The 288358-nt window shown below is 38.3% G+C and overlaps 1 protein-coding gene across 1 annotated transcript; it reads right to left on the minus strand.

The window, feature by feature from the left end:
• Nucleotides 1-34806: 34806 nt before the first annotated feature.
• HCN1 (hyperpolarization activated cyclic nucleotide gated potassium channel 1) lies at nucleotides 34807-233475 on the minus strand. Its single transcript, XM_074166104.1, has 8 exons — nucleotides 233090-233475; nucleotides 206167-206590; nucleotides 126207-126368; nucleotides 99002-99220; nucleotides 77780-77926; nucleotides 55764-56004; nucleotides 37711-37875; nucleotides 34807-35795 (listed from the first exon to the last, which is right to left on the minus strand). The coding sequence occupies exons 1-8, from the start codon at nucleotides 233473-233475 to the stop codon at nucleotides 34972-34974; spliced, it is 2568 nt and encodes an 855-aa protein (XP_074022205.1). The 3' UTR covers nucleotides 34807-34971.
• Nucleotides 233476-288358: the final 54883 nt, after the last annotated feature.

Consider the following 288358-nt stretch of genomic DNA (forward strand, 5'->3'; position numbering starts at 1 on the left):
CAGTCTGCCTTATTTTGAGAACTACTTAAATAAATGTAATTGAAAGAAACACTTTGACCCAGCAACATTCAGCAAAATAACAACTAAAGAGAGATAAGCTAGTTTTCTGTATATGAATTTGAAATATATACATCTTAAAGAAGATGTTGGCTTTTATAGTTTCAGGGGTATAAAATGTAAATAATGTGATAACACCCAGCAATCTGCTTTTAAGACTGGATATTTAGAGCTATTAAACCTTGGAAATGTCTCCATGTAAAGCCTGTTCATGTTAAAAAAAAAAAAGGTTGTGATGTAAAAATCCAGTAAATTAGAAATGATCAGGAAATTACTAGGGACTAGTAGAAAATAGAAAAACAAAACAAAACAAACAAACAAAAAAAAAACCCAAGAAAACCCCCAAAAACCAAAAGAGTGAGGATATAGATTTTCCAGCATAGAAATCTGTAAATTGCCCTGAATCAAAATCCACCAGAAATTATTGTCTCAGCTGTGTGATAATAAAAAACAAAGTGCAGGTTCTATTAAAGCATATTATGTTACATAGACAAGGAGGACAACATCTTTGTCTGACAAAGTAATAATTTACCTTTAATGTACTTAATTGAAGCCTTCAAATCAGAAAAAATGCCTGTTTTTGACAACTGTCACTTTGGATAAGTATTTGCAGTGTTGGCACATTAAAATACATTTTTGCCACTGAAAACGGGACACGCAAAATGGGAAAATAAAAAAGCAGCAGTATTGCAGAGCTGGCATCCACTAAGAGATATTGCTGTGCGTATAGATGGACAATGGTTGATCAGAGACCATACACAAAGAAACACAGGGATAAAATGTAATGAACTGAAAATGATTTATGCAGAAGAAAAAGAATGTCTTAAAATTCATTCTGACTTCTGAGCTGTGACTGAAGAAGATGCAGTTGGATCCCCTAGGGGATTATAGGTGCCCAGGTCCTACAGACAGAAGTTGACAGTATTCCCAGCAGCCCTGCTATTAAAGCATGAGCCCATCAGCTGCTAAAGAGGTGCCTACTGTTTCTAGACTCTTTTCCTTCACCTATATACTTCCTCCATGATTGAATGAATTCCTGGTGATGGGAAAGCCCGTACCTAATATGAACTGTGACTGGGCTGTGCATCTAATTTACACTAAAACTCAGGTCACACACCTGGAATGCAGGAAGGCTCTGCACTTGTTTTGAACAAAAATTTTAATCCAGATTGTGCACCTCCTTAGAACATACCTTGTCCAGAAGGCTGTGAGATAAACACACTGTACCAGTTTCACCTAGAAGTGTTAGGAAAATCTCCCTATGTAATACCCTGGTGACGGAGGCACTCAGGACATCTCTGTCACATCACAGTTAGAGAGTGGGTATTTGATCTACAGTCCTTTATATCCCAGATGATTTTTTATTCATTTGTCTGGCAAAATTCCCTAGCTTTCAGCCAGAAATAAAGGCCTCGCTTTGTTTAAGCACCAGATGAGGGTTCTCAGCTCTGAATCCTGGATGGAAGAAAATGCTTCTCTTTGGCCTAGAAAGAAGTATGTGGCTCAGCATCGCTTCCTCCAAGGATGGCTTTGGCTCTCTTCTCTCTGTTTTCTCCTTGAAATTTTGTTTCTGGGTCAGGCCTCCCCCTGCTCAGTCACGAGCCTATTTGTAGGCACCTAACTCATGACATATATTGTTCCAGGGAGTGCTGTCAAGGGGAATACTGTGAAGGACAGCCTAAAAATTTGGTAGCCTACAGTGAGTCTAGAGTGCTTGCTTCTTTCTCAGCTAATCAGCGGCATTTTTCAAGAGACAGTGCCAAAATATGTCATCTAAAGTGATTTACATTCCTAATGAAATGAATGCCAATGAATATCACACTTTCTCAGCCTATCCAAGGCATGGGTTCCAACTGTATTTAAGGATAATGGATATTAAAAAAAGGCACATGAAATATGCAATAGGGACACAGAATCTGAATTTGACAAATTCACCTCCTGTAAATAGTCTTTCATTACTTAGACTTTTATTTATTTGGGTTTTCAAATATGCCTTCTAGACTGCTGGGGTAAGGTAATTCCAAAACCACCAAAATCTCTTAAGTAGGCAACTATTTGGAGATCAAAGCGGACTAGAAAGTTGTAGCTGTGTAAGAATCATGCATGATAGAAACCAAACATTTGTTTCAAAACCTGTAAAAAACTGGCACACAGAATATTAATGGCTGAGTCAGAAACAAAGGCAATGAAAGTTTCAACAATTCTTCACACAAAATTGATAGGCAACCTTTAATGGACACTAGAAATTAATAAAAAAAATTTTTACTTGTACCTGTAGTCTTGCATTTGTACATGTCAAAGCTGCCCAATCTGTTTTCCATGTTCAAGCTGAGTGAAATGGGGAAAAAAAAGGCAGCAAATAAAACGCCTGAATGCTGGGAATCAGCTTTATTATTCTCACTCTGACACTCAGATCTCTAAGCTGTTATTACTGCCCTAAAAAGAAACACTGAAAAATCGTTTCAAATTTCTTGCAAACTATTTTTTTCCCACTCTGTTCTTTGTCTGGTTGAAACCATGTTAGTTTTAAAGGGGCAAGACTCACTCAATCTGCATATGTGCCTGCATAGAAATTACTATATATTACTGCACAGGCACAAAGTCTTCAAAATTTATTTACAGTTGGGTGGCACTGAAATTAGATGTCAGTTGCCCAAACATTCATGTCATCAGAATGACAGCTGGAGTAAAGGAACTGCTGGTGTTGTTTAATTTTTTACCGCAAGAGACATTTAATAAAAAGAAATTAAGATCCTGTGCTCTTGGCAGTGTACAGAGGTAGTACAAGATTCTCCAAGATTTACATTTACCAATATTTGTTAACTGTTCTACTTCTGACTTAACTGGTTGCATCTAATTTCGCGGTTGAGTTCCTAATATAATTTCTGAGCTTTATTAATAGTGATCTGGTTATTAAGAGCCATATGGTGAATTAAAAAAAACAATAGCTTGTTAAGAGGGGACTGGATGCAGAGTCTATTGAAGTCAGTGGAAATTTCCCTTTGACTGTGGACCAAGCCCAAGGGAAGCAGCACCTCAGCCACCAGAAAAGCTGGTAACACACTCCCTTCCCACTGCCTCCTTCCAGTACTGTCCTGAAAGGAATCTGCCACCTGTTGCCTGCTACGGTTTTGCAATCTTTCTATTAAAGAACGCCGTTTATTTCACGTTTATTTATGGTTTCACTGACTTTAAAACAGCCACATATTCTTTTAAAATATTTGTTAGCAATCTATTTCTGCCCAGAAAACTCGCCACTGGATCCCACAGGTTTACCTACTGCCAACACTTCAAATCATTTTCTGTCCTTTAATCAACTTTCCTCCATTAAATCAATACTGCTCCCAAAAGCATATATTTCTTTTCTCATAAAGCACTTTGATGTTGAAAATCAGAGGTATCAAACAGACATTGGTACTGAAGTGAAAAATGAACCTCTATTGTAAAAAATGGAGACCTGAGTAATATATTATACAAACTAATATGTGTCAAAGGCACCAGAGCATCACTTAGGATTCCAGTGTAGACATATATTCTTTATTGTTCTAACTTAAATACATAAATTTACCAAACTAGAATAAGACCACGCAGCCCTCTTTATAGTAAGTCAGATTTTCAGAGTGTTCCTGGCTAGATTTTCAAAGAAATTTACTTCAATACCCAAGGAAGACCTTTTTTTCTTTCCTTTTTTTTTTTTCCTTTATTTTTAAAAAGCAGCCACCTCTTTTTTTTTGATGTACTTGAACACTTTTTTTTTTTTTTCAGTAATTCAGAGCTCAGCATGTTGAGGTTTTTAGAAAATGCTGCTAAGTGTGCAACAGGTAACAGTTCCATAACTATTCATTAAGATGACAGTCATCAACAATGATTAAATTTGATTTAATTATTCTATAGCAACACCATATATGCATTTAGACATGAATTACAGAAACAGAGACACTGATATGCCTGCCCCCAATTAATTTTTATACAATTTCCTGGGACTCCATATGTTACTGAAGCATGTTGGTGGCAAAAACCTGGGTTAAGCTAGCACAGAGTATTTTCATGTGCAGCTGTATGTAACTAATATATCAGAAAGTGCTTCTTTGGTTTAACTGGTACAGCACACCCACTTGCACACATACAAATGGACCAGATGATGGAAATAAGCAGGACACTCTGGGCTGTGTTCCCCTGCAGTGCAAGCAGCACTGTGGGAAACAAGCATGCAAACATGTCATGTGTGGAGACTCGATGTGAATGAGAACTGTCTCAGTGATGTGTTTTGCTCCTACTCTATGGTGAGAGATGATAATCGCCTATTTTTCACAGAGGAGGACATTCCTTTGCCTTCACCAAAGGGTGGGATTCAGTTAGCACAGAGCTGCTGGCACTGCAAATTTGCACCCTGACCCCACTGCAATGTCTTGTAGCTGTGGCCATGCTCATGTTGCATCAATTGTATTGAGATGGTCCTCCACCACAGGCTTGCACTGCCCTGTGTATGTGACAGAGCCCAAGTAAAGCCTTGGTCCATTGAACAGTGACTAGGTTGCATCTGCAAAAGCAACACACAGCTTGGTGATGCCTTTACTGCAGATTTCCATCAGATGCACCTCTGGGAATGGTGTTCAGCGTTTCAAATGTGGCCTCAAGAATGGCTTCCACCTGTGACTTGAATATCACTACCAAAATGAGGAGTATGGCACTGCCTGAGGCACAGGTAACAGACTTAAGAGAAACAGTCTGGTCTTAGGACAGGACATTTCCTGAAATGTGGGTATTTCTGGGGGAAAAAAAAATGTGTTAACCATATTTAATATGGAAATTTCTGAAACTAATGTAAATTAATTTTAGGAGCCCTCTGCCAAGCCACAGCCACTTGGTGTCTGCAGATGTTAGGGGGGAAGCATATAACAGCCTCTAGAAGCAACGTTTGGGTTTGGCTCCCCGAGATGCTGGTCTGTCTTTCAAGGAATGTGGGCTCTCAGCTTGTCAACATAGTCCTATAACTTATTTCCTACATGGTGCCTTTCAAATCCATCAAGAAAAGTCTGTTACACTTTACAGAAAGGACTCGTAAGGGTCTGAACTCTGCAGCAGCCTGAATTGTATTAAGGCACTTACCTCCACTACAACCGGTTGATTTTCCAATGGCTGCAGCCTATTCTGTCTCTGCAGGAACAGCATCTCTCAGGTCTCCCTCCACCCTTGGTAGCTGCCCAAGCCGAGACAGCTCTCCCAGTGCTCCCCTTTATCTCCTCAGAGATGGATGAGCAGGAAAGCATTCGTAAGTCTCAACAGATCACAGGGAGAATGTAAACACACAGAGGTAACCCAGAGGTAAAAAGGTTTCAGAGCTTGTAATGAAAAAATGATGCTCTGAGTCAGAAAATGGCTGTTACTGGAACATTTTGGAATTCGAAGTTGATGAACAATTTCAATTTATTGTAAGTGAGGTACAAACAGAGATATGTTTTGTTCCATGATTGCAGTACCAGAGCGGTATCTGAAAATGAAGATAGATTTGATATGTCTGCTCACGATGAAATGGTCATTAAAGTATTGGCCCTTTTGAGCATCAAAGGATGCCATCTCAACTCCAGAGTGAGGAGAGGAAGCCTGAAGTACCATCTGAAAGGTTCCTTCCAACCTAGGCAATTCTATGATTCTAAGATCACAGAATAACTGAGGTTGGATGGCACCTCTGAAGATAACCTAGACCAACTCCCTAGCTCAAAGCAGGGTCACCTACAGCATGTTGCTCAGAGCTGTGTTCAGTCAGGTTTTGAATATCTCCAAGGATGGGAAGTCCACCCGCCTCTCTGGGCAACCTGATCCAGTGTTTGATCACCATCATAGAAAAAAAAATTCCTATATATGTTTAAGCGTAATTTTAGTTTCAGCTTATTGCTTCTTGTCCTGTCACTGGGCACCAGGAAGAAGGGTGTGCCTTAATCTTTTTTATTTCCTCCCATCCCATCAATTTAAATATTGATAAGATTTCCCCTGAACTTTCCCTTCTCCAGGATAAATAATCTCAGCTCTCAGTCTCTCCTGGTACCCTTGATGGTCCCAGCCCTTAGTCATCTTAGTTTTTTACTGGACTCTAATATACCCACATATATATTGTTCTGGGAACCTAGCACTGTGCCCAGCGCTCCAGATGTGTCCCACCGGTGCTGAGTAGAGGGGATGGACCACCTCATTTGACCTGCTGGCAACAGGATCGAGTTGGCTCCTAATGCAGCCCAGGGTGCTATTGGCCTTCTTTGCCACAATGGCTTATTGTTGGCTCACAGTCATCTTATTTATCAGAATCCCCAGATCCTTCTCTACAAAGCTGTTTTCTAGACCCCAGCATTTACTGATGCCAGGGGTTATTCATCCATAGGTGCAGGATTTTGCATTTCCTCTTGTTGAACTCCATGAGTTTCCTTTTGGCCCTTATCTCCAGCCTGCTAAGATCCCCTTGAATTGTGGCCCAACCAACTGGTGTATAATCCAGTCCTTCCAACTTTATATCATTTGGGTCATTAATGAAGATGTCAAACAGCATTGGTCCCAGTGTTGGAGGGAGGCTCTATCTCATGTTCAAGAAAGGGCAAAGTATTAAATGAATAAAACAAAGTGGTGAAAATCTAGCCTCTGATCAGGCCCTCTACTATATATATCTTTTTTTATACACATCCATCAATGCAGCTGGTTGGTGGGCACAAACGGACTTTCAGCACAAGTTTTGATTTCTGTCATCAGGTTTCTGTGACTTCGACTTACTCCTACAAAACTTTGTACTTCTAGGTAGTATCCTAAACATGTATTAGACAGTCTAGAACTACTTAAATTCCAAGACCAAAGAACAGAAGTATTTATTCCAGTATGACCAAATGCAATATGCACAAGGATAAAAAACTGACAAGGCAAAAGAGGCCACCCAACCTTTTTTCCCTAACAACAATATACTATGATAGGCGCAGATCAGTAGATTGAAACAGCTAGTGCTGAAGCCCAGAATTCAGTTTGAAAAGGCAACTGAACCCTTCTGCTATCAGAACCAACACAGGAGATGATCACGGGATTTACTTGAAAACCACAACTGCTCTGAACCAAAACACTAACATTGGCACAGCCCAAACCAGAGAGAGCAGAGGCAGAAATGGTTGTGCCCTTCCAGATGATGCAGTAAAAAAATTAGTCTGAAACCTGTGAGGGAACAAACCTCTTTGTCCTTAACATCTTTACCTCATTTACCTCTAGGAATAAGGAAGTAGTTGCTGAGAGGGACCAAAGGGATGATGGTCTAGAAAAATAGGTAAAAGTCACTACATGTGTATATATATGTGTATATGTGCAAATGTATAATTTTGTTCTTTTCCCAAAGCTCATGAAATGCAGACCATGCAAATCCTTTTTTCTTCTGTATTGTTGTTGTGGTTTGGGCTGGGCATCTCTCTTCAGAGAAGAGGAGAGAAAATGAGAGAGAGATATTTGTGAGTTGAAAAGAAACTAAACCACTTTAATGAAATATCAATAATAATAAAAAAAAGATAATAATACCAAAAAACAAAATAATGAAATACATACAATATATACAAAACCATATTGAGCTCCCAGGATGACAGTCACATCACCAGCACGCAATGGAAAAGTCCCAGACTGGACTCAGCAACAGATGGGAACTGGATTCCAAATCTGGATTCAGGAATGCACGGATTGGGTTCAAAGGCAGAGGAACAGACAGAGTCCTCCTCAGACGCCGGCCATTGAATATAGAGGCTGACCCTTTGATCCCTCAGCTTTTATACTAAGCATGGTGCAGATGGGATGGAATACCCTGTTGGTCAGTTTTGGGTCACCTGTCCTGTCTGCTCCTCCCCACAGGTGCGACCCCTCCATGTTTTTTCGCTTCCAACCCTCCAATGAGGTATGCAACCAATTTAGCTGGCCTTGGTTGTTATAAGTATATTCAAGGGCCTCTCTACATACCATTCCTTGGTTTTAACTGCAAACCTCAGAACTTACCACTCTGGGAGCAGACACTGTCTGAAAAATATACCTTAATTACAGAGAGTGTAGTCAGTTAGAGGAGACTTAACTGAAAAATGAAATTATTGAGAAGAAAATTGGTTCTGTTTTACCTCAAAACCTCAAACCAGGACAGTAGTATTACTAAAGAAACACATCTCACTTTTTTTAGGGTCTGTTTAGCATTCACTGAATTAATGGAGAGTTAGCCTTGTCAGTTCAGTCAACGCTTGATGAGACCCATATATTAGACTACAGCGCAGCATTTGGAGGCCTGGCCTACCCTGCATGAATAACTTAGAAAACAACTATTAATAAATATTTAATATTACTTTGTAAGTTATTGATTTTTTAAATAAAAGTTCAAGGAAATAATGTCAAAATAATAAAGTCATGGTTTACAAACTTTCATTGTTTCATAATGTGTACAATGTGTATATAACAACTCTGTAAACTAGGTTTCTATTAAAATAACTATTATTTATGCAGTGGTAATAAGGATCAAATTTACCTAATGTCGTGGTTTAGCCTCAGACGGCAACAAAGGACCACGTGGCAGCCGCTCGCTCAGATGGGGCCCTCCCCCCCAGCGCGGCCGGGAGGGGAGAATCGGAAGAAAAAGGCAAAAAACTCGTGGGTTGAGACAAAGGCAATTTAACAGAACAGCAAGGAGAGCAAGAAACAACAACAATAATAACACCGACAGAGGAAATACACAACCACGAGTACGATACCACCGCTTGCCGATCGCACCCGGGACCCCCCGACCGCTCCGCTCCCCTGGGGGATGACTTCCTGCCCCTCCCCTTCCCCGGCTAGCTCCTGTTACCCCCTGAGCATGGCTCACATGGGATGGAATACCTGTGTCCCTGCTAGGTCCTGGGGAGAATTAACCCTATCCCCGCCAGACCCAGGACATCATCCACCCCTTATTCCATACCATTTTATGCCATGCCCAGATCTTACAGTTTCCAATTAAATACTATCAGTTTCCCCTGACATACATATATATATATATACATATGTATATCTCCATACAGGCGTAATGTCCTTAGTCTGTGCGCCATCACTCTAAAATGTCCGTTGAGTTCATATAGTCCATGACTTCGAGCTCCATCTGTTGGAACAGTCCCTCAGGGCATGCAAGATAGCGTGTGTGGAGCTGGACTGTCGCATGCTGTATTCTTGGGGCTTGTGGCTGATGTATCCGGTGCGGCTCATGTCCATGGTCCATGGGTTGAAGATGTCGATCTCAGTGAAGTTGCTGGACGCCAGCTGCTGAGGTCAGTTCTGGTCCCTTCACTGCTGCACTTTACTTGGTTTTTCATCAGAGTCCATTTGTCATTAGTTTGGGTGATTCTTATTATAGTACAACCAATAGCAGTTACAGAAATGAGATGTACAGTGGCAGGGTTATTTAGCAATTAACATCATACAGTTTCATTCACTGGCTATTCTCGCCCAAAATCAGGTCCCCGTGTGGTACACATCGAACTTCCCCATCCTTCCGCATCACCCACCAAGTGCACCCGGGTCCTTGAGCAAAGGCAATCCCACGGACAGGTTTGCCTTTGCCTGAGGCAGGACTAACCCAGACTGTCTTCCCTAACATATTCTTCATGTGCACTACGGGGACTTTATCTCCCTCCACAGTACGTGGAGGTTTTGATTGGGCAGGGCCAGCTCGGTTGGTAGACCCCCTGGTGTTAACTAGCCAGGTAGCCTTTGCTAAGTGTGTATCCCAATTTTTTAAAGTTCCACCACCCATTGCTCTCAGTGCAGTTTTTAACAGTCCATTGTACCGTTCTATCTTCCCAGAGGCTGGTGCATGATAAGGGATGTGATAGACCCATTCAATACCATGCTCTTTGGCCCAGGTGTCAATGAGGCTGTTTCGGAAATGAGTCCCGTTGTCCGACTCAATTCTCTCTGGGGTGCCATGTCGCCACAGGATTTGTTTTTCAAGGCCCAGGATGGTGTTCCGGGCGGTGGCATGGGGCACAGGATATGTTTCCGACCATCCAGTGGTTGCTTCCACCATTGTGAGCACATGGCGCTTGCCTTGACGGGTTTGTGGGAGTGTAATATAATCGATCTGCCAGGCCTCCCCATATTTGTATTTCAGCCATCGTCCTCCATACCAAAGAGGCTTTAATCGCTTGGCTTGCTTGATTGCAGCACATGTCTCACATTCGTGGATGACCTGTGCAATAGTGTCCATGGTCAAATCCACCCCTCGGTCACGAGCCCATCTATATGTAGCGTCTCTTCCTTGATGGCCTGAGGAGTCATGGGCCCATCGAGCTATGAATAATTCACCCTTATGTTGCCAGTCCAGATCCACCTCGGCCACTTCAATCTTAGCAGCCTGATCCACTTGCTGGTTGTTCTGATGTTCCTCAGTGGCCCGGCTCTTGGGTACATGGGCATCTACATGACGTACTTTCACAACCAGATTCTCTACCCGAGCAGCAATATCCTGCCACAATTCAGCAGCCCAGATGGGTTTGCCTCTGCGCTGCCAATTGCTCTGCTTCCACTGCCGTAACCACCCCCACAAGGCATTTGCCACCATCCATGAATCGGTGTAGAGATAAAGTACTGGCCATTTTTCCCGCTCAGCAATGTCCAGAGCCAGCTGAATTGCTTTCACCTCTGCAAACTGGCTTGATTCACCTTGCCCTTCAGTGGCTTCTGCAACTCGTCTTGTAGGACTCCACACGGCAGCCTTCCACTTTCTATGCTTTCCCACAATCCGGCAGGACCCATCAGTGAACAGGGCATATCTCTTCTCATTTTCTGGTAGTTCATTATACGGTGGAGCCTCTTCTGCACGCATCACCTCCTCCTCCGGTGACATTCCAAAATCCTTGCCTTCTGGCCAGTCCATAATCACCTCTAGAATTCCTGGGCGACTGGGGTTTCCCATTCGAGTTCGCTGCGTGATCAATGCAATCCACTTACTCCATGTAGCATCCGTTGCATGATGTGTAGCAGGGACCCTTTCTTTGAACATCCAACCCAGCACCGGCAGCCGAGGTGCCAAGAGGAGCTGTGCTTCCGTACCAACCACTTCTGAAGCAGCTCGAACCCCTTCGTATGCTGCCAGTATCTCCTTTTCTGTTGGAGTATAGCGGGCTTCAGATCCTCTGTATGCCCGACTCCAAAACCCTAGGGGTCGACCGCGTGTCTCCCCTGGTGCTTTCTGCCAGAGGCTCCAGGTAGGGCCGTTCTCCCCAGCTGCGGTGTAGAGCACGTTTTTAACATCTTGTCCTGCCCGGACTGGCCCCAGAGCCACTGCGTGGACTATTTCCTGTTTAATTTGTTCAAAAGCTTGTCGCTGCTCAGGACCCCATTTAAAATCGTTCTTCTTCCGGGTTACTTGATACAGAGGGCTCACAATCAGACTGTAATCTGGGATATGCATCCTCCAAAAACCCACAATGCCCAGGAAAGCTTGTGCTTCCTTTTTACTAGTTGGTGGAGACATAGCTGCGATTTTATTGATCACATCCATTGGGATCTGACGGCGTCCATCTTGCCATTTTACTCCTAAAAACTGGATCTCCTGTGCAGGTCCCTTGACCTTACTTCGTCTTATGGCAAAACCGGCTTTCAGAAGGATTTGAATTATTTTATTCCCCTTCTCAAAAACTTCTTCTGCTGTGTTGCCCCATACAATGATGTCATCAATGTACTGCAGATGTTCCGGAGCTTCACCCTGTTCCAGTGCAGTCTGGATCAGTCCATGGCAAATGGTGGGGCTATGTTTCCACCCCTGGGGCAGTCGGTTCCAGGTGTACTGGACACCTCTCCAAGTGAAAGCGAACTGTGATCTGCACTCTGCTGCCAGAGGGATTGAGAAAAATGCATTAGCGATATCAATTGTAGCATACCATTTGGCCGCCTTGGACTCCAGTTCGTATTGGAGTTCTAACATGTCCGGCACGGCAGCACTCAGCGGTGGAGTAACTTCATTAAGGCCACGATAGTCCACAGTTAGCCTCCACTCTCCATTAGATTTCTGCACTGGCCATATGGGACTGTTAAAGGGCGAGCGAGTCTTGCTGATCACTCCTTGAATCTCTAGTTGACGAATCAGCTTGTGGATGGGGATCAGAGAATCTCGGTTAGTTCGATACTGCCGCCGATGAACTGTTGTGGTAGCAATTGGCACCTGTTGTTCTTCGACCCTCAACAACCCCACAACAGAAGGGTCCTCTGAGAGACCAGGCAAGGTAGACAACTGTTTAACTTCTTCCGCCTCCAAGGCAGCTATGCCAAAAGCCCACCGGTACCCTTTTGGGTCCTTAAAATACCCTCTCCTGAGATAATCTATACCAAGGATGCATGGAGCATCTGGACCAGTCACAATGGGATGCTTTTGCCACTCATTCCCTGTTAGGCTCACTTCAGCCTCCAGTACAGTCAATTCTTGGGATCCCCCTGTCACTCCAGAAATACAAATGGGTTCTGTCCCTCTATAGCTTGATGGTATTAGGGTACACTGTGCACCTGTGTCTACTAAAGCTCTATACTCCTGTGGCTCTGATGTGCCAGGCCATCGAATCCACACTGTCCAATAAACTCGGTTGTCCCTTTCCCCCACCTGGCTGGAGGCAGGGCCCCCCTAATACTGGTCATAGTATCCGTCACTCACCTCGTGCAGAAATGCTCTGGAGGTTCCTTCAAGGGGATCAGAAGTAGGCTCAGGCCTTCTATTCTGTTTGGGGAACTGCACATTGGAAACCGGGGCAGCACTTTTCCTGGGGAGATCTGCTTTTGTGGTTGTTCTTCCTTGCAATTCCTGTACCCGTGCCCGTAGGATTGAAGTAGGTTGTCCATCCCACTTCCTCATGTCCTCTCCGTGGTCACGCAAGCAGAACCACAGGGTGCTTCGTGGGGTGTACTCCCTGTATTCTCTATCTTGAGTGGAAAAACGTCTGTTCCTAACAGCTGAGATACTGGCTCGTACAGGCGGGGAGGACATATTCTCTTCAAGTTGCTGGACCTTCCGGGACAGTTTCTCCACAGCTGAGACGAGGGGAGAAGACAGATTTTCTTCATATTGCCGAAGTCGGGCAGCCACCTCATCCACTGTTGGTCCCTCTTCGCCTTTCCATTCCATCACTGCTAATGAGTTGGCATATGATGATGGTGCGCTCCGTACAAACTTCCGCCACATGGACCTTGTGCATTGGATCTCATCAGGATCTGTGGGAAACTGGGCATTGTCCAGGTCATAATAAATCATCTCCCGCACGGCTAATTCTCTCAGGTACTGAATACCTCTTTCCATGGTGGTCCACTTGCTCGGATGACATACAACATCTTCACTGAAGGGATACCTTTCCCTCACGCCTGACAGGAGTCGCCTCCAGAGGCTGAGAGCTTGTGTCCTTTTCCCAATTGCCTTGTCAATGCCCCCCTCTCTAGACAGAGATCCCAGCTGCCTGGCTTCCCTACTCTCCAATTCCAAGCTACCAGCTCCGTTGTCCCAGCACCGGAGCAGCCAGGTGACAATGTGCTCACCTGGAAGTCGGCTGAAATCTTTTCGCATGTCCCGCAGCTCACTCAGGGACAGGGATCGAGTGATTATCTCTGGTTCTGCCTCTTCCTCTTGTTCTCGTGACAACCCTGGATCATCGTCATCCTTCGCTGAGCGAACTGATTTCTTGGTGTATTTCTTCTTCTGGATAGGGGCAACTGATACGGGCACAGGTTGGTTTTCTGGTTCAGTTGCAGTGCCTGCCACTGGGGCCGGAGCAGCCACCGCGCCTGCTGCAGGGGCCGGAGCAGACACCGTGCCTGCCGCAGGGGCCGGAGCAACCACCGCGCCTGCCACAGGGGCCGGAGCAACCACCGCGCCTGCCACAGGGGCCGGAGCAACCACCGCGCCTGCCGCAGGGGCCGGAGCAACCACCGCGCCTGCCGCAGGGGCCGGAGCAACCACCGTGCCTGCCGCAGGGGCCGGAGCAGCCACCGTGCCTGCCGCAGGGGCCGGAGCAGCCACCGTGCCTGCCGCAGGGGCCGGAGCAGCCACCGTGCCTGCCACAGGGGCTGGGGCAGCCACCGCGCCTGCCGCAGGGGCCGGAGCAGCCACACTGCCTGTCAGCCTGGTTTCCATCTCTTCCTCCTGAGGATGCTGCGCACCATTGAGCAATGCTTGGTAGATACTGGCCAGGGCCCAGCACAATGCAGTGAGTTGTGCCTCTCTGGAATAGCCACAGCATTTTCCTTTCAAATATTCTATCACTTTATCGGGGTTCTGTAATTGTTCGGTGGTGAAATCCCAGACCATTGGAGGTGAAAAACTCTCTAGATACCTGCCCATGTTCTCCCACATGCCATGCCATCCATGACTCTCCAGCCTTGGGGCAGATCTCGGGGTGGTAGTCTTAAATAGTTGCTTAACCCTAAACAAAAACTGAAAAACATTCAGGAGACCGAGCAATAGGACCAAGCTGGTCTGCATGTCCCAAGAGTATTCAAAATTCTCAAAAACTGGCATATCCAGCACGAAAGAGAAAAGGGAGGTGAAAGAGCTGGGAAAAGCATCCCCCCCTGCTTCCCCTATAGACTCAGTGTGTTTATTAATAAATTCCCCGAGATATGGGCAGGAAAGCAGTGCCAAATAAACAACCCAACATAACCATCTGAACAGTGATGCTATCATATCATAAGTTGATATCGCACAGGACAGCAAAATTATAATCCTGATCCCTCTCCCAGAAGTGATAAACATCATCACGGGGAGTACATAGAGCATGTAAGAGTTTACATAACACAGCCATGAAAACAAACGAAGCAACATTGTCCCCAGTAAATAATACAATAAATACCGATAACAAATTCCTTTTAGCACACTCTGGTCAGATCTGTTTTTATCTCAACCCTCCGAGTTGCCCCACGTTGGGCGCCAAAAAGGACTGTCGTGGTTTAGCCTCAGACGGCAACAAAGGACCACGTGGCAGCCGCTCGCTCAGATGGGGCCCTCCCCCCGCCAGCGCGGCCGGGAGGGGAGAATCGGAAGAAAAAGGCAAAAAACTCGTGGGTTGAGACAAAGGCAATTTAACAGAACAGCAAGGAGAGCAAGAAACAACAACAATAATAACACCGACAGAGGAAATACACAACCACGAGTACGATACCACCGCTTGCCGATCGCACCCGGGACCCCCCGACCGCTCCGCTCCCCTGGGGGATGACTTCCTGCCCCTCCCCTTCCCCGGCTAGCTCCTGTTACCCCCTGAGCATGGCTCACATGGGATGGAATACCTGTGTCCCTGCTAGGTCCTGGGGAGAATTAACCCTATCCCCGCCAGACCCAGGACACCTAATTGAAAAGTAATTACAAATCAGATTAATGTATTGAATATCTTTAAAAACCATTTTTACTTTTCACATATATGGCTTGCTCAGGCTATTAAAATGATTTGAATTTAAAATGTGATAGATATTTACATTGTTATCAGCTGCGGGTTTGCTACAGTAAGCAATTAAGGAGTTTCACTGTCATCCATCAATAACATTGAATTTCCTCTCACTGTAGCAGTTCACATTTAATCAAATTAGTGCAAAAGTAGTAACTGGTTAAATAGTGAGCCCAAAATAGTAGAAAAATAGAACCAACCTTTTACCTGACCGTAGCTGGTGTATAATGAACCAGGCAGTACTAGCACTCTCGAGTGCTGCAAAACAGCCCGCTGGCAATAATGCCGGGGATGCGCTGTGCTGGGGACAGGCTGCCGCCCCAGGTGAAGCAGTCAGGTGGCAAGATGGAAGCTGAAATGGCTTTTGGCTCTCCATCTGTGCTTGTGCGGGTGGCAGTGCAGCCGGGGAAGCGCTGGGGTCTCTGTCAGGCTTTGCCTTTGTTGCATTCGAAGAAGAGTGACGCTGCCAAACTTAGGCTTTTAAAAATCGTGCATTAGAGCTACATATAAGTGAGACTCTGCCTGTAAAACATCCAGGGCTCCCTTTTTTCCCCATTTACCTCACATCCTGAACGTATTTTCAGCTTGATTGTAGAGCAGTAAATTTAGTTTGTTTTTCTTTTAGTGAAGCTGACATACTAGTATGTTCATTACTCTAATTTTGGGACTAAAAAAAAAAATATGAGACATCAGAAGACTCACAGTGAACTAGTGAGGACTGGTAACATTGTATCATAATAAAGCAACTACAACAAGCAGCACTGGGCTTTGTTGTTTTATATAAAAAATTTATAAGAACTTCCATTAACTATGTGCTTCACATCCTTTTAGATTGCTTGAATTAAAAAGGGATCCATTTAGGTATAAAAACAAGGCCTATTCAGTTGGCACTAATAGGAAAAGATTTTGACTGAGCATTGAAGTTTGGTGGTGGTGGTTTTTTTTTTAGGTAGTTACTTAATTTTCTCAGCAGCTACTTATTCTCTTATTGAAATAATACTTTTTACCTTACTCTTCACAAAAAAGTCTTGCAGAGCGTGACGTTAAATGGGAACTGTAAAACCAAGATGCAGAAGGGAAGCAATGGATGCTAATAGTTTTGACACACCAGCCCAAGCCCATGAGCAATTCTTTTTTCTGCACGCTCGGTAGGTAGCCTGACACCATGGCAGAGGCACACAACCGACAAGTGACACAGCAGAGCACTGGTGTGAGGTGACACAAGCAGCTGAAAGGCAAGGAGATGTTTTCCCTATGCTTTGTTCAAGTGTTTTCCTTTCATGTTGCTAGATCTCAAACACGGTTCATATATTCTCTGGTTAACAAGGAATCCCTGCAAAAGGGACCTTGGTCTTCAAGCAGCCAAGTTAATTTCATAGAAAATAAAATAGTTCTCTTTTTCTCTATGCCATTTTACTGATTTTGACTGGAGTTCAGTATCTAAATTCTGAGAGGCACCTGGACCCGAGGGGTTTGTTCTACTGTTTCAAGCAGGCCCATGTGTTCTGGGAGAAACATTAGAAGACGGTTCTTCCACTTAGCATTACTCCATGAAATACAAGGGACAAGTTCTACACCAGTGACATCAGAGACTGACTTTTCTTACATATACTGTCTAATTACATGAACATCAGTTTGATTAGGGATGTACAACCACGTCAGTGAAGAGAATTCTGGTTGCATTTAAGCAGGTGTGCTCTAACAGGCACTGGAAATGTATTTCTTTATTGTTGTTCATAATGTACACACATGCAGTGAGTTATTCCTTGTAGTGAGTTATTTTGGAGCCTGGTGACTTCAAATTCAAGTGGCTCACAAAGCTGTTTCTTTGCTTCCCAAATGAATTAATTCTTTGTGAGAGACTCAAAGTTTATTCGTTTTGCATCTCTGGGGCTTCATAGATCACCGTCACAACAGGCAGAACAATATTCGGGATTTACACCACTTGGACTTTGTTTCGGACAACAGCCAAGTTCAGGGGAGGTGTATGATAAGGCTTAGAAAGACTTACAGTAGAAGCCACATGCACTATCTGAGGCAGACTGAACTTGGGTCTCTCTTAAAAACAAAGATATGTTTTCACTCCTGACTCTGGCAATAATTTCTAGCCCTGTTACTCTGTTCCCCATCTGTAAATTAATGATAATGACATTTCAGACATTTCTGACATTTCAGACATTTCTGTCTCCCAGATTATTTCGAGTACTAGCTAGAAATTGTTAATATCTTTGTTACATTGACTAGCTAGGAAAATGTTAAGTGCTACCTGTAAGACAAAGAGGACATTTACAAAATACAAACTGTGTAGAACGAACTGTGGGATGAATGTTAGATGGAGTGGGGGTTTAATTATCAGATATGTGATGCTGTACAATTTTCTTTCAATAGGACAAGTTAAGGATAAAATCCCCTAAATATTTAAGAGATCCAACAGAAAATAGATCTGATGGGAAAGGAAGATCCCTTTCAACTCCCCTTAGTATGTGAAAAAATGCAAGTATCTCATCAGCACGCTTCCCCTCAATTTCTAGGGCTGTGAAATGCATACCTTATAATTTTCAGTGCATTATTTTAAAAACTGTATTTCAAGACAGCTGACTGTACACTCCTGAAAAGAACCCTGATTAATTTTAAGCTAATTGGCTAATAAAATATTTTCTCAATGTTAAGAAATGTCTTATAGAAACCACACCGTACTGTGCAGGCTTTTGGCACTGTCCTAAGTACCCTAAAGTAGCAGTTACATGTGTTTTGAAAAAACAGTGACTCTAATATGAATAAAAGAAAATTTGTACCACTTCCTGCAGTTTTCTTGGGTGAGGTAAACTGGAAATTATGTTAGAAGTTGTGTGGTTTAGTCATACAGAGTTCTTAATCAACTTTGTTCTTTTGTTACTATTTTACAGAGAAAAAAATTTACTAAGAACTGAAAAAAAATCCAAGTATCTCATTTCAATTCAGCTCTTTTCAGTTTTAGAAAGCTCAAATCTAATTGCTGGCCATCGTTTCACTAAAGCCATTGCCCATATTTGCTCCTAGAACAAGACTTTAATGATGCTACAAAAAAGCTTTAAAGATATGATCCATCTGCAATTCACAGAGAGGGCAATTAAGAGAAAGGACAGCGATCTTTTCTGAGATAATCACACCCAACTTCTCAGTTTCCATTACACTAACAGGTCTTTGCTGACGCTGCCTTTTCAACACTGAACTATTCTGTCACCGATATGAACTGTGCCTGATATGTAATTAATTCATTGCTTGACTTCTATTTCACCTAGAATGAACACAACCACTACCACAAACACTGCAAGTTTATTTTATATCATTATTTCCCTTTCTTTACACAGCTCTATATGATTCTTACAATGAATATTTCCAGGCCAGAGAAAAAAAAAGCTTGACTCTTATTTGGAAACAGACTGTGCTCATCTTCAGATCACAGATGAGCTCAGGAAATATTTTCTGCTGGAAAGTTTGTTCAAATGGGAATTCAAATGCAGTCACTAAAGTTGCATATAACATTTGTTTCTTGAGCTTGCACTACAGGATTCTGCTGGCACAGCTGCAACAAGGATACATGGAGTTCCTACGCTACAGGATCCCTCCTAAACAAAAAATTGATCAGCAAAACTCTACTGTTAGAGGAGTTGCTCATTTCATAGGATGAACTCTGCAAACTGTACAGACTGAAACTGTATCTTTCCCACTTACAGTACTTATCTGGGAAACCACATTTACAATTCAGTGCAGACATAAACAGCATCCACTCATATTTGTGTTGGAAAAAAGTGGCATTAGTGATACATTTCCTATTGCTTCTTTCAGTTTTAGGAACTGATGGTGATCTCATATCCTTACTATAGGAAAAAAACAAAGGTTTTGATTCCTACATCAGTATAATCCATTGGACTTTCTTTCATCACACTTCCTATGATAAAAACTAGAGAAGCAAATGTTGCAAGGCATCTCCCACATCACAGGAAAAATTGTTCCCTGCACGTCATCAGTTAATGCAATTGGCTTTTGTTCTTGAACTTATGTATAGGCACATGGGCCAGCAGAGCTCTTAAGATGTCTCGGTTTCAGCACCAGTGCTCTGGCAATGTATTTAAGGCTAAGTAGAATCAGTAAACCTGATGGCAATGAGCAAGATTGCCAGACTGACTTTACACTTTAATTAATTACAAGGGCTTGCAAGTTATCTTTACAGATGTAAGGCTAGACTTAAATAAGGAAATCATTAACTGTTAAGAGAAAAAGAACTTAATAACCAAAAGCACAGGTTTACAACAAAATAAAGCAATTAAAAGCAATAAAAGGGGACATTATTACTAACTTAGACAATGGAGAAGAAATTAATGCAAGGATTACAGGCCAAGACAGCATGGAAAAAGAAATCTTAAATAAGAGAGTGGCAGTGTCAGTCACATATGTTAGTATTTTATTTTTCAAATTTTCAAGATTTTTGTTGCTCAAAATAAAGGAAGCTGACCACTGTGGATTCAATGAAATGAAGAATTCCTACCTGGGGCCAGAGGATGTAACACTGCACTTTGCAATTTTTTATGTCCTATGATAAATGCAGGTTCCACGCAGTCCAAGATGTAATTAACTGGGAAAAATTATCATTCTCAGAAAAGTAGTTCCACTCTAAAAATGTGACTGCAAAACCTGAGCTGTGTAAGGCTCTGCATCTTATATGTCTGAATGTCTGTAAATCTCATTTGTTCAAAGCACAAGTTGTTTTTTCCTTTTCCAAAAACATGGCCAGAAGGCTTCCCTTGGGATAAGAAAATTCTGCTGTGTTCCTTTTGGTTTATGCATCATCCTCAGAAAGATGATTCATTTGAATCCACATTTCTGAATATGATATGAGAGCCAAAAGGAGAGAAGCAGAAGTTTCTTGTAAAACTGACTACTTGCAGAAATCTTTAGATATGGTGCAATGACTCAGAGCTGACTCTGAATAGTAGTGGAGCACCTCACCTGGCTAAGTAGATTCGCTGAGGGCTAGTGTTCAAATGCCCATATAGCTACCATGGTTATCTGCTCAGTAACTAACTGAGCATACAGCCTTGAATTTTGCGGCATGTACCTAAAAAGGACTAAAGCCTCCTTTGACAAAGAGAGTCTACCACCAAACTTGAGGAACATAATAAATTTGGAGCAGCATGCAGTATACCACAGCTTCATGTTAATATCTAATCTCCCGGTTAAATACAATAGTACCAAGAGCAATCTGCAACTGCATCAGGCAGTTCCTCTCTGGGGTTCTTAGCCAGCTCAGACGTTGTTAACTACCCCATGCTTCTGGCTGCAAGGTCTGTGAACTGAAAGGAAATATTTCAAAATGCCATGAGTCTGTCCTCTGAAATGAGAAAACAATCTCAGTAGCTACGACTCCTTTGGCCTGTAGAAACCTCTAGGATGCCACTCAGCCAGAGAAGCCGAGAGGACTGTCTACTGCCCAGATTTCAGCCAGTAAGCACCTCTTATCCTCAAAAATGAAACACAGTTGACAACCAGCTTTTTGAAGCCTAATTGAAGTCGCTGCCTAAATGAAGAGCAATGGCTATAACACAGTCCAGGCATATCTGGAAGAAACAAGACAACCAGCTGAAGACTTGTCTTCTCACACAACAGCGTTTACAGGCATTAGTCTCCTCCCTGCCTTTAATTTTTCAGTATTATTGGGCCACAAACAATCATTGCACATACACAAAATCAGTTTGATTTGTAGATGAACAAAATAGTTAATTCCTTTCAATACAGAGTGAACATGTAGGGCCATGTTCAACCTGTGAGCCTGCAGTGACAGTGCATGAAAAATAAGTATACTCTGGTTTCTGTATTATAGATGATGTTGCTGGGCTGTAATCCACACAGAAGCATAAGAAAGATGCTTATATCAGCTTTAATTTTGCCTGTTGCACAGCTGCCACAAACGAAGACTGAATTTTGGCTGTAAATCACAAGTTTGCTGACAGTTTTTGTTCTGGTTTATAGCAGGAAACAGAAGGGAGTGCAGCCCAGCCTGCTGGCACCGTAGTGTTAAGTGTGAGAGATAGTAAAGATACTGTCAGCTGAGTGAACAGAAGAGGTTTGAGTGCATGCAGAAATAACACTGCCTGAGGAAAGAATTGGCAGTTTTACTTAAGCATTTTCAAGCAGGAAGGATAATGTATTACCTGAGGCATTTTATTGCCTTTTCCTTTTCTCTACTCCTTTGCTTCCTTCTCCTTATCCTTTTCTTTCGACTAGAGGAGCGATTTCATGAAACTCCACTTCTTCTAACACTCCTTGTACAAGGGCTGCTCTACAAACTCCGTGCCAGGAAAAGGCTCCAAAATAACCACAAAGCAACGGTGACATAGGCCACTGGATCCAAGCACGTCCAAACTGAGTGGCTGGTGGTGAGGGGGCAGGAGCAGTGGGCACAGATGGTGACATTGCAATCATACAATCATAGAATAATTTAGGTTGGAAGTGATCTTTGGGATCTATCCAGTACTATTTATTCCCTGCTTAAAACAGGTCTAGTTAGATCAGGTTGCTCAGGGCCAGTCCCAGCTTAGTTTTGAACACCTCCAGGGACAGAGATCCTAAAGACTCACTTGGCTGCTGTTCCAGTGTTTTTCTACCCTATTAGTAAAAAACATTTTTCCCTTATATGTAATTGGAACTTTCTATGTTCCAACTTATGCTCATCACCTCTCAACTTATTGCTATGCACCAGCAAGAAAAGTCTGCCTCCACCTCACCAGGTAGTCATAGACAGCAATAAGACATCCCCAAGCATCCTCAACTTCATCTTAAGGCTAATCAAGCCCAGCTCACTCAGCTTCTCCTTGTACCTTGCTTGCATTGGGGAGCCCAAAACTGGACACAGAACTCCTGATTCAGTCCCACAAGTGCTGAATTGAGGGGAAGGATCTCTTTGCTCAGCCCATTGAATGCAGCTGGCAATGCCAATTGCTGCCTTTGCTGCCACAGCACAACCTTGGCTCATACTCACCTTGTAGTCCACAGGTTCCCCAGGTCCCCCAGCTCTTCTGAAGAGCTGTTTTCTACACAGCCATGCCCCAGCCTATAATGTTGAATAGGTTATTTCATGCCAGATGCAAGACTTTGCACTTGCTTTTGTTGGCCTTTATGAGATCAATGTCAGACCACTTCTCCAGCCTGTTGAGGGTCCATTGAACATCCTTGTCCTCAGGCATATTGATTCTCCTACCCTATGCACCCTCCCCTGTCGACTGGGGGTGTTGGCAAACTTGCTGAGAGTGCATATTGTCCCACCGTCAGTGTTAATGAGGATATTAAATAGTATTGGCCTGAATAGTGATCCCAGAGGGATGTTGCTAGTTACTGTCAGCTGGACTCTGCACTGGTCCCACAACCAATGCAATGGGTGTATGCACTATTCAAGCAGCCTTAAAAGGCAAGTAATCACTGTAAATGCCCAGCATTTGTCCTGGAGAAGAGAGTGAAAATTCAAGCTGGACTTGGGAAGGCTAGAAAAAGTCGAGTGGGTGAACTACTAAATGAATAACCCTGTGCAGAACAGATGCACCAAAGCTGAAGGGCTGGTACTGCAGTGAAACTGTGGGAGCAGAGCTGAAGAATTTTTGTTCATAGTGCTTGGTAGAGCATGAGATTTCTTCACTCTGGCCCTTAAAGAAATTCTTCTGCTCAGTTCTATTGGGTTAGGGGCATTTTGTTGCATTCAAACTCTAGGAAATGTAAGAACTAAAGGTAATAATCAAAATTTATGCCTACCGATGGAACTTTATTCTTGGGATACGGTATAATCTTCATATATGATATAAACGAGGTTTCTAGATACTACTTGTTGACAAAATCTAAAATAAAATATTAAAGTATTATATTTAATTATTTCATAACTAGTTATCAGTTTAAGATTGGGAAATACTTTTGGCTAAAATATTTCCCTGCACCAAAAGTTTGAAAGGAATAGTTTTCATTCCCAACATTATTCTGCTGGTTGAAAAACTGTCCTATCAGCCACTGAGAATGGTATTGCATCCACTTAGCAGTGGATGGAGCTCGCAGATGGCTGTAACCAAATTCACATCCAGTATGTATTCCTTGGATTCAAGGTGTAGAAGGTTGGGCTGCACTGCTGTCTGCATAAAAGCCTGTGCAGGAGATTTAGGATACGTAGATAACTAAATATGTTTTAGTTTTGTTATATTCTTTATAATTTAGTTTAGTTTCTTTCTTTGAACATTACTGAATAGTTTTCCATCATTTATATGAAATTCATTAAGATAAGATGTTCCATCACAAAATGCAATTTGTATGAGTGTTCTTAGGTGTTAATGGTTAAATGAGGAACAGCTCTTTTCCTCCCAGTACTCATTTGTTGTAGGGCGGTAAGCATAGTCTTAGGTAGTATATTTATTTATTCTAGACTTGCTGTTACTATCAATAATGAGCTCGCCTTCCCCCAACTGTAGTGTTAAAACATAACTTATCATAGAATCATAGAATCATAGAATGGCTAGAGTTGGAAAGGACCTTAAAGATCATCTAGTTCCAACTCCCCTGCCATGGGCAGGGACACCTCTCACTAGAGCAGGTTGCTTAAAGCCCCATCCAGCCTGGCCTTGAACACTTCCAGGGATGGGGCATCCACAACTTCCCTGGGCAACCTGTTCCAGTGCCTCACCACCCTCACTGTAAAGAATTTCTTCCTTATATCTAATCTAAATCTCTTCTCTTCCAATTTAAAACCATTGCCCCTTGTCCTGTCACCACTCTTCCTGACAAAGAGTCCCTCTTCAGCTCTTCTGTAGGCTCCCTTCAGGTATTGATAGGCTGTTATAAGGTCTCCCCGGAGCCTTCTCTTCTCCAGGCTGAACAACCCCAGCTCTCTCAGTCTGTCTTCATAGGAGAGGTGCTCCATCCCTCTGATCATCCTCGTGGCCCTCCGCTGGACCCGTTCCAACAGGTCCAACTTAATGTACAAATACATAAAATTCAATTATATTCTGAGTATTTTCTTCTAGATGGATTTAAAAATAATGCATGCCTCTGTTTACCCCTAATGTTTGCAGGACATACTATGAAGCAGACAAGTAACCTTTTCTGATTATAGCCTCTGGCTGCCAAAGAAAGGTTTATCATAGTTTTGTGGGGTACTGTCATGATTTGTTGCCTTTCACCACCAGTACAGTGATGTTCTGGCTTCATTCCCAGAAGCCAACAAATGACTTACAGGATGTGCAAAAAAAGAAATGGAAGATAAGCCACAGCAAATAAGGAAGACAGCGGAATGTGTGGGACGGTAAGATTTGGTCTAAGTTAGAACAAACCTTTGGAAAAAACACCTCTGACAATCTTATATGCTGGTTATACTGTGTCACAGTCTCCACCAAGTCCTGATTTTTTTTGGTTTCCATCTAAGTTATTTGCACTGACTCATAGTAAGCTTGCTTCGGCCTATTATGAAGTTTAATTAGCAACGTTGAGAAATCTTTTGCATGTTTTCCAATGTTTATAAAAGTAATCGTTTGACATGAAGTGAAATGCTATTAAAAAAAGACAAAAAAGTTCCTACAGCACTTTTCAATACACAACAAGTGCTAAAAGGGTGCCTGACATCAGTGACAAAAGGTGCCCAGTACCCACCAGATTTTTGATTTTCCAGATGCTTTTTCTTACAGTCTTCTAGAAGACCAAGCTCTGGTATCAAAAGAAGCAACCAGCAAAGTGGGAGTATCTGCTTTCAGTTCTCAAAATCAATGAAACAAACTATGTAAAAGAAGTCCTGTATTTGTGATGGAAACGAGACAGTGATTTCTCCTGCTCCTCCTGCTTTACCACTACCCTCATGACAGAGATGCTCGGCACCCTAAATAGGACATGACATGTTGTCATCTTTCTTTCCGTATCCCTTTCATGTCCTTTAGAGAATCTCAACACAAATGTCTTATTTCAAGGAAATAAAATTTTTCTGCCTCTGGCACTTCTCTTTGCCTTTCTTCTACTCATTGTTATTGTCACTTTTGCTCTTTTCACTGCTCTTTGGCAATGACATCAGTATGTCCCATTACTATTGAGAAGTTCCCCCAAACATCTGAGAAAAAAAAAAAAACGAGAACAATCATTCCACTAGACACAATGTATTTTATCACCTATCACAGCTGAAATTAAGAATAAGCTGTTCTAGAAGACAGAAAAATTTTGTATGTTGCAGATATTCAGTATCTCTGTCTTGCACAGGACAGGATAAGAGAGTAAAAATTGACCCAGAAGAGTGCAGCAATAAACAATACATGACCTCACTGACAATCCTGGATTTGAAATAGCCAGCATAACTGGAACCATGACATATGGTGCTCTGTGTTCAGTGCTAGCTTCTGTAATAACACTGCCTACACTGTGGAAGTTCAGCCCAGATATGTCAGTTTTTGCCAGCTATTAACAATGCCGACTCTCTTTCTCTTAGGAAGCTGTGAAATAAATGGAAAAAGGCCAGTTAAGAACATGTGTCCTCTTTCACAGAACACTTGACCATCATAGAGTCGAGCAAGAAAATACAGGCTATAAAGTATTCATCTTCTCAGACTCCAAATCTGAGAGTTCTCTTATGTGAGACATTTTCATTCAGATTAATTCAGCTCTTACGGAATCCAGAAACACAACTGTGATGCTTACTTACTTACTCATAGAGAATTAAAACTTAAGGGAATTGTAAAGTCACTTTTTTTTTTTTTTTTTTTTGGCATTTGGATTTGTTATTCTGGGAGATTTAACTGTATAAAAATAAAACAGATTAAAAGACTGAACACACAGTTTCTCACTTTCTGGCTCAGAGGTTATCTTTTATCTAACCCACACAGTAGATTACACCGTGTTTAGGGACACATACCACCTTCAGTCATGTATAGAGTGGTGAACAAATAAATTTTTTCCCACTGTCTAAAAGCTTCCTTTCTGATGTTTTATGCCAGTTAATGTAAGATTATCATATGCTCTATAAAGGAAGTTTATTTCTCTCTGTTCATTAGTTCAGTCAAGATTTTGACTAGGAGTCAAAATTGTGTCCACATCTTCTTAGCTTGCAAAGCAGACATGAACAAAAGCAAAAGTCTTGAGCTGCCCCGTCTAGAATCCAATTTTTCTGGTGGATCTGATGAACAATTTCTTGCTACTGGAGAAAATAAAGAAGATGTCCAAACCTTTCTCTTGGATTTTCCCATGGCATTCACCATTTCTGCCCAGGGCACCATTATTTGTGATATAATACCAAAGGTCCAGGTGAATCATTAACATTACTTGAGCCCTTCTGGAGGAAGTCATTAGCATAATACCAGTTGGTAAAATCACACAATGTACTTCCTTTATCAGGTGTTTTTAAAAAAATACTTCTTAATCTTTTCTGAATATCAACATGCAGGTTTCAGCTAAACCGAAATACATTGAGATACAACACTGCCTCCAAATATTGGTACACATTTCTGTTGCCAAGATGACTTAGCACAGGATGAAGAACTGACAATATAATCTTCTTTTGCATAGAGGATTCAGATGTCAATTGGTCAGGTCAAGTCGTACTCAGGAATACTTATAGTTCTTTGCATTGTTGTCCATCTTTCCTTACCTAGAAGATTGCCTGTTGCAGTGGACAATGACCTGGCATCAGTTATTGCTCACACTGCCTCTTGGCTGGACTAGAGGAACAGATACAATTGGACGTAAATTGTCCAGCACCTAGAAAAAACTAATTAATATAAAATGCTGTAGGCATCTCCCCAACAATGCAGACTACACCTCTGGTTAACAAGCACAGCAAATCTATTTTTAATGTTGACTTTGCAGAGAAATAAAAAATCCAATTCAAAAGAAGCCTGGTGTAGAACCCCAAAATGCCTAACTATCTACAATGAAGTCTGAGATCTGCAGTTATTGCCCTCTGATACACAGGAAATCTTCTCACTTCAAAAGCATACGTCTCAATTTAAAACTCCTACATTGCAGGGAGAAAACAGGACACAGACTGCACACATATTGCTCCCTGAGGAAAAGGTGTAAGTAAATCTGTGAACAATGGTCATACTCAGTGTACCACCCAGATACCATCTGCGTGACCTGGTTGGTGATGACGGAAAGGCTGTGGATGTTGTTTCCTGGACTTTAGTAAGGCCTTCGATACAGTCTCCCACAGTATCCTCCTGGAGAAACTGGCTGCCCATGGCTTGGATGGGAGGACTCTCCGCTGGGTTAAAAACTGTCTGGAGGGCCAGGCCTAGAGAGTGGTGGTGAATGGAGTTAAATCCAGCTGGTGGCCGGTCACGAGTGGTGTCCCCCAGGGCTCAGTACTGGGGCCAGTTCTCCTTAACGCCTTTATCAACGATCTGAATGAGGGGATCGAGTGCACCCTCAGTAAGTTTGCAGACGACACCAAGCTGGGTGGGAGTGTTGATCCGCTTGAGGGTAGAAAGGCTTTGCAGAGGGATCTGGGCAGGCTGGATCAATGGGCTGCGGTCAATGGGATGAGGTTCAACGAGGCCAAGTGCTGGGTCTTGCACTTGGGTCACAACAGCCCCATGCAGTGCTACAGGCTTGGGGAAGAGTGGCTGGAAAGCTGCCAGCAGAAAAGGACCTGGGGGTGTTTGTCAACTGTCGGCTGAACATGACCCAGCAGTGTGACCAGGTGGCCAAGAAGACCAACAGCATCCTGGCCTGTAGCCGGAACAGCGTGGTGAGTAGGACTCGAGAGGTGATCGTCCCCCTGTACTTGGCACTGGGGAGGCCCCACCTCGAGTACTGTGTCCAGTTTTGGGCCCCTTACTGCAAAAAAGACATTGAGATGCTGGAGCGGGTCTGTAGAAGGGCAACGAAGCTGGTGAGGAAAATAAGTGGAGAATAAGTCTTATGAGGAAAGGCTGAGAGAGCTGTGGTTGTTCAGCCTAGAGAAAAGGAGGCTGAGGGGAGACCTTATCGCATTTTACAACTACCTGAAAGGTGGTAGAGGGGCGGGGGTCGGTTTCTTCTCCCAAGTCACAGGCGACAGGACAAGAGGAAATGGCCTCAAGCTGCTCCAGGGGAGGTTCAGATTGGATATTAGGAAAAATTTTTACACTGAAAGGGTTATTAATCATTGGAATGGGCTCCCCAGCGGAAGTGGTTAAGGCACCATCCCTGGAGGTATTTAAAAGACGGGTAGACATAGTGCTTAGTGACATGGTTTAGTCCGTCACACCATAGTGATGCTTTTTTAGCAGAGTTAGGTTGACTAACTTATCAGAGTTCGGTTGGACTAGATGATCTTAAAGGTCCTAGACAATCCTAGACAATTCTATGATTCTATGATCTCAGATTTTTTGATGTCAAGTGCAATATGGAACCTTTATACAGTGGAATAGTCATTAAATAGAAAACAGACAAGATGCCTGTCTAATGCTATAGGAACTATCACATGTGTCTATGCACTTTTCACTAATGGTGGAGTCCAGAAGCAGCTAACATTGGAGATGCATTTTCAGATGGGACCCTGGGTTTGTTGAGACCCATGACTCAGTATCAGTGCCCCTGCAGGTGTCTGCTGACTTTCCAGAGAAAAGGTTCAAGTACCTGCTTCGCTTTCATGTACAGGCTAGTTTGGACTGGCTGTAGACTTGGTATTTGGCTTCTTCTCTTCTCTTTTGGTCTGCGGTTCTACTTGATCCAAATTTGCCAATGACCTTTCAGCAAGAACTAACTCAGCACTGCACGCTGCTTCAAAGCACAGCGTAAGGGGAACCATACTGCAAATCTGACACGGAAAACTGGAGAATGGTAAAAAATATAGTATTTTCTGCAAGGAGTGGAAATAACATCACATAACTGGAGCAGTTTCAAAGATGGGGCAAAGTTTAGTTTCAGTTCAAATGTGTACTTGTGTCTGTCAGTTCAAAGGCCAAGGATCACCTGAGACATGGTCTAAATCTTAAATCATCTAATGCAGTTGGTAAATGTGGTTTTCATTCTCACAACATTCTCTCTCTCTTTTTAAACTGGGTGCATATAAATGTAGCAGTATTTAAAAATATATGTGGAAGATGCACAGGTAGATTTAAAAACAATTCATTTAGCTGGATACTCTGCTTGTCTACTATTACTGTGCTTCTCTCTCTAATATTCTCATATCTTGACCTGAAAAATTCAGTGCTAGCATAAATTCTTAACAAATTGGATGTTAAGATATCACATGTCTTCATAGAGGTGAGGAAAACGTAACCATGGATCAGAAATTATGCCATCTGCCTATATGACCCACTACACCAATCAAGAAGGTGACTCAAATTGTTAGATATGCAAAGAAGCACTGGGTACTGGTTGTTGGTAAAAAATTATAGATTCAAGATTCACAACATGTATTTCTCAGAGGACATGGTCTAGGGCAATTTTAATGCTTGTACTCTTCCCTGCTTAAAAAAAAAAGGGGGGGGGGGAGGGGGAGGGGCAGGGGAAAGCCCAAATCCACTAAACAAATAAATCTGGACACACAATTCTTATAGCATGTTCTAGACTAGTCAGTCTCACCTCTGTGCCCAGCAAGATCATGGAGCAGATCCTCCTGGAAGCTATGCTAAGGTACATGGAAAATAAGGAGGTGATCAGTGAGAGCCAACATGGCTTCTCCAAGGACAAATCATGCCTGACAAATATGGTGGCCTTTTACGATACTGCCACAGACTTGGTGGACAAGGGCAGAGCAACAGGTGTCATCTACCTGGACTTATGCAAAGCGTTTGACACTGTCCCACATGACATCCTGGTCTCAAAATTGGAAAGTCATGGATTTGATGGATGGACCACTCGGTGGATAAAGAACTGGCTGGAGGGCTGCACTTAAAGGGCTGCAGTCAATGACACAATGTCCAAGTAGAAGCCAGTGACGAGTGGTGTTCCTCAGGGGCCGGTACTGGGACCAGGGCTGTTTAACATCTTTGTCAGAGACATAGACAGTGGGATAGAGTGCACCCTCAGCAAGTTTGCCAATGACACCAAGTTGTGTGGCACAGTCGACACACGGGAGGGAAGGGATGCCATCCAGAGGGACCTGGACAGGCTTGAGAGGTGGGCCCATGAAAACTTCATGAAGTTCAACCAAGCCAAGCACAAGGTCCTGCACCTGGGACGTGGCAATCCCAGGCACAAATACAGGTTGGGCGGAGAATGGCTGGAGAGCAGCCCTGAGGAGAAGGACTTGGGGGTGTTGATGGATGAGGAGCTTGACATGAGCCAGCAATGCGTGCTGGCAGCCCAGAAAGCCAACTGCATCCTGGGCTCTATCAAAAGAAGTGTGGCCAGCAAGCCCAGGGAGGTGATTCTTCTCTTCGCTGCTCTCAAGATCCCATCTGGAATACTGTGTCCAGCTTTGGAGTCCTCAGCACAGGAACGACATGAACCTGTTGGAACAGGTCCAGTGGAGGGTCACGAAAATGATCAGAGGGCTGGAGCACCTCTCCTATGAAAACAGGTTGAGAGAGTTGGGGTTGTTCAGCCTGGAGAAGAGAAGGCTCCAGGGAGACCTTAGAGCAGCCTTCCAGCACCTGAAGGGAGCCTACAGGAGAGAAGGGGAGGGACTCTTTATCAGGGGGTGTAGCAATAGGACGAGGGTTAATGGTTATAAACTAGAAGAGGGGAGATTTAGATTAGGTATCAAGAAAAAATTCTTTACTGTGAGGGTGGTGAGGCACTGGAACAGGTTGCCCAGAGAAGTTATGGATGCCCCACCACTGGAAGTGTTCAAGGCCAGGCTGGATGGGACTTTGAGCAACCTGCTCTAGTGGGAGGTGTTCCTGCCCATGGCAGGGGGGTTGGAACTCAATGATCTTTAAAGTCCCTTCCAACCTGAAACATTCTCTGATTCTATGACTCTGTGATCTAGTTCCAACCCCTCTGCCATGGGCACTGACACCTCCCACTAGACCAGCTTACTCAACCCCAAAGTAACGAAAGTAAATTTTATTTTAAATAGCAAACTCTCATGTCTTGATGTATGCCATTAAGACTTAAGTTTAATATGTTTATTTTCAAAATTTACTCAGGAGTTCTCGTTCTGAATTCAGTATTTCTAGCCACCTGAGTTCTTTTCTACTTTATAGGTGACATTGTCCAGTGAAGAAAAATGTTTTGTTTTAGAAATAAGATGTTCGATTTTTAAGCAAACCTGCAATTCAACTGCCCTGGGAACATGCAGTGACATTAGTAATTTCTGCTGTTCCAAAGTCCTCTGTTCACACAAAAAAAATGTTGCAAGATAGTAACAGAAAGTGTGTGTTTAGAAATCATGGGTCTGAGCTACAAGCAATATCTTATCCCCAGGGATATATAAAATTTTAAATATCAGTAAACTTCAGTTTCAAGTATTTGATTCAAGAAATATTACATGTTGGTGGTAATGGCTTAAATGAGAGCTTTGTGAGGAAAATGTTTTTAGTACAGTGAATTCCTCAAATCTACAGAGGAAATATAGCTTGGGAATTGCTTGAGTAAATCCGGTAGCATCCTGGAATTTCTAAGTCCTGTTTTTCCTACAGTGCACGTAATTACTCAGGCAGTTTTTCCCCCACCTCCCCATACTTAGTACATATGAATTCTGGGCTCAGAACAAAGGAAAGAGAAAAGCAAACAGCTCTTCTTTCACGGTAAAGCAAAACTGGCTCAGTTATAAAGATATTGGAATAAAAAAAAATATACATGGTTTTATTTTTTATATATTTTCTTCAATTTATTAATAATCTTTTATATATATTTTTATGGCTTTGAGCAAAGACAAAAGAAAAAAATCTAACTCATCCCTGAACATACAATTATTGTAAGAATCAGATCTATAGTCTTCCCAGCAGCAGTAAGATCCAACCTTTTTCATTAATACATTTCATCTTGTACAGACATGAGATTTCATACTTACGGGCGCTTACTTATGTACAGAGAAAATAGGTCAGTTCTGAAACTAGCAATGGACCTTTATATTACAGGAATGTGAGTCATTTGTTTCTTAATCTAAGTATATATACATTCATACATACATATATATATATACGTATATAATTTTATACCCTGTACCATTATTTTTTTTTAATTAACATACAAATCCTAGATATTGTCCACTCTATTACAAAGTCATTAAAAATTATTTATGGTTTCACTGAAAGACCATGTGAATTAATATTTCTTTATATTGCTTAAAATAAAATAAAAATATATATAAAAATATTTAGCTACTAACCCCATAACTCCTTTAAATGTAAACGTTAAACAGTTTGAAAGATCAGTATATGATCTTAATTAACTGACGGAATTTGTTAGCATTAAAATAATATAAGGGGTGTTGTACTGATAAATAAATGGTCTTGCAGCGCATCCATATTGTTCCAAACACTTTTAAACAATCGCTTCCCCATATACTACTCTGGGCCACTTAATTAATGGCAGCAGCATGTTAATGGGTTAATTACATCGCTTTTAACCGGTGAGTGGGAGTCAGCAAGAACTGGAAGATTTTTTTAAAATTTTTATTTGATGTACCACTTTAGTAGAAGGCATAACAGGCGGCATGGGTTCAAGCTCTGTTAGCTTTAGAATATTTACTTGGCTCTCAAGTACATCTGGATTCACTGCATTACGTAGTTTGTGATGTTATTTAATTTTTCCATGCATCATTAAACTCAGCATTAATGGAAAAAGAAGAATTCCTTTGCATTCACTTCCTTAGCATGAGTCAGCTGGGTTTTAAGGAACAGAATATATGCTTGTACCATATCCATAATGCTGATTTTTCAATGAGTTAAATTATGACACATTTAGTTTCAATCTCTATTTAATGTGACATATCAGGCACAAATGATTACGAAAGAACTTTTTTTTGTGGATAAGATAACGTGAAGGTTTGAGCAAACAAAACAAAACATTCACAAAACAGTATGCTTTAACCCTGCTTTCTGTCACCATTTCCTTTCTGTTTTGAAGACATAAAAAATAATAAACCTCATATCTATGGGCTATGTTTGACACTACATGCCTTAGGATATACTAACCATTTAGTTACAATATACACAGAGCAAATCGTGCATTTCCAGACAGACTTGATGCTATATTATATTTATTTTTGTAAATTAACACCACAGTCAACTACAAAACTACAGTGAAGACACAGAAAGCACCTGAAAGCCTAAATCAAGCCGTGGTTTACAAATAATCCTTTAAATGAAAAACCTCTCTTCTAGACTTAAACCAGAGATTCAAAGTCAGCATTATAGGAATTTTAAGGTAGACACAATTAATGAATGGTTATTATTTTCTAAGATACCATAAAGCCTTTTTTTCCTACAATGGCTGACCGAACCTATTTTTATTGGGTTGGGGGGTTTGGGGAGGTTTTTTTGGTGTTTTTTGTTGGTTTTTTTGTTGCTTTTTTTGTTGCTTTTTTTTTTTTTTTTTTTTCCAAAGCATGCATGGAATATTCTCAGATGCTACTGAGGGCAAGGAGAAGAAAAGTGATGGTATTGGTGAAGTACAAGCGGTTTGCAGGATCAAGCGTACAATTTTGCATAAAACATTGCATGTAAAAGTAACATTGTAGGTTTTAAGCCATTGCATTACAATTTAACAGTTGTGTTGCACTTAGCTTTAACAAATTTTAAAACTGTAAATTTTGAAGTGAAGAGCGGAACCTAAATTCCTAAACAAAGACCTTGCAATGGTACACCACACAGCAGCTATTTTTGTTTGGGTCTAAAAAGATATTTACAATGGCAATATTTATAGTCTTTGTAAAAGTCTTTAGCAATGTGAAGATTGAAGTCCACCCAGTTTTCTGAAACAACAGAAGGGTTGACATGTCGTGAGGTTACCACCTATCCAGAGGAGTGCTAGTGCCAGCCTTTTGACTGCAGGTGTTTGCAATTTATTTCTTTTCCAATCTAATTCCTAACGGAAAGTGCTAACATGAAATGCAATGGGAAATAACAACTGAATTCTCCACAATAAATTAACAACGTGTATGCAATATATGAAATAACGAAGGTTTTGGAATATCAGTCAGTGCTATGTGTTAGTTAGATTGATATTTCTTTTTTTCTTTTTTCATATACTTGTTTGAAGTTTGTTATTGTGTTGATAATTTTTCCATTAAAGTAGCAAATCTCATAAAGAGAAAAATCTGTTAGATTGGTTTTAAAGTTGACGCATTAACAATAAGTAATATTACAGCTGAATTTAGACTCTTTAATGGTTTCAAGAAAGGAAGACATGAATTCAAACAAGTTTTTTAATTCCTTTTTTTTTTGAGAGAGATATATTATATTATAGATAATTTTACATTCGTTACGTAGGGCAAAGCTGTCTAAAGTATTTTTTTCTCATAGTAGACTGCTGGGGCACATTAGGAAACAGGCTAAAACAGTTCTGGGGACGGTGCTCGGTTTGTCACAAGTCTCACAGTTACCAGGGATCACAAGTTGGACGCGAACCGCGGTTTGTCTCCCTCGGGCTCTGTGCTTAAGACTGCGGAAGAATCCCTTTGCAGGGGGGCTGGGGGGGGTGCCGCCCCCCGGTTGGGGGGGATGGCTCCCGAGGACATCTGTCGGAAGAGAGAGACCCGCTGGGGGACAGTGGCCCGGCTGGCCGGTGGCATGCCGGGGCCTGGGGCGGGCTGGGGGAGGGAGGCCAGGGACTCCCCCACGGTGGGGTGAGGCCTGGCGATCAGCGTGGAGATCTCATGGGGCAGGGAAGGCTGCGAGGCGGAGAGGGGACGCACCTCCCGGGTCAGGTTGGTGTTGTGGAGGGCCTGGGTGCTCTTGTGGACCTCGTTCTTCTGCCCGGCCCCGGGGGGCTGCTGGGGCGCCTGTGGCGACTGCTGCTGCTGCTGCTGCTGCATGAGGGAGAGCTGGGAGGCGGTGGGTGAGGCGTACTGGAAAGTTCGGCCGGCCAGAGGGCTCTGTACCGGCGGGCTGCAGACGGCGGTGGTGTAGGAGCAGGGCGAGAGGATGACGGCCTGCTGGGGGGTCTGGGTGCTGGGCGAGGGGGAGTGCAGGTTTCCGTGGGACAGGCTGCCGGCAGTGTAGACGGGAGGAGACTGTGTCCTGACGCGCGAGGACGAGCTGGAGGTGCTGGAGTTCAGGGCGGGCATTTGCTGCAGGCTCACCGGGGCGATGGTCTGCACCATCTCCCTGTCATGCTTCACGATCTGCTTCAAGATCTCGTTCTCCTGGTTGTTGAAAACCCCAGTGTTGAGGTCCTTCTGGAACTTCTGCAGGAGGATCGAGTTCTTCTTCCCTTCACACAGAGGCAGAAGAGTTAGCGAGCCTGAGACGCAGGGGCAGACTGTTGCTCTGACTTTGCATTTCAGCCCCCATCGCTGAGGGCTATATATTGGAAAAGCCTCAGCAAACACCAGGGCTGTGCTACCTGGGGCACCTGGGGCTGGCAGGCAGCTCCTGAGGGATGGCTGGCCTGCAGGTGTACCCTGGGTGTCCCCCTCTCTCCACCCCAGCACGGCAGGCTTTCATAACACTGCTGCCCTCAAACACACCTGGACTTTCTGTGCCTCTTCACTCACCGTGTATTGCTGTTACTACAATTATTCTGAAAATGTAACCATGGTAATTTACTGCGCAACAGGGTGGAAAAAGCCATCGGGCTCCGCATGTATAACGTCTGTCTTTCTCGTTGCAAAACTGCCCTAATTTCCACTAAACGGTTACATAAGTTATAATTACACCTGCCATTTAGCACATTCTCTGGAACTAATTATTAGACATTAGTAACCAGCGACCACTAGCTTGGAAGAGATCATCTTTTTAAATGTATGTGAACTAACATGAACTCACGGATAATGTGACACCTGCTTGCACAATAAGGACAGCTGTACACTGTGTCCTGATGTCTGCTTGATGGCTCTCGGTGTCTGAAAGATGTAGACACTAGTCTGTGTCATCAGGATGTGCAGGAACACAATTGCACTCAATTGTTCCTTTTTTTTTTTTTTTGATAAAACGGTTCACATTTTATCTTTTGTCCTGTATAAATTTCATATTGTAAACACAGCACTTCAGATGAGATTGCTACTCCAAGAGCAGCCTGGACTTTACTACTGGTAATATTTTAGCACATATTAGAGTTGGACTACATTTCCAGAGAGTCTTGACAGACGAACTCTTAGGAGGTTGAAAAGTCTTGATAAGATAAATAAATGCACTGAGTGCTCACAATCTGCAAAATACTAAAACAGGTCTATTAAATATTAGAAGCCTGTATACCTGTATTTCATTCTTTTCACTCTTACTATATTAAAGAAAACATGCTTTTCTCCAAGTTACATCTTCAGCTTAGAATAGACAGCTCAACAACCCTACTCTGCAATTCCTTCTGTATTCACTTTAAAGAAACTGCAGACACAACCGTAAAAGAAAAAAAGAGCGATGTGGGGAAATCCTTACACAATTTTTTATGCATAGCTGCATTTTAAAACCAGTGTCAATAATGATGATCAGAGTGCAATTCTCCCAGCCAAAGACTATTTTATCTGGTACGGCATATTAGAGAGGTCCAGAATGTCTGGATGCACAACAGCAGACTTTGCACACCCTGTCTTGATGATCTGCCATATAATTCTGCCTTTCACTTGGGTACCGTTGGCCTGCTTTTCTGATTGCAAGCAGATCTGAGTAATGCCAGTGTGCAGCCATCAATGCTAGCGGTGCTCCTGTTGTGAGGAAAATGAGAGCCCTGCTGCAAAGGATTAATTCACTTCAACAAACATGGGTTTTGTGAGTGCTGAGAGGCTTCAGCTCTTCCCAGCATTATAGATGTCATCTGTAAACAATTTAAGTAGGAAAATGTCATCTACTGCTTGTGAAACAGCATAAACCCTACCAAGTGCTGAGCACAGCAGAAGAAATATACAGGATTAATAAATAATACTAATGATAATTGAAGTATACAAAATAATCCTCAGAGGAGTATGAAAGCTTTCTAAAACTCAAAGTTTTTTATAATTTAAAACTGAGATTGCAGAATTTCTTGTCTGGACATGTCTTATTCATAGATCAACAGAACATTTACTGCCATGTAACAGGAAAAAAACCTTTTAAAAGGGTTTAATCTGAGCATTTTATCCTGCAACTCAAGGAAAGGAAAAGGTAGAAAGATTTTAAGAATTCCTAATATGGGAAAAAAAAAACCAAAATACCTATCCTGTCAAGTCTATCAATTGCCACCGTTTCAAAGGCCCGTCTCATCATGGGGTACTCTTCCAGAACCTCGTTGAAGTTGTCCACTGAGAGGGAATACAGGCGACAATATGTGTCTGCTCGTACACTGGCAGTTCGACGGCCCTTGGTCAAAAGGCAAATCTCTGGGGAGAGAAAAATTCAACACACAGAGAAAACAAAGAAGGTAGTGAACCATGTGAAACTTAAAAGTTAGGAAGTGACTCAGTGTTAACAAGTAATAATTCAGTACCCAGCAGCAATTTTTCTATTGCTGTTTATGCAAGATTGCAGGGGCAATTCTGAAGCTTTTGTTTCTATTTTTGCTACTCTGAAAAAATAACTAATGTCTTTAAGAGCCCTACTTATAGGTTTTCTTGGTGTGGACACTGATTTTATCAAGACTTTTTAAAAAAAATCCTTCAAGTTGTAAGAAATGATGCATCAGCTGTCAAACACAGCTTGCTGACTCAATTAACCCAAGTGATTCTATTGATTTGTTTCAAATATCCAGCTGACATAGAGGACCAATTCCTTTAATCATTCACCAGATTTACTAAACTAATTTAATACATGATATAATGATATTTGAATACAAGAGCTGTTCTAAGGAAAAATGCTTCAAGCATGAAAATGACTTCTATTTCCTTGGTTTTTATGTCCTAGGTTTTTTGGGAGAGGAAACTTATGATCTTAGACTTTTTTTTCTTATTGGGCTAAAAACCAGAGCCATTTTAACCTTTCCTTACTCCATTTTATTAGTCTAGTAGCCTTTCTATGCAAGGGCCTCCAACAGGAATTCATCATTCTGGAACAGAGGAGACCAAACGCATATGCAGAGTCCCCAAAACAGCCCCAAACTTGCGACTGCTGATTTCCGAACCCAGAGGAAGACTGTTACTGGTTAATGGCCAAAGCCAATATCTGAGGCTTGTAATAGCAAAACATATGGGGTACAACATTTATTTATTTATTTATTTGTATTAAAATACAAAAAAACCAAAAAGTCAATTGCAAAAAGAAGCGTTTTAGTTGATCCCATTTTCAAGCTGGAGAATAAGAATACACTTAGAAATATCAAGAATTCTTGGAACTGGGCAGGGTGAGAGATAGTTTCCCTATCCAGGTCTAGCAGCCAAGAGGAGTGAGTTCATATTTGTTCATATTTAAATACTAGCTAGGAAACTGTCTCCTACCCTGCTTGAATCAGAAATGATCATTCTCAATCTCAATCAAACTATCACTCTTAAGTGTGGAAAACCAAATATTCCTCATAAAAATATAGAATTCTGCGGGCTTTAATTCAAATCTACAAAGTGCTAGCACAGTTATTTCTTTTCTTTTTTTATGCATTTCTTATTAATCTAAACTGTAAAGAACCTTGATGGTCTTTCGTCCATAGTTCTTGTTGAAGAATTTCCACATGCCACCTAACCCTGAAGGTTTAGGAGCTAAGATGCTTAAATAACTGTGAATAAATCAAAGTAAACTAGTGTGGGATCACTACTAGCACAGAATGTTTTTAAACCCCAACAGCTATGGGGAGAATTTATAGACGCTAATGGGTATTGTAAGAGTCTTGACCTGATGTTCCTCACAAAACGTGATGTCCATGAAATAATGACAGTTTACTGTAAAGAGCCAGCTGGGTCAAAGGAAAGTTAGTTCTTTCCTCTTCTCTCTCCCAGCTCAACCTGACCCCTTCTCCTTTGATTGAACCCACTGCATTTTAGTTACAAGAGTGAGAAGGACATTTTGCCCAAAGGGAACAGCTAAATGCAGTGAATGCCTGCTTCTTTTCCTAAGATATTCTTAAGAACTCACACAGAATGAAGTTTTACAATACATGGTTGAATTTAGAGATAACTAGCTGGAAAATCTGTGTGACTAATAATTAATAATCTTTTGATTTTCAGCTTTCTGCACTTAAAATTTCTGCAAACAATACTAGAGACATAAGGAGGTGTCTTCTGCTACACTCAACAAACAGAACTACTTAAGTTTAAAAAAAATCACATGCCCCAAACAAAACAAATGTTGACTATGGACCCCAACCATTTTGAAGAGTGTAAAGGAAATGGAGAAAGCACTGTTTCCGTCATTATTAATCTAGAACACTGTATTTTAGACTACTTGAACAAGAAGGATAGAAATAAACCATAAGAGATGATGTTGAGTCTCATCACAGGACAATGGGACCATCAAATTCATGCATATTACCGCAATAAATATAATTATTTCCCTCCTGTTCATCTTCTATTATTCTTATCAAGTAAGGGGAATCGAAAGAATCACTGAAAACTATACAATGTATTCTGCAAGCCCTGTCAGCCCACAATTTCTGGTTGAAGAACATCTTTTTTGAAGGCTCCTAGAACCATAATAGAGTCTTCAAGTTAGATAAGATAATAAAGGATGGATCAGAAAAGATATGACAAATGTCCCAGTGCCTAGAAACTGATCAGGGAGTGCCACTGTGGAGCCTGCCTGCTCAGGAAGCAGGGGAAGCTTCATGTTCTCAGCTGCAGTTGAATGGTCTCATTCAAAAGATGAACTACAGCTTTCTTGACAGCAGAAGTACCATGTGATGAATACCCACGTAATGCATTTCCAGCAGTTTCTTGACTGATTAGAGTTGTATTATACATCATCTATAGTGCTTTGGTATACTTATCAATAGCATCATTTGTACTCTGGCCACAAGACTAATGTGCTTGTTAATTGTATGTGTTCTCCATTTAAGTTCATTTCACCTATTAGCTATTTGTTTGGAACGAACTCTCAAGCATAAGAAGACATAATATATGAAATCTCATTTACTTGGACCGGATAGGAAGAAAACAGAATGTCAAAATGTGTTCTCATCAAACACTTGTGTTCTTTTAAATAAATCAAAGTAATTTTTTACTTTTTAAACAAATAAATAAACAATAGATTTCATGAAGAGAACAAAGTAATGGAAATATCCATGATATATTTAAAGTGAGTCCAAGTGGCATCAAGTACACCAGGTGCCCGCAACAATTATGCTCTCCTTGATGTTCATTTGATTTAAACAGACTATGAAATACAAACAATAGCACAGTAGTGTGCAGTGAAACACAAAGGCCACAGACTATTTTCAAACAGCTTGGACAAACGAGGTTCCCTATTAGCATAAAAAGAAAGCGTCGGCAGCATATTACTCACTAATATTCACATCTGCGGTTGGCATGGTGCATTGTGTTCATGCTGACACTTTCAAAGTGTCAAATACTTCTATCTTTCCTTTCCAAACAAAAGAATGTCTTTAATTCCAATTAATAATTATGTATTAGGCTACAATGAACCTGTAATTCAACTCTTAATGCAAGTTTTGCTTTCATTATTTAGTCTCTTTGGACAACTGTTCCCTAGAACATTCTGAAACAAATGTCAATCACTGCAGTAATGAAAAATGACTATTTGGAAAGACTAAACGATGCTAAAAACATTCATTTTTTTCTTACAGTCCACAGTTAATAGAAATGTAATTAATTTGTCTGTGAAAATCACAAGTTGTGTTCTGCTAACATCAGATCTTTCCCACAGAACAATGCAGCTCTCAAAAGAACATGTAAAAGCGCTCAAATACAATGTATTTGCTGCTGTCAAGACATTGACTAAAAAGCATAATGATAAAAGTTTAAAGCTAAGCCTGTTCTGAAGGTTATAATAATAATAATCAAAACTGATCAGCAATATATCAGTTGCACACATACATGGGGCATGGTTGAGTGGTGGGCTTGGCAGTGCTAGGCTAACAGTGGGACTTGGTGATCTTAAAGGTCTTTTTCTATCTAAATGATTCTATGATTCTATGGCAGTATATCAGCAAGAGTGTCAGGCTGTCTTAGTCTTTGCCTGGATGGGTACAGGGGCTGTACCCATAGCTGGCAGGCTATATAGCCATAGGCTGGCTATCCTAGTAATGATTTCCTATTTCCACTTTTTATAGACCTAGGAAAAGCCCTTTTTTACTCTGGGAAGCAGTACAGTTTATCTGAGAGTGTGGCACGTATCTGTTAACCATCAGTTAGTTTTCCAATAATTTTCCAATAACAATATAAAGTTGCCTTGCAGACAAAATGTGTCCACCAATAACAGATAAGCTGTGTTGATAAAGGAAGTAGTTATGAGTCCACCGGTTAGCTGGTTCATTAAAGGACACCAAACCAGTCCTGGCTCCATGGAACATATTTCTTAGCTTAGGATGGTATATGTAGAAAATTTATACAATGAACTATTATCATACGCACAGCTTTGTTTTGCGATAACATGAAGACCAGAATTAAAGGAAAAGTTCACTTTACTAGGTGCAGGAATTAATTTTTTGTAGTGATGAAAAAATGAGTTAACTAGTATTTTAGCCATATAGTGCACTCCATATTAAAATCAAGTAAAAATAATTAGCAGTTTCTATGCATTTCTGAACTACAGGAGTTTATGAAGTGCTCTGTCCCCCTCCAAAGCTGTCACAGGTTTCTGATTATCTGTCACATTTAACGTTACAGGATATAATGAAGTGTCCTTCCAGCTGAGGACAGCTGACTGTTGCTTCAGTTCCTCAGCAGGAAACTTGTTTCATCTTGTAGTAGGCATATACATCGCTGTGCAAATGGGCAAGCGGTGATTCAGACCATCTGGTTACTTTCAGCAGCAGAAGAAAGAAGGAAAATCAAAGTAATTCAAAGGCTTGGGTCAGTCAGTCTACTGTATTTGGGAACGTTGCATGAGAACAGGACAGTGGATTAGAATCTTTTTTGTTTTATAGAGAGCAGTGAGTTACTAAACTATTATAGGCAAAACTTAGAAGTACAAAAGCTCTTTCCACCCACCCATCTTGTAAATCTCCAAAGCAAGTTTCCCAGAATTACCAGGTTTGGGATATTCTTCTTTTCTACCATAAATCTTCATAATGGCAACTCTTTGACATGGTGCAAAGATCAATAGCTGTTGTCTACTGACCAGAAACTAGTTAATGGGCACTTTGTGCCTTACACAGGAAGGGATCTTCAGCTTGGGGCACTCTGCTCCCAGCTTTACAACAAGTAATGTGAGCCATGTTTGTTTTTTTTTTTTTCAGGGAAGAACTATATAAACTTCAAGCAATTAAAAAAAAACCACAAAACAAAATGTTAAGCTTCAGGACACTCCATTCTTTCCAAAATGGAGCGATTTCCCATATCCATGTTGACTTAATCATATCTAATACAGAAAACAGGGAGAAACTGTTTCATATGATAAAAAAAGTGATTGCCTTAACACATACTTCTGTATTTCTACCTCCTTTTTCTTTATTAAACTCTGGAAAACAAATATATCTATTTATAATTTTTTTTCCTAATTTGGAATGTATTCTTTTTATCTTTCAATATATTATCACTAGTGCACAAAATGGATATGCTGTTTTTTGTTATAGATACTAAAATGGCTGGTGCCAGGTCTTATGATTAGTCAGTATGTAGCTTACACCAATTACATGTTTCAGTAATCTATTTTCTAAAAAAAAATTTAAAATTAAATGCTATGCCACATAGATATGCAAATTTTATTTTGCAGTTGTTTTGCAAAACAGTATTTACATTCATATTAGTCATGACTGTGGAGGGGAGAAAAGAGGAACTGATAACCCCCAAATCCAGATCTATGGAGTGGATGGAAATGAAAAGGCTCAGGAAGCATTTAGCTCTGAATCCAGTCCTATATTTAAGAAACCTTGAAATATAGCCACTGCTCAGCAGGAACATTCCTGCAGCAAAGAGAGAATTTAAGAAGGAAGGAAAATGGAGACAATTACTGCCTTTTAGAGCCAGGTTTGTACTCCGGACTGTCCAAAAGAAAGCTACACAAAACCCACACCTTTTCCCACCTTATCTACACTAAATATGGAATTGCAGACAAGTTTGAGTTTGTCAGAGTCAGCAATAGTAGACACTTCCTGCATGATCTCTTCATTTAAAAAATGCCAACAACTGTCTGTAAAGTTTCTTTCTGGTATCTGGGTTCATCAGCTGGAGAGAGGGTTAATGAAGGAAGCCTGGATACAGTGCTGAGTAGTCACTATTTTGAAGAGGGACTGAAAATGGCCACTTACAATTAGGGGTCCAAAACAAGTTCCTGAATGCCTCAATTTCAATCTCCTGTCATTTTTTGAACCTAGACCTAATTTAAATTTATCTTTCTGTGATAGCTGTTGCAGTTATATAGTCATCCTATTAAAAGAAAAAACAAACCAACCAACAACCCCCTTAAGGTTAGTTTATTTCACATTTTTATTGTCTGTTTGTAGTAATTGGAAATTTCTGGCTCTGAAAACCATGACACATGAACTCTCAGCATGTTCATTGTTTATTTTATTTTATTTTATTTTATTTTATTTTATTTTATTTTATTTTATTTTATTTTATTTTATTTTAATTTTTTAACAGAGCAGATAAAAGAAACAGAAAATGTGCCCTAAACAGCAAGGCTGAAGTTATGAATTTTTTAAACAGTAAAAGGTTAGAAAAAGGTGAATTACACGTGTATTAATATAGCAATTAAAAATGCATTTCATTCAGTAAGCTAGACACTCATGCTTACCGAATTGTGGAATTGGCCCCTTATTGCAAGTTAGGAACACGATTCTTGTTTGCAAATATCTGTCCCTTACTGGCTGAGACAAGTTCTCCATCACGAAGATGTCCCACATGTAACAGATCATATATATGACATAAGAGAGGAAGAGAATGCAATGGGGACTGAAAAGAATATTTGTTTCTATGTTTGAGGATGATGTAGTGCTACAGTCTCATAGACAATAGTAATAACAGGGGTTTTAGTTTTCTTGAGGCAGGAAATTGTCAGTAGGAAAAAGTAGTAGATGATAAGGGGTATCAGTGCCCCCGACAAACAGAATTTTACCAGTCCCTTTCACACAGAATGTTGTCCTTGGGACACAATCTCCACATTTGGAAAAAGGAGGGTTTGTCTCCAAAGCCACTGTGAAACAAGAAGGAAACTTCAAAACAGATGAATTAGAAGAAGCTGGAGGCAGGTATCCATGATGGGCATTTTATAACCATTTTTCTAATCTAAAATACAGGTGAAATGGGATTAGTTCTTTTGCTATATTTCTTGCCATTGCTGTCTTCCCTAAAGTTCTTCCTCCCAAGCCTTCGTTTGTTTAACTTTTGTATATATATGTAAAATGTTTTGTACAGTAAGTGGTCTAATTAGAGAGGTTCTATTTTTTTTTTTTTCCTAACAGAATTTCTAATTGGCAGAGAGGTACATTTATCTCATTGGAGATAGCACAGATTTCCTGGAGGAAAAATTATTCTTCTGAAAAGAATTGCCTAAGTTTCATTGCCGCAAACTTTGATAGGATCTATAGAGGAACACTTATTTTAAAAAACTTTTCATATTTATTTAGGGTTTGTCAGCAAGCCTGAAAGTATACTTCTCTTTGCTCCGAATTTGTCTTTTATGCCACTTACCTATGAGAAGCTGTTTCTCAAGACAAATCCCGTTCTTATCAGTCCGTTTCCTTGAATAAGACTTAATACGCTACGTTATAGCAGCTCTGAGAAAAGCGTTGGGATAACAGGCTACTAATTTGGATGTTTAAGACTTACTCAGAGAAGGCCTCTTATTATTTCCATATGAAATTCATTAAAACAACTTGTCAGAGCCTTTAAAGTATTATCTACTGTGATATAAGTAAATGTTGATATGGAAAAAAGACATTTTGGGCACATACTAATTTTCAAGGCACATTTGGATGCAATAAGCCAATCCATTTTAGCCATTCTCTAATGACTTTTGTAATTTTTGACAAGACTGATATATAACTGGCTGGTTTTAAGTCCTCGTATTTCCTGTAAAGTTAATGCTGATACACTATAAAGTATAATTCAATGTAATATATCTTAATATATCAATCATAGTATCATAGAATACTTTGGGATGAAAGGGACTTTTAAAGGTCGTCTAGTCCAACCTGCATGCAATAAGCAGGGACATCTTGTCAAAACTTTCTTCCTTATATCTAGTCTGAATCTTCCCTCTTTTAGCTTAAAACCATTACCCCTTGTCCTGATGCAACAGCCCCTGCTAAAAAGTCGGTCCCCATCTTTCTTATCAGACCCCTTTTAAGTACTGAAAGGCTGCAAATAGGTCTCCCTGGAGCCTTCTCTTTTCCAGGCTGAACAACCCCAACTGTCTCAGCCTGTCCTCATAGGAGAGGTGCGCCAGCCCTCTGATCACTTTTGTGGCCCTCCGCTGGACCCATTCCAACAGGTCCATGTCTTTCCTGCGCTGAGGGCTTTGGAGCTGGATGTAGTACTCCAGGTGGGGTTTCATCACACCAGAGTAAAGGGTTAGAATCACCTTCCTTGACCTGATGGCCATGATTCTTTTGATGCAGCCCAGCGTACAGTTGGCTTTGTGGGCTGTGAGTGTACATTGCTATCTCATGTCCAGCTTTTCACCCACCAGTATCTCCAAGTCCTTCTCAGCAGGGCTGCTCCCAATTCCTTTGTCCCCCAGCCTGTATTGATACTGGGGGTTGCCCCAACCCAGGTGCAGGACCCTGCACTTGGCCTTGTTGAACCTCATGAGGTTCACAGGGGCCCACTTCTTGAGGTTGTCCAGGTCCCTCTGGATGGGATCCCATCCCTCTGGATTGTCAACTGCAACACTCAGCTTGGAATCATCTGCAAAGTTGCTGAAGGTACCTTTGATCCCACTGTCTATGTCATTGATGAATATATTAAACAATATATTGACAGTATAATTTAATTATTTTAAGAAAGGTTGTTAGTCTAATTACTTTTATATCAGGAAAGACAGCCAAACACACGTGGTTAGAATACAATTGCCTTTATAAAAAGTGGCATGTTATCTGACCAGAGACATTTTATGTTCCATCCTGACCTGACTTTCCTTTTTTCTATCTGAAGGTTCTGAAAAAAACTTGCTCTGGCCAAGTTTTCATGACCAGACCTAACAGAGACCAGTAATATTTCTTACATCCACCTATTTTCTATTGTTAACTCGAATTCTTCTGAGAAAGATCTGTTTGATAGAACAGAGGCTTAGGGTCATTATATAAAATAGAAATGCAAGTCCTTTATTTTGTCTTCAATGCTATTTATAAGAGAGCATCCATACGTTTTTATTTTACTTTAATGAAGTGTTCTTTTTACCAAGGGCAACTAAGATAGTCTATTTATTATCTTGTACAAGCTCGTCATTTGACTGATATTTATTTTATTTTAATCTATTTTAAAAAAAGTAATAATTAATCTCAGATTCTAAGATAATGCACCTAAGTGCAGAGTTAGCTTTCATACTGGCTGGTCAAACGCCAAAAGTGATTTTGTGTGATTCATTTATGCCTACTTTTGTTCAGATGGATGCCTATTCCCTGCTGAAAAAAGCCACTTAGTTCCTTATGTATTCAGTGTTATGCTCTTGTCATCGTGAGTTTGGCAAACAATAACAGTTACAAATTAAAGTATTCAACTTGAATTTAAGTGGACTGTAAAAATATTGCACTTCATTTTTTTTCCATTAAATTATTAAACAAATGATCAGAGACTGTCAGTTCTGAATTAAATATTTAGATTAAATATTTAATCTAAAGTCAAATATTTAGTTTAAATTCTACTGTGTAAAATTGAAGTTACTTGCAAAATCATCTTCTGGTTTATCTCTGTTGGCCACCTCAGATTTCCAAGCTATGCTGGTGTGATATTTTGCTTGTGTCTAGTTCTTTTATGTGTAAAATCTAAATCAAAAATTTATACTGTTCATGAATTTGCAGAATTAGAATTATAATTTGGTTTGAAGATTATGTTATTTAGATAGTGAGAATTATTAATAGCATTGTTATTATTAATATTGTTAAATTTATGTTTACATTTGCTAATTAATTAAATTCTCCAATCCAAACCTAATTCTACTTTTTAGCATCACAGAGTAAGTTATTTTCATTCTATCTTCTTAAAAAGTCTCTTAGAGTTTAAAAAATAATACTCTGTCTGCGTAGCAAGAAGTCCTTCTGACTACATTGTGTCAAAAGAACAACACAATGCAGAAGAAGAAATTATGCTATATGTGTCCTCAAAATGGCAAACTAGTCGGTGCCAAAATGACATTTCATTTTTAGGACCTCTTGCAGACAACACTTTTAAAAAAATGTTCTATATTGTTCACCCAAAAAGTATTTTATGAATGAGTTGGTATGAAAATCTGGAGGTTGTGGAGTCCCCTTCTTTGGAGATTTTCAAGACCCGCCTGGATGCAGTCCTGAGTAACATGCTCTGACATGCTCTGGGCAATCCTGCTTCAGCAGGGGAGTTGGACTAGATGATCTTTATGGTCCCTTCCAACTCTAAAAATTCAGTGAAATTCAGTGAAAACCTGCTCCCTTAAAGCATTTAATTTTGTACTTGCCATTGAGAATGTGAATAATCACACCTCCTGAAGGCTACAAATAATTAATGTTTTGCATTGGAGCATGAGTACTGAGAGACTTAATTCACCACTACCTTGAATAAGGAGGAGCCATATGCACTATTTTTGCAAAATGTAAAGCTGTGTATGATATTATATTGTCCAGGCCTAAAGCAGTGAGCATTTAGACACCTTAACAGCATTTTGCCTATTTATAATCAGTATTATGCTGCAAATCTTTAAAAGTAGTCTATCAAAAGGAAGTACCTAGAGTTTATCCAGAAAAAAATAAGTGGCAAAATATAATCTAAAGTGACTCAACATTTCCCATGGTATTATTTTCCACTGCATTGGTCTAAAATATACTGACAGTTGCTGTTCCAAAATGGGGAAAAGCTCCATAAATAATAGGTAGGTCAAAGAAGTTCTGGCTAATTGGCCTTCTACAAGCTGAAGCAAATGCAAGATACAATTTGTTAGAATTCCAAGTGTGGAACTGTTAAAACAGTATTAATTTATTTAAGCAAAATAAAATATTTAAAAATCTAAAGTATTCCTTGAACTACATGTATAAAAAATAAACCAAAAAAATAAAAAATGCCATAATATGTCTCTGGGACATATTCTGGGAAGATGGGGATGAGAATTTGATTTATGTATAATTTTACTAGATGAATGATGATAATCAGCACAGTTAGTGATATCTGTCTTTGAATAAGTAAAATAAAACATGTTTTTATCTCTTTGTACAACGCAAGAGGAAGACCATTACATTTCCATATTCATATTCACACACAGCAACTCCTATATATATATAAAAGAGTTTTAAAAAATTACATGCATTTCTTCATGTTCAACATTCCTGGATGCTCATAGAAAAAAATATTTTAAGCAATATGAGTTTTGGTTAGTCTACAAATTGATTTATTGAATGACTCCAAGTGACATGATACCACTGGGATTTCCAATGGGAGAAAAAAGCAGAAAAAAACAATGGGGAGGGGGAGCTGCAATGGACACATCACAAATTGGGTACTGTGAATTATTGCACACTTACCTACTGGAACTAGGAAACTCCCTCCAACTGCAAACGCAGTGAAACCTCTGTGGGGCCCCCAGGCCTAATTCGTAAAAATACACCTACACTTCCTACTCACTTAGCTTGGATTTCCCTAGCAATATCGGCATTCCTTCAGCTCTAACACAGTATCTGTTAGAAACGTCAAAAGGGGTTATAATTTCCTGGAACTTACATCTGGGTTGCTGAATGAAGGAAAGCCTGTGTAAACACAGGTGGGAAAACAGATGGAGAAAGGACTGCAGGGAGACAACACTTGTGTCCTTGGAGGCAGAGAAGAATTTTGCCAGTGACTACAGCAAGAGCAGGATGAGACCACCGTGAACCATCGGTCCTCTGCCCACCAGCAAGAAAGCAAATGAAGTAACAGCAGAGTCCTGAACGTGTTTCCACGTAAAGTGAGAAATCTTTAGCAAGTTGTACTGAGCCTTACTGGCTGGGTAGTGCTGGGTCTATTCCTTTCTTTTTCTCTTTGGGGGCACGTCAGCCCCACTCTAACACACCGGTTAAGCACGAAGGCAGTTCAGCACATGCTTAGCTGGACCAGGACTGCAGGCCCAGAGTGCTTCCTCTGACTCCACAGGGCTGGCAGCTGGAGGGGAACCGGACATCACGAAACCACTCCTGCTCATCAACGTGCTCTGCAGTGGCTCTGGGACAGCTTTAACCTTTATGTTTGCAGGGGTAACAATGTGAGGCGAGTTATAAAATGGCAAAAAGCTGCTTTTCTCCTTTGTTCCCCGAGCAGTAGCTTGCAGTCCATAGTGGAGCACACGCAAACACCAGCAGACTGGGGTTGGGGTTAGGGGTATGCAGAGAAGTGGAGGGTCATAAGGCATCAGGGAGCAAAAGGCCTTTCCAGAAGGGAAGAAGAAATCGCAGAACCAGATCTTATTGAAATGACTAAAGAAGCCCTAAGAGCCACGTGTGGACCCAAATGAGTAAGGTGAAGCAAATTGTTGGAAAGGAGTTCTTAAACTAAAGGAAACTTCTCTTTGGTTTATTACACACATTGCATGTTTGTTGTTGTAATTAATCACAAGACATTTTGAATCACCAACACATAGAATATTATTATGGACTGATTCTGATATCATTTTACTGCAGCAAAAATCAGAATTGCCTCATAGCAGTGGTAGTACACCAGTTTATATCTATATATATTGGTATAATGTAAATTAGATTAGTATTAGACTCAGTAGATACATTATTATTTCTGTTCTGTAAAGTCTCAGTAAATGACGAACTGTGCTTCTCTATAAGCAAAAGACTCATATTCTTATGCTTCATCTATAGCTACTTCAAAATCTTTGCGTTTTAACAATTTTATGTGTAGTGAAGAATTAATATGCAATCTGTTCAGTAATTCCTCCTATCACAAGAAGCCTTTGAGTAATTTCTAATACAATCACCTGGTACTCAGAGGAAAAGGTTCAGTAGGATTGAAACCTGGCAATGTCCTCCCTACCATTTACTACTGGGATTGTAGCATAAAAGAGTTTGAACTACCAAGTTATTAAAGAAGAGAAACAGAAATATGCACTGAGACAGACAAAAAAAATTGGGAATCTCTCATTCTCCACTGCTGTGTCCTTAACAAAGACTTTACTTTTCAGTATTGTAAACTGCAGATACTCAAGACCATGGACAAGGTTACAAAAATTAAATAATTTAGCCATCACAACATCCTCAAAATACAATTGCTTACATTTTTCACCTGTCTTGTGAATTCTTATTCTCCATCCCAGGAAGGATGAATGCAAGTGTGTTCATCTCAAGCTTGCAATTCAACTTAGCTGCAAACATATGTGCAGTCAGGTTTTCCTACTTGCTGTTCAAAAGGGAATTAAACAAAAGGGATAGGTCTAAGGTCTAACCTTCCCACTCCTTTTCAGATTCTGAAAGTTGCTTTAGTGTTGTTCAGACATGCTCGTCCCTTGCATTTTCTTCCCTTTCCCCTCAAACTCATGTCCACGACTTTCCCCTGCACTCACAGTTTCTCTGTCTCCTATTTCTTTGCACCACTCACAACCTGACTCCTACCCACCCAGCCCTCTCTCTGTTGACCTGCATCTCACTTCCCACACTCTTCTGGCCTCCCCTATGGTTTTGTCCCATGCCCTGACCATCCACTCTCTGCTGACCTTCTTCATTCATGTTTCACTCTCCCTAGAGAAGCAGCTAGAAGAAGGACATAATTTCCATTGAGGGCAACCTTGTTTCACCTCATATGAAAACTGTGTCAGTCTCAGTGGGAGAAGTTTCTCTTTTATTTGTAAAGATAAAAGACTCATTTACCGATTTGCTGAAAATAGCAGCAATCGCATTCCTAATAACAGGAAACTAGGAGACATTTTAGAAAACAGACGTAAAAAGTGAAGGAAACATAAAAAAATCCAGACTTTTAGGAAAAAAATTACTATTGCTGTATTTCCTCAAAAATAACAAAATATGGTCCTGAAGAATCCCACTAAACCAGCTATAGAGTATTTAAATCCTGGAATTTTCCACTGGTAACTGTGGGTTACACCAGTTCACTGATGTAGAAGTGACTATTTCACTGACTAGAAGTGACTCACAATAATTGTGCAATATCGTGAAAATCAGCTTCATGTATTCTTCATTGCCTAATTCCTGTCCCTTTTATAAAAACTCACACAAGCACACCATGTGAGGACAGGGATTCTGAGGTAAGGCAATAAAAAGTTACTGTTTTCTTTAAATGACAGTAAAAGGCAAGGAAAATGGATTGTCCTGAATCTTCATGAAACAATCCTTCCAGTGATCCATGTCTGTTCAGGACATAATTTATGGTACTCTCTTTAAAACATTTCCTCTGTGGTCATTACTGAAAGGTTTGAAAGAACATAGTCAACCTCAAATCACACTTTTTTTCTGAACATAATTATCATCTAATAATTGGGGGATATTGCTTTTTGGTATGTTGGTATGTTGACTGCAGATCTGAGGGAGTATTTCTCATGCATTCCCTTACAGATTTTGTGTATTCCATCAAAGGGGGAGTAGGGGTGAGGGTAGAAGGTACGTGGCCTAGGGAAAAGGATAGTACCAGAAATTGCTTTTGAATTCCTACTAGCACTTGGAGTAGATACATAGGATGATAATATCCTTCAATCAGCAGTCTGGAAAAAACTTATTGGGATGGAAATTAGCATCCAAGATGCTAAGTAGTGCTCCTGCACACAAAGTTCAAGATTAGATTTATGAGCACACATGATGTTAAGGGACAGGATGCTCTTCCTACAGGAATACCAACGAACAAACCACAAGATCTATGTGGTTACAGACTTGTACTTACTCCTTCCCTCTGGAAAGGAGAAACCAGTGAGCACAGATGAGGAAAGAGGCGGATGGTAACCAAGGTTAGATCTATGGAGAGCTCTCCAGCTTCACCATTCTGCACGTCCCTCAAGAATCAACAGAAAACATAAAGCAGAGGCAAAGCATAGTCTGATTAATCTATTCCATTGACAGTTATCCAGGCACTTCCTTTTTGAGAAGAATTTCCAAGCAATCGTAAGGTTTATCTAGTTTCATGTGAAACTTTTAACACTCAGATCCATAGGGAAGCCTGTTTTTTAATTAAGAACAAAGATCAAGCAAGAGAATTTAAGTATTCAAGTGTATTTCAGCCTTCAAACCTCCAGATATTTCCTTTCTTTATTACTGCTACTTTTGGTTTTCCAGGCTTTCCATCTCCTGACAGTCTCCATTCAAGCCTCTGCCAAATATTGGTGACACTGCTTTGATTCTTCTTAAATCTTGGCTTTCACACTAACCTCCAGTTCTCCAAAAACTCCTGGGTGTCATAAGTTTTCTACAAATACAACGTTGTCAATACCCAAGCATTTTACATATTTTAAGTTTGATAAACATGTTTCAAATCCAAGGCAGGATGTTGGTAAAAGCCTTCATGAGTTCTGGAAATAAGTCTTCCTCTCCAGGGACTCCTCCCTTATCTCTCCAGAGCCAGGGCCCCTGGGAGACTCAGGTCCAGGATGTACCTGACATCCAACCATTAGCATCTCTGAGCTGGGACTGTGAACCTCCAATTCATAAGACATTTAAAATTGAAAAAGGATCTGTTTAGGTACGGCACACCTCTCCCACCTGTGTGTCCTTGCCTTGCTTGTGAGAGCACAAGTGTTGATATTGATGTATTGTGTCAGACCTGAGAGCTACACATTGAATTTGAAGTCATAAGTTGCAGCTTCTTAAACAGTATCTCAGCCTCAAATTTTTCATGTCTCCATTACGGTCTTAGGATTTAAACACAGACTTACTCTTCCAGCTTGTCATTTTATCAATGACAAGCACACTTGTGTCTGCTTTGCTCAGGAAGCTGTACTCAGATTCTGGTACACGTTTCAGGGAAAGAGTGTCTTCTCCATAGAGATGAGAATATTAGATATTTTTTTTCTGCTTTGACAAACCAAACCTTTTCAATTCACAGAATCACAGAATCACAGAATCACAGAATCACAGAATCACAGAATATTTTTGTTTGGATGGGACCTTTGATATCATCGAGTCCAACCAACAAAAACAAACAAAACAAAACAAAACAAACAAACAAAAAAAACAAACCACACCCAAAAAATCCCAGAACTTATGGCACTTCCTTTCTCAGGTTCTCTCTCCCTATGCGCTTGCTCTCTCCTCTCCTCTCCTCTCCTCTCCTCTCCTCTCCTCTCCTCTCCTCTCCTCTCCTCTCCTCTCCTCTCCTCTCCTCTCCTCTCCTCTCCTCTCCTCTCCTCTCCTCTCCTCTCCTCTCCTCTCCTCTCCTCTCCTCTCCTCTCCTCTCCTCTCCTCTCCTCTCTTCTTCTTTCTCCTTGCCTCGCCTCTCCAGGCTACATCCAGCAGCAGCTATTATCTCCCGTTTGCCCCAGCAGCTGCCAGGTTTTGGATGTATTTGCCCCCATGTTTGCACCCCTTGTCTCATCCCAGCTGCAGTCCAGATGAGGAAAACTGCTTTGGTATGCAGTGTAATATGTTCTTGTGGTGTCTGGATATTGCAAGTAGCTTATTTTTTGTCTGCATTCCTGCTAAGAAGGGTAGTGGTTGAACAGGACGAGCTAAGTAGTCGTTTGCACTGCAACAACAGGCTGACAGTTATGTAAAATACTTTCATGCGCAATCCCTTCTGATCCTCTGCTGGTTCAGAGGAGTATTATGGTCAGATTCAGCACGCAGGCTCTTGCAAACTCATTTTCATAAACTGGGGCACTGCTAAGCATAGAGAAGACCAAGACCAAGGTTGCTCCGTTTCTTCCTCCTCAGCATTTACCTTTTCTTTCACCTTAATCTCCTGTCTTCAGCATCTACAGTCTAAGCCTGTGGGATAAGCACAAGACCTCTTTACTGAAGTGCTTCTACAAATACTGGTACAAATCACCTTGCAGAGGCTACTGCAGGGTGACAAGGCCTGCTGGCCAGATAAGTAGGAGTTGCTTTAGCATATTATTCTAAAATGGGATTAGTTAAGTAACTCTATAGCCCAATTCAAACACTGAGCCCAATTCACTTTTCTAAGCTTCCCACTTCTGTATATCAGCTAAATGCCACTGATTAGGCTTTCAATTGAACATTTTCTGAAAGGCTTTTGCCTGAGTTTTGGGATGATTCATGGGATTCAACAGAAAAGTAATACAACGACAAACTAACTGTAACCATCATGGGCAGCAGTGGTACACACAAATGTTCAATCAGCGGCTGGAAACCATCCTTGCTGCTACTCACAGAAGCAGACACCTTTTCCATCGCACAAGGACAATTTACATTCACAAGGAACAATGTTTTCATAAGGGTCAATTATTATATGTAAAAAAAGAGATTGCTTTCATCCAAATATAAATGTTCAGATTCAAATTTGGATTAAAATTCATCTCTGTTTTTTATTAATATGCATCTGTTAGAAAGTTATCAAGTCAGAAAGGGAGTCCAGTTTCTCATAGTGTATACTGGAAGGATAAACATTGTTGTGTCCTAAAATTCAGTGGAAAAGCACTGATAACAGCTTGAAATATTCATGAATACCAAAATATCCTGTAGAGATAGTGGTCTGTGATCCACTGCCTAATTTTGTAATTCTTACATAATTTTAACCTTTTAGAAGTACTTTACATTTATGACTCAAAAATTGTATCTCTTTTCAAAGTTTATTTTACTTTTTAATAGATGTAAAATTACTATGAAAAGTATTATATTTTTATTTAAATACTGTCTGTTAAATAACAGTGCTCTTAATTCAAAGTAACTTCAGAATTTAGCAAGGTCATTCTGCATCTTTAATAGCTATCCTTACAACAGTAAGCAGCCTCTCAGTGTCTTATTCAGAAATATTCTGTTCACTCATCACTGCGGCTTTAATTGCCTTGGCAAAAGACACTCTGTTGCCTTTATGTGTCTGATACCTGAACATGTTTTGTTCTAGTGCATTCACTCCAATGTTACAATTCATTTTTTCTTACTCACCTCCGAAGTAAGAGCCATCTGTCAGCTTCAGCTCCTTATTGGATTTGGTGATGACACCAGCAACACCATGCTGAATGAAATACATCTTTTTACCCACAGCCCCTTCTCGGATAATATAATCTCCAGGTTGGAACACCTCAAATCTCAGTTTGCTTAGCATGGCAGTTACAAAATTTGGGTCTGCGTTAGCAAAAAGAGGCATTGTAGCAACCAGCTTCCGACAGTTGAAGTTGACAATCTCCTAAATGGGAAGGAAACAAAATTATAATAACGGTCAGCAAATGTGTACAATATGATGAGCATTGAAAAAAAGACTTTCTGCTTCCTTCATACAGAAGTTCTTTATGTTCATATTGGACTTTTCTGTATTTCTTTCTGTGCCTAATTATACTTTAATCTGTTTCTAGTGAAGTGATTGAAACAACAGTGAAGTTTGATTTGTACGTCTGAGGTGAAAGGATTTTTCATGTTATTTATTATTCCCTTTGGATTTTAAGGGGGAAAATATGACAGAAAGATAAAAATTAAATAGAAATTACACTGCCTGACAACAATATTAGCTGTTGCAATAACTGCATTAAGTGATAAAATTACGCAAGCCCTGTGTTTTCAAATATTACAGCAGTAATATCTTTCTGATCAGAACAACTCCAGTGGTAATATGAATGTACATTACAGTTAGCTGCAGGGCTAGATGAAATCAACAGGAAAATTTCCTTCCCAGAATTAATTCATTTTATAAACAGAGAGGCATACATTCCTGTCTTTTAAAGAAATACATATGCAGAAAGTACTGCTATTTTCCTAAGACTTCTACAAGTCTTAAGGATGTCTCCCACCAAGAATATTTATATTTACAGAGCCAACTATGAGCACATCTACGTGTAAGTATTAGAAAGCTATGAATATCCTACTTGCTTGAAATAAAATGAAAAAAAAAAAAAAAAAGAACAATTTCCGAAGGAGTTTCAGGTTCATTCTTGCAGACCTTACTTTGTATTAGGAAAATTGCCATGGTCAGTTGTTATATAGATTTAACAGCGTACTGAAGAGCTGAGACTAATCGGTATTACACGTGAAGAGGGGCTCAGGCAGGCAACATCTACTGAGTTAGCAACCCAAACATGACAGGAAGAGCATATATGGTCATCTGCATATAAATGCACACAGAGCAAATAAAAGAAAAATACAACTAGCAGTCACCTAACTGCTTTGTAAAACTAAATAGAATTTAATTGTTAGTGGAGCATCACTAACATTTCCTACACTAAGCCAAGGCTTTGTAATTGATGTAAAGGAGACATTCCACCTTTGAGTACTCTATACTTAGATAAACACCATATAATCCTTTTTTCCCCCTCCTCTTTTTCGCTCCGTAGTGAGCCAAGGGGATAAAAAAAATAAATACTTTTACCTAGTCATAATTTAATACAGATTTAATTCCAGAATTATTGGGTTAAAGATAGAGTGAATGAAGAGTAAGATGCTACATCTTTGAAGTCAATCACTAAGGTCCAACTGAATCTAGTGGGGATATGATTCCACCAAGAACATTTTATCTGAGAATTATTTATAAGTGACGGAAATAGAACAACACTCCTCTCACATCACTTTTCACTGTACTGCCTCACTCTCCCTTACCCTCTCTGATTGGCATAATTTTGCGATCTTATGAATGTTTTGGAATGCCTGAAACACTGCATCATGTATGGACTCCATGGTTAAGCATAAATGGGCTGGATTAAGACAGAAGGAGACAGATCTGAGACCAAGAGCAGACTTCTTCATGGTTGCATGATACTAGAAATGTAAAGGAATACATGGCAGGAATGGAAACCAGAAAAGATGTGTAGAAAAGAACACTGAGAGACTCCTATTTATAGAAGGGAAGAGCAGGCTGGCTGTGACTCCCACCAGCAGGCAAAAACATAGATGCTACCGGTGTGACACTGTAGGACAATACTATCTACACACATGCCATCAGAATCAGATCTTAAAAAACCCCAAAAAACTAGTCTTGCTTGCAAAAACAGATGGAAAAATTGATGCAAGATATGTACTGTACTGTTTGCCTGAATGCAAAAGTTATCTCAAGGAATAGCACTGCAAGGTGTGAACTACCAGATAGGTGTCATGGGCATTCAAGATCAGTGAATCCTGCTGAGTCAATAAGTAAAGAGGAGTAATCCCAAACTAGCCTTTCAAGTATATTCTGTATGAGGGAATAAATATTATAGAGAGGTTCTAGCTAACTGCCTTTCTAAAAGATGAGGATACACTGGTTTTCCTTCTCATCTAAATACTCCATTTCTCAGTTAAGATTCAGCCACCACCTCCGTCCCAAGGAAAAGTTATTCTCTGCTCCTACTGCTCGCAGTATGGTGGCATCATGCGAGGAGTCCCAGACTACTTCCTCAGCTCTGTATGAGACTGCCTTACTGCAGTCTCGGCTGATGCTGGAAAGCTGGCAATAACTATTACTTGTCTTGCCTTGCCCAGGGACTTTTCAGTAGACTTGCTGCTTGTTTTCTGTTTCTGAAAGTGAATAGCTTGTCTTGCATGCCCAGGAGGCAGAGAAAGGAAATTACTAAAGAAAGCAGAAATTGACAGGAAATTATATAGAAGCTGGTGGGGAAGCACAGAAAAGGCTGGCAGAGTGGAAAGTTCAACTCCAGTCATGATCAAGAAAAAAGAGTAAAATAGACCTAGATGGAGTAGTATTAAGAAAGAAAGAATGGGAGGAAAATAAAAAGAAGGAACAGAAAGACCTAGAAGAAAGGGGAAAAAAGAAGGCAGGAAAGTTGACTTTAAAAAGAGATTGAGAAATTGAAATTCCTGAAAAAGTGAGAGCACAGAAGAACAATACCTGGAGAAAAGGTATCTGGAGTGAAAGCTGAGAAGTAGTGCAGATGAAGTAAACAAAAGGGAAATTGGAAAAAAAAGACAAGTGATCAGTAATGTGTCTTTACAGCAGCATAGGAGAGCATGACAGAGACAGAGGGGGGAATTCAGATATGCGTGACTCCTGTGCACAGAACCAGTCCAGCATGACCAGAAAGTTCATCTTGTCTTAGGAATCCCAACAAAACACACCCTTGTTGCAGGATATTCACTCTTGGAGGCTCATATCCTCTTATGGCCCCATCTTCTGCCCACCTTTCTCTCTTAATATGTAAACTATATCTGGATATTCCCATGTATACACATACATTACCTACTCAGCCTGAATTGCCTAATGAAGGTACCAACATAGCTACAAAACTACCCTGCTGTGGTAATTTCAGCCATTATGTCCTAGTAATGCATTCATTTTGTTGATTAGTTTTCTGAGAAAGTTTTTGCTAAAGTACAAACTTTCCCTATTTAAGACGTTAGAAGGTGGAAAATTACTGAGGGAGAAAGAAATGTGTCATTTTTAAGTGCTTTGTTTTTCTTTAAAGTGTTCTTTTATTTAAATATGAGATCATTCAGAGCAAGTAAAATACATTTCCCTGAGTCTTAATCACAGGCAGAGCTGCAATTTCAGATTCTTGTGTACTACTTTAAATATCATCTTGGGGAGAAAGAAACAGTAAAGATTATGAAAACATTTTATGTAACTCAGAAAGTAATAGGAGAAATAGTTCTGTATTTCAAAAGAAAGGTAAGAAAAGAACAAACTGCCAATTAAAAGTTGACTTTTTGTGCACAGAAAAATCTTTCACTCATATTTTCTTTAAGTTTCTTTGGAGCCAGACTGGAACCAGATTATGCTGCTCAGTATGATATCTTAATTAAATTACATAATGATGTTTTTGTCTCACCTCTACATGAAGAAAACACCAAGTGAAGTGTGAAGAAAAGATTACAAGTGTGTTATACAGCTGAAGCGGTTAAAGGGCAAGAGTGATTCAGACCTACATGGACCAAGTGTTGATCTAGTTCAAGTATTGGTCTCTGTTACACAAGAACTAAGTTGGAGGTGCAATGGTCTGCTTTATACAAGAGATTTGTTAGGCAATTACATTGGCTCCTGCTCCTTTATACTGTACTGGCTTTATTACTCATTTTGGCCTTCCTGGTTATTTTTTCAAACTGATGTTAAAGCATCAGATATTATAATTTTGCATGGGTAGAGTATTTCAGGAAGCTCCTATGCATCTCAAGATGCCACATTTACAGAGGCAGCCACAAGACTGTCCTAGCTGTGATCGGGGCATGGCAGTGGCCAACGTCTCTGATGGCATGTGTAAGAGTTTTTTTGGGACCTTTGCTCCAGGGGAAGATTTTTAGATAGAGGTAGTGCTTTTAGTTAGACTCACTGGAAAAAGCTTTTGTTGGAAGAAAAAAAGCAGACAAAGTTCTTGAAAGATCTGTACGCCTGAAAGGTTCTTTGCTTTCTCCCACTAATCCAATTGATCTAATGAAAGCTACTACTTCCATCTACAAACCACATCCTTCTTATGTGTAGGCCACCAAAGTCTGTTAGTGACTATGTTGAAAAATAGCTTAGTTTCATTAGGTCACTCTTATTATTATTATAAAAATCTAGTGCATAACTCTAACAACGCATACTTTTTTTCTGAGTGTCATCTCCTTTACACTCTGCTTTCAAAGGATGAGAAACTAAATCAGTCTATTACCTGCCATTGAAAGGAATAAATCACTTTATTGAGAAAGCTGGTTTTTTGCTTAGAAATAACTCACAGAAGAAAAAAACCTAAAATACTGAGCAAGTGATTAACAGAGAACTAAAGGGAAAAGCAAGATATTTAAGGATTTGGACCTCTATGAGCAGGTTAAATATATAAATAACCTAGCTTTAAGGAGTCATATTATATACGTGTTCATGATTTCCTGTAATTTTTTAACCCATTGGTCAATTACAGCCAACTTTGGCAGAAAGAAGGCATCTTACTGATAGTAAGTTCTTACAGGTTTTATGACAGCAGGTAACCAGGAGCACTAGGATTAGTACCCCACTGAGGGAATGACTACATCATTAGCTCACAACTTGTTTAGTGCCAGAAAATCTACATGTGGCAATGGGATGCAATATTCTTCATTTCTGGTGCACCTAAAATTGTTCAAATACAGTTCTATACAGAGTGTATGACTTAAAAATAGATTTTGCTCAGAAGCTTTCATATAAGTAATCATGACTATGTGCATTTTTCTCTTTGAATGTGATTTCCACGATTTTCCATTTTTCAATTACATTGATCAATTTTAACACATAGAGTTGGCCTAGAGTTTTACTTACAAATAGGGTAACTTGGATACCATCATTTATGTCTAGAGCTGCATTCAGAAACACCATTCTTTTTTCTTCAGGACTTTGATATTTTGCCATTCTGTTAACACAGTTGGATATTTCATGTGTGTGTGTTTTAGAAAACCTCACTGTCTAGCCCCTTTGGCTATAGGTTTTAAAGTTCAAGAATGCTCTGATCTGAGGTAACCTACATGTTTTACCTACAGACGAAGTACAAAACCTGAAAAAGTTCTGATCTCTAAGGCAAAGACAGTCCATGTGATCTCAGCTGCCTTGAAAACCAGTGGCCAGCCTGTGTATTTACATTTTCAAAGCCCTCAGGTCCCCAAGACCTCCAGCATACCTGCATGCATGTTGCCCAGATGCAGAAATTTTTCCAGCCATCTGTGACATAAGCTTAGGCAAGGAAAAGGAAAAGAGGAATCAATATCCTTTCCAGCCAAATGATGAACAAAATCCCCTGCTTGGATTCTACCAGGACTGAGTTAAAGCAGGTCTTTTTTTCTGTCTAGCTCTGTTCAACTCAGTTTAAGACAAGTCAGCCTTAAAGAGAGCATATGGTAGCTAGTATTGCTGTCTCCCAAGAGAAAGCAATCTTTTTTATGCATTTGCAAGCAGAAGGGATATAGATTTGACCAATTATATTTTCTTGGCTTCGTTGATTAAATGTTGGCCTTTTGCATACTTTTCTATCATTCCCTACTTCATTAGAATTTTCTATTCAACTCCTTATATGCATTTTTTATGCTTCAGAATTATTATTGCATTAAATTCAAATGCAGACAGGATAATCCTTTTGAGGATATATGGTTCAACCAAACCTCCAATAAAGTCAGTCTGATGAAGGATATCCATCTTTTTCCAAGCTTGTTAATTGATTTAATGAAGCTTAAGGGAGAGCAGTTCTATGCATCTCATGGTTCTCTTCTCTGGATCTTCCATTATATTGAGAAGATTAAAAAAAAAAAAAGCCAAAGAAAGAAGGAAAGAAATTAAAAAGGCACTATCTATTCACCCTTTCATTCACCCAACTGTCCCTCCATTCCTTGACTGGTCTGTTTTTAAAGGGAACTTAGCTTTCGTCTTCTTCAATGTTCTGAAATGTTCTATGCTTCTTAAGTTTGATTTCCAGCTGGGGAAAGGATGAGAAGTATCAAAATGAGAGCACTGATATAGGCAATGTTTTAAGGCAGTCTGTAATTGTGAGATAGCCAGTTTAATTTCAAAAGCCTGAGAAGTCCTGATAATCCAGATAAGCGCTTAAAGTTTGGGCCAGTTGAGCAGTCTCCACTTCTTTCAGGTTTTTCCTTCTGAACTGTACTGCTGAAAAATTTTCCTGAATGCTCTTAGTAGAAAACAACCCATAGTTCATTACAGAAGGTAATATGAAATTAGTGCTGTATGATACAGCAGGTGCTGTAGAGACTGTTCCCTTTTATTAACTGAATAAGTTATCTAAAATTTGCAAATATATTTAACATCACCGTTTCAGTTTTCTGCTCCTCAGTAATCAAATATCTTCATTCCCATTTGTGTGTGTGTATATTTGTGTGTTATACTCAATATAACCATAGTATTTACTAAATAATATCTTGGGCAGGGGGCACTTAAGACTGAAATCTTGGTTTAGTGAGGCATTTTAAATATTAAAGTTGTCCCATTAAGCCAATGAAACTACAGATTTAAACACATGTATTGTCAAATTGTGGTAGAAATGTGATTCCTAAAAGATGTGAAGTGTACAAAATCCTATTGGTATCCATATCAGAAGCTTGTGTTAATACATGAAAGACTGGCATGAATTAGTCATCATATTTGCTGTAGAAATGAATGAATCACACCTCATGTTTTTCTAAAACAATGACTAAGAAAAAGGATAAAGTTGGTTTTGCTAATAATTACAAAACTTTGTCTAGTCTGCTTGTTCACAGCTTAGTATCTACTGTAGCATTGCTTTTCCACTGTCTTTGGAGCTAATTGTCACCTCCTTTATCTGGTAATCTGATGATTCTAGAAACCATATTTATTCTTGTGCATTTGTATTGAAACTCCAGTGATACCACTTGCTAACACCAATCAATCTGTAGTTGACCTTGTATGTGGTCTGTGGCAGCTACTATTTTTTTCTACTATATCCTTCCAAGCACAACAGCTCAAATGCTAGTTATATCTTTTTTGAATGAAGAGTACTTCTGTTCACCAAAGTCAGTGAGATATCACCTGGTTGCCAGGGAAAAAAAAAAGGCTTTGTTTTAGAATAGTGATGGAAATTCTCAGAACAGCACTTGATTCACCTTTTTCCGAGGAAGAGTAATTGTGCATGAGAGAAAGTAAGTGAGGAAGAGACAGTCGAGCTTCACAAAGGCAGTCTGAGTTACACTTACGTTTTTGTGATTTATTAGATAAAATATATTGGTTTGGGTACTTCGCTGTGTAAAATATGTGAGTCAGAATGTGATGACAGAACAGCATGTGATGCTTGAACAATACAGTTTGTCTTGCTGAAGAACGGGAAGGCCATGAAGGAAATAACTTGTGGATGAAAACAGGGAGGGAAAAATCTGTGTTTGAAGCTAGCAGGGAGCTGACTGGGGACTAAAAAAAAGTACTGAAGCAAAGAACTAGGTGGCAGGAAAAAATCGACACGCCTTAGGAGAAATAGAAAGCTATGGATAGGGTATAAATTTTTGTGTTGACTTATTTCTGATTTGCACTTGTTTGATTGAGAGCAGAAATTGAAACTAGGAATGCTTCCATGGAGAGTTTATTGTGAGCCCTGCAACAAGAAAGAAATTCCTTCTGCCATCCCATCCTTCCCTCTTTGTCCTTCTCCAGTGTGTACTGCAACCCAAATGGCCAAAACAACCAAGTCAGCAAAGAGGTAGTTCTCAAGAGAATGTGCTTTATCTACACCCTATGTGTATGGTTTAGCTGTCACAGTAACAACAACAACCAGGAAAACAGTTATTTAAAAATCAGTGGTGATTTGTTCACTGAGTTATTTTAAAGCTCTCCAAGAGCTCTGGATCAGAAATACTGTTATCTTGTTAATTGCTAGGTTAACACTTACTTCTTATTATGAATTAAAAGCCCATTGGTTCAAAGCCTCTCTCTATAAAAATATTAAGTGGCTTAAATTAAATCTTACTGATTATACTGGAAAAATCCCAGTTAGCTGAGCTTGAAATATCCACACTGAAATTATGTTTAGAATTTTTAAGTACATTTCTGTTTGCATCTAATTTGATTTGTAACTATTCAATGAAGGTCTTTTCTATATTATGATTTGGGAGAAACAGCAAACCCCTAACTTTATCTAACACACAAAATCTAAACATTGATATTTATATATAATCCGCATCTTAAGTGGCAAAAAAGTGCATTTGTAAATAATGAGAAGATTTATTTAGATTTCTTAGACAAAAGACAAGTCTGAGTGCTTGTGTGTATATATGCTAGAATATTTACAATGTCAGCTATAGAAGTACATATCTATATATAACAGAAGGATATAAAAAGAAAGATAAGGAGGATGCACAATCCCTTTCTAATTCTGAACAAGTCTTCGTCACTGCTTTGCTCTGTGAACTGGGACAAGCTAATTATGAGACCATTTGAATTTGCCTTCTGAAGGAAACTACTGAAAAGGGTGCTGGAGTGGGATCAGGCACAAGGGCTCAGTGATGTTATGTTGTGAGTAGCAACTTGCAACACGAGTGCGAGGAGCTCATGACTCACATCCAGGCCACTGCACCAGAGCGCAAGCATGCAGAAGTAGAAAAATACAGAAAGCATGGATTCTAGAGCCCAGTGTTACAGTGAAACATGAGGATGATGCTCAGCTGTAAGGAAGGGTGAGATGTAGAGAGCTGGCTCCAGAAGAGATATCATTAGATGGTAAAATGCAGATGAAGACTCTGGGAATAACTTAGTAGAGTGACAGCCAGACAGCCCTGAAGACAGAATTTGCTTGAGACTGCCGCTTTGGCTAATATTGGTAGCTGCAGGGGGAAGAGATGCATAAATGACACGGGAGGTGTAAAGAGTGGAAGAAATTCTGAGGAGTTCAAATAGGCATGGTGACAGCAAGAATTGACTCAATTGCAGATCATGTGGAGGAAAGAGAAGGCAAACTGGCAGGAGCAGTCTAGTCGACGTGGATTAGTAATAACAGCTAGAGTAAAAGTAATGCATCACAATCTTTAAACACTCGTTAGGCAGACACACTTAATAATGGCATGGAATCAGGGTAACAAAGAAAGAGACACATTACAACTAGGAACCAAATTATGGTCAAGACTTGGCAGATCAAGAATGCACAGGACATCCTTAGCATTTGTAAATCCTGAAAATTTTTATTCTAGGTATCATAGAGAGGAAGCAGCTCTGTAAATAATAAATAAGGAACCAGGGGAGATACCTGTAGCCTTCTGTCATCCACGTTTACTAACTATGTTGTGCTTGCTCTCTGCATGCAATCACTAAGGCCTTAAATATTTCTGTTTGTGCTTTCTCTCCAGGACTAGACATGCACTAAAAGCAAGGGGGCCTGATGACAGCAGGGCACTTGGCAACTGCCATTAATTAGCACCTGTGCATGAAACCCAACAGCCACAGGATGCAGATGCATAGGCAGTGCCATCTTCTTTACATCAGTTAAATATTCTTTTTCAAAATAATTTCAGTTCATCTGCTTGCCCAAAGTTTTAAATTTATTTAACTATTAATAGCATTTAAGTATAATTACATTACTCACTTCATGAATTAAATATAGGCTGAGGATTATTTCCATAAGAAATATGTTCCTATAATTTATTCAGAAAGATTCTCAAATGATCTTAAGACTATATCTTAATCTCTAATTTTATCAATAAATTTATCTATATGGATTTTATATCATAGGAGAGCTTACAACCCTTGTCATTACAGTTCATTTTAAGGCAATACTTTGCAAACATAGACTGGCTGCAGATGAAATATGTGTTGATATATACTGTAACATTGAGAAACATAAGGACCATAATGGAGTACATAATGCAATGTATGTACTCAGTACTATGCGAAGGTATCAGCAGAGTAATATATAGAATTCTTCTCGTACATACATCTTGGACACATGCGTTTGCATGTATGTGCTTGAAAGTCTGTGTATGTGTGTATATATATGCATATATGTGGTCTCACACATATATGTGTACATGGAAATATCTATATGTGTACAAATGTACATATTTGTACATTTAATGGAAAAAAAATCAAAGTTTAACCAATTGATATATCCCATTAGAACTGTGTTTCAAATTAATTGTAGTTAAATATTCAGAGGTTAATACAACTCATATAAGAGTGTGTGCTTGTATAACAAAAGTTATAATCTACAAGGAAAAAGGTGAGAGGAAAGAAGATTCTGCGCCCAGTCCCAATTATGTTCTTTGGAAATGAAATGTCCTGATGTTCTATATTCTGCAAGGACACATGATCTGTATCTATTTTCAGCGAACATCTTCTCACATGGTGGCCTAAAAATAGGCCAGCCATGAACTTTAAATAATGGCTCAGGAAGGGTATTAACCTCTTTCTCAGATTCTAAGTTTGTCCCGTTGCTGTAAGTATCAATATTATGAAGAACGTATCTGGTGTTAGAGAATGACAAAGCAAGCTACATACACTTCCATTTCTGCATCTCCACAGATGTCATTGCCTCTTAATTCCTTTCAAGGTCTGTTATATATTAAGCTATCCACACATAATATTGACAGCATTTCTCTTCCTCTCAGTAGTGAATCTATTTTGTGCCAGATGCTAAAAAGCATGAACTATTTCAGTTCCAATCCCTACTGATGGGAGAATTTCTACTTTTGGTGAAATGTGGATGATTATGAAAACTCATCTTTTCATAAATACACAAGTGTTTAAACAATGTGTGGCAATGAGTGCTACAATAAGTAGCCTGATTTTTGTATCAGGGACTGTGGATATCTGTTCTAGCCAAATAATCGGTTACAACTCCTATAGCATAATGCTCTCATCAGATATGTTTTTCAAATTATTCTCAGTAGTTCTACTTTTTTGTTATTTTTAATAGACACAGACCCATCTTTGCTTCCTGATTTTCAATTCAGTACAAGAAAAACTCCTCACTATGAAATAAAATTATTTTTAATACATGTAAGTAAGTGACATGCTTGAGATCAAAGAAATAAATAATAGTTTTCAGTCCAAGTTAACTAATGACTGCAATCCAGGTGAAAATGAAAACTGTTCCTTACAAAGAATGTGGCTTTTCATTAAATTGTATATAAACACAAAGGTATTTATTTATCTACAGAATGGTTTATCCTTCTAGCAAGGCACCATCCATTGCTTCAAATGTACTATAGTGATAAGAGAGCACAAACATGCAATGATCAGCTCATAAAACTTGGAACTGTATGTGCTTTAGAGCACCCTATTAGTATCCTCTCAACCAACCATGGAGTTTTCACTTTTCACAAATGAGGGAGAATAAAAATGGATTTACTCAGAAGAAAATTAATGAACACAGATTCCACAGAACAAGCTGGGAGATTAAAATCCTCTTGGGGGAACTCCTTGCCAGTCAGTGCTCGACTTCTGCCGAGGCTGGCTTAGGATCCAGCGCTACCACTGAGCAGGACTGTGGGAAGGTATCATGAAAGAGATGGAGACAACAGATAAAAACCATTGCATTGAACTCAGCCCAGGAGCTACCGGGAAGACTGTACCTGTACGCACAGTGTCAGACTCCAAATTTTGCACCAGATTTTAACTCCACTCATCTCTAACAATCTTGTATCACAGTAGTTTAGTCCCAAGGGGAGAAAGACTCTTGTTAATCACTAAAAATATCAGATACCAAGTTCCTTCAGTTTTAGACACTGATCTCTAAATTAAACAAGTGCAATTCAGTATCTTGTGCATTCATATCTATGCTAAATTTCATTATCTGTCCATTTATAAGTAATTTCAAAATTTTTTTTGCAATTCCCATTTCCATTTAATCTCTTATATAAAGACTCTTCATCAAAAGAGGTGACATTTTCACAATTTTGCAACTGAGGAGACCCCTGATTTTTCAGTTACTACGACTTTAGAAAAAGAATCAGTATTTCACCTTCAGCTTGCCTGCAATAAAATTTTTGACGATTGTAAGTATTTTCTTATTGTATTTGCTAGTTAACAGCAACAGTCCAAAAGTACAGATTAGATAGTTTTGTGCAGGTTTCAAAATAATGTACAATGTTTTTGTTCAAGTGACACTAGGTAAAAAAGCAAAACAACGATCCAGCATTGCCATGATGTGCACAGTTTAACTTCGATATCTCCCACAGTTTAACTTTGATATCTGCCACAGCTTTAAGAAGATTTACCTTCTTAAATAATCATTGTACCAACTTGAAATTAAGTTCATAAATAAGCATTCAGAACATATTTTGTGCTCTGCTGGTTTTTTGTTCTCCTTGTCTTTGCCTTTGAGATCACATACTTTTAAAAGGCAACTCCAAATTTATGCATGGGAAATGCTGTGTACCCTTCTGTACGCTGTTACTACCATAATCATAATGTGCAACCAAGTGCATAAAAATAGGCACATGTATTCTCTTCTGCATCAGACAGTTCACAGCATATTTATCTCCTCTTGCTGGTGGTGAGTCACAGCTCTAAGCTTTATTTGTGGTGACTTTCATGGACACTGGCATGTTTAAAGAGTGCCTACTCCACACAGAAACTTTTATATTATATGACCCCTGCAGCATTTTTACCGATTCCAAACAAATATTCTTCAAAAGACTTTAGCCTGCTCCAGAATTTAACTTCCACAGTGAAAACTGAAGGAAAAGATGTTCCCTTTCCACCTCCAAGGGTAAGTTTTACAGGAAAGGAATGTCAGCACGTCCATACCATGTATCCCTGTCCTGTCTGTCTGCATCACATTTTCTGCTGGGTCCAGGGCTGCATCCTGCCCTCTGCTTTCCCCCTTCCCCTTCCCACGCTCCCCTAATGCAAGTGCCATGACTTTTTACTGCAGACACCCACAAGGGGAAAATGGAGAACGCTGGAAAGTACTAGATTGCTTTCCTATAGCCAGATTCTGTATCTCCTAAACTTGAATCAAAACAGACTGTCTAGTTTCCAACCCTGCATCAATAATTTTTATTTATTTATTTTTCATTTATCTTCAAATATTCTCTAAAGGGTTCAAAGGATCATGTGTTAACCTCTGCTGTTTTAATATAATGGACTCATAGTCACAATTTGGGGTTTAGGGCAAAAGTTCAATTGGTTTTAGCTAAGTAAACCAAAACTTTCCAAATCCTAATTGAGAGGACACTAGTGAAGCCAAAGCAAGCACAATGTTAACAGAATGTGTTTACATAAGGAGAATTAGCTCAGAAGTCATCTGAAGTACTTTGTTATTATTTTTAACCTCCTAAAAATCAGCAATGCCATCGATAATTGCAATAGCATATTCAGACCTAATAAGAATGAACATGCTGTGGTAAGCATTGTCTAATAAGTAGCAACCTTTCCGGGCTTTCAGCGGAAAATGCATGAAGGAAAAAAAAAAAGTGCTTGACTTTTCCTATCCACTGCCCCTAGCAGTAGCTGGGTATCAGCTCACTGAACAGTTCTTCAGTGCATTAAAAATTGGGACATGACAGATACTTTGAAGCATGATCTCAGACTGAGTAAGGCAGTGGTGCAAAATTCTCCTCGGTGGGACAGTGCTCCTGTTGCATTAGCTGCTGTGCTCTTAATGCGCTGGACCTGGTTCCCACAAAAACTCTTCTGATTCTGCTCTTCAGATGCCTGAATAGCAGTTCAGACACAAGCAGGCACAGACTGGATTTACTCTTCTGTAACAGGATTTGACTAGTCTCACAGCATTTAGTTTACATCTCAATAGTTCTCAAACAACTTACCTTTCTATGAAAGACAACTACTGCACTAAGATTTGGGAATTTGATTTGGATTAGTATATTTAACTAATATAGTAGTATATTTAACTAATTTAGTATATTTATATATATTATATATATTTTGTATATTATATTTTATATATTATAATAATTATGATATATATTTTTATATAGTATAGTATATTTACTATACTATAAATATAATATATAAATATACTATATAAATATATATAGTATATTTAACTAATTAGTTATTAACTAATATTAATAACATCCAGGCTGGATGGGCCTTTGAGCAACCTGCTCTAGTAGCAGGTGTCCCTGCCCATGGCAGGGGAGTTGGAACTGGATGATCTTTAAGGTTCCTTCCAACTCTAACCATTTTATGATTAAAGAGCTCATGAAAGAACTGTCATGTCTGAAATATGTATTAAACAATTACAACATGGAATCTCGTAGGTGCAGTAACAAGACTGTTCAAAATCGTAACTACTGAGAACTGCTGGTATATTATTAGCTGTACTATTGGAAGCAGTTAGATCTTGGACTTGCCAAAGCATCTCTCAGCTCAGGATGGATTTGCTAACAAAGAATGTCAAACACAGAAGGGACCGTGATCAAAGTTTCTTGAATATGTGCAACAGCAACGAAAGCGGCTAACAGTTCAAAAGTTTTATTTCAGCTGCAGCATGTACACTCACGTATGTGCATACATGGATGAGCAAGCACAGTCCCCATAGTTCAGGAAATCAAAATTCATTGTCTTAGTTCCCCCAGAAACAGATTTGAGTGTGCAGAGTTTGTTACCATATCACACCCACCGGGGCAAAGCATCTTAAAACACAATAAAACCAACTGCATCCTGGGCTGCATCAAAAGAAGCGTGGCCAGCAGGTCCAGGGAGCTGATTCTGCCCCTCTACTCTGCTCTGGTGAGACCCTACCTGGGATACTACGTTCAGCTTTAGAGTCCTCAGCACAAGAAGGACATGGAGCTGTTGAAATGGGTCCAGCAGAGGGCCACGAAGATGATCAGAGGGATGGAGTACCTCTCCTGTGAAGACTGGCTGAGATGGCTGGGGTTGTTCAGCCTGGAGAAGAGAAGGCTCTGGGGAGACTTTACAGCAGCCCTCCAGTACCTGAAGAGGGCCTACAGGAGGGAGGGGGAGGGACTCTTTATCAGGGAGTGTAGTTATAGGATGAGGAGTAATGGTTTTAAACTGAAAGAGGGGAGACCTAGATTAGATATCAGGAAGAAATTCTTTACTGTGAGGGTGGTGAGGCACTGGAACAGGTTGCCCAGGGAAGTTGTGGATGCCCCATCCCTGGAAGTGTTCAAGGCCAGGCTGGATGGGGCATTAAGCAACATGGTCTAGTGGGAGGTGTCCCTGCCCATGGCATTGTGGTGGGAACTCGATGATCTTTAAGGTCCCTTCCAACTCTAACCATTCTATGATTCTATGAATAATCCAATCACCTGGTGAATGTCTGCTCATTTCAAACATTAAGACATCCCATTTGTTACTATTCTTAATTTTGAAAACTTAATTATTGTCCTTTATAAGAACTTTTCGGGGCTTTGCTTAACCCTTGTATAACTAGATTATTATTTAGTTCAGATCTTTGAAAAATACCAATACTACTTTTTTTTTTTTCAGCATTTGTTAAATAAAAAATGCTGTGGTATATCAGTGTTTATTCTGTGAGAATGACATGCTGAATAAGTCTTTCATGAGTTCAGTACTCCGGAGTACGAATTAAAGTTATATTTTAACTGTGTCTTTGTGAAAAAAAAACTTTAATGCACCAGATAAAGAGGTATTCATTCTCTCCATATAGCTATATAAAGAGATACTGAAATGAGTTCCAGTACAATTGTATCTATAATTCTGATGCATTTTCCCTAGTTCCCCTCTTTAAGCTTCATACCAAGGTTCACTGCATATAAAAATGCATAAAAGTACAGTGGATTATAATGAAATAATTACCTCTGCCTTTTATGAGCTAAATTTATGGACATAAGTTGTTATGGAAGCAAAATATTTGGAATCTCTAATAATTTAATATTGACTCTGATACTTTATTTTTTTTTAATAAACTAATTTGATTTTCTACCATTATTTTAATGTTTGATGGCCTATATCCAAAAATCATAATGACTACACTAGTGAAATTGATGGAACCATGCTATGGTCGAATCACAGCACCTTTTGGCTTCATACTATTACCTCTGGAGATGTTTCGTCCTTTGTGCGTAGGATTATAGTATAGTCTAAATGAGTATATAATGTTTTGTGATTTTTAAAGATAAATATTAAATGGAAGGAAAGATATTAAAAAAGAAAGTTTTAATGGAGAAAATGAGAAGGTTAAAAACTGGGGAAAAAAACAGTGAAGCTACCAAACTGATAATTTTAAAATTTATTTTGAAAGGACCAAATACTTTCTCTAAAAATATACACAATTTGTCTACATGTACCAAACTGATCTGTTTTCAGTCCTGTATTCAGTTGGATACAATTACTATTATGAATTATAAATCCAATAATGTACGGTTGTCGTTATTTTGTTGTGACAGTACCTCCCTTACAAGAGCTGTCACAAAATGCCACCCTTGGTGCAACACTAAGCACCAGGCAGGATATTTTTCAGAATCTTAGATCTGACTCATTAGGCTGTAATAGGTACCGTAATGTACTTACATTCACTATCCCTATGGGAATAACAAAGGCCAAGAACTTCACACAGTTCTGCTCAATTTCAGAAACAGCACCGTGTAAAGATGAAGCAGATTGTTAAAAAGAAACTAAAAGCAGCTTCTTACGGGTTGGTTGGAAATTGCGGACGGAGACCAGTGTTAAGTGATATGCCTAGACAAATACATAAAATAATGTATCCCTTACCTCTTAGGAGTTAGCTCTTACAGTTGTAATTTAAAAAAAAAGTAAACTCTATGATTGGCAGTGATTAAAAAAGCAAATCAATGTTAGGAATTATTAGCAAATGAATTATTCTTATTATTGTAACATCGGTATGCTGGCTGCAGATCTGGTGCTCTCACTTCTAAAAGGCTATATTAAAGCCAGGAAAAAATTTTGAGAACGGCAAGAAGGATGACTGTGGAAGTGAGCTGGCTTCAATGCAAGAAAGAATTAAGTAGAATAGGTTTCTTTACCTTCAAAAAAATACCTTTTAAGAATGTTACCATAGAAATCTATAAAATCATAACCTTAAGGGGGTGGGTGGGTAGTAATTGACTGTACTATCACTTTTGTTGCAAGCATTAATGGCCATCAAAACCAGAAAACAGAAGGACCCAGGTTCAATTCCAAAATGAGGAGGTGGTTTCTCATGCAGCAGAGTACAGGTATGTGCTCCTAGCCAAAGGATGGTGTGTCTTCAGAGAGAGCATGTGGATTAAACAGCAGTATAAATAAGTAATTGGAAGAGAAAAGTTTACCCAGTAGACGAATCACATCAGTTTCAGAGAATCCCTGGAACTGAAAATACTGGGACCCTAAGAGAGTCATTAAGGCAAATACACTTGCCCTGTTCTCACTCTTCTATGGGCATCCACCTACAGCCATGGCTGGTGAGGCTGGCTGCTTCTTTTTGTCTGTACCATCTCCATTTCATGTCATGACAGTTATAAAGACCACTTTTGGGACTAGGGCCTGTTGATGCTAAATGATGTTCAAGCATGTAGGTGGCAAGAACTCCAAGTTAAAAAATGCAGACTTTAGAGAACTTCACAAGTATCTTTGTCTGCTGAAGAACTAGAGATGATATTTATATGAGAAACATGTTAATTGCTACCAATTGCTAATTACTACCTCAAGAAATGAGGGAGGGAGATAGTTAATTGCAAATGCTACTAAAGGCAGAATTTATTTCACATGTTGTTCGAAGATCTAGCCTTTTTTGTAAGCTAGTCAGATAGGTTTCCTCTACAGTGAGAGTATGTATGTAGGGGGGTGGGGGGGGTGATATGTGCAGAGAGAGCCTAATGATTAGCTCAGACTTGTTGCAGAACTTGTATGGAGCTACAGATAGATTTGATTAATCCAACCCTGCATGGCCTGGAAGAACCAGTTTAAAATCTTGCATCTCTACTGCCAGGAGTCTCCTGACTATCTGATTCTCAAGAAGGCTGGACAGTTATTATCAGGTAAGTCTAACTGTGAAAAGGAGGATATGCTTTTCAGTAAGCGTGAAATTTCTGAGTGTAATGAAAAGAAATCTTTAATTCTTTCCTTTCATCAGAGATCACCAGGTAGTAGTACACCACGTATGGCAATACAAAATTAATTCAGTTTGAGTGTGCAGAGCTGAGGCTATCCAATTAACTACATTACCATGGGACTAATATACGCAAATTGTGTAAGTAACTTAACTGGGGAGAAGATAAAGTTTTTAAGTCCCATTTTCTAATGTGTCTACCTTAGTTCCCAGCCATTGAAGGGAATCTATTAATACAAGCTTATCCTTGAATGATACAGGTCAGCTACCAGTTGCTTTACACATCTATGAAGCACCTAATGAGAGTTTTGGAAAATTTTTAAAATGTTCAGGGTTCTTTTTTCCCTTTTTTTTTTCTTATGAAGCCCTAGTTAATTCCCCACAATAAACATGACTCTGCTTCTGTTACCCAAAAGTTAGACGCTCACACATACGCATCAAACCTTTTCTTAGCTTTTCATTATTTTAATCATCCAAACTACTATGAATATTCCTTCTGTAATTTTCAGCTCAGTAAAATGAACATCCATTATCATTTACCAAAAAAGTCTTACCTCTACTGTAAGCATATACATCTTTCTTAGTAGTATTTACCACATAAGAATTAATTTTACAGCAGATTTTTACCGTTAATTCTATGTCCTTTAGATATTTTTAGTGGTTGAATGATCATATTTATATCATACATAATTACTTGTCTGCTAAAAAAGAGTGAGCCAAAATTTTACAACATGGAACAAAAAAAGTTCATCACTCCTAAAGAGAGCCTAGCAGTGGAAAATTTCAGCCCATATCATAAACTTGAATGGCTGAGAACAAGGAGAACTGAAAACACTGCAACTTTTTTTATAACATTTGATAATATTCATGCTATAATTATGCAGTAGTTTGTATGGTTTCTTTTGTTCTGCTTACTGTAAGCAGGAAATAATAGTTTCAGTTAAATGTCTTCATCAGAAGCTACTTTCATCAAGCCAAGTATGCCTTGTGGAGACTCTGAATGTTTAGTTCTTACCCTATGCTAAATTCAAAGTATAATAAAATGCAGACTTCAATAAAAACTTAAGAAATGCAGTAAATATTTATTCTTGAATGATGCAGCTTGAGTACCTGTGCTATCACCTGGACGTTATAGCCTTGTACAGACAATTGTATTCTGTCTCTAAAAGGCTCCAATGTGTTACTCATTAGTAACATCAAAAAGCCACTGCCTTCACTTCCAAATTGCTACTGCTGTGGTAGTTAAAATAGAATTTGAAACTGCTGAACTAAGCAAACACCTAAGTGGTGGTTTTAGGGCACCATGCTTGAGATACTGCCAGAATTTGGACAGATTCGTTGGGAAACCTCTTCTGGCATTGCCATTGTCCAGTTCTTACTTCTTCTTTTACTTTTGGATCTTTTTCTGGAGCAACTACTATGTGGTCCGGGCAATGTGCAATGTGATTGTAGCTGAGTAAATATCTTTTTCTTATATAATACAGAGAACAAAGATGACATGCTAAGTACATCATGATCACAGCAAAACCAGAAGCCACTCCTTCCATGAAATTCTATTCTTACTCCATGTTTTCAGTGGCTCATTAATTTTTGAAATTTTCCATGCTTGATCTCTCCCCAGAAGTTCTTTTTGGTTTTATGCTTGACCAAATTTTCTTGCTGCTCTTAAGCAATAAGGAAAAAGGAAGGGAAGAAAACAGGACTAGGGGAGGGATGAAGGAGACAATTAGGGAGGGAGGACAGGAGGAAAAAGACAGGTAATTAGAGTGCCATAACTGCAAATTGTTGCAATGGAAGGGTATTTGACTTCATTTATGGAGAAATGCTTTCCTTAAAAGCGGAAATAGATGAAACTGTTTCTGGGGCCAGTGAGTGATGGATCCGTGCACGCTTCTGTTCTTTTAATAAAACAAAAGCTCTTTACTGGCTAAGATTCATGTTTTGACTGTCACTGTACTCTAGGGATAATTCCTGTCCTACATGCTAGATTTTTATAGTACATTCTCCTCGTGACATTTCAAAAGCTACTGAGGGGAGCCACAGGGTAAGCTGGCAGAGGCAGTGCAGACGCCAGAGCCCTCCACCTGCCCTCCAAAACACTTACAGGTTCACAATACAATGAAAGCACTCAGACTACATCTGTGTTAGGGAATTAAATGGGCCCAGGCAGTGGAATTCAGTCATCTGTATTGTTAAATTGTTAGAACAATCAACGGTTTGGCCTGCTTTGGACTTGAACCATCTAGCAATGACCCAGCGATTTTGGGCACCATTCACCATTCTCAGTTTGTAAGGATGGAGGCCACTATCCGACTTTCACAACACAGACATGGCAAAACTGTTCCAGCTGCCCTCAGAGCCCATGAATGGGCAAGGCATTTTTCCATGTAACTATTTTAAATATAGATCTTGATTGGGTTTTGATTGGATGACATGTTTTCCCTTCACAACAAAGAGCAGGACTCAATGGTACAGACAATTCATCACAGACCTGTGCTCTTCTTATGCCACAAAACTTGTTAAAAAACCTCCGACCTTCACAGGTCTTTCCAAAAGTAAAGATACCATCCTGTGCTCTTTGTGTGTTTTATATATATATACACACACAGACATATATTCAGCACTACTCCTCCCATGACAGAGATACTAAAATGTATTACTTGGTACCACTGAAAATTACACAAGTTTCATCACGTATCAAACTGTTCCTCCTTTATTCTCCCCTTTTCTTTTTTCTTTTCTCTTTTTCCTGTTTATGCTTTCTTCGCTCTGCATTTTTCAACTTCATTCTTCTCCTCTGCTTTTTCTTCCTCCATTCAGTAGAGGATATCAGCGAACCAATAACACAAACATCCTTGAGTAGGTCAGGCATGAGCACCACCCAACAGAAGACAATCAGATTTACAATCAGATTTATATTACCATTAAGCAGCTATCTCTGTGATAGCAAGACAAACGCTGCCTTCCTCCCGCACAAGCACCTTGCCAAAGAAAATTCCAGCTGCTTTCACACACAAAATAACATGGCATAGCATAGCATACCATAGCATAATAAAACCCCCAAAACTGGAATACAGACTAGAGTTTTAACAAAAAATACTTTTATGGCTTGCATATCATATTCCAGCTTCTTCATCTCAAGTAAAGACCACCTTAACTGTGGGTGCTCACAGAATGAAACAAAGCAGCTCTCACTTCTCTGGTGGCTTTCAGTGGTTTCATCTGCAGAGATGCGTGGTTAGCAAGTAGGGAGAGCAGAAAAAACCTTTCACCCAGGACCATTCTAGTCCAGACCCTCTCTATTTCAAAGAATGGCAGAAAACCATGAGTTCCTCTCAATGAATAAAGATGGGATTTTACTCTTTGATACCCTTGTGTGACAGACTGGTTCAGAACAGAGTGTAAATCTGCTTGTTTTTCTGTGTCAATCTAATACAAAATTAATTCTCCTGGTCATTCATTCACTAGGTCAAATGAGATTAAATGTTAACAGAATAGAATCAGAAAGAGCATTTCAACACAGAAATAGCAAAGACATGAAAGTTTTCTGTACTATGAAGAACTACTCAAGTACTTTAATCTTACCTCCCTGAGGGGATCATTGAGCTCATTCAAAATGTTTTCTTCATCAAAGATCTTGCCTTGGTAGCGGTGCTCGTAGTAATCATGGATCTTCTGGCGCATTTCGGCAGGTAACTTGTGGAATGACATGTACTGTTCCACTTGTTTGTACTGTCAGGACAAGAAAAGGAAGAATCAGAAAAAAGTCCCCACTTTTTTACTATCTGAAGGCACCTACAAAATGAAAATTCATTCATGTATCCACTTAAGCTTCACGTATTTTATGAAGTTAACATTTTATTCATATGTCAGAGAACCCCCACTCAAATATTAGTTCATTTAGTATTACTCATGTGACAGCACAATTGTAAACAACAGAAAGTGCCTCTAGTGGTGATGCTAATATCCACATTAATAGGTAATTTTTAGAAACAAAACCCTCACATTCTTCATGTGTTCCATAAGTTCCCAACTATACAGAAGTTGTGAAAGTACTCCAACACCATTTTTAGCTCATTCCATGCAGCAGCAGAGAAACTGTACACAGTGTGTATTTGTGTCTCTAGTGCTGCGTTCGGAGAAAGTTTAAGGTGTGAAATTTCAGAAACTGGCTATGCTGGATTAATATGCAACATATTAATTTTGTGTATCCTTATAAAATGACTGAAGAACAAAGTTAAAATCTGTGGAGATAATGAAGTAGAAAGTGTTCCTCAGGAGGAATGAAGAGAAGGGAGATGTGAGCTGGAAAAATAGGCATGACATCAGAAAATAGAAAGTGGGGGAAAAGAAAGATGACAGGACCTAGGAGACTCAGAGGACCTCACTTCTTCTACCTTGTGTATTTGGTTTCCTTGTTTCTACTAGTCCTCTGTCCTGTCTTCTGCTTTGCTTGCTTCCCTTCCTCAGAAGCCTCTTTGGATAGCATAATTTTCAGAAAAGAAAGTCCCAAACTAACATACTCAGAGTTCTACTGTACCAACCTGCATGATACATCTGACATGGACAAAATGCGGAAGTTGCCTAAACCACAAATGGGTAAGTACCACCTGAGCAAGACATTTCTCCCCCAGATCCCCCATCCTTGTGCCAGCTGAAGAGGATAATGCACGGAAACGCAGAAGTATAAAACCCATCCCAGGCTTATAGGTGAGTTAAAACTTGGCAGAAACTTAGTTTACTTATGTAAGAGTCTTAATTTAATTTTTTTCTTCATTTTTTCATGATTAATTAGGGAATTTTAACTCTTTTCAATGAAAAAGCCAGTCAAGTCTTAATTAGGATAGGCACCTCTGTAGAGCAATTAAATGAATTTATAATGTACATGCACTTCTTATAAAGTGCAGCATATATCTTTTAACCTGTATAATGGAAGGCTGCTCTGGAACCAAAATTAGTTTTTGCTTTGCAAAGTGGCAAAAGATTAGATGAGGCCACATGTACAACATACATTCCCCAAATAAGAGGAAAGTAATTTTGCATGGGACTATTTAACAATGACTGATGAATATGTAAGACTGATTTAACCTCTCTACAGCTATTTTGCACCTCTGCAGCAAAAATTCTCCACCCCCATCCTTTAGAAGTCAGATTTAAATTTCCATGCTCATCATTGGTTTCTCTTTTCATATGGAGAAATTTATCCATACGTTGGGGGTTTGAATCAGAGCTCTGGGTCACCAGAAGACGAACATGCTCTAGCACAAACAAAGTACTGCTTCTAAAATTACCCTACTAATCAATTACAGCTAATCTAGGCACGGATTTACTTACATGAGATCGCCCAGTGCTCTATATATGTCACCAAGATGGCCACACAGCGCTCCAGCTTTTCTGCAGCAAAGCCATGGAGAAGATGCTGCACTGCACTATGTCCCCTTCATGTCTGTGTCCAGCCCTCCATTGCTGTGGCATCATGTAAGGATATGTGACATGTGTCACATGTCGTAGCACACATGGACAGGGAAAGGACTTCACTATGCTCCCTAGCACAGAGGCTGCACCCCTCTACCCAACCTCATTTACATACAAATGTGCTTGAGCAACGCTAATACTTTGCTAATAAATATAAATTTATTGAGATGTATAATGCAAGAGAGCTGCAAAGGACTTTTATAGCAGAGTGACCTTGAAGAAGAGAACATTCATGCTAAAAGTAATTTGCTTTGCCAGCAATTTACACTGCTCCCTTTCATTAGTGCTGTTGTTTGAATAGGTGCTTTCTCCCACACAAGTGAGTTCTTTTCTCTACCAGGGTTTATGCTTACACATGAGAATTTTAGGGAAACAGAAAAAATAAACCTGGTAGGAATGTATCACTGATGTGTCTCAAAATATTTCCAAATTAGTAATACATAGAATAGTAGGGACAGATGCATTTTAGCAACATTTTATTTAAAAAAACATACAACAAGGAAGCTAAAGTCTCCCACAATTCCCAGAAACATCTAACCATCTAAAATACTATCAGGGTCTCTTTCCATATCAAAATATTTGGCCCTGTGAGTGTAAAGTATACTATCGCTCTATAACAAATCTTTTCCTAATCTTTCTCAGTGTGATTTTGACTCATATTCTGTATCATTCATGCTACTATTACTCCATTCTTGACATTCTGTCATAGCATTCATGTGAAGTGTTCCCTCAAAACTTTTAACTTACTCTGTTCTTCAGCAACTGATATCTTTCACTAACTCAGTTCAAGTAATGACTGCTTTTTTATTTCTGAGAAAAGCAAGTTCACTTTTTCAGCCTGCCCTATGTTACTGGCAATGTTAGGGGCTTCCCAGATTACCTAATAATTAGCTGATAATGATCATGAAGCAAAGAACCGTCACAATTCTGCATGGTTTCTAAACTGCATTAGGAAAAATAGGTACCATGAGTTACTGAATTTATTCCCCTGCTATTGCAAAACCTCACACCACAGAACTCCTTACAAACAAATGAAGCCATCTCAAAACCCATTAGACTTTTTCTTCATCAGTCCTTTAAGAATATTGTCTCAAGAAGCTCACTGGTCTTATATATGTAGTTCTGAATCTTCTTTTAAATTTCAGTCTAAAGGTATGCATATGCAGTTTAAATCAACTAATGTTTAGTACAAAATTATACAGCAGCTCCAAAAGCTCCCATCCCATGGTATTTCTCTCTGGAGTGTTTATAGATGGGAATCATATCTCTTCCCAGCCTCATTTAAATAGTGTATTCTATTTCTTTTTTTTTCGAAAGACGGCATACTGACCCTCTTCTTTTTCATCAATTCCAGTTTGAGATCATCTTTCTCAAACTGCAATCACTAAGTACATTTTAGAGGAAGTCTCACCAATTCATAGTTCAAACTATTTTTTCTTTCCTATCTAATGGAAAACCAAGATGTATTGAAATGGTTGTTTGCAGTCATTCTATGAGCCACTTTATCACTCAGATTCCTCATTTTCTCCTTGCCACTTGCCATTGCTGTGCTCATCATCTTCCAGTTTATAGCAGCAGCTTGTACTAGTACCTGAGTCCACGGATTTTGAATTTCTGAGTTTCATCCTATTCCTATTACTTCGCCTCTCAAAACTCAACTCATTCTTTCCATAAAGTATCTCGATCTTGCTATAATATTAGCAACTGAAGCTTTATACCGTCCTAAGCTTCAGACCATCATTGAACTCATCAGCTTACTCCTGAAGATATTACGTAAGCCTAGCGACAACATCATGCCTTTAGGTATTTTTCTACTAGGCTTTCTCCAGCTTGATGTCTGGAAAACTTGCAATGGGCCCACAACCAAAGTTGGGGGGAAGGACTGGCAGAAGTGCATGAGGAAGCAAAGAAAATTGCTGTCTTAGACCAACTTCACTTGTGAGAGCAGGATGAGATCTACATACCCTAATCACTTTTGTGTAGATGACAAGTTATGGTCTACATAGCAGGTGTCACATAGAAGAGATCCCAGAAATTTCTTATACACCATAATACTTAAATTATTTTAATCTTTGCAAAATTGCATCTACTGCTATGTTCAAAAAATCAAGCAAATCAAAAGGCAGCAAACTTGACTATCACCAAAATTGGACTTTGAACAGAAACTTTTAGAATTATAAAATTGACTACTCTCTTTCTGTGTAAACAGTCCTGAAAAATGTGAAGTGACAACAAAGATTGGAAAGCTATTAGTGCGATACCTTAGTTCAGCTTTCTAAAATCCAAGTGTCTAATTTAAACCAGTTATCCTGACTCTCTCTCTCTTATAACCAGAGAGAGATAACAAGGGGCAATTCAGCTCATTCTAAAATTCATGTCTTGCATAGATGGAATAAATTCACCTTTGTCATCCTTATCTCTCTCCCCATTGACCCTAGGGGAGGTCCAAATGACTAGCACTGATCAGTTAGCTAAATATCAACTGTAACCACATATTTTAAAATAATAATTTATTTAAAGATTCTAAAATACGAACCTTTCTACTGTGATACACATACATATAGCATCTGATCCAATAGCAAAATACTAAAGGATTACTTCCAAGTTCAATCATTCGCCCTTATGACTGTGCTTCTAAAATCTTAACAAATTAAATCAATTAAATTGTTTCAATTAAATTAAATCTAAAAGGGAAGTTCAACAGGGATCCCAAGATACAGACCAGGAGGGATGGCATTTGCAATGGTTGTTTAAGCAAATACAGTTTAATATTGAAGCTATCCAAAATGAGAAGTAAAATGAAATTAATGTTTTAAGCTAAAACTAAATTATGCATTTTTTTCCTTTTTTTTCTTTTTTTTTTTTTTTTAAATGGAAAATGGATATAATTTTCTTGGAGTGTGGAAAGGTTAATGGTTTTGGTGGAAACTTTTACCCTGTGGAAAGTGTGTCTGGTATTAAAAATATCCACCTCCCCCTCAAGCAGTGCTAATTCATAGCTCTGGAGATAACAAAAGCTGTACAGACACAGACAGAACTGAATGATGATCACACATTTGCAAAGAACTGCAACTGGGAGAGGTTTTGCCATATTAACTACATTGAGAGGTTTTATTGCCTCTTTCACAAAATTGGTCAAATGCATAAGTGGACTTGGAAAGCAAATCATGGAATTACACAAACTATTAAATATGCAGGAAACTTCAATTCCCAGTTAAAAATGAAAGATATAAAAATAACATCCTGGTTTACAATTCATGGAAATATCTACTGTGCTTAAATTTGGTATTCAACTGAATGTTGGGTTATCACTCAAATTACATGGATGAAGGAATTTTAAAAATCAAAACTGAAGTTTCATCTGACCAAAAATTCACAGGCAATTAATTTTTAAGCAATATATCTATAGTTCATTTGTTGGGATTTCATTCTGCAGCAGCAGGATAACTGCAAGTGCAATGAATGAGTACTGAAAGAATACAAAGGGGGAATAGTTTTTATCCTTACAAAAAAGGTATAATATCACCTTTTAAAAACAATCTTTCGGCAAAATCTTTTTGCAAAATTCTGTGCAAAGACCACACAATGAAAATACAACTATTTTGAAGGAAAACATTGTGCATTTTAAAGCAGAGACTTTGCTAAAACACTTTATAAGCTGTTTCAATTAAGTTCCATATATTCTATTATGCAATGCTATTAAAATGGTATGTACAAATTACGTCACTCTGCCCACCCCCAGAAAAAAGAATATGTAATTTCATATGGCGTATTTCCCCCTTTTTATGATATCTATCTCCCTCTCATAGGAAATAATAAATTAATTTGCTTCTTTCACTCATTTGAGTAATTTGATAAATTAGATAATAGATTGTTTACAAGCTTTTAAAATGATCTCTTAACCCCGTATGCAATAGCTCCAGCTTACTAGCTGAGCTGTGTGGTTGTATGTCTAAATATCAAATGATATTACTTCTGTTTGTTGAATGAATAATCTAATCTGTATAAATAAAAATAATGTATGAAAAATCCCTGAGGCTTGATCATCCCAGGAAGAATTTGAATAACATGAGACAATCATAGACAGCTGACTACACTTTTTTTCCTTTTGCAAGAATTCCAGCCTAACTTCCTAAGTGGGTTCTATGTTAAAATAAAAATAAAAGACATCAAGTTACAGATTAACGGGAAAGGAATGAGAAGAATTGTATAGCTTATATTTATTAATGGGTATTTAACAGATTTTCAATTCAATTTTCTCTTGTCACATTTATTCTAAGAACCTGGTATTTTTCTCTTAACTCCTTAATGTGTCACCAGCTGCAAGCATTAACCTTGACACACAGTGGTGTAAATGAGGTAAAACCAGTATTCCTGCTCACAAAAGATGGGGAAACCTTATTTTCAGCCCAGCCATTGTTTGAGTGTGGGAGTCTGGGGAGGGATGCAGATACTGCAGGATACCGTTACATGCATCTTTTCCATCTCAGACTGCAAGGGCTGCTGTTTAATGAACCTGTCAGCTGGGTGATGAGAGGCCTCCAAAGTTATTATCTCTTCTCTGCAGTCATTGTCAGTCATACAATCCATTCACAAACTGTTTGTGTGCCTCGATTCACAGTTACAGAACCGAACAACGCCATAGTGGGAGTGCTGCTTTCTATTAGCTGTGCTAATGGCTCTAGCCTGGAGCTTCAGCTACCGGCAGCTGGAATAGAGTGGAGAACATGATCACTGATCAGCTCTTTTATACAGTAAGGGAATCCTACCTCCCTAATGAGTATTCCTCATTACTGCAAGGCCCTCGCATTATGCAAACACAGCATAGGTCTAAGCTTTTACCTACTGCCCTTGGTTGAGGACCTGAATGGTTGCTTTTTAGATTCTGGTTGTGGAGGACAGAAAGGAGAGAATGCTCAAAAATACCTTCCCAAGCCATAAAGAATTCTCAATAAATATTCCTAATGTGTTTAAGTTCAACTTCTATTCAGTCTCACGCAACATTTAGAAGCATTATCTTCAGTAGCTGCTACTGTGTATTTGCTATTTGCAATGCTCGTTCTCTTCCATATGACAACAGTTTTTTCATCTGTATAGGAGTAGACTCATTGATTCTGTCTTAATATTAAAAATAACCTCTTTAGGCTCCTGCTTCATGCTTAGTGGAGGGCTGCTGCCAATTTCCATGCACTTGGCCAAAGAGGACTCTCATCCTCCAATGGAAATTCAACCAGGAATCAAGAAACATTGCTGTGCCCCTTGCAAGGGTTATGGTACGCCTGGTGTTTGTACAGTTCATCTTTTCCAATTCCTTTTAATCCTAAATTTGTCCGTGAGTATTAAGAAAATAAAGAAAGGTTTTGCATGTTGAAATATTTCCATGCTTGAAATGGGGACAAGACTCAAATCCTCATATCCTGTCCCTCTCTTCTATATGTTCCCCCAACCACACTGGAAAAAGGATCAACTTCCATTTCACAAACACCTCTCATTTATGCGTACTCCTCTGGCTTACAATGGCAGGTTATTTCATGAACCATCTGAACTTTTGATCTGACTGTTGAGGCACCAAAGGACAATCTCTAACTGAATATTTGGTCAGACTTGAAATTAGTTAGCACTAACCTTAACATTTACTCATAGCATGATTATCTGTCTCATGATAACTGTATATACCAAAAATGAGTAAGGACAGATGGTTCTCAAAAGACCAGAAATTTGATTGTGTTCAGAAAAGATACCAAACAATGAACCTGTCAATCAATTTAGTATTGTTGATACTGCGATTTTGGTAGCAGCAAAGTAATAAGCTCACCTGTCCATCTCACAGCCACTGAATGGCTGAATTCACTACGAATCCAGAGATATTTCTACAATCTGATTTCTTCACTGCTACTCTGCTTACCATACAGATATTTTGAAAGAAAGAAAAAAAGTTTATAATCAACCACAGATCAAAATAAAAAGTAAGTTTCCTGCTGAATGATGTGATAGGTTCACTTTTATATTTCTTTATCACGAGATGGAACTGAAGTGATTTGTTTAGCCTAAAAGCCATCATCTGTTTACTATCTATTTTTCACTAACTACCCTGCAAAAAGTACTGTTGCTTGCAAGAATGCTTTAAGCTGTCTTTTTACATACACGCAGTAATTAAACATTTCCTTTCAATTGCCACAAAATACACAATCTCTTATTATTGTTCTTTTCAATTAGTGTAATTGAGAAATTAATTAAGTTATAGAGAATTTTCTGAATAGGATTTGTTTTCTTAGTCTGTTCTTTATCTTGCGCAAATTTGCTTTTTACTGTTTTAAAAAGGGGAGGAGAGGGAAGGAGCATGAAAAGCAGGCTCAGTTCCTTCACAGAGGCAATGACAGAACTCTGATTTAATGAAACAATTATCGAAGCCCTGAGGCATGAAAATAAAAGCATCTCTTCTCCATGCTACCATAGGTGAAACTGTATCGAGTCTAAGGCAGGATGATTTTCTTTTTTAACGAGAAAAACACTGTAAGAAGGCAGCTTATTTAAAAATATCAGATATGCTGTAATTGTATCCTTAAAGTTGCCAGTTTCGAAGTGAAATGTAATACCTATCCAGTCATCTTCTACAATTTTTTTATCTTTTGAATGCTTTGGATTCCATTTTTTTTTTCTTTTCCATTTGCCTGTCCCAGTAAAAAAAAAAAAAAAAAAGGACATAACGTTAAAAGAAGTGCCTAGAGTGGAGGGAGGGGAGGCAGAAGGAGTTATTCCCCACATGCACTCTGTGGGAAGCTGGGGGTGAGGGACATCAGGTCCTCTCTGTGTGGTCACTCCTTCAGTTCAGTTCCGGAAATGAGCAGCCATTTGTGCAGCTCAAAGACCTGTGATGCGGACGTCTGTCCCAATGCACTGGATGCACTGCAGCTACCTTTGATGCTGAGTGTGAACACAGAGTCAAAAGTGTCAATCACCTATTTTCATTTGAATAAAATTTTTTTAGAGGTGTATGTTGGGTCTGCCTATCAGAAGCAGTGGTTTCCAGTGGCATGGGCTTCACCTCACCCCGTTGATCCTGCAACATAGAAACATTGCATAATGCTAAATTCAGCATGTGCTACAATGCCTTTAGCTAAAAGGGCATGCTTAATTGTTAGCATCTTGCCGACAGGAAACCCAGCTATTTCAAGAAGCAATTTGAAGTAGTAATTTAGAAAAGGAATATAGGAAAAGGTATAATTAGATTGAAATTATGTAACTTTATATCTATTGTTTAATAGTTGTAATGAAAAGAAGGGGGGAAAAAAAAAGTTTTATTACCACCATAATTGTTACATCTGCTTGGTATTGTCCCAAAAGCTATGCTACATGCAGCACCAGCACAAGCAAGACAGAAACACTGGCACGATACAGCTGCTGATCCTGGAAATTCTGGCTCTGATAAGACCTAATTATGGCTTGCCAGTTCTTTTTATATTAATTAGTGGAAAATGCCAATTTATCAGAAAGAACTTGCTTTTTAAATGTATCCATTTCAAAGACACTTGCATGGCAATAAGTTTATCATGCATAGGAAAGTCTGTCCAAAGCTAACGGGAGAGACAAAGGGATTCTTCAGTAAACAAAGATGGTCCAGTTGCTCAGTTATATGATGTACTGCTTTTTTTGACTGCTGATCAGAGAGACCTGAAACTAACTGGCATTCCCTCACTTCCCAGCAGTGTCCTAATGATAAGGAAATGGTTCATCTAGGCTGGACATCTTTCAGTGTCTTTTCTTCTTTGCCTAATAAGCACGCTTCAAGGCAGAGAGAAAGTTCACTAGTTCCTCATAAGGATAGAAATAGCAGTGTAGATGATCACATTTCACCTTGCTTTGCCAATAAAGTATAATCACTTACACAGAATCAGGGTGGTGGGAAACACTGATAAAGACTCATCCCATGCAGATACTACTCAAGGGAAAGAAGGGTTTGCATAGGGCCATCGGCTGCAATTAATCCACCTCCTTGCAGGAACTTCAGATGTAAACACCTGAGTCAGTGTCAGACATCTGCAGTACTAAGATTTTTTTAAGAACCGCAGGAGCTTAGAGGAGACCAGAAAATCTCTGTTCTGAGCAGGTAACCTCATTAAAACTATTATTACTTTATGATCTATTGTTTAACACATACAGTCTGAAATGTTCTTGCGTATTTCATTTGACCATACAGCTTGTTACTACGTGAGGCAAAGAGCCCTTCCACTTACAAAGGAAACCCGGAGATGATAATTTATCTTTTTAGATAATCTAAAATTTTTTGTCAGACTGTTCAAGTCTCCAGCTTCACCTGAATCACTAAGGTTAACACACAATATCACAAAATATTCACAATTCTGGGCCTCCTGCACCAACGACTGCAACAGTCCAACAAACTGCTCGTCCTCTTCATGTTCCCAGCAGTTGTGTCTCATTCATTCTCACAAAATATCCATAATCTTCTTATCTTCTTTTTTTCCTTTCCTTGTCTTTATCTTGTATTGAAATATAAACACTTGAGAGACATCCTTAGGGAAATGAATTTATTGCACTTTGAGGCTTCTCTGATAAACGACAGCCATGGCAGTAAAGATATACTCCAAGCAACATTTTGTACTCCCTTGAAAACACTGTTATAGACCTGCCGGTTCCAGAGGAATACCTGTGAGTGATGGGATGTATCCTCTTGTATTCCAGAATTATGGAACTTATTCACTAGGTACAGAAAAAACTTAATAAGATTTTTTTTAATTATTAATTTTTAATAAGACTTAAAGATAATTCTTTAATTAGAATAAAAATGAGAAATAAGAGAGATAGAGACCCTATCAGGGACAGAAAAGCCAATGGACCACATTCTGCAAAGAACACATTTTAAGGCAATTTATAGCTTCCTTCAAACAAATAGACTAACAGTCCTTATGCATAGTCCAATGCATCAACCATTCAATCATCCAAATGCATCAAATATTACACAAAGATGAAGTCTTATTTTTTATTCTCCAAAAAGACAAAAAGTTCTTAGTAATATTGGATTACTTCCCACATCTCTATGGAGATTTCACTCTCAAACAAATGATGATACTATATTTCTGTGCTGATCATTTCTGCAGAAACACTCAGGGAAAATGTTTTATTCTATATAGTTGGGTTCATCCAAAAGTAAAGTCACAAAGCTGCAACTGCTAAGACAAATAATGGAACTTCTGTTGAATAATACTTTTATTTTCTTTTTTTCCTTCTTCCATAACAAGAAGGAGAAATATAGAGAACTCTGGAGAAGTGGGAAAAACATGTATAAGATGCTAAGAAAAAACATGAAAATAGTCAAAGGCTAGTAAAGGATTCTTAAAAAATTCAACAAACAATTCTAAATTAAAAAGTCCTAAGAAATACATTTTCTTTGACCTAAAAGAAATCAGATTTATAAATTACATATCAATTTCTTCCTATCTTAAGTATTTTTAGGAGCACTCTGTCCAGTGTCTGAAATTTTAGCAAAATTTATCTTGGTTTTAGAGTAGAATAAGGGAGCCTTTGTTTCCATGGAAAGAGAAGCAATTTGCACTATAGTACCACGGGCTGTGGCTATGATAGCCTCCAATGGCTACTGTTTAACTTGTGTAAGTGATAATCTAAGTCCCGAGCTAGTACTCTAAGCACCATTTACCAGCACTGACAGCATCCCATCGAAAAGGCTGCAGTGCAGGACCCCTGGCAAAGCCAACCTGGCACCTGCACAACATAAAGGTTCCATGTGGGCAACACAAAGTGTTTGGTTTTGTTTAAAAGAATTTTGGTTTAGTGGGTTTTGTGTTTGGTTTTTTTTTATTTATTTTGGGGGGGACCTTTTCAGTCTTCAAGAGAGCACAAAGATTTGTGCGGTGGCCATGAAAATGTACAGAAGTCTTCCCAAGATCACAGTAGTGCATTCCCTAAGGAGAAAGCAACCCACGGGCTATGTGAAAAACACAGGTAACAAGCTGTTAAAAAACCGAAAGGCTTTTCATCTGTATTTTGTTTCTCAACCAAACGTGAAAACAGAGCCAGAAGAATCTGGAGTGTCTTCACAACAAATCAATATATTTTAAAGCTGCATAGACAGCAAAATACCATTTTGAGTATTCATAATGAAATATAGCATGTGAGCTCTGCGGTGGTAGCTCCCGAGAACTACAGAAACAGAATACTGCTTTGGCTAAAACTTCAGTGTTATGTAAGAACCTCATTATAAATAATAACTACCTGGAGTAACCTAATGATTTTTCAGGCTAAAGCAGCAGCCATGTCAAACGTAGGCTGGCATTTCCTTCTGTTTTTCACATCTTATACCAACATTTTCTCAAATTGATGTCCAGCACAGAAGCCCTCTCTGCCATCCAGGGAAAGTATCCTAGAAGTTGCAGATAATGTAAATTATAAAGTTAAACTCTGTTTTGAGCAATTTTGTGCCTTTAGCCCTGGTGTGACATAGAAACCCAGTCCACCCCACAGAGGAATCGCCTTCAGCTGCTGCAGATAGAGACAGCTCATTTTCTCAGCCTGCCACAGGATTGTTCACTACTCTGTTCATAACTGCACTGTAAATTTAAATGTCACATGCAATGGGGCATACGCCTAATATTAATGGATATGCCACAGTATAATGCTTTCATTATTCACTTTTTTCTTCCTTTTTTCCTACTTTGTCACATTATTCTATGTAATTACACTGCTGCACCCTCCCTTGGGAAGCTCTCACTTTGTTGACGTAAGTGGAACAGCATACTTCAGAAATGAAAGCTTTCTTTTCCTGTTGTGGAAAAACTGGTGGAAGGTTTAGATGATCTTTAGACTCTACAAAACAGACAGTTTTGGTTGAAGGTTTTGAGGAAAAAGAGGACAAATGTTCTCTGCCAGATGCAGAGACTGTCTTGCACACAGGAACAGGGGTTAGGGGGAAAACTGGTAGACTGAGAAACTATGAAAGAAAATAAAGCTCAGGAAAAAACATGGAAGAGTTAAGGTTTGTCTGTCTCAAATAATTTCTGTATTTGGCACTGTATGGCAAGGTTACATTGTTCTTTGCTGTTTTCCCCAAATCACGGTCAGACCAAGAGCCAGTTTCTTAAATATTTTGCAAACAGAACTTTAAAACAGAATCTTTCAGCAATGAGTTATATTTTCATTTACTGAGCTACATATAATATACTTTACTGTGCCATTATTTTGTCTAGAAGGAGACCATATAGATGTGAAAATGACATTTTCCTAACCCCAAACTGTACAATGCAAACCCACAGCATTGTGCATTTTTATGAAAAGATCTGCTTTTGTTATGGTTTTAGTAAATATTTAGTGTTTAGAAAAATGTGTTCTAAAGGTTTTGTTGACTTTTTTTATTGGTTGCAGAAATCTGCTGGAAAAGATAAGACTAGAGCATTTTACGAAAACACATGGAGATAAAAACATTTCACTTCGGTATTCATTACTGCGTCTCTGTTTAATAGAGGTTTCTTGAATTAGTGTTAAAATATTTTTTCAAGGTTAGTAGCCACTTGGACAAAACTGTTAATTTAGCATACAATAGTATACAAAGAACTGTTTATAACGTTATTTTGCAGATACATGGTTTCAGTCCTACTGCTATCCTCTGCACTCCAAAGCCTTTATAAATCTATATTGCATGTCTTAGTTATGCAAATTATTCTGTTTTCAAGGCAGACATGCTTTAATTACTCAAACCTCAAGAAACAGGGTGAGATCAGGAGAGAATTATGATTTAAAAGTCAGGATAAAAATAATCAATCCTTCTTTCTTCCCTTCCTCCTTAACAAGGCAAAGGAAAAACAAGAATCTGCACAGCAAGGATTATTTTCTCACTCATAATATTATATTGGATAATATTGAGTGCTATTTCCTTCTACACATACAGGACACAAGCAAAATCATTCTAGTGTAACTAGGATAATTGCTACCAGTTATATCTATCTGGTGTGAATCACAGAATTTTCTCTTGCTAAAAGGTACTTTGTGCTATATTTGAACACAGATTTTGAAAAACAATAGTCAGTTTCTTGCTGTATGTTTCCTTTAAAAAAAAGAAACATCTATTTATTGTGTAACCCTGTGATAATTACTGTTAAAAGAAAGCAGATTGTGTGTAAAATCTGGTTCTCGTATAACTTCATGCCTTCACAGATAATTTTATATAGTTATCACGAACATGGCTGAAATTGTAATGAGTTTGCTCTGCAATTTCATATGGAAAACTGTTGGAAACCTAATCCATAATGCAAGACAGAAGAACACTTTATAGGTAAATTAGCCACAACACAGCAATAAATCAAACTAAGTCCCATCTGTCATTTCAGAAGCAGTGGGAGTCTATTACAGTTTGGCACAGGTATGATGCAGCCGGGTGGAGAGCACTTGGCTCGCAAAGTACCTGCTGTACTGGGAGGAACCAATCACCTTCTCAGAGATGCAAGGCAAAAATAAACAGCCCAATTACCCCAGCAAGATTGACTGTAACAGGAAGCTGAAACACAATAATGAAGTAGCAGGACAAAAGAGGAGAGCAGTCTTGTAAGAACGTTCTGACCGATTTATACTCCTCTCCTAAAGTCTAACCCTCAAACTGATTGTACTATTCAGTTCCACTCGAAAAGAAACAAACATGTTCATTTTGTTATCGCTGAATTTTTAAAGGTAACTTCTGATTTTTGATGATGAGGAGAGGGTGAATAGTTTTTGTCCTTGCTTGTTGCAATAGTATCTGTTGTTCTTTCCCGTTTCAAAACTTGGGAGGATCAAGGTAAAATTAAATATCACAATTCTGTGTAGGATAAATTACAATAATTATAATAAACAGAAATTGCTAAAGACGAGCTTACAGAAAGAGAAAGCAAGTGATGCCAGTAGAGGCCCTATCCTGACACCACAAATATTTTCTTGTTCAGCGAATAAGTCTCTGTGCCGCCCACCCTGGCTCTTGTGGCTGTACTTACATATTAATTTATATGTCAGAGGATTGAGTCCACAGTGGTCTTAATTATGCATCAAAATATTTAAAAGAATACACACAAATAAAAGAATTAACATATCTACAAGTTCTTTTATGTGCATGTTCTTTTAAATGACAGTATGCACCCTGTGAAACAGAATACCTGAAAAGTTTTTTCTGAGCTGCAGCCATGCCTTTTTTCCCTTTCAGAATGTTTTATAATTCAGTAATACCATATATCTTTTAATAACTTGCTTTATTCTAAAAAATCTCAGCACTTTCCACAGGGATCAATAAGGCTTACAGAAGACAGGAATACTGCATCTATCCATTTAGCAGCCTGTCGCCTGATGTTTGCAAAACCAGCATAAGATGATAAGATGATTCAGAAATAATCCAAAAGTCAAGACTTACAGACCCATTTCTAACTATATGACACTCTGGACTGGATAATAACTACCAGAAACAAGATATCCACAGATACTGTCTCAGGCAATGATTCTCAATTATGCCCAACTATTTAGGGAATAATGAATTTTCTACTTCACAATGTTACAATGACTATAATGCTTTTGGTACAGTCAATACTCGGTCCCTAAGGTCTGACACTGTACAAAACATTTAGCAACTCTTGTACCTGTGACATACTTCAAAACTTGTTTACTATTTAAAATACTGTGCTGTGGCAAAGCTAAACAGGATATATATCTGTGCAAGATGGTGAAATTTTTATAAGCACTTGCAAAACTACAGGCTGATAGCCAGTGACAAGATTTTTACTTCATTTCCCTTTTCTTTTCCCTTGTGAATAGATTTAACTGTACAATAAAGCATACCATCCTTCATGCTCCAAAAGAAGTAATTCCTTTGGGGTGGCATGTATACTGTAACACAACTGCACAGAAAAGATATGATTTATCTGACAAGTGGCTCACCTTCTCCATCAATCTGATTAGGACATGACCAATTGCAAAAATTATGCTGTATAAGTGAAAATGGACTATTGCTAAGTAAAGAGAAGGACTTGAGACCAGTCACAGAACATTTTTGCGTTACACTATTTTCAGGCTTTCTAAAAGTCACTAGCAGCATCAGAAAACCAAGAGGTCCATTTTTTAAAAAAAAAGTACAAACACCGTGGAAAGCTACTGAACTTAGAAATCAGTATTTCATGAGAAACTTTCCTGCTTAGGTCAGATCAGATCCAGGAATTACATCCTAAAACTCCAGTATTGCAAGTTCAGCTGAGTATCTAAAATTCAAGTTCTGCAATTTGTATTTTGAACATCTGTTCAGTTTAAGCGCAAAAAGCCAGAATAACTAGATTTTCAAAGATTTTATCAATGGTACGTATTATTTTATGTTATATAATATATATTATATAATAGTAGGAAATGGAAACTCTTCTGTATCTGTTTCACTCTATGTCACCTGACTCTGGGCTCCAGCAAAGGCAAATTAACAAATAATTATATATACATTTACATGTATATGGATATCTATATTTAGTTTAATAAAAAGTATACCAAAAGCCAGTACAAGCCTAGTGAAAGAGTGATGTGGTCCTGAGTTTGACATAGTTCTTCCTTTCCTACACATTTGCATCATGACTAGAATTGCTATTTCCTAGACTCATGGGAATACAGTCCCTGATGTTTACAGATGAGATACTTAAAGATATCTAACATCTTCCAGAAAAGTTGCCTAAGCACCAAAGCAGTACTAATGAGCATGCTGATAACTTGGTATCTGCTTTGTTCCACCTTCAGTTTAACCACAAAGTGCTTGAAAATTAGGAAAACATGGAAGAGCTACCTCTTATTCTTCTTATGAAAATACAGAGGCATCACTGACTGAATGAGTGCCTACCAAGTCTTGATGTGTTACCTTCTATGTCAATGACCAGATGGAGTGCATGGATTTCTGCCTGGGGATGGATGAGGAGCCAATAGAGAGTTTATGGGTCAGGATTAAAGGCAAGGCAGGGACAGGTGATGTTACAGTGAGGGTCTGCTACAGGCCACCCAACCAGGAAGACCAAGTGGATGAGGCCCTCTACAGACAGATAGGAACAGCCCCATGTTTGCAATCCCTTGTCCTTACAGGGGGACTTCAACCACCCTGATATCTGTTGGAGGGACAACACAGTTGGGCATAAGCAATCCAGGAGGTTCCTGGAATGCGTCGATGACAACTTCCTTCTCCAAGTGACAGAGGAGCCAACAAGGACATGTGCTCTGCTGGACCTTGTTCTCACCAACAAGGAGGGGCTGGTGGGGAATGTGAAGCTCAAGGGCAGCTTTGGCTGCAGTGACCATGAAATGGTGGAGTTCAGGATCCCTAGGGCAGCAAGAAGGGTGCACAGCAAGCTCACTACCCTGGACTTCAGCAGGGCAGATTTCTGCCTCTTCAGGAATCTGCTTCACAGAGTGCCTTGGGATAAACCCCTGGAGGGAAGAGGGGTCCCCGAAAGCTGGTTCATATTCAAGGATCACCTCCTCCAAGCTCAGGAGCGATGCATCCCAACAAAAAGGAAGTCAGGCAAAGACTCCATGAGGCCTGCATGGATGAACAAGGAGCTCCTGGACAAACTCAAACACAAAAAGGAAGCCTGCAGAGGGTGCAAACAAGGACGGGTAGCTCAGGAGGAATAGCGAGAAATTGTCTGAGCAGCCAGGGATGAGCAGCTAGGTTAGGAAAGCTAAAGCCCTGATAGAATTAAATCTGGCCAGGGACATCAAGGACAACAAGAAAAGCTTCTATACATGGGTCAGTGATAAAAGGAAGACTAGGGAAAATGTAGGCCCTCTCCAGAAGGAAATGGGAGACCTGGTTACCCGGGATATGAAAAAGGCTGAGGTACTCGATGACTTTTTTGCCACAGTGTTCACTGGCAAGTGCTCTAGCCACTCTGCCCAAATTACAGAAGGCCAAGGCAGGGATTGGAAGAATAAAGAACTGCCTACTGCAGGGGAAGATCAGGTTTGAGGCCATCTAAGGAACCTGAAGGTGCACAAATCCATGGGACCTGGTGAGGTACATCCATGGGTTGAAGTTGCTAAGCCGCTACCCATCATGTTTGAGAAACCATGGCAGTCTGGTGAAATTCCTGCCGACTGGAAAAGGGGAAACATAACTCCCATTTTTAAAAAAGGGGAAAAGGAAGACCCAGGGAACTACAGGCCAGTCAGTCTCACCTCTGTACCTAGCAAGATCACAACAGGGTTACAGCATTGTTGGACACAGGAAGACCAACTGACGTGATCTACCTGGACTTGTGCAAAGCATTTGACATTGTCTTGCACAACATTGTCATCTCGAAATTGGAGAGTCATGAATTTGATGGATGGACCACTCGGTGGATAAGGAACTGGTTGGATGGTTGCACTCAAGAGTTGTGGTCAACGGCTTGATGTCTAAGTGGAAATCAGTTATGGTGGAGTTCCTCGGGGACCAGAAAGGGAAATGGAATCACACTTCAGGCACTGCTGCTGCAAAGCTGTCCCTGAGAGCTTGTTGCCTCTTGCAAGTGGCTGTTGAGTGTCTCCCCATGGGTTACACAGACAATTTATAGTTAGGTATCCAAACTGGAGTTGCGAGGGGCAGACTCAAAAATTTGGTGCAAAGCTTTGTACTGCAAAATCTAAAGCCACCCTCCTGCCATAACTCTGTTATTCATTTGTAAACAATTGAAACTTTGTTTTGAAACCTTGTGTGTGTTTTTTTAGTTGCTTACCAATACAGAAAAATCAAAATATACAAAATGATAGCATAATGAAAATGGATCTAATAGCTGTCATTTTATCAAAACAGTTTAAAAAATTTCATCCTATGAGACAATCTGTATGCTACTACAATTCTTGCTTCTATTAGCTTGTGACTTTGTTCCCAGGTATTTTATGCTAACAACAGACTGGAACAGAGGAAATGTTAACCTGTCTTCAATCAAATTATTCGATGACAACCACAGCATTAGGTGAACATCTTCCTATTAAAAACTGCCAACATATAAAGGAAGAAATATTTAAGCAATGATCTTCACCTCTTTGTCAAGTGATTGTTCATTTGGCTGCTTTGTTTCACACTAGTTTGTTAGCAAGTTCTGCATATGCATTTCTGGTTCTTTAAAATAAATGTTGGCTTTGCAAAGGCAAATGGCTATAAGATGTGGTGACTTCGTAGATATTAGAAAATATCAAAGGTGTTATCACTTAAAATACTACTTTTATTTACTACGGCATTCATCTTTGACTTATACCAAAAGTGGGAAGGAGAGTTCTAAGATGTCACTGATTCATTGATTTATTCAGTCTTTTTATAAGGTAGAATGGCCTGTCAGACTTTCAGGGAATATGACATGTCTTTCTCCTTTGTCAGGTATTGGTCTTGCACTCATTTATACCAAGATCTGCTGTATGTATTCAATCTGAGAGGTATTTTTTCTCTGAAAACAGTTTCACTGACTTCAGCAGAAACACATCTGAACTTCTTCAAAGTCACCAGAATGTACCGATGCATAATTTTTTGTGGCATTTCTTGGTGTGTGATTTAATTGTCCACCTTCTACATTTGACAGCTTATAATCACTGTTAATTTCCTCTGATAAATGATGTCTTTGGCCTGTAACAGTAAACACATGGAGCAGTATTCGCTTTCTTACCATACTTTGATTTCTCTCACCACGCAGTGCGTAGCACAGGTCAAATTCTTAGCTGGTGCTCTTAGTTGGTGTTTCATATATTTGGCTTAATGAAAGGTTTCTCTTGTCTTCTTGTGTTTATTTCTTCTGTTTTGAATTATGACTGTTCTAGTTTTGTGTACCCTGAGCTTTGGGAGGATCTGAATGAGGAAGATAGGGCAATTTCAGCAAATATGTCACTATGTGGGCTTTCTTGCTCGTAAACTTCTGTTTTAAGCAGCTATGAGATTAATGTGTCAGTCACTGGCTAATTCTTCTGTTACTGGATTTGCAGCTCATCCCTTACCTCTCCCTGTCTCTGACATATTGACCATGTGGTCTTGTTACAACTGGAGCTTAACAAAACGGAATGTAAACTTTTTCTCCCACACGCTCTCATTTTCTCCCTCTTTGCCTACTTGTAAGGAAAACAGCCCAATCCTTCCTACTCAGATCTTTTTGGGGCTTTCCCCTCTTTCTTGCCCAGAAAACTCAGGCTATTTCTCTTCATCCTCAGCAGATGCCAGGGTCACCCTCTCCTCTACTTACTCTCTGCCAGGTTCCTCCCCCAGGTTTGTGTTCCATCACACCGGGATTTCTGCCCAGTTTGCCTTTCTGGACTTTCTTGTGGCTATATGCCAAATACTATTGCTCAGGCTGTGTTTCTTATTTGTTGATGTGAACTCCCTGCGTTCACTACTTTGCTTAGCTGACCTCTTTCCTGGCATGGCCTCTCCAGTTTACCATTTATTATAATAACCAATTCTGGCTTCTTTAAAGCACTTCAGTAACTCTGCACATGCTTATTGCCCCTTGCTGAGGTTCATTCTGATCCCTTCTTCTTTATGCCACCATACGTAGCCTCATCTACTGGTTTCATAGCTTCACCCACATTTGCCTCTGACTTTTATTACAAAAGTGACAGTGTTAATTAGTACTCATCCCAGAAAGTTCCCACTCTGTACCCATTTATGTCTTTTTAATTCCAATCATACCTAAAAGGAATCAAACAACATTTTTCTTCTTGTTTCATAAAGAACTCTCTTCCACATAACTCTCTCTACTTTTCTACGCTTTGGCCACCATTCCTTTTGTCCATGGAGAGGACCTAAAAGGTCATGGATTAGCATGTAAACAGTATCATTATTAAGCAAACAAATACCTGTTCTGAGACAGCTCCAAACAAAACTAATTGATTTGGTCTGATCTTCATTTAAAGGCCATTTTTTTGACATGTCCAAAGTCATCTCTAAACTGCAATCCAAAGGAATGACAGAAAATTTTAGAGACATGCCCATGATACTGAGCTCAAAGCCCTTGTTCAAGCTACGTAGATCAAGTACCTACAGAGTGTAGCACAGGGGTACAAAGCACAGTCTGAACCAGGGGATGGAGTTTTCACAGAAGAGTTTAAAGCAAGTTTCACATCCAGGATTTCATTCGATGCACGTGACATGCAAAACTGTCTGCTCCCTGAGGAAAGTGGGTTCATGCAGGTATATGTTGAGCTCATGGAGCGTTCTGAATTCCTTTGTGTTCAATGAAATCTGCCACAGGAATCAGATGCTACCAGACTACTTCATGTAAACTCATTTGGCCTTTTCCACAGCAACAACATCCCATTAATCTATTTCAAAGCTTAAGGAGTTAAGTTAAAACGAGTTACCTTTTCTTGATATTGTCTCCGTGAGGAATCCAGAGACTGAATGAGGGCAGTGGCGTGACCAACAAACATGGCATAGCAAGTTGCCCCCACGATCATACTCAACATGGTTATCCAGAGGTCGGACATGCTGACAGGGGCGCGGGCTCCGTAACCAATGCAGAGCATATGGCTCATGGCTTTGAAGAGTGCATATGAGTACTGCTTTCCCCAGGAATCGTTCTGCAAGAAAAGAGACAAGTGACTGAGCCAGCAAGCAGCTGAAGGAAAAAATAGATTTGTACCTGTATAGTGGGATCATAGATTACTGGCTTTGAAAGAGCAGTCTGACAATGTATCCTCTGTGCATGAGAAGAGATATCCCTTCTAAATTAATTGTTAGATAAAGCGTCAGAGATCCTGCCAGATAATACTTAGCACAGTGAGATGAAATAAAATTGACTATTTTTAATACATGATTGTATTCTTAAATGTGGGTGTTAACCTAATTACAAGGAGACAAAAGGTCAATTTTATTTTACAGTCCATGGCAGACAGATTAGAAAGATCTGAGCACACAGACTTATCAAGCACAAGAAAGTAGTGTTTTGTTTTAATATGCATGAACATACTCCTATGGCCCCACTTCTTTCTTTTCAGAGTTGTCCATTTTAAAACACAACCACATTTCATCTTATCAGCTGTTTCACTCCTCAAGGACAGAAAAAAAAAAAAAGTTATTTGTTGTAATGTCTGCTTGTCCTGTATTTTCTTGTAATACTGTGTTTATACCAGAAGCATCTCAATTCAAAAGGAGTCTGTTTATTCTGCAATCATAACAAACCCATGTTCATAGCCAAGGTCTGTGAAATACAGCTCAAAAGAAAAGCTGAATACCTGGGTCCTGCATTTGTGATATGTAGCTACCCCTTCTCATTCTCTCTGGGAGATTAGAAGGACCTGACAGCTCACTCACAAGCTTTTAAAACTGCTAAGGTGTTGTCATCATCCTCTCTTTAGCTTTACATAGAGACAAAGGGGCTGCTCCCAGAGAAAAGAAGACACTTTAACACATTCCAGAAAGCCCTGGGACTCCTTGTCAGATTTTTCTATTTTCCTTGCCAAAGGAATGAAACAAGAACAGGAAAACAAATTGTGCTTGGAGGCATGCAGCGTACATGAGAAAACACAGTTATTTACCACAAAGAACTGAGAATAATTTCAGAAATTAAGAAGCAAAGATGGAAGAACTGGAATGACTTTAGTAAGATTAGGCAGTTATCCAGTATAATGTCTAATAAACAGGACCAAAAATAATAATCCTGTTAATATAAACAAATCTCCAAATCAGCAGTAGCATATACATATAAAATTCACGTTTGAAATATCGCTATCTGTGTCTCTCTTCCACCCATACAAGCTCTGATCAAAATCTCTTGTTTTTCAGAGAGCTTCAGGCTTGCTCTCTTTCCATTTAAATGCCAAGGTTACTATCTACTCTTCTGCTTTTAATCTATTAAAGTGCTTTTTCTAGACCACCCTCCCCACCATTAGCTAAAACAACTGGTAACAGGAACTAAGCTAAAAATTCTTGGATTGCAGATGACAAAGTTACTATTTATTCACTAATAATTTTCAATTTAATGGTTCCTCTGTATTTTCACTTTCTAAGTTAAAGCTTTTCAGATTTGTGAGCTGTTTCTGTCTTCACAGATGAAAATTTTGTCCTGTAAATACTGCTAAGGAATAGGTTTTCAATGTCTGTACTTAAAAAAAAAAAAAAAAAAAAAAATTATCTTAGATTGCTGATTGCTAGGTTTCACTGAGTAATGAGGAAATGTTTTCTTTTGTCTTGGGGTTTCAAAAGGTACTTAAAATTGGAAAACCTGAAGAAACTTCCATGAAAAATCTCTAGTTCAGGACTCAAATACCGAAATGGAGCACAGATACACCTTCCTGTCTCAGTCAGTGCAGGTATTTTAATGCAAGTGCCCTGCCTCTCAGGAAAGCAACTTAGAGGAATGAAGGCATGGTCTGTTTTGAAGGACTTTCCTTCCAGCTAGTATCAATCTCCTTTGAGTGGCAATAATTAATAAGGGAATTGTTAGAGACCCATAACAAACTCTTTTGCAGTTGCATCTTTATAGAGACTACACTGGGGTTAAAAAAACCCCACCTGCTTGCTGGAAAAAAAATATGTGTTTTTTAAGGCTAGCAGTAGCATTACTAAAGCCACAGTATTCAAGAGGCTCAGAAGAAGAGGATCAGTTCTTGCAGAGCTCCATGCAGTGGACCTTGCTCTTAAACTGTGTTTTTTAGCATAACTATTATAAATATTAAATAAAAATAAAAGCTGGTCTCCATCTTGTCTTTGAATATTTTCTATCCTATCCTTGGTGTGATAAATCTCAATTAAGGTTCTTTCAGTAAGATAATATTTTTACATCAAAGTCTTTGAGTTTATCCAAATGCTGTTTGATTCTATTTCTTGACAGATTCTTTCCAAGTCTGTGAATTACAATTTTAAAATACCATTGTCTTTAAGAAAGAGTAAGAAAATGGAAGTGAGGAGAAGCAAGAAAAAATAAAATACAGGAGGGTTTTCTACTAAGTTTGTAGTAGGGTGGGTGAAAAATAAATTAAATAATACTTGAGAAGTAGTACCGTGAGGGAATAAGTGTGCTGGAATGACAGAAGAGAAATAACTAAAAATGTACAAAATAAACAAATCTATGTTTAAACCACATGCCTACCTTTCTATATAAGCCAAAGTAGGATCCAGCACCTCCAACAGTCGTGATTGCATCTGACTGGAGGTCAAGGCCATCTCAAATGGCCATTTTGTTATACAAGCGACATTAGATATTACTATGTAGCCTGTGATAGACCCTGTTACAGGCCAGGCACATTTCAGGAATTTGTGAATGGATGGTCCTGAGGAGATGGTCCTCAGATAGGTAGAAAGGGTTTAGGCAGAAGGAGAAAAAGACTTGGTGAAAAAGTCTGACAAAATATTTCAATTCAACTTGGATTTGTCTGGGGATTTTGTTGCTGAAAACACTTGTCAATGCTTTTTATTTTGTTTCTTTTCCTTAATAATCATTCATTTCTTGTAGAATCAGTTGCAAACATTGTTTTTTTAGTTTCTATGGGGATTTTTTTTTTAAGATGATACTGAACAAATACCACTGTGGGGTACAAATTTCAGCATCGTGTTGCCCAATGACTTATCCCACATACAAACCGCTTTAAAAGAACACTGGTTCAAATGTCAAATCCTATAAATCATGTATGCTACTACCAACGCTACTATATGAAATAATAATTATTATTTAATTATTTTTATACTTATGTTGTGTAACCTCAGGGTTTGGCAGGACCAACTTTAACTTTGTTTCATTGTGACAGGTTGGAATTTTCCACAACCTCATTCAACGTTGTGCTCTTTTCTGTAGAAAAGTGAGGACCAGCTATTCCTCTGCTACTAGCCTACAGAGATTTTTTTTAATAAAAAGTATTTTTGCACTTGCATCATAAGGAGATTTTTACATAACACATTCACAGATAATATCCTTGAGTTAATAAAAGCCTATTCTATGGAATAAAGAATCCTGTGTTTACATAGCCATCTTTTCTTTAATATATTTTTAAAATATTAATATTTCTAGAAATACATGTTAAATGTTTCCCTAAATGGTCATATTCTGTTTTTAATGTATAGATTTTAAAAACAAAAAAACAAACCACAAACCTCTATGAGCTGAAAAAATCTCCTACCAATCAGTAAAAAAGGGCATTTAATTTCTTAGTTGACAATAGGTTGATCACTGTTTCCAGATTAGCAGTAATCGGTTTAACGTTTTAAATGAAATGACATTAATTTGGAAAAACTATTAAAGACTGTAATTGTGAGAAATACCAAAGCTGTTTAACCAACGATTGATTACATAATCTAGCTTGATGACATTAGGAAATCCTCACATTTGTGAAAGCAATGATCACTGATCTTTTGCAATTAGTTCTGTGAGTATATACATTAACTTAGCAGTTATCCTGAAGAACACATTAATCACAGGTCACTTCTGATTTTTAAAAGTCTGTTTCCAAGCCTCTTCCTTCACCACAGGATGCTATCCTTTGTCTCATAATTTCACACAAACCTACTACAAATACCTATTTGCAATATTAACTTTTCAGCTTACATGAAATAAATCATGGAAAGGTCACACGGCACCTTCTACAGGACAACAATAAAAGGCAAATTATTTTTCTCATTGGATTAAGAAAGGTTTTCTATTTTACTGGAATCTATGGAGGTTTTCACCAGGAGATTTTGTTGTCATCAGACAAATCAATTCCACTCCCATATTGTAGTCATTCCCTCAGGCGTAGCTTATCTTCCCTCAGCCATACCCTTGCACTGAGATATAAATTGATTTAGAAATCTCATAACAAGCAGACTATTGCACAGACAGTAGGGTTTTCACATTTTTGACTCAGTTCCTTTTTTCCTTTCACATCATGGTTGCTGCATGTGTCACAGAAATGGTCCTCTCAGTTTGCAAGGGCATGATTTACAATCATGGAGCAAAGATTGACCTGGGAATTAAGTGAAATATCTTCTACAAGGATCTTGAACTCACACGCCTCATTCTCCCTTTCAAAACCATAGCATGAATGGAGACGTGCCTGTCCCTACCCCAAAGAGCTTGCCTTGTAATCAGTCACACGCATCCATTCATGTCCACCATTGTTTTTTGGTACTTCTGAAAGTAAGTGATATATGAAGGAGAGAAGATAGATACAAATCTTGAGAGGATATAAACGGTATGTAAATTAAAAAGTATCAGAATGCATTTCTAAGCTCTAGAACTTCGTTTATATGGGCACATTGTTAGAAACTGCCCTTGTATGGCACTGGCCATGTAGCACTCTCCCAAGCAATAGCAGGTTTACTTTGGAGCTGGTGTGGGTGAGGAACCATTCCTTCTAGGCAGCTGGCACAAGCTTGTCTTGTACTGAAACCCAAAGGAGATTAATACTATGGACACAGTAGGTAGATCCTATCCCAGTCCTACCCCAGTGCCCATTAAAAGTGGGCACTTTTAATTTATGAGCATGGAGGCAGCTAGACAGTCCATAAGTAAGCCCTCTGGTTTTAGCATTGTCACAGGAAGTTATTGCACAAAATAAATATAAAGTTCAGGGTGGGGCTTCAAAGGTTGAGGAAATGGCAAAGCATCCTTGCTTGCATCGTAGCACATACTGTAATGCAGTATTGGCCCCAAGGAAACATCTGCCTAAAATCTGGAGGACACGAGCCATTGTTGTGGACATAAAAATTACAGTACAGTCTTTTCTAATGGGAATTCAATTAAACTGTATTTGTGGCTTTTATAGCCACAATATGAGTTATTTGTATATATTTATTTGCAACCTATTATTTCCAACAGTTTCTTAAAGACTTCTTAAATTTAAGAATTATTTAAAATATATTTAACTAATCAAAAAGACATGCTAAGGAAAGGCTATACCTGCATGTTAATGACTTTTCTAATACGTATGCCAGACAGAACTAGAAAAAAAGACAAGTGTTTCTTACCAAATCCTGCATCACCTAAGTTCAATGGCCAAATTCTCCCAACTTAAATTTCCATAAAACTTTTATTGTCCTCAAAAGTTTCTCACGCTTTGGATTTGGCATCTACATGTCTTCAAATTCTGGCTCTGCTTTCATATTTAAGAATAAAAGTTTGTTGTGTTTTAGACCCAGCCAGCAACTAGAACCATGCAGCTGCTTGCTCACTCCCCCTTTTCCCCTGCACAGCCTGGGGAGAAGGGGAAGAAAAGGAGGGGAAAGGGAAAAAAACCCCAAACTCATGGGTTAAGATAAAGACAGCTTAATAGAACAATAATGGAAAAGGAAAATAACAACAACAATAATAATAAAAGTAATAAGTTGCCATCCCTGGAGGTATTTAAAAGATGTGTAGATGTAGTGCTGAGGGACATGATTTAGCGGTAACTTGTCAGTGGTAGGTTAACGGTTGGACTCAATCTTAAATGACTCTCTCAACCAAAATGATTCTGTAAAACAATATACAAGACACAAGTCACTCTCACCATCCGGTAAATTGGTTGCCCAGCCCGACCTGAGCAGTGATTGCGGTTTCTCCCTCTGCCACCAGCCACGCCCCACTTATATACTGAGAATGACATCTATGGTATGGAATATTCCATTGGCCATTCCATTGTTCTGTCTATGCTCCCTCTCAGCTTCTATGGGAAGCTAAAAATAGTCCTTGAATAGTATAAACATTGCCTAGCAACAGCTAAAACAATATGCATTACTGACATTCCTTTCATACTAAATCTGAAACATAGCAATCACTAGAAAGAAAATTAACTCTAGCCCAGCTGGAACCAGGACAAAGTTATATCCATTAGCAGTAATTTCCCTATGTCAACCAGTTATATGTGCATAACACTGACATGAGACTAGAATTGGGCCTCCAGATGAAATCAATCATTTCGACAGTAATCCATATATACATTTTGATATAGATATATAGCTTAGATACTTGTCCATCAGTCAGTTGCATACTGACTTCATACAGTACCTTAGAATGACACATTAGTTAAAATCTCAGACAAGAAAATACAACAAAATACCATCGCGGCATTTCAACTTTCAAAGTTTGAATACCACAATGAATAAACAAGTTGGCCAATGGGAAAGGTGTGCAATACTTACTTTTTCAAAACTCATGCAATGGTGGATGTACTATCTTGCAAAACCTCTACTTCTCATCATAGAATCATAGAATCATAGAATCGTCTAGGTTGGAAGAGACCCTTGGGATCATCGAGTCCAACCATCTACCCTACACTACAAAGTTCTTCCCTATACCATATCCCCCAACACCACATCTAAACGGCTCTTAAACACATCCAGGGATGGTGACTCAACCACCTCCCTGGGCAGCCTATTCCAGTGCCCGACCACTCTTTCTGTGAAAAATTCTTTCCTAATGTTCAGTCTAAACCTACCCTGTTGGAGCTTGAAGCCATTCCCTCTTGTTCTGTCATTAATTACCTGTGCGAAGAGACCAGCACCAACTTCTCTACAGTGTCCTTTCAAGTAGTTCTAGAGAGTGATGAGGTCTCCCCTCAGCCTCCTCTTCCTCATACTAAACAGTCCCAGCTCCTTCAACCATTCTTCATATGATTTGTTTTCCGGGCCCTTCACCAGCTTCGTTGCCCTCCTCTGCACTCGCTCCAGCACCTCGATATCTCTCTTGTATTGAGGTGCCCAAAACTGGACACAATACTCGAGGTGTGGCCTCACCAGTGCTGATTACAGGGGGACAATCACCTCCCTACTTCTGGGGTCACACTATTTCTAATACAAGCCAGGATGCCATTGGCTTTCTTGGCCACCTGGGCACACTGCTGGCTCATATTCAGCCGCTTGTCAATTAGAACCCCCAGGTCTCTTTCTTCCAGGCAGCTTTCCAGCTACATTTCCCCAAGCCTGTAGCACTGCCTGGGGTTATTGTGGCCCAAGTGCAGAACCTGGCACTTGCCCTTGTTGAAACTCGTACCATTGATGTTGGCCCAATGATCCAATCTATCTAAGTCTCTCTGTAGAGCTTCCCTATATCATAGCTATTATTACTAAGAATCTGTTGTTGTTTTCTAAAACTAGTCAACAAAGGCAAGGTGGGACCAGACTTGGAAGGCTAAAAATTCTGCTGTTATTCTAAAAATCTTAAGAAGCACAAGGAAGAAGAGTATATTTTAGGAAGTTTGTAACTACATATGATTTAAGGAAAAAAAAACTGAATCGGTAAGCTCAGTGGAATAAGCAGATGTCTTCAGAAACTTCTCAGCATTTCTCTCTGCTGATACGTGCACAGATAACAGATGGTGCAAATGACTCAGCATATACTTTCAAGACCAACACTGGCAGAAAAATTTTAGAAAGTGTTTGGCATTGCATTCCACAGGAAAAGAGGTTTGACTGGTGGAGTAATGACTAAATATCATATATTTACTTTGTTCAGAATTGTTATGGGATTTTGCTGTCATTACAGCTTATTCATGTTTTGGTGCTATGTCTTTGGAACTAGCCATCAAACAAAAACAATGTAGCATGGCAGATCTTTCTTCTTTTGATTATTTTTCCTCATGCAGAAAAAATTGGATCTGTATTTGCTAATACATTCCCACATTAAAAGCAAGCAGCAAGAATATCTACCTATGATCACCTTTTCAGGGTAAGAATGGATAATTTTAATTGTAGAAACAGTGTGGCAATTCATAAACAGTAACAGAAGTGCAGACATTTGGCTTAAGCACAAATTTACAAAATGATAAATTAAAACTTATGGGGAAAAAACTTTTCTATTCTTTTGCCTATGACTCAGCCTACTCTGACTCAACCTTTTATCTGGTCACTGTGCTCCCTTAACTGAGCCCAGAAGACAGAAAAAAGTTTGTAATGCATGAATCCCATTTAAAATAACATTTCATTCCAAAGGATTATTTTAATAAGAATTTTTAAGGAATTACATCCTAAAAAGTTGTCACAAAGCTTTTATAAAGTTTAGAGTAAAGTTTAAAATACAGATTATGTCTATTATTCACATGTGAAAATTTAATGATGGTAGGAAACATTCTCTCACTGTGGAATTTGATTGTCTGTACTTGGAATTTTTCATAAAGTGGTGGTTTTGGCTTGGGCCAATTAATAATCTCCAAAACAACCCCTGAACACAGCCTGAGAGTTATCATAGGTTCACTTGAGACCACCGTGCCTTGGTAACTAAGAAGTCCAGTTGTATGGCGCTGGGCTGTGGAGGCAGGGTATAAAACAGACCTGGGCATGTTTAATCCACCGGTATTAATACAGCCCCCGTGTCACTCGGTCAGTGACAAACTAAGGGACAAATACTGGTGGAGGAATTTTCCAAAACGTACCTGTTGCTTTGTCTCATGTCCATCTGATGAAAAAGCAAGATCAGAATGCAGTGAAGCAGAAAGGAATTTTCAAAGGGTTTGCGTTTCTGTTCCTTAAAGAACTCTCGCAGGATGTGAACTTCTTCTACAAGGCGGACATTGTGGGGTTTGAGACTTTGCCTACCAGTTGTGACTAATTTTTTTATAAATCTGTTTTCAAACTTATTAAGTGGCATCATCTTTAGTGACAATTACTGACACTGGAGAGCATTCCTTCTCCCCTTCTTTGAAATCAATTTCATTATCACAAAATATATTAAAAAACAAAAAAAAAAAAAAAGAAGTTTTTACAAATACATATCACTGAAAGTGCAAATGTTATCATGCCATTCTATGCTGAACTTTGTTCTCCAAGAGCCTCTTACTGAAATTTATCAAATGATCTAAAAATCTGATTAAGACATTTGGCTTTGTTTCTCCTCTCCCATAGCACGCTCAAAGCTAGATGAAGTTCAAATCACACTGCTTTTTGATCCTGAAATGAACTTTAGCGCCATTGTTTACAAGGGACTGACTGGAACAGATACACATTGTCTGCCAAAGGGAAAATATGTTCTAATCACAGTAAGTACACAATAAGAATTGTGTGGTCACAATAAGTGATTACAACAAGAACATCTACAGGTTTTTAGTAAACGTAATTTCACTGGGCAAACAACGCATCCCAGAGAGAAGCACTTTCTTACAAGAAAAGGGAAAAAAAAGAGTCAAAAGAATGGCATGTCTATGAAGAGAATACATAAATCTTGCAAGGAAGGACTTTTGATGAGAAACTGAATTCATGAAATTGCACTATTCAGATGAGGTAAAAAAATCAGAGTGCATTAAAGACACCATATCTTTTTTTTCTGCTCTTTTCAGTTGGTGAAAGGAGCTGGATATGATGCAAAACAGTTTACTTAACAAGCCTCAAGCATTGAATCAAACCATTTATGAAATGCTTTTATAATGCAACCACGGAGGAAAGCTTTGAATTTTCAACAGTAGCTTTCTGATAGTCAAGAGCAGGCAGACGATAGTGTGAGCTTAATATAGTACAGTTCTGGGAGATGGCTGAAGGAGTGAAGTGACATTAACCTGACTCGTGACTCCACAATGTACTGCTTTACTGAAAACTGTTAGGAAGACTATCCACTGTCATAAACAATATTTACAAGCAATTTAGAAAAGAGAATTGGGAAGAAGGAACTCCATCTCTCTGCTCTGTGATCAGCTTAGACTAGACAGAAAATTACGTGAAGCATCGGATCCCAAATGACAAATGAAAATGCTATGGTTTTGGCAGTGGACTTTAGCTTTCTGAGTGCTACAACCATTCTCTTCAAATCGAAGTAATTTTGAAGCTACATAAAACCAAGGAATCACAGAATCACAGAATGGTAGGGGTTGGAAAGGACCTTCAGAGATCACCTAGTCCAACCACCCTGCCAAAGCAGGTTCACCTACAACAGGTTGCACAGGAACGCATCCAGGCAGGTTTGGAATATCTCCGGAGAAGGAGACTCCACACCCTCTCTGGGCAGCCTGTTCCAGTGCTCTATCACCCTCAAAGTGAAGACGTTTTTCCTCATGTTCAGATGGAATTTCCTGTCTTCAGTCTGTGGCCGTTGCCCCTTGTCCTGTCGCTGGGCACCACTGAAAAGAGTCTGGACCCATCCTCTTGATACCTGCCCTTTCGATATTCATTGATGAGATTCCCTCTCAGTCTTCTCTTCTCCAGGCTTAACAGACCCAGGTCTCTCAGCCTTTCCTCCATTCCCTTGATTACCTTTGTAGCCCTCCGCTGGACTCCTTCCAGTAGTTCCCTGTCCTTCTTGAATTGGGGAGCCCGGAATTGGACACAGTACTCCAATGTTGGAAGTAAACAATCAATGTTTTAAGTGGCAGAAAAGGCTATCATTAGGAAAAAGGCTAGGCAAACCTGATAGATAAATTGAAATGTACATAGACAGACATGCACAAAATCATAGTATCACAACATTTTCTAACTAAGAATATCTCAAAACGTACAAAGCCTGATTTTCCAAGAAATCCTTTCATCCTTGTTCTATATAAGAAAAAAAAATATTTTTTTTGGTAAGTATTTGCAGAAGTGTGTCCTTAAGAAAAAAAAAAGGCAGATTACAGTAGATTAAAACAGTCTAATATAATCCACTCATAAAGGCAAATGTGTCTACATAGAGTCTGAATATGTTTTAATCTGCTTAAAAATGAATCAAGGTGAACCAATGCCACTTTCACACAGAGAATCAGCATAAAGTTTGGGACTAGGATTCAGGACTTCCAGTGCTTTAAAAAACAGGTAATTTCCCTGGTAAAATGATGTTTGGTACCACATACGCAAATTCAAATATTTATCTCCTTAGTCTAAAAATATAACTTTCATCATATTTTATTTTCTCTTTAAGTAACTCAGTTTTTAAGGCAGAAGTTCAGTGCTGGTTTAAGTATTCTTCTTCACTTAGATGGTATTGAAGGCAATGATTTCCTTGTCAGTTTTTTGATTTATTTCCTAACCTGATACCTTTGAGACTTTGGGCTACATCTGGTTACTTTACAGTTCTTCAGGAAATTAACTTACTAAATATCTGAGCCCTCAAGAGGCTGGTCTTCTTTTTTGGTAAATAACAGTCCTTCATCAAATACTATGTCCTACAAAGAGCTGTGCATTATTTTATTAAGCAGTGACAGCAGGAAGCAAAGGAGTTTTGCAGCTGAAAACCTATTTTGGCTCTACAAAAAGAGCAAACCTCGATGTCAAAGCAAGTAGGCTGGATCTAGGTCAGAGGCTTTTCTTTTTCTGAGAACTCATCTGAGTTTTGCTGATGACCTGTTCCTAAAGTCACACTAAATTCGGACTAAAACTGCAGGTGCTTACCAGAGTCTGCAAGACTTTGAAGATAATAAAATAATATAAAGAAAAAAATGATTTAGCAGCCTAAACACCACCCACAAAATGATGTTTAGGCATTAAAAAGAAAAAAAAAAAAAAAGACTGAGCAGGTCATAAAAAATTCATTTCTCTCCTCTACCAGAGGGAGGTTAACCTGAATTGTAGAAGAATGTCCTAACTTTTAGGGTACCAGCTTCATACTAGGGGGAGAAAGAAGGGGAACATGCTCCTCTTCTTCTTCAATACCCTTGAGGGGGTCGACTGTGACCCTGTAGCATTCTCCTAAGAGATGAGGAGCACCCAGGTCTCAGTTCTAGCTCTAAAGACACTGAGTCACTCTGGGCCCTCCTAGGTAAAGTCACCCCAGCACAAGGCACAGTGCCAAGGACAACCAGCAAGACCAGCTTGAAACCATGGCAGTGTCACATTAATCACATTAACTCAAAAGGCAATTGGACAAACCACTGGAGGAAACACACACTGAGGGCTATTAAACACGTGAATACCAGATCTGGATCCAGAAGCTCCTTAGCTGCAAATTTCTGAAAGCCTGTAGGATATGCTAAAGGAAACGTCACTCCGTGCTTGCTATGGTTTGGTCTTCCTTGGGCAACTGCTCTTTGCTGTCTTGGAAAGAGGCCAGACAGACTGTGGGCCAGATTTCACATGGCCACTGCGTTGGTCCGGCAGTCCCACCTGAATGAACTCTCAACAGCTGAGTCATTAAGTTCAATTCAGCCAGGCATTCACTTTGTCTTTAGTTTGTTGTTCTCTTTCCTCTGCCCACCTCCTACCCGTCCCTCAAAACCTCTTGTACTCTTCACCCAAAAGTGAGGTGCACTAAAACCATTGATGCATAATTCTAATTACTTGTTCAGTCCTTTGTATAGACTGTTTAATTGCATTGTTTTTACCTGATTAGTGATCATGTGGGATATAACCTCTCTTACTATCACATGTAGTTTTCAAAGAAATAGAGTATTCCTTGCTGACCAGAGAAACAGCATTTCAAAGATATTGATTCCTTGTTCTAAATTATCTACCTCCACCATGATTTGTATCATCTAAAGAAAAGTTAAAAAAACATACATTGAATAAGTCAAATCTGGAAAAAGTTATGGCTAAGTCATAAATAGGTGTCATTGTTCTATACTTTGTCTAAGTATAGAATTTATACTTAGTATAGATTAGTGAATGCAGAAAAGGACTAAGTCAGAAATTACCTGCTTTTCCTGCTGAACACTTTGATTACTGGAAGATCCACAAAATTATCCTGCAGAGCAACTACAATATCCACCTATTGAGTAGTCTAAAGGAATTAATGTTTCTCAGTTTAGATATTGAGGATGAAAATGCATCGAGTGAAATGGGTAAGGCTAGGGCAGATGGCCCAGCCCCGAGGATGAACCCTTGGAAGATGTCAGTCATGGGAGGTCTAGGACTGATGTTTGAGGGAGAGAGGAACAGGAAGAACACCACAATCCTGAGCAATGGAGGATGAACAGGAGTAGTTGCAGTCCATTGCATTTTGTACTGTTTACACACGGTTATCTACAATGACCAGTGGCCTAACTTGTCCTGTTTTTTTTTTTTTTTGCGAGAATGGGCAATAAGGTAGGAAGGCATAATAAAATTTCAAATCAGCTGACTTCAGGTGCTTTACCTTGATGGCTAAATGAGTTGGCGAGTCTCCCTAGGCTCCCTACACAGTCAGCAAAAATCAGAGTCCTGCAGATGATGATTCAGAGTAGAAGTTGAATGCAGCTGCTCTTTATCACCTCCAGGGAAGAGCTTCTCTCTTCATCAGCTGCAGCAGGATCCTATTCAGCTAAAGCCACCTTCATTAGCTTCCTGAGCTTCCTGCTGAGCATTATCTCTATTTGCATGGACGGGCATGGCTCCTCATTTCTTCCTTGCTCCAGTCCACTGGAGAAAATAAAATTCCTAAGGACAGTCTCTTCTCACAAGCTATGGTTTTATTTTATGATCCATGGTTTTGCTCTTGCAATTGAATTTGTCATTCAGATCCCGACATGGGTTTGCCCTTGTGAAGGCTGAGAAAAGTCAGTGGGGCTTTGTAAGAGGTACTGGAGATTTGACTAGGTGAACTGAGTTCCAGCAGAGTGTCTTTAATGTAGGCATGCTACAGTGAGACGGTATCATAAACCACAGCTGGGACAAGTGAGAAACAATAAAAAGATACCTAATGAGAACAGAGGAATGCTCAGAATGCAAACTTCATAATTATTAACTTACATGGATACAGTTATACAGCAGAGATCACACAATGAGAGTGTGAGTTCTTGGATTCAGGGCACCTATTTGAATATCCTTATCTTAAAGGCATAGCATTTACTTTGCTTGAAAAAGGTTGAGAAGGATGTTAAATTGGAAACAACTCAAAGGACTCAGATTCTAATGAAAATAGCGAGTATTTACCCAAAAATTGTGCTATCTAACTTGCAAATGGTTGGAAACCTTCCTTAACTAGAAGCTTCGTGTTTACTGGGCACCTGCTGAATGACAAGATTGATCTTGAAAATCTAATAATCCACTGCCTATCTATTATCTGTTAAGAATATCAAAAGAATACTCTTTTTTACTATTAGTTGGTCCATTGAAGCAAAGTAATCAAACCATGAACTTCAAAGAAATTCAGTTGTTTGTCTTGAAACCAGTACCATGTCAATATTTGATTATGTTAAGAAATCTAGCCACCCACAGCATTATGTATGGCACTAAGCACGAATAGTAAAAAACAACCACCATTTATTTTTATTGCAACTGTTTTTTGCACCCTCTAAGTACACAGGTACAGAAAAGTTTTAGCTGACTTGCAAACAAAAACAGTTTTATAATTCCCTTAACAGACTAAGGCTCTCATTTCATTGAAATTAGGTTTAAAATGGTCTTGAATCGAATCTAACTTCAGATCACATGAATATTTTTTCCTTCTGAAATTTACATTAATAGTCCCACAATTCTTGATGAAAAAAGAAAATATATTAAAGTATTTTTCAGATCCAACCTTTAGAATCAAACCCGTGAAAAAGAAACAAAATCACTCTATAGGAGGAAGTTCATCCAAGGACATTATCAAAGCAGCTTTCATTATTCAAACCAACATGCCATGTTTTTTCTTCTATCTTTAAACATTAAATTGAGAGTCATTATTGATTAGAAACACAGGTTATATTGTATTTGGGTGATTTTTTCATAGATACCATACATATTTAGTTGTTAACACACATTATGCATTCAGTGTCACCATGATTATAAGTGAATAATTTAAACGGTTATTTTTCTGATTTCATTTCATTAGTAAATTTTGAAGATTATATTATTCTATGGTGCCTGTTTAAATATCTTCTAGATAGTCTATGTACAGATGTCTACATATTATCTGTATGAGCAAGCAGTGAGTAATTTTTTCTATGAAGTCTGAAAGATTTTAAAAGCAAAAGAGTAAAACCAACAAGCTTTGCAAAACTCTAGAAATCCTTCATCTTTTATTTATTTGTACATATGCCAACTTTATTTTCCTCAAATCTTGCTGAGATGGATGAGTGCACTGTCTCATGCTTGTTTCAGAAAAAAGGGACTTCTGCTTCAGATGTTATATTTCCATTTAAGCTACCTCATTCCTTCTTTTTCCTCCCCACATTACTTTTTGTGTGTATGTTTTTGCCTTCACAATTCAACTAATCTGGTTTAGAGTTAATATATTTGATTGATCTGCAAAACACATTCAGCTAGGAGCAGTGCAGTTCCACTGTTATTTCTGCGGGCATGTGGCATTTCCAGGATGCACTTCCCGTCAGCATGTATATGTTATCCTTTCCATAAACAGCTGCTTTAGAAAGATACTAACTGCAAAACCCTAAGGGAAACTCATCCTTGCATATTCATACAACTCAGAAATAAACTCATTTCTTTTAGAGTAAGTTTTATACTACTCTGTTTAGGCACGAAAGACTATGTAGCAGCAGGATGGTCTTGCTGCAAGAGTAAAGCCATGACAATCAGTGTTGAAAGGCATGTTTTATACATTCTCTATTGCTTCTGCATTTAATATACAGTGTTGAGGGTAAGGGACAAGCAGCCTTTAGGTGAATGTTATGGGTTATGAGAGTTTATAGAGAGACTTCTGCATAGGTCCAAAAATTCCAGAGCCAAATCTACCCTCACTTACTGGAAAAGTAGCACGCCTGCCCATTGGTCTTGAGTGTACCTTTCCAGGGTGAGCTCTTGCATCTTCTCTTCATACAAATCTGAGTAAAATTTATATTTTGCTTCCACCAAAGGTTTTAATCATGCACAATAAACTTTATTCCTAAACATCTGGAAAAAGCTATTCAAAATAAATAGAAAACTCCCTCAAATGTTACTCTGTCAAGATTGTTTTAGCAACATTTAACTGAGTTTAGATTTTGCATAACTTTTCTAGTTGTATCTAAGAGATAAATTTTAAAGTGTTTTTTTTTTTTTTTACTATTAGAGATAAGCATAGGGAAATTACATATTATTGCAAACAGTGACAAATGATTGGTGCTATGCCTTTGCTTCTGACTACTCAATTACTTTCTGTAAAACTGAACTAGCAGTCTGAGTAGATTCTGTTTGAAAATACCCCTTTTAAGTAGAAAGTTGTTCAAAAACAGTCATGTAAGTCCCTCCCTACCTATATCAATATAGATAATCTTTTTCAATTATATGTATTATTGTCAAAGTCCTAGGTTACCCTCAAGTGCAAGCTAACTTCATCGTCTTCCATATATAAAAGATTAAATGCAGTGACTACACTTTAATGTATTTTTGCCTAAAAAATATGGAAAAGGATAAAAATATTTTATGGAAATCCAAGGCAAATTACGTTATTTTATTACAGATTAAGGCATCTTGAATGGACTAAAATGACACGTGAGATGGACCAGAGAAAGTGAGTCATCTGTGAACAATATGGGAAGTATTTTCTTGTTGCATTCAAATGTCAATTGGTGATTTTCAAATAGATTGATTCAAAGCATCTCTCTTGTTGTATTAGCAGTAGTGCAGAATGTAGGTAAAACTGTATTCTTGAACTAGACGTGACAGAGTACATCTCTTTGCTTCAATCCTATTCATATGAGATTGTCCTGTATCTTTTGTAATGAACCCCAGCCACCCAAAACAAAGAGAAAAAAAAAAATAAGGTAATGTCAATAATGTGTTGGTTTTTTTTAATTTAGGGAAAACTGTATTTTTTTCACATTAAATAGATCGGTAAATGAATTATAGGAGGTTTTTTTAATTGATAATCAGCATTTTTTTAATGCTAAGATTGCTATTCCTTTCACAGGAGAACAAAAACCCACTGCAAATTATTAAAAGTGCTATAAAGACCAGAAAGGTCTCACAACAAGGCTTTGTTCTTTTCCTTATGTTGTCAGTAGGATCTTCTAAGCATAAATGGACATAAAAATCCAGATAGCAGAAAGAAAATAAAATATATTTAAGAGAAATGTAATGTTTAAAGTAATTGATACAAGAAAGTGCTCACTGCTTTCTCTTGCAAGTAATATGTAGAAATCTGCACACAGACTATGTAGAAGCTATTCTTCAAAGTTTACTCATGAATAATAATGTTAAATAAGATGCTGCACATTTCAGATAATGCAAAATTTGTGGTATATTACTGTATTTCTCCTATAGAAGATCATTTCCATCATTCCTATTAAATTACATTATTTTCTGAAAGTTTTATGCCTCTATTTGAAATACTTCGGGTTGAATCTGCTCAAATGAGTGTATGTGCAGAAAGCAGGAGCAGCAGGAAAGGGAAAGGAGCAACATTAAAGAAAATTACCCTATTCTTTTAAAACAAGTGAATCTAAATCTGAATAAGCTATGTACATTCCTGGCATATATGTATAAAAAGTATGAGGAAAACCAGTTCAGACATTAAGCAAAATCAATAGATTAAAACAAATGAAAGAAAATAATAATGCCATCTATTTCCTGATTTTCTTGTTTTGGTAACCAGAACCGGATGCAAATCAAGACTTCCAGTTCTACAGGGAATTCTCCTTGTTTAGCTTTTAGCTTCATTTTGATTTAAAGTGAAAATATGAAATATTAAAATTTCCATGGAAGGAGAAGTTGAGAAATAACCAGATTTAAAAACGTTGTTATGATACCCTCTTGCCTCCCTCTAGGATTCTGAGAATCCAGATTACAGATCCTATAGACTACTAATGCAGTTATGGTGGACACAGGTCAATGGAAAGAAATATATCATCTCGAGTGTCTGATGTATGAAAGTTCCTTGGTTCAGAATTCCATGACCCAGAACAAAGTATCTTGCTTTCTTTTTTTTTTTTCTAATGTGAAATGTAAGCATTCTAAATGCACAACTTCAGGTGGCAAATTTTCATGTCTCATTGCATCTCAATAGAGACTTCTCTCTAGATGTACTTTAGATATTAGCATGAGTCAGGTGCTAAATAGCCACATAGAGAAAGTTCAAATTTGATATTGCAAACTCCCTCAGTTAAAAGGAGTAAAATCAGTGCTCTTGAGAAAACCTGATTTTGATGTGGCTGATAATGATCCCTTGGCAATAATATGCAGCTTGTGCAAAGCCAATTATCTCTATACAGTATTAAAGCATATAGATATTAATATAGGTGTGCAATGAAAAAGGGAAAGAAAGAACAGCTGTATATGAATGGTATTTCATCTGGATGTACCTACACCTTGATTTAATCTGGGAAACCTGCTCTGGCATAAATATTCCAAGGGTTCAGTTTTTACATATTCCAGTCATAGGACAAAAGATCACTTGTGGAGAACTACTTCAGAGTAACTGCTCCACAATGATATCCCAGTTCACCCTGGAGTACCACCACATGCAGATAAATACTTACTGTTAAAATTATAGAGACAGAGGAAAGTACACTGAACCAGCTCCCCCAGAACAAAGAGAATACTCTCTTCTACAACAGGGAAGTTGCATTTGGCCATGATATGCTTATATCTCCTCCTGAATATTCATTCTAAGGCAAACAAGGGATACAAGTTTCTAAAATACGACAGGTACAACTTATGCTTCTGCTTTAGTTCACATTTTTTATTAAAGAAATGGCTTAAGGCATGTGTTATGATGTCTATGATTTTTCTCTAGAATGTCTATCAAACACAACATTAGCCTTAACATATTATGTGTAGTTTCTTGTATTCTTTCAAATTTAAGGTTTACATAACATATTTTTTAATTTAGAGTTACCAGAAATCCCTTCACAATATACTGCAGTATAAGCATTTATGAATCGATTGATTCTTGAGGGGAAACATAGAAATTAAATTTTTATGATAAATGGGCAAGTCCCTTCTTGCATCCACATCAAAAATTTCCTACTAGCTCTTATTATAACAAAGAAAAAGTGTGGAAATAAGTTACTATCTATTAGGTACAACAATTTGCTTTAGCACATTTCCTCTAATTGTTTCATTATTCTTATCCCATAGAAGGAAGACCTGCATTCTATCTGAAAGAAACAGAAGCACACAAGGCAGCTGACTAATTCATTACAGAAGTCGTCTTCTTCAGCACCTATTGTCACATCAGTCACACAGTGCTACAATCAACATTTACAAACACAGGTGTCCTAATTTTGATCCTTTCCCTGTAGCACTAAGCACCAATATCTACTGAAATAACTACCACCATCACCATTAAATAATTATATCGATACTGCAACATTGAGTTTAAAGTATTTTAGTGAGAGGAAAGTAAGGCAGCAGGGCTTATGACAGTTCATAATGCTAAACAATTTCCAAAGTTGATGGAGTTGTGGGATTACAACTGGGAATACCTTCTTTGAAGGACTGTTTTCACTTTTGTCTTAGTTGTAAACCAAATATTCATGGATAAAGTGAATACTTTCACTAATGTTAAACTTTTAGGAATTTTTAAACCTCCCCATAATGATTTTGCAACTTCAATTTCCAAATTTGAACATTCTACATCTCAATTAGCTCATAGTATTAACCCAATGAGCTCAAAATGATAAAACTAGAACACATCAATATTAGCAGAGTCATGAAGATGAATGCATTTGTCATTGTTTTATGTGAAGAAGGCCTGGCATTCACAGAATCTAAAACAGTTTCTGCTATATTTCAGATTTTTAGAAAGAAGAAGAAAAATACTGCTCTGTACTCTCTGTTTCATGACTTCTTGGGGGTGTTGGCGGACGAGAAGCTTGACATGAGCTGGCAAGATGCACTCGTAGCCCAGAAATCCAACTGTACCCTAGGCTGCATCAAAAGAAGCATGGCCAGCAGGTCAAGAGACACGATTCTAACCCCCTACTCTGCTCTGGTGAGATCCCACCTGGAGTACTCCAGCTTTGGAGTCCTCAGCACAAGAAGGACATGGGCATATTGAAATGGGTCCAGTGGAGGGCCACAAAGATGATCAGAGGGCTTGAGTGCCTCTCCTATGAGGATGGGCTGAGACAGTTGGAGTTGTTCAGCCTGGAGAAGAGAAGGCTTCAGGAAGACCTTATAGCGGCCTTCCAGCACCTGAAGGGGGCCTACAGGAGAGATGGGGAGGGACTCTTTATCAGGGAGTGTAGTGATAGGATGAGGGGTAAGGGTTTAAACTGAAAGAGAGGAGATTTAGATTAGATATCAGGAAGAAATTCTTTACTGTGAGGGTGGTGAGGCACTGGAAGAGGTTGCCCAGAGAAGCTGTGGATGCCCCATCACTGGAAGTGTTCAAGGCCAGGCTGGATGGGGCTTTGAGCAACCTGCTCTAGTGGGAGGTGTCCCTGCCCATGGCAGGGGGGTTGGAACTACGTGATCTTCATGGTCCCTTCCAACACAAACCATTCTATGGTTCTATGAAAGAGACAGATAATACAATCTCAATCAGAAAATATAAAATAAATAGTAAGAAAATACTATGGAACAAATGAATATAATTTTTAGGACAAGAAACAGCAGCCATGATGTAAATAAGTTTTAAAGCATACTGTATAGATGCTGGGTTTGATTACAGGAACTTCCTTATTATTTGGAATCAATTTCCTATTGGTAGAAATCAATACACAGAAAAAAAAATATAAATAATGGAATTTTTTCAATAAGTATGACACACAGGAAATGTAATAACTTTTTATGCAAACACATCAAAAATCTACTGTCAAAAATACACAGTTCAAAAGTACAGGAGACATCAGCAAAATTACATAGAATATTATGCCAAAGACAAGAACAAAGGAAGGAAAAGTTATTATTACTTCCCTTTCTACCTCTGCAATAGTGGATGACCTGCTAACCTGTCAAAGAACAGAAAAAGCATGAGCCAAAACCTATGTGGTCTTCCTAAAGCCTCAGCAATTGTCGTAAAAATGAGAACTTGACTTGTTTTCCTCTTCATTGGTCACGACACACTGAGTTAAATCAACAGTGTCCTCAGCAACCCCATTTCTCTGGTCCTTGCATACGTGGCGTAAAACTTTGATATTGAAATTAACACGTGTCCTCAGTCTGCATTAAACATACCTTGTCATTTAGCTCTGCGCATCTACAGAATTTTCCTCTTCAGTTTCTTATAGTGTCAAATCACATGAACTAGTATATTCTCCTGAGCTAATATATTTTTAGACTTTTGAATCCAACCCACTGAAGCAGGTCATTACTTCATCATCTTGGTGCAGGCGGATATGGACTAACCCCAGTGACTAGGTCACTGCTGTGTGCAAGAGAGCGCAATAATTGATTTCTGAACAGCAGCACATACTAGAAGGGATATTATTATTCACTGTAGATTCCTAAAATATGGGTGCCTTAGTATGTCAGTTACATATTGTTGGTATTGGTATTACCATATTTCCAAACTGTGTTGTAAATACAGCACATCTGAGTTGGGCAATTCCCCTTATGTTGTTCCACAGTCCACCTCTGATAGCTAATTTCAATCTTTTATCTGTTCTTAGAAGCACTTGCTATAACTAAATAGCCATACATAAATATAAATATAAATATGAGTATAAAATGTTATAGTAGTGTAACTCACGAGATCCTCAGTGCCTCTAGTAATCAGATGATTCCCATAAATTCCATATTTTCCAATTGCCAAATTTAAGATTGTGGGATTTGATTTACATAAGCATTTATTGCTCAGCACTGCAAATGAAAGCAGAGGAATCTAGTGCTTTAAACGCAGCTCTACAATATCTTGCCATATAATAAAAAGGTACTTAAAAAGATTGGTGAAGCTCTAAATGATGATTATCAGATAATGATCAGATGCAGAAAAATCTCATGAGAAAATTAGCTGCCCTAATGGTCAACTATAAGGAAGAAGGTGCTAAGATGATGCATTATCAAAAAGGAGAAAACTCAATGCTGAATAACATGTCAAATGATTATAATGCATTCCTTCAGCTCCACTGAGTAAAGCAGAGATCTTATTGAAAAAGAACCATGCGATTGTGTAATTGAAAATGGTGTTCATTACTAAGAAATGTTGAGAATTAAAATTAAAGTTCTGTGTGTTATTACTAGATAGTTTTTATACGTTACGTGCATAATTCTTAGCATAGTTCTTAGAACATAATAAATCCTTACCATTTCCTGCATTTCTGAACTTCCCTATCAATTCCCTGTTCATTTAATTCATTCATTTTATGAGAGGCACTTTCAGACTCTACAGCAAAAATTCCCAAACTCTTTTCCTAGCAATGATGATACTGCCAGAGATGAAGATCTGTAGTCTAATGTCTGATTTCCTTTGCCCCCAAGGAAATTAAGTGATACAAAGGTGAGTTAATATAATGCAAAATCCCACTTCACCAAATCCAAAACCTAAAAAACCCCAAGAGTTGCAAACAGTCCAACTGCAAGGACGGTAAGGAAAAGCCAAAACAAAGAAACCAGAGTATGTAAAGTGTTCTTGCTGAGCAAACATCGGCTGACTGCCATGAGAAATGCCAGCAAAGCAAGCCCTTTCCAAAAGGTTTACAATCCCTTTTGGCTTTCAAAAACCTCCCTCTTCAAGTTAAATTCTATACTTCCCTGCTAGATTTTTATCTCACTAAGGAAACATTATATGTGAAAAATTTAACAACTGTCAAGTAAATACATTGCTTTAAGGACCATGTTTTCCTAACCATACAAACAATTACTGCAAATATAGACAGGAAAATACAGGTTAGGCACCTTCAGATACCGTTACTTCAAGGACTAAGATGCCTTTGAGTCTTAGTCCTTGATATGAGAAGCCAGAGCAAACCTTCAATACAGCAAAAACTAATCATCTACTGTAAGGGATGCTTTATTGCAGGTAGTCATGCTTAGATGGCCAGATGGCATCAGTGGCAAAAATGTCATCTCTCATTTCTACCTGCATAGAAACACTGTCCCATATAAGACCTGGCTATCACTGTTCATCAGTTGGGACTTACACACTGTGTTTTTGTATTTCACTGCAGCTGAAACCAAAAGCAAAACGCAGAATCTCGGTTTGCACAGACTGACTACAGGGAGGATCACTGTGCTTTTCTGTTCTTGTGTCTCCCCTGGTTTCAGCTGCAAGTTTAACTCCTAATTTTCTAAAGAACTATTGGCTCAAACTCTGAGATATGATAAAGATGTTTAGTCTACGAGTCATTATGGAAGTGCACTAGTCTGAAGACTGAAGATCAGAAAGCTGAGGATAAATCACACAAGGAGATGTGGATAATAGGCTTTCTGAACCAAGGAGAAATTAGGCAGCATCATTAGGGAAGTCTGTGAAACTTCTTCAGAAAAGACCTTTTCTTTAGGAATGAAACTCACAATCCTAGTGTTAAAAAAAAAACTAGGAATGGCATCAGAGAGCCATATGCCCTTGCAGAAGTAATTGACTGTTATTTTGTCTGTAATGGATTGGTTGGAAAATGACCTAAAGTGAGTGGAAAAAACCCAGCTGCTGCTTACTTTTAAATTATATTTACTGGTTTTCTTATTTTTAAAGAGAAGTGCATTGATATTCTGGAAGAGCACAAGATCCTGCCTTGTCAATACTAACTCAGCATTAATAAAGTCAGTGCAATCAAATGGCAGTAAAGATACAGAAGTGGTCAAGTGGGATCACATTTAGAAAAATTGAAGGAAGATGTGATGCCAGCTCTGGCTGCCATTTCATAGCAACATGAATGCCAATGTTAGGAACTGGATAAGAAGGTCAATCTTAGAGTAGATATACAATATGGGTTCATTATTATTATTATTGAAGATAATATCCCAATGTCATTTGAACATTTTTGCTGAACTACTTAGGTTGTAGGTTGCTGCCGTATTAACCAGTGGTGATCTTATACCCTTATATCTTTTCATTTCATAGTCTACTTCATGATGCACTATGACATTTTTATCATCCTTTCAAAGACAAAAATCCAACTGATTTGTTATGCTTTAATTGCATTCAGTTGCATTGTTCAGAGAGGCAGTAAGCAAAATGCAGCTTGGTTTCCTATTATCCTTGGTTTCTAAATTATCTTATTCCTTTGTGACATTGAATGTAACCTATGTTATTTTTCTTAACAGTATTTATAAAGTAAAGCCATGAGCACGTCTGTGGAATTTGAATAATTTCACATATCAGCTCATACAGAAGAAACAGCTTTCAGGAGAAGGCTTTTAGAAGAAGTTCTTGCACTCTGCAGCCTGAAGCAATTAATGTGCAAGACAGAAGGGAACTATGGCCTGGAAGAGTAAGCTGGGCTGTGTCAGTTGAGGAGACAGCATGTCATCCTCATGGCATCCTTACTTCCTTTAGCATCAGGTTATCTGCAAATGCTTGCAACTGACTTGCATACTGGAAAACTAACTTTTTCTGGCTGAGCACACATTGGCTTGAATAAGTCTTCAAGCCAATGATCATCACGAATAAGTGTTAAAACTTACTTCAAAGCAAAATTGTTGTATTAGCCTGAGGTTAGCCCTTGTAACAACATCATTTTGAGGAACATACTTTAGAGCCACAGTCTGAAAGCCAGGAAATACTCACATAACCCACCCCACCCCCCCTTACTCAAAAAAAATATTGAAATTCAAAGAGGGGTAATTTTGCCTTTCTTAGAGTAATTTATTTCAAAATTAGTTGCCTCAGAAATTTTAACAAAACTCCAATTGTATGCATATGCAAGGAGTTTACTTACAAATCTATTAAAATCTCTGACTGAAATCTCAGTAGAAGGGAATACTTTGAGAGGAAAGGGTCATTAGCTGAGGCTAGGGAAAAACCTCTTCGTGACAATATTGGCCTTTTGCCATGGCCATCACTACCAGTTTACAGACAAAGAACTTAAGAGCAGAAGAAATAATAATGTTCTTATCTGACTTTGTCTCAACAGAATTTGAGTCCAAATCCCAGTATTAGGTGCAGCCATTTCAGTATCAAAAAATTTTAAATTCAGAGTAGATTAAATTGTTATATGCTACAGTATACCAGCAGAGTGATGTACCCCTCTTTCCAAAGCTCTTGTAGTACCATGAAGCCCTTCCAAATTCAGCAGTCAGTTATATTCTGATTACACCAACAAAGTATATATCCATCATCACCATCATCATCATCCTCCTTCTATTCTCTCTATCATTTCAGAGGACTGATATTCCATGATTACTTCTCTGTCTGTATTTAGGGCTAAAGAATTCACCAGAGCCTGGAAAGCAATCAGGAAATGTCTTGTAACATCACAATGGGGTCAGAATGCCATAGAACATAATCCTGCTTACTTTTCAGATCTCCCCACAATGTTCATTCAACAGCACCTGATTCAGTTGCCAGACCAAAAAATAAAATAATAATAAAAAAAAAAAAAGATCAACTTTCAAGAAGGATTTTTCCAAGAGTATTTGGCCAGTAAGGAAAGAGTATTGTCTGCATAAAAAAAGTGAGTGTGGGCAGGCAGAAAGAAGGGTCTCCCCTGAGCATGTGCAAAGTGTGCACAGCCTCCTAGGTTAAATGTAGGTCTTCTTATGGAAGAGAGAGAATTTCGTAATTCAGTGTTCTTTAAAAGTTAAATACCTCAATTAAGTGTAATCTGAGGCTTCCTTTTACTTGCTAGCAATGGTTTTCATCCAGCTTTTTAACAAGCTGGTAGAAAATGCACCCTTTGTAAATGTGAATGGAAGATGTTACAAAGCAGAACCCAGAATGCAGCAAAGACGTGCCAGTCAGCATCCTGGTGACCTACTTTTATTGTAGCAATTCCATTTTTGAAGTAATGTCACTATGTTTTTTTTAGGAAAGCTGCACAATGAGGTGTCAGCAAACACGCTGCTTATCATTAAAGATGTTGCTTGATGACTGCAAATACTTGTCTGTTTGACTGACAACCTTAGTCAACGAGCTCCCACAGTAATGTGCAGTATCATGTTCCTAAAGGAACAAATACTTCTACAATATGCTTCTACAGTAGAAATACATGGGACTGAGCAAGATCCTCATCTACAGTAAAGGTGCTGTTTTATGGGTTCTATAATTGTAAAAACTGGAGAGATACATGTTTCCAGATTGCCAATGAGAGAGTTGCTTAGGGATTTTTCTTTTCGGTATACATTTCAACAACTTTTTCAGTGTATTTCCTACGAAAATGTTCCATGTGTTACCTCATTACCTGACTTGATAAAAACAACTTAATTTTTCACAGCCATTGATCTTTAAGGCACATGTCAAGCAAGTGGAACATCATTACACTTCTTTATAAATAAGGCACAGCTACATTGCATCCTTGAACAGTCTGTTCAAACACGCAAAAGGATCATAGAAGTAAATCTATTTCTCTTATTTTACTTAGAAAAAAATTTGTCGACTGTTAAATTGGGAACAACTTGGTAAAGGCATCATGAGATGACCCAGAAGTTATTCACAAAACAAACTGAGGACAACATTAGATGAAACAAACACCACTAATGTACCTTCAGAAGCATTCTGAAACTACAGCCTAAATTGAAAGAAGTGGTGAACTGAGTGCTTCCAAATCTCTTTTGGTGGCTTTTTTGAGGGAATGAGGGTTAATAAATTAAAATGACCTTAAAACTGGAAGTATTTTATGGCTCATTTACTAACAATGAGTCAATATAATTTAATTGGTGATGAGGGCTACAAAAAAACCCCAACATTTTAGTTCATTAGCAAGCCAGGCAACAAAACCCAAAACTAACCTTGAATAAATTGCAGGGCAGTGTACTACTATGCATGTATTTTTACACTTAAGTCTGAAGCTAACCGTTAAGAAAAAAAATGTTTAGAAAGCACAATGAAAAATGAACAATACTTACAACCATACCGTTTAGGGACACCCAGCAATCTGGTGGGAAATCCTGGAGTAATGGTACTAAAAACTGCAGACAACCATCCCAGTGGCACAGAAGCAACATCATTCCAATTAGATTAAAGATTCTCACCACAGCACTGGCCAGATCGTATGTCATGTGGAAAATCTGTGGGCAAAAATTATAGGTAATGTACGTGATGCAAACCAGAAATGCAAACCATTTAATTCTCAAAGGCAAAGAAATATTATCCTGAACTTCTAAAAAAGCTGAGATTTCTCAGCAAGGACCATTAATTTAGGCACTCTAATTTGGGCAGAGAGCTACGCTGGCACACCCGACTCTTGGCTGCACACCATATAAGCTGTTGAAAAAGGTGTATTTTGGGTAAGAAGTCACCAACTAAAGTGTTTTTTTTTTTCAAATCTACAACTCCTTTCAATTGAAGCAAGTCTCATAAATTAAAAAAGTTTGGTAAAGATAGTGAGATCATTACTTGTCTGGGAACTTGGTGTCTAAATACAAAGTTGTGAGAGATACAAATTCAATGACCCATTTAGATAAGATTCACGTTCACATTCCTTACCTTCTTAAAAGCACCCAAATCTGAGTGAAGAAAGAATAAAAGTACTTTTACATATTTTTGGACTTTTATTTCTAGAGTATTCATTCAATTTGTACATACCAGTTCACCAAGCAAAATGACAAAAAGCTAGTTCATCACTATTAATCATTAGCAGTTTTCCCAAAACACTGAGAATCCTGTGGCTACTATACCTCTAGTAGCTAAGTTTATATCAAACTAATATAATCACTTGGATTTCAACACATTCCTCCATTCTTAGACAAAGAATGTTGGTATCTGAAAAGTGTCTTACAGCAAATCCCACACATGCTCTTAAAAACAACATAGACATTTTCAGGTTTGTCCTGGGAAAATTTGTTGGACAGAATTAGCATGACCAGCAGCAGTCAGCTGTCAAATAGTATGGAGAAAAAACACTGTATTTAGCATTTTTCTGCTATATTGGTTTTAAAGCACTTCTAAACTACAAATACAGGCATATTCTTTACCTACTACACAATTCAGTCAACTTAAGATAAATGTTACATTTTAACATGCTTAATTGTCACTATGCAGGAGTTCCATTTACAAGACGAAGAATGTCCAGTTGGTATTTCAGGAAATTTTAAGTAGAAAATATTATTTAATTGTACAAATAGACATAGAAATCAGAGGGTTTAGTGATGAAAATGTCAGATTTCTAGAGGTTTACAGGCTTATTGGCACATGACATTTTGCATTTGTAAATGAAAGAATTCACATTGAAAGAATTCACAATGAAAGAGGGAGTGTTTGCATCCTAGCTTTTACATATCCAAACTAAATGCAGAGATTAAGTACCCACACTGCAAATAAGTCCAAGTGCAAATTTGGAGAGAGTGTTATGGTGTCTTACAACGTAATTTTCTGTTAGTGGGAGTTTGTCCTTGTTTGAAAATGCTGGTGTTTGTTGTCAGTTCCAAAATGCAAAACCTGCACAGTAGAAACATACCTCAGACATTAACTTTATGCGCAAAACATTTTTTTCAATCTAGGGCATTTTAAGAGAATATATTCTAAATCCAAGTTTGATAGACATTGGAAACAGATGCTTGTAACATTATTCAAAATGTCATGTCTTATCCAAATACCATCTAGCTCCTGCCAAAATTGAGGAGATGACACTGATATTTAGGAGATACTGTAAATGGAAATAAACAGGAAAGTGTCATCATTGCACGTTTGTCTTCTTAAGAAATGTATTTACACTACAGCTACTTCAATAGCTTCGGATTCAGTAGCATGATATGAACCAAGAGGGTACATGTGTGAACTGAAATAATTTTATTTTTAAGAACTAGAAAAAATAGCAAGGATTACTACTGTTTTGGAACACTAACACTCATCCAGGTTACACTTTATCCACATGGTTATTACACTACAATTGCAAAGTGCAGATGAATTCCTGATCGCATGAAAAGTTGCAGAAGTTCTGTCAGAGACAGAAGGAATTCCCCTAGAATATTTGCCTGAAAAAATGCAGAACATCAGACAGAAATAATACATATTTTACACAGAGATCACAACTTCCTTGGGAATTTTCTATTGCTCCAGAAAAGCAAGTTATCACACTATGGCTGGACAAAAATCAAAGTTTCCACCCACACTGTTTTCATACTGCCTCAAGCTTCCCATTAGGCTTTACTGTAAGAGACCAGAGTTTCAGAATAATTCACTGTATTGGATACTGAATGTTTTTTTTTTTTAAAATCGGTCACAAATATAACAATCAGAGCCAAAACAAGCACAAACACCTTCATTTCTATACTTAGATAACTTTTCTGAAAACATGCACCTAGGTGTATGTGATAAACAGGGTAAGGTCCGGTTCTCCAAAACTCTCCAGAGTGATAAAAACAGCACTTGCATATACCCAAGGCTCCTGAATTCTGCCTCTGCAACTATGGTCTTAGGCACCAAGACAGATTGTGCATGTATCCTGTGGTCATAGCTGCATACAAATGATAATTCTATGACTCTTTCACTTGGATGGAGCCCATTTTTTGGGCATCAATCCAGATTACAGAGATGGTCTGCATAGCTCATATCTTGATACAGAATTTCCAAGATTTTAGAGCATTTTGTGATGGTACATTTTCATTTCACATTTTAAAATTATATAATTGGGTAATGTGCACTGGATAGGTTTGCCAAGGTATTTGTTTTGGCATTTTAGAGATCTTGCCTAGCTCTTACGCATGTATTGCTCCCTGCCTACCCCATGAGACTGTGTGACAGCTCAGTAAGGCTTCCCAAACAAGCCAGTAAAACCAGGATGTGCGAAGAGATATTACAAAGGGAGACAAAAATTCAAACCAAAGAGCTGGATCCATGAGTTCAAACTAAAGGGTCCTGTTGAATCGCAGAGGTCTGCTGTCAGGTTTGGGGTCTGCAAGGACTATTGTATCTTGTCACAGTGGTATTATGGTACGGCTGTGTAACTATTACTATCGTATTTCTTCAAAGCCTCTTCATTAGTAGTATGCCTCTGCAGAAATGGTCTTGTACTGCAAGTACAATAACATGTTGAAAATTTTATGTGAAACCTAATGCAGCAAAGGAAACGGCTGCAACAGTCTGTATACGACAGTGCAACCTTCCGTCATTCCTGAAACTTTTCACTCCAGAAAAAGCTCCTGTGCAGCTTAGCATTCAGGGTCAGTGTTATTAAAAATGCACGAAAATATTCTGGATATTACAGGGATTGTTTAACATGGAAACATTGTATCAGCATTTCAACCATACCATACTTTCATTGCTCATCTTCTGCTTATGTAGTCTACTATTTGTGTAGCCTATTCTGATAACTGTGGTAACTCTGTATTAAATAAAATAGCTTTATAAGAAAAATCTAAAGAAAATGTTGTAAAAACCTTTTAAACATCTCTGCATATTCTCTCTCCGGCAAATAAAAGCTGAGGTTTTTTTCTCCAAAAAGGAACTTAACATGGAAATGTGTGCTTGGTAGGAAAAACACTTTTAAATACCTAAAGCATACGTTGTAAGTGAATAATAATATTTGTTCATGGTACTGTATTGACATATTTACATTTGGAAAGGGGGTGTTTTGTTTTTTTAAAACTAATACCCAAACTACCCTGTGGACTGAAGTCATATATTGCATCTTTAATATTTTATGTTCTTCTATTCAGGAACTGATTGTTATACATTGGAACAAGAACAGTCATATTTTTACAGCATTTTCTTTTTGTAATCTCAAAGTACAGTTCCTGTATTAATGAATCAAACCTTATTAAAACTGCTAAGAGATGTGTGAAATGTAGTTTGTTAAGAGAGGAACCGGAGAACAGAAAGCTAATGCCACTCATGTCAGCAGATGGTGGCTTGCCCGTCAGCTGGTCCTCCAGTGGGATAGGAAGAACAGAAAGATCACAAATCTATTTACCTTGAATTTGCAGTACGGATGTGTGGTCAAATCTCTCTGAATGGATGTCTTATCAAGATAACATTCCTAACAAAAGCAATTCAAACACTTTCACACAATGCAAGTTAGGCTCCAAACCCCTTTACTCAGTTAATAGCTTGGTTATCATTAGGTGCTTGCCTTCCACAAATGCCATGCAAATAAGGAGAAACTGCAGCTGTAAAACACACTTGAAAATCTGCCCACTTTACTTCTACTCCTAATTTCAGACCTAAATATTCAACTTAACGAGCAAGAGATGCAAATTTTGAACAACACATTTCAAAAACATTACTAGAGTGACATGAGATTGCTGCAACTGAGAAAAAAATAAAATTTCCTTGGGAACTAACCTTTCCACTTTTTTATTTCACATAATAGGAAAGATTTAATAGATATCTCTCCTTTTTGCTTACTGCTCAGTTTCATTTCAATTACACATGATAGTTTTTACTATTATCATGTTTGTTTGTGGGACAGTTGGCTATAATACTATATACTACTATATACTATGTCATTTTTCATAGTTTTCACGTACTTCAAAATCATGTTTAATAATAAATCTAGTTTATGAACTCACTTCTGAAAACTCATACTTTCCTCCTATATTATTTTATAACCTTTTCTCAATATCCTGGAAACCTAAAGTTTTGTCTGAAGAGCTGACGCTTCTGACAGTGGCTGAAATGTAACCACAGATTAGCAGTTTCTAATGTTTTGGCAAAATATTACTCACAGAGAATAAGAAATTGCTGAAGAAGTCAGAGTTCACTTTTTATCTTGGTTCTTACTCACTTTATTAATTAGTCTTTTATTCCCACATATGAAGCAGGAAGCAGACTCTTTCTTCCTCAAATTTATAATGGAGCATATACTTTAAATTGGTCTTGCCTACTCTGATTTCTGAGCCTGAGAGAGAAAAACTGTTCCAGTCTTACCAGCTCACTTGTTTAACAGTATTTGAGGGCTGTCATATTAAGTTAGTAGTGCACATACAGTTTAAACAAACGAACACAGAATCTGCTGAACTGCTGTCGTGGAATGCATAGGCTACCTCTTCTACCTTGTGATAACTGGCATGTAATATTTTTTCAGTTGTGATTTTTAGTTCATTTTGATTTTTAGGTTCAGATTATATAAAAATTTATTTATATAAATTATCAGAAATTGATTATGATTAAAAAAAAAAAAGGAAGAAAGAAAAAGTAAGTCCTAGGACTTCTTCAATGACTGGGTTCATCTGGACACCTCTTCTCTTCCTCCCCATAGGAGTATTAAAGTTGCTCAGTATCACAAAGCTAGCTTGGGTTTAATCTTCAAATTAGGATTTGCATCATGCCTTGAGCAATATGGAATGACACATACTAAGTGAGCTGTGTGGAGTCTGGAATATTAAATAGCCACAGTGAGGAGACAAAAAGAGCTGCACATGTGCATGGAGGCTCTGGAAAGCATGCTGAAAGCTGTACCAAGGGCAACGCTGGAACATCAGGCTACACTACAGGGCAAAATAACAGCTATAAAAATGACAAGGGGTTTTTGGTTCAATCTCTGGGCTGGACCAGAATCATTAAGTTTATCCCTCCGAGCATCAGCTAGATAGAGATTATAAACAGTAGGATCTAAATTTTCTGCCTGAGCTAAATGTTCATTTTTAAGATAGTGGTTGTAAGAAAGCTCCCCAGGAAATAGTATAAAAAGGGGGAGAAAAGCACAATGCCTCTTTTTGAACAGCTGTCTCTCAATCTACTTTAAACAATGAAAGGCAATCATGGCTTTTTGTTAAGCCATTTCATATTCTACTAATCGATTTCAATAGATATTCTTTGTAAATATCACTTGGGATATTATGGGTCTGATCCAACTCCTACCAAAGGCAATTTCTTTGGGAGTTGAGGGTTACTGCACACTACACTGGAAATACATCTGCAGAAGTAGATGTGAACGTGCATTGATTGAAATGCCTGGCTATGCTCTCAGGGTAACATTTTACACTCAACTAACTCCTGATGTGTGTGCTTAATTTTATGATAAATAATTCATCATTGATAATTCAGTAGTGGGGACAGGTATACAGCACTATTTAACCTATTTGTATTTGTGACCTTAAGCTGATGACAAACACAAAGGTCTGCTTCTGCTTTAGTTAGCCCTGAAGGGAAAACCAGTGATTTAATAAACAGAACAAACTATTTTTAATGAAACATATCCAGAAAAAAAGAGCTGAGAATGGCCTATTTTACGTGACCTTTAAAAAATGTTATTTTCTAGATGGAGTCAATCTAAAATTAGGTCTTATAATAGAAGTTACATTTATTCCAATTCAAGGCACATTCAAATGGAAGCTAGCTTCTGTGGAGCAAAAAGAACAGCACAACAACATATAAATGTGACAGTGTGCTACGTCCAGGCTAAACCTGAAAGCAATAAAACTACTTTACTGAAGGAAGGTTTAGGCAAGCCTTGGAAAGGTCACATATAACCAGGAAGCAAAATTTATTTAGTATATATAAATTTTGCAACATGTATTTTCTACTGTAAATTGGCCAATTCCATACTAATATATTACCTCCCCTACAGAGGGCATGATTTCACTGCCAAAATGTGTGTTTTTATTATCCTGTTGTGATTAATCTGTGACCTGTCTTGACATCTAAATAGAGAGAAGCAGTCACTTTAGCTCTATGATGAAGAAAACAAGCCAAGAATGACAAGCATCAGGATCATGAAATAAAAAAATATAGTGCTACTTTTCACTGTGTGTCTACAGAGGTGGAGGTCTCATTTATCACTTATATTGATGACAGAAAGTACCATATTAGACCAAGCTTTTATCTTCATTAACTGAAGCAAAGTAGAAACAAACAAACAAAACCAGTTCACAGCTGTCAGAAAGAAACAAACATGCAATACTAACAGCCTGCCTCTGTGACAAAATTTAGCTGAAGCTCTTCTTCTTAAGTCATAGTACCAAACTGAGAGTGACCATATGGCAAAAAATACTTTAAGTATAGATGCGCACAGAGATTGAGAATTTTGTGAGCTTGAAGTATGGCTCTGTTTCCATTTCAGCATTATTTCAAGCAGCAGCATTGCATGACCTTCAGCTCAAGCTTCTTGATGGGCCAAGTATCTCAAGTGACAGCATCACTGAACTCAAGCTGGAGACCTCTGTGAGTGGCACTGAGCGAGAAGGAACATTCATTTATTATCTTTTATAAGTATTTATATCTTACAAAGAAGGCAGCTTGAAGATACAGCCAGTCTCTAAATGGCCCGAAATATTATTTATGATTTTTTCTTACTGAGTGAGAGGAACTGTTTCTCGTATTAATGTGCAGATGTGCTCTGGTGGGAAGAAGAGAAAAAGAAGTAAGTTATTCACCATCACTCATCTGCCCACAGAAAGGCCAAGACAGGGACTCCCACAACACTGAAAAGGGCAGCAGAGTGAGCAATGTGAATCCTAAAAACTATCACTGCCTACAATGTTTCAAATATAAGGGCATAAAATCAAACAGCTGACCGCATTTTTAAGAATTGATATAAATTTCTGACGTCTATGTTCCCCAGTTTTAATACACTTACACAAGTAGTTTTTCATCCTTAACGAATGTGAACTAAACCCATAAATATCAGACATATAATTATAAAGAAACCTACCATAAAATGCATAAAAAGTGCTGAGACAATTTAGGGAGAAGATTAGGAAGTACCAGAGTCTTCACAAAAAGTGGCATGTTTGATAAAATCATTTCACAGCATTATTGATCACTCAAGTCTCACAAACCCTGAGCCCTTTTGGTCCATTTTTAAAGCACAACTTTAGAGATAATCCCATTCTACCCTCAGCACATTAAGTCTTTTCCTCTGAGCCATGTATTTATAAGAGAGGAATAGGACAGTTCCCTGGCTGCCCCTGCCATCAAAACCAGCAGCACACAATCTGGACATCCAGACTTCCCAATCCAACAGTGAAATTCAATAAAAATGAACAAACACAAAGTGGACACACTGCAGGAAGTATCAATAAATACATAGAAAGTAACAGCATATCCCAAACCAATGTATTTTTGCAACCAACATTGTACAAAGGGGACACGTAACCAACGTCTTTCAACCTCAGTAATTTCCTAAACTTCGGGGGTTTTTTGTTGTTTTATTTTTTTTTTAAGGTAGTCATGTTTTAAGTTCCAAACTCTGTGAATATGAAATGAAATCAGACACTTTCACAAAGTACAAGAAACACCAGGAGATCTGATGTACATAGAAACTTGAAAGTTTGCATGTTTACAAAAATTGTATCTGAAACTATTGCTTCTGTAAAACAATTCACCCTGAGTCATTTCTTTTCACTAGATCTGTATGTCATGAAAGGCTGCAAATACTTCACAGAGCTTCTCTTGTCTCAGCCAGAATCAGACTTGGGAAGCAAATTAAAATGTGTGAATAAAAGGAGAAGAAAGTTTTCTCTTACATCATCCTAAACCCCCCAGAGGATCAGTTTGAGATTTAAGGGGATGGTTCATTAACATTATTAAATCACCAGTTCTTTTTACATGATGCCTACCCCCAAAGTGACACTGCTGCATATCTGAGCTTCAAAGTAATTGTCCTAATTATAATACAGCAACATAATGATCTAATAGCAAACAACTGAAATAATGAGGAATATTTCTCCTGGGGAATTTAAGTTGGTATCTTACTGAAGCTGTTGAGCTTAATCTTCCAAACATGGAAATAATGGGCAAAGAATTGAAAATGAAAGTCATTATGTTAAATTTCCTGTGGAATAAAAGTTCTGAGACCAAATTGATTCACAATGCTTTCTTTTAATAGCATGTGATACCTTCATTTTAAAAAGCCCAAAATGTTTTTGGATTTTTTATGATGCACAGTTGTTACATTTTATTGTAACAAATATTGAGTTGTTAAGATTAAATATAAGCTGTGAATAAAATATGTAAAATTCCATACTGTATTGGAATCTAAATTTTGCTTTCTATAGTAATATAAAAGAAGACATCACAGGGCAATCCTTATTAAAAAAAAATAAAGACTGTTAGTACAAGTCAAGGCAGATGATCAGTGCAAAATACTATGTGAAAGTCAGAACTCTTCATCAGCTGGATGCTTAAAGCCCAAAACACAGAAAATCCATATACTCTTTTGAAAATGTTGGTAATAGCAAATATGATAAAATTGCTCATACCTCATAACCACACACACATATTTAAATCAAAGAAATAACATCTAAAAATATATATGTGAATAAATTATTGTACTAATGACATACCAATTAATTGAGGTCTTAGTCAATGTTTCACAATACTGACACATGATTTTTAAAATTATATGACTAACTGAACTGCATTATAGAATGTTTTTTTGGGGAAGTGCAAATTAATTCTACAGGTAAAATCTTATTGTCACTCAAAATCACATAGAGGACCTCTTGTGGGGTTTTAAAATTTAAATACCAGAAAAGAACTGATGCCTGGCCAGGTAGAAAGAACACACCAGAATCATACTCTTAATAATTTGCCACAAAAATTGTCTGTAGAAATTAAGAATTCAGTTACCTGATAAATCTTCATGTAGGCAGAAAAGTACTACCAGTTTAAAGAAATTACTTTGGAGATTTGCATACAATACTCTCTCTTGTAAAATATTATGTTCACTTGGTTTAGTACATAACACGACCTTGACCAGAAATTTCAGATGCTAAATTATTCTGGTTTTGTAATTGTGTCCTGCATTTGGTAAATACATGACAATTGTTGTTACGAAAAGTGAGTGTATGCTTGCATACACACAAACATAATCTACACACAGTTCTGAATACTCAAAAGCCTCTACAGCTCTCTAAGGATAGCCTACGAAAAAGTGAGAAACTGAAAAAAGACCGCTCTACCCTAATGCAGAACCCTGCACTTGGCCTTATTGTCATGAGGTTCACAGGGGTCCTCTATTCAAGCTTGTCAAGATCTCCCTGAATGGCATCCTGTCCCTCAGGAGTTTCAGTTGTACCACTCAGCTTGGTGTCGTCTGTGAACTTGCTGAAGGTGCACTCGATCCCACTGTCTGTGTCATTGATGAAGATATTGAACAGTACTGGACCCAATACGGACCCCTGAGGGACCCCACTCATCACTGATCACCATCTGGAGATTGACCTGTTGACCAGTGCCCTCTGGACGTGATCATGCAGGCAGTTCCTCATCCACCGTACAGTCCACCCATCAAATTTGTATGTCTCCAATTTAGGGAGAAGGATGTTGTGAGTGACCGTGTCAAAGGCCTTGCAAAACTCCAGACAGACAACATTCATAGCTCCTCCCTTATCCACAGATGTAGTCACTCCATCACAGGAGGCCACTAGGTTGGTCAAGAAGGAGTTGCCCTTGGTGAAGCCATGCTGGTGGCCTCAAATCCCCTCGTTGTCCTCCACGTGCCTTAGCATAGCTTCTAGGAGGATCTGTTCCATGATCTTCCCAGGAACAGAGGTGAGGCTGACAGGTTGGTACATCCCAGGGTCCTTCTTTCTACAGTTTTTAAAAAAGGGTGCAATGTTTCCCCTTTTCCAGTCACAGGGGACTTCACCTGACTGCAATGACTTTTCAACTATCATGGAGAGTGGCTTGGAAACTACATCAGCCAATTTCCTCAGGACTCTGGGATGCATCTTGTCAGGTCCCATAGACTTCTGTATATTCAAGCTCCTCATGTGGTCTCGAACCTGATCTTCTCTTACAGTGGGAGCGACCTTGCTCCCCCAGTCCCTGCCTTGCAGCCCATTCACTCGAGGGGTGTGGGAAGAGAGATTGCCAGTGAAGAATGAGTCAAAAATGTTGTTGAGTACCTCGGCCTTCTCCTCATCTGTTGTTACCAGTTTGCCACCAGTCTTGTTCATCAGGGAGAGTATGCTTTCTTTGACCTTCCTTTTCTGATTGACATACCTGTAGAACCCCTTCTTATTATTCTTTGCATCTGTTGCCAAGTTCAGCTTCAGCTACGCCTTTGCCTGCCTGACCCCATCCCTACACAACCTTTGAAAAAGGTGAACACCATCTGACACCAGCAAGCCTGGTGCCATGTAGGCCATCCTATTATCAAAAAAACCCAAATTGTATTGGTGACATCAGCCACGGAGCCATATATTGATAGACTGGGCCCATCTGTTTCTTCCACTGTTGCTGCCTGCAACTGGAAGTAGAAAGTTAAAAATAACCTGTGCTCCACTTTCCCTTACCAGCTTTCCCAAGGCCCTGAAGACTCTTTTGATCCCCCTTGGACTTCATGTTGTCACTTCATCATCACCCACTTGGAAGAGTAGTGATGAGTAGTAGACCAACGGCTGTACCAAGCTAGGAAGTTTCCTGGTGATGTCCTTAACTTGGGCCACATGGAGGCAGCAGACTTCCCTAAAATGAGGGTTTGGCCAGCATATTGGACCCTCTGTTCCCCTCAGAAGTGAGTTGCCCACAACTACAATCATCTTTTCTTCCTTGTGGAGGTGGTCATGACATAGGGGATAGGGTTTTCTGACCTTGGCAACACCTCTGGTGTAGACAGACCACCATCCACAAGTACCATTCACTAGACTTCCACATCAAGAGCCTCATACCTGTTGTACAGAGGCACCTGGGAAGGTGAGATGGACAAGGAAGGGGTTTGCCTGCCACCCTGAGTGTGGACTTGCCTCCATTCACTCCTTTCCTTTATGCTCCTGCCTTGTACCTGGCGAGGAAAGGATACAGGATCCCCCTCCTCTTGTTTTTGGTATTTTTTTTCTGGTGAAATAGCTCACATTTAAGACAAAAGAAAGACTGCTAAAGCAGTATCGTGATTTTTTTTTAAAGAAAAGAGTATATTTACTTTTTCTTTATGGATTTTAAGCAATTCCAAATTGGTGTTGAGATTTTGACTCATCTGTATTTTTCAAGGTAGGCTCTTCTGTTACTATACATCTAGAGGAAAAGGATTTACTTTCAATAAGTAGACCAGTATTTCCCTCTGGTTTCTGTGCTTTCTCTTATTCTTGTTCCCCAGAGCATCGCTGCAGTACATTTTCAGTCCATCCATTCCAAATGTTCTAATTTTTCTATACCCTGTCCCTGTGCCATATCCTCTTTTGTTTTTCTTTTTTTTTTTTATACACTTCCACAGAGAACATGAACATTACATCTAAAAAACATCCAGAAAAAGGTTCTCCAATTCAGAGCAAGTAACACTGTCCATCCTTTTTCAGAATGATTGTATTCAATGGCTGCCATTAAAAGGTTAGTATTTCAACTACCATAATATTGTCAACTCCAAGCCAATATAGTGGTAATTTAGGTGACCCCATAAAACTTGAGATTAATTTAAAAATATGCTTTGACTTGCTCATATTTGTGTGCCTACCAAACTTCCCCCAGAAATTGGTGGGAGGCTAAAAATAGCTATAAAAAAAAGAAACCAGCAATAAATCTGAGATATTTACAAAATCATACAACTCCAGGAAATGGACGTAGAGGGAAAAGCAATACTGTAAGGCCTACAATATAGTTGGAAGAGTTTGCAAGTTTGCAATGTTATTTCAATCATTCTACTTTTACTAACTTAGTCCTAAATTACAGAAATTCTTTGTTTCCAGAAGGCTAAATATGTTTATCTAAATGTTTATCCTGTGTGCTCTCAGCGCTGCAGTTTGCATCTTCGGGACAGTGCTGTGACGGAGACTGAATAGCGAGAACAGTATTTACGCAATTGCAGAGTGACAGTGAAATGGAGACTTATTTTTATCATTGAGTTTGGCAGCACCAGCTAAGCACTAGGTGCTTTGAGTGTTTCAAAAGGCCCAGTTTGCACATGGCAGAGCTAATAGCCCGGGAAGGGAACAATAAAAAATGCAGATGTGACTGGAGGGAGGAGGGCAATTGTAGCCAGCGCATGCAAAAAACAACTCAGCATATGTGGGAATGGGCTCAGTAAGATTGCACACTGTTCAGGTAGTGCCATCCATCAGGACCACTGAGTGATGGCGCCTCACACATGGTCAAGGATGTTAAAAACAGCAGTGCTAAAGCTCATCCCCAAGCTACAAAGGTGGTGAGTGCCAGGAGGAGCATCGGCTCGTCACTGCAGGTTGCCCTTTCCCTATTCACCTCTTCTGACATTGTCTAATATGGTAATATTCAGAACATTCAGTTTTTATAATTTTTTATTTTTTTTCCAGTTGACTAGGTTTGCCCATGTGCCGTGCGTAAGCTGAACTCTACACAGAGAGTCGGGGTGTCTTAAAGCATTTGTGTGGGGACGGAACCTCTTATTTACCAGCTCCTCTTATTTCTAAAGAGGCAGTGAAAATTAAAAAAGAGGAGCTCCCAAGCAACCCCATCCCACAAGCCAGGTACTGTTTTGTCTCCAAATGCTTTTCTAGCAGCGTAACTGTTGTGTGTCTGTGGGGGGTGTGTGTATGTAGCATCACTTGAGGAAGGGAAAAGGGCAGGAGAGAAGGAAGGAGAAGCAATGGTTTTAGAGAGCTGTGAAAACTATTTGCTTACCCAGTCCTTGCCCTGCAGAGACAGGCTGTAAGCAATGAAAACAGGCTGCAGGGAGTTTTCTGAGACTGCTGAATGTGGAGTAGCACTTACTCAATTCTCTACCAGGCAGTGTTCCCTGAAGTAAAATTTTGAAATTACTCTGGACAATTTATCACCTGCCCAAATGACCCTGCCACTTCGCTAGTCCATCTGCCTGGAACTCGCTCTAATATTCCCAGCCCCAGAAGCATCAATAAACAACTACCATTTTTTATAAATCAACCTGCCAAATACAGATTTTTCTTCCCTGTTTGATGCCCAGAACAAATAATAGTCATTCCTGGGTCACCAACATGTTTTCTAGACATTAAAATGTCATAATTTTCACTGCTAAGTAGAAGAAGGGAAAAAACCCCACAACCCACAATTGTGATCATTCTGGGAAATCCTTTACGGTTTGACCAGCTACCATCTGACTTCTATTTCTGGAATAAACACATTAAAAATAAATAAAGAGGTTGTCTTACTTTTTTAACATGCCATATGTTAAACATTCAGACTGTGCTCTGCACAAGACCTCCACTTACTCGTGTGCCTTTACAATACTAACTGCAGAACAGCTTACTGTCAAGAAGCAGGAGACACAGACACCACAGCTCGTCCCTGGCTCCCTACCAGCTCTCTGGATGAAGAGCAGCTTCACAGCAGAGAGAGGACCCCTCTGGGTTTGCAACACCCTTTCTTCTGCACCCAGCACAAGGAGGTCATACATTTCCCACATGTGATGTTCATCATCTTTACTCCCCTGAGATAGCAGAGTGAGAGCACTCAGTGCCTTTACGGATATCATGAAGAGAAACACTGAAAAATATTATTTATATAAAAAAACCTAAAAAATTAATTAAACTTTTTTTTTTTTCCCCAAGAAGCAAGGAGTTCATTTTATCATGGTAACAATAAAGTGAACGTTAACTTTGAAAGTCAAAGTAACTGACGAAGTACATAATTATTTTCAAAAGATGGAAAAGGTTTTGTAATTGCAGACTAAATCCTCTTTAAATCACAGCCAGGTCTCTCCAACATCTTCCTTTTAAACTTTTTAGTTTTCCTCTCAATTGATTTGTCTTCCCTTTGCACTTCAGTGATTATTGATTCTTCCTTTCTGAAGGAGCACAATTATAAAACAATTATCTGCTCTCTCGGTATTTCCCTGTCAGCTACAAGCAGAATGTTATTCCATTAGTGTACAGTTAGATCTTTTATCTTCATTTAAGTACAATGGTTAAAATGGGAAAACAGCATACATTTTGTTTTCTGGTGCTGGATATAATGTACTAACATATATGTGATATCTGTATATATGTGTGTGTATATATATGCATACATAAACATATACAGGTGGCATATGACAGTGATGTATGCAGAAGTAATACTGGGCTTTTGATACATTCCTGAAGCTCTTACACAATCAAAACCCCATCTTCTGTCTCAGCCACACTCTCCTCAACAGTGCTTCACTACCAAATGCACCACTTCTGCGTATAAACACAGCGCCAACCCACGCCACGCTCAACACACAATTCTTTTCCACTTGCTCTGCTTCTTCTTCCTTTTCAAAATGCTTTTTACTTAAGAATGTACAGAGCTCCTTCGGAGGATAGATATATCTCAAGGTATCCTAGGGAAAGCCTTGTTTCCCAGAAGTCAGTAGGAGTTTGGTATTGCCTTCAGTTTTTCCAGCATTTCACTTGATTTTCCCTGTCCTCTTGTGTCTGAATGAAACGGCAGTTATTATGTCCCAGCCATTAGAGGAGAAAAGATTTGGGAGGCATGAATCCAACAGACAGACACGAGGGAGAGACAACTGTGTAGTAAAGATAGCAGAAACGAAAGTGCTGTCGTTCATATGGATTTTAGTTCCAGTAGTATTCCCTGTTTTGTTTTTATGCTGAAATAGCAAAAGGAACCATTAACATTTCCTCATGTATATTCTACATCAAAATAAATGTAAGTTCAAGTTTTATTTGTGTGTCTGTACTCCTGCCATTATGAATACGCACGTCTCTTTGTTATCAACAAACAGTAATATTATACCAGTCTGTATTACATGTTCTTGCATTTATTTTATCTGTAGCAGTAACATTGGATATGCTGGTGAACATGCTCTTTTCTGAAAAGCAAGGTACAGACAAACTAGTAGATTTTGCATCTTTTGCAGCGTACATAGGATTCACGTGGAGACTGGTTCTTATCTAACCAACTGAAGACTACTGTTATGTGGGTATTTATTACTCCTGTATCATCACCTGATAACCTAAGAGAAAATACACTAATACTGTTTTATACGTGCTGTGGAATTAAACACTATTTAGCAGGAAACTGAGAGGAAAGGGACATCATGATCTGTTAAATTTGTGTACAGAAATATAATCTACAGCCCAAATCACCAAGCATTGAAAACCAGCATAGAGAACGTGCACAACCGTATTACAAAGCTTCCTTGCTTTCCTATTATTATTATCACTTATTTTCCACCAACTTGAAAAAAGGTACAAAAACTGCCCTGCTACACAACTTGCAATATTACCTAGACCTGGCTAATTAAGGATTCAGAAAAAATACCATGCAGCTTAATGCATAAAATGAACACCCAGGTTGTCTGAACATTTTGTTCTTCTCTCACACATAGCCTATTTCATTTTAATCTACTAGGCAAGATTTTTTTTGGGTGTCTTTTTTAATTTTTTTTCCCCAATCACTTCAGCTTTCAGACTTATTTTTCCATTACTGAATTTCATGTGAAAAAGATTGCACATACACTATTTTGAAACACTGCATTAGTTGTAAAAATGCCTTGTGACCAATACTGATCATTTTAGGACACAGTTAAAGGTCTTTTGTTTTTTTCAGCTTTGGTTACTTCAGTTATTCTACACCAGATTCTGTCACAGAAATGATTATTCTCAAGCCAACGGCACTGAAGCCACCTTCCCCAGCGCTAATTCAGCAATGGTCCGGGTGTCACCACTATTAATGACTGATAAGAAATGCTATCACAGAGATTCCTCTTTGGTATCACTATCATCTCAGCTGTCATGCTTTGTCTTTTGAAACTTATTAATATAGTTGATACTTGTGATCACACTGAGAAGCCTACAATATACATAGACCTATACCTGTATATATCATTTACCAAGCATTAATGGTGATTCACATGGAGGACACCTCTGTATAAAAGCCAAGAGAAAGAAGCAGAGAAGACTTCTCTCATCTCTTTCTCCTCTCATACCGCACGTGCAGACCAACCCTAAGCCTCCTGCCTTTCTCACTCAGTAAGCCAGCTGGGCACCCTCAATGGAAAAATCCCCCAGAGTTGCTACAGCAGGAAACCTGCATGACGGAAACTGCCCTCTGGAACTGTCTCTCTGTATCACTGAATTTAAGAGACACATGGGAAGACTCACATTCTAGCCTTAGCACCTAAATACCCTTACAGAGGTTTTTCTAGGTTATTTTACTGCCGTAGATGGGTTTATTGATCTCCATTTTCCAACGGCCAGAAAGATCTTTGATCCCCACAGTAAGAAACTTGAAAGAGGGCTGCACCAACCTGCAAAGGCATTTCTCCCTGGTTGTGGGGGCTGGAGAGGGTAGGAAATAATAGATGCAGCTCCTCTGCTCCCTTGACACACACTTTTGACACCTAGGCCCTATGCCACGAGGATGTGAGTAATGAGCCATCTTGGGTACTCACACAGTCATGCCCTGGTGCTGCACTGCCCCGTGTTTGCACTGTGTGAAAACGTGATGCAGTCTCATGGCGGTCATCTATCTCCACACAAACCCACAGGGCAGTCTTGCCCAGGTTTTGTATTTTAGGGTAGTTCCTCACTAAAAGTAGGCAATAGATGAAAAAGAAGCACAGTCATTAACATAGTGCAACTCTAACTGGTCACCAGAAAGGATTAATTCACATGATTTCCATTAAAAAAGCCTAAATATGGATATAAAGAAATACATAAGAAAATAGAAACAAAATTGGGATCATTTATCCCAGATTAATGCTTTAACAGTTTGCCAATTCCCTATTGATTTTAATGTAGTATAACTAACCTTGTCTTATCTAAGTCCTGTTATCTGTTTAAAAGGTCTACATTTCTTCAAATCTTGCTGAATGTGTTAACTCATTAGTATCTTGAGACATGCAGATATCACCTGATAGAGAAGAAACAGTATTTCTTTATAACATTTTTAATGCGATATACCTGAATTTTATTGTAAGAGCCTGTATTCTTATCAAACATGTCAACCAGTCAGAGCCCATCCACTCCTGTTTGCCCCTTCTCTCGCTGTTGGCATGCCTTTACCAGGGAAGTTTTAAAATGTGTTAAATAGAAAAATGCAAGCATATTTAGTGAAATGTTTATATTTTCTTAAAGAAAAATCTGTATTCAAGATCTTGTACATATTTTTCACAACGAAGTTCTAAGTAAACTCTTGTATAATATCAGGCAATCCTCAAACAGGAAGTTTTATTCCATGACTTATGAAAAAACCTTTTAGCCACCTTTATTAGAGAAAATATGGAATCTATTATACAATTGACATTTTAGAGATCATTATGTGTATTAAGCTGTTATGATTTTGCTTTTATTTACATGTAAAGTATTAGATACTTTTGAAAAAAAAGAGCATGTAGTGCCACCTAGGGGTATTCATAAGCTTATGAATTTGAATTTTTGACAGCTCAGATATTCCAAATTAGGTTTATTTTTCATAACTGCATTCCTAGGAATAAAAATATCTATTAGAGGAAGTCTATGCAATTTAGTTTTGCCAGCCTGACAGCAGGGCATATGCTAATTCCAGAAACACCAAGAAATTAAGTTTTTTCTCTGTTTCAGCCAGTAACTCTAAAGTAACTGGCTCTCACAGGAAATTACAAAATAAATAATCTGCATATTAGAAGGAAATAAATAATTGGCAAAAAAAAGCCCGTCTCCTGCCTCAAGACTCCCACCTTACCAAAACAGTGGAAAACTAAGAATCAAGTGAATTGACTGTCGGATGTGTGAAACTCCATTTCGCATGCTTGAGTTTGCATTTCATTTCCTCCAGTCCAACAAAAGATGGGCCAGGTGGGAGGATTCCTCAGCAGCAGCATGAAGCCAAAGGGGAAGTCAGCCACAGCATTTAGTTATTCACTTCAGTTTTTACTTCCTGGGTCATTTTGTTTTCGTTTGTTGCCTTTTTTCCCCCTTGCTTGTTAGTTTTTGTCAATGAGGGATATATTGGCATAATTCTGGAAAGACTGTGGACAGAAAAGTGGATTAATCTATTATAGACTCCTTTCAGACCCAATTAATTGATCAAAATAACATTGCTATCAAAAGGAGCCTTGAATGTACCATACTGATTAAGATAAGAATGGCTTCATTTTTCAGGCAGATTTTGTATAGAAAATACTACAGCAAATATAATATAGGCAGAGGACTAATCCTTGCTATTGTTTTTCACTTCAAACTCAGAACGACCAAACTGACCACACTCATGAAAACATTTTAATCAGGCTGCCTTAGCAATGGAAATGCCTCACCACCTCCTGTGAACATGCTATGGACTCACCCTACAAAGGTACCCCAGCACTTCACCAAGCCAGAACTTTTTCATTAACTTGTTCCATAACAAAACATGCATTTGCAGATGATGCTGCATGAACTTTTTCTGCTTGTTCTGCATGAACATAGCAAAGCACTTAGCAATGCTTTATTTTAAGCACATGAGGAGTTGTCTTGACTCAGTGGGCAAACTTTGTATAGGAAGGTTGGCACCACTGGGAAGTGTGCAGTTGTTGGTCTCTCTCAACCCTCTTTTGTCAGACACCAAACAGGACAGTGCCACTCTCAATCCAGTCTGCCACCGCCTCTATGAAATACCCTGATATCACTTCCACAAATACCACAGGAGCAAGAAAGGTTGGTTTTAATATTTTGAATTGATTGATGATCGACTTTCAGCCTACTTGATTTTTCAGTAATATTGGACCACAGTGTCATAGTAATCATTCAGTTTTACTGGACAGAACCTAAAAAATCCCTCCCACCTAAGTGCAGAAGTGGCAGGGTCTATTCAGTGCAAACTACAAGAAAACCAGACAAGTCATTTAACAAACTATCTGTGTTCCACATGGCAGGGTTTTTTTCACAGCTTCCTCCTCTCTATCGAGCACACCCACTCATCTCCATGCTCAAGTAATTCAAAGATGTTACCAGAACGTCTGTGAGGTTTGAAGAATCTGTGAAATTGTATGGATTATTTAGAAAGCACTGTTCAGAAACACTGTATTATAACGGATTTTTCCAAAACAGTTGTTCAACATTTCCCTTAGAAATCTGCAGGAACTAGAAACATAAGCACAAGAGAGAGGATTTAAGTCTTACTTTAAAGTACTAATGTCAATGCAAATGCGGACTATGGAATCTTCGTATTTTATTATTAAGCATTCAGATGATACAACATTAAGGCAATAAAATTCTATTAATCATGATAGTGCCAAAAATAATAATAAAAAAAGCTAGTAAACTGATATTGCATTTTTCACAGACTATATGGCAGATCAGTCCTGCAGAACGCTGGGTGGGATCTCTGGTCTTAATCCAGGGAAGCACTTAGCAAGTACCTTATTTTAAGCATATTAGCAGTTGTCTGAACTAAATGGGAAAGAACCCAAAACCAGCCAAACAGGGGTCTGTCCATCATTTTAACTTTGTCTAGTTAGGTTGGCATCACTGGAAAGTTATGTTGTCACCTGTCAAAATGTAGATCATTCTGGTTTCAGCTCAGTCTGTTATATTCTAGTGAAGGACTCTTTGCTTTACATTATCTATCAGACCCAAGAGCCTCCTCAATTACATTATTTCTCTTCTCTGAAGTTGTTACTTCTCCACCTAGATCCTCCAATTCCCATTACACCCTTGTGTGAGGGTCCTCACATATAATTTACCAAACTAATAGCGTTTCCATAGCTGCATTTCATTCCAATCTAATTTGATTTTCTAGAGGAATGGTTTAATCATCTATTTGGAAATAACCACTCTCCACTGTATTTTCTTAGGCTACTTTTCCACTGCATGGAAAGAAGACAGTTATGGACGATTAAAATTACTCTAAGTGATAAAGGGGAAAACTACATTTGAAATTATGTTCCATAACTAAGACTTTGATGAGCTGACCTCTCTGAGTTACAGAAAGGCCTAAAAATACAAAACAAATTAATACCTCCCCTTGATACAGAGATTATCGACTTTCTTGTTTTTACCAAAAAAGTTGTTGGTTTTTTCCTTTATGAATTACTGCCTTCCTTTACCCAACGTAAAATTTTTATGAGTCAGGGACAATCTAGGCTGGTCTATCTGCACCACATTCCCAACATGTTATATTTTTCAGTCTGCCCAGAAAGTTATACAATGGTCCCAGTTAAGTCCATGTTCTGTGGTAGATCTGCTCAGTACACTGCTTGCCCCTTCTTCTGCTCTGTACAGGCAACACAGCACACTGAGCTATGGTTTCTGAAGTGGTGCATTTAGCCACCTCCCCTTCTTTTTGACTATTATTTGAGGCATTTTATGCCTTTACATGCTTAGTTCTTCAGCACCTGTACTCTGAGACCACACAGCACTGATCACATCTGAAATTCAAACTGGATTTTCTCTTTCTGCATAGAAATAAAAAACCAAACCCTTGTTATAAGCTTTGTGGGCTTTATTATATATGCACTCTTATCTCTCTTGAAGGCATCCACACTCAGACCAAACAGATAACCAACAGAAGGCAATGCAAAAGTTAGTATGGGAATCTTGCAAATCAGCATGGACTAAATAAAAATGCCTATAAATAACAACTGTAGAGATTTCAGTAAAAGCACAAGTACAGTAAGACAGGATAGGGTAAAACATGTGAGGAGTAAAGATAAGCCCTTCCAAATAAGATTTTGAAGGACTGGTGGTAGTAGGCAGGGGCGTATAGCAATATCAGTACACTTTCTGATTGAGAAAGGGAGTATTAGAGGACAGAAATAAACACAGGTTTTCTTAACTCTTCCTGCAGAGCACATGAAGAGTTAGTAAGCAAGTTGTCCCGCCTGAACACCAACACCCCAGATCTAGATTCACTGGTCTGGAGGTACCTGGTAATCTGCTGAGACATAACATCAGAGCAAGGGAAGATCTTGATGTTTGATATGTGGTTAAAGGCCTATTTTTCTATTTCGTGAAGCCAGCTGTAACAATTTTAGGATTCTATGCCCAAAACAACATCTCTAGCACCAAGTTCAGCTGCATGTTGCTTTTCGTCTCATACAGAGATCCAGGCTGTCCCTGGTCAGTCACAATACAGAATAAGGACTTTGTACACTCTTGGCAAGATAGAAGGGGTCCCCCCATTTCGCACAGTCCCAGGCAGCAGTTCCTCTCTCCCCACCACCAGTTCACCCAGACCCAGATGGAGAGGAAACAGGACTGCACACCAGCACTTCACACTCGGGTGCAGAACACCCTGCCACATCTGAAATACATGGTGAACTGCAATTTTCAGTTTCGTTTTCAAACCCAGGGCAAATGCTTCGGCAGAAATTATACTTTGAATGAAGTATCTAATGCAGCTTTGACACTTGAATTTGGACTCAAAGGTCACCTGAGAGTTTTAATGAAGTGTCCTTGTACACGCTTACATGAACATGCAGAGATGAACCTATCCAATGTAAACTCTGGCAGGTTTTCACATGAAAATACTAAACAGCTAAATTCACACATGGACCCCTGATATTAGATGGTGGAAGATGGTACTGAATGCTCCTGCTACCCAGGTCTCAGAAAATTAACAAAGTACAATCTCAGAATAAACTGGAAAGAAAAAATAATAAACTTCTTTGGGTTCTTAGCTCATTACTGCTACAGTTAAATTAGCCTGTCAATGCTTATGAAATGTTCCTCACAGATTCATGCTGCCTGTGTCCAAAAATTATTCAGAAATCTAATCCATACATTTCTTTCTTGTCCCTTGCCTGGATGACTGCAATGCTTTCTCAGCAGGTCTACCAGTAAAGCCGATTAGTAGTCTCCAAGCAATTCAAAATTCAGCTGCAAGACACATAGCTAAAAAGAAAAGGATATTTCTCAACTGTAACCCCAGCATAAATCTTTCAAACAGACTTCTAGTTTGCACTTGGAAACATATCATCTTGCACAGAACACAATAAGATTCTAAATTACCTTACTAAGTTGCTCATCACATACTTCATTCAATCCTGACTTTCCCATTGGTAATATGGAAAACAAGATATCAGCAGCCTGTTTCACTGAAACAGGATGCTATTATAATCTGTATTATCATAGAACCCCACTGTGATACATTAATCAGAATAAACCCTGATCCGGAAGGTTTACCCTTTGCAAGACAAATAATATCTTTAGAGAGGAGAATAGAGAGAAATACAGGACTTTTCTTATCATCCAAGGAAATAGGCGGCAGCAAGAGTATCCCTTAAATTATCCCGAATCCCTTAAATTGTCCCCAGCTAAATTATGCAGGCAGCAGTGCTGTTCACTACTCTCCTGCGAGCAAACAAACCCAGAGGAGGAGAGAAGAAGAGCAAATCAGGTGAGGCAGCAGAGACACCTACGTGAAGTGTTAGGTAACTTGTGCTCACAAGGTACGCTCCAGCTACAGGGTGCAGCTACACCAGCACGCACCCTGAAACACAGCAGAGCTTACGATGGAGGGTACGCTCCCTGGCATGCCCATGCCTTCCCACACCATATATTACTACTGCGAGACACCAGAAAATGTTTTTCGGGCAGGGATAGGCACAAAATGACCTTTGGACCTATTTCTTCCCTTTCATAACTGTGATGCTATAAAACAGCCTAATGGCTAATGGCTTTTAAGCAGACTCATATGCATCTGATGCAGCAGAGTGAACTGATCTGGGATGGGACTGGGCTAAGACATTCTTATACATGTGCTGGTAGTTTTTAGACTCTTGCATTTTCCACATCAGGAGTTGTAGTTACAGGGTAAAGTTCATTTCTAGGATAGGAGAATATGCATTCCAATCTACAGACATTAAGACTGCCAGGAAAACAGAATTTAGATTTTTTAAAAATCATAAAATATACTAAATTTTGCGTTTATATGGCATTCAAGATCACATACCAGATTACTCTCACTCCAACAATCACTGATATTTTATTTCCTGCCTTCCTCTAAATCCCCTCCAAAAGCTGAAAATGACACTTTTTATGATGTGTCATTATTCTGAACTCACAATCAGCTCATGCTAAGGTACTAAAATGGTTACATTGCTATCATCTTTCTGTGCATGAGAGATAATTTTGCACTAAAATTTGACTGTAATTTATTCATGCTTGACATTAAGGTATTAACTAATGGAGTCCAATTTCTCATGAACAACCATAAGAATAATGTTGCAATCATTCATTTTAAATATTATTTACTAAAATCCAGTTTTTAATATATTTACATTATTATTAATTTATTATTCCAAGGGGTTTTTTTTCCCTGTGGCTATTTGGTATTTTTCAGCTTAGTTACACAACCTCCTGCTTCCTCTTTTCAGTCATCAGAGAAAAGGATAAGAAGATTCCTCTTGACACCCCATCATTACCATCGTTGGGAAAGCTGCAGAAAACCCGTGACAATGAGGACACAAGCATCCACGTTTCATTTGGATTTGTGGAAAACTTAACTGTGAGGGTAAAGTGAGAGAAAGGAAGCAGTATCCTCACAGTTTAGTAACCATTAGGGTAAGTGAAGAGGGTTTAGAAATCCTCTTCACTCTTGCAATTTCCCAGTGTCTTTTCTTCCCATGAGGTCAACAGAGAAAGCAGGTAATGATTCTCCCACTACCGCTGGGATATCCAAACAATTTTTCAGAAAGCAGTGGCAATTTCATGAAAGAATAAATCTTTCATTGCTTCTAACCAGCTACTCATTTCTTTAAACTACACATCTAATTTTTGTAAGTTGCTTCAGAGGCACGTGTGCATGGAGGTCTAAGTGCCAGCAACTGGAGCAGGAGGACAAGTGTGTCCATGGTGCCAGCAACAGAAGAGCCAGCCAAGTATCAGTAGGGCCATAAATCTGGGCTGGAGACTGGAGAGACTAGAGTGAGCACCTGTGAGTTGGCTCCTGGAGATGCCAGAGGTCCAAGCCAGCTACTGGAGAGACTATGGGGTCTGAGTTTTGGCTAGTGGAAAGGTCATACATCTGGACCAGCTACAGGATAACACGTGGGCATGTATCTGTGTGTCTGTGTGCAAGGTAACCAGGAGATGGGAGATCCAGGGGCAGCTACAGGGCAGATTGAATTTCTAAACCCAGTTCTCGCAGGGAACCATTGTGTGTGTGTGCGTGTCTGTCTGTCCATCTGCGTGTAGGGCTGCGGGCCTCAGGGTTTGTATGTCCAGGTGTCAGCAAGTGGGCAGACCAAGGATCCAGGGGCAGCTGCTAGGCATACTGAGTGTCTGAGCCAAGCTGCTGGCGGGATCTGCGTTGTGTATGTGTATATATATGTGTATATTTATACACGTGCATGTTTTGCAAGAGATGGGAATGGGCTGTTTGTGTTTGTGTGAGTACTATGTTTTCTGCCTGGGTTGATTTGTGTGGCTGGATATACGGATATGGATATGGATATGGATATGGATATGGATATGGATATGGATATGTACTGCGTGCACATATAAACTGCTGGGAATACATGTTCAGTCCTGCTACTGGCTGGACCTGCATACATGGAGCTGCAACAGCCTTGACTTTTTTGGTCTACCAGATTTGGCAACTTCTAACAATCATCACTAACACAAATATAGGTTGTCAAAACAGTATTATGCACTACTCCAGTTGAATTAAAAGATCTTATTATGTCTGCTGCTGTAGCTGTGCTACACTATATGATGATAGAAGAAATACAAGGCTTGCAGACTGGCTAATACAGTTGGGAAAGTGCACAAGCTTTTGGACATGTGGTTCTGTCTTTACATATTTTTGTAATTCTTAAAAGAACAATATTATCTGTGCAGAGAAGCTATTTCTCCAGGTAATACATACCATAAATGTGTAAGGCTGTCAATGTGACACAGAAGCTAATTGCATTTGGAGGCCACAATTATAGCTGAAGACAACGGCAGCAACAGAGAGGCTTAGGGAGGCTAAGCACAGAGAACAGATTTTCTGCAAGAAAGCCAAAGGAACCAAGTATCTGTGTGGTCTGGAAGGATTTTAAGGAATGACAATAAATCCCCATTAACAATCTCTAAATCTAAAAATGGTTACATGTCCTAAGATTAATCTACACTGCTAAGGTCTTTCAAATGTGCAGATGCTTCCCTTTCTCTCAGCTAACCCCAGAAAAAAAAGGATTTGGGGTGCCAGTATTTTAACTTTGTTTTTACATGACTAACATCCCTAGCTGTATCACAGCAGACAAGTGAGATTATATTAAAAGTGCAAAAGTGCCGATGTCTCTATCCTGGTCCCATTTATTGTCATGGCAGTGGATCTTCTGCTTCACCGTAGTGAATAAAAGATAACTCCTTACAGGTAAGTAAAATCGCCAACTAAAGGATCTTATTATGGAAGCCATGCGGCTGACACTTCTTGAATCAATTGCATTCCTAAGCTCCACCTGGCCTCCTCAAGGGCACTCACTTCATTTCCCAGGCTGACCGCTGTCACCTTCCCAGGGGCAGCGTCCCCCAGGATGCTCCCTCCAGAGCCGGGCTTAGGCAGCAGCATCCCGCCGCCTACCCAGATCTGCTTAGCGGGTCTGTACCGAGATCAGCGCCTCTTGTCACAGAAATGACAAGGTCACTTACTGCTCCGGCAAGCTCAGAACAAGAAGATTTGGGGAGGAGGAGGGGGAAATCTGTCTCAAAACAGCAAAGAGTTAACATACCTACTCGGTTTACTGGGTAGTTACTGGGTAGTAGTGCCCACCATCTTCCACAAACAGCCCTCAGGTATTAGGAACACCAGAGTCTTCAGAGCTGTTGAGGTCTTTGAATACAGTCCAGGTAGGTTATGTGAAATTTATTACCTAATTGTTTCATTATTCATAATTAACATTAATTATCCCTCTTGGCTTTAGAAAGTATTCCATATTTTACCCATTAAAACATGTAACCCACTAAAAATACCTAAAATAGTGTCTGAGTATTCCCAGGCTTCAAAGTATATTGAAGGACAACAAACCATGTCTTTACTTCTTTTAAACTAGAGAATTTCCATTTGCTTCATTGAAGTTCATAAATTTATACCAGTCAAAGAAGGGATGTGATGGTTAAAATGTATTTACATTGCTGAACATGACACAACAGCTCACAAAAGTAAAACATTTCTCATCTTAAAAGTAAGGCGCACCTCACTGTTGTCTTCTAGACCCTACTTCAAAGGGCTGCTGAAATTGAGAAAAGGTTTTTCTTTAAATCTGAGTGCACTTCAGAGACTTTAATTAAATGATGCATCATCACTGTTACAAGTAAGCCCATACTAACCTGACCTGAAGGTAGGCTCAGCTTTAAATAGATACTACTGATTTTGCCCAGAAAATATTTCTGATTCAGACTCAAAATCTGCCTCCTGCCATTAAGGGGAAAAAAATAAATTACTTTCACCTTTGACAGGAACATTCTCCATCCTTGCCCAAAACTTCATCCAGTATAACATCTTTTTCTCAAGAGGTCAGCTTCTAAAATTGTGTGATAATATAATAATCAAATTTCACTTTAGCTTGGTTTCTTAAGAAAAAAAAAGAGGAGTATTTTTTTTGTGAATCTCTGAGTATCCCTTTGGCACCACACTTTTAAATAAAACCCAACAAAAGGGTAGGTTCTAATATATCTCTTTCCTACAACTTTCAGGAAAATAGCTAGCTGTGAAGGGAAAAGAGTTCACCTTTCCTCTTCTGTCTCTTCTTCTCATCCAAGAGGAAGGCCACAAAGTCAACTCAAGCATTATTAGATACTCACGAATCCATAAAGAAGTCTTCACCCCAAAAGAAGTTCAGAGATTACACCTTATTAAATGTAGGGTATCCACACAGAACAATGCCATAGTAAAACAGGTTAATAAATAACACTGTTTCCCAAACTACAACCTGAAAAATGCAAGTCACTTGCTCTCCTGATTGCCTTGAAAAGCTCAGAGATGCAGAACCTGGGAGTTCATAAACCTGACATAAACCCCAAATGGTTTCTTTTTTGTAATCTTATGATCACGACATGAAAAATAATTGTTTCTAATGCTTCAGCTTGTATTCAGTTTCTTCAGTCAGTTATATGCGATTTCATACAGTTGTGTAACCGTGAGTAAAATCTGTCCTGAAGGCTCTGAATGCTTTCCTCAGGAAGACGCTAATGGCATGGCTGAAATGAGTTCTTCAGAATGCTGTGAGCTTTACAAAAGCCTCTAACCATATTATATAGCAGAGCTTTCATTGTGATAACAGATCATAATTCTTTCCTGTTTTGCAGAATATTGAGTGAAAAATATAAAAGTGCTATAAATTCTATAAAAATTGGTGGAAAATTGAACTATTTTTTAAGAAAGTTGTTTTCATGATATTGTGGAAAGCAGAAGAGTCATCGAGTGAATGTTTGTACACAAATGCATTTCAGCATCTATTTTTCTGCTGGAAATGAGAAGGAAAAAATAAATCTGTACAGAGGGATTTTCTGGAATTGCGAGGTTTTTTGTGTCTGTATCTTCCATCTGATTTTTATTTTGTTACAAATATAATTACCCAACAGTGAAGCCACTTGCTTTGCTTTCTCTTCTCAATACAAAGCAGAAGAAATACAGAAGAGAAATTTTACCCCAGTGGAAACTTGCTTTTCCTGGGTTTAAAAAATATTTTAAAAATATTTTTGTAGTCACATGGTACTAACTACACAGAAATATTCCTGGGTGCTCTGGAAAGTCTTCTTTTCATTACAATTGTTTCTTCATTACCCTTCTTACCCTTTCTTGCAGCAGGGACCCAGATATCGAAAGGAGGAAGATGGTATATGATCTTAAAGCCAGGCTTTTCAAAATTGGGTGCCATATTTAGGCACCTATATATAAATGGCCTGATTTTCAAAAGTACTGAGTACTCATCAGTTCCCATTGATTTCAATAGGACCTAGAATTGATCACACCTCTGCAAATCAGGCCATTTCTATTTAGGCCCACGCATGTGAATATACCAGAACCACTTTGAGCATCTGTGTTTAAAAGCAATAGACAAAAAAGTTCGACCAAAGAGTCTGTAGATAAAGATTGTAATCTGTAAATGAACTCACAGAAACACAAAAGGTGAAATAGACACACCTGAGCTGTGACACTTTTTATTGCACAAATGGAGTTGGTGAGAATTTTGCTGCCAAGAACAACTTCTCTTCAGAGCTCTTCAAAACACGGAACTTTTCTATTTGTAAATAAAGTGGATCTGAATAGTCTCATATATTCGTTTTCTTTCCTAACTAAAATAACCCAGTTCTCAGTTTCCATTTCGCTAGCTGCCTGCTGTGACACTAAAAATTATGTTAGTTATGTAACAAGATGCTCTTTGTAGCTGCAGAATAAGAGAATAGTGACAGGGACTGGGACAGCCAAGTCCCCATGATGTTTCAGCTTTAGCTGTTTAATGACAGCAGGTTGCAAATGCACGATGCTGAGCTGGAAGGAATTTGCTCCTTTATGCGACAGAACTAGACAGTTTCAAGAAAAAAAAAAAGAAAGCTAGAAATTGCATGAACAAGAGGCATGAAATTCATTTTTAAACATCGTGATTGTTGGGAATTAAGAGACCACACACAAATGAATTTTATGTGCCATTTTTCAGACAAGAGAAGCAATAAAAGTAACCTTATCATCCACAGAAAATGTCAGATTTTCTTTAAACACCATAAAAATTACATCCTGTGAAGCAAAATGCTCTCCTTAAAGTTTCTGTTTCTTTCAAGGTGCTCTTTTATGGAACTTAATAAATGCACAGGGGCAAAGATCTCCACAGTAGCATTGACTCAAGCCAGTGAATTCACACAACTCTGAGCTGTGTTATGCAAACACAGAAACTTGCGTCTGGAAGCAACACAGGTTTGTACCCAACCTCATACATCCCTATAAGACTAATCTGTAAAGGTTAGATGATAAAAGCTGCACAACCTCAAAGGGGCACAAAGAGAGAAGGGTGTGTGTGGGGAGAGAAGACCAAATGATGCCTTGCCAGGCTGGTGCCAGGGCTGCCCCAGGAGAGCCTCAGCCCCCCCGTCCTGGCATGAAACCCATCAAGCCAACCCAACGTTACCACAGCTTTTGACTGAGAGGGGTGACTGCCTGGGGGGCATGGAACACAAGATGCGATGCAGGGGAAAAGCCAGCTCAGACACCTCTGTATCACTGTCCTCAGCAAATCTAATTCCAACATGACACTGTGCAATGTGATAGCCTTGCAATCAGGGTAGGTGAGATGGGTCTGAAAATAGCCGGCAGTGATGAGCTCACAGCAAGAACTTTCTTGTGTACATTTGTAAATACAAGCTCTCTCAGCACTGAAATTACCAACCACTCCCTTTAACTCCTAAAGGATCGCTCTTAAACCACAGCAATGGGGGCACCGCAGCATTCTGTACATGCCTTTGCTCTTCAGGGACTTTGATGAGTGTGCTTCATCACTCCTCTCTCCCCACGTGAGGGAGATGCTTGTACCAAAACTGGTCCTTTCTCCTTGACCATAAGACATGAACATTATGGTGCCTTCTCTTTTTGGCAGTTATAGATTTACGTGTTGAAGCAACATTTGTTTTCCTTATCACAAGCTCACTGAATCTTAATGCCTTTGCAATAAACAAGCCTTGTAAACTGAGAAAAAAGGAGAGGGTTCAGGAGTGAGGCTGGTTTTTTTCAAGCTGGCAGCTAGCGTGGACACTGCTGCTCTTTTACGGAGGTGTTCTGGGATGAATGTCACTTAGGTGACAGTGATAGAGAAGCAGCAGCAGAAAAAATGTTGTCTTGTGACCCTGTAACTCTGATTTGGAGGTTTACATAAGGAAGGCAGAAGACACGTTAAAGGAGTGGTTAAAAGCTGGATGCAACTGCATTGTGAATGAATGGGGGAGAAAACCAGGCATCTGTGATGGCAAATTGATCTGCTCCTCTTCGCTGAATTCATGCTGTAATGGGCGGTTCTAAAAAGGGCAAGGGAGCTTCTGCAAGCTGAGACCCTACTGCTCCTTATAATGCTGTAATTCCACATTCTGTCTAAATTAGACTGTGCCAGAGATACTTTCCCTTTACTATAAGGAAAGAAATTTCACTGAGACGCAGAACATGTTGTACATAAGCACAAAAAGCTAAAGTGTAAAAAATTTATACGGCAAGAGTGTCGGGGAAGCTGTAGCCTGGTTCCACTTTGAGGCTAGACTGAAATATAAACTGCTGAGACAGCTTGCTGACTTGCACTGAAGCAGAACTAAGTGTCCATGAACATACAGAAATCTTTCCAGAAGAGTACAAAACACATATACCCTTGCATTGTGCAAGAAAAAAAGTGCATTTCAGTAGTCCCAGACAAAACAGTAAATCCATTCAGGTTAAAAGTTGTGGGTTTTTTCCTTTTTGTGCACAACGTATAGCTCATGTAAATTCCGTTCATCATTTTTCCCTCCTCTTAGTTACAAATATTCCCTTGTTAGACCTAATTGACAGCACTTTCACATACTCCTAGAAAAGGGCTGTGGCATCACATTTCTATTCTGAGGCTCCCTTGCACTTTTGACTCGCACAAATTCCTGCCTTTGTGATTGTTCTACTTATAAATTATTTCTGTGTTATTGTATATATACACAAAGAAACTCATGATCAAACTATTCTAAATTCCAAGTCTAAGAAGGCAAAAGATAATAATAAAATGAGAGACTGATCCTGGAGACCTGAAAGAAATGTGGTTGTTAAATAATGGAATAAGACAAAAATTACAGGTGATGCAACTGTCTACAAATGAGGCTGGTATCAAGAAAATGCCCATCTATCTTACCAAACCTGATTTCTTTAGACCTTCTTATGAGTTCCCAGCTATCTGACTCAACATTTTTATTTAATGCCTTCCAATTTTCCTTTCATTTACATACTTATCATTAATATACATGTATCACTAATTTCATATCTCCTTTTGACTTGGATATTTTCTGCCCAGGGTGAGGAAAAAATATATCAGTAAGAGATACTATCGATGCTTTTACCCCTGGACATAGTGGGTTTTATTTAAGTAAAAATTGGAGAAAAGAAATACATAATTATAAAGATACACTATTAACCAAAGACTTGTCAATAGCTCAAGGAGTATTCCCATCCTTTCCTGTCCTGGGCTGTACACAGAAAGTGGACAGCTTTTTACAGTACTTACATGTTCCTGCTGTTTTTCGCAAGACAACTGGTAGGCATTGCCATAAAATTAATTGGGAAAATGACTGGGTTAAAAAAAAAAAATGATAAAAGTCTATTTTGGTTTTGAACTTGGATCTTCTCCCTGATCTGCTTTACAGACTGACCTGACAAACACCCACACTGGTGCAACCAAAGGGGTGAATTCAGGTAAAAGAGGTCAAGACAGGCACTTCAAACTAGTTTTTCTAACAAAGCATATTCTCTGAACTACCCTGTCAGCTACAGCTTTTGAGATAGAGCCCTTCCATAATGCAGAGGTATAGCCTGTACTCTTTGTCTCTATTTCTGCTACATTCCTTACTGCTGGATTAAACTGACCAATCAGTTTTTTTCAAAATCAAGTTTTATAAGCAAAAGTTTTACATTTTCATTGAAGTTGCTGATAAATATATGAAGAACCACTGGACAATGAGCAGATTCTTCTAATAACCTGCTAATGTTCTGAATTATATTGGTTTACTTTTTCCTAATTTTCGGTGTGTACTCAGTATGTTTAGCCCAATTAGCTTTGGTTTCTTTAGACCTTCTTATCAGTTCCCAGCTACCTGACTTGAGATTTTTATTCAATGCCTTCCCATTTTCCTTTCATTTACGTACTTATTAGAAATATACATGTATCACTGATTTCATAACTCCCTTTGACCTGAATAGTTTCTGGACAATTCAGGTCTGAATAAATGTCGACCCATGGCTTTCAGGAGGATGTCCTTGAACAGTTTTTTGATTTTTTTAAAAATCGGCCTAACTTAAATGCACAGTCCTGCTTAGTATAGTGACAGAGTTTTTTGGAAGACTGGTCTCATACAGGCCTAAATTCTGATCATCTCATTTGCATATGGAAAATAGAGCTAAATGATAATGACTGCGATCTGCACAGTGACTGTTTTTCAGCTTCCATAATTCAATCTCCAGAACAATGTCCAATACTGGGCTTGACCTGCTTTTTCACATAGGACTTTCTGGTCTGAGACAGATATTCTGGCCTCTGAGAAACTCTGAGAAGGTTTTCTTGGGTGATGTATTAATCAGAGGTGGGATGGCACCTCTGGAGATCACGTAGTTTAACCCCTTGCTCAAAGCAGGGTCACCTATAGCAGGTTGCTCAGGATTATGTCCAGTCAGGTTTTTAATATCTTCAAGGATGAAGATGCCATTGCCTCTCTGGGCAAACTGATCTACTGATTATAGATTAACATCACTGAGTAATTACAGATTAATATATTCTGTCTACTCTGGGGTAACCTGCTGAATTTGGGTTATTATGTTAGTGTGTTATGAATCTCTGTAGCACCCAACTGTGCATGGAACTTTCCTTTTTTATTGCTAAAATTGAGATAGAAGACATATTTTCTGAAAGCTTTTAATTTTGTATTTTGATGAGAATAGTATAAAAGAGCTCTTCAGGAACAAAAACCCAACTAAAAGAAATCTAGCAGTTTGGGCCCTAAGAGGTGGAATTTCAGTCTAGCCAAGATCAACCCATGTGAGGTGGATCAGATCAACCCAAGTGAAAATTTGGCTGAGAGTACAAAGACTCAGAAGCTGCTACTCCTCTGAGTTGATGAACTGCCATTGCAACCACAGTTTTGAAAAATAACTCAACCCTACCTACACATTTCAACAGGTGATAATCCTTGGTACCTAAACTGGAATTGCAATTAACTTTTAAGACTAAAGATCTAGACTTCGGTGTTGAACTCACTGAGTCACGGTGTTCAAGTTTAATGCTTTGTACCCTCAACCATCCAGAACAGGTAGCAGTGAAATATGTCTTCCCTACAAGATACCAAAAATCACTGTTTATTTTCCATTAAAACAAGCAACTGAAACCTCCTTCCTTAAAAAGTGTAAATAGGCCTCCTAACTCCTCTTTGTTAAAAGAGTTTTAATATTGATTTATTCCCTCAAAAGGACACTCCTTTACTCTGATGGCATAATTCTCTGCCATACTATATATTATTGACAATTATATATTCTTTTGGTACCATTCAGTAACTCAAAGACTATTAGGAACGTTGGCCACAACAGATTTAGCTGTGACAAAACTCTCTTCAGGCTTACTCTGAAAAGTTTGCTAGCATCTGTTTGTCTTTTAGATTTCAAATGGAAAACAAATCATAAAGCAGCCAATATTTAATATGGAGACTTGCTAAATTTGTCTTTTCCCCATGCTTTTTCCCAAATTTGACGCTATTCAAGGGATGGCATATAAAACCATAAAGCAGGTGACGTTGCTAGAAGGGAGACTGCGAGGAAGAAAAAGTGATTACCAAATCAAATGAGAATACATTCATTATGAGTTTAATTCCCCTTTCTTTGACATTCCTTCCTCAATTTAATTAGTCTCTCCTGAGGCCCACAGTCTTACTGGTCTTCCTATGCAAAAGAAAACTTGCTTGCCAAGGAAAATGTGTCCAAAAGTCTCCCAACTCTGCATCAGTGAGACCAGATTCTATAAATAACCTCTGCAAAATCTATCACGTTCTCAGCCTGCAAAGTCAAATTATTAAACCTGACATCTCCATTATATCCAGCTGTGGCACAGCTCCCCTCTTCTATCTGAGATCTGCTACTTTACCTTGCAGACAACAGAAATGCTGCAGCTGTGGACGGCTAGTGTTTCCTATAAGAGACTTAAAGGAATACTATCAACTTAGATTTAGCAGATGTAACAGATTGTATAAGAGCATCCTGGATTTTACGTACCCTAGATTTTCAGCACAATAGGCATTGTTTTAACATGGGGATATAATTTCTTTTTTAATTCAAAGTTTAAATTCAATTATATTATCAATGCTAACATACTACTTCAGCAATTTACTGCTCTTCAGTAGATCATGATACTTTTCAAAGCAAGAGAAGAGTAGTGAAGTTTATCAAGCTCATCAAGGGCCTGATTCTGCTGACTTTCCCCCAAGGAACCTTTGCATCACAAGAATTCACAATGTCATAGTAAATCTAATGGTTTAAACCTCATGTCTTAACAGCATACCCTGGAAGCGTCTCATTTTTAGTGTGTCAATTTCTACAGAGATTAGAAAAACCTTGAAAAATACTAGTCTCAGAGGCTCAAAATCTAAATGCAACAATTTTTTCCTATGGAAAATATCATGATCTCTGAGGGACATAACTCCTGAATTTTGAAGTCCTGACAATACTTCTGTATGTTGAGACATGCAGTCGTATTGGCTTCCATGAGATACTTCCATGGCCTATAGAAGGATTTATAAACTCAGCCTCTGATGACAGCTATCTAAGACAGAAAGCGTGAAATACAGACTGGGTATTACTGCCCTCAGTTTTAGGCAAGGTAACCAGCTGTAGAATTTTGTTGCTGCTTCTAAAATCAGTATGCTGCTTTGCTCACATTAATGTATCCAGCTGTCCTGTCTGCTTTAGGACCTGTTTAGCTGCAATAATTTTTTCAATGCATTTTTAGTTCTGTTCACCAGTTTATAAATGTAGCTACGTTACCACTCTTTTTTGTCTTACATTCTCTGTAGGACAGAGGATTTTCAAATATGGCGTTTCTTTCTTTATTTCTCGCTTTCCCTCCATGAAGAATGTATAACAGTGCTGAGCAGAAGCAACAATGAACAAATAAGGACTTCCTCTAAAAAGGAATTTTATTTTCTCTTTATGTCTACCTTAAACAAATGAAAGAGGAATATTCAATTTTCTATTTCACGTCTGCAAAAGAACAGGCTATTGTATCTGACACCAAACCAATAATGAAAGAGTCTGCATCAGTAAATTTTCTTTCCACTTTACTTCTCCATATGGCTATATCCTGAGCTTCAGAAAACTTCCAAGTATTCTGTACCAAGCACTCCATTGAACACTGTTTGTTAGTTTTGTAAGCAGCCAAAAAAAACAGCTAGCTTTCCCTTACTTTAGTCTTTCTAAAGTGAACAAAATACTTGTAGTTACAATTACACAGCCCTCAATATATTTGTCTTCCATGGGTGCTAAAACTGTAGGAATTACAGCAGTTTACCAAGAAGATGGCCTATCACTTCAGGCATTTTTCCTAGCAGTCCATTATGTCATGACCCAGTTATCTATTCTTGCCTGGATCTGCTCTTAAATTGTTCACAGAACTTTCCTTTTTGCTTGAACCCTCGCTCATCAAGCTCATTCATCTGTCTGTGGGAGAAGTCTACTAGCTCAAGTAAAAGTAATGGACCAGGTCTTAAGTTTCACACCAGAGCTATACAACTAAAGAGACCACTCAGAACATTATGATAAAGAGGGGTCTCCAAATCACAACCCCTGCTGGGTTATTTGGATTCATGACAGATTTAAGAACTGGGATGCTGCCCACAGCATTTCCCTTATCCAGTCTCAAGGTAGAAGACATTTAGTGGTATGGGAGGAAATCTGTATTCCCATCAAGTACCCTCTCTATCCCACAAGCACCATCATCATTCAAGAAAGGAACACACGTTCAAGGTGGGTTATTTCACTGTTATTATGCTGCCCAGCCAGAGGTAGAAGAAACCATCCATCTTGACACATGCCTCTGTTAATAACTCCAATGTGCGATCTTTGCATTTCAAGACCAGAATTTAATGCTAACAGCTCTCCATAGCATTGTTCTTATTGATTTACATTTTAAGAGTCTACAACTGTCAGCAGTAAGAACAAAGCACAGATATAGAAATCTATTACTTCCTTGGCATCATCATTAAAGTAGCTGTGCTGGTCCCAAGTATTTGTAAATAAACATATTTCTTTGATACACAAGCTATATAAAGTATAGTTCAATTAATTTACCATTTCAAAGTCCTAACTGATTTCAGGAGGAATTTCTTTTACATCAGCATATACTGACAAATTCCTCAGTATTTCCATATACTGTCAAATACAAGCACTTTGAGAATATATTCAGCCAAATTGTTACCAAAGTGTAGAGAAAACACCATGATTTCAAATACATAACCCTACCTTGAAAGGAACAGTGACTTGCTTTCTAAACTGACCTTGAGTTACTGTCTGTCTTTCTGTGAACAAAGTGGAGGAAAAAAGATGTTTACATAATTGTGCTGGCATTACACACAAAGAAGTAACTGTTTGTCCTGTTCTATAGCATAAAAAAAAGAAACTTCAGACTTCTTAAGTAGTCAGATCCTCTTGCAGCGAAGAGATGCTTTGGACTGAAATTAAAGTTTAAAACTTTCATCTTCCTTTAATCTTCACAGTTTTATTCTCTGTGTTGCTCACTTTCTCCAGGAGACTTCAGCTGACCTAGAATCCCAAGTCTATAAAAGCTTTACTATGATGTATAGATCAGCACACAGCTTAGCCAGACATAAAACCACACTTTTGGCCCCTGTGTCAGCAGAAAGGTTTGGGGCTTTTTTTTCAGTTTTACCAACTGTGTTTCTTCTGTTCTTCACTGCTGTACAGCTACTGGGCTAAAATGATAATCTTTGCTTCTTTTCTGCTCTTATCTTTTCTTCTTTGTGTTTTATCCCTTGCTACAGAAGTTAGCTACAGTATCTCGCATCGGCAGGGAGGAGCATGGTCAGGTCATGTACCCTTCAGGTCAGAAAATCTAGTTAACAGCCAGTTGTCTGAATTTTTATTTTTTTGAGTAGTGCTTTTAGCAATTTTCAAGAGGCTGCTCAGTGTACAGAAACATTTTAGTCTCTACCCTCTATTTCTAGTTTTTAATTTGCAGACTGCAAACTCAGATGGTCCTAGACAGTCTTCCTCAGTATTTGTCAACCAGTGGCATATTTCTTGGTCTGGCGTGTCTATGTGCTACTGTTACGACAACAAAAGTCATCAACAGTATTACAAAACACTAAAAAATTTGTCTTTGATACACAAGTTCACGATCTCAGAAACACAAGTTGTTAACATAGACCCCTGACACATGATCTTCTGTTGCCCTTACCACCCCCTTTGTCTTTTTAATAACCATTTTGCATGTTCAGTTTGGCACAGATTTCTTTCATGATCACTTTTCAACTTCTGTCAGTGACAACTCTCATTTGGTTAACTTCTCTGTCCTATACCAGTTCTAGGTTTGTTTCAAAGTTATCCAAATTAACTTATGGAGTGGTTAAGAGGCATTTGCATGTTTCAAACTTCTGAGAAGTGGCTACACTGACAGCTCCTTTTATTATGTTGTTGGAGATGAAAATAGTATGGTTCAATCTGGAATAAAGAAGCGGTCAGGAAATTACTGAAGTATTTGTATTTGAAAAACACAAAAAAGTTTAGACCCCTGAGAAACTTGTTTCTCTGAGGCAGGATGAAGACAACATACAAGAAATCAGAATTCAATAGTCAGAATCTATACATTAAACAATATGTAAGTTAAAAACTTTAAAAAAAAACAAAACAAAACCAAAAACCAAAAAAAACCAAACCAAAACAAAACAAAAAAAAACCAAACAAACACCAAAACCAACCAAAAGCCACAACCAAAAAAACAACCACACAAAAAACCCAAACAAAACATTCTTAGCCAGAAGATATATGTCATGATCTCTTGCCATTTTAATAGATTTTGAATCTGTATTGGAATGCATTCCAACAATATTTGAAATGATGTCTAATTCTGTTGTGGAACAGTTTGTATCATCGAAATATTGAGTCATTTTATTCTCACCCAAATACTCAAGTAATGAAAATGGCACACTAGTAATTCTTGACTTCTACAAGTCCTCTTCAAAGATTATTAATTCCATATTAATTATTTTTTTGGAAATTCTTCTCAATTACCTTCCTGTAAATCACCAAACCAATATCTTATTGCTACATAACTACTGCACTCAGAACAAATTCCAGGTATGACAATCTTAAAGTTTGAGAAACCTGATTGCTAACTTAAGATTTGATTTAAATTTGTCATCTGGGTCAAAAAAATCCATCTTAACTCCTGCTGTTCCAAAACTTCGTATTTTTAGGGAGTCTAAAATAAGGATTTGAACTTGACTGACAAGGATTATTTCCTTTTCTTTCTTCAGGGCATGCATAATTTCTAATTCTTACATAATGTATTTTTGCATAAGCAAACCATGAAAGAATGATAATGGTAAGAAACTCCACGACACTATGCCACTGCTCTTCCAATACAGAGCAGGAGAAAGTGTTGTTTTCACTTCCCCTCTTCTGATATGAACCGCAGGATGCCTCCTTCACTTTCCTACTTTCTAGAGGAGAAAGCTAGTGACTATAGATGATTCATTCATAAATAAAATGGGCAGAAATGGGGGGTGGTGATGATGTTTCTAAACAGTTTAGCTACTTCAGCATCTTTTGTATGTTGATTTCTTATCTTTGAGCTTCTGAGAAATTTAAACTATAAACTTTCCTTAATCTTGGTTGAGCAAGTTTTTAATCTGTAAATTCATGTTGTCAAATGGTGTTTGATTCACTTGCATTTTCAGTCTTGAATTATATTCCGACCTTGCTGAAATCATTAGCAAAGTTGCTAGCAACATCTGTGGAGCTGTAATTTTATCCTTCATGTTTAGTTGTTAGTGCTAAATTACTAAGTTTGTTTGCATATTAAGTTCCATTAAAACCACTAGGAAACATATGTTTCATTTGTGGAAGAGTTTAGGACAATTTCACATCTTCAGCACTAAGCTGCTGCTCTTATTTTCTCTATTATAAATAAAAAGGTTGGACCTGAAAGAAACCAAATGCGTGCTCAAGCTGTACATGTCTCAGCCTGACAGGATCAGGGCCTTAAATCCCACAGTCCTAACTATGCAACATAATCCCCTGTCAAAATTTCTTTGTATTAACTAATTTTGACAGTTATCACAAAATAAATCCAAACAAATACTTGGCATTAGGAAGGAGTGTGAATATTATTTTTGTAAAAACTCATTAACAAAATTGCTAGACTACAGTGTTTGACATCAAACTAGTATTTTATTCAAGCACCAACTGTTCAAGATGCTTCAATAAATATTGCTTAAAATGAAAATGCATATATCAGTTGAGAAATGCTTTTCAATTAATGCTTAGTTATAAAAATCTTTATACAGTTGCATGTTTAGCAACTGTATTTATGTTGTGATTGTGTAAAGGAATGTAAAAAGTAATTAACAGTAGGTCATTTTATAACTTCATGAGCTTGAGGGCAGACTGAATACTGGCCCAGGAGAAAAGAGGTTGCACCATGGCTTCGTCAAATTCATTAGCAGAATACCCACTGACTCCAGCAGGACCAGAATTTCACCATAGGAATACAAATTTAAAACTTAGGTGGTAGGTGTAACAAGGGCATTCAAGTGAGGAGGAAAACAGTTGCATTCTTCAGTTTAGACTATAACTATCTCACATTAAAAAAAAAAAAAAAAAAAAAATAAAGAATATGCCAAGTGATTCACAGTGCTTGAACTTTATGTAGTTAATTATATTCTGTCAACACAGAGTAAGAAATGTTCAAGAATTCATTAACCCTGGTATGAAGCCTTTATAAAGTAGAGATTTTGAAACAGAATGAGATTCAAATAAACACCTGTTACTAGAAAATATTCTTATTTATATGCATTTGTATGCATATATCCATAACTACTCGACAAAGGAGCCCAAATCTAAAACAATCACTGCAATTTAAATGAAGACAAATAAATATTTTAAATGAAAAGAAACTGTAGCAAGTTTTAATCAAATTATAGTGATAAATTTATAAATTATAGTGTCATAAAATGACAGTCTGTAAGACTGAGTGACAATTCAAAAATGAATCAAACTTGTGTGATCTTTTTTAGTTCTCAAAAAGTCAGTATGCGCATGGTATACTGCGCAAAGGATAAGGAAAATTAATGTGCATTCTCAATATCCTGGAAAATACTAAGGGTACAAAACCCAGCCTGCTTTTAAAATAAGACACATGGGACATACTTTTTAATCTGGGACAAGGAACACAAGAGAAGAATGATGATCTGATATTGAATAAGCACAGGACAGGTGGTAGGTTCACTTAAAGCTCTTATCAGGCTGTCTTGGAAAAGAAGGACAATGGAGAAAGTTGCATGGATTTGTGGGGACTAGAGGATTTTTAAAAGTAACTTTAGAACTACTTTTGTTTTTTATCCTATGTAAAAGAAACTGTTAAGAAACTGTAGAAACTTCTACAATATGGCCCTGAGTAATTTTTCTGTCAATATGCTTGTCCAGCTTGTCCCTTGTCCCTTGGAGCAATTCCCCTGAAAATACAGGGGAAGGAAATAGCATTTCAAAAGGCAGCTGAATATTTGATAGTGGAGTTCCCAGTGGAGATGGAATTACTGTATCAAGTAAGATATAATGCATAGTATAAAAACTTTCTTCTTTTAGAGATGATTCTATCACAAAAGTAGCATATATACTACCAGATTGTCCTAGTTGTGGAGTCAGTCTCATTTTCCAAATATATTTGAGGGCCAGCCTAAATGCAAGCTAGGGATGTGTTGAATTTTTTTCCATCAGGATTCTTATTCAAGGCTAAAATTTATTAAAGCTTAAATTGGTTTATTTTTCAATTCAGACTGCCTTATATTTTCTTTTATCTCAAGTAATTTTTCTAGAAATTCTGAAATACTATCACTGCTGCGATACAGTTCATTTCCACCAGCATTCTTGAATGATCTTTGATTTATGCTAGTCTGCTTGCTAAAATATCCTGTTATGTCTTCCAGATTTGCACCTTTGGCATTGAAACAGCCTTGAATTATGAAGCAGTCATAAGGAACACTCCTGTCATACTTAAAATAAAAAGAAAAAAAATGCAACAAACCCCTTATTTTTGTTTTAAGAATATTGAAGAACTTCCTCAAGAACCTCCTCTTTGAATTTTCTCAAAGAGGTGAAAGATGCAGAGGGTTTTGTTTCATTGCACCTGAAAACTGTTCTCCTCATTCTTCTGGTAGAACTATGATTTACTACAAAATTGTTTTACTACAATTATGTGTAATACTTTGTAGAATGTATGTGTACAGTACCATAATTATGCAAATATTTTAATCTTTGTGATTTTGAACAATCTTTCTGTTACAACTGAGAGCCCAGTGGGAACTTTGTGATTTCTGTTTAGGGCTCACCAAGTAATCGCTCCTATCCGCTTCTGCTTTCACTCTCTCAGATGCAGTGATTGACACCTTAGTGGTATATGCAATAGTAGTCATCATCAAGCTTACTTTTTAGTGGAAGGAATTACATTTAAAAAAATACATCAACTTACTGTCCAGAGGAGTTACAGCCTATTGCAATCTTATCTCAACTCTACTACTTACACTTAGATGAGCACTATACATAAAAAATATCTAGGCTTAGAATGCTTTCTTCTCTTTTTGAAATGATTTTGATTACAGAGCAGGGAAAGAGGGAAAGTTATCCTTATTTGTTAAAACATTTGTTTCTAAACACAAAAGATATTTACTGCTTTCCATTTTAAGCAGTATATTATAATCCAGCTAGAAAACCTGATGGAAAAGCAAATAAAACTCAGTCAGGTAAGTAAATATGTAAAAACATCCCACTATACACGTGCATATGCATACTCTGTCAAATTACCTGAGAAAATACATTGCATTAGAAAAAAAGTTCTTTTCTCACTATTGTAACTATGAATACATGAAAACAAATATCTTTTCCAACATATTTAAAAATTGGAACGGATGAGGTCAAATCTATCAGATCACCTAGCATGTAAAGCTTTGAAAAATCAAAGGACGGTTGTTGCTTTTTTTAATAGACTGCTACAAAACAGTAATCAAACTGAGGGGGGAAAGAAGATTCCCAATATTCAATGACATTTTGTAGTTGCAGATTTTTTAAGTTTTTTTATGGCATCCTTGGCAGCTGAAAAAAAATTAAGCCATAGCTACAGGATGCTTCTTTTTAAAAGAAAGCTCTACAAGTCGAAAAAGTAGCATTCAGATTATAAAAAAACAGGCACTGGCACATGGCTGAAATGCATTTAAGAGCAGAGCTGTGCTTGCTGACCAAAGAAAGTGAAGTTGTATTCTGTTTCATATGATGGATGTGTGTTGCGCCAGCCAGAGGGAACAGCATGGGAGAGAATGGCTGGGGACAAGGCTCTGCAGGCTGCTGAGGAGAAGCTGGCTCTGTGCAGAGACAAGGCTGGCAGTTGAGAAGCCTGAAAAGCAGAAAAACATCTATCTTGCAACAAATCAAATTGAGAAAGATTAATACCAATGACAAATTATTTTTTTGAGTAGATCCTGTGAATACTTGTGGCAAGGAACCTCTAAGAGTGATGAGCAAAAGACAGAAATGGGAGAAAGATTACTGAGGGCAGCCTGGCAGGGATGCAACTAACAAATTAGTCCGTGTTTTGTAACAAACACTGTTTTAAGTTAGCTCTGCTTTCACATATTTCAGCATCTGCATCGGATCAGCAAGGATCAGCTACTCTTTCAATCCCATCTTATTTATTTATGATGTATTTTCAAAAGAGGATGCTTTTTAAAGCTTTTTATAAGAAGAGCTTAAATTAATACTGTATATCAGAAAGAAGTAAGTAATTACCAATGGGCTTGAGGTATTTTGTGGCAATACATGGACAGAACTGGTGAAAGGTATTATCCTGACCAGAGACACCTCTACTTTACAAAGATATTTGGTCTGCTAATTAGTACAAATGTTAGATGCTGTGCAAATATCAAAGCAGAGATAAAAAGGCACTCTAACAGTTATTTTACTGTTTGCTAATTGTTTTCCAATAGTTTTGCCTATCTCTAGTTCAGAACCATTTTGCTTATCATTTTTATCCTTCATTTCAAATGGCCTTCATATATTGCATCTAGAAGTTTTTAAGTACTCAAATATCCTAAATATATACCTTTTTACACTGCCTAACCAAAGAACCAAGCAATTGAAGGATCAATTTTGCAGCACCTCTGACAATTTCAATAGCACAATATGTTGCTGCTACTCATGGCTGGAAAACAGTGTACATGCAGCAAGAAAATGTGAAATTTCAGTGCTTTGCAATTCTGGATCTGGTCCAACTGCAAAAGTGATGCCCATAAAAGGATAGAGAAGAAATTTCATGGCATTTTGATATATGCTCACTCCTTATATATGTGTTCACAGAATGAAAACTTAATTAACCTGAATTACCTTAGTTAAAAGAAAAATGTGGTGTAAAGGATTAAGATGTGAGAAAAACAAGACCAACCCCAATCAACCCCAGCTATGTACATGAAGACACAGCTCTTAAATACTTTGGTATTGAGGGTGATATAAAAATCCAGATGCAGTCTCAGAGAATGTAATATTATTTTTCACAAGTAAAAATTACAGTTTCCCTATACTATGCAGCAGAGAGACAGGCACAGAAATTGTGATGGTCATTATTTTCAGATTTGAATTCCAAAAGCTAACTATCTAACAAAAAATAAATCAAATTCAGCATTAGGCAGAATTTATAGCCCTCTGTACTTCATGCCTAAGTTCATCGGTAGGCCAGGAGAATACTGTTCTCAGAAGTGATAGTCATCAACATGCACCTCTTCAGACCTTAAGTTACATCTTGATTCCAGGTGAGATCTCCAACCACTAGGCTATTGCTCAAAAGTACTGGCACCACAGTCTTTTGTGGCCTTAATTTAAAAAAACATACCAAGTCCTTTTCTTATTTCGAAGGAAACAAGTAACTTCTATCCCGAACTCTAGGAGAATGCTAAAATCCCTTCACTAAATTCATTAGGAAATTTCACACCAATATCATTCAGTGTTAAAATACAACGTTAATGAAAATATAATCTTTCAACATTTTACATTCACAATACAAGCACTTCCTTTTTGCAGTACCAGATTTTGGACGTGTATTATCTGCTAATTGTTACTGTATAAAAGTATAACTTGCTTTCTACGTTACATCTATTTTCCTTCAGAATATGCCATTCAGCCCACTAACCTCATTCATGTCCTATCTCACCTCTGTGGTTTCAGATAGCGAGGAGGAATCATTCTGTACCACAATTATTCTAATTTCTCAAACCTGTTTATTCTATATCTGATCTAGACAGAAAATGTTAAAGTAAAAAAGGAAGCAGCAGGAGATCTACTGTCACACTAACCAACAAATTTCTGCTCTTATTAACCTTCTGTCAACAATACAGTTTGTTTCTGGGTCCATTAAAATCAACCATTCAGCTTTTGCTAACTTCAGCATGCATTGCAGTTAGGAGACATTGTGCATGCAATTTTAATTGAAATGCAAATTTAGAGGTCATAACATCATATGAAAAATAAGTAAAATGTGTAACATTGTATGTGAGATATATTCTCTTCATTGTGGAATAACTTATCTTGGCTATTTCATTTTGAGAGTTCAGGTAAAGAACATAGTCTAGTAAAGTTACCCAGCAGTAAGTCTGAATGTAAATCTTTAATTAATTATATTTTTTTAAATGTATCAACACGTAGATTACTATTTTAAGATAAGCATTTGAGTTTTAAATGGTGATTCCCATGTTACTAAGATATATAGGCATTACTAAGATTTTGAAACTATGCTTTGGCATAGAATCATAGAATGGTTTGGGTTGGAAGGGACCTTAAAGATCATCTAGTTCCAACCCCCCTGCCATGGGCAGGGACACCTCCCACTAGAGCAGGTTGCTCAAAGCCCCATCCTACCCGGTCTTGAACACTTCCAGGGATGCGGTATCCACAACCTCTCTGGGCAACCCCTTCCATATTAAGAATGGTAATATGATAATGCAGCCTGGTGCTTAAGGCAGTACTTCACCACACTGTAGTTCTCCTATTTAGAAACCTGCAATAACACTTCCACTAGTTGAAAAAAATATCAAACCATCAAAGCACTGCAGTTTTGAGATGGAACTGCAATTAGAGAACCAGCTTTTCATATCTGTAATAGATGTTTCTGTACACTATAATCACTAAAATCAGTTCACTATTTTCTTCCCTAATAGGAAGGTTTCCTGAGTCTGAAAAGCCCTGCTTATTTCATAAATAAAAAAACCCACAAATATATAGAACTGCTAAGAAATGGAGAATGATGATGGTATCAGTGCTCATGAAGAAAAGATTAATTATTTAACAATTGTTCTTTCAGTTTTGATGCTATGGGAAAAAAAATGTGTTAGCTCACCAGAGCTAACCTTGGAGAAGGATTTTAAGGTGTTTTCTCTGATTTTGATGTTGCTACAAGTAACTGAATCAAAAAGAAAGTGAGCAGAATTCTGTATTTGCTCCTGGAAAGAAGAACACCTGTGCTCTCAACCTGTGAGCTTCAGCTTTTGAGCACTTCTAAAATCCATGCTGTTAACAGGGGTGCCCAGCCTCACTTAGGTACAGAAATTATATGCTCAGTTGAGGAGTAGTGCGAAACGAAGTACCAAAAGAAATATCTGCCTTTAGCAGGAGTTTTCAGATCTATTAAATTCTTCCCCCCTCATCCACTCTTCTAGGAAAGAAATAGCAAAGGAAGTAGCAAGGCTATCCACAACTGTTTTCCTTGCTGCCTGTGAGTAGTTGCTTTAGAGATTTCTAATTCAGGATACCTTCCTCCTCATTATTTCCCCCTGTGTTTGAGCAATATCAGACAGAATATCATCCACTGATACAGCTTAGGAATTTCATTGTATGAGCTCCAAATGTCCCTTTGAATTTTCAGGGATGTCCCCAGATGGGCTATCATACAGTGCATAACAGTCACGGATCTATACATCCTTCCATTTTTTCTTGCATGTCCAGCTTGAAGGAAGGGTCAGTGAATTAGGGGCTACCATATTTAAGCTTAAATTCTGTCTTGTTTACCTTTGAGTTAAAGTGGTTGAAAATGGTCTTAAAGAACAAGCCCCGTATGGAATTTAGTAGTATAACTTTAACAAGTCTGTATTTTGCTGTAGAAAACCTAAATTCAGTGGATCTTTACTTCCCTAAGAGCCCCATGTCACCATAGTTAAGAAATGCTGAGCCACAGGCTGATCCAATGAGGCATTGATGGAATGAGGGTCCCTTTCTCTGATATACAGTACCTTGCTATAGAATGGACATGGTATGGTGGGCACTTAGATGCATCCAGTGAATACAAGGTAATTCTTAACTGCTGTGACTTGAGTAAAGCAATGCAGTGGAGAAATACAGGACAGGGAATGAGAGACAGAGGGCAGACAAACTGCCAATGAGGGTGACAATTGCCCATCTATTTCAACAGCAACAAATTAACAACAAATATTATTTTAGAAAAGCATGAGTTCAAAATATGCTGAATGAGCACAAATTAAAGAAAGATACAAACAGATTGGTTTCTTTTTTTTTCTGCAGTCAACTTCTATAAAGAACTTGTCCCATTAAATATCAAGATTTGTGGTAGATGAAATTAAATAAATATATTGCTCAATGGTAGTACAATATGAGCGGGTAATATAATGCTGTTTAATCAGTTCTGGGTTTAGCCAAAGGCAATGCTGTGGCATCACCACAGTAACCTATACAAACTCCTATTTGTATAAAAAGCTGAGTTTAGGGGAGTACTAACTGATCTGTATACCAATGCTTAATTGCTGTTGTGGAAATATCTTACAGGTATCACTTTCACTATCAATGGTTATCTTTTGCCACTGCTTAAAATGAAATGTAAGGAAGGTACCCAAACACTGGAAATGTGCAAGGGTGACATATCATATATCATATACTCTTCTCTTTGCTACACATGTTCTGGTCTCAAGTAACTAATTATAGTTGTATATCCTTTATTGCAATGCGAATCTGATGCATATAACTTTTTTATCATAGTCAGGGAAAAAAAAAATCTCCTCTTTAATGCACACTGCTGCTTATTAATAACTTTCATCCAAGCACTCCCTGTCACATGATATTAACATCTTTGAATAGAAGCCTGAAATCTGGGCAAAGAAAACTTACTCAGGTAGTAAAGACCTTTTCTCTGCTAATGGAAATTTCTTGACTTTATGTATTTTGCAGGGTTTTTGCAGCCTGTTGAAATGACACTAACAATGCCATGACCATCATTTCTCTCAAGGGATGCTACTCCATAACATAAGAGAACTATGTAGGCTATTTCAAACTACTGAGTCCAACCTGTCTACAATGAAAGAAATAGGAAGAACATGCTAAAAAACATTTATCATTCAATAGACACAAACTGGTACATGAACTCAGATCTGGTACAATCCTCTGAGAAATAGGAAGTCTGAAGAAAATTTATTAAATACCATGTTTAAGCAATTAATTGACTAGGAGATACAGCATAAACTAGTGAAGATCTGGTCTGGCCAGAAACAGTGACCAAGAACTTTAGATTTAATGAAAAATGTTGAGATTTTTAAAAATATTTTTGTTTTATATTGAAATAAACATTATACCTTTTGAAGAAAAAAACAAACAAAACAAAACAAAACAACAAAAAAACCCACCACAGCAATCATCGACAAGAAAATCAAGAAAATACAACCAGATAAAGTAGGTGAGGCTGCAATACTAACAGCCCAATATCAGGTTACTCAATTGGTATACGAAAAATTGGGTCCCAGCTGATGCTTGCAAATGAAAGTAATGTTTTTCATCATCTTTCCTTTACAGTTCTATTTAAATATACTTTGCTTTCAATATACAATTCTTCATTGTCTCATGTTTTTGCATATCAAGGAAATGTTTAATTATCCTAGCATTATCCTTCTTGTATGTTTTGTATGATGACAAAAAAAAAACTGTGTCCATGCAGCTCAAGAGATCTACACTGTGATGGATACCAGGTGGGTTACCCATTTTGAGCTGTATCCGTCTTCAGCACTGACTTCAGAAAATTATCTAAACAATTTCTCTTTAAGAGTAAAACTAACTGCAACAGATACCAGCAGAAGGTAAGACATGCAGAAAGATATTCCTCATTAGTTATTTCTGAGCATGATAATGCTTTTTATAATTTTAAGTTAACTTTGGAATAAGGGGCCAATCTAAAGCTGCACAGGAGGCATTTGAGATACACTGCACTCAGCACAAAAATAAAATGTGATCAATACACTCTTTTAAAAAGAGTGCAAAAAGAATAGGAACATAAATGAATTTATGATTAGTTAAAAGCTGAAGAACAAGTCCAGCATATTTTTGAAGGAGAGGGGGAGAGGAGGCTTATGATGTGTGGGCAGTGTTCTGACATAAATAGACATTTTAAAGAATCCAAAAGAATAAGAGAGAAAGGCCTATGGAATCCAAAATTGAAATCTACCCAAAACCACACAACTGCATACACAGTTGTGGCAACCGACGCAGTATAAAAAAATGATGCTTATCTTACATGAAAAAATGCAAGAAAGGGAACAGATAGTATTGCTTTGTGAATTTGCAAGCAGGGACAAGAAGTCCAAGTTACATCATCTGCCATAATGTCATCTGATGCATTAGTGAAGATAAAGTGCTATCAGTCTGACAGCACAAAACATTTTTTAATTTTAAATTGGACAAAGATGTATACAAAGATATTTTGCCAGGAAAAATCTAACTGAATATTAAGAGAACAAATAGCTGAAACTAGGAATGTACTAAAGGCATATAAATGAAAAATAAAGTAGAAAAAATAGAGTTCATGAAATCACATCAGTTGGAAGGTACCTCTAGAGGCCATCTGGTCCAACTCCTTGCTCAAAGAAAGATCGCTTTCCATGGTGACCAAAGGTTGCTCAGTTCCACATCCAGCAAAGTTCTGAATACCTTTGGGGATAGAGGTGACACAAGCTCCCTGGGCCCCTGTTCCAGTATTTCACCGGTCTTACGGTAAAAAAACAGATACATCTTAATACATAATCCAAGTTTATTATTGCAATTTGTATCCACTAAACCTCCTTTTATTTGGCACCTCTGAGAAAGGTCTAGCTCCATCTTCCCAAAGACTGCCTAAAGTTAGGCAGTTGTAGACAGTAAGGTCCTCAAAACCTTTAAATAAGCCCTGGTCTCTCAGTTGCTGGTTGTACATCTTGTGCTCCAGCCCCTCAAGCATCTTGATGTCCATCCTCTGCTCTTGTCCAGGTAGGTATCAATGTCTGTCTGGCACTGGAAAGTCCAAAATTGGACCAAACACCCCAGAGTCACTCTCACAGGTGACAAATAGAGGAGAAGGATTACTTCCCTCCATCTCCTAGCTGTGCCTCTACTCCTACAGTGCAGGATGCTGTTGGATTTCACTTCTGCCAGCCTCAGGGTGGCTCCTGTGTAGCTCACTGTCCCTCAGGGCCATTTCTGTAGAGCTGCTGCCCAGGCAGGCAGAGTGCAGTATGGACTTTTCCTAGCAATAGCAGGGAAAAATTAGATATCTTTGCACTAATCTGTGTCTTTTAAATGACAAGACTAAACAGCTGAGAAGTATAAGTACATCTTGCAATGCACAAAGACTCTGACAACAGAGAAGCACCACATTTCAAAACTAACAGATTCAGCAGCTGAAAGATTAGAACTGTATCAACACTGGCAATGAGAAATATTAAGAGATGAAACTGGAGCTTACGGACAGATCAGACTGAAAAGGAAGATATTTTGGGGGCAAATGTTTACTTCTATGAGCTGATGAAGCAGGTGCCAAGAGCAAAACAGAGCAAACATTTGTTAATTAACGCGTTTTACAGAGAAAGCTCTTCTTGAAGCTATGATGGCCAGCTGAGACCCCCAGCAGTGGGTCGGAAGAAGAAACTGACCAGCAAGAGACTCAGCAGAATGACTGAGCATTTATTGTTTTCAGGTTCGTTTATTGCAATGAACACATCAAGGGAGTACATCCTTTATTCTTGGCATCCTTTACTTTTAAATTTGTAGAACATTTGTGTGTTAACTATTCAGAATGTACCAGCTGTTATGAGACCCAGCAGGCAAATGACCCTCTAGGGCTTGCTTCGTGTCTCCAAGATCATGTTCAGAGGCAAACTGCCAGGCAGCCAGAAAGGAATGGTTTGCCATACATTCACAGTAACACCTTGAATTGGACTGGATACAAAATTTGTCTTAATTCTAAGTTTGAACTGGAAGTAAAAAAGCATTGCTCCTGCCCATATTCAGGAAAAACTCCAGCCACACCCTTCCTTTACTGAGATAAAAAGTTCTGGAAATATTTTTGAGCAAAAGATGGCAAAATTTCTTCCAAATATGCCTGAAGTGATGTTTACTTTTTGCATTTATTTTGTCCATGGTAATGTAGACAGAACAGTGTACTACATGCTAGGTCAAAAGCCTTAAATATTTTCCTGTCCTGCCAGAGTCTAATATTTATTCATTGCCCAAAAGAATCAGCTGTAATCACCATCTGGAATGTGCTTTAGTCTAACTGTGACATCCTTAACACATTGCTGAGAAACGCATGACCTCATACCTAGGATCTTCTTCATGCTTGTTATTATTGTATTTGTAACTCATGTAGCTAAAACTGAAATAATTTCAGTTAAATTCTTGCATGCATTTTGCATTTGAAGGTATCACTCATTTGACAGAGTAAGGATGATTAAAATGTTCATCTATTTGAATATATTTGCATATGCAAAATAAAGTATGAACAAAGTCTCTAGCTATAAGACTTGGGAAGGAAGACTTACCATTTTTTATTTATAAACTCCCTTTGAGTCTTTCTTTTTCACTTAAATCTGGGGTAGGGAAAGTGTTTGTGTATACTCTGGGTAACTTTCAGGTTCATGATGACACATTTTATCAGGTGTTTCCAAGACCAAAAACCCCCAGGGTACCGCCACAAAGTATTAGCAATTTTAGAAATAATATTCATGCGTTTTAAAAAATACCTAGCTGTCTTTCTGTGCTGTCAGCTTAAAAAAGGTAATTCTGGCTTATCAATAGTCCACAAAATCATACTTCATCACTATAATATCTAGAGCAGCTCCTCAAGCTTAAAATGGTGCTATGATATTATATTTAATCTTAAAAAAATTACCAAACACCACTGCTAGGCTGAATTAATAGGAATTAAGTTAATACATTATTTTTTATTTTGGAAAAAATTCTATCGGTTCATCATATGCAACCTCATGTTGAGCTCTTTTTTCACATTTCACTGGAGGGTTACTTCCCACTCAGCTAGTTTTTATAGGCACAGTTTAACAGAAGAGTGGCACTCACACCCAGAAAAGCAGCAGTGTGGTCACATTACCAAGTTTCAAGTTCAGTTTTCATCAGAAGTTCACTTAGCCTTGATGGAGATGTATATTAATGAGACACTAAGGCTGGAAAATCTCAGCAGCTGCTAAGCACCTTCTAAGGAACTGGAGAATGTGCTGAGAGAGAATAAAATATACTGTGCTCAAAAAATCAGAGGAAAACGCTTTCGTTTAATCATTGAAATACTTGTTACAGTATCACATTACAAATAAAATACATTCATATGCAGAACAATATTATTATTTTGATGGGCAAGAATAGCATTGTTTCAAATTAATCAGTTTGGGGAAAGGTGACACCGGAACAATTGTAAAAGCAGCAAGAGAGCTTTAAGTATTTTCTTAGAAAAAGAAAAAATGAATAAAGGTATAGAGCTAAGGGGTAGAAAAAAAGCAAGTAATTTTAAATACTTTGCAACAGTACATCAAAATACTAAAACAAGATTTCAACTAGTTTATCAGTATGATGATGTCAAAAAAACGTTGAGCAGGAGGCCATGTGAAAATATCAACCACTTCATGTCAACCTACTCTTAAGTCAGAAAAGCTGTAAAGAGCTATATTATTATACATATAAACAAAAAAGCAGAAATGTCACATGTGAAATATCACATTTTAAACAACTGCACAGTGTTCTTTTGCTAAGAGGTCTGAGACTGAATTCTGATGCTCAGTTGTTTGCAGCTTATTGCTTTGTAATGGAGCTAATAAAAAGTACAGGAGGGAAAAATTGTTCCTAGCGTAAAAAGACTGACTCAGCTCCCTTGATTTCATTTAAGTTCAATTCACTTGCCTCCAAATGAAATCAGTCCAATATTCTTAAAAGAAATGATAATGAGATCATTAGTCTTTATCCAGCAGATGTTGATAATTCAACAGTGACTATTTTTCAGAACAGTATGTTTAAGTTTCAGAAGCTCCCTCTTTCCAGGAAGGTTAATTACTCTAATGTGTTTATCTAGTTCTCTAACAGTAATACCCTCTGTCACATGGCAATATCACTTTAAAAATAGGGCAGATTAAACAAATCTCTTTACTTGTCCTGTAAAAATATTGGTTGTGGTTTAAAATGCACTTTCGTAAGTATGCCATTAACGGCTTGTCTTCTAAAACATTAAGGCATATGTAACTACAGTATTATGTTCTTTATAAACCCTGAGGCAATGTTGAAAGAAGATAAAAACCAACTTAATTCTGACTGCTATTGGCTAAATCTGAATGTGCACTGAACAGATAAGATCAAAATTAAGCAACACTGAAGATCTGCTTATGCAAAGCAGTATGTACTTGCTAAATTCTACTGCAGATTATTTCTGCATTTTTCATGTTTAGCATCTTTAGACAGGAAAAAAGCATACTGGTATGGAAAACAAGATGACAATTTACACCATGCTTTTAATTTTAGCTCCGTTCTGCAAAGCACTATATGGTCTTATCTTAACAAAACCCACGTTTTTGAAGGATCAAGCCCAAACTTAACATCAATGCCTAATATGCATGCCCAGCTTTTGCTTCAGTGCCTTGCAAGTGGATGGAACTAATTCATGTGCTTAATTTTAAGCACAGTCCGTGGGTCGGGAAGGTGCTGCCCACCACACCAGCCCCTTCTTGTGAGTGCTCAGTTCTCTCAGTGGAGAGGGACTACCGGCTCTGCTGGGACTGTGCTGATCCCCATACTCATGAACAGCCTTGAAACGGGGTAAGAACATTTGCTGATAATAATTAGGGTAATAAGGGCAAGGACCAGTTAAGAACCACTGCAGAACGACATCATAAAAATGAGCAATAAAACGACAGAAGAATTTCTATTTAAGTATGAGGTGACACACAGGGTTAAACAAAAACCCTTAAATTCATATCCAAGATGATGAATGCTGAGCTAACTATACCAGGAACAAGATCTTGGGTGATGATTTTCCCGTGAAAAGAACAGCTTAATGCTCACCTCTGGTCAAAAAGGTAAATATATATGTTGGAAGTTACTGAGAAAGAAATAGAGACCAAAAAAAAGATCACTGTGCTGTGAGAGACCAAATAGAGACCAAAACAAAGCCACTGTACAACCTGTGGCTTTCTTGCATCTGAAATAGATATTTTTGCCTCAATTTGAGACAGAGTACTCAGCACTCAGCAAGAGTTGCTTTCTAACATTTGTTGTCCACTATTATTCATAATCAGAAGTGTCAAACTTGCTACACAAAATACTGGATTGCTATCAGCCACACAGGAAAAAAATTGACTATGAGACTCACTGAAAAATTAATTTGACACAGAGTATCTTTACGTTAAAACTCAGTGATTATACTTCTATTTTCCATTTCTAATAGTAACTTCATTAGTTTTCTTTCAGAAATAACTAAAATAAAGCAAATGTTCTTATGAAAAGCAGATAAAAGTTATGCTTAAAAAAAAAAAAAGACCAATATATGAACAGTACTGACTTTGACATGAGAAAAACAGCAAAATCTCAACTATTTTGCTATCATAATTTCAAAAAGCTGAAGATTTCCCAGAATTAGACATCTACATTTCATCAGATGAATTTTATCCTATGTGTCCATACAACCTTGATCTTGGCTTGAGTCTCTAGGCAATAAGAAGAACAGAAAATAAATAGTAACAACTATTAACATGGGAGGTTATAGTGATATCTCAAATGAGTGAGCTATCAGCATGCAGATCAAATTATTAATAGCAGTTATTAATTATATTACGGTAGTCCCAGCAAACCCCAGTTAAACACCAGTAAAGAATTGTGCTGGCATTTTACAGACAGGAGAAGAAACCAGTCCCTCCTCCAAAAAATTCAAGATTCATAATTTGGATAAGGCAGAATAAATGGCAAAACCAGACTTGCTGGATCAGTGAGCCAGAATGGTAGGTCAGCAATAAAACACAAAATTAAGCAGAGTGGAGACTCAAGTTTATACTTGCATAAAAAAATTACAAAGAAAAGAAAACCTGTCAGGGAAATGGAGCCAAACAAGAATAAAAGATGGGAATTATCCTATTCCTGAAAACTTGGGTGCCCTCTGGTAGCGCCTGTAGTTTTCGACACACGGATTGCCTTTTTTTCCCCCCAACTGCTTCATGAAATCCTTGCAATAACCTCCTCGGCACCACAGCCTGCATGCTTTCAGGGCATGATGCTGCAACAAGAGAAGCACAAATTATGATAGCATCCCTCTAAGTACCCTTATCAAAGAATGCTTTGGGAAGGAGACGTCAGAGCAAGGCTATTGGAAACCGTTTTTATTTTTTGATTCATGATTTCAAAAATTGAAGTGGTTTTGCAAAGGTTAGTGAAGCGACTACATTAATGTGGTGTCACGAGGATTAAAAAGACAAGTACAAATGAATGGCTAGAGGAATGTCTATAAGCAGGTGAACACCAACAAATGATTTCAGGGAAAATTAACATTGCTTTTCCATCAAATCAATTTCACTTCTATTCACAGCCATCTCTTTGCATTGTAGGAATAATTTGCCAAAGCAAGCGCATTTTAAATTCGTACTAGAGAACATTAGAAAACAGAATTGTTATTTATAGCTGGGAATACTTGTACCAGAAATATGACTGATTTTTTCTGGCCCAGGAACACAAAAGCACGTGACCCGTTTGTTCAGACAAAATCAGCTGGAATTTGAAGACCAGCTTCGCTTTCCATTCCAGCAGATGAATAATTGCTTTCAGAAATAATCCAGTGAACAGTTTCTACTCAATAAATTTGGAAAAATGCCACATAAATAGTGATCAGGGAAAATTAGTTTTGACTGCTTAATGTTCATCTACAGGAAAAATTGACTAATCTCTGTGTTGGAACTGTTGAGCGAGCAGACCTGCTTACATTCTAAAGAGAATATTCTTCAAATAGCAGCAGGTCCCATCTGATATATTAGTCGTGTATCTCGGTAACTCCAAATTTGCACTGTAGTGTAGCCAAGCACAGTCAGGCATTAAATAAGGAAACTAGCATTTCTGGAATCGTTTATAAATGAGGAAATTAGCATTTCTAGAATCAGCTACATTTACTTGAGGAAGCAATAATGAACCCATGAATTATTCCACATGAAAAGAGTTTCTAATAAAATGTATCCAAGGTAGTAACAGACTACGATATAAAAACACAATGGTAGGGATGAAAGATAATTTATAGCTCTGTAACCTGGAAAACTACGCTGCTGCTAATAAAGCACTGTGAATGCCATAACTATGGCTGGAAAAGGAGTTTGGGCTTGTCTCAGGCAGAGGAAAGCAGATGGACACCACACAAGGTTCTCTCTTGTGCAACTTTTTCCCTTGCATATTCCTTGTCTATTTCAATGATAACTCAGCATTGTCTAGAAAATTACCTGTAGCTACTTTCAAAATCATAAAAACATGTTTCCTTTCTCAGAATAGAATAGTGCATATTTTAGAATCATATATTTGTTGTTCAAAAACTGCCAGTAGTAAGTGCAAAATAAACACTGATAGCACAATTCACATGCTTTGTTCTATTGATTAATAAAAGTAAACTTAGTGCATACGCTACAAAAAATGAGAGCATTCAGCAAAATTCTGAGATCAAATTTATGTATTGATGCATTCTAAATGGAGCCTATACTATTTGAATAGTTACAAAAAATAACAGCAGCTTAATTTTGTAAATTCTAATATGCCATAGATTAGATGTGTTTTAGACTAATCTAACAAAACCCTTTCACCTACAGAATACCTCCCTTTCCTTTTTCCTCTCTCTTCTAAGAAAACCACAGTAGTTCCCAGGTTGAAAATAAGTGAACAGTCACAGACATATTCCTTTTGTTTCTTTTGTTGTTAGTCTAGAAAAACAGAAGTCTACATTTTTCTGACAGGCTAGTAGAGCAGAATATTGGTGGAAAAAAATAACTGACATGGAGTAAATTACTGGTGCTGCTCCTTCAATGCTGTTGCAGAGCCTGACCTTGTGCTTCTTATTCCTTATTAAAAATGTGCATACAATTAGTACATAATTTCTCTATTTCCACTGAGAGGCAGTAAGCCTTATCTGTGCCATTCCATTGACTCTACAAGTAAAATTATCAGGAAGCATGTATTCCAGCTGCTAGCACACTGGGATATGTTTTCTGTTAATTGTTCTGTACTGCTTTATAATCATGCTTGGTTTATTTAGTTTTGCCTGTAATTAGTAATTTTTAATATCTCTGATACATTTATTCTAGCTTGTAATACTGTATATAAATAGAAATATCATAAGTATATTAGGGGAAACATTTGGATGTATTGAAAAACTCCTTTATGGTGAACTAAATAGGCCAATAGGATACCCTCCATTTGCCCCTCTAGCAGCTAACAACCTTGGGCAGATTCCTGCTGCATATGAAATAACGTGACTTCCGACATCAAATAAAGTATTTCAGGTAGCACTATAGTGCAATTAATGAACAAATATACAACGCCATTTGATGCAAGATTTCTTAGGAACTTGTCGATGGATTGTATAAGATGTGAATGTCTTTGTCCTACTTAGCCAAGACAAGGGCATAGATTGCATTATCCATTATAATATGAAAACTGAAGCAAGTCTTTGTTGCCTGCTCTGGCAATTCAACTGTACTGCTTGTGATATTAGCTTTTTCTCATCTTGCAGTCTCGTGATAGAGTATTTAAATCCATTATTAGACTTGAATATCATCATTTGGGGGCTTAGACTTTGTTTAGGTAATACTAAAACTAGATAATGTGATTCTCTACAATGTCTCTTAATAAGCTAATGTCACTTTTTTAGTTACTTCTATGAAAGTACAAATGAGTATGTTCAGTTTATTCATACTCAATTTACTTCCTCCTCCACAAGACCAAAACACATAGATTTTATTCCATTTATTGGAAAACTGATGAATGATGAAGTTCATGACCCAAGTAACGGATGTGACAAAATTTGGCCTTATATATTAAATGTCTAACAATACCAAATTTCTTACTGTGGAGAAATCAGGACAATGCATTTTCCCCAAAGCTTCCATGTTGCTATCTTCATGAACAGTTTTCATTTTATTAATTAGAAAATATCAGTCTTTACTGTGTTTCAGGATTAGTTTAGCAGCTTAATAGAGAAGTGAATGGAGCTCAATGTTAAATGAATATTGAACTCCTAAAAAAAGATCTTACAACTAGTTAATGGTCCATTTTACAAAAACTCTTTACAGACGCAGTCAAACAGGCTTAACCTCTCTCACTGACTTTTATCAGCTGCAAGTCAAAGACCATATGCTTCCACCCTGTCCCACAGCCCACAGCCTCATGGCAAAGGGAGATCAGTGGAGCTTGTGGAAAATGGTGCCAAAAGATGAGCCAACAGCAGCGTCTACCTTCCAATGCAATGGGCATCCCAGTGAAAGTGAATGAGAGAGTAGAGTGAACAAAGGAAAATGAAACAAACAAACAAAAAAAAAACAAAACAAAACAAAAAAACCCAACACAATGGCATAAAACCAGTAAAATTCTTATTCCTGCTATAATAACAAAACAACAAAATCTAAAACAGTAAAAGCATGAAGATTCAAAACCAGCCTTGGATTAACAGCAAAGAGAGATAAAGAGATAAAATGAAAGCTCAGGCTGAGGACACGATTCTCATTAGGCCCCTAGAAGCATGGGCTGGAAGCACTCCAAGAGATCAGACTGTCTGAAGGTAGGATTACCTACACCTACAGCATTTACCTGACCTGGATAGACACAAGACAAAAGCTTGTGGGATACTTCTGGTTATGTATGTACATCTTTGAAGCTCTATTCTTTTCCTTAGGCATTTTCTTCCAGACAGTTTAGTTCCTATACAATCAGAGTTTGCTCACCCAATAGTGTGACCTCCTGCTCCACACAGATAAAGTGTGCACAAATGCAATTTAAAGGACTATCTAAAATAATACCTAGATGATGGGATCTCTAGCATGAAGCAAAATGTAGAAAAGTAGAAACTGACTGAATTTAAAGCAAGGTAGGTTAATAAATGCATCATTTAATCTTAACTAAACACCTACCTTAATTTTCCACCTTTACACTATTTTCAGTGTTATTTGCAATCAAGTCAAAACTAACAACAGAGCAGAGAGCACACATAAGCACGTTCCAGAAATACCATACAGTCATGGGGTGGCAGGGCTGTTGTCACTTTAAATGAAATAAAATTCAGAGTGGTTATGGACATAATATAAAACCTAAACTGCCGTATAAATTTATGATGAATAAAGTCCCACTAAAGCTGCTGCCTATTTCCTTAGGTTCTTTGAAGGTGATAATCAAGCATCAAGATATGTAAGGTTTTGCAACAGCCCATACAGTTTAATGCAGACTTTCAAATTGAAACAGTTTTGAGTATTTTAAATAAATGCTGTCTACTTCTTCTCCTAATTCTCTGAAGACAACTTTGGTAGGCCTTCTCAAGCAGCCTAATACAAACCAACAGGAGTCAGTGCTTCACAGAATTCATAAGCAACTATTTCACTGAATTTCACTGAATTTTTTTTAGAGTTGGAAGGGACTGTATAGATCATCTAGTCCAACGCCTGCTGAAGCAGGATTGCTTAGAGAATGCTACTCAGGACTGCATCCAGGCGGGTCTTGAAAATCTCCAAAGAAGGGGACTCCACAACCTCCCTGGGCAGCCTGTTCCAGGGCTCTGTCACCCTCACCGTAAAGAAGTTTCTTCTCATATTCGAGTGGAACCTCTTATGTTCCAACTTGTGCCCGTTGCCCCTCGTCCTGTCACTGGCAACCACTGAAAAGAGTCTGGCTCCCTCCTCCTTCAACCCACCCTTGAGATACTTATAGGCATTAATAAGGTCTCCCCTCAGCCTTCTCTTCTCCGAGAGAAGTGGAGAACTAGTGGCACTAGTTTTAATAACAATATAACTAGCTTTTATATAATAGTTTAGTAAATTGATTACTTCACTATGATGAAGATTGGCCTGTTTCAGGCTGAAAGACCTGCCTCCAACTCACAGGACATATGCCTGGACCACCACGGTACAGACTGCATTGAGTGGCAGAGTCCTACACTACTTTGGCCTCTGTGTTTTATATTATTTATCCAACCACATCTGGATCAAGGTGAATGTATGCATTTGGGGACACAGCTTTTAGGATGTTCTGAAAAAATCCTGTTCTGAAACAAATTTCTTGGCACAATTAATGGCATAAATATTAGGTATCACAAGTTCTCCCTAAACATCACTTCCATGATAATTTCTGTGCTTTCCATATTATTAGCTTTTTACTGTTGCAAAGAGCAGAGAAGGTATATAGACCTTAAGACGAGAAGAGTATTAAATAATGTATGCCGTAATTGAAAAGTACAAGCCAGACAGCAACAAAAGTGTTCCAGGCAGTATAACAGTTTTATCTGTTCCTGAAAATGAGTCATTATATTTCAGCAAATGTATGGTCACCAATCTTAGTCTGCATAAAAATCTGTTATGGTTTTATGTAACTTAGTAGTAGATCTGACAAAAAATTAAAAAAATATTTCATATTGGGAAACACATTTCTTTGGAAATGAAAGAACATGTCTTCCAACATTTTCTGGAGGAGGAGCAAGGAGGAAGTTAAGGGGTTTAAAATATTGAAATATCCTGTCTCTCAATTAAAACTAAAATTGTAACAACTGTATATAAAGTAATGCAAATGAAAAACAAAGGTGAAATAAAATGTTTTTATTTTGTCAAACTAAACTATTCTAGCTTAATTGAAGATTTTTAATTCTTGATTCTTGTTGGTAAATTTGACATTGTCATATTTTGTTCTTTACTCAAGCAAAGAAAGATGTCAAAATCATAAAATCCTTCACAAAACAGAATTGGTGAAGAAGAGATTGTCATGCAACTGTAGCTGCTGTCTCTTAAAGTCACATACTGAACATATAAAATCGTGATCCTACATTCATCGAGGTTTTTTATGTCACCCTCTAAATAAAAAAAACAATGGCTTTGAGAAGTGAAAGTGAATAACTTCATTCAGAGTGTAGTGGACTAATAAATAATCAGAAATCTGAATTGGGAAACTAATCAATATTAAAGAGTCATTAATTAACTCTTCCTATATTGTCTTTCCTCATGGTTAGATTCCGCTCTAGATCTACATGAACATACACACACAACAGACACGTCCCCTACCTGTAGGTAAATAAAGATAAACAAATTCCACTTACTTATTTTTCCAAGCTAAAAAAATTACTTTGAGCTCAAAACCAACAAAAATGAGTTTGAACTAACAAGATAACATTGTCTCCTATAAGGGGAAAAGAAAAAATGAGAAAAGGCGGCAATAACTGGGGGGAGGAGGGAAGGAAAACAGAACAGTCAAAGCTTCTGTAAGGATGGTGGTTCTGTGTCCTGTTATTTTTATGACAAAAGACCTATTTCCCAATAATTGCAGATGAAGCAAGTCTCCTGATTCATTTTTTCCAACTGCAGGCTGAAAAAAGCAAATGGACTCTTTCCTGACTTTTCAGAGTTATAAATGTGCTCTATATGTTTTTTGTACCAGCAATCAATTGATCTCACACTCGATGGAAATGAGAACACTTCTGAAAATACGATGATTAAATTTATCTGGACATCAATTTGCTTAGATATGAAGGGCTATTAGTAAGCAAACATTCCATTACAAAATATATGAAAAAGCCTGGTCACTTTACAGAGTTCACTAATAATAGAGAGAAACAGAATTATTACAGTGCATTGGCATGGACCATTTTCTCAGCAATGAGCAGCTGTCTTGCAGCACTGTTAATATTATCTTTTCATGAGCTGCCAGCACTGACACTTTAAAAGCAACTCCTTCCACCTCTTCTGTCACCAGTGGTTATAAACACCTTAGAGTAATGTGACAACTGGCAAGGCTCAGGAAGACAAATGGAGCAATGTTAATTTTCAATGGAAAGAAGACGGAAAAACCAGTGCAGAAGAATTATTAAACATACTAGTTTCAATTTGATACTGAAATTTTGGAATAAAATGCAGACATAACATCTGTTTATCTTTAGGAACAAGCAGGAAAGGTTCTCCTCATACCAAGAGCCTCTACAGCTTCAGACAAAACACAAACATTTTCTATGTGCACTGTAACAGGTCCAAGACATTATTGCAATATAACAAAAAACAAATAGGGAGGCATTTCTCACTGCGCAGCCTGGAGGCCAGATCACTTAAATAAGATAAGGAATAGATGAATTTTCTAAGTAGTTGCCTAGTGAACAAAATGGAACTGCTTCAACAGATCAAAAAGGGAGTAGATAGTCATCTGATAATTCAGAACACTCACTAGGGAGTATAGGAGAGTAGCCAGGCAGGGACTTTATCTGATTCTCCTGTGCTCTAGGTGACTTATCTCATTTACTGAACATTATTCTTTTTGGCATCTCTGTCTTATACTCATCCCTCTCCCAGTTTTGATGAAAAATATTCAGATCAGAAGTTTTCCCTCGCTAAAGAGCTGTCATTGGTAGCATCACACTTTCTTTTTTTAAAATTATTATTATTATTTTTGGCAACCATGAATTGGAATCCTCTGTTGAAAGCTCATATTTGCAGAAAATGCCAGCTCTAATTATTCAGAGCCTTAACTTATCACTGCCAAAACGAAGGCAAGATTGGCATGTCACTTGGGTGTGTTACAACACAAGGTCAGACATTGCTGCTGCTGTTACTGGAATTGTCTACGGTACATAAAAACAGCAGAACAAGAAAAGAAAATCCCTACTAATGGGTAAGGAATATTTAATAGTCTATCAGTCAAATTTTCCTTTTGTTGATTACAGTAATCTCCATACTGCCTTCTCCCAAAGAAAACAAAAAGGTGGACAAAGTAACATCCAGGCCTGAGCAAGTTATGTATATGGAACATGCCACTCATAGCAGACGAAAAATGTTATTAATTTTAAATATGTTTTTCCAAAAAACTGAAACTCACTGGCCTTATAGCTACCCAGTACAGTTACATTTTTCATTATTTTTATATCACTCATGGAACTGAAAAGGAAAATTCATATCATGAAGCATCTTCAAGGAAAACCTGGAATTCTCCCACTCCAGTGGGAGGTGTTACAGCAGACAGACCCACTGGGAGTTTCCCAGTGTCCCGTCCCTCCCTATAAACCTGCTCATGGGATTCCCTCATAATTGTATCTTGAATACAGAGAATCTCTGAATTTAAGACATTATGGAGAAAAAAGAACCCAACAAAACTTTGCTTATGTTGCAAAGCTCTGAAAAAGCTCTTTTTGAAATAGTGCATGGTGGATGATATGTCTCCTCAGAAATACAGGTTACTAAAAGCACATGAAGCCTGCCTTCTCTTTAGAATTTACTATATTCACATTCAAGCCTTCAAACTGTCTTCAAAGTATTCCATGTTTTAGTCCTGAAACCTAATAGTATGTCAAATGCTACAAAATGGAGACTGTAGGAAACAACAATGCTCCCCAGTAGAACAGAATATTTCACAACTTCAATAAAATTTGCATTTCTTTACAAGGTCTTTAACAAGTAATAAGAAATCATACCAAAATAAGACAATTCAGGTTACATACTACTTCTGGAGGAAAAAAAAAATCAAAATCAAAGAAATCAGTTCTAGGTAGTTTGAGAAATAAGACTTAAGGAAAATATTTAATTGGCTAGCATTAGACAGCGCTCACAGAAACATTAATAGAAAGGAATAGGTGATCTGTGAAGCACACAACAGTTCCCTACAAGCTACACTCGGAACAGAGTATAAATCTATTTGCCTAAGAACTGCAGCAATCTCAAATCCATAGCAGATGCACGGAACATTTAACACTGGGCTTTGTATGGTCACAAGGGAGCAAGACCAGCAGAGCATCAAAAAAGGCTCGTCTCTAACAGCCTATTCAAGTTCTTAAAGACCTGCTCCCTGTTAGGTATAGAGAATGCTGTAATCCCATTTATCTTACAGAAATAAACAGGATAAAAGGATATAGACATGTGAATAGTGATGGATCAAGGATCTGTGATAGCTGATCTGCACTACAAAGAAAAAGAACATTTTAGCAATCCGTTTTGGCCACTGCTGAGTCTCACAACCACTTATCGGTGGCATACCTAAAAGGCATAGAATAAAGTGAATTTGTAACACTTTGCTGAAGAGTGCTGCTATAGGACATGGGAAATCACTAACAACAATTAGATGTAAGCATTGGTATATATTAAATATCATTCTGGATTGCTATCAACTATGTCAAGGTTATAAGCCTATCTGCATTACCCTGAGAACGCCAAACCCAAACTGGTTTCCAATTTAAAAAGTGCTGACTGTCTAGGAATTGGCTGAGACAGGACAATATAACCTTGTACCTTACGATGTATTTTTATATGCCAAGGACACCATAGCAAACAAGCATCTGTGAAGGCAGAGGAATCTTCAGCTGTCTACTGATTTTAGAAATCTCAGATTTGAAAGCCCACTCTGAGATAACTCATACCTCACACTCCTTCAAGGAATCAAGGAAAGATGCAGCAAACCAGGAACCGTGAACTGATGTCATTTTGGGGAGAAAAAAAGCCTTGAAAGGTGTTGATGATGCATGGTACAGACAAAATCACCCGAGGTCACAGGAAAGATGCATATCACCATGCAATAATAACTGATTTGACACTGGATTTTAGTGGATGAAATTGTAAACAGTGAAAGATACTAACTTACAACAGATAGAATAGCAGCCTTTACTGATGCTGGTGCACTTAGCATGACTAAAAGCACGACTGTTTTTACATGTCAGCGAAGACCACACTATGAATTACAAAGCATTAATTTAGGGTAGAAATACATTTTGAAGAACAGTATAAAATTAAAAGACAGGCCATGTCAGGCATTGCTCTGAAGATATGCAGATTTTTACCTTAGCCTTTTGAATATAATACCTCATTTTTCTGAGCAATTTTGGCTTACTGTTTGTTCTTATACTGATTAGTTGTCAGGGCAGCAGACCTGTGTCAACCACCTTTTATGATTTTTCAATTACCAATAGTTTATCTCATCACACTTTCAACCAAGAGATAGATTAAGTCACCAAGCTCCTACAGAGACTTGCTTTTTTGTATATTATCATAAAACTTCACATTGAGCACTTAAGGATAAAAGGCTTATTAAAATGGGCTTTATTCATTGGTAGAAATAATATTTTTTCTAAACTAGGAATAGTAACTAGAAGATTGAAAGTCTAGTAATGGGTAAAATCATCTGATGATTTTGATATGTCTCTATTTAGGAGTTATTATAATTGATTTTGTTCTCCTACATAGTAGTATTTATCAACCAACACCTGTGAGCTGATGATCTCTTCTCCCCATAACAAAGAAATCGATGGTAATTCTTTCAAAGCACATAACAGAATACATAACTCTCTTTTTCAAGTACAAATACTTGATCTGCTATGGAAAACATTGTGAAGAGCTAGAATCCTACTTAATCATTCTGTGCCTGCTACTTTAGAAATACTCTGAGAACATCATCTAAAGTAACTGAATGCTAGCAGTATTCCTCCAAAGCTCTAGCACAGTCTGAGACCTGAAACAGACTATGCCACTTACATGCTTTACACTTAAACGCAAGAGTAACTTAAAAAGAAAAATTCAGAAAGGTTAGAATTCTTCTTCTGTTCCGCATTTAAAAAGTACTTTTCAGCAGACATATCTATTTTTCCCCTTGCAAATGAATGAAATGGGTCAGCAAGGTAAGTCTTGAGGAGACTCCAGGCTTTCCATCAGTAACATGGAAAATTCTCTAGTTTTCATTGGTGTAGTCTCATTGAATTCAGTTGAGATGAACTGACTGGATCACTGAATTCAAAATATTATGAGGTAAAACTAAATGAGCTTCATCTTTTCATTCTCACCAGGTCATACACCTTATTTCTTCTGTACACAAGTAAATTGTCTACACTATCACTGGGTAGAAGTTTGACAGTAGCTCTAATAGCCAAGCCTAAGGCCCCTAGGTAGCATATTTTGAAGTGTTTTCTCTCCAGTGCTTAATGAGTGCCTGGGCTTCCTGCCCAGTCTTTGGAAAGAGATGGACACTTCAGATGGTGCTGCAAAGAGTCATAACGGGGAGCACGGATCTGCTGACAGCTAGTTGATGGGAAATGTCAGGGCTGAGGCATTGCCCTTTCTGTGTGTGTCATGAAACAGTCATTCCACAAACCCCACACGTACCCACGCTGCCTCTCTGTCGGTATGAGCGCTCCCACCATGAGGGCAGAGCCACGCGCTCCATTAGGCACTTGGTCCAGCACAAGGAATCGCATCGGGTCAGGGAGGGGCAGTGTACCGCTGCAAACCTTGCCCCACGCCAACCCTGCCTGAAGCCCTTCCCACCAAGGAGGGAAGGTATTCCTGGTCTCCTGCATCCTTTCTTCAAGACACTTGTGGATGATATGGTGGACCCTCTTGCGTTTGTTTCCTTTTATAAAATAAAGCACTGCTGCTATAGGTGAAAATTTTTAATGGGGACTAAACTTAATGATTGCAACAACACTACATTCTACAGCTTTCATCTGGGACAGCTTGCAAAAATACTCTGTTCAACTCAGCAAACACGACAAGTTTAGAAAACTGCTTTTCTGTCTTTTGTTTCCAACTGTAAAAAAAGAAACTGAAGCATATGTCTTCGCGGTATGCTTATTTTCACTAGTCTAAGTAAAACTGTCACTAAAACATCTCGTGTTTTGCATCTTCAGCTATGGAAACAGACTGGAGGGACTCGGAGCTATGAATTCAGTAACAGGCTCTGACCCTCCACAGCCATTGCCTGCGAGCACAGAGCACAGGCTTTCTATCGTTCCAAGACGCTTACACGAGACAAAGGAAGAGGCGGGAGACTGAAAAGATGTTGGAGGAAAAATGTCTGGGGGCATATTTCTCAGTGTGAAAAAACAGCTGGAGGTCATGTGAGTATACTTGTAGCTCAATTTAAAAATAAACTACAGTTTGATAAACTTTATCTTTGTAAAACATCAGAAATGTGAAAATGCTAAAAAATATTTAACTGTTTTATATCTCTGTACTCCTAAATCAGATTTTGAAGTATAAATCACCCAGTGAAAAGAACAATGTCAGGCCTCAACATAGTATCTACCTACTCTGCTAATCAACTGGAGTACCGCACACGCAAAATGCTACATACATGCAAACAGAGAGTGGAAATGGTGCAAATACTGCACTCGCGACACTTCGTTCCCAAGTAGAGAGATCACAACCGTCCAGCCCAGCTGCAGCCTACCCATGGGATCTGTGTGTGTCTGACCTTACTGAAGTCCTCTAGGTAGCTGGAAACTGCTTCTACACCTCTCCCAGACAGCCCTAAGCAGCCTAGATGACCAAAGATTCATGGACATCTAAGAATTAGAACACGGCAATTGAACTGGCTTGATGATGAGCAGGAATATTCCTTCTTCATTTACTAATTAATTCAATTATTACATGGCAATTATATTAATGCAAACCTGGAGATGCCAGTCAAAACTGGAGACCCAAAATATAAACACAGATTAAAAAATGGTGGCTGTTACAGAAAATGGAGGCAAAACTAAGCTAAGGCTAGTTGAAGGCTAGTGAGTCTTCTAGAAGTCTTGAGAGAAAATATCAGGCATTATGATTTCCAGTATAAGTTTCCTCAGTGTTCTAAACTGCCTAAACTGACCGGACATAGTTATGATTTCCATGAAGATCAGTCATTCTTTCCATAATAACAAATACAAAAATATAACAAAATATTCACACATAAGATTAATATAAGCACTCTTTAGCAGATTAAGAAGAAGTAAAATTGAATATACTTTGTCTATACTTTGTCTCAGGAATTCAAAGAGACAGTGTCTTTTGAGGTGCCACCAGTCTTGTTTCCTTTTCATCAGACTGATTCTGCCGAGTATTTGTAATGACAGGAACACAGTCAGGGGAGAAACAAATGGAGTTCTCGGCTTCCAGACATAAACTGGATGCCACTGTAGCGGATGCAATTCAAACAGATCTGTATTACTACCATCCACATTACTTGTATAATTTTCACATAACTTAAACTAAAAGATGTTAGTCAAGGAAAGTATCACAGATGAGCTTTTTGATACTGGTTTTCTAGACAGTAGCACCAGTCATAGAGAAAAAAAGTCATTTATGGGCATGAGGTTGCTTGTCCCTTCTCTTGCCAGACTTTCTTTTTTTCCCCTCCTCTCCTTTTCCCTAGGTTTAGCATGCATAGTGATTAATATACTGTTACAAATTTTGAGTATATTTAGCACTGGAACATGGAGCTAGAGGTGCATTGCTGTTCCAAAAACTGTCAAAAGATAAAAAAAGGAGAACTAAAGGAGAGACTCCTCAAGCATATATAATAATAACAGAATTCGAGCCTTAAATGTCTCAAACTATACCTCTTTCACAACTAAGTGAAAAGTTGTATTTTTTTTATTGGTGGGGAATTGTTTTACAGTGCACAGACAAGCCAGTACTGGGCTAAGGTTAAATAAAAAGATGTTCAGATTTCTCTGTAAAAAATAATGCCCAAAATTTATACTACTGTACTGTCACAATGGTTTTCAATTCTTAGTTCTAACAAGGTTGTTCAACGCAGACACATGTAGTTTTAAAATTACCATGTAGCTGAAGAGTTCACGTCTTCATCTGTTATTCAGATCATGTTCACTTTACACAAAGGATCCATACACATCTAAACAGGGGGAGAGAGAGTTTCCCAAAGGCAAGATCCAAAGTTGTCAAAATTACTTTCTCACCCTGAAGAGCACTAGTAATTGGCTGAAACAGACAGCATGGGAATTGCTGTGTCACAGGAAAGTGTCCAGTATAGCTGCTGTCAGATGCTACTAATACTAAACACCCTGCTGAGGTAAGGAAAAAAAATAAATGCTTGTACATCAAATAAAAACTCAACTGTTCAATATCAGTTGAACTAGTGATTTACACAAACAGAAAAAGAGTATATGTAAAAATCCTGTGTTGATTACTTATTTTCATTAGCTTCCATGGGAAAAAACAATGGGAATGAAAAGAAAAAAAAAAAAAGCATATAAAGATCTACTGGAATTTGTTTTACAATTATTTTAAAAATAAGCTATCTCTTCACGTATTTACTTTGATAAAAAAGTTGCAGTGTTGATTAATTCTATTAATGCAAAGTATTTTGACACCTTCATTTCCAGTGCCTGGCAGTTACTATGCCAATTAAGAGCCCAAATAAACAGACTGGTTTTTTAAAATTATTTTTATAAGATCAATAAACATACATATTTGTGAATTGCAAACATGAACAGAAAAGCAAATAAAAATCCAGATAGGGCTAAGCTGTGTATTAAGATACTAAAACTGTCACACAATAAAAAAGAAAAAAAAGGGAAAACCACATTTATGGTATAGGCTGGTTTTGCCATAGGCAAAATAAATAAGTGATGGGGAAAAGAGTGTTTATATGATTGATGCTGAAGGAAAACCAGTGTTTCACTTAGTCCATCGGAAAGTCTCTGCAATAAAAGTATAAGTTACTTGTTTGGATTCAGTATCTTAAAACTTCCTGGTGATCAAAACAATGCAGCAGTTCTAGAAGCTACGCCTTGCCTCTTGAAATTACATTTCAGTCGCATTTTTTTTCCTTCCATTTCCTTGTTAAAACATATCTGACATTAAATTTCCCCAGCTGGAAAACAATTCTCATGTGGGATGGCCAGTCATTTTTGAGACAGATGAGGACATAACTCATGTCTTTGGTTGAGGGAAGAATTGATCATACTGAAGAGAACTACTACACTTTTTTTGATAACATGCTTTGGAAATCCCACAGGAAGGTACTCTTAAAAACACATTCATTTTAAATTATGCACAGGACTATTCGCTCCAGGCTCAGATTTTGGCCATAAATCTTGTATTCCACTTTCTTAAAAGTATGAACAGAAGCATCAGCTCAGCAGCAAAACACAGTTTTTAGTGGATACTAAAAATTGTTATGAGCCTTGGAATATTTTTGGTCACTTAAGGTAAACTGATCATATGATGCATAGAGAATAAAAATTGTAGATAGTACCATTTGCTTTGGTTTCTTTTCAGAGGTACAGAGAGGCGTGGGTACGTGCACATTTGTTTGAATTACCATTATTTTCTCTTTTTTTTTGTTTTGGTTTGTTTTAGTTTTTTTTGTTTTGACACTGCTATATTTCTTCTCTTCTACCAGCAGCCCAGCTGTACAGGGCCCATGGCTCTGGCAAAGATTACGGAAGCTATATCATAATTCATATCATAATTCTGTACAGGGAGAATATACACATGCCATACAGGGCTCTACTGTCACAGCTCCTCACCAAGGAGCGCCCGCTTGGATGCAAAGCAGGATCTCCAATGTTGCATGCCATTTTGTCGCACAAAACTGAGGTTGAAATGGCACGGAATACACTGCATGGCAGCAGTTCCTGCCAGATCAATAACAAGTTGCCACATTCACTGGAGAGAAAGCCAGTGCAACTGCTAGGCTCTGTACCACGATAAGCAGATGCATAGTTAAGCCTGATGCTATTAGTTCTGAAAGCTGGGGAAAAAAAGAGCTGTTTTAAGATAACAGTAAGTTACAAAAAGGAAAACACTAGGAGCCTAGACACATGGAAAGGCTATGGCAAAGCATATGTCTGGATTAAGAAAGATGAAAATGGTGAGAAAGAAAGCACGTTCCCAGTGCAGTATGGTGAGGAGATACTAACAGTTCAATCACAGCCTTCATTTCTGCTTGGAAGCAAGAAGCACAGCTCTGACAACCCCTGAATTAGGTTATTTTCTTGTTCTTTTCAGGTCACAACTATATTTAAATCATATATTATGCATGTGGGATAATGTCATGGTTATTTGGAGTAAACTCCATGAGATTCAGGTTAGAAATAACTCAAATATAACTTGCAGCTGGAAAAGCCCTTTCTACACTGCCATCTCAGTTCCTCAGCCCCCTCTAAATAGGTTTATACAATTGCATCGTACTCCCTAAGTGGTTAATTCAGGCCATTTTATCCTTATAAAGCAGAACCTTGTTCCTAATAAACTATTAAAGCACTATTCCATTGTCCTCAATGGGAGCCATAACAACAGAAACCTACTTAAACAAGTAGTGTCCCAGGTATTTTATTGTATTAGAAGGCAGTCAAATTGGATCAAAATCAGAACATGATCCTCAACCCACTGACATGTGGTGAATTCTGCATCATTTCCATCCTGGTCTTATTCGATAAAATGCCCTGATGACCTGAGGAAGATGACAAACTGGGAGAATAAATAAAGGCAACAGTGCACGGATGGTTTACCCAGCGCAGCCCTTCACAAGTTCTCCAGATATCTCCCTTTACTACTTCTCAGACCTTTCTGAGATAACTGAGGCAATGCACTCCCATAAAATCCCACAAAACTAACCAGAACACTCTACTTTCCATAAGAGATCATGAGAATACAGTAGTGGGCATTTGCTTTTTTTAATTTAAAAACCTGTCCACACCAACTGGCAACTCTCTCCTTGGAGGAGAACATAGAATGGTACCAACTTGAAATATATAATGAATTATCTTTCCACCCTTTAACACATGATTACTTAATTTAAAAATTAAATGCCTCTTGTAGACAAATGTTAGGAAAAGGTTAAAATTCTTCATACCCAGCTCCTACCCGCACATATTTCTGATTAATTTTTCCTGTATAACTTGTTCCTCAGCTTTCAATTATAATTATGCCCTGTAAAGGCACCTTGTTGCTTTCTTTACTAAATAAATAAACTAGTAATGCATTAGATATTATTACAGTGGATTGTAAGTCTCCCATTTCAACTGATAACTGGGCATATTTTACCATGTAGACTAGCAACCCAGCTTCAAATTTGTCTCCTAAAAAAACGTATCAAAAGTAGGTCCTTTTAATACAGAAAAAAATGGGCGTATGCCTAACAATCTCTAATGATGATTTGCCCTAGCCACTACATAAAGGGAATACCAAGATGCATTAAAATCTGTGTGCAAATCTAAGGTATTTATTCAACTGACTTCTTTACAAAGATCTATTGGTATTATGCAAACAAACTCAGAGGGGAAGGATCTTCCAAGGCATTAGTGACAGACTGAGAATATCTTTGTTAAATTACCGTTGCTGAGTAATTTAGAAGTGTAAACACGTCTTCGTGAACTGGTGACTATTAATACAAAGCTGAAAATGCAGAGATACCTGAATAGATTGTCCTTAGCCTGCAAAGAAAAAACCCTAAAATTGCCATTCTTGTTAAAATACATTGGGAAAAACTGAAAAATCCAATTCACAGGTTCCCCGTCTGTCTCATCGCTGCAAGGAACTGAAGACAGCTTGTAACGTGTGTGCTCACTGCAATATTGCAGTGTCTGAATGGTGAACCATGATCCAGACCAGGGGCTGCCCAAACAGCTCTTTGGCCGTCATCACCTTCTGCAACAGCTCTTCAGCTCCAGGGAGGGAGCACGACGACATGGTGAGCAGCCAGCAGCTCTGTCTCATGAGAACCAAACGTCCTCAACCGCCCCCCTTGCCTGACATGGGGTGTATCCATCAGGCCACCACCCTGTGAAAGCAAAGAGGACTTTCTGCTTGTGTTGACAGATTAGAATGGAAGAACAAGAGGCTTTTTTCCAAACCTGCAGCCAGGAGTAATGCATGTAAGCTCTAGCAAGTGCTAAATAAGGAACTATCTCCAGAATGGCTTAAAAAATAATGAACAACAAATTAGACTTTAAAAAATTCTTCTAAAAAAACTGTCTTACACTTCAGTGTCAAAGACAGGCTGATGCAGTTCTGATCATTTTTAAAACTGATTGACCAGCAACACCTAGAAATGTTACTGCAGGCATAAACCCACTGTCTTGGATATACAGCCGAGACTCCCAGCACCAGGCCCATTACCACAGACACAGACAAAACTCATATAAAGAAGAAAATATTATCTTCCAGCATTCGAGTTCAGGGAAATTTATCTCAGGCTATGTTCCACATGGTTCATCTCCCAGGGAAATCATTATCGCCTCACAATTGCTCTCTTGGTGTAGGCACACAAGAAAGGCAGCTCAGTTTGCACAGTCTTAAAAAGGGGGTAAAAAGATGAAGAAAAAACTTTAAGCTCGTAACACTTCCTATTTACTCTGTAGGGGGATGCATTATTCTTTCTGTGAAAGTGATTATGAGTAGACCATAAAGTAGGAAATTAAAAAACAGAATACTCTATGTCTTGCTTGCATTTCAGCAATTGCCAGCTCTACAAATGTGCTGTTCTTTTTCGGCAGTTAGTATTTTATTATTAGGAGACCATGGATTATAATGCCTTCTAATTGTCTCTATTGGTTATGTGTATTTTCCTTCTGTTTTACAGAATTTAAAAAAGTGAAAAATAAAAACTTGAGAATATGCACCATCTACATCAGTGGTATTTCATGCATGTATGGTTCAGCTGCAACGATACATACTAATTAATTTTCATTGAAATAAATGAAACATCACTGGCACAACTGAGCACAATTTACCCACCTGTTAAAATATGGATGGTTCCATGTAAACAAAAAAGTTTACATGAAGTGAGATCCATTATAATTTTCCATTTGGAACACTACCAATTTAGTAAAGATTGTATTAGGTGCTCTGTTTAGCAAAACACAGACAATAAGCTTGTAAGTTATATGACAGAGAAGAAAAAATATTATTTAACAGCACTGAGGATTGCATATCTATATATCATGAGACTGATTTTTGTTCTTATGAAAATGTTTTGATTCACATGTTCCTTCACATTATATAACGCTTTGTTTTGGAATTTAGATATTATTTATGTATCTTTTCTATCATTTCAGTTCTACCCGTATAAGCAAACTATATTTAGTAAACTAGAACTGCAATATTAAGACATAGTATCAACAGCCTCAACAGTATCAAAGAAACTGCCTTTACAGTCTCTAATTTTAAGTGGAGAAAGAAAAGGGCTATTAGTCAGGGTTCGGGCTCTGTAGGATCAGAGTCTGCAGATAAAATACCTTGCTCTCAACTGCTGTCATAGAGACAGACTATCCATTAGCCAACATGACAACTGAATTAGGGAGGAATACCAGCACTGCGCATCCTACCCAGTAACGAACTGACAGCCAGGGCAACTCCCAGGTAGAGAGGGGATGCCTTCCCTCCGGGGAACTGGGCTGAGCAACCCTCTGCCCTGAAGAAACTTGAGAGCTCATCTTCTACCACAGCTGCGTTGAGCAAGGAGCACTCTTAGATTTTCTAATTCAAACTGCAAGCAAACAGCATGTTTTTTTTCCCTCTACATTACACAAGGGGTGGAGCTGGTCAGCACATGTCAAGCACATGTGACAACAGCTTCATCTGGTAGAGAAGACTGCAGAACAAGGAGGAAGACCCAGCAAACCTGGCAGGAGTCTGAGATACAGCCCAGCACAGAATGGAAGTCGGCTCTGTAAGACATACATACCAAAGCAAGCATCTGCACACTAAACAACATGAATAACTGGTTTGTGTATTTACTTTGTCCTGTTGGGGAACAATTCTCAGGGGAAAAAAAAAAAAAAACAAATCAAAACAAAACAAACAAAAACACAAACAAACAAACAAACAAAACCCAAAAGTGCCAAACAGCTCAGGTTTTGATATTTCTCATTGATCCACACAACCTGCATCCGGCTGTAGACTTTACGTGGGAGGACACAAATTCACTAATTTATACGTAAGAGGCATTTTCCAAGCACAGCTTTCCAAAAGAATGCAAAACTTGCTTTTATGTATTTTCCTGTAGAAATTGGCAGGAAATAATCATTTTCTCTTACTTCAGTCTTCTTAATCGTAGGAAAGCAGAGGACACAAATACAGAGGCTTTGTTGCAGAATTCACAGACTTTGTGCCAGTAAGAGAAGGTGGGGCTCTCCTATTTCTTCTTTATCCTGGAGTTATTTAACAAATTTCCTCCCCTCACTCCCCATGAGCTGAACAACTCATATTTGACTGATGCATCTGTAACAGGCAAAGAAAAAGTGTGTCCTACTCTAAGCTAATTTAGTTTAAAAATGCCAGTCAACCTGTGCTGGTGTGCTTATTTGCAGTACTTCACTTAATGACACAACTTTATAGGGCCTAGAAAATATATATTAAATTATCTCCTTGGAGGATAGGAATTAAAACTGAATAAAAAGAAAGAAAAAAAATATTATGTCACCTCCCATTTCCATGGGATCATTAATTAAAACGGTAAGTTAAACTTAATAATACCATCATTGACAGGAAAACTCCACATCTTGTAGACACAGTCCTGTTAAAATAAAATAAAATTAATAATCCAATCAATAAATTTATGTGTTTTCATCCAACACTACCAGCTCACCCACCTAACTCATCATCTCTCTCTTCCCACGCAATTCCCTAGTCAGTGATCAATAGGAGAGAGAAAAAAACCTTGACTTTTCACCAGGCTGTAGGGGAAAGAAAAAGTGATTTGATTTTCTGTAGGGGACAAAAGTCTCTACATACACAAAATACCTACCACAGAAACAGCGGGCTACTGAAGAGTTGTCTTCTGTTGTCCGGATAACACACATGCTCTTCTAAAATATTTTTATTTAGTCAACAAAAATGACTCAACATGGTATACCTATAATACTTTTTTTTGTACTGTAGGCAACAAGGAGAACAAGGAGAGGACACCTAGTGGTGATCTGTGATAATTAGGGTTGCTACTGTGGAAGCGGCAGATGAAATTGTTAATGCAGGACCTGATTTGGCAAAGCTGCTATACACTTACTTTATTTTTAAGCACTTTAGTAAGACTTAGCATTCAAGCAATCTTGCATTTATGAGCTTTTCTGGGTCAACATTATTGTGATTACTAGAAATAAAACAGTAAAATTAGAATAAGACACGTCTGTGTGGTATGCTCAGAAATATGTTTCATTAAACACCTGAGCTTTAGCAAATAACTAGAAGGGATAGCAACACTTATGTGGCTTCATGACCCTTGAAAAGGTTTGGCAAATTGAAAAGCAGATTTCTGTACAAGTCAAACCAAAATAAGACAAGGCTGCAATTTACAATTATCACATATTTCACTAGATGATTTTTTCCAAAACATAACCTTTAGTGCACATCTTGCAATAAGCATTCAGTCACTTTAAAACTGGTTCTAATTCTACATAATTGGACATCTCAGAACAAGAAAGACCTGAGGTACAGTTTTAGAAGTACCACTTCTATTTACTCATACATCTACTAGGTCTTGTCCTGTGATTAGAATAGTTGTAAGCAAAGCTATTGAAGTCTGGGTTTTAAGCAGCTTTTGGAAAAGATAAAATTTAAATTCATATCATAGAAAAATGTAAAGCAAAGTGGCATATCATTTGACATGTAACAATGTATTTATTCCTAATTGTTCATATCTTTTATTTTTAATTTTTCAGTTATCTATGAGTATATTTAACTAAGAATAACGTACTAGTTGCATGCAAACCTATGCAAAACATTCAGGGATCAGCAGCTTATGCAGTCTCATAAAATAAGTTAAAGGAAAGAAGAATTAGGTCCAGTACATCTTGTTTGTTATTTTAGGAACCTATGCTAAAAAAAAAAAAAAAAAAAAGAAAATCCAAAACAAACCCACTGTCAGAAATTACTGCAAAAGTATAATTTCTGCAATCACCAATTTAAATAACAAAGTTTTTTCTTGCATGTTACAGTGCATCATTTTGTTTAAATTAGTACATGATCTATTTGTCAACATCTGAGCTGTAAAGAACTGGAATATTAGATATTGTAGCTAAAAAGCAGGTTTTGGACTGTGTGAATTTGCAAATTCAGTAAATTAATTCCTGCCAGCCACATCTCCTGTCCCTTTGTTGAAGTGTTTCTTCCCATTTCCACTGAGTCATTCATTTGGGTAAGCTAGTAACATCAGACTGACAAGAATATATCAATCAGATTTAATATATATTGCACCACAGGCTATAGCTCCATTCCCTCCTAACAGTTAAGGAGAAAGCTTCTGCATTGCATACATTATTTACCTCAATATTATTCTTTGTGTCTGTTAGCAGCTTGATCTTGTTTTAATTTATCTAAATGATGTGGAAGTAAGTGAAGAAAAGGAACCAGTATCATAAAAAATCTCGTAAATTTTTGCCTACTCATCTTAAAGTTCAGGATACTGACCAACGAATAATCAGGTATGTGATACTAAAAAAGGAAAAGCTCAAACAATTTCAACCTGCTCTTTCTGTTGGAGGACATATAAATAACTCAATGGGATTAACAGCCTTATTATGCAACCTGGTTTGTGCATCAATCAGTTTTCCATGAAGTATCCTCTTGGCAGGGTATGAAGAATGAGTTTGCTAGCTGTCCTCTCAATACTTTTGACATAATGCTCATTATTCTGGATCCAAATACGTAGTATTTCACATTTATCTGCACCACAGTTAAAATCAGCATGTCAGCCCATATGCAAAAACTATTAAATCCTTTTAACCACACAAGAACAGGGTCCAGTTATGTGTCATAAAAATTAGTTAACAGTTGCTCCCTGTTGTGCATATGCAAACGCACACAATACAGAAAAGACTAACAAAGTTCATCCATACCCAGTTTTTTTGTTTTAAAACGTTACAATGCTATGACACACAAATTCTCCGAAGTGGTAAGGGATCACCATGCAGAACAGGCACACAAGCTACATCCAAAGTAATAACCAACTACTGTGATAACAAAAGCTGAATATGAAATCCATGACCGCCTTCATTTCTGGTATCTGTAAAATGCTAAACAAACAAACAAGAATATTTTTTTCCTTGCACACATTTAATTTGGGGATTTATCAGAACCTGATTCAGTCTACATATTTATCCCCATTCCCACATGTTCTCACAGTCATCAGAAATATTTTTTAAAAGCAGACAAAGAGCTTCTTGCTGCTTTATTGCAGGCTCAACCCCCCGCCCCCAAAGAAGAAAAAAAAAATTCAGACCCTCTTTCACCTTCCTGAGAACATCCAGGGAGCTCTATAATGTGTTATCATACACAAAAAGATGGACTCCACTTATTTTTCGATGCTTGCCAAATAAAGTATCATACAATAAATATTTCACAAATTTTACTAGTGGAATTAAAGGTGGGGTTGCAATCAAGCAGCCATTAGCAAAAGATTAAATGGACCAAACACCTGCTATTGCTGGTTTGGACAACAACCGCTGGTCACTTCTAGTCCCACTGAGTGGCCAATTCAATTATTTTTCATTTAGAATATCTGGTTTATCTTTGACAACAGACAGAAGGGGGAGGAGGGGGGAAAGGTATTCATTCCTCTGCTTAGTAGGGCTTTATAGTGGCAAGCTATTAACTCAAGCTGCCAGAAAGTAATGTCATTGAACGCATTTCAGAAGGTTGTCTCTCTGTAAAGCACAGATGAGACAAAAGCACAGCTTTATGGTAGAACTGCAAAATATGCTTAATCATTTGCCTTAGTTAAATTGAGTACAAAACTGCAGTGCTCTATTTCTGTGTCGAAAACATAGTTACACTGCATTACGGGGAGGCAAAAAAGAGATAGAATTTACAAAATACAGTAATAGAAAATAATGACCTATTTCAGGAGCTTTTGAGAAACAACTATAAATTTATTAGACTTTTATACTTAGTATCATCCAGCATCATGCCATTTTTAAATACAATCTGATTTCATTTGTCAGATGGCTTTGCATCTAGGTTTTTGTTAAACCAGAAGGTGAATATAATACTGTAGATAAACAGCAGAAAAAGCACCAGAAATGGTACCACATCACCTTCAATATTCATTTAATTAAATAAATCTTTATTAAAGTAGGTAACTAAATTTATGCAAATCTATTTTAATAGTGCTTCTATGAAAATACTTTACAAAATAATTCTCATTACACTTGCTGAAAGAAAGGTTTAGAAAACAGCAGTTATTTTTCTCATGCTTTTAGCACTTCCTTTTAAAATATATTATGATATTTATAACTACAGAAACGGGGACAAGCAAGAAATTAAATGACTGAATCATGGTAGTATGTGCCAAAGCATTAAAAACTTCTTAGCCATAAGCATGCCAAATTAGGGAATGCCATAACTTACTGGAAATGTCACCATGCCAAATTAGCAGGCAGTATAGGTCACATCTGGAAATAGTGGACTTGACAGTTTAGAAGGCAATGACTCAAAATTTGAACTACCCACTTTTTATAAAGAAGGTCAGTATTTGATATATTCAGCTTACGTACAGCCTTCAAACAGTAAGCATTCTAGGAAATCTACTCAATAATAAATGGTTTCAATTTCTCCTGAAATAGAAAAATATGATTGTGTGTTTTAATTTCTCTGTGATTACAAGAGTACTGACTTCATAAGTTTGAGTGCTAGTCACCAAATTCAAATGTAGATTCAAGTGGTTGCTAAAATTTCTAATATTCTCAATAGCAACCCATCCATGCTTATTGTGTTGATCATCCCAAATGTATTCTTGGTCCTTGTTGTTAGCAGAAAGAAGATAGTTACTCTGTGCTTTTTTTTCCAAAAAGGCTTTTCTACTAGCATCTGTATGTAATTACACTAACTGGCGAGTGATAACTCTTTATTCCATTCTGATTCTTGTGTAGCTCTTCAGAGAGACCTGACTCGTTTTTTTGTAGGAATAAGATCTTAGCAAATGATATTATAACCATATAAATCTTACCTCTTCCCACTGGTGTATGTATCTAATCAGTCTTGAAAGGCGTAATAAACGTAACAGGCTGAGGATTTTTGTAAATCTCACAATACGAAGTGCTCTTGCTGTCTTGTAAACCTCTGAATCCATTCCTTTTTCTACAATGAGAAAGATATAATCCACTGGTATTGATGAGATGAAGTCAACCACAAACCAGCTTTTTAAGTAATTCATCTTAATGATTTTAGGGTCCAGTATTATTTCAGAGCTGTCTTCATTTACAGTCCCAGTTCTAAAATTCATGATCAAGTCCAATAGAAAAACAGTGTCTGATGCCACATTGAAAATAATCCACGGCGTTGTTGTTTGTTCTGTGAAGAATGTGATTCCAACCGGTATAATGACAAGGTTTCCGACCATCATTATGAGCATGATTAAGTCCCAGTAAAACCTTTAAAAAAAGTAAGAAACAGAATGGTTGATGTACTGTGGTAAAAGACGCTTAGAAAAAGGGTCTCAATCATGCCACCAACTTCCCCTCAAGATGCTTAAACGTTTTGCTAATGCAAAGAAAACTGTCATTGATTTAACTCATTCAATATATTCACAGACAGTAGAGAAGACAAAGTAATTAATACATTTCATTATGTGCCTTCCTTCTCAAGAATACCCATCTAGGATAAAGATGGCTTCTTCATGGCATATCTGAAATGTGTGCATGTTCAGTACTCAGTAGACTTCTCCAGACTCCTGTCAAAACCAATTAGTGGGTTTATACAACTAAAACTGATGTCTGGTGCCAATCAGAATTGCTTTAGCAATGCAATATTTTCTTAAGGCTTCTATCCAAATGGAAACCCAAATATCTAAGAGATAACATATTAAATGTAAGTACCTCTTTGCAAATGTACTCATACCATTACAGTGCTGGAATGAAATTACAGGAAGAGAAAAAAAGTACTGAAGCAAAAATAGAAAAAAAATTAGATAACATCAAAACCTTCATCCACTTTTACAACCTGAATTGAACTTTCATGCATTTTTACAACCTCATATTCTATCTTCTTTCAGAGTTAGCTACGAAGTCTGGACAGTAGCTGCAACTTGCATAGTATAAAATAGGTACTGCATTTCACTATTTTGTTCCAGAAGTATCTAAAGACCCCCTCTAATACTGTTAGAATGCTGCTAACAGAGCTTGATACAGGTGGTAGAGAGACAGACTCATAACTTTACTATCTATTATAGAAATGGTGACTAAACCCACCTGTTGCATAAAATATACATCTATCTTGATGGCAGATTTCCAGGGGATGGTACTATATACTTAACAGATTTTAAGAAAATTATGATAACTCCTAAATGTTAAATTGTCAAAGAAAGTTATTCTTGTTCAATAAAAGAACTGAAACTGACCTTGAGAAAGCCTGAACCCAATGCATGACCTCTTGCTCTGCTTGAGAACATGATCTGTTCAACTAAACTTGATTTGGAAAGCCACAGAAACCAGTCAACAGTTCCTCATGGACTCTTTACACTTTCTAAAAGACTAGAGGTAGAAATGTCTCAATAACTATATCCCTGTTCCAGCCCTCCTTCGCAGTGGGGCTCCATGTGGTGCATGGGATAGACATGCCACCAGGACACCACCACAGCACTGACTTCCAGGCCACTTCCATCACCACTAGCACCAGCTTCCTGCCATGCAACAAACACCTTCATCTTGGTAAAAGTTCATGCATCAACAATAATAATAGTTTAACTGGCCACAGAACATTTCAGAACCACAAGTTTAGTTTTTGCTAGATTTGGACAGGGCATATGGATTACATTAGATTTCAGAGATTGCTCCACGTATCCACCAAATGATCCAGGTTTATAAATTCCCTTTGTTTCATGTTTATCTGTGAAAATACTTGTTCACAAATTGCTTATCTGAGAATACAAATAATTAACTGTAATAAAACACACTAAAGGAAGAGTAGCATAAGATTGAGTGTGGCATGAGATTTCCCAATTTTAAAATTCTTTATTCCAAGATAAACTTACAGACATTAGGCTTGACTATCATTTGAGAGAGGAGCTGGCAAAGATCATTTAACTGGTGCTCAGAAATTGCACGAAATAGTCTTTACAACTAATTCCCCATGTACAATGTGATTTATGTCTTACACATTTTCAATCTTACAATAAATGTGACTACTAAGTGCTATAAATATTCAGTTTTATCCAGGCTGTATGTATTTTTGCTTAGCATGTGATGGTATTCACCGTATCCGTACCATATCTGGCAAAAACATCCCAATTTCTCTTATCTGTTTAAATTCATGTAATAGGCTTCTTATTCTGTTAGATTCTTTTTCAATAATCTAGAATTACCATACAGAAGGGACGACTAAATTCATACATCACTGCTGCTATTATCCACAGGTACAATTACCACAAACACTTTTGCAATGCGATCGACCAAGATATTTGACAAAACTGTTCTGGGAGAATAAATGTCTCCAAGGAACCCTGAAAATGAGTGGAAAACAACTCGGAAATAATCACAAGAGGCGTACTTCTATCTGTGGCTCACTCCTAAGCAAAGCATTGCTTCATTTCAGATTGACCTTTATGTTTCACCGGCACAGGGAGCAGTTACGCAACAAAGGCTAACCAAAGCTGCACAACAACCAGCCACCCCAGCCAGCATAAAATATAATACAGAACCAGGTGTTTTTATCCTACAGTAATCCATGGCTTAAAGGATCGTTATGTACTGTGATTATGCAAAAGACACTGGAGTTCCTGATATTCAATGTCAGCAAAAGTGGTAGTGTCAGGGTTTCAGTAATAAAATAAGATTGAATGCTAAGGACTATGAGATTGTACCGGTTTTATATTTTGATTTTAGCCCACTATATAGTATAAGCTGATTAGTTAGTAAGATAAACTCTTATTATATTATGATTTATTTTTCCTTGAGAAATTAATCAGACATTATCTTTCAGGAAAATGTTTCCAAATGTCATTCTGTTAGCCATGTTACATGATATTTTTCTTTCAGGTGAGAAAAACTAGATGCAACTCCCTGTATTGCCCTTCTGTGACCTGTGCAGAGAAAGTAATACAATGCGTTCCTTGCCTACTGGTTCAGAACATCCTACTATTCACGTAACCAAGAGCGAGCTGAAAAGCTCCATGAGACAATGGAATGAGCTGCTATTGAAACACTGAGGTAGCCCTTTTTTACAAACTATTTTTAGCTCTATTTATTTAGTTTTGCTAATCCCCCCCAGTGAGGATGGTTATAAATTTAAAACTTACAATCTCAGAGTTACAGATTTGTATAAGGTATTACAAAATGTTGACAAAAAGCAAGGAAGAGATAGGCCTATGACATACAATTTTTGGGAATGAGGAAAAAAGAGCCTGGGGGTTATGAGAGCTTTCAGAGCTAATAATCAGAAGCAAGAACTGACTTTGGCCCCATAGCAAACACCTATAGAGCTTACTGCTCCTCTGATGCTAACTCAGTACAGGTACTGCTAGTAGCCAGTAACTGGAGGCACAGAGGTCGGCAACACATCACACTGAACTATTCCTGAAACTTTTTAAATGCTTCTGAATGGCTTGGAGGTTTCTCTAGGTGAAAAAAGTCTTCAAGTCATAAAAAAGTATAAAAAAACAGTTTTGAGTTATATTTTTCTAAATTTTAAAGAATTATCTTATACAGAAATAATAAAAAAAAATCACTCTAATTATTACTTTGATACTCTCAAATAAAACTAGTTGGATTCATATCCATCTTTCAGTGATCTTCTCACTCATAATTTATCTACTATACTTTTGAAACATGGTAATAACATGGTGGTTTTTACAGTTCTGGAACATGGTGCTGAAGCTTTGGGGGTTTATCTATTGCCACAGGCTATCTTGGATAGGATGAACAGTCTGTTCAAAATGAGTGCCTACCCAAGCAGCGATAAAGAACTACTTAGTATTAATTAATCAATGTTTGTACTAAGCTTAATAACGTAAGGCACTATGAATTCTAACAGGCATTTTATTTTCCACTTTAAATATCCAACCCAAAGAAAACTGAGTCTTAAAGAAGGAACTTTCAGCTCTAAGTTAGTTAATTTGCTCCATAATTTACCGTATAGAGAACTGTGTAAAAAGTCATTCAGATTTGCTTTTTTTATTATTTCCCTATGGTACACGCGGATTGACCCAGCAGAAGTTTTCATGGTCTCACAAACCACACAGTGGAGCAAACAGCATCTCTAACTTAAGGCAACAGAGCAGTCAGAGATTTGCTTAAGATCAAGTTTTCCAAGTTTCCAGAAAGATCATAAAAGTCTGATTATTTAACAAAAAAGAGCAAAACATATCAGTAAAACTTCAAATTGTTTGTAAAATATCTCTCAAAGCAAACCTGATGCATTTGACACACAATTTCACTCTACACATTCAGAGAATCAAGAACTGTAAAAAATTTTCACAAAGCTCCTCTTCAGTTAAATATTTTGATTGACTAGCAGATGCTTGGTGAAATGAACACTGAGGTTTTTTTATCTCACCTTCAAACACAGCTTTATTTCTTTTCCTTTCATGGATCATCAGTTCACCTATTAGAGAAATCTATGTGCTATACAAAACAAAACAATCTTAGTAGAAATAACATTACTTTAAAACTTTATTACAACGTACTGTAACAAGCACTAAACTTAGTATTATCCATGTCAGAAATTGACTCTCATAGGACATGCCATCTTACTCTTCTGTGAAACTATACTATTCTTATAGTAAGAGAGATTAAAGCTAGACAACACCTGAAAACATCTGCAACTTGCAGATAACTACTGGAATGTGTTGGAAAGGACAGAAGAATGAAGAAGACAGGGCTTTCTTCAGGGCACTGAAATTCTTTTTATGATTGCACAGGTGTCTGTGCTTGAAAACTTTCTGAAAAATCATCACCATTTTTTTTCACAACTTGAAAGTGAGGATATTCCCTTCTGCCCAGCTCTCCATTTTCATTCTGCCCGTCTGTCTCTCTCTTACACATATACACACCTAGAGGAAAGCATGCTGCTTCTTGGAAAAAGACATTCAAATTAAATATGAATTTCCTTCTATTTTAACAAGAAATATTGCATTTAACATCCTCCATGGAACAAGTTCTGTTTAAATGTTGCAAATCTATCGTGGAGTGGTTCCATGATTTTGGTTCCTGATTTTGGCTCACGATTTTTTTATTTTAAAATTTCCAAACTTAGAAATTTACTGTAACCTATCTGTGTGATCACATTCATACAAATGCATTAAAACGACTAGTGAAGTGCCACTTCTTTACATTGGCTAGTTTTGCACTAGCAAACAGGTTACTTCTGCAGTTGTGTTGTCCTTCTGTACGGATAAGACTTTCCTCATCCGAATGTACTTAATTTTGCAAAGCTTTAGGAATACAAAAGGTTATGTTTGGTTTGTTGTTTTTTTTTAAAAGATAAACTTTTCTCCTGAATTTGTTGATTTATATTCTTTATTCTTCTCTATTTCTGCTCTGATTGCTTTTAGCTTATGTTAAGTAAAAGCAAACAAGGAATCTTGCAAGGCTGAAGCAGAGTCCTTTTCATGGCTCACCCCTTTCAATTGCTAAGACACACTACAGTACATTACTAACAGCACCTCCTACACTTCAAGTGCTGAGGCTGAACGGCAGAAATATTATTAAGTAGAAGGCTGTGACACTTTCTCAGGTGCAAAATTCATCAATAATTGCTCTTCTTTTTTAATTTAAAACATATCAAGCTTAATGAGCTTTCATTGACTTAGCTAGGTAACCTGCTGAAGCAGCAGAAAGGCTTTCTCTACCTGCCAGGGACTGGCCAGTCTGGAATGAGGCAGAGGCTGGTGTTCTGAAAACTCAGTTTCCCTGCCCAAATTATAAGCAGTGGTGGACCTGGGAGTCTTCCAGCTTAACGGTTTCCTGACTAACACTGAAGTCCTTTACTTCAAGGTTAGCCATATATACTTAGAGATCCAATTTATGTGCCTTGTTGTTATTTCTTAAATATTGATGCAACTTCCTACCGGGTAGCAGAAAAGGAATTCAAAGACAGATTAGTAAAATTCAGCAATACTGAGTCTTACATAGCCATAGAACATATCTAAAAATTACAAAGTTGCATGTTTTCAAACAGATTTTATGAGTTTTATCTCATAACTAAACACACTTAGCAGTGGAGATTTTCAATTTGTTGTTTAGTTATGATTCTATGCACGAGGCAGATGATTAGATAAATGCAGCTCTCAGGGGACCTGATCAGAGCCCAGTGAAGCCAATGAACAGCAATTTACTACTTTCAAAAGGCTTTGGTTACAGCATTTGGTTAGGTTTAAAGCTTGAGTGCTTTAAAGGCTTGATTACGAGAAAAGAAAATCACAGTACTATCCATGGAAAGTCACTATAAAGTTAACTAATTAACATTACACTAATACAAACATATATATATATATTTTCAGTAAATTCAAGTAATTTAACAAGTGTACATTTCATCACAAGATTTTTAATTCTTGGTATACATTCAGTAACTTCTGTCTACAGTTTTTATATTATTTTACTTGCATTAACAAATTAAGTCTCAGATATCTGAGAAATAAAGGTACAGAAATAATTTTGCCCTCATTGCACATGGGAGAGGAGGAAGGAAAGGACAAAGAGACAATTATATAATATGGCAATATTATTTAATGATGAGTCTCTTTGGTTTTAGCCAATAATCCCCTACCACAACCGCTTGAATACATCTATGTTTGCAGTTGCTTTTCTTCCAGAGAAACTTATTAAACTACAGTAGGAAGAATTAAAGCCTGACTTCCACTTAACCTTGGGCAGGAGCAGTGAGTGCACCAATGCCAGTGGAGCTCTGATATTGCTTTTGCATTCCCCCCATCTTTACACCAACGTCCTTTCTTCAGCCCCATTCCTCGGTGAAAAAGCAGGGTGATGCTCCTGTCTGGATAGCTACCAGCGAGGAAAAACTGCTAATGAAGAGTCAGGACTCACAAATGAGTTTTCTCCTGAAAAAAAAATTGAATCCTTCTATGCTGGCCAGTATGCTGATCAAAACAGGTATATTTCAGATCATCAAGATTGCTTCTGCATCAACACGTGTCATAGCACAAGTAATGTGTCTTCCTCAAATTTACTCTCCCTGTCCAAACTATTAGACCATAGCCTCTCAGAATCAGGCAACATTTTGTTTAGGGACTCCCAACTGAATTGTTTCAGTTTCACACCATCAGCCCTTAAACCAATTGCAAATTGCCACATACCGATTCTTTAAGTGTCAGCAAATTTCTGTAGTTGATCACTGTAAAATACAGATTCACATTCTCAAATTAGAAATGACCACTTCACAGGCATGAGAAAAAGTTTGAAAGAGACATCTAAAAATATTTCAGCTGCAAAATAATCTCATATCTCATGATGGAACACTTGCATTAATTAAGAATTTTGTGGTGACAGTAATTTTAAGAGTGCCATTTAGAAACATGACATTTAGGTTGCCTCTACACTAAGTAAAAATTCAGAGGTTTAAATTGGGAGAAGCCTTCTGTAATTCTTCTCAACAAAGTATCATGTAAAAAGGATGGTAACTTAACCCACATCCCCTTGCAAAACCAAGAAAGCCAGACAGTATCATCTAATATTCTGTAATAGATTTTTTTTTTAACCAATTCGATCTCTCAATTATCAGTGTAATCTTTAAAGTTTCTGCTGATTGTGGCAAAGTTCATTTTCTCTACTTATCTTCAGAGAAGGAGATGATGGGGAAGACATGGCTCAGTAGCTACTGACAGACCTCACTCATCAGATTTGGTGAGGAGACTGCCCTGTAACCACCAAATGAGTAGGGACAATTAGTTTTTGGAGGTGAATACCTCTGAGGAAGAAAACATGACGAGGAGCACCAACTTGGTTCACATAAGACACCGAGATTCACTTGACATACATGTTACTACTAACAATTTCATTCTGATAATGAGAGGTAAAACTGGCTTTGTGCATATAACTGTACAAAGACAAAGTACGTTTGGACAAGCAGCTTCAAACACGAATTTTCATTTACTGGAATTTGGTGTATCATTTCTTGAAAACATTAATTGAAGGCAAGACTGGGCACTATGTTTAAACTGAAAGAAAAAAAAAAAGAGGTAGTCTTCAAATTCAGGAAGGGAAAAATCAGAGACGTGAAAAAGTCTAATAGAACTATAGATAAGTATAAAACCAGTTGATGGATTATAAATGGGGGCTTTGTATTCCTACATCATGAGTGAAAACAAATACACACAACTGAATATTTATACAGCTCTTATGTTTCTACACAAAGGTACAAGATTGTAATGCAAGAAGAAGTAATCAACATGGCATAAATGTATCAAGTTAAATTACTATTCCCTTTTCAACTATTTATGGCTCATCTTTGGCTCCAAAGCCTAAGTTTCTTCGAGTATAAAAAGTACTGATGTTTCAACCCTTCAAAATAAGTGTAAGTACATTTTATGAATCAGTAAGTTGTTTTATTGTAATCTATAAATATCACATGTTGCTGTAAATCATTTGCTTCAAAAGGTACTTAAATAGAATTAAAATATTTATGTATTTAAAAATATATTAATAACTTGTGCTTGTGAAAATAACATGAGAAACTGAGAAAGTTCTGTTCAAATCAAATCAGAATTATAATTTTCTTCATTTTTACTTACATTTTGATGAAAAAGGATTAAAATAGATTTCAGACACTTTTTAGAAAAGTAATAGAAAAGAAAAGCTCAAATTCACAATAGAGCAACATCATAAGTAATTATGGTCAGGTCATGTGCATCCCCTTTTGCAAAACAGCTCAATACCAAGACCTCTCACCAACGCCTAGGGAAATCCATTCTACTTTCCTCATCTTAGGGCCACAAAGATGATCAGAGGGATGAAGCACCTCTCCTATGAAGACAGGCTGAGAGAGCTGTGGTTGTTCAGCCTGGAGAAGGCTCCGGGGAGACCTTATAGCAGCCTTCCAATATCTGAAGGGAGCCTACAGGAGAGCCAGAGAGGGACTCTCTGTCAGGAAGTGTAGTGACAGGACAAGGAGTAATGGTTTTAAATTGGAAGAGGGGAGATTTAGACTAGATATTAGGAAGAAATTCTTTACTGTGAGGGTGGTGAGGCACTGGAACAGGTTGCCCAGGGAAGCTGTGGATGTCCCATCCCTGGAAATGTTCAAGGCCAGGCTGGATGGGGCTTTGAGCAACCTGCTCTAGTGGGAGGTGTCCCTGCCCATGGCAGGGGGGTTGGAACTCAATGATCTTTAAGGTCCCTTCCAACTCTAACCATTCTATGATTCTATGATTCCTTGATCTATCAGGGGGCAGCTGAGCTCAGGGTCTCTATTGATGATCTAGATAGGGGGATTGAGTGCACCCTCAGTAAATTTGCAGATGACACCAAACTGGGTGGGAGTGTTGATCTGCTTGAGGGTCAGAAGGCTCTACAGAGGGATCTGGACAGGTTGGATCAATGGGCCAAGGCCAATGGGATGAGGTTTAATAAGGTCAAGTGCCGGGTCCTGCATTTTGGTCACAACAACCCCAGGCAACGCTACAGGCTTGAGGAAAAGTGGCTGGAAAACTGCCCAGCAGAAAAGGACCTGGGGGTGTTGGTGGACAGCCGGCTTAACATGAGCCAACAGTGTGCCCAGGTGGCCAAGAACGCCAACAGCATCCTGACCTGTATCAGGAATAGAGTGGCCAACAGGAATAGGGAAGTCATCATGCATCTCTACTCAGCACTGGTGAGGCCTCACCTTGAGTACTGTGTTCAGTTCTGGGCCCCTCACTACAAGAAGGACATTGAGCTGCTGGAGCGTGTCCAGAGGAGAGCCACCAAGCTGGTGGGGGGCCTAGAGAACAAGTCCTATGAGGAGAGGCTGAGGAAACTGGGCATGTTTAGTTTGGAGAAGAGGAGGCTGAGGGGGACCTCATTGCCCTCTACAACTACCTGAAAGGAGGTCGTAGAGAGGTGGGTGTTGGCCTCTTCTCCCAAGTGAATAATGGCAGGACCAAAGGAAAATGGTGTAAAGTTGCAGCAGGGGACGTTTAGATTAGATATTAGGAAGAATTACTTTACTGAGAGAATGGTCAAGCACTGGAAGAGCCTGCCCAGGGAGGTGGTGGAGTCGCCATCCCTGGAGGTATTTAAGAAACGTGTAGACATGGCACTTCAGGGCATGCTCTAGTTCCCGAGATTGTTGGTTTGCGTCTGTTTGTGGGTGGGTGTGGTGTGTGGTGTTTTGTGTTGGTTTTTTTTTTGTTTGTTTGTTTTCTGTGGTTGGAGTCGATGATCTCAAATGTCCCTTCCAACCATGAAGATTCTGTGATTCTGTGATCTCACACCTCTTGGAAATCTGTTACCCCCGAGCCATGCTGTGTCTCCTGAAGAGAGGTACACTGCTGACATGTTCTCTTTCCCTAAATAAATATAAACTAGAGCAGGAACCAAAACCTTCTTCCCAGGGAAGGCAACCACTAGACTGGAGAGGCATTGTCACTTTTTTGCTCCATCAAAGCAGAACAACTCTGAGAGGTGATATTGTATTGAAAGTATCCATGCCAGAAGTGCTATGCAAAGTAAATGTACAGGTTCACATCCTCTGCAGAGGACGGAAATTACTCTGCAATTTCAACATCTGGGCTGACCAGTTTTGATTCCTGAGCTGATACAGGAGACATTCAGGTGCTCGCTCATATATACACATTGAAAAATTGTATTAGTATGATTATTTTGGCCTGTTAGTACTATTAATAATAATTATTTTTAATATTACTATTATTATAATAATAATATAATTAGTATTAATTATATTATTATAACAATTAATATCAATAATAGTAATTAGTATTATTATTATTGGCCTGTGTGGATGAACAAGGAGCTGCTGGACAAGCTCAAGACCAAAAGGGAAGCCTATAGAGGGTGGAAGCAGGGATGGGTAAAATGGGCAGAATATAAAGAAACTGTCCAAGTGGCCAGGAACCAGATCAGGCAAGCAAAAGCCCAGGCAGAACTAAATCTAGCCAGGGACATCAAAAAGAATAAGAAAAACTTCTAAAGATATGTCAGGGACAAAGGCAAGACTAGGGAAGTTGTGGGCCCTCGCCAGAAGGAAACAGGAGACCTGGCCTCCCAGGATATGGACAAGGCTGAGCTACTGAACAACTTTTTTGCCTCAGTCTTCACCGGCGAGGGCTCTAACCACACTGCCCAAGTCACGGAAGGCAAAAACAAGGGCTCTGCGAATGAAGAACTGCCCACAGTAGGAGAAGATCACGTTCAAGACCTATTAAGGAACCTGAAGGTGCATAAGTCCATGGGACCTGACGAAATCCACCCACAGGTCCTGGGGGATCTGGCAGACAAAGTTGCTAAGCCGCTTTCCATCATATTTGAGAAATCATGGCAATCTGGCGAAGTTCCCACTGACTGGAAAAAGGGGAACATTACCCCAGTATTCAAAAAAGGAAAAAAGGAAGACCCAGGGAACTATAGGCCAGTCAGTCTCACCTCTGTGCCTGGCAAGATCATGGAGCAGATCCTCCTGGAATCTCTGCTAAGGCACATGGAAAATAAAGAGGTGATTGGAGACAACCAGCATGGCTGGTTGGGAAAATCGGGGAAAATCGTGCCTGACAAATTTGGTGGCCTTTTACAATACTGCCACAGGCTTGGTGGACAAGGGCAGAGCAACAGACGTCATCTACCTGGACTTATGCAAAGCGTTTGACACTGTCCCGCACGACATCCTGGTCTCAAAATTGGAAAGTCATGGGTTCAATGGATGGACCACTCGGTGGATAAGGAACTGGCTGGATGGCTGCACTCAAAGGGTTGTGGTCAATGGTTCAATGTCCAATTGGCAGCCAGTGATGAGTGGAGTTCCTCAGGGGTCGGTACTGGGACCAGTGCTATTTAACATCTTTGTCGGAGACATGGACAGTGGGATAGAGTGCACCCTCAGCAAGTTTGCCAACGACACCAAGCTCGGTGGTGCGGTCGACATGCTGGAGGGAAGGGATGCCATCCAGAGGGACCTGGACAGGCTTGAGAGATGGGCTCATGCAAATCGCATGAAGTTCAACCAGGCCAAGTGCAGGGTCCTGCACCTGGGACGTGGCAATCCCAGGCACAAATACAGGTTGGACGGAGAATGGCTGGAGAGCAGCCCTGAGGAGAAGGACTTGGGAGTGCTGGTGGATTAGAAGCTCAACATGAGCTGGCAGTGCGCACTGGCAGCCCAGAAAGCCAACAGAATCCTGGGCTGCATCAAGAGAAGTGTGGCCAGAAGGTCACGGGAGGTGATTGTACCCCTCTACTCTGCACTCGTGAGACCCCACCTGGAATACTGTGTCCAGCTTTGGAGTCCTCAACACAGGAAGGACATGGACCTGTTGGAATGGGTCCAGCGGAGGGCCACGAAGATGATCAGAGGGATGGAGCACCTCTCCTATGAAGACAGGCTGAGAGAGCTGTGGTTGTTCAGCCTGGAGAAGGCTCCGGGGAGACCTTATAGCAGCCTTCCAATATCTGAAGGGAGCCTACAGGAGAGCCAGAGAGGGACTCTCTGTCAGGAAGTGTAGTGACAGGACAAGGGGTAATGGTTTTAAATTGGAAGAGGGGAGATTTAGACTAGATATTAGGAAGAAATTCTTTACTGTGAGGGTGGTGAGGCACTGGAACAGGTTGCCCAGGGAAGCTGTGGATGTCCCATCCCTGGAAATGTTCAAGGCCAGGCTGGATGGGGCTTTGAGCAACCTGCTCTAGTGGGAGGTGTCCCTGCCCATGGCAGGGGGGTTGGAACTCAATGATCTTTAAGGTCCCTTCCAACTCTAACCATTCTATGATTCTATGATTTGTTATTTTATTAACTGAATTCACTGTATCAATTTATCTAACATCAACCAATTGAAAATACAATGTGCACAACACAAAACATTTTAAGAAATGAAAGAAGTAATCTTCCACAAGCTTGCTTATACTTTTCCCCATGTGTATTTATTACAAACCCCTTTTTACAGGGTGATGCACCTTAGGAGCTCTGCACTAATGAGTGGGTAGGAAGGAAAATTCTCAGCTAGGAAGTTCAATATTCAGTTTTAGCATTATCTCACAAAACATAATTTCACACTTCATACATTGAAACACCTGTCCCTACCAGAAATAAAATGCAGCTCTTGCAGGTTTCTCCTTCTACTAGCCACATTCAGAAATCCCCATTTTTTTCATTATTCCACTTGTATCCAGATCTCTCTGCTGGCCATTTGCCTTCCACAGTACTTAAGCAGATGCAATGTAATTTTAACATTTCTTTAAAAATTCCCAATTTACATACTGTGCATTTGAATCTTACCATCCTTTTGACAGCATAGCACTCTGCCTGCATTGCCAAAACAAATCAACTAATTATGCAGCTAGACAGAGCAGTGATCAGATAGACCTGATATTCACTTGTTTAAAACAAAAAGGAAAACCCAGAAAAGCAAACAAGCAAAAAAGAAAGATAACACATGATGTTCAAAGATGTTCTATTTACTGGCTTAAGTAACCATGATCTTGTTAGTTTTACCTCTGCTCCTCTTGTCATCTTTTCATGCTGTTTATCCTCTAACGCTCCAGCAAGCTCCATGCAAGGGAGCCTGAGCAAAACCTCATGTACTGCCCTTGCGAGCAGCTCAGCCAAGGGTGGAGAATTGGATTACAAACCAAGTGTCCACCTCCGACATTTTATGAACATTGGTCAGTGTAATGGATGCAATTGCTGAGTGGCCCTTTTGCAATTTAGTTCAGTATATGGAAACAAAGATGTTTTTTTCAATGAAATGACTTTGGTCCTTCTTTAATAAGCGAACAATCAGATGCCTTCCAAAAACCCCCCAACAAAACAACCTACACTGTTGTTATTTATTATTTGTATTTATTAATTTTTATTTGCTAATTAAATAATAGTAATTACTTTTATTATTTTTTATGTGCAAAACAGGAGATAACCTGCATTGTCAAGCACTCCAAGCAATTGCCTTTACATGCAATGAGGCCTTTCCTCCTTCCAGTACACCTTTGCCAGCAGCAGTACTGCAGGTCATATCCATCGCTTGGTTGTAATTAAAAAAAGACGTTCCATTACATTTTGTCACATGTATACACAATACTGAAATAGATGGTCAAGATACGTTTCTAAAAACAGTATGTATTAAATTTACAAATTATGCATTGCAAGTATTTATTGAATTATGGCAGATTATTTCCTTGAAATATATTTGCTAATTCTTTTGTTTTAATTCAGTCATTTAAATGGTTGTTGAGCCACTGGAAGATATTTGTTACCAATATGTAGATTAATTTAAAATTCTATCCAAGCTTCATTGAGACAGACCATCCAAAGTAGAGCTGTTACACAAAATATGTATATTAGATAAAGGTTTTTTCCTCCACAGCCACCCTTTTTTTTTTTAAAAAAAAAAAAAAAAATTGACTTTATGCTTCTGAAAAACATGTCAGTTTTCAGCTTGAAAAATAAAAGATTGATAAAGATATTCAGATCTGAAAAATTATTCAAACTTAACCACAGGCTTTGTTATATGCTTCACCTATAAATATTTATCAGAAAAAAAATATAAAAGGGAATTATTTAATAATCTACTTCTCCACTTTATATTTGGTAGTGTTTTGTTTTTCACAGTTGACTTTGAAGTCTCTCAGTGAAAAATTTCTCTTTCTCCGATCTTCGGGTGTTCAAACGAAGTCATTCGTGTTCCTTAACAATGGCACAGCCCTCGTGCTGCTCTCGAGATCAGTCACACGGTACAGGTCAAGGGTGACAGGGGAAAGTGTTTGCCTGCAAGTAAAGTTGCCTATAATCATAGCCACTGATAAACGCCTCTAAAATAAGCACTCAAAGAAACTTTGGTCAGGAACCTATGACCTGAACTATAAACAACAGCAAAAGTGCCAAGGAAGCCATTTACTCCCATACAGACAGATGACTGTTGCTTTGATACAGCAAAGCAAAAAGAGCTTCCCTGTACCGTGGTGAATAAAACACCAGATGTCCATCTTTATCTTCCACCCATATTCACTCAAAATGAAGTTGCCTAAATATAATAAATAGGTTTCTGCCTTTCAGCAAATGAAAACATTTTACTTTGGAGATCTCAGAAGAGGTTTTAGCCACAAGCCAATATCCCTCAGAAAAACAAAATTTAATTTAGCCAAATATTTATAATTCATTTTTGGAGGACAGTGAGTTATGACCCATTCAAACATGTTTAAGCTAAAGATGTGTAATAATTAGTACAGCCAAATAGATGTTAATAATTCATCGGTGGAGAACAGCAAGAAATTGAGGGGGAAAAAATGATTAATAGATTTTTTCATCATAATCTTAGAAAAGATATTGATCTGTAAATTGCAAATCAAAATATGTAATATGGCAGAAATGTAACATGAAGCATACTCAAATTATTCTGATATAGTCGTTCTGCAAATGCTCAGCACCCTTGGGTGATGTTTTTTAAAAACCAGTTTTACCATTTACGGCTCCTTATGGCTAGAATTCTGAAAGATGTTCAGACACAGAGTCCAGATGCTTACCAGTATCTAGGTCCCTAGCTCAGTCTGAAATCCAAAGATAGATAGGCTCCTGACTTCCATGACGGATCTTCATCTAACATCCTATAGATTTGCACACTCTGTGCACAGCACTGGGTAAAACTGACATTTTCAAAGCTGTTCCAGAAACGGAAAAGTTTGTGCTGGAAACATGAAACCAAGTTAAATATCATATTCCATTTGCTCATTTTGCCAGTGGCATAAAATCAGTATGTACATTCGATGTTAAGATGAGTTGCTACTCAGTGACGCTTTACGGAATCACAAGTCAGTAGCCCCAGCAGGAACATCTGCTGCCATTTTATGCAGATTCACGGTACCTGCGTCCCTGGGCTATAAAGCTAGCTCTCCTTCCCTGAAGCAAGTCTGAACTCTGTCACGCTGTGAGGAACAAGTGTGGGAGTGGAAGTTCACTGCAGTTCTTCCATCCTTTCCACAGAAAGATAAATTTGGTCTAGCCTGTGGAGAATGTAAAAGTTGGCTGCAGCTTAGAAATGATAGAAACAACCATGGTCACATCGAGCAATGTTCATACAGTCCCGGGGAATGAGGGGGTTGGTGGTGGAAACTGCTGAATAACACTGACAGGTTGCATAATACTGAGGGAGTATTCCTCAGACCTGTCTTAACGAGAATCATCCCTCGACAAAAGAAAATAGCCTTCACATGAACGACAGAGCACAGCATACAGGCAGACTACCAGAAAATCCACCTTTTGAAACAGGAACAGGGGATGATTTAAAGGGGAGGCAAGACATTTTAAACTCATAGCTAATATCTTTAAATAGCAAACTAAAATCAAAGACATTTAATTGGATTCAGTCATCATTTATGTCATATTTAGTTCACATCTCCTAAGTAATATGCACATGAAATAATACAATTATTAGCTCCTGGATTTAATTCTTTTCAACATCAAAAACCTTGAAATTGTTTTTAGATTTCTTCATCCATTTCAGAGAGATCAGTCTTCATAATAAATTCCCTACTTCAATAAATAGACAATAAGAACATGTACAAATCCTACTCAACTTTTCAATACCCAGCAGTGTATCACTGCATTTAATATTCTGTTCTAAACTTCAAAAAACACCTCTAAGTTAGTAAAAACATGTATTTCAGATATTTACTGACAGAATGCATGCAATTAAAAGTCAAGTTTGGTCATGTGGGCACTTAAATTAGGTTACTTATCTCTCACTTGTCCCACACATGCAACATCTATTGCTTAATAAGCCATTGGATTTCAGACATTTTTGATTTTGACCCTTTTTAAATGCTCCGTTAGATTGCCTACCATCTGGCAGTGCTTACTCTTGATACCACACTCCTTTTGCATTACAGAAGTGTGTTTCTTATAATTATACCTTTAATGTGATAGATGTATGCAACACCAGAATTCCCAAGCTGGCAATAAATGGGCTGAGGGGACAATTTTGGCAAAGTATCTTGTTACTAGGTCTATGGTAACAGCATGTTCAAATGCATCAGATTGCAATTCTAAACAGAAAGCTGCCAAGTCATGGGAAATAGAAAATGTATATACAATTATTTTTTTATTATTACAACAAGTTGTTTATTGACAAACCCCAAGAGATTATGAAGAACACTTAGGCTAACTTCTCCCTGCTAGTTTGAACCAACATCTCAGTACCTCCTAGCTAACAGACTCAGTAAGAATGGGAAACTACATAGCAGAGCTAAGAAATTTCAAAAAAATAATAAATCAATGCATCATTTCCATTTACATAAAGGAATTCATTATATCTTCATGAAGAGATGTAGGAGGGAGAAGGAAAAGCAGAATGAGGGAAAAGATAAGTTGTTTTCAAGAAAAAAAATCTGTTAGGGACGACATCACCACGCTCTTGCTAACTTTCAAATGACAACTCCAAGTTGCCTATAGCAAGATTTCACTACCTGAAAATTAGACCATAAGAAATGCTATAAATAGAAGACAGAAAAAGCAGGATTCAATATTTAGGGAGTCACCTCGATAACACTTTCCATGAACAGTGGACACGCACCTCTGAAAAACACTACATCTCTGAAGTACTCTTGGAAAGGTCGGTAATGAGAGGGATAGCCAATTATTAACCGAAACTTGAGGTATATGCTTGATTTATTTTACTGCTAATGTGTTTTTCCAAATTTGTGTCTAAAAGACTAATGCCTAGTTGGAAAAGGAAATCTTTGTGTTACTTCTGAGCTTGTCTGGCACTAAAGACAAGGTGAACCAGAGTGACAGACAAGCTTGGCGTGGCTGTTATCTTCACTGAGAAATCGAGCACAAACAAGCCCATATGCAGCCATCCCAAGGAACCTGTAGTCCAGAGTGTGTTTGGAGAACCCAGAAGCTTGCAAGTGTATACTTTCAGGCAGTCATAAGATGCTTTAGGGGGTATTATTACCGACTACTGGTTTCATAGTAATTTCTCTACCAGACAGAAATCTTAAGTCCTCCTGGAATGAACAAAGTGATGGAAGTATCTCAAGATCCTGATGGAAAACCTCTCAGCAGTCATGTGAAAGCTTGATTGCATCTCCATGGTTTTGCAGCCATACATTTATTCCATCTCCTTGGTACAGCTGGATAGATCTTACTCTACGTATCTTATATATATAAGTTCTGTATATTTTCCATAGCTTTGACCTAGAGCAAGTTAGAATAATCATTTGTCATTAGGATCCTATATTACCGTAAATTTACTGCAATCTACAGGTTTTCTTAACATCAGATCGTATCAGAACCACACTGCCTATTGCTGCAGTCATGCCATAGAGAGAGGTGCTTCTTGGAGGATCTGTTAAGTTACTGTAAGATACAACAGAACCAGCCAAGGAAACATCAATACTTCCATACTTCACACTGCTGACAGGAGAGAAAAAAACTGGAGGCAGCCAGAGTATGCTATGTATAGAAGATTTGATATTGTGAGGGCACGTTTTATTTCTGTGGGGCTCTTTATATACTGGAGCTTTAGCACCAGAGTAAGCTTCAGTGGATTTCAGACTGAGAATTGGATGAAAAAGAGTAATACTACCTAAAAAAAATGCTGCAGTAGAAACAATTTTTATGTGTATTCACTATTTTAAATTACATCATTTAAAAAAACAAACAAACAAAAAAATACAACCTAGCTTTGACTGTGAGCATAAAGCAATCTGTGCTTTTTCAGTTGAGAACAAAAGATCTTAACAAGAATTTTTTAATAAATATGACACTTTTAGAGATAGAGAATTTATTAATGTCAGCAGCATGCTAAATTGCAACAATTAACAAACCATTTGTTAAATAACGTGCTTCTTTGGAAAAGATATCTACATAAACGACATAGAAGTTAATAAAATAAGACCAAAATCCTATTCTTAGCTACATGATGCAGCTCCAGTTGTGGGAACTTCACTGGCATAAAGAAATGGTTTGGGGGTTGTTTTGGGTTTTTGTAAACATATAATGGAAACAGACTGCATTTCTTTTGTAATCAAATTAACATTTTCTGAACACAAGTTTACTCCAGACTTATTCCAGTTGCATTGCAAGCCAAGGCAATAAGATTACTGCAAAATATCATGCAGCTTGCCTGAATCTGACTATCATCAGATTAAAAGATATTAGCAGAGATTTTATGGAAGGTAAATGACAGTGTCCTTGAGGTAGTACTGACATTGACCAAAAACTGTATCAGCTGGAATCATTAACATACCTTACTATGTGTCTAGAACGAGCCCTCCAATAATTAGAGCTGAATACACTATGATTTTTAAAATTAAATCATGCCTCTGGGAAAGAATCAGAGAATAGACAGCTAAAGGACTTTCAAGCAATTAACAAGAACTATACAGTCAGGTTAAAAATTAAACATTGCAAAGTAGGTTAAAAGTTTCCTCTATCTCAAAAATTGTATATTGACATAGAAGACAGCTCTCAGGCATGCTGTTGAGTGAAAGCAGAGGTGAGAACGGATAACTCTTTTTTACAACCAAATGAAGTAAATTTTTCTACTAATTTTCATATTCTACCCTCCCCTCTAAAAATAGTATTTTGCCTCCTAGTAACTTCAAACCAAGTATCTCAAAAAAAAGCTGAAAAATTTTAATTAAATATTACAAGGCACCAATCTTAGGTAGGCAGAAATGCAGAGGTAAAGATTCATACTTTTTAAGTGACCTCTGATTTCATTTTTCTGTATTTCTGCTGCCCCAGGCTGAACAATCAGAAACTGAGCCACTCAAATTTTAACTTGATTATATACTCATAAAAAAGACTAATAAACTTATCAAACTATGCATTTTTATCTTTGTAGCCACCAAAACCCCCAAACCAAATCCTAAATCCAGACCTTTATTTACTACTCTGTGCTTTTACATAGTAGTCCAATTCACAGTTCCCTCCATATACTCAAGTCCAAGAAACCTAATGTAAAGAAAATTATAAGATTATAAGCATTGCTTATTTTGATGACCTAACAAAGAAAGTGCCAGTACACATTCAAAAATGTGTAGTCTTGCTAAAATAATCAGTCTGAATAACAGAATCAGTACTTTTTCCCCACAGACCCACGCATGATGCTGATCTTAAGAGATCTAAATTTTGACAAGTATATATATAGATGATATTAATCAAGTGCTTTTTTTCTCACTGCACTCAAAACAAAAAGTCAGAAAGCTGAAGAGAAAGTCTCATGATATTGAGCATCCCAGGTCAAAGTTCAAAGACTTACATATAACTTCTCTAAAACATCACCTTTTAGATTACTTACAGGAATGCTGTAACGTTTTGTTTTGATTTTGGGTTTTTTTATTTTTTTTAACACATCTCAAAATCATGATGAACATATTTAGATTTAATAGACTTATTTAGATTGTGAAGAAGGTGAATATTCTAAAATAAAACATCATGCAGAAAAAAAAATGTACTTGTGTACTTCTTCGTACGTGCTGCCAGAGATTCTTCAAAACAGCCCAAGTTAAATTAACAGTACCTCAGAGAATCGAGGAATTATTTGAGTTATGCTTACTGAGCTCTTTCTCTGCTGTAAACTTTATTCTATGTTCAAGTACATAATATGTCAAAAATGTGAAAAAAAATGCAATGAATGTTAATCCAGTACTAGAATGGACATAATGAAAATTGGGAAATGTTCGAAATAGACGTGAGTTCAAACTATGCATTAGTATTCTACATAATCTAGAGACATAAGGATGTCTTATCAATAAAAACAATTGCTTTCCTTGAACAAAGGCATAATCCATTCCCACATTCCCTAGAGGTCCGGAAGATAAGTGGCTGCTGCACCAATCTCAGGTGGACTCAGCTGGCTTGTTTTTGTGGTTCTCGAAGAAAATCTTGAAGGGGATAAGAGCATATGGCCCTCATGAGCCCAAAAGCACAACTTACACCTCTAGATATCCATATTCATTCATACATGCTTACAACTGGTAAAAAAAAGAAACGCCAGTAGCTAGTTTTAGTCAACTAGATTTCATAACAAATGAATCAGTGACAGGCAATGATGAGACAGTATTCAATATTAAAAATAATGGGAACTGAAGATGAAAAACAACCTAATGCATTTCTGGCCCGTATTCTACATCAAAGCATTTCCAATAGAATATTTTGTTGCTTATTTTTGGTCCTGCTTCCTAAGCGTCTAATTTAGGTATTTGTTGCTGCAATTTCACCCCATTACTTCTATGTAATTTCTTTCCTCTTTGTAACATCCATTTATGTATTTGAGGACCATTAGCATATTTCTCTTCAGCCTACCTTTATGGGAGTTGCATTTTACGTGGAGAACTATTATAAAGCCTAATATATAAGCTACTGTCAGAAAGAATTTTCAGACATTATAAGTTCATTATTTAGATTAATGCTACAATTTTGTCATTTTATCCTTTGGGGCATTTACAGAAGTGCAAAAATTTTTGGAATACAGCAAATAAAAAGCCAAGCACTACTAATAATCTTTCTAATACTAAGTGGTTGTCTATGTCCAGTCATGTACAAAGAGTGAATGTTCAAGTAACAGGAGTAGTTTGACTGTACAAAGTTTTCCTTAAATAGAAATAAAAATTATAGTGGCGACAATAGCATTTGAAAATGATACATGAAAGATAGCCCTAGCTAAAACTGTTTCAGTCATAAAAACATAAATAACTTAAAAAAAAAAAAGAAATCAGTTTGTTCAAGGAATGTGTACAGTATAATTATAAATCCCTGATTATCAGTTTATTAGCAAATAATACAAAAGTCTCAGTACTGTAAGAGAACCTCATGACAAATCCTAAGCAACAAGACTGAGATGACTATCTCGAGAATCCAAAACTACAGACATTTCATACTCCTACACTACCAATGACATAATGCATCCATTAAAACCCACACTAATTTGTATCTGATATATTTAATATAAACCAACATGATTTATATACTGAATTTTGCATACATATATCTATATCAATTACATTTAATCATTATACAACACATTTTGTCTTCATCGCATACAGCATTACCTTCCAACTCTACTGCTCTATATAAACCTAAGTATGTTACAGCTCACAAAAAGATAAATCTCATTTGTTTCAACTGAGACATTACAGACGTGACAAAAGAGAGGGACAAAGTGCTTACTCTAAGCTTCTTAAAATATAAATGACACGTACAGCATGTAGAATGAAGACCAGTCCCAAAGAAGAGTACGTTTCAAACCAATGCAAGCACAAATTTTAAAAACATGTGTGTGAGCTGCACATATAACGTGCACAGTCTACCACATTAGGGTGACTGCTGGTGGTGAAAGGCAGGTCCAAAAGATAGGTTCAAGGTGAAAAGAAAATGGATGCATAAGGCAAATGTAAGTTCAAAATTGAGAGAAGTATAACAAAAAAACATGAGGCACACTAATACGTCACAACGATGACTTTCAGTTTGGCAAATACTTAAAAGAAAAAATGAGACGCAAGTGAAGTGTGCATGACAACATGGGTGGGTTGCATAAAATCGCAAAAAAACCCAATGTTTTTTTAATAGCAACAGACAAAAAATATTCTTCTGTAAGTGCCTAGGTGTACATGTGCAAATATTACTGTGTCTTTCACCCCGGTTAAAAGCCATTGAGATTAAATTTACTTAGAAGGTAGCATTGAAAGAGCTGACTATGATTCATAAAGATTTGTATGATCAACCTCATACATTTACATGATAACCCTCAAATGTGTATACAAAAATGTTTTGAAACTGGAATGTCACATGTTAAAAAAATCTGGCATACCTTTACTATTCATTATGCTCTGTAATTTTCTGTTCAAGTTTTAGAATTATCTTTGGTTTTACTTTTCTGTTATCATTAAAATAAGGCTTTGTCGCCCTTGAATAGATGCGCAGTTACCCAGAGAGCTTCTCCTACATAAAACATTAATAGTTTTTTGCTACTGTTGTAAATGAGTTCATACTCTGTATTCATCTACACAGGAAAAAGACCTTCAGTAAGGTGCCTGCCCTGCACCTCCTTATCCACTACTCTGCCAGACAACTCCACATCACAGTCTTACTTCACTTCTTCTTGAAGCCAATTAAAATTTTTGTCCCCACTTCCAGTCAAAGGCCGTTCCCAAACATCACACTGAGAACTGTAACCATCACGCAGTCTCTCTCATACATTGCTATTTCTGGTCAAAAGATGCCTCTCCCGTGTGACTCTGGAGGTAGTAACTGGGTTTTTTTTAGATTGCGGACTACAGATGCCCTAGCTGACGTCATAACAAAACCAGTATTTCCATGAGAGGGCGAGTTTCCCTGTGTACCCACAGACAGGGAGGGAGGGAGATGCTACAGGGCTGGACCAACAAGCCCTCTGAGCATTAAAGAAACTCCTGACGTGTAGAAAGACACTGAGTAATTAATCGCCTGAAAAACCAGCCACATACATTTCCAGTAGTAGCAGAAGGCCGTAACATATAAAGTCACCCAAAGGCACGTCCCCCACAACTCTGCTATGAAAGGAGTGAAACGTGTATGACAGCAGCAGAACCATGTGCAGTCGCTCCCATCTCCCACTGGCTTCATGCTGCTCTCATCCAGTGGCTGCGAGGCCACCGGGCTGGACCAGCGATGTTCTCCCACAGGCTCGTTCTTCCACACGTGAAGAGGGATGGCTGGAGGCACTCGGTATCTCACAGCAAGCATGCAGGACTTCAATAAATTCTAACCAAAACACTGACGATAAATTCACTTTTGTGAGTCATGCAATTACACAGAATTTTTTGTCCAAGTTTAGAGATGCAGTAATCACAGCTGCGACGAGATAAACAGAGGTCTTGTGCTGGGTTTGATGTGCATTAGGTGCTCGGTTTACATAACAGCTTCCAAATTAGACACTAACCTCAGAAGACTTGGAAAAGACAACCAGGAACAAAATGGTCCCCTTGTGGAAAAATTATGTAATACTTATTGAATTTATTCTCCAAGGGTGTATCTGCCTGATGAAACACAGGCAGGACGGAGAGCCATAAAACTAGAGACTAAGCCCCGCAAGGATGAGAGTAACGGATTCCCAGGGCATCGAGTTTAGAGACACAGCTTCCACACTCCGTTCATAGCAAAAAGGGGGGGGCAGGAGAGTACAGGGATGCTGCTCACCTCCCCCAGACAACACCACAAAATATTGTTCAGTGTAGGTAAACATACACAGTTTTATAAAAATCATGAGAATGAGGTCAAGAAGTGTAACCAAATACATCAAAGTAGTCCAGCAAATGCATACAAGCATCTAGAACTAGGAAAACAAAAATAAATGAGAGTCCACAGGAGTCTGTATCAGAATTTTTCCATGTCTTACATGGTTAACCCAATATTCTCCTAAGTGTGCCTACATTTAATATTTACTCTGATGTTCATTTTCATATGTGCCCTAATAGTGTTCACAAACACCCTAATAGTGGGTAAATTTGCAAACTTACTCTAAATCTTCACATTTGGATACCATAAAATATTCAGGTTTTTTACCTTTTTCTTGTTATTTTGGTACAAAATTTAGTTTTTTCCCTTGGCGGTATCAACATTAGCATGGTGAAATTAGAATAACCCTGTTTCTTTGGATGCTTTAAAGCTTGTCTACAAACAAGTATTATATATATCACATGCAAAAATAAATCAAACCAACTCCATACTTACATACACATTTATTCTGATACAGAGACACTGTCAGGACGCACTTACTAGCATTGTCACAATTCCCATATAGGAAGATGAATATTCTACATAGTACAACTTCTTCACCCGTTTCTACAAACACTGTCACCCAAAACAAGCAGTACCATTATACTTTGCAATTATTTCAGGGGAAAAAACACAAACAATTCATATTTCTCAGTGACAAAGTCCTACTGGCTAAAAAATTGGGTCCAGATCAGGCCACATCATTCCAAGACTAATGAAAGACTATGAACTTTATTTTAAAAACAAACACCTACATTCTAATAAAATGAAAACATCATAAAAACCCCAGAAAATTCAGTTAATTTAAGAATATGCAGACAACAGGCCTGAAAAGGATGCAGTGTTGTTTACTTCTAGTGAAAAAATATAAGTAAACATACGCTACGATCTCTAAACCTTACCACAGGAAGAATTAGGGCAGAATTAGAAGACATTTCTGTGGCAAAACAGAATCAACATATCTATCACCTATTTCAAAGTTACATGCTGGGCAATATGATGCATAAACTCCTATTGCCCAAAAGATCATTGGGTTGTGTACCTCACTCAGAAACCAAGTTTACAACAAAATGAGGGAATTTACTCGCAAGAATAATCTCATTCATTTTAATGGAATCCTCACATGAATAAAGTTACTCATGCACACACACGGGTAAGTAAGAGGGTATCAGACCCCCCAAATCCCCTATGCATGCTACCACCACACCAGATGTGACCTGCTAGATCCCCCTCCGGCTGGCAGAAAGGGAGTGGGTGAACTCTTGGCTCTCCCCCCTCTTAATGCACCTGCTAGTGCAGCTGAGCTGGCATGCGAGGGAGAAAAGGTACTCCAGGAAAAGAACGAGCGCAGCTTAGTGCCTCCAGGGAGCCAGGAAAAAAGCAGGGATCTGAAGCATGATTTCGAGTCATAACTGAGTGCTGCCCTGCTCCTCCACTCTTGTAGCTGTACTGCTCTTGGGCTCGACTGCAAGGTGCTAGCACAGCTCACTGCGTAACACCTCACTCTCAATAGTCCCACAGAAACTTGGGCTTTGGACGTATTTCTTCCTGTTCCCACTGGAAGCATGTTCTATTTAACCTACTTTTGCTTAGAAGATGCATGTAACTCTTGAACATTCTGGATTTTCCTTTTTTAAACATGGTCTCCAGTGCAATTCACTTATTGTATACATGCAGGCTGTTCAATTCAAGCCGTTGACTAAATATGCTTAACAACACCAATCACTCTTCAGCAAATATCGTAGAGAGCGTTAAATTTACAAAGGCATACAGCCAGCTGGCATAGAGGATACGACGAAATAACCCTTCACTTGAAATGTAATTTTAAAGGGAAATAGCTCTTCCCGGGAATTTATTTGCTCTGCTTTTCACAGGACGATTCCAATTCCGCACAGGCTCAACTTAACTGTGAAAGCAACGCGTATCTCGCCTAGCCAACGCCAATTTACCTGGGAAAACGCCGTTTTCCCAGGCGGCCTTCGCTCGGATAAAGTTAATTCCCGGACGCCGCTCTGGCCGCGGCGCGCTTTCCTTGGCGCGACCCACCTTGAACAAGTGTTTTTCAACAGAGCCCGCACCCCCGGGGCGGGGTGGGTTGGAGGGGGGATGCTATTTTAGGGGGCGACCGCCGCCTTCCCTCCGGCCAGCTCTCCCACCCCCGTGGCGAGGACAAAGCGGGACGGACCCGCAGGCCCCGCGTCGGCCGGGCGCTGCCCGCAGCCCCCGGAGGGGCTGCGGGCAGCGCCCGGCCGACGCGGGGCCTGCGGGTCCGTCCCGGGTGCAGCACTTTGGAGAGCGCCGGTCCCTCCGTGACCCGCGGAGCCGCGGGTTCGCGGCCAGCCCCTTCCCCCGGAGAAGGGCGGCAAAGTTTTAGCCGGCGAGCCGGGCAGCCAGGGATGGAGGGAAGGAAGGAGAAGGGGGCGAGGGTCGGGCCCGCCCGCGGGGGGAGAAGCCCCCCAGCCCGCCCGCACACCCTCCCCCCGCACACCCCGCCGAAGTTTGCGCACGGGCGAGGTGCTCACCTGAAGTCGCTGTAAGGGTGGATGATCCAGAACCCCGCAGTTTTAACCCTTTCCTGCTCCTTCTCCACCGCCTTCTGGCTGCCGAACATGCGGAGGGAGAATTTGTTGACCCCCGGCTGCAGCATGGAGGTGAACTGCCGCTGCATGAAGCCGTACTGCCGCCGGGGACCCTCGGCGTCTTCGAAGCCTACCACCGGCTCTTCGCCCCCTCCGCCGTCCACTTTGAAGCAGACCGAGTTGCCATGCTCCTTCACCCCGCCGCCGCTGCCCCCGCCGCCGGGGCTGCTCTGGGCTTTCTCCGCCGGGGCCGCCGGCTTGGCTGGGAAGGCGTTAGCGCTGCCATCGTCCCGGCTGCCGGCGGAGGAGCTGCGCTTCCCAGCCTCCATGCTGCGGGGCGGCCGCGGGAAGAGCGCGGGGGGTAGCCTGGCCGCCGCCGGTGCCCTTCAGCGGCGCGGCTTGGGCTCGGCCGCCCGGGGCTGGGGCTGGGCTCAGCTCCGCGCCGCCGCGCCGCCCGGCATGGCCAGCGCCGCCGACTCTGAGCCGCCGGCCGCTCCCGCGCAGGGCGGGCACCGCTTCCCCTCGCCCGCCCCCTGCCGGCCGCCGCCCCGCGCCGCGCCGCGCCGCCCGCCTGACATTGAGCGCCCCGGAGTCCTTGAGGGGCTGAGGCGCCCGGGCCGGGGCGGGGGGAGGGAGGGGGGGAGGAGCCGGCGGGGCGGGCTCTGCCCTCGGGGCGGCGGCCCGCGTGGGCCCCCGGAAGGGTGGGAGGGAGTGGGGTGGCCCCCGGCGGACGGGCGTGGGGCTGGGGGGCCCGGCGCGGCCGCCCCGTGTGGCGGCGGCCGCCGGGCAGAGCGGAGGGATGGAGAGGAGGAGGGAGAGGGGCTCCCGGGCGGCCCTGCGGGGTTTGTGTCTCACACCTCGGGCGCGGCGTGGGGTGGTGTCCTCCCACCGCAGCCAGAGCTGGGTATGAAGCTGTGGAGAGGTCCCACGGGCTCGCCCACCCTTCCCCCGTGCAGCCTCTGCTGCTTCTCGGGGAGCAGCCGACTGGAGGAGAGCAGGAAGCGGGGGTCTGGCTGGTCATGGAGCCCAGTGAATGCATTAGGGGTAGAGGGGAATTTGGGGTTCACACCTGCTGAAGTTGAAGTCAGAAGCTGCCCTTTGCTGGTGCAGCGCGTGCAGGACGGGGAGGAAGGAGAAGGGGGTAGGAGGGAAGGCCAGGTTTTGGGTGGCATTGGTTTCCACACACACAGCAGTTCACCCAGGTTAGACAGCACCTCTCTGCTGCTGAGAGGCTCTTCCCTTGTCCCTGAACCTTTCCCTGACTTGAGAATGCAGGGCTGAGGGCACCAGCGTGGGGACACGCGTGATGCGTGGGATGCTGCGCATGGGGCTGGAGTGTGCCAGGGCGCAACTGGCGCTGAGACGGCCAAGTTTCCATGAGTGCCTGCCGGTCTGTCGCTGTAAGGTGTAGGATGGTGGCTGTACCCCGGAGCGGAGGCAAGCTTTTCACATCAGCCAAGAGGCGATTTTCATTTTGTTTGTGCATAACCAGTGATCTGGGGTCTGTGTTCAGCTCGCTCCACCTGACATTGAAGTACGTCAGGTATAGTTAAGAGGCCTCCAGGAGATGGAGAAAATGCTGTTGGATGAAAAGGAAGTGGTAGGTGTTTCCAGCTCCCGATACTCTCAAGTGCACTCAAAGGAAATAGAATATGTATTGCCTCGGGTATCTCTACACACATTATCCCACCGATTGTGTGCAGTACTTCGGGAGCTGTGGGGTGAGGCAGGGTCTGGGAGAGTAGTTCTGCCAGTGGTAAGCTGCTGTTTACAAGCCATGAGCGAGGAGGAGGCCCTTGGTTTCTGCTCTGAACACTGAGAGATGCTGATAGTTACCCCTAAAAGGGGTGAACTTGGGTTACAGAGTGATGGAGAATCAGTATCTGCAGATGGTACCACAGGAGCTATAGCATTATGCGTACCTGCAAAAACATAAAGGCATATATTACTGCACATATGTGGAGGTCCTGGGACTCCATTTGGCTTGACATAGGTTTGTTTTTCACACATGCTCAACACGCTTTTCATTTTGCACATTAAAAATACCGTAAGAAAGAATTAGTAGTGTCTCCCGAGCTTGGCTCTGCTATTTTCAATGGTATTTGTCACTTCATTGTTATCCGCTTTGTCCGTTACAAAACAGATGCTTGAAACAAACCTGAGAGAGGAACAGATGTGCAAACGTGCACACCACAGTTTGCACGGTGCACATCAGGTGCATTGGGGAGCTGTGTTTCAGAACTGGATCTGGGGAATTTTCTCAGCAGTCCCAGCTCTAACAGAATGTGTGTGCCGAGTGCACTCAAACACACCGGCTTCGGGTGATGTCACTGTGTTAAGCGTGGAAGATGTTAACGTGAACATGATGTTAACTGTGGAAGAAGATGGCAAGCGTAGGTCCACCGGGATGGATTGCTGGAGGCTGGGCAGTGACCAGCATGGGAAGGAACACGCTCGCAGAGTGATTGGTTGAGGGCTGACATACATAAACCTTCCCCATCTGGAGTGATACTTTCCTGTGTGATTCTGTCCTAAAACAGTGAAGAGTGTGCGCACAGCTGCTGATGGCTCATGCACAGCTGCTGATAGACAAAACCCTCTTACTGGTTTATCCCCAGATGATGTCCGCCTCCTTCCCTCATCCAATGACTGCCACCAAACGATAATTAAAAAGTAAGAAATTATTACTGGTTTGCAGCTTTGTGAAAGAATTAGCTCACATCATATCTGACAGAAACCCACAAAGGCAAGGGATGAAAAGGCTAAGTCACGCTGTGCCGTTCCACGCACTCACACAGTTTACCACATCAGCGTTGGTGGAACTGACACTTTCCACACTTCAATCGTGTAGATGTTGCGAACTTAACTTTTCTCTCTGAAGGCAAGCAGTTTTCCTACTTCTTCACTCCTTATTTCAGAGGACTTTTGCATGCAGCCCTTGACCCGAGTGGTGTCTCCCAGCATAAGCTAAACAGCAACTAGTCATGTGCAGGAGGAAATAGGCTTGTAATGGAGTAAATGAGAACAGTGAAATGGAGACATTTACAGCTGCCGTAAGCAGATTCTGATGTACATTCCTTTAATTGGAGAAGCAGTGGACACTGTATTAATGGTGATGGCCCTTCATGTCTGGATGATGAAAATTGTGGGCAGCAAGAACATCCAATTTCTTATTCTATGAAACTTTGCCTTTGCTTGTATTTAATGTCTCATTTGTCGGTGTTTATCTATCCTTACTTAGCAGGTATACCAGAATGACTACCTCTGCCTAGCTTCCCCCTCTTTCTACAGTACAAGAATCTGGAAATACTCTGTTTCCTTCGGTGGCATTATATAGATCCAAAAGTGGTTTATTATGTCAAAATGTCATATGATTTCAGAGAAGTTGTTAATGTGACAAAATTACCTGCATTATATGTAACACATTTCCTGCATGCTGCTTGAACACAGTACATGTATAAACTACACGGGTACAAATCTCTCCATAAAACATATTTTGATATTTTGTGCTTCCTCTGATCAAATAATAGATTTTTATAATTTTTATTCTATGTAGAAGTGCATACTTCTTTGTGCATGTTCGAGTATTACTCGTCCTAAGTACTTGCGTGGCCTAAATGGCCTTAACATCTCAGCTTCTTGCAATTTTTAATAGTAATCCCAAGATTGTGAGGACAAGAAAGGAGTTTTGTAATGGGTAGCTTTTATGGACGAGAATGGATTCTTCTCCAGGTCGAAATAACTTATGATGTTTTCAGGCAGGAAATTGACCTCTCCCGAGGCCCAGGCCAAAGTATTAGTTTAGATGAGAGAATTTTGGTTTCACAGAAAGAGAAGTAATGGGGCATGGTGTGTGTGAATAGTTCTGAAGACTGCACCAGGGCTACATATGGTAGAAAGGTCACAGACTACACTTTAGCTAAAAGTGTAGCTTGTTTTGTGTCAAGTTTGATTTTGATTTTATGACTGTGTCAAGAGAGACACTGAAAAAAAAGAAACTCATAAATGAAGTTGCCAAGAAACCAGTGTTGGCAGAACAAGAAAAAAAACCTTTGTCTTTTGTATCTCTTTGCTATGTCCTAGGTTAATGAATCACTACTAAAAATTTTGTAGGCTCTTTTATTTTTTTGTAATGAATTAGTTTGATTACTTACTGGACTCTATCAAACTATTGTAACATCATTCATTCAAATGCTTTATATGACTCTATAACTATAATACTAACGTATACCTCAAAATTAATTTCCTTCTTTTCTGCCAATCATAGTAAAATTTTATGCCTGTAGTAAATACAGTTCCATTTCTCTTATTTTCTCATATTTTCCCATTTTGATATAAACTGAACATATCCAGAACAGCTCAGCTGTAGAAATGAAAAAAATAACAGCCCATATATTGAAGCATATGTAGTTTGTTAAGTGAAGAAACTGGGGCACTGAGAAGTAACAGGACTTCTATGAGATGACACATTAAGATGCGCCTGACTGCAGAACAAAGCTCTTGTCTCTCAAGTTTCAGTTTCATGCCCTGAGAGATTTTTTTTAAGATTATTTCTCAGCAGAAGTTCATCATCAAGTCAAATGCTAAAGCAGGATTGGCAAGGAAGGAAAATAATATTTATAATTATAGGAGTAGCTGTGCAACCTAAATTGAGAATTAATTCAAATACTGAATATGTGCTGTTTTCTGTGTCTAGTCGCTTGGAAGTTCACAATATAATAATTGTGATTTGGTCCCACCCTGCTTACATTACTTTACGTGAATATTCAGCCATACATACCTACTGGCAACAAATGTTTGCCAAAAAAAGTATATTAATATTGCGTAGTGTTTATGAAGAAAGAAGAATCTTACTCTTGCAATCATTAGTATCCCTTGAAGAAAACTATCACAAACCAATTGCATCTTCAAGTGTGAATGTTAGGTGGTAGCCATTGATGTATTTTTGTCATTTTTACCCTGTTGTACAGTTTGAATATCCACCGTGAACACTGGTGTAAATGTGATCTTGATGATTTCTATAAAGATCAACAAGAGCAGATGTGCTTGACCTGTAGAAGTTTCAAGTCCTAAATTTGTCTGACCAGGTAATTGACACATAAATTTGCTGCAAAGTGTGAAAGCAGCTTCTTCCCTGTTGCCTGTTCCCAAAAGCTGTGATCTGACATTTTCCAGAAACACAGTTTGTGGGAGATACATCTCTTAGAGAGTTAAAGGCATGATTTAAAAGAAATCCCAGGCAGTGGTGTATGTTCTGTGGAATAAAAACTGTGAATATGAAATGGCTCTGAGACATGACCTAGGGTGCAAGACACGCTTGTGTGTACAGGTAGGAACACGTGGTACGTGTGAACAGAAGCGTAGTCTTCCTATGGATAATCTTCTGGGTCACAGGAAACTCTGGTAGCCAAGAATAGTTACAGTGCACTGAGATCTACTAAGTTGTCTACTCAGCTACACTTACTTCTACAGAAACACGTGCTTATTTATTTATAAATAAGCCACAGCCAGATTTTACCTCTTGGAAAATCTTGGTGTTCAGCTCTGGCCTGGTGCTGAGTGCTGGAAGCCCTACTACAGCAGCTGAGTGCGGTCCTTCAGAGCAACTGATAAGGTGGGACAGGAAGGTTTTATTGTTGCCCGTGTCCCAGGGTCAAATTAAAGTCCAGAAACTTCTTATTGTTTTTTACCAACTCCCTGGAGTGTTTTCTATTTATGCAAATTGCTTCTAAATTTGATATAATATTTGTCTGCTCTGGGTGCATATCTTTTTTTGAAGAACAGTATTTTAATGCTACATTTATTATCTGTTTAATGACCTGTCAGATCTTTATCAAATCTTTATGGAGAAAACACCACCACAAAAGGAAAGTAAAAGGTGGAAAACAAATTCTAATTTGATTTTTTTTTTGGAGTTGTAAGTGTATAGCTAATTGTTTACTAATCTTTACTAGTGTCTGTATTGTTGGGTATTTGCAATGCTTTAGAAATCATTAAGTCACTTTCTCTGACAAATGTTCAGCTGACCAGCTAAATGGCTTTGACAAAGTACTTTACATTTTTGGTATGGCAAAAATAATTTTTTCGTTTATTTCATATGCAAGTGGACTCCATATAAACTTTTCTCTTTCTTTAAAATAATATCTGTTTATGATTGTACTAATTTGAAAAACTATGATTTGAGACAACAGATGTAGACATTTCTGAATAATTTCTCTATAAAACATGATAACTTTTTAATACAGAGCCTAAATATGAGAAAAATACACCATTTCTCTAAAAATGCAAATACCTTTAATTCCTCTGGAATGCAACTTCACATTAACAATAGTTTTTTTGCTCCTGTTGCCCACAGTGTTCCTACATAATTGTATAATCACTTCACAACAACAAGTTCTTGTGATTTAAAAATCTCTTCCCTCTGGAAGTTCCAGAACCAAATAAAGAAATGCTTTTTTAAAGCTTGTATATTTCAATAATGTGGAAATATCGTAAAACAGAATTACTAAGTATATGTTGTCAAATATTTAGCTGCAATACGCATGTATTATGCTACACTATATATATACTTTATAAATACTGTTCTACCTTTTAAATAATTTTCTTTCCATAGCCCTGATTTTCCAGAAATCAACAGTCTTGTCCACCTTCTCATCCTAATTTTGCTCAGGTTGTCAGAACTGGCAAGGTGCTTTTAGAGATAGCTGGAAAGTGCCCTCTTCTTGACTTTTAAGTTCATTAGTTAAGATTTTAATGGTTGTCAGTTTTAATCCTGCAAGCTACTCTTGTGTGTTGATTGACTTAGTTTAAGTACTTAAGATCCATCACTTCACCATCATATTTTAGTGGATGTAGACACTAGTGGCAAGCAATATGCATGTTGTGTCTTGTATTCAGTTCCTTATACAGAGCAATGTCTTGCAGGACTAATATATGTCTTCAATATAATATTCATTAAGTTAAATATACTGCTTTTGAAAAGATTCTTGGAATCTTTCTTAAAGGAATAACCTAAAATCTCAAAAGCTGATGCTTGCTAAGTTTTTACAAAAAAAAGAAGGCCTGCTCCACTTGTTTCTAAGTTGTAGATAGGTCTTCATGGTATTGAAAATCAAGAAATTTCAGGTATTATGAAAATAATGGGAAGAAAAAAAAAAAAAAAGGAAAAAAAAAAACTCTGAAGACTTTCAAAACAATTCTTTAAACCTTCACTGTGTTTTACAACTTTCCAGAATAGTTTTTTTAAATCAAAAATGTGGAAAAGTGTTTGTATTTTTAATGAGCACTTTGGAGAAAACAGTTTGAATGTATAAATCTTTTCAATGTTGGCTTAAATTTTCAGTTTTACCAGCAACTAAAAAGGAGTCGAAAAGAGTCCAGAGACGGTCCCAGCACTAATCTAGAGCTGGACCTTGAGATACATATTTATGTAATAATCTTTGAGATACCTATTTATGTAATAATTTTTCAGAGGTACTTTGCATTACTCATAGTTAGCTGTGCTCATGGTAGGCGCATTTCAATTTCTAGTGTGCATAATTAGAAGAACACACAGTGCTATTCCCTGTTGATTGCACTGCCTCAGAGATGCAGGCTAAACGGTGACATTGAGCACCCGACTCCAGAAGGATTGTCCCAGTTTTTGCTGTCAGGCTTTCTGTCCCCCAGTTCACGCCAGCAATTTCCTTGCAGCCACAGGCGTCTCTGGTGCAGAGGAGGGGGATCAGCTATCACAGCCAGCAGGAGCAAACAGTACAAGACGGACAGCTGAACAAACATAACCTCCTGGATTGCCATAAATACTTGGAGGTAAGTACTGCTACTGCAGACACTGGCTGTTGAGGTTTGAAAGCGTATTCCCGTACTCTTTGACTTCTCCTACTGGGAAAGTAGGTTATTATAAAGTTCCACCTCTAAGATGATATTTCCCCTTTCCAGTTATAGTTGGGTCATGAGGAAATGGCAACTGCCATAAGGGAGTCATACCTGTTACAGGCTTGGTGTCCTTTTATTAAAGAGAAATATGAATCAAATAATAAATCAATTAGCAGCAAGAATGGAAAATAAAAAGTGGTTGCTCTTTTCTTTCCCTGGGTCACTGCTGAGAGAAAACACCTATGACCTTAGATATAGAACCTAAAATTATGTGGTTGGATAGCTGATGGGAAGTTGTTTTTTGACAATAGTGGGACTGTGGCAGTTGGTGGCAGATGGCTGTATGGGCAACAAATCTCACGGAGAGGGAACATGGGCAGCCTTTGCGGTGCTCTGTAGATGAACTATTGGATGTGAATTCCATGCCTATGGGAGCCTTGCACGCAGGAGTCCACAGAGTTACAAGGGACTGTGTGTGTCTGTAACAAGTTCAGGTCTTCTGGAAAAGTAAGACTGGATAGAAAACCCAAACTTTATGAAGTGAGTGATGTAAGTTAGTTGCTTCCCCAGGGCTGTCATGGTGGAAGCATTGGGAACATGAAGTGTAAAGAGGCTGTTAACCACAATAACATCCAAGCCAGCTAAGAGGAATTCAAAGTTTGACACTGGCAGTAATTATCAACGCACTTGAAAGCAAAGTATTACTGAACCAATGGTGGCAGCTGTGGTATATTAAGAGAAAGATGATTGTAAACATTCCCTCTAAGTGTGATCAGAAAAAGATACGAAGATTTTTTCATTTTGAAAGGAAAGTGGAAGAAATGCATAAAAGTTGTAACTTTTATGAAAGGGTATACATAGTAGGTATCCACAGCAGTAAAGTAAGTATATGTAAAGCTTCAGAAGATGAACGCATTTTCAGTATTTATTTCCTATAGCCTTTTCTATATATTTATTCTTTTATTTACGAATAATTTTTTTAACTGACTGTATTCTCCCAAGTGACTTTCAGTCCAGTAAAAATTACTGCTAAAGACTGCTTTGCATAGAAGTTAGATAGACACAAGCACTTACAGATGGAATTGCCAGACAACCATTCATCTTTGTGCCTCTGCATACACAGAGATAAGAAAAGGTGTTTGTTTGACACACAGATCAGTGGAGATCATTGTGCTTGTGTAAGTGTCTTTATTCATCTGTATGAGTAACGGAAGAACTAGATTCAAAGGTTAACCGAACAGAAAAACACTATAAGGGCAATCTTTCTACAGTATTTAATTTATTTTAGCAAAACTCAGAGGATGGGGGATTTGGGGGTCTTTTTTTGTGGGTATGGAGTTTTTTTATAAAGAAAGGTGGGGGAAGATTGCTCAACAATGAGCAATCTCCAGTTGAAAATAAGATGATACAAGAGAGAGAAAAAGGCAAAATAAGAAAGAATGTATATTTGCCTTCAAACATTACCTGAAAATGTTAAGCATCGGGGGAAGCAAGATATTATAAAAAGCTGAAAATGTCTTTAGAGAAGTAGGGATAGCAGTCTATGCAATATGTGATCTTTCAAAGTGTTGCAACAAGATACTGCTTGACATAGAAGGAACACAAATTGAAGGTGAAGAATAACCTCGAAGACTTTCACAGCTTGTGAGATAATACATGCTGTGTGCAGCAATCACAGGTAGACATCGGAAACAGGTATCTGGCACTTTATTAACAGAGAGTTCTCCTATCTTGCTTGTTTGTAATGGCATTTAAAAGCACAACAACCTTGTCCTGACGGTAATGCTCTCCAGATGGTAGATGATGTTGATCTTAGATGATACAACATTATCTCAATTCTTTTTGTGAGAAAGACATAGAATTTCAGAGTGTAAAATTTCAAGCTGGAAAATCAAATCTCATCACTAGAATACTGTAATACGACTTGAAACTAGGTAGTAGTAGCAATAGAAAAAAGGTCTGGAAAGCTCTTTTTCTAAAACTTCCTTTTTCTGAAATGCTTGAATAACTGTCTTTATACACAGGGTGGCAAGCTGCAAAGGATATGAATGATTTTGCTGATGAGCTATTATGTCCTAAACTCAGGTTTGTGGTTTTGGCTCACCTTTTTTCTTGTTTTAAGAAGTATAGCCTCTCTGGGCAGGGACTATAATAGATTCTTCTTGTGCTGTTCTCATTTTCTGTCTACAAAAGAGCGAGGCTTTTACTCTAGTATAATTACAAAATTGATTAAGCTGAATATTTCTAATCAAATGAGAATCCTAGCACTTTTTATCATCTTATAGGTGATCTAGTAGTACATTCTCTGAATGTCATTTGTGTGAAGAATCACTTCCCAATTAATGTTCTGTAAGTTAGTGTCTTGGTAGATTTTATTCTTGAATTCTGTGTTTTCAGCAACCTGGATAGACTTCATTCTAATGAAGTAATCTCTGTCTTCATTCGTATTGGCTATTCACTAACCATTCTTTTACTTCTCTACTGCTCTTTAGTACTGCTGTATTTGAGCACTTTCTATTTAAGATGAATAAGAAAGTCCCCAAAGTGCTGCCCATGTCTGTCTTTCTCCATCTAAAAATTATCAGACGTTTGTGATGGATCCTTTCTATGCAGTGAAAAACTGAAGTAAAAATTATGTTGCAATTTATATTTTGTGTTCAGTGTTTCATTCTTCTGAGTACTGTAAGCTTAATAGATTTTTTTAAAATCTATGTATCACTGATATGCATGCATGAGAGAGAGGCTTCCTAGAGCATCATGCAATTTGCAAGAACTATGGCTTCTAAAAATCACAGTAAGCAGTCTATAATTCTTTAAAATATGTTATGCCATCATTTATAAACAAAGTCTAGGCTTTTGTTGTTGTCATGGTTTTGATCAGATTGACCAATCAGAACGACAAATGGCCCCTCCCTCCCCCCTCTAAGGAAAAGAGAGGAGAGGAAGAGATAAAAAGAGATTTATGAGATTAGAAAAAACTAAACTACTTTAATGAAAATATTAATAAATAATGAAATAATAAATAATAAGAAGAAAAAAAAAGGAAAAAAAAAAGTATACAGTATATACAAAACCATATCAAGCTCACAGCATGATGATCATGTCACCAGCAGGCACAGGGGAAAGTCCCAGGCTGGTCTTGGTGATGGACAGGAGCTGGATTCTGGATCTGGAGTCAGGAATGCTCAGATCAGGATCAAAGGCAGATGAACAGACAGGGTCCTCCTCGGACATCGGCCATTGAAGGAAGAGAGCTGACCCTTTGATCCCTCAGCTTTTATACTGAGCATGATGCGGATGGGATGGAATACCCTGTTGGTCAGTTTTGGGTCACCTGTCCTGTCCGCTCCTCCCTCCAGGTGTGACCCCTCTACCCTTTTCCGCTTCCGACCCTCCAATGGGGCAAATAACAAATTTACCTGACCTTGGTTGTTATAGCAATAAGTATAAGCAGGGGCCTCTCGGCATACCATTCCTTGGTATTATCAGGTCTTATCACTATGAGAGAGAGCAGTTTCTGAACAATAGGCTGTTAATTTCAGGGTTTAGTTAGTTAGAAGAGGTAGTTAAAAAGAGCTAAAAGAGCTAAAAAGGTAAAATTACTGAACAGAAAAATTAGTTCTGTTTTACCTCAAACCAGGACAGTTGTGCACTGTGAGAGATGTGTTTAGTGAGCTTATTCATATGTATATGTTTCAAAAATTGCCTATGGTCAAAGTATGCATGAACTAATATCTTAAAACCATATATATTTACTACTAAGAATTCATCAGTGAAGATCTATTTGGTAGTAATGGATTTAGGTACTCTGTATTCCTTTGTACATTGAGAACTGTTGCAAACATCCCACTGAAAAAAAACTTAGGAAGATGGGAGACATTACTTCAAGCACTCCCTAATTTTAAAATTCATGATTGACAATGCCAGTTGTTTTGTAGTAGTATGTACCTTTACCTTTTTTTTTTTTTCCAAACACTTTTCCTTTCTTTCCCTCACAATGGAGGGAAAGAGGGAAACAACTCTTTCCCTCACGAACAGAGTTCGTCTGCAACTCTGAAGAGTCTAGGTCCACCACCAAACCTCTCCAGCTAAGAGAGGGGAGGTAGCTCCTGCGTAGAATTTGAATCATAGAATCATAGAATTATTTAGGTTGGAAAAGGTCTCTAATATCATTGAGTCCAACTGTAAATTTAACACTGCCAAGTCCACCACTAAACCATGTCCCTAAGTGCCACATCTAGTCATCTTTTAAATACCTCCAGAGGTGGTGATTCAACCACTTCGCTGGGAAGCCTGTTCCAATGCTTGACAACCCTTTTGGTGAAGAAATTTTTCCTAATATCCAATCTAAACCTCCCCTGGTGCAGCTTGAAGCCATTTCCTCTTGTCCTATCACGCGTTACTTGGGACAAGAGACTAACCCCCACCTCGCTACAACCTCCTTTCAACTAGGTGTAGAGAGCAATAAGGTCTCCCCTCAGTCTCCTTTTCTCCAGGCTAAACAATCCCAGTTCCCTCAGCTGTTCCTACATAAGACTTGTGCTCTAGATCCCTCACCAGCTTCATTGCTGTTCTTTAGACGTGCTCCAGCACTTCAATATCTTTCCTGTTGTGAGGCACTCAAAATTGAAGAAGGTAATCAAGGTGCAGCTTCACCAGGCCAAGTACAGGGGCTCAGTCACTTCCTCATCCTGCTGGCCACAATGTTTCTGATACAGGCCAGGATGCTGTTGGCTTTCTTGGCCACCCGGGCACACTGTTGGCTCATGTTCAGCCAACTGTCGACCAACGCCCCCCCCCCCCAGCTCCTTTTCCACCAAGCAGCTTTCCAGCCACTCTTCCCCAAGCCTGTAGCGCTGCATGGGGTGGTTGTGACCCAAGTGCAGGACCCAGCACTTGGCCTTGTTGAACCTCATATCATTGGACTCAGCCCCTCGATCCAGCCTTTCCAGATCCCTCTGTAGAGCCTTCCGACCCTGAAGTAGATCCACACTCCTGCATAACTTGGTGTCATCTGTGGAGTTTGTGCTAGACAGAGACATTTTACTAATGGATTTAATAAATATTTGCTAGCAACAGGAGAACGGTGGGTTTAGTGGGTTCCATTCCTGACTCTGAACTCAAAATGGAAAAATTTGTATACATATTTGGAAGAAAGAACAGGGCTTATTTCCTGCCCAGAAGATACTTCATCAAATTTGAACTTTTTCTTAAAATCTTGGATATCCTTGAAATTCTAAAAAGAAAAGTTACCACAACTGGATATGTGAGAAATATACTTTGTTTTGCCTAACCCTTTTAAAAAAAATATCTGAGCTGTTTTGTCCATCTGCTAAAATTCAGCCTAAGGCAGATTCCTGGCACAGGAAAAATATAAAATTTACAATATGTGGGTTTGTGCAGCTGGTAAAATTTCTGCCCCCTTTCTTTCAGCAATTCAAATGGATTTCACCGCTGAATGATGTTATTAAAAGAAGGAGGTGTTAGCCCCATCTACAATGTGATTATGTTGTCACTATTGTTGTCAGATAAAATGCCAGCAGCATGTTCTCTGGTGAGAGAAAAAGTAAGAAAGAACATGGTAACACTGCTGAATTGGACCTTCACTTTTATTTGCTCAGCCACCTGCCGTTTCAGATCTATATAAGGAATATGCTTGCCCTGCAGCCAACAGAAAAGCACAGAGATAGTCAAGATATCTGCACAGCTGAGCATGTTTGTAGGGAGCAATCTAGTAGCGGCAGCATGGAGCCCTATGTGAGTCGAGGTATTCAGGTGAGAAACGAGAGCTGATTAGCTCATACGCTAACACTTTTAGACCTATTCCATTGCCTCTGCTGTCTGCCCCAAAGCTGGTTTGTGCATCCCTGTACTGAACTGCAGGCATGCTTTAAAAGGAGCTGGTATTATACTTGAGAGGAAATGAAATAAGTTATAACTTCCTAAATTTTCCAGATGTATTTAGTTAAAAATATTTTGTATTTCTTGCATTCTGTCTTCAGGTACTCAAGGACTACAAGCTTTACTGTATTTGTGTTTCATATATCATAAATATCGGAGCTACTGAAGCAGAAAAGGTAATACTTTTTTACTGCAATCATGGATTTTTTACATGTTGTCAGTTTCTAAGTCACTGAACAGTTTACCCTTATACTAATCAGCTCTACTTTATAGAGATACTTTTTCATTAACAGAGAGACAGATTGTCTTTTCCTCAGTACTGCTGCCCACTCCAAGCAGATGACTAAAGAACCATGGAGAGCATATGCTCAGCTATGCCAGTGAATGCTACACAAGCACTTTTTCTACTGCTGTGAAATGTGGCTGTTACCATCTCTCCATTTTTTTCAGTACACTCAAAGGCTTATTCAGTTGTTAATGCTATTTGAGTCATGGAATATCTTTGCCTACCACATGGAAATAGGAGGAGGAAAAAACATGGAACATATACTTTTAGAAGGAGGCTGTAAAAGAAAATACAAATAGCAATGGTGGAACTCTAGCAATACCTATAGGACTGTAGAAAAAAACTTTCACGGGAGAAAATATTCATTAAAATTCTCTACTGACTTTTAGAGTTGAAATGTTAAATACGCGGCTTGAATTTTAATGTACAGAAGCAATTTAACAGGTCAAAACTACTGTTAATAATACTAAAGGATTTTATATAATGCTGTTTTTAAAATAGTAGGTCTTTAAAAATGTGGGTCCCTTCATTTTGCATAAAGAGACTTGGATACTTGTGCTTGCGGTGAGTCATCTATACTGCTTTTATTTTGAAATATGACACTGGTTTGAGACTACACATATGGAAATGCTGAGTGAAGTGCTAGTATCTCAGAAAATAGTAGCAAGTAATTATTTTAACATGTAAATAAGAATAAATGGACTATTGTTAATCCTTAAGGCTGAATGTTACTAATAAAGAAGTCATGCAGGCTAGTTGTGTTAGTACTGAGTGTTGACATTGCACTGTATTACCTGTAGGATCCAGTGATCTCTGGAAACAGGGCAAAGACTTTGGTTGACAGTAAAAGTAAGAGCGGGTCTGGCTGTCATCTAATGAAAGAAAACAACCTGGCAACACTTTTAACTATCTTTAAGAATCCTGCCTGTTATGTTAGCAATTCATATATTTCTGCTTATATTTCTTAAGTCAGATCCCACTAGTTTCAATTCTGTAGGACAGACCACTCTGAATCCTACATATGTGCTAATCTTTCCTAAGCAAATCTGTATGGTTCCCTGACCCCAAGAGTCCAACAGGACAAACACATCAGAAGGTAAATCGCCTTTGTGGGGTGCGATGGGCATCAAATCAACTCACCACTAACCTGTTTGGTGGTGCTTTTTACACTGTAAATGTTCTTCAGCTTTTATCATACGATGCCTTGATCCATGGTCATTCAGATAAAAAGTGATCTATTTTTTGTGAAAGTCTGAAAAATAATGCAGTCATGCAGGTCACCTCGCTTTCAGTCATAAATCAAACAAAGCATTCTGTGACAAAAAAAATCTCATACTGGACAAGATTATTTATCTTGCTTATACAAGATAATCAATTCAAACCTCAGAGGGAGGTCACTGTCTGTGGTCATAGTTTTAAAGATATTATACTGGCGTCTAGCAGGAACATGTAACACTGCAGAGCTTGCAGGATTATTTCTGTAACTTTTAGAAATAAGCAATAAAGCCCATTTTAGCCATGTTATTTTAAAACAAATTTTTACAACCTAATAAATTATTAAAGCCTAATCTATCTGCACTGGTAAGCAGTTTCCTGAAATTTTTAGTTGACTATCACATACTTAATTTTGCCTACCTATAGTAATTTACTCTGTGATTCAGCAAAATTATTAAGCTTATCTAGTCTTGTTGATTTCACAGAGAGTATGCAAGTACTCAGGTTTTGATATACACCTCAATAACTTGGGGAACTGAGATCCAAATATTAATCTTATAGTATTGCATCCATTTAGATAAAGCTTGGGTTTGAGTTGGGCTTCTGATTACGTACACTTTGGCATGTTTTTCCCCACAGAATTAATCCTAGAATGATTATACCGAAAGTGGCAATTTAACAATTTCTATTCAACAAAGGAAAGAAAACCAAAACAAAACATTTTTTCAGAAACCCTTTTTCAGTAAATTAGAGACACATCAGGACATGGTGAAATCTAAGCACGATATTCAATGCCAGTCAGTCCTTTCTGGTTGTTCAGAAGATTCATCTAGTCATTCCTGTTCCTCGAACTCTTTTTTTTCTAAAGACTCAGAGGTGAGATGATGAGTGGAAAAATATCCAACTCTCCGTGGAACTACTTTCCAGTACAGAGAGCTACAGTTTTCTGAGTTTAATCTCAGTGTTATTTCAGATCAATATACGGTCCTTTGCCTGTTCGTCATAGTGACCATCTTTGTATACCCTGCTGCCCATTGTATGGACATCTCTTCAGTCTTCTGCTTTCAGACTCTTTCCAAACTTTCCTTCAAAGTGTGCTAAATTACAATTTTAATATAAATTAAAATTCCAGCCACTTTTTCAGAGCGCCAATAGAAATGTTTAAAAAGAGGATTTCACATTCCCTTTGCTGATCTGGGTTACCTATGTAGCTTACATATCCTGTCTCATGTAACCTTATCAAAGGCAGCTAATAAACTGACAAAGCTGTTGATAGCAATCTATTCATCAGTTCATGATGTTGAGATTTGTTGAGATTTCACTTCTCTCAACTAACTTGGCACACTCCACTGGCTAATCTGAAATTTGCATACAATTATGTACTATAAAGTGTGATTTTAAGATTATACTAAATTTATCAACTGTACATCCAGAGGTTTCTCCTTCACTATGTGTAATATGAAACATGCAATGTTTTGTCTTAAGTGTAAATAGATATACTAGAAATTCTAGGACTGAAATCAATTGAATTAATGTCTTCATTTCAGTATAAGTGGCAGGAGAATTTAATTCTGTCTCATTTTCATTGTGTCTTTGGGGCATGTGTCTTAACTTAAATTTTGCAAAGTACAGAATCAAATTCAAATGGATAGTACATTCTATATGCTAAATTTTATACATAAACTATGAGGATGAAAATCTTTGAGCTAGTACTCTTGCATGCTGATTGAATTCAATCTAGGCAGAATGGCACTGCCAAAAATTATCCACAGAAATGTTACAGTCTTTGAGTTTCAGTCTTTACTAATAAGATTAAAATCATTCTTTTGTTTGTTTGTTTTACAGAAAATAATTTAAATGTCACTGAATTTTTTGAGTTATGGATAATGATAACATCTGCATGGTTCAGTTGCAGTAGCATTGATAGTTCTTCCTTTTAGGGTCACCACATGGACTTTCCTGTTACAACAAAAAGGACTATAACTTTTGCTTCTGCTTGAGTAAAACTATGCCAAAATATGAAGAAATGCTTTCTTCTGTTCTATTTGGTAAATCTCAAATCACAGCTCAGAGTGGCTTGTCCTTACATCAGTGATAGCAGAATGTGTATGATTGTTATAGGAAGAGTAAAGGGCTTGTAGTACAGAGTTCACAGCCTTAAAACATCTTTTTGTATGTTCCACAAACTTTGTCTTCAACATAATAAAACTGGATGTAGCTGAGGGCATTGGCTTGAGAATGAACTCTGAAAGGGACTGACAAGGGCTGTTTGGCTTGATACTCTCATAGACTGAATAAATCATTCAGCTTTTCCTGGGCCTCTCTTGCAAAGCATTTCCTTGAGGATAAATGGAAGCTGATGTGCCAGTTGGCATTGAGTTTCTGAAATGAATAAAACACTACCTGGTATTCCTTAGCATCTCCTAGCCTGTTTTGTCAACTGCTAGCAAATGTTTCAAATTAGTGTGTCACATCCTATAGACAGCCGAGAGACAAATTCTCTCAAACACAGCATATTAGGCTAAATATTTGAAACATAGTGTTTGAGAAATCAATAGATCAAAGTGAGTGGTTTTGGTGTCTCATAGATCTAAACAAAAAAATACATTGTAAATCAAATTCAGCACTAGAGTTCTGTGAGAAGAGTCCACCCCATAACAGTCATTATTCATTTCCTTGCTTTGTCCTCTCTTGCCAGTATGTCCTATTTGAAGATTATACCAATAAGAAATAATGCTGATGGCTGTTTTCAAAGCCTTTTTGGCATAACTGCTTTCTAAATCTGAAGCAAATCATAAGATTCACAGGAAGTGAATGTCTGCACCTTTCTAAAATCTAAGTATAGAAAAAAAATTATTTATAGACATACTATTTTTCATTAAAACATGCGCTTTTCTTATGGCAAGAGGTTTTCAATATTGATCACATAATTACCAAAAATGTTTTTGAAACATAATAAAATTGCAGTGTCATCTGCATTCTACCACAAATTCCTCTGCAGAAGGTTGAATTCATCATCATAGATGTTCATCAAAAAAAAAAAAACAAAAAAAACCCCACAACTTTTTCCCAAGTCAAACAGTCTCTTCCTCTATTATGCCCCTTATTAAGGTTCTGTCCTCAGAATTACATCACTGAAGGCAACTCCACCCTGTGATGAGATCCTCAGCGATGAAATTATTTATGTCCAGAGCTTGCACTACTACCAAGAAAGCTTTTTGGATTTCCTAGGTATGAAATTAATTGAGTTGTAAAAATCCACAGGCAAGCTAGTGATAAAACAGTTGAGGATACAGAGATTAAATGAATTGAAAGAAATGCTTGATCTTCCACCCTTTACCTGCTTCACTTCACTTGAATGGAAAATTGGCCAGGTCTTCTTGGAAGTATAATACTAGGTCAGTGGATGAAATAAATGGCTAATTCTGTGACTAATAATAGAACACATTTTTTTACTCTTTCTCAGGAATGACAGCCCTCCTCACTGACCTCTAGCTTCCGTCTTTCCGGCTGAATAAATCTTTGATTATTTTTTTTGGAAAATAGGTGTTGCTATCCTACTTTCCAGACAGATAGAAGAGTTTAAGGCGTTAAAAGCCTCATCAGGCTAAGAAAATAATTTCACTCAGATCTCATTTTAACTGTAAAAACTGGACATCACTGCATTTGCTAACCATCCATGCTCAGAAAAAAAAAAAAAGTGGCTGATGAAAACAGACTGTTTTTCAAGAGTAAATATAGCCTATTGAAGCTTTTGATTTCAGAAGAATTCTAAAGGATCTTTTTTAATCTGTTTGACATTTCGGGATTTTTAGAATCTGGCATTATTAAGCAGTGTTCTTATTGACATTTCTACACCCCTAAATAAAATAAATTTAGATATAAATACATAAATAATTAAAAATTTAGAGAGACTACTAAAATAAGTAAAGGGGTTTATTGCATTGTATAGCTGTGTGTTTTTTCTGATATCATATATTTGAGTTTCACCAAAACCAGCACACCTTTCAGGTGTCACTTAGGTTTCAACACTTTAAAATAGAACATCAAGGGAAAATAAGAGTTAAGGGAGAACCAAATTACAGGAGGAGAAATATTTTCCAGAGCATTTCCCGGTGTTGGAGTCTACTAAAACAACAAGACTTTGAATTTTTAGTCTGTTTGAGTTAAAATTATGAGACTAAAAATTACTCATCAAACCTCTAAGGTAAAGCTCTTGAAGATTTTTTTGTTTCGAGATTTTTTGTTTATTTGTTTCCCAGGCTCATCTAGAATTGAAAATGTAAATTGTAAAATTAAATCCATAAACTACTTTGGAAATATATTTTGATTTGTTTCTTTGTGAAAAGCTCAGGAAGCTCTGAAATTATTCTGTAATTCAAATCCTAGCTCATCACCAAAACATTGTACATAAATTTAAAAAAGTTGTGCATAAGCATCTAGCTGAGCAAAGTAATATTGTTCTAGAAAAATTTCTTTATGTTGAAAAATAACTTCACACCTATTTCAGCAATAATGAAATATGAGAATTGTAAGTAATAGTGTCTGAAATCCAATAAAACCAGTCTGATTAAAATTCAGACTAGGTAGTAGTTCAGGATGCTCTGGGCTGCAAGGCAGGCACACAGCAAGCTCACTACCCTGGACTTCAGGAGAGCAGATTTTGGCCTCCTCGGGAACCTGCTTTAGAGAGTACAGTGAGATAAAGCCCTGGAGGGAAGAGGGGCCCAAGAAAGCTGGTTAATATTCAAGGATCACCTCCTCCAAGTTCAGGAGTGATGCATCCCAGAAAAGAGGAAGTCAGGCAAAATTGCCAGGAGGCCTACATGGATAAACAAGGAGCTTCAGGACAAACTCAAACACAAAAAGGAAGCCTACTGAGGTTGGAAGCAAGGATGGGTAGTCTGGGAGTAATAGCGAGAAATTGTCTGAGCAGCCAGGGATCAGGTTAGGAAAGCTAAAGCCCTGTAATCTGGCCAGGGAACTCAAGGGCAATGAGAAAAGCTTCTATAGGTACGTCAGTGATAAAAGGAAGACTAAGGGAAAATGTGAGCCCTCTCCAAAAGGAAACGGAAGACCTGGTTACCCAGGATGTAGAGGAGGCTGAGGAACTCTATGACTTTTTTGCCTCAGTCTTCACCAGTAAGTTCTCTAACCACAGCACCCAGGTAGGCAAAGACAGGGACTGGGAGAATAAAGAACTGTGCACTGTAGGAGAAGACCAGGTTCAAGACTCTCTGAGGAACCTGGAAGTACGCAAATCTATGTGACCTGATAAGATACATCTGCAGATCCTGAGGGAACTGGACGTTAAAGTTGCTAAGCCACTATCCATCAAATTTGAGGAGCCATGGTCAACTTAGGTATAGTAACATTTACCATGCAATTAATTTTAGATTTATTAATAAACACATTGAGTACGGAAAATAGTTACAGGCTTTCTTAGGGGAAAGGAGAAATTATGAAAACAGGCTATGTTACTGTTTTAAGTTGATAAGAATTAGCATGTTGAAAGAAAATTGTGCATTCTTACTTGTAACTCCCCCTCACTCCTATACATTTGTGTGTAATTCAAGTCCTGGGCATTACCAGCTCAGTATGTAACCCTAAATTCCTCTCTGGTTGTAGACTCTCTTCTTCATCTTGTCATCCTTACTGAACAGAATTTAGTCAGTGCAGCTGCTCACATGATCTTATTCAAGGAATAACAAAATCCAGCTACAATATTAGTATGACACATTTTTTCCATTCTTATCCATAATTCATTTGTGCAAGTGGGCTTTTTTACATTTTAATAAACAATATGAAAGAAAGAGCTATTCTCATGATATTTACAGAACAACAAAGAAGTGTTGAAATGTTTACAGTAGCCCTTTCTTATCGTATGTTTAGACTACATTCTCTGATTAATGTGTTTAGTCACCCAGTAAATACTAATTATTTAATGTTACAGCAGTATTGGGGGTTTATTCTCTAGAAAACAAAGAAAAATATTTTATCACAGTAGTGTTTGAATTGATGACTTTTTTTTTAATTGTTTCTGTACATTTCACTGATTAAAATGGTAAGATCTCTATTGCTCAGAAATTCTCTCTCATCTGAAAAGAGATGTTCATACCAAACAAGACCAAGAAAAGAGAACAGCTACTGTATTGTAGAGGTAATCCTATGTGGAATCCCAATCATCAAATAATTTTTCCAAAAGATGTTGCAAACAAATTTCAAAAAGCAAATTGCTTACTGACATTTTCAGCTGTAGCTGTTCAAAGTTTTCTCATCGAAATGTTGACCACCATATCTAAGCTTTTATATATGTAATATTTGAGGGTCTTTTTTAATTGGAGTGTATCTAATGTACCATTTTCACCAAAACTAAGTAAATCTAAAGAGAGAAGAAACATCCTTGGGCAGCATGGATCAACAGGGTTATATATTAGGTGATGTACCAAGTACAGTTGTAGAGAGCTCTAAGTAGTGAATGCATAGTACATCTGCTACCTCCCAGTGGTTAGGGAGGGGAATTGTCCTGCTTTCGAGCGTTGACATGAAGCTATACTTTAAAACCAAAAGCTAACAAATTATTTGAACTTGGTAATATTAAAAAGCCCACTATTTTTATGTTTACTGTAATTGATTAGACTTGAAGATATGGGGGTACGAATTTTTCTTTATGCCAAGATATATTAGTACAAATTAAATGTTTCTGTCTGTTAAAAAGACCAGAAGGCAAATAACTGAAGTCAACTTGTCTACTGCCATTTGGTTAATGAAGATTGCCTGCAAATTGAGCACTGATATTTTGCACTCTGGCTCAGATCCTCAAATGCACTTCAGCCTCTACTGAAGTCACTGGGAGTTCAATGCCTGAATGAGTATGGGATGATCAAAGCAGTTAGAAGTGTTGAAAGCAATGGATATTGTAATTGCTGGAAGCCACTTGAACATCCACCTCTCTTCTGGGTTTCTCATAAATTATAGGGTGATATTCAGAGTCATGAGTATGACTGAGATGTTTACCAAGGTGTGCTTGCCATTTACGTTGTCACAGTGGGATGCACATGCAGAAAGCAAAAGTTGTTGAGATTTATAAATAAACCAAAATACCCACCTTCAATGTAAACTTATTTTCTGATCTTACAGTTTTAAAAGCAGAGAGAATATATTGTTGAAACTTAGATGTTTAGTAATCTTGAAATGCAATTGCTAGATGCTCAAAAAGACTTCCACGCATCATGTAAATTCCAGTGGTAACAAATAATATTGCATAAACAAGTCTGTCTCACATAGCTGATTATTCTAGTATAGGAATAATGCATCAATTGTTACTGTGGATAAACAAAATTCCACTTTGCTTTTGCTGCTAACTTCATGAATACTAAACATACAGGATTTAGCTTAGTTGAAATGAGTCTTTGAGATACAGTGACAAATTACTTCTGTTGTGCAATGCTTCAAATACCATGCTTCCTTCTTAATGTCCCTTTAATTTCCACCTTTGGCTTGAGAAAGTTATTGCCTGATAACTTTCAGTGTGGCTTTGGGTTAAGGTTTGGCACTATGTAGGTATATTTAGATAAGTTCTGTTTGGGCCCAGCTTCTTGTTTGGGTGGGGTTATTATTCTTGGTGGGGTTTTTTTGTTGTTTTGTTTTGTTTGTTGTGTTGTTTTTTGTTTGTTTGCATTTTTTTTGTCCAGAAAGCTACAAATCCATTTCAGATTAAGAGACACAATTTAGAACTGTCACAGACAGCTTCCTCTTAGTATCTCTATTACAGTAAGATAACAGGCTAGTTTCTTGGGATAAATGAACTGCAAGACTACTTAATAATAACAACTTAATAATTAAAATAATTTAATAATTAGTAAAAAATAACTGAAGTTATTTCTGTTTGTGCTGACTTGCATTCACAGTGCTTGCACTAAATATTTAAATACTTTTGTGGTGGGTCTCTGCCTGATATTCAAAGGACTAAACATAAAAAGTACAACATTACATAGATGAGCAAAAAAATAGTATTTTCTGTTTTTTTTAGGCCTATGCTGCAGTCCTGAAAACACTGGAGGGTGAATCTGTAAGACAAGCTCACCTTCTGCCACCTTTGTCTGTACTAGAAGCTGGACATGAGATATGTAAATGGCAGCCTCTTTTAATTGAGTGGTTATTCCTCAAATGCAATAAAATATCATGAACTATGTTTGTGTATTTCCGTTGTAATACCTCCTCCCTACCTACCACCCAGACTTTTATAATTTGTGATCTTGCTTATCCACATTTTCAGAAGGAAAATCTTGTCTGCCTTCTGTGCTTGGAAAGTATTGCTCATGGCAGTAGTATTCTGAACAGATCATCAATAAACAGTAAAGAAATCTTGACACACTTGCTGTAATAGCACGCAACAAGCCAGCATTTCACAACTTCAGGATAAAAACATAATCAAATTGTAAAACCTATTATGGTAGACTGCAATAATGAGCAAATTAAGGTCTAGAGCATTGAACCTTAGAACTGAGGGAAATGTTTCATTGTTTCAATAACAGCTGTCCAGAACTCAGAAAGACCCAAATTAACTTAAGGAAAAACCAATAGACAGACTTTTTTACTGCATGAGCATAGAATGGTAATTTCACAGAAATTAATATTCTTTATGACAAGGTGTTAGTAGGACAGTAACATCTTTACCAGTTATGAGCTTTGATATCCTACTCTGCCAATACAGGCTCCATCCACTCTTGCTGTTATCAGTTAAGCCTGAGTGCCTTCAAGTAATGCATTAAGCAAATTGATTGCCATCTCTTACATGCTTATTCTTTCATTTTTTTCCCCTGAGAGGGAAGTGCATGCCGTTGGAAAGTGTCTTCTGCATTTTTATGTACTATTGATGTGCACAAATAGATGTATCAATCTGACTGATCTATATGTCGGTCTATCTAACATAAAGCCAGATTGCGGGAAGACATTTTGCAGTTGGAGCAGGAAACGGTGGGGTTTGTGGCAGTCCATAGTTCCTATGGTCATCTCCTCCATAGTCATGGGCCAGTCTGTGGGAATACATTATCTTCTGGAAAGGCAAGCTCTGTCTTTATTTCTAGCACCCCACTGTGCTAGCAGAATAAAGTTGTTGAACATGGTCCTTATGAGAACCCAAAGATAAATGTAAATTGGTGAAATACTACAAAATTCAAAATTGCAAATATGACTTAGGGGCCAGATTCCACACTTAGATATTTAATAAAACTTAAGACTTATTTTTGGATTCTGGGTTCTGAGGTTCTAATTTAAATGTTTGTATGTCAATTTTTAAATCCGTATTTCTAAATCAGAGTATAGACATGCAGCTGACATTCATGCATTTAAATATAGGATTAATTAATTTACTCTTAGTACTATATTTTGTCACTTAATTGCGTTCTTAATCATGTAAAATCATTGTAAGGTTTAAGTTTTTATGCTTTCTAAAAGCATATCCTCTTATTTTGATATAGGAAGGTAGTTGGATCTTCACTATTCCTTTACCTTTCAAGCCATTTCTATTTCCCCAAGTACATCTCTCCATTTCTGTTCTGCCTTGAAACATAATGGTAGATATTGCTCCCTCATCATCCTGTGTAATTGTCCCTATCATTTTCCCTTAATGAATCAAGTTAAAATAAGTGAATTTAAAACACAATTATTTACTATCTAATTTTTTTGAGTGGAGGAAACGGCTGCAAGTGATTGTTTGGCATCACTCTGTTCTTGCACTAGTAATGACATACAAATATTTATTTTACCCTTATTAAATCCTTCTCTCTATTTCACTGTAGCTACAGAGCTGACTGTCACAACAATTTAAATGAAACAATGTGAAACCATGAGTCATAAGACTGGCAAATGCACATGAATTACTTGAAGTAATTTCCTATATTTAATTTTTAAGTTTTAAATCAAAGTCTTCCCATAGCATTTGATGATAGTATTTTTGAAGAATTAGAATATGTTTAGTTTGGAACTTATATATATTGAAATGCTAAAAAGTGGAAGTAAATAGTATGAAATAGCATACACTTGTTAAGAAATGCATTAAATTATAGTTGGAGATAACCCTTCCCTGTAATAAATCATACCAATAGAGCTGAAAGGTGTTAAACCTGATAGGATTATTTTTTGCTGAGACACAAATTAGCAGAATCATAAAATAGTTTGGGTTGGAAGGGACCTTAAAGATCATCAAGTTCCCACCCCACTGCCATGGGCAGGGACACCTCCCACTAGACCAGGTTGCTCAAAGCCCCATCCAACCTGGTCTTGAACACTTCTAGAGACGTGACATCCACAACTGCTCTGGGCAACCTGTGCCAGTGTCTCACCACACTCACAGTAAGTAATTTCTTCCTAATATCTAATCTAAATCTATCCTCTTTCAGTTTAAAAGCATTACCCATTACTATCACTACAGTCCTTGATCAAGAGTCCCCATCTCTTCTGTATGTCCCTTTTAGGTACTGGAAGGTCACTATAAGGTGTCCCCAGAGCCTGATCTTCTCCAAGCTGAACAATCCCAACTCTCTCAGCCTGTTTTTGTAGGGGAGTTGTTCCATCCTGCTGATCATCTTTGTGGCCCTTCTCTGGACTCGTTCCAACAGGTCCATATGCTTTTTATGTTGGGGGCCACAGAGCTGAACACAGTACTTCACATTGGGTCTCACCAGAGCAGAGGGGCTGCTGGCCACACTTCTTGCAGGATGCAGCCCAGGATACAGCTGGCTTTCTGGGTTGCAAGCACACATTGCTGAGTCATGTTTAGCTTCTCATCAACCAACACCCCAAGTCCTTCACCCAGGGCTGCTCTCCAGCCATTCTTCTCCCAGCCTGTATTTGTGCTTGGGATTGCCCCGACCCACGTGCAGGACCTCAGTGACTATGTGAGTTTCACACAAGCCCACCTCTCAAACCTGTCAAGGACCCTCTGGATGGCATCCCTTCCCTCCAGCATGTCAGCTGCACCACACAGCTTGGTGCCATCAGCACTTGCTGAGGGTGCTCTCACTCCCACTGTCCGTGTTGCAAAGACGTCAAGCAGCACCAGTGCAGACCTCTGAGGAATGCCATTCATCACTGGTCTCCAGTGGGACTTTGAGCCATTGACTACAACTCTTTGAGTGCAGCCATCCAGCCAATTTCTTATCCACCAAGTGGTCCATTTGTGAAATCCATGTCTCTCCAATTTACAGACCTGGATGTTGTGCGAGACAGTGTCAAACGTATAGCACAAGTCCAGGTAGATGATGTCAGTTGCTCTTCCGTTGTCCACCAACAATGTAATGCCATCGTAGAAGGCCACCAAATTTGGCAGACATGATTTGCCCTTTGTGAAGTCGTGTTGGCTGTCACCAATCACCTCCTTATTTTCCATGTGCCTTAGCACAGTTTCCAGAAGGATCTGCTCCATGATCTTGCCGGGCACAGAGGCAAGACTGGCTTGTAGTTCCCAGGGTCTTTTTTTTTCCCATTTTTTCCTTTTTAAAAATGGGAGGGTTTGTTTCCCCCTTTCCAGTCAGTGGGAACTTGAGCTTCACATTCCCCACCAGCCCCTCCTTGTTGGTGAGAACAAGTTCCAGCAAAGCACATCGCCTCATTGGCTTCCCTGTCATTTGCAGAAGGAATTTATCATTGACACATTTCAGGAACCTCTTGGATTGCTTATGCCATGCTGTGTTGTCCCTACAACAGATATCGAGGTGGTTGAATTCCCCCATGAGGATCAGGGCTTCTGAACATGAGGTTGCTCCTGTCTGCCTATAGAGGGACTCACCTGCTCAGTCTTCCTGGTCAGCTGACTTGTAGCAGACCCTCACTGTAACATCACCTGTCCCTGCTTTCCTTTTAATCCTGACCCATAAGCTCTCCATCGGCTCCTCATCCACCCCCAGAGTGAGCTCCATGCATTCCAGCTGGTCATTGACATAGAGGGCAACACCCTCTCTTGTCTCCCTGGCCTGTCCTTCCTAAAGAGCCTGTATCCTTCCATTACAACACTCCAATCATAGGAGCCATCCCACCATATCTCCATGATGCCAGTAAGATCATAGCCCTGCAGGTGTGCACACATCTCTAACTCCTCTTGTTCATTCCCCATGCTACATGTGTTTGCATAGAGGCAGTTAAGTTGAGCCCCCAGTGAAGCTAACTTGCTGGTTGGAGCAGGTGGAATTCCTTTGTGCTGCACTCCAGGTGCTCTCCTGCTGACCTCTGATCCTTCTCCAGGCTCTGGGCATCTATTGCTGGCACTGGTATCAAACTGGTGGGGGTGGGATGGACTGAGGTTCCCCTCCCCCCACAACTCTAGTTTAAAGCCCTCTTCACCAGCTTGGCAAGCATATGATTGAAGATGCTCTTTCCCTTCTCTGACAGATGACAGAAGGTGTAAATAATTTATACCATGCCTTGGAGATTCAGCCTGAAATCATTTTAGGCCCCCAGTACTAACCATCTTTTGTATTGTATTGTCTTTCCTTTTCTGTAGTGTTGGTTTTCTACACTTACATGATTGGGATTCTTGTTCAGAGTCTTCAGTCAAGCACTGAGATGATGGTTGCCAAACGAGGTGGCTGTCCATGCAGTACCCCGACTAAGTCAATCTGAATTCATCTCCTCTTTCATCTGTTATCATTTTATAGACCTCTAATGTTTCCTTCCCCTTTCCAGTCTAGGCCATGGAGATCTATTTTAGTTTGTCATTCCTTTTATCTTCAATCATCCTTTTTGCCTCTCTCTCTTCTTTTTTACAGTTCTACTGTAATCTTCTTGAGATATAAGAACCAAACCACAGGCACTGTTTGCAGGTGCTATACAGATTTATATAGTACTATAACGATTGTCTCTGTTCTATTTTTTATTCCTTCCCTAATTATTCCTAACATTTTATTTGCTTTTTCACTGCTGCTGCACACTGAGCTGACACCCCTATGAACTTTTTCATAAGCCTTTTCTCATTCCAAAATTTCTTCTCTGAGTGGTAGCAGCCAGCTCATAAACCTATCACTATGTCATACCCTAGTTTCCCAATCATTGCCATGGCTCACACTAGTGCCTAGAAACTGTCACTGGCAGTGGTGCACACACACGCTAGACTGACCGTCTTACCATGCAGTAACAGGAGGACTGTTAGAACTCAGCCCTGTAAAAGAGCACTGGGAAGGAAAATGATAGACTCACTGTAGCCTGGATATCAACGGGGCAATGAAGCTCAGGACACTCCAACAGTACAGAGCGCTTACAGACAATAAGCCCTTTCCTTAATCATCAGTGCCCTTTGATGAGACCTTGGCAAGTAAATGCCTGTCTGTCTCAATTAAAGAGAACCGATTCCCTTACACCTCAGCCAAAAGCCCCACCTTTTACATAACACATAGTCTCAACAATCTGCAACTGCAAATTGCAAAGGAGAATAGGTCATTCCAATTGCATACACAAAACACAGTTATTGCAAGAAAGACATTTACAGGCAGATGAGCTAGAAATAATGAATCCTTCTTTACAGGGAATAGGTTCCGTGAATCCTCTCCCGTTGACTGCTGACTATGTCCTATTTTTGAGACCAAACTGTTCCTTGTTTATGCTGAAATGATATCATTTGACAGACAGATGACAGGCATACTGTGTACTAGAAGAGCAGCTGTTTGCAATATCATAAAAAATCCTGGCAAAACCAAGGATACTGAAAGCAGCTGCTAGACACTTTCCAAAGTAATATCATTATGTTTCTATACCAATTCTTGAGAGCACAATTCAATTTCTTAATAGTAAATCTCCACATTTCATTTCATAGCAGCTGAATTAGGCTTTTACTTCTTGACTGACTTATAAGAAAATCTTAATTTTTCTGTGAATTCAGAAAATTGTACCAAGTCCTGAAAATGTATTAATGTCTCAAATATAATTTTGCAATGCTTAAAAAAACCAAACCAAAACAGAATAAAAACTCAGAACTTTTGGGCTAATTCACTACTTTTGTGTCTGTTTGCTTGTTGTGTGTGTTCCTCATTAATAACTAAATGGAATAGATTGTTATTTTCTGTACTTACTTCTTTGAGATTCCTGTGTGATTGGTAGCAAAACATCTTTCCTGCTATGTTAGCAAAGTAATTACATACTCAAAACCTCACTTAAAAAGACTTGAAACAAAATTTAGTGAAGAGATTAAAAAGGCTCCAAAAGGAAAAGTCCTTTAAATAATGCATATGCATGATAGCTATGTATTGCTAAAAGGATAAATACAAATGGGAAGCATAGTTTGACAGATCCAGAATTCTCTTTTCATCCTCCTAGAAAAGTAAAAGCAGATGCTGAAATACTCTTTATCCAGGTCTCACAGCCAAGATGCCATTCAGAAAATCTAACACAATCACCTCTAGACAATAATGGAGTTAATTCCTTGTGGCTGAAATTCATTTGTTTATTTATATTTTATATGCCAAATTTGGGCTAAGGCTTTTGCCTTTTAGTAAATGTTGCCCATCACATGTCTCTGGCCTTCTGAAGCTGCTAATAAGGTTACAAATTAGTGCCACTGAAAATGATGATTTGTGAGAGTGTCCATTGAGAATGTCAGCGGAGCTGTTCAGCTCAATTTAAATATGCCAATGAGTACTGCTAAGCCTCCTGACAACTTGTGGTCATTTACTTGAGGTTGAATATTAAATTTTCTAACACGGCAGAAAACCTGGGAAGACTTCTGCAGTGAGATTTCTTTGGAATCTTAACATATATAATTGTGCAACAACTCTAATTTGTGTCATTTTACCTATAAATAAAAATGTCAGAAATATGCTTGCAACTTTTGGCTACTACCAAACTAACTCTTATCGATGCAGGTTACATACCCACTGCTGGGATATTAAACAATTACATGTTTATGTATAATGTTTTGTATTATTCATGCTTTCTTGTCATGTATCCTGTATCCCCTGCCATATTAAAAGGCAGGTCATATAGCGAGCAATGCAGACTGGTCCCATAGACTGCACATTTCTTAGCACGGAGGTCTCATTCCCTGGGAGAATTCAGTTTCTCTCCTCAGAGGCTGCTCTGTAATGCAGACAGCAGAATGGATGACTGGCAGATTGCTTCAAGATCATATTTTATCTGAAGTGAAACGCTAACGTATCCCAAGCACAGACAGCTCCTTAAATCAATTTTTCCTCTGTCCTTTTCGTGAGAGGACAAACAGAGTCCCCATCACTCCCAAGACTACTGCCAGGGAGCCGCAAGGGCTGCTTGCTCTGGAAGGGACAGGGAACCAAACCCAGCAATGCAGCTGGCAGAGCCTCACCAAGCCAAACACAGTGAGCAGGACAGGTCTGGCAGCAGCTGGGTACATCTGGGAGTCCAGATTTCTAGGCAAGTTCATAGTGATGGGGGAGGTCCAAGGTCAGGTCACCAACTCAATGTGCACATCAGGCTCTGTCCAGGCCAGTGCACAGCACAGGACAGCCCAAGCAAGGGCAGGGGGCACATCATTTATCTTAAATGCAGCTCCTGAGCAAAGAGGTGTGTAGGGTGAGTAGTCACACTTCTCACAGCTGCTTCTCGCAGCAGTGTTATCCATGGTTACGCAGGTAGGAAGCACCACTGACCTTGAGCACAAGCAGCGAAGCACATGGCAGCCTCTTCAACTTTGTGTTTTCTGCAGCTCAGGTGCAAGTAGAAGCATACTCAGACACTACATATGTTGTGAGAACAGTCAGACTCTGTTTGTGACCTTTATTTTGGGAACAGAAGAGTGTGCAATAAAGCATTCAAGCTCTGTTCATTTTTTTTACTTGGGCTGATAGTTGGAGATACAGAAATAGATTGTTTTATTTTATTCTAATGAAATATAGGTGCTGTTACAAACATGCCTACATATTAGGTATGACTAGTAATTTTTAGTTCTCAAAGGTGGACTGTTGCGTTGGACTAGGAAGTAGATAATTTACTGTGCTCCAAGCTTTAGGTGAGAGAACTAGTCATGGCAATCTCACAGAAATTTGAATACCGTTTCTTTCATGAAATTGGTCCTTAAAGATAATCACGAAAATATAATGTTAATTGGAGTTGCTGTATTTGTTAGCTCTCTTTTCTCATGTTGCCCTGTCTTGAATGAACCTTTCTACTCTGGGTTTCTTCGGTTTTTTTCAGACCTTTATATTTTGCTATAGTTGGCATGCAGGTCAGTAAGTTCAAATCCCCTTAATGTAACTTCTGCTTGGCTCATTTCACCTTTCAACTTGTACCTTCTGCAGAGTTGTTTTCTCTAGCTTGGCACCACGTTAACTGCCCTTCCATGACTGGTTTGAAGTCAGTTCATCTCTACTTACAACAGGTCGTACAAGCGTATCTTAAAAGGAGTAACCTTGAAAGAGTAATTCTTTCCATGTATATCATGTTGTACTTGCAAATGATTGTATTCATGATTATTCATTGCATTATACTTGCCAGCCATCTGTATAGTTTAACAAATCGATGTGCCTGTGAAACCTCTGTTTCAGTTTGTTTTCTTAAAAGAGCACCTGCAAAACAGAACTCTGATCTTTAGTGTCATCTCAAATCTTCCTCATTTTCTTTTTCATTGCATGGAATTTGTCTACACTTAATCTTAGTCTTATATAGTGAGTTTATGGTTTGTCACTTCTCTAGGCTCTCTTAGTGTTGTGTTACGGTTCACATTCCAAAACAGGTAGAATTGGTCCCTGGAGGTACCTTTCCCAGTGTCTGCAGAAGGAATGTCTAAGTAGCTAGCTTACATTACACCGCTACTGTGTAGATAGCAAAGATGAGGAGCATTGAAGCATCTACTTCAATTTTATACCTAAATATGCTTTTCAATGGATAAAGACTGTTTTTGAACATAGAGATAAGCATTCAGTGTTAGATGAAACTGATATGGTTGGAAATTTTTTTTTTCCCTTTTTTTTTGTTAAGGGGATGCTCACTCTAAACCTGCAGATGTTTGGTAATGAGGTAAGATGGCCTTATGTACTGTCCCAATATAATGAGCAAACTAAGTAGAATTTGCATCTTTCTCTGTTTGTTCATAATGTTACCCTTCTAGATTTCTGTATCAAGGCAGTAATGAGTGGTAAATGAGTCTATTTTGCATGGTGGTTACTCAGAATCCACATTCAAGCTTCCAAATCCAAAATTCCTTCCAAATCCAGTTAATTCTGAAGGGTTTTCAAACAGATTTACAGACCTTGTTGCAATGGGAGATAAGTGACACAGTCGGAAGTACCCCAGTACAGTGTGACAGCTATTGCTCTCATGTGGAACTGTAATGGTTCATCTTTACTATGAAGATAAATTATAATGCAAACCTGTTAGCATGGAAATAAAAAGCACTTAAGTTAAAATCATAATAACTAGTTGTGACATAATCCTATGCTTAGTTAATAAGATCTCCAGAATGGCTTGCTGTGGAGTTCCACAGCTACTGTGGAACTCGTAGCACAGCTTCTGTTGTTGTTTTCCACTTTTCCAAAATGCTGGAGTGCTTTGAAATTGTATTTATGACTGCATCAAGTTGCTGACCAGTAGAAAATACAAAGTCTTTCTAAACTGTAAACTCATAAATCCATGGAAAGTAAAATTAAAATTCTTAATAGAGTTTAATGTTCTCAGCATAATTTTTAAAATAGAAAATGCTTTTAAAGAGAGGAACAGTAGATAAGGAACTGCTCCACAGTAACAGTAAGTTCTTTAAATCAGCTTCTACGGAAAGACTGTATAAATAAAATCAACTTATTGGATTCTTGTATTAGATAACTTCTAAGCAGCACATAAGAAATGAGGGAGGGAATGTTTTATTCATGTGATGTATGCAGCGCTCAGCTTTGGATAACAGGAAGGGAAAAAAAAAAAAAGGTAAAACCTTCCTTTGTTGCTAAAGTGAATGTGTGGATGTAGACAACACTTGCTGTAGTACAGGAGCTTATAAGCTACTCAGATGACTTAAATGCTATGGTAAATTTCATAAGAAAAATCTCCTTTTCTCTTTTTTAGCATATGAGTTGTGTTTGAAAGGTACTCCTGGATGAGTATCACAAGGTGTGTTACTAAAGCAGCATCAACAACACTACAGGCAAGAGAAGGAAGTAATAATCTTGCTAAATTTGTTTCTGGATTCACTGGTTTAAAGTAACTGACTGTTCCACAGCTTCTGGCAAAACACATTTTTGACTGCAGCTTGTTTTTGATGCTGTTTTCAATGAGCAGCAGCATCAAACAGTACTGAAAGTTGGCAGAGCTTTTGCATATCTCTTCCTCTCACACTATGACAAGAGGCTTTTTAAAGTAGTTTCAGGGAAGTCCATTCACATCTTATGGAATGCAAAAGAAATCATTCTTTTGCTGGTATGCAGATAAAGGCTGTTCATGGTCCAACGTATAATCAGCAGAGAGATTTCTCCTATTCCCCAACTTATCTAGCCAATGCAACTTCTGTTGATTTGGGTTTCAGGAAGAGGAAAATTTGAAGTCATGCTATGTAACCAAGACAGATAATGTCTATAAAAAACAGCCCTGTGTACCTGCCCATACAACTCCCAACAGATTGTTTGCCCTTCTGGCTGCAACGCTACTTGCTCCTCATGTGCTTCATACTTGAATTCCAAATCTAGGTGATATTTGCATGATAACAGTAATGGGAAAGATATTCTTTGCAGCTTTTTTAGTCTTCTAGCCCATGTGCCCAGGAGCACTTGCAATTTAAACTAGTAAGGATTTGTTTAAAAGGTATTAACCAGATCAGTGTGACTGACAACTGATATAGAAAACTGAAGATGCCACACTTATTTTTATATATAGATCCATAAAGTAATAGAAAAGTTGGTTGAAAAGGACATGTGGGACTTTTGGACCTTATTTCTCCAAGCAGGACTAGCTTCAAAGTTGGATTAGGTTGCTCAAAGTCTTGCCCAGATGAGACCTGAGTATCTCCAAGGTCTCAGGGATAGAAATTACAGAAATCTTTGAGTAGACTTATCTAACTGCTAGGTTACCATCCTAGTGAAGAACTTGTTTTTCTGATGTCCAACTGGAGCCTTCCAACCAATAGTTTGTGACCATTGTCCCCTGTTAGCTCATCTGGCATTACAAGAAAGGCATTGGCTCTGACATCTTTGTAACTATCTTTAAAATAGTTGCAGGAGCCTTATGATTCACAACCAGCTAGAATCCTGAAGGGTTCTGTATTATTTTACACATGCCCATACTGAATTTCAGAAAGAAACAAAGAACTGATAAATGGGGAAAGGTGCACAATTACTTCTGAGGCAAAATAGTTTGATGGAATTTTTGTTGGAAGGGATATCTGCAACACCATGTAGAGATTCCTTTGTCTCATGGAATTAAAACTAATTAGAGTTATATAACTGCAGCTGAAAATAGAGAAGAGTTATTTCTTAAATTTTGGCTTTCATAAGAGGTTGATACTGAATTTATTTTATTCATAGCAATCATGTATTATGTAAGTTAACATATGATAGGGAACCTCCTCAGTGTACTGTAAACTGATGGCATGTTCCTGAGCAAAGGGGATTTAAGTGTAAAATTGAGGCCAAATTTAAATGAAAAGGACTGTTCTGAATGCTGTTTTAAGGAGTTCAGAGAAATGGAGGCAACTTAATTTCAAACTGCTGGCTGCTGAGGATGTTATTTTTAGTGTAATCTGGTAAGTTGGTTTGGTGAAACTCAGGGCAGCTGATACTAGTTGTAATGAAAAGATATGAATAAGATATAGAGTTTGGTGTACAGCTGTGTATGCAATTCATTGTTTGAATATATGGAGAAGTCACCTGTGAGGAAAGTATGAAGTAAATACTGTACCTGAAGAGCAAAAAAAATCAATACTTGGAAGGAAGATGGATGGCATCAGTGAGATTAATAAATATAATCAGCATAGAAAGCAGCATTCAAGAAAAATACAGTCATTGCTCCGTGCAAACTACAAAACATAATCATGACAGCACAAAGCATTAAGGCATGAAGTCATTTGAACATGCATCCAACTCCAAGATCTTAGTTTGATTTTACTTAAATAGGTATCTTTTATAGGTTTTGTTGGGATAGAATGAAGAATTGCAACTTAGACTTGCTGAAATCTAAAGTTTTATAATTTGTTTTACTAGGTTTTTTATCTTTAGAGCAGACTTCAACAAAGTTCTAGTTAAAATGGACTATTTCTATTAACAATATAGAGCCAAACTTCCCTGTATTTGAATGGAATTACTTAGATTTAAATTAGGATTTAAATTGATACTGTACTGCAAATTTTAAATGTGAAATATGAGGTGCCACGTTTTTCTAAAAGCTCTATAGTCCTTTAACTTCTGCAGCTGCAATTATGAAAGTAATGATCAGCTATGATTACAGCCTCCTTTCACGGAGTAGACTTGTCATAAAATCAGAAGATGAAATCTGCACATAGCCTGCAAAACTGGGTCTCATAAGATCCAAGAAGGCTGTCATTCGGGGCAAACAGAGCCTAAACAAGAGAAAACTTCAAAAGGATGTAGCAGTTGCCTAAAGCTTACATTTTCAGTTATAAGAAAGTACAGATGAAAATCAGAGCAAAATTACAGACTGAAGATTTTTATATTCTGTTCATTTTGTGCTGACTTTTTTCCAAGAGCGAAGTATTCTGAGGAATTAAATGTGTTAGTGCAGTAAGGGATGAAAAAGTGACCTGGAAGTAATGAGCTAGCTGGCTACAAATGAGGCCACATCTTTTAAGATCTGTAGAAAACTACAATTGAGCCAACCCAGCTACCTTGTTGCCTTCTGCTGCAACAAGCATTTATGTTCAAAAGCGTACTAATCTGAAAGTAAATCTCAAATGTATTCATAATGTTTGCAATCACTTCAGTCAAAGTAGCTAATGAGGATTTCCAGCAATGTAAACTAGGACTAATTACACTTGGCCCAATATAGTCTGTTAGGTCTACCTAGTATCTGTCACTTATGATGTATAATATATGTAAAGAGAACTAAGCTTTTTTGAAGATAAATTCAGCACTAACCGGTATGTTGAAGTACAATAAATATATTTACAGTTCAAACTTTCTATGTTTGGGTTAAATTTAAACCATTGTTACTTTACCTGTAATATGTTCCACTCAGCCATTATTTATGTTCCTTTAGCAGCACACTTGAAATAGTGTTTAAAATAAATGCTGGCTATTGCAGATTATTGTGTAAAATATGTTAAATATTGAATGGAGAATGCCTGCATAGCTACTGCATATTATTGCATATGAGTGGATGCTAAATATTTCACCTGTGCTAAGAAGTCTTTGAAAGGCAAAATAACATTCTTGTAATCTTAGTTAATTAAAAAAAAAAAAAACTGTGATATTAGAGGTTATAGTTCCTCTTTTTCATCTCTTTCCTAAAAAAGAACCTTGCAAATAAAGTTTGCTGAATCTATTCAGAGTAACACACAGCGTCCCTGGTGAATGAGGATTCCCTGGATACATTTTCCTCTGCTTAGAAATTTTGGCAGAATTTAAGGTTTTTATGCACTTGTTCATGAGTGCTTTTATTCGTGCTCACCTTGAGGTCCTTGTCAGATGCAGACTCGCAGATGGTCTTTGTAAGTATGCACCAAGAGTGAATCTGATGTTTCTGGAAAGTATTGACACTCTTAGTGCCTGTACAACACAATGCATAAACACATATGGAAAAACCAAAGAGAGAAAAGCAATGAACCACCTTCTGCAGCTGCTTGTCCTTGCACTCAAGATGAATGAACGCTTGTGAGAGGGTGAACTGTAACTTGGGACTGGAGAAAAGCTCTATGGGAGTGCGAGCTGCCTGAATCCATCTAAGACAGACACAAGTGGTTTGTTTTTTTAGGATATAAAGCCTTTGTTTCGTTAGGTATGATGAGAATTGTTAAATGGGAGATTTGGGATGGGGTGGAGGAAATCAAGCTAGTCCTAGCTGTTTTAGAAGTCTGAAAATAGCAGGAAATAAAATTTACTGAAAAATTTGTCTGAAGATGTTGTAAGTGCTAATGGTTTAGTGTTTTGAATATTTAGGCATTATTTGAACATTTTTTTCCTAATTTCTGATGGTCAAGTTATGTCCTTGCTGCTCTGCAGACCCCATTCAATTCCACTCAGTAGCAGGTTCTCTACATCTCTTGGAGCTGTTGGCTCCCATTAGTGAATACAGCAGTTTAGAGACCACTTGTGAGCAGAACTGCGGCTTAATATGAGTTGCTTCTGTCTTAGGAGACAGAAATGTGCTTTAAGTGTGCTTGTTGACATTGAAAATGGCTGCATGTAAACATAAGTAAGTTGGTTCTTAATGTGTTTATAAAGAGTGACTGCTCTTTGAGAGAGACAGAACTTAAGAAAACATTCCGAGTAAATCTCTACTGTACAGTAAAACCTATTTTAATTTCAAGTTCCTTATATTAGCAGAAGGGAACATCTGCTCAATTTATGGCAATACCTCAAACTTCAGCTATCTGCTACAACAAGCTAAATACCTTTGAGTTTGCTTTAACTCAGGCTCTACATCTTTGACTCTTCTGTGTGCTCCAGGATAATCAGCTCCAGGGCAGAAGTGTAATATTTATTGATAGAACTCATTATATTCTTTCAACAGAATTCACATAAACGTCCTGTAGTTTGCACTGCTCAGTCTCAGCATGTAATGACAACTTTGAGGGTCTCTATCAGAAGACACTGTTATTTGTTTTCTAGAACATGTAGCCCTGAAATTTCCTCGAGTCTCCTACACATAGTAGTATAAATACTACTATGGCAAAATGAAGCTGAAGCACTGCTGCTGTCCAGACTGAAGCAGCATCATCTTCTCTCTCAACCTAGCTGTTGTTTAAGTGTGTCACCTGCATAGTTTCCAATTACTGTCACAGGGTTTTTTTGTGTTAGGACAGCTTGTTTCGGTGCAGGAAAGTCTAAGAATTCTAATTGTGGGTATTGCTCATGAACATATGAATCTGGCTGAGTAGCAAGTCTGACAAAACTCAAATGCATTGGGTTGGCTTGCATGCATGTTCATCCATGTTTTTTTGTTTTCTGGGTTTCTTTGGTTTTTTTTTTTTTTAGTTTAATAGTCTATCTTTTACATTACCCAGAAGACAATTTTATACTGTAAATCAGTAGTGGTTAGTACAGCAACTACCACCCAAAATAAGATGTACTCTACAATTATTAGGGAAGGTGGTTTCCTGACAAAGTTTTAACAGGAAAGAAATTGTTAAATCAAGCCATGCATTTCATGAATCAGCTGAGAAGAATAAAACAGGCAAATTCCCATGCAAATCCCAGAATGGAGTGGATGGGGAGACATAGTCAAGCTTCTCAGTCTGTGAAAAACAGCAATGAATTCCAAAAGAGGGATCAAAGGATGAGCTTAAGAGCATGACTGTTGTAGCAAAAATAAGCTTAGCTTTATTTAATAGATCCTGTGAGGGGATTTGTTTTAATAAGTAGAAGCAGCAGACATTGTAACACTCTTATACCTGTATTCTGTCCTTTGATTTTTTAATAGAAGTGCTTTAGGAATTAATAAGTTGTGTTCTGAAAGGACTAGGAGTACTGAATCACACTGAGACCCTTTGTTGGTCCTCTTAATACAGTAATAGTCCTGTCCTGTAAAGCTGCTAAAGATGAAGCAGCATCCAACAAGTAGGCTTAAGGAACAGGAGAGTGAGAAGGGACAGTCAAGTTGGGGAAGAATGTCTTGCAGTCCCTCTGGATTATACCAAGCATCATCCTGTTCCTATAATAGGAAGTATCTTGTGTCTCACATTTAATCACTTTAAAAACTTAATGCTCCTCAGTTCCTGTTCAAACATATCACCTGTGTCCCATAGGTATTGCAAGTAACCAATTTGACTGTCCTTTGCAGTCAGAGAGGAATCTCTTCTCAAAAAAAAAGTGAATTGTGGGCTTTTTAAACATTGCTGTACATCATGTAGATAGTAGACCTCTCCATATGGCTTTTACAATGGTGAGAAATACTGCTGGAAAATGTAGTATTTAAGGACCTATACACTGTATAACAAGATGATTTCTGCTACTTTTCATGTCTGATATAGAAGACAAAGATGGGGTGCAGGAAGGACAGTAGAAGCTGTGTTTCCTTCAGCAGCAACTTTTACGAGCTATAATTCATTTTCTATGAACTGCTGGATATCCTCCTGTATCTGACAACATCTCAAACTTGCTGATAAGGTCCAAGCTTTTGACACTTGCTGCCTTTGCAGGCAGCAGGTCAATCTGGGCTGTGACCCTAAAAACCTGGGGCAGGAGACATGCTGGATGTGATCAGGAAGCAAATGTGGCTGAAATGCAAAGGAAGGGTTTGCTAGAGCTGGTACTGAAACCACCAGTGAGTGTGCTCCAAAGGGCGGCAGTGACAGACAGAAAGAAATGTGTAAGCTTTGAAGATTTGTGTCAGTCTGGCTGTATTCACTGAAATTGACAGATGTCACCATGGTATGGTTTTTGTTCCTTTCCTGTGAAAATTACAGAATGGTCTTAAAAGTGCCAAACCACTGTAGTCCTGATTGGTGGCTCTAGAGCAAGACCCTAGAATGCCTAATCTTCATCCATTCCCTTTTTACTACCAGGTTTTCGTATATTGAGAATTCAGTGCAGCATCTTTCTGGATGGTTATATTCCCAGTTAACTGAGTGTGTCTCTGTAGTGGATCTCTGAGACCAGTTGTAGGCTAGAAGCAGTCAGCAGACTAATTTATGTGGAATTTGGGTTGAAAGACTTTCAGAAGGGAGATAAGTGTTACCTTCCATGGGACTGTGGTCATGGAAGTCCCCTGATGCTTGCAGGTATTTGTGCAGTGAAGTGCAGGCTCTCTGCAGTACCATCTGCAAGGAAGGAAGTTATGCGTTGGGGGAACTTTTTTCTGAAAAAGGGAAAGTCCATTACCGCGTGATAGGATTCTTAGAAGTTAAAGCAATTGGATCAGCTTTACAGACTCAGCCTGAGTCCTGGTGAACACTTGTCTGAAAGGACAGAGGAGAGCTGTGAAGTCAACTTGGTTTGACACCTATAAACTTTCTGTTCACCAATCTTGAAAGTAATAGTTTAAGACAAACCCTCCGAAACAAAATTTATTCTATGGAGAATCAAGTGTATAATTTTCATTCTGACAAGGAATTCTCTAAAAAGGAATAATTTAAAATTATGTCTGTCAGTTATTTATAGGTTGAAAACATACCTTTTCCTAGTAGCTCAGATATTTGTTTGGTAATAGATTATTTGATTAGAGTTTCAGATCCTTCGTGTCCCACGTGTCAGAGAGACTTCCTTTGTCATGGTGCAGAATATCCATGCTTCCAGCTAGACCAGACTTTCCCTACAAATATCATAAAGTATGTGACATATGAAGTGGGAACTTATGTGTGATATTAAAGTCACGTAAATGAAATTATGTAGCATAAGTAGCATGATTGTGCAACTCTCAGATGAAAAATAGATCAATATTAGCTTATAGTAGTAAAAAGAGGTTTTATTCCACAGTATCTTTCTAAGGTATATTTTAGTGGCTCTGACTTGTCTACAGTATTTGAGTACTAATGACTTTCAATGTGCGTTGGTTCCTAGTTTTATAAGTTATATAACATAGCTGTCTAAATGCAAAATATTCTACGACACTTGGGGCTTTGGATTAATCAAAGCAGCTCCAGAATTAATCAACCTCTGATCATTTGGTGAATTTTGCTTATGACATAGTCTCTAGTTACGTGATTCAATACAGTCAAATGCTAAAAGATAGATCATAGGAAGGAAGGAATGATTTAGCGCTGCTATAAAAATAATAGGCTCAGACTCCGCCTAATCTAAAGCTTATGTGAAACAGTTGATGAATCAATACTACTGTGTTTCCTGCAGCCATACCTATGCACTACTCATACTCTACTCTTGACTAAAAGTACTAATCTCTGTTTTCTAGAGACTCACTAACCACAACTCTTGTAACATAAGTTAGGAGTTTGAATATTTAAATTGTTCAGCTCTTCTTCAACTTAATGTTCACCCTGAGGTTTTTCATCATCTTGACATTTCCTGCTTCATATACCTTCAAAAATGTTTTAGTCTAGCAAACTTCAAGTCCCTGATTCAAAACATACTTTCTAGCAATTGTCAGTGAAATTATTTAATTCAGCATAAGCAACTGCTTTTTTTTTCCAAAACACCTTCCAGTTTTTTTCCCCACAAGTGTCCGACAAATATCAATACAGAGAGACCTTATGGAAGAAATGAATCTGTTGAAAGTGGGCTCCTACAATTTAAATGTAATTTACAATTGAAGACTGCATTGAAAGTGAGGTCTGAACTTCACACTTGCCAATATACTAACATTAATTTATGTATATTTTGATATGCATGACATTGACTTGTAACACTGCACTTAGTTGCACATGTTTTAAATATGTGCATCTAAATCATATTTTAAATTTGGAAACCCCAGATCTAGGTGAGTAACCGAAGCCATTTTTTCCCATCCAACATTTGTTCCTCCTATTTTCCTTGTTGGTATTTCTTATTATTGCATTGATTGCTGTAGTAGCAGAAAACATTTGTAACAGCAAAAATAGCAGAATTATCTGAATTGAACTTTTCCCCATTTTTACACAGTCAAATCAGATAAGGTAATGGCTTTCTAAGATTCCTTCTCAGCTGTTTCCTGTCACACTTGATTTTGCAGTGGGTTCAGAGAAGACCACTGCAGTTTACTGGAGGTGTCCTACAAACTTGACCTGAGGCCATACTCTGTCACTTGTCAGGGTAAATCAGTAATGCATGTTTGCATGTGCTGAATGTTGTGAAATTCCACTGAAGCTTTTTTGCTTTTATGAATAGATGTTAGCAAATATGGGCTTGAATTTCAGACCTCTGAAAGTCAGGTTTTATCTGTTAATTCACTTAGCAGTGAGTCTAGTCCTCTTTCAGCCTTTACGTTGCAATAGGCCACAGAAAAGACCTGAGAGGAACACTTGGTGAAAACACTTTTTCTTTACGCTGCCACCAGCATTTAATGTTTCTTATTACCTCTCATTTACTTCATGTGTTCTATGAAAATACATAAGAACTAATATCGCTGCAAGGATTTTATCATACATATAGAAAACAGTACTTGGGTGAAAAGTAGTTGACTCAGTTGTAATTTGGACAGAACTAAGTGATAGGCAAGCTACTTAGAAAGAAGTTCATGGCATCCATGAGACTTCTGGTTTACTCATGTATTGTGCTTTGAGGCTATTGAAAAGAAATGTTTTGATACCCAAGGAAATAGATTAAATGAATAATAGAAGGCCTAAGACAGCCACCTCTGAGTCTATAAACACTAAAACTCACATTACTCCCTATACTCCCTATACTGTGAACATTGTAAATACTCTTGACATCCACATCCCAAATAAATTCAGACTACTTGTCACATGATGCTTCAGTTATGAAAATCCTTATTTGTTTAGAAGAATATCCATAATATGATGGGTGGCAGACCTACAGGCCAGCTGATCAGGTTTGAAGTTCTTGGTTGGAAATGGGAGTTGCTCTATATGGGTATAATAGAAGCATTATTCTCAGTTTTTAACCCACTGGGGACAAAATGTAGTATTTTTTGTTCTGAATTCTGGTAACCTCATTCTTTATCCTGTTTTAAATAATTGTTTACTTCCAGTACTTCTCAGTGATAATACGTCATTCATACTACCTCACATGAAGAGGATTTATAGTATCTAATGGTTGCTTTTCATTTGTGATCTAAGATGAAAACAAGTTGTTCCTAGGAGTTATATGTCTTGAGAAATTATTTAGTTTTGTCTATTGCCTACGATTTTTACTGGATTTGAGGTGTGTTTAGTTTGTTAAAATGGACTTAGTGTTTTCCAGATGTATTTAATATGACATTCAAACAGAAGAAAAAAGCAAGACATTTTCATTTAATTAATCCATAAATCTAGTACTTCCTAATGTCAAATAATTGTCTTAATAGTTGCAAACCCTTTCTTGGCAATTTAGCAATTTGCCAGAGAAGGCTTATTTCAAGAATTGCCCAATAGTCCCTATTTCTGTTGTCATGGGTGTATTGCATGAACTACAATATTACACTTCTAATTTTAGTGTAGGATGGTTTTATGCTTTACAGTGTTTCAAGAAATGTATTTCTTTGCTATACGTTTAGATATTACTTGTACTTTTATTTAAAAATAAATTTGTATGCCTTTTTTTAATGTGATTTAGCATTCTTTACATTGTATGTATTTTTCTCATATCCGTTTAGCTGTTTGGTAAAAGTGTATATAATCCATTTTGAAAATAAAGAATATAAAAGTAAAGATCTCTGGATTCACAGAATTCTTCTTATGCTGGCAAAAATTATATCAAAAAAGACTTCTTCAAACTATCATATCTGTATCTCACTTCTGGGTAACAAACCCCAAAGGATGAAGCAGAGTTTTCTTTGACATAGTTTCCTACAGTGCTGCTATTTGTGCTATAATCCCATCCCATGTGCTATAATCCCAAACTCTGTGCAGAAAGCAGAGTTGTTCACTTCAGTGAAATTAAAACAACTATGTAGATTATACAAACACAGAGAACACATTTCCATACAAATAGATGAACTAGGGTTGACTATGTTGTGCTAGCCAGGCTATATTAACTAGTTTCATAACATAAAACATGTGTGTGAGATGCAATCTTTCTGGGAGTTTTTTGTCTCCTAGCAAATTATTCTGGTGCTCGCCAGTTCTTCGTAATTATAAGGGATTTTATCAGCGGCTTTCTTGGTATCTTAGAAAATGAAGAGCCCTGCTCGCCCTTGGTATGAAAGGCATTCTTTATCCTTGAAGCCATTCCCTGAAGTTGTTTTTTTTTCCCACTTTTACTTCTTGTTTTATTTGGTGAGAGGGACAGTTGGAACAATTTCACTGAAAAGCTATGAAAAATATTTTTTGTTATTAAGTATTTTCTTATTAAGTGAGGGTGTTTGGTTTGGTTTTTTTAAGTGACTGAGCACTGAGGTGGTACTTGCATAGTAATTCCAAAAATCTTTGTGTGGCAGCTTAAAGTCCATAGTTTGTGCCCCATTCAAACTTTATGTATGCATTCTGGTAGAAAAATATTTTCTGTTGAAGTAATTTGGTCCTAGAAAGTCTGGATTAATATACAGAACTTGAAGCATGGGCATAATGCTGTGGCTAACTGTACACACAAACTTCAAGTATAAACTATACAGATGGGCATACTTAGGACACCCAACTCTCAGTGACATTACCAATGCCATCTGGTTTGTCATATGCATATCATGCATCTTGAGACATTTTTGCATTTTTCTGATGAAGGTATTGTTCTTTTATTTTGCTAACCCTGGTCTTTACAGAACATGCATATACTACAAGCAATTAAAGGCTTCTGTCTTGTTTCTTCTTTGTATAATTACTTTCCTTGATGAATGTATCTGTGATAAAACATGATGCTCCATTTTCAGACGTCTTTTATTACCTAAGCTGGAGAACTTTATTTTCCAAAATATTTATCTTCTGAATTTCTATTGTTTTCTATGCCATTATGGTTTTTTTTGTGATTATAGATGATAGTCATTCCCTTCTTTTGGGTGTGTTGTACAGGAGAGATAATTTAACTGTGATACTTTTGAGAAACTCAGTATATTAAATACAGAACAAGTCTTGGCATGTCCAAGGCAAATTAAGTCTCTTGCAGAGGAGTAATGTGAAATACTTTATATTTTTATTTATATATTTGTCAATTTATATAGACTACCTATCATGACATTGACAAATTCTTAGAGCAGGATTATTGAATATGTTAAAGCCTTTTAGAAGCAAGTCTTACATCTTTCTGAACCTTAGCTGCTGAAGATGCCAGCATTGCCTCTGAGAGAATGGGAATTGATCCAGGACACTTGTATATCCATACAATGTACATTGTAGTTTTCTTCGGAAAAAAAGTGCTCTATTTATGCTCTGGGTAGGGTTCTAGCCCATGATAGAGGTCTTGCATGGACTGGGGAAGCTTCTGAAAGTATTGCATAACTATTTCTCCACTTTAAAAATGTCAGTTTTGTGGTTCTGAGGCTTTTGGTATGCCATTTACTTGTGATCTCAAGAGGATTTGTTTTTCTTTTGTTTTAATCTGTTGTTTTGTTGAGGGTTTTTTTTTTAAATGGTATGTTGAAATGAGCAGATGATCCCAGCAGAGCATCTCCAGCAGAATATCAGCTGGTAGGGCAAAATTGTAGGTAACGGGTAAGATGTAGAGTGATGCTACTTATGCCTGTGACTGCCTTGATAGCAACCCTTTCAGAAAGACATCGTGTCTTGAAAGACTCAAGAAATTGGTAATTTGACTGTAGTTTGCATAAGTTTGAGTGAAAGCTATTTAAGAACGTAGGTCCATATAAGTTTAAGTATTGATAAAAGCATCGCATATGTTCCTAATGCCTTCACCCCTCTGCCCACCACTTGTACTCTTGTTCATGGACACTATATGCATAGACATGCAGTTAATGTTGTAAAGCCCATCTTGGTTTTTTTTCCCCTTCCTGTTCTTTGAGATTAACAGTACTTTATTTTTCTTTTTTTTTTTTTAAGTGATATTTATGGATGTTGAGTCATAGGGTAAATTGGAGTCTTCCCAAAAGTGCATAGGAGAGCCTGTTCCTGTCTGGTGAGCAGCTGAGCTTAACCGTGTAGTAAGGCAGCTTGGCAGGTAATTGCAGTACAGGGGTGGGAGACTGCAGGGAGCAGCCTGCCAGGCTTCAGAGGCAATGGGAGGGAACCCTCCACGATCAGAGGGACAGACAACAGTTTGTTATTACTTGGTTACTGATTTAATGTTGAAAAACCTTGAGGAAAAAAAAAAAAACAAAACCAAAACCAAAAAAACCAAAATAACTCTGCCTGCAAGGGCATAACAGGTAGGAAGCTGCTTGGCATCCTGAAAAACTTGGATTTTAGCCCTGTGCAGGCAGGGTACTTTCTGTAAGCCTGGCCTCTGGTCCTCCCAGGAGACTCACCATGGCTACCTTCCTCTGTGTGGTCACAACCACTTCCCCCAGTATGCTCTTTCTTTATCCTGGCTGCTGGAATCTGGTCCTCCCTTCCATCTCCCAGGGCCATCTGATGGGTTCTGAGGTCAGCAAACAGAACTGGAAATAGGGGCTGATGCTTCATGTAAAACAGCTTGTTAGTCATCCATGGAAAGTCATGTGGCTTCCGGAGTACTGCGTGTTTATGCAACTTCTTTGAAGTTCTTTTGCTGTTGCTCCTTTTGACAGAGCTATCTCCTCCTGCAGTTCATTAACTTCATCAGTAAGTATCTCATAATGTAGCAGTCTGCTAGCCTTTTAGTAGCTCTGTAAGTTCATAGCGAGTCACACGTAGTGAGCAGTAGGCTGAGATTCCAGGCTGAAATAACATTGCTTGTAAGGCTAAATTCTACCAGTTTCCTAGTACTGAAACAGGGTATTGCATCCCTTAAGCTATTTAGTGGCCTGTATCTGAACTCCATTGCAGAAAGATTCTTCTGGCTTACCAGATATCTTAGATGTTACTTTTTTTTTTCCAGCCATGTGTAATAATGATCACCAAATGAATATCCTTCAAAAACACTAGCAGAAAACGAAGATGATTTTGTTGATTTCAGAATGCTCAGTAAAGCCAAATCTTAGAAAAGAAATACAAAATATGGTCTAGTATTTGGAAACATACTGTATTTTTAAACAAAAATATTTCATGTTTTATTAAACATTAGGAGCAAGCTTCCCATTGAAATGAAACACTCTAATCAAATCTGAAGTTTGATGCATTTTTCTTCATTGACTCACTATGAAGGTGTTTTGGTATGTCCCGCTTAGAACTGAAGCTTTTTTTTCTGGAATAAATATGATGTATCCCAGATATATTTGTCTAAATTTATATTATACCTATGTATTTTATATGCATAGAAAGATTTTCTCTACATGTATTTAGATCTAGATATTTAATTACTTTTTATTTATAAATATATAGATATATTTATATAGGTATATCTAACTATATAATATGCATTATGTGTATCCATGTGTATATGTATCTAATACGTATCTACTTTATATATAGATATCTCTATGTCATATACCTATGTATTTTTAATATTTATCTACATATAGTTAAATATATTATCTGTATCTAAATAGACATATAGATAGTTTGATATCTATAAAAAAATATATTTTTTCCCCCATAAAATTGATTTGCAGTTAGCAATGTGTCACATACTCAGATTTTCAGTTAACACAGCACCATGTGCCATAAAAAGAGTGATAGGCTTATCAGTTTGTTATTGCTCTAAGATGCCTAGGCCAGATGTAGATTTTGATTATTCACTGGAGAAGAAGATTTGTAATTAAAATTGAGATTAATTTGCTCATTAGCATTAAACTCTTTCATTACAGTTCAAGTGCGTTTAGCCAGATACAGTCTCTGCCGACTCTTTTTGACTTGGGAGCTGATGTCCCCTGGGTTGTTTACAGAGCACAGGCCAGATGTGCTGAGAGAGGATCCTTCCCCCGTTGCACTCCCCACAGTGAGGACCACACCTGAAGCCACAGCTACAGTGGGAATGCCACTGAGAAGCAGTTGTATCGTGCATGTCACAGCCACGGAGTTGGCCTCAGACCAGGACACTGCAGTGCAGTTAAGGTGGAGGGCACGACGCTTAAAGGTGGCACGTTCCTCGCCCTCACTGCAGCAAAGGGGCTGAAGCCCCTCCGCTGTCAAGGGGGAGAAACATCTTCTCCCTTATGAGTTTCTCTTGTCATCAGAAGGCAGGAAGCAATAGGAGAAGTCACTACCCATACTTATGTTATCTCTGATCTGGGCTTTCTATAGTAGGTCCAGCTTCTGCGTGTTCTTAGTGTCATTAGTGCTACAACCCAAAATGGGGCTAGTGGGACAGGTATGAGTTGTGTCATTTAAAGAGTAATGCTGAAATATATGTACTTTAAAAAATAAAAAGTCAGGACAGGAATTTATTAAGAGTTAAAAATGGAGAAGTGCAGCTAGGAAAAGCTTATTGTATTCATATAAAACTCTGCTGCTTCCTTCAGAGAGATGATTGATTTAGCTTGGTTTGTACTAATGATGAAAGCAGTCAAGACCAACCAGGAAAAATACAGCTTCCGATGCTGTGATGCCATAAATAGGATTGTTCTGTCACTTACTCAACAAGGCTATGTTTATATTTTCCAGCATGTAGCTCCCCCAGGTTGCGACATACTGAAGATGCAAGAAAATGTTTACTATTTTCTTTCCTTGGTTAGGCTGTTCTACTCCTCATTCTTGGACCTTCTGATGGATTGGGTGCAGATGAATAGCCCATTTCTCCTTTTCTAGGCCTGACAGAGCAGGCTCTGTCTTGTTTCTTAGATTCTTATAGAAGAATGCTGGAAGGATAAAACAATGTGAAAATCAATGAGTCACAATCTATAATTTAAACATAATTCACCATGACTCATTCATTAAATGCTTTTGCAGTTTCATGTGACAAAACAATAACCATAAGCATAATCATCAGTGCCTACTCAATCCTCTCTTTACAGCTATGCAATTCTGTGATTCAAATTATTTTGGAGAGTCTTAGAAATATAAATCAGCACAGAACTGTCAGAGGCAAAAGAACTCAATGACTTAGAGCAATTGAGGGGTCATGCTTTTTGATGGGTGTGGTAAGTTCAACTGGCACAAACATCTTCAGTTGTTACACGGGGTAGGGGGGGAAATCAAGGACAGTTACCAGTTTTAATTTGCATTTGAAGTGTGTGGCTGTTAGTCTGCCAGTACAGATCATAACAGCTTTGTTAGCAATGATTTAATTCGGTTGTGTCTGTGGGTAGCTAGGGCAGTTCCTACAGTCTATCCCTGATGACACTTTTCTTGGGAGTCTCTTCAGAAAACAGGCTGCCACTGTTCCCTTGCACCCTTCCTCCCATCACCATGTTACCCAGACCCAATTCCACTCCTTAAGCAAGAAGGAGGTGGGAGCGGGTGGTGGGACTTGTCCTGGCAAGGGCAGCCTAATCCAGGCTACTCTCTCAAGACCTGCCCGGGCGTTTCCAGAAGATAAAGAGACCTTCTGTAGCGTCAGTCAGTATTGCAGCCAGGGCTTTTGTCTTATTCCAGAGGCAGGTTTGCCCTGAAATAAGATCTGTGGGTCGGCCTGCTAGCAGATGTTGGTGGCGTGGCTTCAGTGATGCCTGCAGAGGATGTAGCAGTTGCACAGCTTTTCTGATGAGTGTGTCCTTTGTTGTTAAGGCCTTGATTTGGCACTTCATGTTCTCCGTGCTTCTTGCATGAACTAGCTTAAAACACAAAAGAGAAACCGAAAAAACTGAATAAACAGACTTTCACTACTAGGAGTATTGGAAGGGCTTAAAATAAGGAGCTGTACCCTCTGCATGAGCAAACTCTTTTATCAGTGTTTCCACTAAATTAGGTGAGCTACAGCTAATTACTGAAACAGAAGCTTTTAAGTAAAAAGGGATGTAAGAAAGAAATGGGGAATATAAATCAAAATCCAGTATTCCAAGAGAAGTCTAGGTACAGAAGGACTTGTGCAACTGTGAAATGGCGTCTTTTATTACTGGGGAAGGAAGACAAAGGATTTGTCTGGTCATCTACCATAAATCCAAAATGCTAGACACTGGACAGAGCCTTCTCAGTAGCTGTTAGGAGTGCTGTCCTTGTAAGGGAAATTTCCATATTGTGGTTTAGATTAACAATCTGATGTATTCAATCATTGACACAAATATATATTCCAATATATTAAATGGCAAATAATTAATCATGGTTCTCAGCCTCTGTGACATGAACATCTTCATCAATTATAAGAAGTAGCTTTCCCAGAAGGAGGCTTTTGGATTGAGGCTGAATGATTAAATGAATCTGGCTTACAGGGTTTTTTTGTAAGAGGCTTCATCTAACCTTTCAAACTTGTTCAGAAGGTTTTTGACAAGTTAACTTTGTATCTTAAACTTACCTGTACACTAAAAAACATAACAGAAATGTGACTCTATACTTTTTCTGAATAAAATGTGTTGCTAAATATTATAGTGAGGTCTGGTCTTTGAGAGCTATGCCTTTGCTCTGGTGATATCTATCTTTCACAATGCAATTCAATGCAGAATTTCTTTTGAAATATCCTATAAACTTTTAAAGTGTTTTGTGTCTGAAAAATTTCAGATCTGACTAGCACCAGTTGACTAGTGAGGGCTGAAGTTGAGGAAAATAAGTAATAAAATGACACGTTCTTTTAAGCAAAGGACTGCCTCGAGTAGCAGAAAAGCCACCTTTACCACCTCAAATAGTCTGTTTGTAGACAGGTGAGAAAATTCAATAATACAATACAAATCAGATTAATAACAAAAATTCTGATAATTTGATTTAAATAATGTGTGTTACACACCAATGTGAAATTGTTTTAGGGCTGTAAAACACCAACAATGCAAGAGCCAAAGGAAATCAATTTAAGGAGATGATGCAATACAGCAGCAGTTCCACTGACTCTTATGAAGTCAATAGAATGTGGAATCTTAGAGAGGAAAAAGAAAATTCAGGAATTAAAATCTACAGCTAAATCTCTTTGCAATAAAAAAAAAAAAAAAAAAAAAAAAAAACCAAAAACAAAACCTTAACTCATTAGACTGCATTGTTATGTATTCATTGTTATGACATTTATTCTCCTGTTTTATTGCATAATCAGTCATTAACAGGGAACAAATGCATTAAGCAAAGAGTCTCAATAATTTAATATTTAATCCTTAAATTTATTCCAGCCCTTAAACATAGTCTGCAATCAGCAGAATATAAAATAAACCAGACTAATATTGAATCATTGACTGAAAGGGATCCTAAGAAATTGTCTAATGCTTCCATACCCAATGCCAGCACCAATTTATAATTCTCTCTCGATATCTGTGAGGTATCTGTGTGGTATTTAAGAAATGATGGATAATCCACAGCCTCTCCAGGCAGTCTGTTCCAGTGGTCCTGTCATGACAGAAACGTTTCTAACATCTAGTCTGAATATTTTTAACTACTAACTCTGTTATTACTTTTTGTCCTACTGTGACCATGAACTGATTGCTTCCCTTCTTCAGATACATAAAAACATGCTAAAAGAGGCTTATATAAGCTTTCAATAGCCTGCGATGTTTCATCTAAAGAAGAGAACAGTCTTTGATACAGGTTCTGCATCAGTCCCTAATCACTCTTCCTGCTTTCTCCTGTTTTCTAAAGAGTGCCTCTGTTTTTGCAAATTGCAACTCGGATCTTACTGTTGCCAACTAGAGCACACAGATAAACTTGTGTGTATTTCAGATAGTGATTTTGATTGTGGTCTTTGCTCTTTGGCAAATTTATTTTTATTTTGATAAAGATGGTAAAAGAGAAAATGCAAATTTCTTGTATAATAGACTTATTCCAATACATTTCTCCAACTAAAAAGAATAACATAAGTGAACAGCGTATACTGATATGTGTAAATCATGCATAAAATAATCATGTGCAAACATTTCAAAAGAAAGATATGCAAAAAGTATTTAGTTGTTGGGTTTTTTTTTAAGAAAATGGCATTGATTATAAAGTCCTGATTATGAAATCTTGAGCCCATGTCACAAGAACCACAAGTGTAGGTCATGCATTCTCTCTGCAACTAAAGTTGTCCTGTAACTACTAGACATCTTGATCATGTGGACCATATCAGTTGTTGAGAACATTTAATTTTCCCTAAATCTTTTTTCACTTCCTCTAGTTTACTTGGGTTGCTTGGATCTCAGCAGTTTTGCAGGGTCAGATTTGTGGTGTCAATTCACTCTTCAGGGGAAAACCAAAGATTTGTCCTGGAAAAGACGAAATTCCTGAAGGAAGCAGAAAATGAGCATAAGGTTTTCTGAGGTGGGCTAGGTTAATTGGTGTCTCTGAAAATCAGGCTGCAAGTGGATATTGTTGCAGTTAGCAAAAAAAGATTGGTTTTATAAGACAGTTCCTTTTGTATGATTGAATTAACTCTAAGCTACTTTATGAGCTATTTATATTGATGTACAAATCTTCTACTAGCAAAAAGAAAATACTTTCTGAGGATGTAATTAATTTGTCGTGATCTATTCTGTAGTTTAAATTGAAACAGAATATATGCATCACACTTGAGTAGCTTGCTAAGACACCAGCTGAACTGATTAATATTCTGCATCAAATGTCAGCTTTCTTCCTAAATAAAATAAATTCAAGTGAACATCTTAATATAGAAATATAAAATATAAGTAGTATGCTTCAATATGATGCATTAGGTGCAGCCCACAGTAATGAGAATTGAAGGTCTCAGATGTTTTAAGTTCAACCATAAGGCAAAGCCTAAACCGTGCAGTTTGTCCTAGATTCCTTCCAGCATAGGTCACAATGCTCTCTGACAGGCATACATAATCCTCTGAGAAAGTCTGCATTGTGAAATTCTCTTCTAGATGCAATTTTAAATAGATTGAGCTTTGTATTTTGTTACTTAATTCCCGAGACTGTAAATACATACACACAGAAATTATGTCAGAAAAGATTAATATTCTGTTACTTCTACAAAGTCTGTCTGGACTTGGCTTCATTTTATGCATCTGTAACATGCACAGGTTGTCATGCAGCTTTTCTTGAGCAAAAAATTAGATCCTGAAAAAGTCACTTGAATAGCTACAAGAACTATGTTTTTCTGGTCCATATAAGGCTTTGGTCATTGTATATTACTCCTGTTGTATATTATTCTTCTATATTACAATCTGTATTGGGTTGGCTTCTCTATTTGAGAACAGACTGCTGTATTTTCTGTTCCTTGGGGGTTTTAGCTTTTTCTGATCCAGCAATTAAAATTGCTGTTACTTGATGTTAGTTATCATACAATCAGTTTACAACTCTCTGACTGCTTGAAGTTAACCTATATGACTTCAGTGAGTAGAACAAGGAGTATCCCATGGAAAACAGTGTTGAAAACTTTCAACTTGAAGTTTACAAGTGGTTTTATTCATAATTACTCTGATTGTATCTGACACTATTCAGTTCCCATAAGACTGAATAGTAGCCTCCAATAATGGAGGGGATTAAGCTGTTAAGAGCCAGTTCTGTGCCAAGGTATGCTGCCTGTACTGCATATTCTCTATCACAGTGGCCTCTTCAGACTTCACTTACATACCAATGTGCAGACCTTCAATCCTCTTAATGTAGGCTGGGTACAGATGAAGTGTACGAGGAGTATAGATGACCATCTATGGCTCTTTAGACTTTATGAAAAGGCTGGTGTTTGAGAAAGTGATCAAGAACTTTAGAGTCAGATAGCAGAACTTTGATCAAGATTATGATTTAAATTTGATACCAATACTAGCTTGTACACTCTAAATAACCCTACTTTCATTGCTTCTCCTTTTCCCTTTGACTTCAGTGGGTTCTGTCTATGTGTTTTATGATTGAATTTATGCTTTTCTGATGGGTAAAAGAGGAATGTTTCACATTGCTTTGCATGAGAGTTTGGCTATTTATATCTGAATTCAATTGCTGTTGAACTCAGTTCTCAGGAACACCTGTTTGCACTACATTTCGGTAGAAAATGCCAGGCTTTTGGCCTCTAGGAATTAAGCCTATTATGGTCTAAGAGCAAGAGTAGGTTAGTTTGCAATCATTGATTACATATCTTTTGGACTCATGAAATACCTCACCCTGTAGTATTGTAAGGCCAGTGAAACTTTGGTCTACAGAACATACTCAGTCTACAGGAAACACTAGTTTTCTTTTGTTTCATTTAAAAAAAAAATATTTGGATAGTTCCATTTGAGATTTTAATGTTGCTTTCTCTTTTCCTAATTCTAGTCACTATCTTCTTGAATCAGGATCATAACTAGAGTTACCATGTTCATTACACATGTCCAAGTTGGAGGGAATATCTTCTAACTTTTCGATTCCATCATTTCATAGTTGAAATGATAAATCTTCCAATTTTTTTCCTGCACAATACTTTCAAAGTAAACATACTTAAATATGCATGGTACTAGAATTAAGCTGTAGTTCTATTCGTTTTTTTCTTTTGTTTGTTTTTATCCCTGTTTCTCTCCCTCATGTTTCCTCACACACAGCTGTTTGTGACCAAACCCCCAAACTTTAGGGAAAAAGGTTGAAAATACAAAGTCTCTTGGTTTTTTTACACACAAGTGCCTACACAGAATACAGCATTGAGGGTAAGAACCTGCAATTTATAGTGCACTTCCAGGTTCCCTGGCTGTGCTTTCCTGCGCTGGTAAATGCTGTGGAGTCTTGTTTTCTCTTATAACTTAACCTGCCAAATTTTTAAGCTGCAAGTCCTCTATCTTCTACTGTGGAGAGATGTCTTGGAAATAGAGTAAATCAGAAGTCACTGTGACAAATGGGTTCATCTTTTAAAATTTTATAATTGTGTAAATCAATTATTGCTCTAGTTAGTAACTATGTACTGACTTTTCTTTCCAGAAACTAAGCTGTGAGTTGTGGACTAACTATGCTTTGATCTTTTCCGAGAGCCTGTAGTAACCCACCTTTTCCATGACTGAGTCATTCAACCAATATCTGAGTTATTACCAGAGTCTAATGTAACTAACAGTGTAGCTAAACTTGCTTTATTTGCCCTGTATCAGTCTCCACTGCAATTATGAAGTTTTCACCTGAAGGACATCTGTTTGCCTGCATCTTACTGTAAAAAAAGAGATCTAAAATACCAGATGTAGTCCAGGCACTGTTATTGCTTGTTATTTCTTTTTCATTCTATTATGTGAAGTAAAGCACCAAATATATGTGAACTTGTTAGGCAGGAAAAAAAAAAAAAAAACAAACATAAAAAAAAACCCCTATC

The sequence above is a fragment of the Numenius arquata genome, chromosome Z, assembly GCF_964106895.1.
Source record: "Numenius arquata chromosome Z, bNumArq3.hap1.1, whole genome shotgun sequence".
NCBI lineage: Eukaryota > Metazoa > Chordata > Aves > Charadriiformes > Scolopacidae > Numenius > Numenius arquata.

Coding starts and splice junctions, on each gene's coding strand:
- HCN1 (XM_074166104.1), bottom strand. CDS start 233,475: ATGGAGGCTGGGAAGCGCAGCTCCTCCGCCGGCAGCCGGGACGATGGC. Junction 206,591..233,089: donor CACCCTTACAGCGACTTCAG/GTGAGCACCTCG, acceptor CTTTTTTTAAAG/GTTTTACTGGGACTTAATCA. Junction 56,005..77,779: donor TCAATGATCCCCTCAGGGAG/GTAAGATTAAAG, acceptor CTTCCCATTTAG/GAGATTGTCAACTTCAACTG.